Source organism: Pongo pygmaeus, chromosome 16, assembly GCF_028885625.2.
Source record: "Pongo pygmaeus isolate AG05252 chromosome 16, NHGRI_mPonPyg2-v2.0_pri, whole genome shotgun sequence".
Classification (NCBI taxonomy): domain Eukaryota; kingdom Metazoa; phylum Chordata; class Mammalia; order Primates; family Hominidae; genus Pongo; species Pongo pygmaeus.
The window spans coordinates 43027729-43316086 of record NC_072389.2 but is presented as its reverse complement, the minus strand read 5'-3'; the positions used below and the strand labels follow the sequence as shown (position 1 = coordinate 43316086).

At 38.9% G+C, this 288358-nt stretch overlaps 2 protein-coding genes and 2 long non-coding RNA genes across 8 annotated transcripts; 1 reads left to right on the top strand and 3 right to left on the bottom strand.

Moving 5' to 3' along the window:
• Positions 1–48698: 48698 nt before the first annotated feature.
• Positions 48699–284474, top strand: LOC134738281 (uncharacterized). 2 transcript variants are annotated; one of them, XR_010123943.1, is made up of 9 exons: positions 48699–50223; positions 50314–50433; positions 117358–117465; positions 144735–144853; positions 151799–151892; positions 155584–155698; positions 221132–221246; positions 221374–221568; positions 284306–284474. It is a non-coding gene; the product is annotated as an uncharacterized LOC134738281 (long non-coding RNA). The 2 variants fall into 2 exon arrangements; XR_010123942.1 differs by lacking the exons at positions 144735–144853; positions 151799–151892; positions 155584–155698; ... (1 more) ...; positions 221374–221568; positions 284306–284474 and adding an exon at positions 137042–137177 and having other exon boundaries at positions 48845–50223.
• On the bottom strand, positions 59974–81887 carry LOC129014468 (uncharacterized). The gene is made up of 4 exons (XR_008494229.1): positions 81851–81887; positions 77633–77734; positions 62305–62420; positions 59974–60123 (listed from the first exon to the last, which is right to left on the bottom strand). It is a non-coding gene; the product is annotated as an uncharacterized LOC129014468 (long non-coding RNA).
• LOC129014467 (small ribosomal subunit protein eS26-like) lies at positions 136032–136489 on the bottom strand. Its single transcript, XM_054451928.2, has one exon. It carries the CDS (start codon positions 136462–136464, stop codon positions 136165–136167), a length of 300 nt encoding a protein of 99 aa, XP_054307903.1. The 5' UTR covers positions 136465–136489; the 3' UTR covers positions 136032–136164.
• TMCO5A (transmembrane and coiled-coil domains 5A) lies at positions 173635–190476 on the bottom strand. 4 transcript variants are annotated; one of them, XM_054451923.1, is made up of 13 exons: positions 190341–190476; positions 189687–189778; positions 188820–189010; positions 188572–188721; positions 188065–188188; positions 187639–187689; positions 186803–186874; positions 183840–183896; positions 183315–183374; positions 182790–182854; positions 181644–181701; positions 177343–177383; positions 173635–174021 (listed from the first exon to the last, which is right to left on the bottom strand). In XM_054451923.1, the coding sequence occupies exons 3-13, from the start codon at positions 188837–188839 to the stop codon at positions 173823–173825; spliced, it is 897 nt and encodes a 298-aa protein (XP_054307898.1). In that variant the 5' UTR covers positions 188840–189010; positions 189687–189778; positions 190341–190476; the 3' UTR covers positions 173635–173822. The 4 variants fall into 4 exon arrangements, with proteins under 4 accessions (XP_054307898.1, XP_054307899.1, XP_054307900.1 ...); XM_054451924.1 differs by having other exon boundaries at positions 189687–189801; positions 190341–190439; XM_054451927.1 differs by lacking the exon at positions 173635–174021 and adding an exon at positions 175749–175846 and having other exon boundaries at positions 190341–190474.
• Positions 284475–288358: the final 3884 nt, after the last annotated feature.

The window sequence follows — 288358 nt, the reverse complement described above, 5'->3', positions numbered from 1 at the left end:
CTGGGTGCTCCTGTATTGGGTGCATATATATTTAGCATAGTCAGCTGTTCTTGTTGCACAGATCCCTTTATCATTATGTAATGCCTTTCTGTGTCTTTTTTGATCTTTGTTGGTTTAAAGTCTGTTTTATCAGAGTCTAGGATTGCAACCCCTGCTTTTTTTTTTGCTTTCCATTTGCTTGGTAAATAGTTCTCCATCCCTTTATTTTGAGCCTATGTGTGTCATTGCACATGAGATGGGTCTCCTGAATATAGCACACTGATGGGTCAACTCTTTATCCAATTTGCCAGTCTGTGACTTTTAACTGGGACATTTAGCCTGTTTACATTTAAGGTTAATGTTGTTATGTGTGAATTTGGTCTTGTCATTATGATGCTAGCTGGTTATTTTGCCCATTAGTTGATGCAGTTTCTTCATAGTGTCAATGGTCTTTACAATTTGGTATGTTTTTGCAGTGGCTGGTACTAGTTTTTCCTTTGCTTCCTTCAGGAGCTCTTGTAAGGCAGGCCTGGTGGTGGCAAAATCTCTCAACATTTGCTTGTCTGTAAAGGATTTTATTTCTTCTTTGCTTATGAAGCTTAGTTTGGCTGGATATGAAATTCTGGATTGAAAATTCTTTTCTTTAAGAATGTTGAATATTGGCCTCCACTATCTTCTGGCTTGTAGCGTTTCTGCAGAGAGATCTGCTGATAGTCTGATGGGCTTCCTTTTGTGAGTAACCCGACCTTTCTCTCTGGCCACGCTTAACATTTTTTCCTTCATTTAAACCTTGGTGAATCTGACGATTATGGTCTTGGCGTTACTCTTCTCGAGGAGTATCTTTGTGCTGTTCTCTGCATTTCCTGAATTTGAATGTTGGCCTGTCTTGTTAGGTTGGGGAAGTTCTCCTGGTTAATATACTGAAGAGTGTTTTCCAACTTGGTTCCATTCTCCCCATTACTTTCAGGTACACCAATCAAACGTAGGTTTGGTCTTTTCACATAGTCCCATATTTCTTGGAGGCTTTGTTCATTTCTTTTCATTCTTTTTTCTCTAATCTTGTCTTCACACTTTATTTCATTAAGTTGATCTTCAATCTCTGATATCCTTTCTTCTGCTTGATCAACTGGGCTATTGATACTTGTGTATGCTTCACAAAGTTCTCGTGCTGTGTTTTTCAGTTCCATCAGGTCATTTATGTTCTTCTCTAAACTGGTTATTCTAGTTAGCAATTCTTCTAACCTTTTTTCAAGGTTCTTAGCTTTCTTGCATTGGGTTAGAACATGCTCTTTTAGCTTGGAGGAGTTTGTTATTACCCACCTTCTGAAGCCTACTTCTGTCAATTTGTCAAACTCATTCTCCATCCAGTTTTTTTTCCCTTGCTGGCGAGGAGTTTTCATCCTTTGGAGGAGAAGAGGCATTCTGGTTTTTGAAATTTTCAGTCTCTGCGTTGTTTTATCCTCATCTTCATGGATTTATCTACCTTTGGTCTTTGATACTGGTGACCTTCGAATGGGGTTTTTGTGCGGACCTCTTTTTTGTTGATGTTTATGCTATTCCTTTCTGTTTGTTAGTTTTTTTTCTAATAGTCAGGCCTCTCTGCTGCAGGTCTGCTGGAGTTTGCTGGAGGTCCACTGCAGACCCTGTTTGCCTGAGTATCACCAGTGGAGACTGCAGAACAGCAAAGATTGCTGCCTGTTTTTTTCTCTGGAAGCTTCGTCCCAGAGGGGCACCCGCCAGATGCCAGCCGGAGCTCTCCTAGATGAGGTATCTGTCGACCCCTGCTCGGAGTTGTCTCCCAATCAGGAGGCATGGGGTCAGGGACCCACTTGAGGAGGCAGTGTGTCATTTAGCAGAGCTTGAGTGCTGTGCTGGGAGATCTGCTGCTCTCTTCAGAGACAGCAGGCAGGAACATTTAAGTCTGCTGAAGCTGTGCCCACAGCTCCCCCTTCCCCCAGGTGCTCTGTCCCAGGGAGATGGGAGTTTTATCTATAAGCCCCTGCCTGGGGCTGCTGCCTTTCTTTCAGAGATGCCCTGCCCAGAGAGGAGGAATCTAAAGAGGCAGTCTGGCTACAGTGGCTTTGCTGAGCTGTCGTGGGCTCCGCCCAGTTTGAAATTCCTGGTGGCTTTGTTTACACTGTGAGGGGAAAACCGGCTACTCAAGCTTCAGTAATGGTGGACACCTCTTCCTGCACCAAGCTGGAGAGTCCCAGGTCAACTTCAGACTGTTGTGCTTGCAGCAAGAATTTCAAGCCAGTGGATCTTAGCTTGCTGGGCTCTGTGGGGGTTGGATCTGCTGAGCTAGACCACTGGGCTCCCTGGCTTCAGCTCCCTTTCCAGGGGAGTGAACGGTTCTGTCTCGCTGGCATTCCAGGCGCCAGTGGGGTATGAAAAAGAACTCCTGCAGCTAGCTCAGTGTCTGCCCAAATGGCTGCCCGGTTTTGTGCTTGAAACCCAGGGCCCTGGTAGCATAGGCACCTGAGGGAATCTCCTGGTCTGCAGGTTGTGAAGACCAGGGGAAAAGCATAGTATCTGGGTCAGAATGCACCATTCCTCATGGCACAGTCCCTCATGGTTTCCCTTGGCTAGGGGAGGGAGTTCCCAGACCCCTTGCACTTCCCAGGTGAGGGGACGCCCCACCCTGCTTTGGCTCACCCTCTGTGGGCTGCACCCACTGTCTAATCAGTCCCAGTGAGATGAGCCAGGTACCTCAGTTGGAAATGCAGAAATCACCTGCCTTCTGCGTTAATCTCGCTGGGATCTGCAGACCAGAGCTGTACCTATTTGGTCATCTTGCCAGCCACCCACATTCCCATATTTTTAAACAAGCTTTATCTCTCTAGAGCCTTTTCTACTGCCACCATCTTCTCATCAAGTAGATTTTACACTGTGTATGGAGATATTTTACACTATAGGTGGAGAATCAATAAAAACTGGCAAGAGAAGGGCATACTAAGAGAGATGCAATCACAAAAACTTAAAGTTTATGTCCCTGCCAACTTTATTTTTTTATGGAATGCATAAACATTTAAGAGGGACATTTTTGAAATGGCACCTGAGGCAATCTGTAAACAAAAGCTAGTACAGCAGTATTTCTCAGACTCTTCTAATGAATCTCCTGCATCAACACGGGACAAGTATGCTTGCTTAAGATTCAAATTTCTGGGCTCTACCTCAGACTTACCTAATCAGAGTCAAACCAAGGGAATCTGAACTTTTTTTTTTTTTTTTGACAGGGTTTCACTCTGTTGCCCAGCCTGGAGTGCAGTGGTGTGATCACAGCTCACTGCAACCTCTGCCTCCTGGGCTCAAGCCATCCTCCCACCTCAGCCTCCTGAGTAGCTGGGACCATAGGTGTGCACCACCATGCCGGGGTGAGTTTTGTATTTTTTATAGGAACAGAGTTTCACCATGTTGCTGAGGCTGGTCTTGAATTCCTGAACTCAAGTGATCCACCTGCCTTGGCCTCCCAAAGTGCTGGGATTACAAGTGTGAGCCACCACGCCTGGCTGGGAAATCTGCATTTTTAACATGCTTTCTACATGTAGTATGGATAATTTGGGAGCCGTTTCTCTAGGACTGTGCTTAAAATACGTGAGAATCATGCAATTGTAGTCAAATGAAATCACACTTGCCTCCAAGTCAGTCAGTTGAAACTTTTGTGACTACTGGATGCATTATAAGGAGAAGAAGGGCGTGGTGTGATGCTTAATAAGAATCAAATGGAAAAGGATCTCTTTGTGATAGGGAGTAAGGACATGCAGCCTTAGCCTCTTATGGTTTCAGTGGCATCAGAGCACCAGGTAGATTGTCCTTCCACCTCTGCCTATGGAAAAAGAGAGCAAAAGCCATGGAAAATAGACCACCTTGGTTATTACCCAGCAAAGCATCCTCTTCTAAAAGATAAACAAACCCCACCTCAATCTACAGCATTTTGTGCTCAGCCAAAAAGGAATTCAGTGTATATTGATGGCAGTTATCATTTAGTTAAGTACAGACGATGAGAGTTGATGAAATGGTGGTTCTCAACCATTTTCTGTCCTTTGTATATATTTGAACACTAAAATTTTTGGCAGCCTGCTTGAAGGGAATAAAAATCTTGGAAGGACCAAAGCCATGTCTCAGTGTTCTAAAATGACCTCACAGCTACTGCTGTCTTCTTACTAGACTGACTTCAGTACTCCGCTACTCTGTGAGGAGGTCTCATGGCTCAATGTCTTTTCTGAGCTCTCTTATATACTCCCTGCACAAACTACATGCACACAATGCTTCTTTGGAAAGAGTTTGACATCATGCCATGCCTCTTACTGACTGCTACACCTTGCTGTGTACTATGCTACAGGACCTGTTCAGCACAATGACATCTGACAGACATCACCATAATGCTTAGTAATAGCCAAAATAAAATCTCATTTAAAATTCCAAAAGGCCAGTCACTAAGAATGAAGTACTGATGGACTCTACAATGTGGATGACCCTTGAAAACATTATGCTGAGTAAAATAAGGCAGGCACAAAAGCCACATAGTATATGATTCCATTTAAATGAAATGTCCAGAATAGACAAATCAATAGAAACAGAGAGTAGATTAGTGGTTGCTAGGGGTTAGAGGAGGAGGCATGGGGAGCGACTGCTAATGGATATGAGATTTCCTTTTGGAGTGATGAAACTGTTCTAAAATTAGACAGACTTGATGGTTCACAACCTTTGTGGGTATACTGTAAAACATCAAATTATACATTTAAAATGGTGTATTTTATTGTATATAAATTATATCTCAATAAAAGTGTTTTTAATCATAAAAAAATTTTGAGATGCTCCTATGAAAATTTTGGTACATAAGTATGCTGAGATAGGGAAGTTAAAATTGGGTTAAGCATTGATCAAATGATGAAGTTAATAAAGTGCTGAAGTTCTATTTAAATCTAATGCTTTTTTTTTTTTTTTTTTTTTTTTGAGATGGAGTCTTGCTCTGTCGCCCGGGCTAGAGTGCAGTGGCACAATCTTGGCTCACTGCCAGCTCTGCCTCCCAGGTTCACACCATTCTCCTGCCTCAGCCTCCTGAGTAGCTGGGACTACAGGCACCTGCCACCATGCCTGGCTAATTTTTTGTATTTTTTTTTTTTAGTAGAGATGGGGTTTCACTGTGTTAGCCGGGATGGTCTCGATCTCCTGACCTTGTGATCCGCCCACCTTAGCCTCCCAAAGTGCTGGGATTACAGGCACGAGCCACTGCGCCCGGCCTAAATGTAATGCTTTTAAAAAATCTTGTCATATACTGGATCTCCTTGATTATATCTAACATATATAATGGGTAATTTACACTTCTAAAAAAACTTTTCACATATAACAAAAGCTTTGAGAGTGCTTTGATCCTAAGCAAGATTAGGCATTGCATGAGACAGATTACAATCCATAGTGATGATTAAGGTTAAATTAGAATTAGTGAGAAGGATACTAAATTATCACCAACATTCATTTCTTAAAAATTTATTTCACAAGATATGGCTTATTCTGATTAACGGTTAATTGAGTCATGTAATTAAAAAGAGATTTCTTTAAAAAAAGGATTAACTGGGAGAAGGAAATATGCTTATCAATATCTCATACACAGTTATGGTTTAAACTAGATTAACTATAACATATAATCATTAACTTATGGCAGAGTTAGGATTTTGGAAGAGGGCACTAAATTTATGTCAAAGATTGACTTGGTAAAATCAAGTCTTGAGGTTATAACATCTTAATGTACAGTGCTTATGGTCTAGACTAATGCTTATGGTCATTAACGGTTTTTGTTAGGTACAATATGACCTATGACAGTATGAAAGAAGCTATGGGCCCTCCCTCTAAAATGCACATGTGCAGATCCCTACATTGCTTTTCCACAACATTTTTAGGAGGTCGACTCTAAAGTTCATCCATGGACTGTTCACCCAATGCTGAGAACTCCATACCAACCTGGAGAATAGTTGAGTCCATACTAATGCTTGTTTTGGTCAATCCAAGCTATTGTCAGTAATCCTGTATTTGCTGAGATGATAAACTTTTTTTTTTTTAATGGACTCCCAGAGTGTCTTGGGCAATTGACACTCACCCTAGCACCAATTGTGTCAGTTCCTAGCACCAATTGTGTGAGTTCCAAGATTTAACTTTAATTATCGCATCTTTTTGGGATATGACAATTACTTAGAGGAAGTGGGATCGTGTGGGATTATAAGGTGTTCAATCACCACTTCCTGATGAAACAGGAAGCCTCCCTTAATAGGTGGCCTCTGATGTTCTTTCTACTCATGCTTTAATGATCAGCTCTACAAATAAACATTCAAATAGAAGCTGAGAAATTTTCTAAATATGAGTGTTCTAACTCTTGAGAGCACACCTGGACCCAACTTACTGCATGAATCCAGGGAATTTGGTCAAACACTAAGCTTTGGTTTGAATGCTCCACAAAGAAGCCTCAATGTTTTCTCTTTGTTGACCATAAGTGATATATTTAGTTATTCAGAAGGGTAGTCAATCTGTCAGGGAAAATATCCTGAAGAAAATGAAGCAGGCAATTATGTTGGGCAGACCTAGGGGTTAGTGTGGATAGGCCCTTTCTCAAAACAGATTCCTAACTCAGTCAGAAAGTCTCACGTCCATGTGTTTTTCTGGGGAGAAACTTCCAAGGCAGCAATGTGAAAACCAACAGACTGGATGAAGGGGTGTATAGCCATCTGGTTTGCTCACAAGCAGAATTGCTCTTTTTATCAGAATTATTTTCAGATTTTTGTCTAGAGGAGTTGGCCATTTTCAATACCAAGTCAATATTAATCCTCTTCTTAAACAATTCTATTCAAAATTCTCCTAATAAAGACACTGGGAGATCTTTCTCTTTTTTTTTGCCTCAAGAGAGGAAACAGAGACCTGATGAAACTGAGTGACAAATGTCCAGGATGTGGAAGGGGACATTCATCATTGGGATTTCCCAGTGACTCCAAAGGGTTAGGAACTATGCATCCCAATGATTGGCTGCCTGAGGATGCTCTCACCTCAGACTGAGCTTTTCATTCAGGTGGAAATAAAAGTTGAGCTCTAAAAAGGTGATTCTAAAAAGGTGACTCTCGGTGTCTTTAGAACTGACTTATTTTGTTGTTGTGGCCAAAGCCTCTTTGTTCTTCCCATCCCCCAGCTGAAGTAGGTGAAGGAGGCATTTGGACAATGGGTCATACAAATAGCTTTGCCTGTCATAGAGTCAAAGAGAACACAACAGCTTTGCTCCACTTTTTTGCTCTAGTCACTCATAACACTTCCCTCCTAGAATTTTGAATATTTCACATCTATGGAGAACAGATTGCCTGTAGGTTTCTGTTGGGGACAAAAAAACAGTGGTGGTGTTGGTGATAGGAAGCTGAGTTTATTTTTCTTGCCTTTTTTTTTTTTTTTCTGGGACTCTTCTATATATACTCGTTCTTACTTTGAGCCAAATGGTAGGACAGGTTTCTTTTCATTTCCTGCCTAATTGGAATAAGTTTCCATAGTTGAGTCCTGGCAAGAATGCCCTAGTACTTGGGAAGGGTCACTACAAAGTGGAAACACTTTCTTATGACCAGGAGAGCAAATTTAAGGCAGTAACTATCAGCAACTATTATAGGCAGCAGCATTTTTTTCCCTTCCATGTAAAGGACAAAATTCAGAGGAAGAAGACAGGGCTCAGATTATTGTTGGAAAGTTGAATTCTGAGGGAAAACTGAAAGCAAAGAGTACTGAGTGAACTTTTCACTCTTTTTTCTACCATCTTTGCCAGTGTTGGGCTGTGCCTGATAAACCATTGGGGTGGTTACTTTTAAAAGAGCTTGCTTTTAGTTTTCTTGCAGTGTAGAGTGAGGCTTGTTGTTTGAGCAGATACATCAAATTCTGATGCTTCCTTTTAAATGGAGAATAATAATAATATAATTTTAAAAGAAACCTTCTACTTAGAATGATGTGACTTTGGGTTCCAAGGATAAATGGAGGAAAAACAAAGCATATGCTACTTTTACATTTCTGAAATTAATTTGACTCATGGCCTTATGTATACCCATTTTTCCAAACATAAGGTGAATTTTTTTGTCTCCAAAATTATTTCCCAGAAAAAAAGCAAGTCACCTTTTGTATACATCCTTATTTAGTCATCTTTTGGTGCTCTCTTGATACCAAACTTAGAATAAAAAACTACCGTTAGTGGAAGATGAATTGGGGTGAAATGATCTAAGTTAATGTCTGTTGTTGATGCTTTTGAAGATCATCTGTTAGAACTAGTTAAAAGGAGAAAAAAAGAAATGTATCACTGATTTAGTAGTCATTCCTGAAGTTTTTAGCCCTGAAATGCAAGTGTTAGAATTTATAAAAATAGTCCTTTTAGAGATCAAGTAAAACTGTAATTCAGTAAGTGATACATTATGGAGATTACAAATATAGTCATACAGGAAATGAAAAAATGACTGCATGTGATGCAAATGGGTGTTGGTGACTTGGGATAACATTTCTAGTGACAGCACTGTGCATGGACTCAGTGTTAAATCTCAAATAACTTGGAAGTGATGATGATGTGCCGGGAAAACTGTTGGATTAGTCACAAAATGGCACTGGTGAGGAATAACATTGTTTGACAAAATGAAAGTAGAAAAATACAGTATTTTAAAAATCAACAGATTATTTTATAAATATGATTTTGAATATGTATGCGTAACTAGTTAACTGAACATTTTGAGTAGATACAACGTATGTGTCCATATCCCTACATGTGTATATCTTTGTGGCCAAATGGGAGACTTCTTAGGGTTGTCATATATTTAGTCATATGAAGCAGGTAGATCAATCATAGAACTACAGATTCTTAGGAGATCATGTATTCGAGAGGCATCATGTGGCCAAGAGAATACTTTCCCATTTTACAAATGAAGAACTCAATTATTAACTTAAGTTCACAAGGTTAGTTGGTGGCAGAAGTTAGACTTGCCCTTTCCCTTATGCTCCCTTTCTCAGGGGAGTCTTTCCTTCAGGAAATGATCAAACCCTGGCAAACAGAGAAGAAAGATGAAGAAAAATGGTCTTAAGATCCTACTTTGGGGTAGAAAGTTTTACCTGTGAGAAGCTGCTGTATTTCTCTACACACACACACACACACACACACACACACGAGCACTCTCTCTCTCTCTCTCTCTCATATGAGTGAATCCCTTCATCCAAGCCAGGTGCTACCAATTACTGACCTCCCTCTGTGAGACTCAATTTCACAAACTGGAATTGGCTCTAACACAACAGGAAATTTATAAAAGCTCCATGCCCGAGGCAGCTGCCTGCTCCAGTGGAATGTAGGGGTTATTCCCTTAAGAATTGCAGGTATTATTAAATGCATTGGCCCTCCCTGACTCTGCAGGCCAAAGAGTAGTGTTTCCTAAAATCACCTGTGGGACAGTTCTACAACAAATAAAGGATAGTCTCAAAACCATGGCATTGGCCCTTGGGTTATAAAGTCTCTGCAAGATGTAACTCACAAGACAGGCAGGTGCCAAAAGCAATGGGGGAGCCCAAAGGAATATGAGAAAGAATCATCCCAAAAGGAAATGAGCCATTCCCTGGGGCTTTGGGTATGGTTAGATGAATAATTGATATGGAAGTTCCAGAGTCCCACTCACACAGAGTGCTCCTAGTTTAGAGCGACTAAAAAGGTCAAAGGATTACTTATTGAAAGTTTTTCTCCTGCCAATAACATCCTGTTGCTACCAATCAAGGAGTTGAGAGTGGGAAATGGTTCAGGGGTTCAAGGTAAGGACCTAGTGCTGGATGAATGGGAACAAGTCTGAGAAGCTGGTGAGAAAACACACACACACACACACACACACACACACACACACACACACACACACAGATGAACAGGCACAAACTAGGTCATTGAGAGGGCCCCAATGCTGAAAGAAGTTGGGAGATTTAAGTGGTGATGGTTATTGTTGACTTCAGACAGAAGAAAGGACTTCACAGCCAGCCAAGGTTTCAAAAAGCAGGGGGTGGTCAAATGGATATTGTATTTAGCCAAAAATGCTTGTTGTAAAATTAGCTGGACTCTAAAGGCAATTTTACCTTCTCCAGTAGTTCTTTTGGCATGTTCCTGTTATGTAGCCCACTTTTATCTGTCTGGAAAAATTTCTCTCTCTTCTCAAATAAATTATACATCTCATCATGCCAGTTTCTGTAACAATTCTCTTTCCTCAATATTGGTTACTTCAATGTACTACCTCTCATGACTGACAACCATTCTTGAAGTAAGCATTTCTAAAACCCATATGTATCTGATAATTTGATAATCTTTTATCAACCAAGAGAGGCGTTTTGAGGCAATATAAATTTAGAATAGAACATCTGGAGAAAGCTTCCCGAGTCAGTATTTCCCTCTCCCCTTTTCCGTTTTGTTTTCTGTGGCTCTTGACATTGACAAAAACAGATCTCATTCAACCAACCAACTAGATTAAAAAGAAATCTTACCCCTCCCCTCCGGGGGATAAACACTCACAAAAAAGTTAAGCTTAAGAGAAAACTATGTAAGTATTCATTGTGGCTGAATGTATTTCTAGTGTCTCTTATTCTAGGTTTATTTCATGTGAAAAGCACTATTTGCCTATGTAGAGTGTACCTGCTGGGAATTCCAGACACCTGCATTCTTACTCTCTTGTTGATTTACTGAATTTCTAGGTAAATTGCCAAACTTATTCTTCTCCACTTTTTGTATAAAAAAGAGCCTGTGAAGCTGTTATTCTCTTCTATCACTGGGTGAGAAATATGGCGTCAGTGGTTATGAAATGCTTCTCTAAGAGTTTCTTTGGGGAAGGAAAAATGCAATGATAACCGGTGGAAAGTCTTACTAGCATTGTTAAGAGCATTGAATTTGCAGAGGTACTGGCATTAGCATGCGTGGTGAAGCTTATTTTCACTCATAAGTGTGGAAACCAGGTGATTTCTGTTCTGCTCATTTACTTTCTTTTCATCTGCTAGCTAATTTGAAAGTAAGTTGCTGTGATCTCTGGTTATCTTTAGGCTTTTTATCTGTATAGGATTGCCAAAAAGTTCAAAGCAGGCATTGTGGAGCATGGCCTGGGACTAGATGGGGAAATAGGCTGAGGGACCCATCCATGGCCCTTGATTTTCAGGGATCAGAACTAATATATGAGGGATGACTGAATAACAGGTGAGATGTTGACCTGATGTATCCCGGAGTTAATTGTTCCTTATATGCTTCCTGTGCTGGCCTTGAAACTAGCACCAGATGTTCCTCAAAAAGGACTTGTACACACATGTTCATAGCAACTTTATTCATAATAGCTCCAAACTGGAAACAACCCAAATGCTCCTCAACAGCTGACTGGGTAAATACATGGTGGTACATTTATGCAGTAGAATACTACAGCAACAATAAAAAGGAATGAACAACTTTTCTTAAAGCAAATCAGAGGCCTTTGAAAATAGGACTCTGTATTAGTTTTCTATTGTTGTATAACAAAATACCACAAATAGCAGCTTAAAAAAACACTCATATGTTAACTCATAGTTCTGTTGGTCAAAAGCCCAAACATGGCATGGCTGTGCTCTCCACTCAGGCTTTTAGATGGCTGAAATAAAGGTGTTGGGCTTTCTGAAGGACATAGGGAAGAATGTGCTTTCAGGCTCATTCAGGTTGTGGGCAGATTCAGTTCCTTGCAATTATAGGCCCAAGGTACCTGTTTATTTGCTGTCAGCTGGAGGCCTATTCTCAGCTCCTAGAGCTGCCCACATCCATTGCCATGTGTCCCCCTCTATCTTCCAAGCCAGCAATAGAACATCTCTCTTTCATCAAATCCTTCTCATGCTTCAAGTCTCTTTCTTTAGGAATAGCCCTGTTTTTTTTTCTTTTCTTTTCTTTTCTTTTGAGACGGAGTTTCACTCTTGTCATCCAGGCTGGAGTGCACTGGATTGATCTCCGCTCACTGCAACATCCTCCTCCCCGGTTCAAGCGATTCTCCTGGCTCAGCCTCCTGAGTAGCTGAGATTATAGGTGTCTGCCATCACGCCTGGCTAATTTTTGGATTTTTCGGTAGAGACAGGTTTTCACCGTGTTGGCCAGGCTGGTCTCGAATCCCTGGCTTTATATGATCCACCCACCTCGGTCTCCCAAAGTGCTGGGACTACAAGCGTGAGCCACCACTCCCGGCCAGCCCTGTCTTTTTTTATGGGTTCATCTGATCAGGCCAGGCCTATTGAGGAAAATCTCCCTATCTTAAAGTCAACTGATTTGAGACCTTAATTATATATATATGCAAAATTCCTTTACAGGAGCACCTGGATCTGTGTTTGATTGAATACCTGGGAGAAGATGTGCATACACCAGGGGCTGGGTATCCTGAGAACCATCTTAGAATTCTGTCTACCACACTCTTAACTTCACTCCTTTCTCTGCTCTGTTAGAACATAGACCATATAAAAAACAACGACTATCAAGGAATAGATCTCACCCACTGAGTCTAGTACCATCACTTTATGGAACCAGAAGGTAGCATAGAGGTGGATACAATTGTCAATATGATCTCATCTTTGGTGAAGGATAGAACATTTTATAAGGAGCAATACATACATAAGTTGACTAAGGGAAAAAAGGGAATCATAATACTTAAAAATATTAATGGTGTTTAGTCCCAGCTAGTCAGGAGGCTGAGGCGGGAGAATGGTGTGAACCTGGGAGGCAGAGCTTGCAGTGAGCCGAGATTGAGCCACTGCACTCTAGCCTGGGCAACAGAGCAAGACTCCATCTCAAAAAAAAAAATATATATATATATATTTTCCAAATGTTCTCCAATAAGCATGCACTACTCTTGGCAATCAGATACAAAATGTTATTTTTAAAGTACATTTATAACTCTATTACCTCTCATGGAATTATTAACTTTGATTGTATCTAAGCCATTGGTAAAATTACCCTTGAGTCTATCTACGACATTGGTCTAAGAACCTTTTTTCCATAAAGGTGATTCAGAAAATAATGTTTATAAGCTGCATTTTAAAAACTTAAAATAATATATTTTTATTACATAAAATGTATAACTGTATTGCCTTATGCCTATAATTACCTTTTTTATTGACTACAAAAATATCAATGAGAAAATTTTGTACTTCTTTTTACTACTGACGTGTTAATAACTAGATTTTTATTTCTTTTTCTTTTTTTTTTTTTTTTCGAGACAGAGTCTCGCTGTCACCCAGGCTGGAGTGCAGTGGGGCGATCTTGGCTCACAGCAACCTCCACCTCCCAGGTTCAAGCGATTCTCCTGCCTTGGCCTCCAGAAACAGAAATATAGAGCTAAGTTTCTTGTCATTCAACCTTCATTTGTAGAGCACTTTAAAGTTTCTAAAATTCATGTCTATGTAACAATTCAACTTTACCTTTCAGGCTTGGTGTTATGTTACCTGGCCAAAGACACAAAGTGGCTTAGAGGCAGAAATGAGGTTAGAAACAATTCTGCTGCTGTGACGTGATCCTCCCTCCCTACCTATTGTTAGGATAGAGGACAAAAGTAAGTAGAGGCAGAGTATATCTATCTTGAGTTGGGAAACCCAAGCAAGAGCTTTAGGTCCTACCCATTCTTACTGCGGAAACCAAGCCTTGATAGAGCTATATATGAGATAAGTCAAAAACTTTCCTCTTTTTCTAATTTGCTCTCGTATTGGAGACCCTCTATCAAAAAGGTGCTAGAATCTACTGGGGTAGTTTACATATATATATATATATATTTGACACTGAGTCTCGCTCTGTCACCCAGACTGGAGTACAGCGGCACGATCTCAGCTCACTGCCACCTCTGCCTCCTGGGTTCAAGCGATTCTCCAGCCTCAGCCTCCTGAGTAGCTGAGATTACAGGCACGCGCCACCATGCCCACCTAATTTTTGTATTTTTAGTAGAGACAGGGTTTCACCATGTTGGCCAGGCTGGTCTCGAACTTCTGACCTCAAGTGATCTCCTCCTCTTGGCCTCCCAAAGTGCTGGGATTACAGGTGTGAGGCACCGCACCTGGGCTTTTTTTTTTTTTTCCCAAAAAATGGAGGTGCTGAAAAAGAGCTATTTAGTGATAGTGTTCAATGAATAGGTTTGTTTTCACATACATACCAGCCAATACTGGTAAAGAATCACAAATCCCTCTCTCTTGTCTTCAGACGCACCTCGTTCTTTGATTCTGGGTGCAGGGGTTAATGTATGCTGCTGCCATTTTTTTCCAATACTCCATGGTCAACCAAGCTAACCACATCTGCTTTGTCTATTTTGGCCATGATGTCAAGACCCTTAAAATTGCATGTCTTGATTTGGGACTGTGCCTGGTGGTGAAATCCTATACAGCTTTATTTCTTTTGTTTGCAGTTTATGGTCTTTTCTAGGAGAGGCACTGGAGCTGAGTAGGGGGAAGTTACATCAGATCCATGGTTTTCTTGATTAGATTATAGGCTCCAAAATAAACTGCCCCTTGTGAGATACAGCTAAATGCTGGCAAATAGTAGGTAGTCTTTCTTCTCCAATCTCTTGAAAAAGAAGAACTGAAATCTTTAGCAACCTTTATTTCCAAAGAGCACACATGGTACAAATTAAATTAAGCCATCCTTCAATTTATATGAATAATCAAGAAATGGCAACTGACATTGTTCATAGATCAATTTAAATCTGTTAACATATGTAAACTTTGGGCAACAAAAATACATCTGCTTCATGAACATACTGTCACCCTCTTTCTGATTTCAAACCTTGCAGGATTTTGCTCCCTATGTTGTAGTCAAACACGATCAAAAGTAGATGGCCTGGAAGGTTTAGGATAATGGGGCAGGTAATGAAGGTTTCCTGAAAATACTTCATTCAACACAGTTAAGTTCAAGGAGGTGGAAATTACTTTAACTTGTAATAGCTCATTAAATTAACTCTCCAATTATAGAGGCCTCTGCAATGTGATTCTTAATTAAAGCTAGTGATTAATTCATGGTACTGATAGCAGAATGATGGCCCTTGTTTTCCTTTTTAATGAAGTTACAGATATATGCAATGGTACTTGTTTATGACCATCTTGGGGAGGATTTCTGGGCAAGGTGGTCACTATATTTGGCAATAAATGAAGTGACTTCTGATCTTGATACTCTGTAAAATCTCAAAGTAACTTTCCTGCAAGGTGGTCACTATATTTGGCAACAAATGAAGTGACTTCTGATCTTGATACTCTGTAAAATCTCAAAGTAACTTTCCTTTTAGAAGTCTGGTAGTATAACACTGATGGAAAATCAAAAGCAGCCATTCTTATATCCTGGGTGAAAAAAATATATCTGCAGTAAGTCCCACCTGAAAATAAAGATAACAATGATATTTACATCATAGAATTTGTGTGAAGATTAAGTGACGTAATTTTAAATGAGTTTAAATGATGAATTGAGATAAATGAGTTCCTATAAGGCAAGTTCTCCATTCATATTAGCTAATAACAACAATCATAATAATAATATAAATATTTATTAGCTAATGATTAATTATTCTGAAGGAAGCTTAATCCAGACTATAAACTTGAATTTGGTCTTAAAGACTGGGTAGCTGAAAAGTATGTTGGTAGGCTCAGATGGTTCAAGTTCCAGATATTCCTCTTATAAACTGTGTGTCCTTGGACAAGATACTCAAACTTTCAGAGCCTCAGTTGTTTAAACTCGAACTAACCTTCCTCTGACTTCAAAGCTGGAATGTTTTTACTTGCTATATTAGTAATATTTTAACTTTTTTCAAGGATAAACTTTTTAGATAAAATCTTTTATTAGGAATAGATTTGTGGCCAGGTACAGTGGTTCATGCCTATTATCCCAGCACTTTGGGAGGCCGAGGTGGGCGGATCACGAGGTCAGGAGATTGAGACCATCCTGGCTAACACAGTGAAACCTCGTCTCTACTAGAAATACAAAAAAAAAAAAAAAAAAAAAAAAATTGCGGGGCATGGTGGCGGGTGCCTGTAGTCCCAGCTACTTGGGAGGCTGAGGGAGGAGAATGGCGTGAACCAGGAGGCAGAGCTTACAGTGAGCCAAGATTGCGCCACAGCACTCCAGCCTGGGTGACAGAGCAAGACTCCGTCTCAAAAAATAAATAAATGAATAAATAAATAAATAAAAGAATAGATTTGTTTCTTGAGTGATTACCTCTGTCAGTTTCTAGCAGAAAACAGATGGCAGACGCAAAGTAAGAAGATTCCAGGAGAGTTTGTTTACAAAAAGACTGTTCGTAAAGGTGTGTGTGTGGTGGGGGATAGAGCATAATGGAATCACAAGATACCACGCAGCCACCTGAGGCTACGGGCTGTGGATAAAGTGTGAAGTGTCCCTACACCTAGATCTGGAAGGGTCAGAAGAAGGAGCAGTTCCTGGGCCTGAACAAAAAATTGTGTGGAGAAGGTCACTGGGAGAGGCACATTGACCCTAGATGAAAGGACATGTCCAACCCAGGGCCACCTCACAGGGAGGAGGCCAGAAGAGTACACACCTTATCTCTCTCTCTCTCTTTCTCTCTCTCCTCTCGTCCCACCCTCTGATATCCTGCCAAGGCTCTCACTGGCCAAAACCCAATGGGAGGCCAGAGGGCAGGGTAGTCTTGTTTATGTGGTCCTCGTAGGTCAGCCTAGCACAGCACGGAGTACAATGGAGAATGGATCTGGAAGGGCAAGTAGAAGGCATCCAGCACAATACACATGAAAAATGCACTGACAGTAATTACAGACAGTTGGCTTTTTCTGTAAATAAAGATGTAATTTAGGAACACAGTTTCTCTTTAGATGTGAAGAAAGTGACTTCAAATTTGGCTTTCTTGGACCTCTCTCTGGCCACTGTGTGGCATTGAGCCTGCCTTTGGCAACTGCATCTGTTGCTGCTAGTGGAAGAGCTGTGCTCCTGCAGCGAGTCTCAGCAGGGATCGGGCAGTCGGTCACCTCGTAGAAGCAAGGTCCTTCTTACACCTTGCTGAAAAAGGCAGCTTCTTTGCAAGGTCACTAGGGAAACATCTAGCTATTCTCAGCATTTCCAAGGAAAAGGCAGGTATCCATCCATTTGGAGAGGTGCCATGGGAGTTTGATACAAAGGATTTCTTGGTATCTTTCAAAACAAAATAAACAAGAAAACTAAAACAAAATGGAAGGAGGAATATTAACCTGTGAATATTGAAGGGTCCTGAAAGGGTCTGGGGTAGGAGAAAGAATAAAGAAAAAAAAAAGGAACAAAACTCAAAAGTTACTAGTGTTCAGATTGATTATCCATATTTTAGTACATTTTGGAAGATATTGGCATGCCATATACAGTATTTATAATTTCATATATTTACAAATCTTTCTCTCCCACTAAATAGCTATAAGCCATTTCTGATAATAAATCAATGATATTTTAGTTTCTTATAAATGTACAGTGTTCCAGGTTGAATTGTTTCTTCCTGTTTCTTTTTCTTCTTTTGATAGTATGCATTAATGCTGTGCTAAGTTATATTCTGAACTCTTTTTTATTGATACATAATAATTTTACAAATTTGTGGGGTTATATGTGATACTTTGATACATGCATACAATGTGCAATAATCAAATCAAGGTAATTGGGATATCTATCACCTCAAACATTTATTATTTATTTGCATTGGGAGCATTCCAAATCTTCTCTCCTAGCTATTTTGAAATACACAATAAATTATTGTTGACTATAGACACCTTCCTGTGCTGTCAAACACCTTATTTCTTGTAACTGTATTTTTGAAACCAATTAACCAACTTCTTTTCATTCCACTGTGACCCCAACCCTTTCCACACTCTGGTAATCACCATTTTACCCTCTACCTCCATGAGATCAACTCTTTTTTAGGTCCCACAATGTATGAGAGCATGTGATATTTATCTTTCCGTGCCTGGCTTATTTCACTTAACATAATGTCCTCCAGTTCCCTCGACGTTGCTGCAAATGACAGGATTTCATTATTTTATATGGATGAATAATATTTAATTGTATATATATATATTTCTTTCTACATTTTCTTTATCCATTCATGTGTTGATAGACGCTTAAGTTGATTCCATATCTTGGCTATGGTGAATAGTGCTGCAATAGACATAGGAGTGCGAATACTATACTCTGAACTCTTATGTAGGTACAACCTTCAGCATATTTGCTGTCCCAGAGAATCTTTTATACTGTGTTCACTTTCTCTCTTTCTAAAAGTTCATTACCATAGTCTTTGTAGTTGTAGTCCACCTACCTGCTTTTAGTTTTAGTTTTTTTTTAACTTTTAGCCATGTTGATACACAAATCTTCAGTATACAGTATTCAGAAAGCAGGTATTATAGAATCTTCTTCTTCATCTGCTAATTCCTCTAGCAGAGGCTAATTGTTGTGCCTGGGAGTTCCACTATAAAGAAGAAAGGGCAGTCCTGTTATATTGGATTCACAAACTATGGGTAGGAACTTGAATGTGAGGCAGTAAGTAACTCATCCTAATTATATATTAAGTTCAAGGTCCAGTGAGGACCACAGCCTGGAGTCTCAGCACAATGCTTTTTAAAAATTATTATTTGTATTTTTCTTAGCATATTTTTCACCTAAGAGGTGAAATTGATGATAACCAAGTTATAGTTTCCTTGCATGAGTCTTCTGTTCTTACCAAATTCATTTCCCATTCCCCATGCCTTCTCTATGTTTTCTATATTCTCGCCTGGAATTCCCTTCTCTCAAAAGTTTTGCAAATTCTGTGAAATTTAAGTCCTATGTGTTTAGTGAAACCTGCCTTCACTTTCTTGGTGAAGGTGATTTTTCTCAATTTTGAATATCTGTGGTGGTTAGCTATATATCACTTCCTTTCACTTAATCATATATAGTACCGAATTAGGACTTTATGATATTTTTAAAATTTGTGTTAATTTAAGAGTTTTCTAATGTATATGTATAAGGTAACTATATATATATTATACCTTTTTGTATTTCTTATTATTCCCTGGCATATACTCATACTGAGAGAATATTAGTCATTAACAAAGCATGGCGGAAAGAGGACCAAGGGATCTGCCGTTAACATGGTGGATGAAACACATGAGTCATCTCCTCCAGCTCAACTAAATTGACAGTAAAGAAGTGACAAAGATTTAAACTCATCCAACAGAGAAACAAGATGTGAAGTGTAAAAGGGATTTCATCAAAATTTAAAAGACATTATGACTTAGTAAAGGAGGGAAAGCCAAAAAATTAAGTGCACCTGTAGGACGTGGGATGAAAGGAAACAAGTGGATTCTTGCCGATGAACTTAAGAAAAACTCAGGAATTGGGCCGGCGTGGTGGCTCACGCCTATAATCCCAGCCCTTTTGGAGGTCGAGACAGGCGGCTGACGAGGTCAGGAGATCGAGACCATCCTGCCTAACATGGTGAAACCCCTTCTCTACTGAAAATACAAAAAAATTAGCTGGGTGTGGTGGCGGGTACCTGTAGTCCCAGCTACTGGGGAGGCTGAGGTGGGAGAATGGTGTGAACCCGGGAGGCAGAGCTTGCAGTGAGCCGAGATGGCGCCACTGCACTCCAGCCTGGGTGACAGAGCGAGACTCCATCTCAAAAAAGAAAAACTCAGGAATTGGAGGCAAGATACTCTGGAAGTGGGTATGAGTGGAGCTGAAAATTGGGTTCTATAAAGGAAGAATTGGATTTCCTGATTCCTCCTCAAATCAGTTCAGCTGTGACTCCTCCATCTCCTCTGGCAGAAGGTTGAAATAAAGCATACCTTTTAAAGAGGTTTAACCAGCACGGTTTGGGATTAAATAACCCAAGACGCATATGAGAATATGTGTGAGAAACAGTATTGAAAGTTGAGGGATTAATGACAATCTGCGGCCTGAGGAGTGTGAACCTGAGCTTCCTTTCCTTACATGGCGGATAGAACACTTGCAGCCAGGCAGGCAATAGAGGGATTTATCTGGAAAATCTGACTGGCTTAGGAAAAAAAAACCTACAGGCACTAACAGTTGGCACACTCAGTAAATATTCCTGGTTATACTACAGTAAGGGCAAGCAGTTATCAAACTCTGACCAAACATATGAATTACTCAAAATGCTTTTTATCAGCTCTTGAGTGCCTTGTTTAAATATAAACAGATAATGAAGGCTCACCAGATTCTTCTAATATAAAAAAGAGACTAAATCCAACAAATATTTTTTAAAAAGAGAATTTAGCAAGTAGAAATTTTCAGGAAAAAAAGTCCTCAGAAAAATAAAGAAGAAATTGCATTATAAGACCTGTAAGGAACAAGGAAACTTGTTTGTAAGTTAAAGTATGAGAGCAGAAGTAAAAACATTCAAAATAAGGATTGGAAGATAAAGTTGAAGAAACCTAAAAGAAGTGAAAAAAAATGAGAAGGAAAAGATAAAATGATTAGAGTATTCATCCACAAGATCTAGCCTCAACCAAAATAAATGTCACAAGAAGAGAACAGAAAATGAAGAAGGGATTATCAAAGAAATAATATGAGAGAACTTTCCACAACTGAAAGATACAAGTCTCTAGGTTGAAAGGGTCTACCAAGTTCCCAGAACAGTAAATTTTTTTTCAACTGTTTTTATTTTTATTTTTTAAATTTATTATTATTTTATTTTAAGTTCTGGGATACAAGTGCAGAATGTGTAGGTTTGTCACACAGATATATGTGTGCCATAGTGGTTTGCTGCACCTATCAACCAGTCATCTAGGTTTTAGGCTCCATATGCGTTAGGTATTTGTCCTAATGCTCTTCCTCCCCTCGCCCCCCACCCACCGACTGACCCTGATGTGTGACGTTCCCCTCCCTGTGTTCACGTGTTCCCATTGTTCAGTTCCCACTTATGAGTGAGAATATGTGGTGTTTGGTTTTCTGTTCCTGTGTTAGTTTGCTAAGGATGATGGCTTCCAGCTTCATCCATGTCCCTGCAAAGAAAATGGTCTCATTCCTTTTTATGGCTGCATAGTATTCTATGGTGTATATGTACCACATTTTCTTTATCCAGTCTGTCATTCATGGGCATTTGTGTTGGTTCCATGTCTTTGCTATTGTAAATAGTGCTGCAATAAACATACATGCATGTGTCTTTATAGTAGAATGATTAGAATGATTTATATTCCTTTGGGTACATAACTAGTAATGAGGTTACTGCATCAAATGGTATTTCTGGTTCTAGATCCTTGAGGAATTGCCACACTGTCATCCACAGTGGTTGAACTAATTTACATCCCCACCAACCATATAAAAGCATTCCTGTTTCTCCACAGCCTTGCCAGTATCTATTGTTTTTTGACTTTTTAATAATTGCCATTCTGACTGGGGTGAGATGGTATCTCATTGTGGTTTTGATTCGCATTTCTCTAATGGTCAGTGATGTTGAGCTTTTTTTCATGTTTGTTGGCCTAATAAATGTTTTATTTTTAGAGCTATCTGTTCATATCCTTTCCCCACTTTTTGATAGTGCTTTTTTTCTTGTAAATTTGTTTAAGTTCCTTGTAAATTCCAGATACTAGACCTTTGTCAGATGGGTAAATTGCAAAAAATTTTCTCCCATTCTGTAGGTTGCCTGTTCACTCTGATGATAGTTTCTTTTGCTGTGCAAAAGCTCTTTAGTTTAATTAGATCCCATTTGTCAATTTGACTTTTGTTGCAATTGCTTTTGGCATTTTCGTCATGAAGTCTTTGTCCTTGCCTATGTCCTGCATGGTATTGCCTAGGTTTTCTTCTAGAGTTTTTATGGTTTTAGGTCTTATCTTTAAGTCTTTAATCTGTCTTGAGTTAATTTTTTTATATGATGTAAGGAAGGGGTCCAGTTTCAGTTTTCTGCATGTGGCTAGCCAGTTTTCCCAGTACCATTTATTAATAGGGAATTCTTTCCCCATTGCTTGTTTTTGTCCAGCTTGTCAAAGATCTCATGGTTGCAGGTGTGTGGTATTATTTCTGAGGTCTTTGTTCTGTTCCATTGGTCTCTATATCTGTTTTGGTTACTATGCTGTTTTGGTTACTCTGGCCTTGTAGTATAGTTTGAAGTCAGGTAGCGTGATGCCTCTAGCTTTGTTCTTTTTGCTTAGGATTGTCTTGGCTATAGGGGCTCTTTTTTGGTTCCCTATGAGACTTAAAGTAGTTTTTTCTAATTCTGTGAATAATATCTTGATGAGAATAGCATTGAATCTATAAATTACTTTGGGCAGCATGGCCATTTTCAAGATATTGATTCTTCTTATTCATGAGGATGGAATGTTTTTCCATTTGTTTGTGTTTTCTCTTATTTCCTTGAGCAGTGGTTTGTAGTTCTCCTTGAAGAGGTCCTTAACATCCCTTGTTAGCTGTATTCCTAGGTGTTTTATTCTCTTTGTAGCAATTGTGAATGAGAGTTCATTCATGATTTGGCTCTCTGCTTATCTGTTGTTGGTGTACAGGAATGCTTGTGATTTTTGCACATTAATTTTGTATCTTGAGACTGCTGAAGTTGCTTATCACCTTAAGGAGTTTTGGGGCTGAGATGATGGGGTTTTCTAAACATAGAATGTCATCTGCAATCACAGACAACTTGGCCTCCTCTCCTCCTATTTGAATACCCTTTATTTCTTTCTCTTGCCTGATTGCCCTGGCCGGAACTTCCAATACTATGTTGAATAGGAGTAGTGAGAGAGGGCATCTTTGTCTTGCACCAGTTTTCAAAGGGAATGCTTCCAGTTTTTCCCCATTGAGTATGATATTGGCTGTGGGTGTGTCATAGGTAGCTCTTATTATTTTGAGATACATTCCATCAGTACCTAGTTGATTGAGAGTTTTTAACATGAAGGGATGTTGAATTTTATCAGAGGCCTTTTCTGCATCTATTGAGATGATCATGTGGTTTTTGTCATTGGTTCTGTTATGTGATGGATTACATTTATTGATTTGCTATGTTGAACCAGCCTTGTATCCCAGGGATGATGCTGACTTGATCATGGTGGATAAGCTTTTTGATGTGTTGCTGGATTTGGTTTGCCAGTATTTTATTGAGGATGTTTGCATAGATGTTCATCAGGGATATTGGCCTGAAGATTTCTTTTTTTGTTCTGCCTTTGCCAGGTTTTGGTATCAGGATGATGCTGGCCTCATAAAATGAGTTAGGAAGGAGTCCCTCCTTTTCAATTGTTGGGAATAATTTCACAAGGAATGGTACCAGTGACTCTTTATATCTTTGGTAGAATTCAGCAGTGACTCTGTCTGGTCCTGGGCTCTTTTTGGTTGGTAGACTATTACTGCCTCAATTTCAGAACTTGTTATTGCTCTATTCAGGAATTCAACTTCTTCCTGGTTTAGTCTTGGGGGGCTGTATGTGTCCAGGAATTTATCCATTTCTTCTAGGTTTTCTAGTTTATTTGCATAGAGGTGTTTATAGTATTCTCTAATGGTAGTTTGTATTTATCTGGGGTCAGTAGTGACCACTTTGTCATTTTTTATTGTGTCTATTTGATTCTTGTCTCTTTTCTTCTTTATTAATCTAACTAGCAGTCTATCTATTTTGTTAATCTTTTCAAAAAACCAGCTCCTGGATTCATAGACTTATTTATTTATTTAATTTTTTTTTATGGAGTCTTGCTCTGTCACCAGGCTGGAGTGCAGTGGCACGATCTCAGCTCACTGCAACCTCTGACACCCTGGTTCAAGTGATTCTCCTGCCTCAGCCTCCCAAGTAGCTGGGATTACAGGCACGTGCCACCATGCCCAGATAATTTTTGTATTTTTAGTAGAGACAGAGTTTCACCATGTTGGCCAGCATGGTCTCGATCTCCTGACCTCATGATCTGCCTGCCTCTGCCTCCCAAAGCGCTGGGATTACAGGTGTAAGCCAAAGCGCCCAGCCCCAAACTCTTCTTACACATCAGAATCAGGCTAGATTGGTTGATTTCTTGAATGGTTTTTCATGTCTCTATCTCCTTCAGTTATGCTCTGATATTAGTTATTTCTTGTCTTCTGCTAGCTTTTGGATTTGTTTGCTCTTTCTTCTATAGTTCTTTTAATTGTGATGCTAGGGTGTCGATTTTAGATCTTTACCACTTTCTCCTGTGGGCATTTTAGTGCTATAAATTTCCCTCTAAACACTGCTTTAGCTGTGTCCCAGAGATTCTGGTACATTGTGTCTTTGTTCTCATTGGTTTCAAAGAACTTATTTATTTCTGCCTTAATTTCGTTATTTACCCAGAAGTCATTCAGAAGCAAGTTGTTCAATTTCCATGTAGTTGTGTGGTTTTGAGTGAGTTTCTTAATCCTGAGTTCTAATTTGATTGCACTGTCATCTGAGAGACTGTTATGATTTCTGTTCTTTTGCATTGGCTGAGGAATGTTTTACTTTCTATTATGTGGTCAATTTTAGAATAAGTGGCATGTAGCTACTCAGAAGAATGTATATTCTGTTGAAGGTATATTTTATTGTGAAGAGTTCTGTAGATGTCCGTTAGATCCACTTGATCCAGAGCTGAGTTTAAGTCCTGAATATCCTTGTTAATTTTCTGTCTCGTTGATCTGTCTAATATTGACAGTGGGGTGGTAAAGTCTCCCATTATTATTGTGTGTGATTCTAAATCTTTTTGTAGGTCTCTAAGAACTTGTTTTTTGAATCTTGGTGCTCCTGTATTGAGTGCACATATATTTAGGATAGTTAGCTCTTCTTGTTTAATTGATCCCTTTACCATTATGTAATGCCCTTCTTTGTCTTTTTTTATCTTTGTTGGTTTAAAGTCTCTTTTTTCAGAGGCTAGGATTGCAACCACTGCCTTTTTTTTCTTTTTGCTTTCCATTTGCTTGGTAAGTTTTTTTTCCATCCCTTTATTTTGAGCTTAAATGTGTCGTTGCATGTGAGCTGGGTCTCCTGAATACAGCACACTGATGGGTCTTGACTGTTTATCCAATTTGCCAGTCTGTGTCTTTTAATTGGGGCATTTAGCCTATTTATATTTAAGGTTAATATTGTTATGTGTGAATCTGATCTTGTCATCATGATGCCATCTGGTTATTTTGCACGCTAGTTGACGCATTTTCTTCGTAGTGTCATTGGTCTTTATATTTTGGTGTGTTTTTGTAGTGGCTGGTAGCAGCCTTTTCTTTCCATATTTAGTGCTTCTTTCAGGAGCTCTTGCAAGGCAGGTCTGGTGGTGACATAATCCCTCTGCATTTGCTTGTCTGGAAAGGATTTTATTTCTCCTTCACTTACGAAGCTTAGTTTGGCTGGATATAAAATTCTGGGTTGAAAATTCTTTTCTTTAAGAATGTTAAATATTAGCCTCCACTCTCTTCTGGTTTGTAGTGTTTCTGCTGAGAGGTCCACTGTCAGTCTGATGGGCTTCCCTTGGTAGGTGATCTGGCCCTTCTCTGTGGCTGCCCTTACCATTTATTCCTTCCTTTCGACTTTGGAGAATCTGACAATTATGTGTCTTGGGGTTGATCTTCTCATGGAGTATCTTAGTGGTGTTCTCTGTGTTTCCTGAATTTGAATGTTGGCCTGTCTTGCTAGGTTGGAGATGTTCTCCTGGATAATATCCTGAAGTGTGTTTTCCAACTTGGTTCCATTCTCCCTGTCTCTTTCAGGTACTTCATTCAATCATAGGTTTGGTCTTTTTACATAGTCCCATATTTCTCGAAGTTTTTTAGAACTGTAAATTTTTAAAAAAACCCATATCATTGTAACATTTCTGAACTTTAGTGTAAAAGAGGAAATCTAGACTTTCCAGTGAAAAGGGAACAAAAGTCACAGAAAGGATTGAAAGTTAGATTATTTTAAGTCTTCTCAATAGCAACATTGTAAACCAGAAATCAATGGCGCAATGCTTTCAAATTTCTGCATAAGACCTTTTTCCAGATTAGATATCTATACCCAACCAAACTATCAATCAAGTATGTAGATATAAAAAAACATTCTAGACCTGCATGTGTCATTTACCTACCATGGAACCTGTCTGAGAAACTTACTGGAATAAAGGCTCCATTAAAAATAGGGAATACAACTAATAAAAAGAACACATGAGATCCAGAAAAAAAATGGGATTCAACACAGAAGAAAAGTAAAGGGCATTTTCAGAATGATGGTGATGGAAAGTCTCAGGATGGCAGTTTTGTAGTAGGCCTCGAGAGGAAATGGTTCAGATTGGAGCTAGAGGGAAGAGGGCTTCAAAAGGGGTTGATTCAAGGGGGAAGGAGGAAGGAATTTACGGACTATGTGATGGGTAATAACAACTTGATTGAATTGAAATGGGTAATAACAACTTGATTGAATTGAAGGATGCAAAGCATTGATCCTGGGTGTGTCTGTGAGGGTGTTGCCAAAGGAGATTAACATTTGAGTCAGTGGGCTGGGGAAGGCAGACTCAACCTTAATCTGGTGGGCACAATCTAATTAGCTGCCAGCAAATATAAACAGCAGAAAAAAATGAAAAGGCAAGACGGGCATAGCATCGCAGCCTACACCTTTCTCCCATGCTGGATGCTTCCTGCCCTCGAACATCGGACTCCAAGTTCTTCAGTTTTGAGACTCAGACTGGCTCTCCTTGCTCCTCAAGCTTGCAGACAGCCTATTGTGGGACCTTGTCATCATGTAAATTAATGACTTAATTTATTTATTAAGTATTAATTAATACTTAATATATTTTATGTTAAATATATATAATAAATATATATTTATTAAATATGTATATTAAATATGTTAAATATATAATAAATATATATTAAATATATATTTAATAAATATATATTAAATATATATTAATATATATTAAATATATAAATATATATTTATATATATTTAATAAATATATATAAAAATATATATATTTAATAAATATATATAAAAATATATATATTTAATAAATATATATAAAAAAATATATATATATTCTGTCCCTCTAGGGAACCCTGACTGATACAGACTACATGGTGTATTTGATTAATTGAAAAAGTTTCATAACTAACAGGAAGTTAGGCATGGATTAGTGATAGGTACACAGAAAATCAAAGTAATGACAATCATTAGCTCAAGAAAAAACAGAAGTTTTATATGAAAAAAATGCAATCAAAGTACATTATGTGTCTTATCTATGAATTATACTCATACGGTTAGGATAACATAAATACCGACAAGTGATTTAATAAAAAACTCAACATTGGGAAAATGGGAAATATATGTATGTACTTGGTGAGGAGTTTATGTAAGAGCATTAAATTCCATGTCGTCCCATAAGAAGGCAATAGATCAAATACAGAGGAGAAAAACTAAACTAAGAAATAACAGTATAAGAGGGCCAGGCATGGTGGCTCAAATGCTTGTAATCCTAGCACTTTGGGAGGCCAAAGTGGGTGGATCATTTGAGGTCACAAGTTTGAAACCAGCCTGACCAACATAGTGAAACCCTGTCTCTACTAAAAATACAAAAACTAGCTGGGTGTGATGGTGCATGCCTATAATCCCAGGGAGGCTGAGGCAAGAGAATCACTTGAACCTGGAGACGGAGTTTGCAGTGAGCCAAGAGAGTGCCACTGCACTCTATCCTGGGTGACAGAGCGAGACTCCCTCTGAAAATAAATAAATAAATGAATGAATAAATAAATAAATCAAAAGAAAGAAAGAAAGAAAGAACAGTAGAAGAGAATTATCTAGAAATATGAGGTAAGAAACAGAAGGAATAGTTAAAAGGGTAGAAAGTGGTTGCCTCTGGGCAGAAATGAGACAGGAGACTGCTGTTCTTTATTACAAGATTTTTGGTACCATTTGACCTTTTATATGACCTGATACATGCACATATATTTTTTAGAAAATGGAATTTGAATATTTAATCAAAGTTTTAAAAAGAAAAAAATGAAGAAGGATGGCAGTAGCAGCACACACACACACACACACACACACACACACACACACACACATATGTCTATAAGGAGTGGGGAAGAGACCAGAGGGCAGTTTTAGTGGATGGCTGAGGGAAAGTATGAATCTCCTCTCCTTCCACTGCATCGTCACAGGTTCAAGTTCATTGGTGCGTACCAGTTCATCAAAGTTTAAGAATACTGGGTCCATCTCTGATGTAAACTGCAGCATAAGGAAAGTGAGCATAGGGACGCCTGAATGGAAAGGGGGAGGTTCTTACTGAAAGGCTTATTCATTTTCATACTCAGGCTTTGGCACTAGGTAGGGTTGCGGTTAAATGGCATCTCCAGGGAACATGATAACAATGCTGGTTGCTGCTACGAATCAGATTTCATGTGATGGGTGTGTGGCAAAAATGTAAAAGATAACAATGATAATAGTCTAACTGTTATAAACTACAGGGTAAAAATCACCCTCCTGCTCATTATTCTAGACTTGATGAGTTCTCCAAATGACCCCTGAATGCAATTAGGAGCTATAACAGTTTTTCGTCTTCTAGATATTGCTCTACTGCTTCTGAAGCTATTAAAATTCTATATTATTTCTGCTCAAGCTGAAAAACTCCATCAGAGTTTGTCATGAGGGGCTTAGTCCTGAGATGGGATTGCAACATGAATGGCACACCTTTGGTAGAATCTTGTTCATTTTTTGTATTTAAACTTACCACATTTTCAGAATTGGAATTCTTCTGTTAAGTAATTCTGGGATATGATCAGCTAGTATGTATGTGTATGTATGTATATATATTTATGTATACATACACAAAGAGAGAGAAAAAGGGAGAGAGAAAATCTAATTGACTATTAATTTTTCTTTCTTTTGTATGATATTGGTAAGTTATCACTTAAAGAATATAAACAAGTCCTTTAAGGAAAATCATATAGCATGTTACACAGGCTTATTGGTATAGGATTCTTTTTTTTTTTTTTTTTTTTGAGATGGTGTCTCGCTCTGTCACCCAGGCTGGAGTGCAATGGCGTGATATCGACTCACTGCAACCTCTGCCTCCCGGGTTCAACCGAGTCTCCTGCCTCAGCCTCCCGAGTAGCTGGGACTACAGGTGCCTGCCACCACGCCCAGCTAGTTTTTGTATTTTTAGTAGAGATGGGGTTTCACCATGTTAGCCAGGATGGTCTCGATCTCCTGACCTCCGCCTGCCTTGGCCTCCCAAAGTGCTGAGATTACAGGCATGAGCCACCATGCCCAGCCCTGGTATAGGATTTTTTTTTTTTTTTTGAGACGGAGTCTCGCTCTGTCACCCAGGCTAGAGGGCAGTGGCACGATCTCAGCTCACTGCAAGCTTTGCCATTCTCTCGGGTTCACACCATTCTCCCACCTCAGCCTCCCAAGTAGCTGGGACTACAGGCACCCGCCACCACACCCAGCTAATTTTTTTTTTTTTTTTTGTATTTTTAGTAAAGACAGGGTTTCACCGTGTTAGGCAGGATGGTCTCGATCTCCTGACCTTGTGATCTGCCTGACTCGGCCTCCCAAAGTGCTGGGATTACAGGCGTGAGCCACCACGCCTGGCCTGGTATAGGATTCTTAATGAGGGTTTACCACTTGGGTAATAAACCAGTGTTAGAGATTCTGAGATGGAGTCTTGCTTTGTCACCCAGGCTGGAGTGCAGTGGCATGATCTCAGCTCACTGCAACCTCCACCTTCCCGCCACACCCGGCTTCAAGTGATTCTCCTGCCTCAGCCTCCCAGGTAGCTGGGATTACAGGTGTGCACCACCACGCCCAGCTAATTTTTGTTATTTTAGTAGAGACGGGGTTTCATCATGTTGGCCAGGCTGTTCTTGAACTCCTGACCTCAAGCCTCAAGTGATCCACCTGCCTCAGCCTCCCAAAGTGCTGGTATTACAGGCATGAGCCACCACATCTGGCCCTCTTGTCCTTTCATTGGTTAAATTACTTTTTATTAAAGGTAAAGTTTAAAATTACTTAGTTCTGTTTGTGTCACATAGTGATTGTAAAGGATCAATGATAAATGTGAAAAATACTTTGAGATCATGAGAAAAATTTATAATTAAATTGAATAAAAAATAAGTCATATGAGCACATTTAAAAAATTTTTCAGGTATCTGTCTTTTTTTTCCTTTTTTTTTTTTTTTTTTTTGAGATGGAGTGTCACTCTTGTTACCCAGGCTGGAGTGCAAGGGCACGATCTTGGCTCACCACAACCTCTCCCTCCCAGGTTCAAGCGATTCTCCTGCCTCAGCCTCCCGAGTAGCTGGGATTACAGGCATGCCCCGGCTAATTATGTATTTTTAGTAGAGATGGGGTTTCTCCATGTTGGTCAGGCTGGTTGCGAACTCCCAACCTCAGGTGATCCACCCACCTTGGCCTCCCAAAATGCTGGGATTACAGGCGTGAGTCACCGTGCCCGGCCCGGCATCTTTCTTTCTCTTTCTCTCTCTCTCTTTTTTTTTTTTTTTTTTTTTGGCACATTTGATTCAACTGAAGAAAAGAAGGAAAAACATACATCTATTGGTCACTTATTATGTGCCAGGTATGTGTGCTCAATATGTTGTATACATTACAATGGAACATATGACCATCCTTGCTTTTTCTTGGTAATCATAGTATTTCTTTGGGTGAGAGGCCATTTGTAAGACAATATTTCTAGTAATGAAATCCCTAATTGACTTTTGTAAGTATCTTCAATAGCAAAGTACTGAAGTATTGAAAATGTATTCAAAGTATTGAAAACATATTCAAGAAAAGAAAGTATGGTTGGCCTGGTGGATGTCACAGTTCCCTGATTATTATCAGTCTTGCAAAATAGGAACCCACTTTCCTTTTAGAGCGGAAACTTGTGATAGAGATATCTTCTTTCCTATCTGATTGATCCAGCCCAGTTCAAAAGCCATACTCAGCAGTTCTAATGGGAAAGGATGTGATGTCTAAGGTGTGGCTGGCCTGCTGAGCAACTGCTTTTTGATAGTGTTGGTGGTGGTGGTCAAAAGCTTATTGATTTCCATCAGAGGAAATGAGTTAGCAGGCTTCAAAATGCTCTCTTTCTATGTTTAGTGCTCTTCCACTATCACTCTTGCATGAATTCCCAGAGCAGAGCTTAATAAGGCCTAGGGCACTATCATGGGGATTATTTTGAATGCGCATTGGAATTTAAGTGACACACAAAAAAATGCCCCATTTAGCAGGAGTATGTTTGAATGCCCTGGAGGTTAATTTTGTTGGTGAATATAAGGTAAATTAATTCACTTTGAATATTCCGATTCCTTTAGAGACTTCCATAATTGGCACCCAAACAGTTTAAAAGAGTGAATAAAGCTACCAACAGCAAGCAATTTACCCCATGAATTCTAATCTCCAGAGTTCCAAAGCACTAAGTACAAAACCAAACAAGACGTAGACCTGGCTGATCTCTGCGTTGAATAAATATTTCTCCAAAAGGCACCGTGCAAGTCAGATGGCCCTTTTTCTACGTAGTTATCATGACAGTAGATGTTAAAACCTCCGAAGAATTAGAATGTCAGAGCTGGAAAGGGCCTTAGAGTTTGGCATAGGGCAAGGAAAGCCCCAAAGCAGGTGGAGAAGGGAGTGAAGTTACTCATTGCTAGTTAGTGGTGGAGCCTGAGTCTCCTGAACCTTCTCAGTCTAGCAGACCAAAAAAAGTCTTTTTAGTGTTTATATGTATATATTTGTTTTTTCCCCCAAGAAAGAGCACTAAAGGATATTTTATAAGTTCTCATGTTAGTGGAAAACAACTAGGGAAAGAATTCCCAAAGGTTTAGGCTAATAGTTTTTCCATTTGTCAATTTGTTGACCTTTACATTTAAAAAATATTTTTTCAGGAAGAAGGATAATTAATATTTTCCCAGCCAAAAAGGACTCTCTTTTCTAGGCAACTTGCCTCCTCCTCTCTGGGAGTGGAGCCCAAGATGTTGATGTTTATAGTATAAGACCCTGACCCTATGTACCTCAACTGACTCAGAGAGAGAGAGCTCACCCAGGATGGGCCAATCCAATTGTCTTTCGGAGGCTTGCCACTGAACTTCTGGTCAGACTGTGCTGATTGAGAGGTGGTCTTTTGTAGCTTGGGCTGGGAGAAGCAAGAAAGTGCTTCTGTTGAGAGATAAAAGGAGGCAAAGCCTCAGAAACAGAGAAGGGAGAGATAGAAACACGCAGGCAAAGAGAGAGACAGAATGAAGTGGGGGAGAGAGAGAGAGAAAGAAAATGAATTGCTGCCTTAGTTCTGGAGAATTTTCTCCTGTGTCCCTCTACTCCTTCTAGGCCTGTTCTCCTAGCTCTTGGGATCCACGAGATTGCCTTAATAACCCCTGTTTTCATTAACATGGTTCAAGTAGGCTCCTGTTAATTGCAACCAACGAGACTTGTTAAAACAAAAACTGCTGTAAGATATTTGTTAACTTCCTAGCAGACAGTTCAAGGCTACAGTTTTTAAGGGTACCAGAATTTCAAGTGAATTTCACTCTGAGGCTTTGGTCATCATGTCAATTTCTAATAAGTGACTGTAGCTTTTCTTGGTGAAAGGACGTCAGATTCATCTTTTAGATCTTAGACTGGAATTTTAATGCCTGGAATCAACATTCAGCTTTTCTGCGATGAATTTCATAAAAAATGTGATTAGCCTTTTAGACTGTTATATTTTCACTCTGTGGAAGATTATTTAGGTTAGTCTGACCCCATGTCTAATTGTTCTAAACCAAAACATTTGTTTGGTGACAATGACTTTGTAGTTCACTTTTAGGGGTGGTATTTGGCTTTTGTAATAGTGATGTTACTTCCGGTTTTGGTGACAATAAAAACATTTGGAGACTGGGTTAGGGTATGACGAGTAGATCAATATTGAGAGTGGAGTTCATTTTCGGTTAGAGGGGCTCAGAAATTGGTAATTTTTAGGTATCCTAGAGAAAGTAAAGTGACCATTCAGATGAAGGCAAAGCATTTGCTATATTGTGGGCTCTTTAGAGTATTTGTGGGTGGATATTTCCTTGTTTTCTGAGGCTACTGTCATTATATTTTCCACATTGGTTTCCAAGATTTTCATCAGAAAAACAGAGCTGGCTATTCTAGGTCAGGTAAACTAGCCACAAATGTCCTGTCCACAAGGGCAGAATGAAGGTTGTTAGTTCTTAGCATTCCAGACTTAAAATATCATTCTGAGGAGAGAAACTTATGGAAGTTAGCATTCCTCTGGGTTTCAAGAGTCAATACTGTGTTAAAAACAAAGAGGTGATGGAATGCATAGTTTTCCTCTCTTGCCTTACTTTGGCAAGACCAACCTAATAAGTGGAATTTCAAGTGACCTACTGGGAAGGTTCTGCAGGATTTTTAGCAAATCTTTCACAAAGTTTTGAGCAGGACAGCAAGCCCAATGTGAGGTGAGATAGTTACTCACTTGTGTATTTGGAGGAAACCCAGGAAGGCTCCCTTCTTCCAAAATATCTTCCTGACCAGCAATGTAGCTGTAGTTACATAATTAGAGATTCAGTTGTTTGTTTGTTTGTTTGTTTATTTGTTTTTTGAGATGGCATCTCGCTCTGTCACCCAGGCTGGAGTGCAGTGGCAAGATCTCATCTAACTGCAACCTCCACCTCTTGGGCTCAAGCAATTCTTCTGCCTCAGCCTCCCAAGTAGCTGGGACTACAGGTGTGTGCCACCACACACAGCTAATTTTTGTATTTTTAGTAGAAATGGGGTTTTACCATGTAGGCCAGGATGGTCTCGATCTCTTGACCTCGTGATCCACCCACCTCGGCCTCCCAAAGTGCTGGGATTACAGGCGTGAGCCACTGGGCCCAGCCAAGATTCAGTTTTGGTTTAAAAAATTGCCCCATTGACATACATATACCCCTGGAAAATTGACTATGAAATTAATAGATAGCTAATCAAATGACTCTCAAAGAAGTCACTCAAAGACTACATATCGAAATTGAGGATTCTTTCAAACTATATGCTTCATCCTCCTTAAAATTCTGAAACAGTCCCCCTTTTCTCCCCCTTTTCTCCTCCTTTTCCCCACTATTCCATGTGTCTTAGCTTCCAGGCATGCTGGTTTGGGACAAGATGGAGAACTACTGATGTAATCCTTGGTGTGATTTTCTGGAATTGCCTTCTTTAGTTACAGCTAAATAAGACTGAAATATTAAGGCACTAAACATTTGGATGGGGAAGGGAGGAAGAAGGTATAATTTTGATGCTGGGTGCAGCAATTTTGAATAGTTTTGTTTTTGTTTTTGTTTTTAGATGGTGTCTCACCCTATTGCCCAGGTTGGAACGCAGTGGCGTGATCTCAGCTCACTGCAACCTCTGCCTCACGAATTTAAGCGATTCTCCCTTCTCAGACTGCCTGGTAGCTGGGATTACAGGCATATGCCACTATGCCCCGCTAATGTTTTATGTATTTTTTTAGTAGAGATGGGTTTTCACCATGTTGGCCAGACTGGTCTTGAACTCCTGACCTCAAATGATCTGCCTGCTTGAATAGTTTTAAACATTCTTCATGGTAGGCAGTCATGGGAGGGTGCTGCAGAATTCCTGCACCCGTCCAATGTCAATTTTGGGTACTCCAGGGCACAGACGTGGAGTTCGGTTTCCAGCATAACACCTGGCAGTAAGAGGATGAGAAAGGCTTGGAAAGTGGAGATTAGAAAGACCTGAACACAAGTTTAAGGTACTTAACAATTATGCCTGGGGCTCTTCTTGCTTTTAGGTGAATGAAAAGGATGAGACTATTATAATGCTGACACAGATTTGTTTTGCTCTTGGATATTATGTTCCATCCTGGATGCTAACAGGGCATATTGATCTCTGTAGAGGGAATAAGCAGGACCCTTTTAGACAAATGGTTTTGATATTTGCTAATTGAATTCACCCACGCAAACCATATTGCTTTTCTCAGTATCATCTTCCTGGATCTGGCCACACTGCTGCTGAATCAGTGTGGGGAACCGTGGACCTGTTGGTGCAATGGATTTGAGAAGCTTCTGTGCTGCAGAGCTCCAAGGCTGGTCCTGGTAGACTGGTGCTACCCCAAGGATGTCCCACCTTGAATGCACATATATTCTGGAGCAAGACTTCTAAGGAAGCTACAGAAAACAGTGAGCCTGAGAGAATCACAGGGTCAATGAACAAATGTTTAAACAGTCACTTAATGGCTACTAAACTGATAGAAACTAACAACCAGTTGTCTACAGTGTTTCCTAATTTGGGCTGATCAGATTCATCGGTGAAACTTAAAACATAGGAAAATATTAAAGGAAGGAATGCTTATGGTGAACAAAAGTATAAAAGTCCATAAATGTAAAAAGTTCCTCTCCTCTCTCCCACTCCCAAATATCTTGATCCCTAAATGTAACTATCAAAAAAACAAAGTTCCTTTGGAAATTTGCTGTTAATAAACAAAGCAGATAGACAGATACATATAGATAAAATGATATCATGCTCTTCATATTATTCTGCAACTTGTTTTTCACTTTAGCAATCAGAATATACAGATCTGTTTTTATCTGGTGGTCTGAATCTCAGGATGCTCACATGGCTTTGACTATCTTTTCCTGCTGGAGATGTGTGGGTGAGACAAAGGCATAGAAGCCACTGGTCCTCTAACTTTACCTGGAGGGCATGTTCAAGTGAGATTACTACTCACATCCTCCCCGTTCTGCCCAAAGTTTCTGATTTTAGAAACCTGTCAATGGAGAAGTTTAAAATAAGACATATACATTTTATTTTATACATGTTTCCAGGAAGGCATCACTGTGATGCATTATAAACAAGCTGAAACTGCAGTGGGCAGTTTTCCGTGGTGGGATATGGAAACACATTCTCTGAAATGTGATTCTTCCTATATCTTCTCTTTCTTACAGTTGGTTCTCAGCAAGAACAGATCTACTGAATGGTGAGAAAATGGACAGGGAGTCTTCAAACTTCCTCCTTGTCTGTGCTCCCAACCTCTTTCTGTGTCCTTTTGCAATCCCTTCAGTAGTTTCTCCGTGTGACTACATTTTACTGCTTGCGTCCTTCTTACCAATCCTTCCTCTTGCAACCAAACTCTTCCTCCTCCTCACTTTAAGAAGGCACTCTTAAAAAGTTGAACCTTCTAGTCCACCCAAAAACAAATTGAGATAAGCTTTTTGAGAGGCTGCTTTATAGGCTGTTTCAATTCAGAGAGATTAAACAGGATGACCTCACTGAAAAAGAAACCACACTTAATAGCTTTAAATGGGACTGCTCTTAACTGGGTCACCCTGAACCACTGCACACACTTCTTGTTTCAAGTGAATGTGGTGGTTTGGGCCAGAGTGAGTTGTCAGCGAGATAGTTAAAATGCCTTTGCTTTCAGAAGTGAGCCAACACCTTATAATGTAAGCAGAGGGAGGGAATATGTAGGTTTGTCTGATATTCAATGCCAAACCCTGAATCCTATTCCTGAGACATCTTGGGAAATTGACATTCTCTTTTTCTGCTTCTCTCAATGAGAAATTTGTAGAACACAAGTTCTTCAGAATAGAGACTCCACCCATGTCTCACCCACGTTTATCCTAAATTAGGGATTTCAGATGAACACAGTTTAAGGTAACAGCAAAGGGCATCTCCTTTAAATCAGAAAGACCAGATCTCCGCTCCCAGCTTCACTATCAGGGCTGTTGTTGGGGTCAAATAATAGGTTCATACAAGAGCTTATCACAATACTTAGAACACAGTAAATATTTAACACATTTTAATTATTTGTTAGTTTTTATCTTGAAATGGAAGCTGCCTCTATCAACAGCCAACATAAAGAACTCTGGGCTGTGTCCCAGAATATGTGGCCCAAATTTTAACTAAATCAAGACTTCTAGAAAGTTTTTCCTAAACCTCTTTGACTTCGTGAGGGATACTAACTTTTAGTAGCTTGCTCTCTCAGTCTTCTAAAGGGGAAACAGATTTTGCCAACATTAGGAAGTCTTCATTATTAATAGACATTGTTTTGAGTTCCCCCTGGCCAAGTTGCTGACTCAATACTTCTTGTTTTAGAAAAAGGAAGTAGCTGAAAGGCACCTGTTAATGAGACTAAAGTACCACAGTGTCTGTGTGTGTGGGTGGGTGTGGGTGTGTCAGCGTGCACACGTGCGAGTGATGTCGGGAGAGAGAATGAGAGAGAGAGAGAGAAGACAGTTAAATCCCATTCTTCAAGTGAATATGAAAACCATCATATAGAAAGATGAGGTTCACGGTATATCAATTTTCTTGAAATGTCTAACTTTTATTTTCCCTTAAATATGCTTTTTAATTTTTGCCCTTAAGAAGTGTACAATAGACAAACCAATTGTTACTGTAATGGAAAGATTTTATTTCCTATAGCTTTCTTGATAAATAAAATTATTAAATTGGAATTGCCATCAACTTAGTTATGGAGTTCTGCAGTGTTACATCAAGTTATGTATTAAAGAAATTTAAAGAGGGTTTTGTAAGATGAGTGAAGGATGTACTTCATTCTAACTCAGACCTATTTCTTAGAACAGCCTTTTCTAATACAGCAGGACAAGACCTGTGGCCTTAAAGAGAGGTTTCAAACAAGGCAGGTTACTTTCCTCTTTTATTAATTGATTCAAGCTTATTATGGAAACACATTTATTACATGTCTCCTATATGCCAAGATTTGTGCTAGGGGTTGAAGATACAATCTAGGGAAAAGCAAACATAAAGAGGTAGAACATTGAGACTTACAAATTCTGTTGAAAAGAAAATAAAAAAGTATAAGAGGTAGAACAGGATAAATTCTCCAGTAGAGGTAAGAACAGAGAGCTGTAGGGATGGAGGAAGCAATGACTAATTGCCTGTGGTCAAGGAAGGCTCAACCAGAGGAACTGACTCTATACCATGTAAAAACAGCACACTTTGTGGTATAACACCAGCCAGCTTCCTGCATTTTGATTTCTGACTGACCCAACTTTTGCTTTTGATCATTTCCTTTGGTTGGTCAGTCCGCCTGAAGCTCATATTCTACTCATACTCTATTTTTCTATATATTTCTAGAATGTAGACAGGATATGTGTTTGGCATATAATAGGTGCCTAATCAATGTTCAGCTGAAATGATGATGGCTCACGGCTTCAATAAGCTTCCATCCTCATTCCTTTATGCATTGAATGGGTCTTCCTTTTTGTATTTAATCCCACATTTCTCCTCAATTTTAACTTTCATGATAAATTATTTGTTGGAGCTTTTGATTCCCCACTTCTAGCCAGAGTTCTATACATAATCAATTGATGCTGGGCTTCTGCGGCCTGTTGTGTCCTCATGATATCTGGCATAGTGCTACAGTCCCTTCATTGCCCTGAGGCTGTCGGTTTATCCCTTAAGATGCCAAGTATGTCCTTAGAATATCCTTGCAATGTCCAGGCATTTTCAGACTACTTCAGAATTATAATAGATATCTATTGACTTACCTCCAAAGTGACGGTAAAAAAGATCTGCTGAATTTTAGGGCCCTGCATGTGTAATACTATACTGTAAGAATTTGCCTAGGTGGAGTTTTAAGCTAAAGGCTGATCACATTGCTTTATGAGCTAATCATTTCAAACAGCTCCAGACAAGAGTAGGAACACTCCTGCTGAACCCTAATCTAGCTTAATAATGAGACTCTCCATTGAAAACCAAGATTGAAGGCATATGGCAGGGAAAGGGAGATGAAGTTCCCTAAAGGAGTAAAAATAATCACTGATGTATTCAGAGTTTTCTTTTCCTATTATCACTTTTTTTCAGTTGAGGCAGGGTCTTGCTATGTTGCCCCAGCTGGTTTTGAACTCCTGACCTAAAGGGATCCTCTGCCTCACCCTTCCAATGTGTTGAGATTAGAGGTGTGAATCACCATGCCCAGCCATGGGTTTTAAAAATATACACAATGTATCTGGCCAGGTGCAGTGGCTCACGCCTGTAATCCCAGCACTTTGGGAGGCGGAGGCAGGTGGATCACCTGAGGTCAGGAAGTTCGAGACCAGCCTGGCCAACATGGTGAAACCCTGTCTCTACTAAAAATACAAAAATTACCTGGGCGTGGTGGCAGGCACTTATAATCCCAGCTACTTGGGAGGCTGAGGCGGGAGAATTGCTTGAACCTGGGAGGCAGAGGTTGCAGTGAGTTGAGATCATACCATTGCACTCCAGCATGGGTGACAAGAGCAAAACTGCGTCTCAAAATAAATAAAATAAAATATATACAATGTATCATGCACTGTGCTATTTTCTAATCTTATTTCCTTTAATCTTTGCCAATCAAGATTAAGAATTTTCACGATGTATTCAATAGAAGAAATTTCTCAGTAGGCCCACAAGTTCAGTATAAAAGCCCTAATATTGTCCAGGTTTCCTTAACATTTGATGTGTTTACCATTCTTTCCGAAGTCTCCTTTTCTATCTACTAGAACATGAGTTTCTTGAAAGCAGGGAGGGCCTTAGTCACTTATTGTTATCAATGTTCAGCATCTAAAAAAGAACAAAGTGTACACAGGTGCTCAATAAATACTTGTGTATTGTGTATCTGCCTGCTAAATTGCTGATCTTAGAAATCTGAAATTCTTTATTCCTCCAAAGATAAACTCAATTCAGATTAAGATGTCCTGAATAGATGATGATGAGTATAGTGATAATGGTGAAGATAGTTGAATTTACTAAGTTAGTTTACTAGTTTATCACAGCAGTAAAAAAGGAATGGCTTCCAATGAGTTGTGAACTTGTATCTACAGCTTGTGTAGTGTACTCCTAGAGTCATGCAGAACTTGACCATGTGACTTGCTTTGCCTAATAGGACATCAGTAAACATGATGCACGCAGAAGCCTGACAAAGCTCCTATGCTTTGTCTTCTTGGAATACTGCTACTGGTGAACAAGCCCAGGCTAACCTCCTTTAGAATGAGGTACCACACATATATATATAAAGAGAGAGCATTTGGAAAATAGAAAGAGGCCATTCAGTCATTCTGACCTTTCCAACTATCCCACCTGAGTCCGCAGATATGTGAATAAGGCCATTCAGGACCATTCTGGCCCAGCTAACATGTCAAAAGACTGTAATCACATGAGTGAGTCCAGTCATTGCCATCTGGAGACAAAAAAAAAAAAAAAAAAAAGGGCTGGGTGCGGTGGCTCACGCCTGTAATCCCAGCACTTTGGGAGGCCGAGGCGGGCGGATCGTAAGGTCAGGAGATTGAGACCATCCTGGCTAACATGGTGAAACCCAGTCTCTACTAAAAATACAAAAAATTAGCCGGACGTGGTGGTGGGCACCTGTAGTCCCAGCTACTTGGGAGGCTGAGGCAGGAGAATGGCGTGAACCCGGGAGGCGGAGCTTGCAGTGAGCCGAGATTGCGCCACTGCACTCCAGCCTGGGTGACAGAGCGAGACTCCACCTCAAAAAACAAAAAACTAAAAACTAAAAACAAAAACTAACAAACAAAAAAACTGCCCAGATGAGCCCAGCCCTAATCACCAATCCACAGAACCATGAGCAAATAAATAGTTGTTGCTTTATGCCATTAAGTTTTAGCGTGACTTGCCATGCAATAATAAGTAAGTGATGCAGTTTACTATGTTTGAGGAACTGAGATAATTAATTTATCGTCTCATTTTACTCACAAGATAACGCTTTAAGGTGTGCACCATTATTATCGCTACCTTACAGAGAGGGAATCTAACATTTAAAAAGGTTAGATAACTTGCCCAAGCTGGCAAAGCTGGAAACAATGGGGGAGGGATGCAAACCCAGGTCTAACTGATTCTAGAGTCTGGTTCTCTATATTGATTTTGTGATGAATTTTGCCAATCTGACCACATCTGGGGTCTATCATCTTTTGCTTCTTTAGATGTACCTAGCCTACACTTGGTTCTTTATGGGGCTTTGCTGGCTGCAATAAAAAATTTTCAATCTTTGATACTTCAGATGTTGTTTTTGTATAGATCTAACTGAGATGAAGTATAGGATATTGCCAGAGAGGGAATAAAGAATTTAGTTTTCTCTTATTTTGTAGTATTTTCTAAAATTGTTCTTAGTTGGTAATAGAGTATTTATTAAATACCAGAGACAAATGAGATATTATAAAGTAAATTGAATCATACCAAAACAAATTACAGATTTTACAATTCAGCAAAATATGAAATATTTCTGTCTTAATGTTTTCAACATTTCAAAATTTATGTTAGCAACATAAATTGTGGTCTAAAAAGGCCATGCAGTCTTGCAACATTTATTTGCTATCAGCATCTTAGAGGAAGTAAAGAAGCTGGGATTGTTCATCTTTCTGAAATGTATTGGGGGTAGGTTGATATTCTATCAGTACAAAAATTTTATTTCAAAAACCAGGATGTTGTTTCAAGGACTATGTGGGGGCATATCACAGGCTTCCTTATCAGGGAGGCACACAAATTCTTCTAAGACTCTTACTAATCTTCGAAATAAGATAAGTGTAGTATTTAATTTCAAAACATGGGCTCTTTCAGGGATAAAAGCAAAGCCATCATTTCTAAAACTGTGAAGGCAATGGAAATCTTTGTAAAACTATCTCTCAGTAGGGACTCATAGATCAATAGAAGCAGTTTAGTCCTTGAAAGCCATTATTTGGGGACTTTCTCAAATGTGGGAAAGGCAAGGTTTCTGGAAGCCATTGGGAAAGGTTTTGGCTTTGGCAATGATTATTCAGAAGAAATAATTATATGTGTACTAGTTTTCATCCAACAATTTTTTTTTTTTTTTTGAGTCAAGTCTTGCTCTGTCATCCAGGCTGGAATGCAGTGGCACAATCTCAGCTCACTGCAGCCTCTGCCTCCCAGGTTCAAGCGATCCTCTCACCTATACCTCCCAAGTAACCGGGGTTACAAGCTTGTACCACCACACTTGGCAAACTTTTGTATTTTTAGTAAAGACGGGGTTTTACCATGTTGTCCAGGCTGGTCTTGAACTCCTGACCTCAGGTAATTTGCCTGCCTTGGCCTCCAAAGTGCTGGGATTACAGGCATAAACCACCCGTGCCCAATTAGAAAGGACCTTTAATAAGAAGGCAGGTTTTTCAGAGAATGACAACAGTGGAAATTACCTTAAGAGAAACAAAGATTCATGTGATCCTTTGACAATCTGTGTGAGAAGTTGAACTCACATATTCTACCTTGTATTTTGGGTGTCAGGGAATCAGTAGCACCTTAAAAATAACTGCAACAGGATAAAGGGTGAGAGGAAAAAATAAACACTGTTAACAAATAGTTTATTAAGGAAGGAAGTAAAATGAAGCACACTGAACTAGTCATGTGCAGAATAAATATAGACAAGTACACTTCCAGAGATACACTAAAAAAAAAAACCTCCAACCCAAATACACTGAAAGGAGCCCAAGGATAGAGATAATAGCTAAGTGGGCTAAGATATTAGCTATTGTTTAGAAGGAAGAACCTCACATAGAAGGATAAATGTTGAAAATAGAACTGAGCATTACGTGGGGGAAGAAACCACTTTGACCAAAATATGTATATGTATATAGCATTAGATGAGGCTCTTAACATTCTAAAGTGGTATGGGAAGGCAAACCATACTTTTTAAAGACGAATTTTCAAAGTGCATTAGAAAAGGAGTTACTATTTCTTATTACAGCTGTCAGGAACAGACAATTTAAACGTTTAAGAAATAATTGTTTATTTAAATACGTTTTGAATTGCTCTTTTTTTTCTGGGTAAAGGTACAGACATTCTTTGAGCCACAGGTCTAAAAGATTTTGTAACTGTTTATGTAATGTTTCCAACAGACATCAGCCCTCATGCTCCTTTAGACCAGCTTCAGCGAACCTTTCCCATAAAGGGCCAGAGAGTAAATATTTTAGGCTTTGCAGGCCATATGGCCTTAGTTGCAGCCCCTCAACTCTGTCATTGTGGCACAGAAGCGGCCATAGAGAATACATAAGTGAATGTGTGTGGCTGCATTCCAATAAAACTTTATTTACAAAAACAGATGGAAGGCTGCACTTGGCCCACGGCTGTAGTGTGCCAACCCCTGGCCCAGACCATAGGTTGCTTCCACGTGGTAAAATAATTGATTCCCGCTTTCTATTCTGTCCATCCTTTTTCTTATGACCATTTTCATTAAATTTGACCAAATTCCTTGTGCTGTACTGATGTGATAAGTCACATTTGGGTTTTTATGTTTTCAGAAGTGGCAGAGTTGAAGGTTTCTTTGATAGGCTTCTTCTATTCAGGAATGCTCTGTTTTAAGAAAACATAATATAGAAGACCCAAAATTTCAAAATAGTAAATAAAGGGGATGGTTATTCACCTAACAAGAATTTTCTTGCTTTGCAAAATAACTCCTTGAAGGGTTTCTCTAAAATGCTTCTGTCCTTCCCTGGCACCACACTATTTATTTACAGACAATATCTTACTAAACAACATAGGAGGAAGCTGGGGAGAGAAAAATTGGCTAAATTATCAAAAAAGACTGTTAATTGAAGATCAACCTAATACAATGTATTTAAAGCAAAAATGCAATGAAAAGGAAAACAATATTTATGTACTTTTCTGACACACAATTACCATCTGAAAAAAGACAGTGGTATTTTCAGCTCTCTGCTTCCACTCCAGATTCCATGGCCCCTTCGTTTATCAGTGCTAGTTTGGGTCCTGGTTCTGGGTGAAGTGAAATAATAAATATATTGTATGTTAGCAGCGATGGGCAGTCTACTGTTCACAGCAACAGGAAGTGTTCATTTTTAGATTGTAACATTATCTCTAAAAGATCAAGAATGGATAAAATAAGATTTGCTATTCAAGCTGACTAGACCCTGTATCCTATAATTTCCTTTGACCACTAGAACTCTGTAGAAAGTTTCATATTTGAAAAGACTTGGAAAAATTCATTGCAAAGGATTATTTCATTTTATTATTGTCTTTTCCACTCAAACACCTGTTTTTAGGAAACCAGCATTAATTTTGACTAACTGAAATAAAAAACAAAGCAAGTAATTAATGGAACAAGTATTATTTCTATTAAGAAATATTTTCATTCTTTTGATTTTATCCACGTTTGGTGAACAGATGCACATTTGTGATAAACCAGTGAATTTTGAAAAAATAAATAATTTAAAATAAGTTAAAAGGAAATGTAACTAAAATCTCAAACACTTCAAAAAGAAAAGAAAAATATAATATTCTCCCTGGTAATGCTTCCCTTTTTCTTCATCAGACTAACTTATGGATAACTGGGTTTCTCTTGACGCAGTAATTTGCAGTGCATCTTTGTTTCTTACAACTTGGAGGTCGCATCATTTACGTAATGATCTTGAGGAAGAAAGAAAATGCAAAGGCAAGTATGAAACAGCTATAAATTTGTTTCCTTTTAGAGTAGACAAAAATTCATAAATTCTAAATGATCTTTGTTATTTTTTAAAATTCCAGATTTACATAAGACAGGATCATACATCTAATGTCTTGCTAAAACCATGCAAGGTGAAAAGCTGGAAAAGATGAGCCCTTTATACAGGCAGAAACATTGTGTTTGTGGTTGATGGGGTAAAAATTCCAAGAGGAAAAGCTTGTACTAGTTAAATATGTGCTGAACGCCATCCCCTTCCATTGTCCGTATCTTGTTATCTTCAACTTCTACCTTGAAATCTTCCTCTCACTCTACAAACATATTCACACCTCTCCCACTAGGGAAAATAGTCTCATGAATCCTGAATTCCAACTTAACCTGTTATCCTCCTGTCTTTTCTCTTTTCCTCTCAGCTAAGCTTCTTGAGAGAATAGTGTTTATTTCATCTCCATCGCCTTACCTCCTCAATTCACTGCATCTTTCATCCCCTAGCCTAGGAATTTTTTACTCAATTGCTAAATCTAGTGGGCCCTTTTAGTTTCCTTTTCTGTTAAGATAGAGGCATGTGTTGCCTTTTTTATTAAAATTTTCATATTGCCAGGCTTGATTCATTATTTGCATGTGTATCTCTTTAGGTAGAATGGGTGTCCCAGGAGGGCTGAGATGCTCTTCAATTTGAAACCTTAAGATGATCACAATGCCTGGCCTATGAAGGTTCTTCATAAATGTTTCTTAAACAGGTTTTTCCTAATTGGACTGCAATGATTTTTAGAAATGCGCAAGTACCAGGGTATTTATACAAACTTGTATTCTTGTTGGTTTGTTTAAATCATGTGGCCTATCTTTCCACAGGTTTGGGTTTGAGGGACTCGTTTCCTGTTTGTTTTAAACGGTTTCTTGCTTTGAAACCATTTTGCTCTGAAACACCCCTGCGAGTTTAGTCCGCTCTCTCGGAGGAGGTCTGGGGCCTGCAGCGGGCCTCCCAGTCAGGTCTGGTGATGATGCACGACATCGCATTGTTGGCTTAGCCGCCCGCCCGGGTGGTTGCCTGTTTGTGGGGAGAGGAAGTAGCTACATGAAAACCCTGGGGAAGCCAAATGCGGCCTCCACATCCAGGCAACTGGAGCTGGCTCCAGTGCAACAATGGCCGGCTACTTCTGAAAGAGCAGCTGTGACACAGCTTTCCCAGCTCACATTCTCATCAGATGTGTCCTTTATGCAACTTATTTTTTTTTTACATCATTATAAACCAATCTCATCATATTCTAAAATTTTGGAAGATTCAAGAAAAACACATTCCTATTATCTGCACACATTGATACTTTGAGGTTGTATTTGACAGTCCTTTTTGCCAGCATTAAAAAAAAATTTGCTTGTCATTGTAGGGTCCACTTTTTTCACTTACTGGATCATAAGGAGTCTGTTGTTATGTGGTCGTATAATCATTTAAAATCAGACCACTTTTATGCTACATTTTGTAAATAGGGAAATCTTGAGACATATATACCATCCTGAACAATATTCTTAAAGAATTGAATTCCACTGTCATCCATGAAGCACAAAGGCCAGGGAATTCCCGTGACTCCAGGTGATGCTATTTCTCTGCAGCAGCTACTCCCTTTGCGTGGTCTTTCTACAAGTAGAGGTAAAGACACGGGTCAGGGTGCTTTTCTGGAGCAAAATTTGCACAATTTTACTGAGTGATTCCAGTCTCCGGAGATAATTATATATGCAGAGAGAGATTTTATGTACCAGAATATTTATTTTAGTGTTTCTTTTTATATGTATGATTTTTAAAAATTAGTAACAATCTACAATGCCCAACAATCGAGGAATGATCAGATAAGAATAGGATAGGATAATTTGAGTCTGAAGTTAAGCAGAAGTCAAAAAAGAGAGAAGTTGATCAGCATTTCTACACAGGTCAGTCAATGAACAAAGTATGTATCATATTAACTCCACATGGGCTTTGAATTGCTCAGAAAACACCAAAACATAGGCAAGTTCGTTTGGGAAATATTGAGGAGAGGTTAAGAATCATTTCCATAAGACACAGCTGGGCAAATCTGATGTGAGAGAAAATGAAAATGTCAGTGATGTTTCCTGTCACTCCAGCATCTTTCCTACAGACTTTCTTAGTTCTGTGGTCAAAATTTGCTTTTGCTTTTATTTGCATATTTCCTGCTCCCTCCCACAATGATCTTCAAGTTGGGTATGCCAAAGCAGACCATTTTCCTTAAGACTTTATTTTCATTTTTTCCTCTTCTGGGATGGTGGAGCTCATAAGAAGCAAGAGAACACCTTTGTAGCCTGGTGCAGCCAGAAGCTCTTGTTGAATCTTGTTGTGACACGCATGACTCCTGAGATTACAGAGCCTTCTGCATGAGAGCTGCTCTAAAGTCTCATGGACTAGCTATAAAATGGGAAGTTATAAAAAAGGACTGGTATTCGCCATCCACCGGAAGAAGAGCAGTGTTTATTGAGTGTCATGGTCATCACTAGGGCTGGTTACCATGCATTTTTAGTCCTCCTTGTCCCCTATTCTGGGCACAGGGCTGGAATTCATTTCCTGGACTTACCGTAGTTGAGGTGGTGTATTAGTTTTGGCTAATGAGTTACGGGGGAAAAGTGATGTGTGTCAATTATAGGCTGCACATTTTATTATCAGTATAATTAACCACTGTCTTGTCCCCTCTGCCCTGACAACTAGCAAGGTTTGACACAGTTGTTAACAGAGCATTTTTTAAAAGATAAAATCACAAGACCGCTCAGAAAAGGGAGTGACTATGAATTCACACTCTTTTGCTTTCTCAAAGGAGAGTTTCGGTGTGAAATTAGTAAGTCCTCACATGGCCTTCTTTCTTTCCAAGTGGGGTAGGATGAGGCAGATTCTCCCTCCTGCAGCCTTCAGGCATGCCATTGTAGCCCCTCCCTTGCTGAAACACAAAAACCTATGTCTTGGCTGGAGCTTTCCTGGCCTCCAAGTCTAGACCTCTGTGCCCAGTGTGTCCCCATGTGTTTGTGCCTCAAGTTTCAGTGAAACCTAGTGTGAAAGAGATCAGGCCCAGGAGTCACATTGTGTGGCTTGGCCATTTAACATCTGTGTGACCTTGATAAAGTTAAAATGAACCCCTCTCAGCTTTGGTCTGTTTTCTGTAAAATGGGGGTAGGAATAGCATCTTCCTCATAGGCTATTGTGAGCATTCAATGAGGTAATGCGTGTAAAGTGCTTAGTATGGTACTTGGTATATGACAAGCACTCCTCTCTATCTGTGTGTATACTGATTCATTTTGTACATTTAGGAATAACCCATGCAAGGTAATCCTACCTCCATTTTAAGATTGTGAAGGTTTTTTCCTGCAAGACGAAAGAAGTCTTGGAGTAGCAAGTAACCAGTTTTTATTTCGTTGTATTTTTTAGCCACACCAAGGATGCAATACAGTCGGCCCTCTGTATCTGTCAGTTCTGCATCCATGGACTCAACCAACCGCAGATAAAAAATATTAAGAAAATAAATTCCACAAAGTTCCAAAAAGCAAACCTTGAATTTGTCCCACACCAAGTACTACAGGAGTAGTACTTGAATCCAGGAGAATCAAGTGATGTGTAGGCATTGTTTAAGGCATTGTAAGTAATTTAGAGACGAAGTAAAGTATAAGGGTGGATGTGCATAGGTTATATGCAAATATGTTGCATTTTATGTAAGGGACTTCAGCACCCAGGGTTTGGGTTATGGGTGGGGGTGTGTCCTGGAACCAATCCCAACGGATACGGGGGAATGACTGTACTTTGAAGAGAGAGTGTAGCAATGTTCAAAATGCAGGAAGTGAAAGAAACACAGAGAGCATTCTTTGGAAAGATACTTGAAGGTTTTTTTCTAATCCTCATTTCAAACCTGGGTTCCCACCCTTTTCCCACCAACTCAGAGAAAACTTTTTCTGACACAAAGGGAGAAAAGAAAACATATTTTTGAACAATGCTTTTTTCTCGAAGGTTTTCTTTTTGAAAATTATTTTTAAGTTTGTTTGAGGCAATTTTTACTGGGATGAACCAGCTTCTTTTGGAGGGTGGACAAGTCACTTCCCCTCTTAGATCTTATCTGCTTCTTATCTGTAAAATGAATGCATTAGGGTTGATAAGTCTTCCTATATCTGGTGTTCTTTGATTCTGCTATTCCCTGTTTGAGCCAGAGCCTAGGAATCTAGATCTGGAGGCTGTTTCTGTTTTAGATTGTGGACTAGAAATTAAGCACACACCACCCCAACTCCCCCAGCTGCCTGAGACTTAAGAAAAAGTGAGACCGCAGTCCTTTGATTTGGCGTTAGAGCTCTCCGTGGCATTAACCTGTTGTTGGTCTAACGTGTGGAGCCAGAAGAAGTGTGCTCGAAATCTGTGAACATGGTTGCTGAACAAACGCGTTTTGGTTTCTTTCTTTTCCTTTTTTTCTTTTTCCCAGGAGTGAGGAGGGGGAGGAAAAAACTGGCCTTTGTTGTGAAGCCACGGTCCCAAACTTGAACCTAGAGGAATGTTAAAGCTCTGAAAAAAAGTTAGGGAGCAGCCTTGCAATTATGCACTCAGCCTCAACAAGAGGGTAAGAACTTTCAAGGCACTGGATTGAAGAGACACAAAAGTCAGGAAATGACCCTTTCGTCGGGATTTCAGAGGCCGCAGAGGAGAAACAAAGTCCTCTCACAACTTGGGAAACTTCGGACCGTACCATCCCGAGGGGGCAAGGGTGGGGGAGGCCGGGAGAGGGCAGTGGAAATTGACATCTTCGTTCTCAACAAGCCGTGAGTAAACTGAGGATTTCCCGGCTGAAAGGACTCAGTGTCTGCCTGTCCCCGGCCCAGAAATGAAAGCGAGTTTCAGCCGATCCTCATTGTGGGGCCTGCTGAAAAAGCAGCCCGGGTCGCCCCGGCCAGCCCCGGCGTCCTGAATCGGAGCCCTGTGCGCGCCAGGCCGGGCCGCGCGCCCGGGTTGCTGGATGGCGTGCCCAGGCCAGCCCATCTGCGGCCTCGGGCCGGCGGGGAGGAAGCGTCCCTGGGGATGAATGGGGCTTTGTTCGTAGGCAGCAGCGGCTACCCTCTGCAGGCCCGGCCCGCACAACAGAGGCTGTATGCGAGAGGAATGGAAATGAGCCTCAGGCCCTGCCGAAGGAGCCCCATCCCCTTCCCCGCGCGGGGCTGAGGAATGCTGGCCAGCCGGAAAGGAACCCTCGCTGGGAACGCCGCTCTCGCGCCTCTGAAACCCCATTGAGAAGAACCCTTTGATGCAATTAAAGCGCATTTCATTGCAGGCCTGGGAGGAGGGAACGACCGGCAAGCTTTTTTCTGTCTCGGACGTGTGTGTGCACCTTTGTGGGCCGGGTTACTTGGAGACCAGGCGGGAACTGGAGCTCCCTCTCTCGCAGACGTTCTGTAACATCAGAAAAGCGTACCCATAAACAGATTGGTTTTCACCAGGGGTGGAACCCAATTTGGACACGATCCAGGCTGACCTGCAGGCCGGGGTTCCTACTTTGAAAGGCTCTTTGGTGCGCCTTACACCCACCTTCCCTGCTGTAAAGGTTTAGGCGGAAAAGAAATTGCGTTTGCAGGAGGAAGTTGTTTCTGAGGTTACTGCTCAGCATTTTCCATTTTCTCAGTGGTGGGGTGGGCCGTGTCGCATATCCAGAAGTGATGTCACAGCCAGACCTGCAAAATGATGTAACCTGCAAGTGTTGAAGGACGACGATGGGACAGCTATTTTGATACTCGTATTATTTTATAACATTTCCCTACTTTTTCCATTGAGACAACTGTGTGACCTCAGAAAATCCACATAGCCTCTCTGAACTTAGTATTTTTTTGTGTTAAAATGAATATCACAAAGCCAGAGAACGAATGTGATGAAGTTCTGGGTGCTTGTGGAATTCTTTCTAAGTTGGAGGTGGACACTTTATATACCTGCACAGGGGGAAGATACGTGGGTCTGGAACTCCGGTAAACAAAAAGATCCTATTGGGACCTCTATTTGGTTGACTTTGTGTCACTTGTTACTAGGGCTAATTGTCTAATGTCTCTTTCCACTAGTGTATGCCTCCTTGAGAACGCGAACCTTTAAACAACAACAACAACAACAACGAAACGAAGACAGAGTCCTGCCTGCTCTCCCAGGCTAGAGTGCAGCGTGCAATCGTAGCCTACAGTAAGGTAGAATTCCTGGCCTCAAGCTATCCTCCAGCCCCACCGTGGCCTCCTGAAGGGCTCCGATTACAGGAGGGAGCCACTGCACCCATCCAAACCTGTCTTTTATTCTGCATCTCCTGTGCCGAGAGCAGTCCCTGGCCCTGATAAGGGCTCAACAAATATGTTGAGTGAATGAACAAATACATTCAGGAGTGTAGGGATTGATACTAACTTGTTGGCTGTTTTCTGTTCCTCATAAATCTAAATAAGAAATAGGGAGAGCATGGTAGGTATTTGGGGTCCTCGGCGAGGCATAAGTCCAGGAGAAGTTTGAAGGAAAGGGTAGGAAAACATTTTTGAGAGCACAAACATGCTACAAGTGTTTCCTGAAATGCCCCAAAGGAGACTGCAGCACTCAGGTGGAGGAGTCATTTTTTCCAAGTGAGTGGATGGTTAATACTGGCAAACATGAATCATGTTTTATATTCATAAGGAGTGTGCCTAGTCAATCACTGATTCTTTAAACACCCCAGGGAAGCAGGGCGGGAAGAGTAATGGCCATGCATGATGGACATCATTGTTTCTTATACGTTGCTCTAAATGTGTCTCCATGGTTCTTGTTATTTTGGGCCTGGTTCAGACTTCTATTTGGTTGTTTTCCTCTGAGGTCTGGAATACACGAATATGTTTTCCACTCAGAAAATCCAATACACTTTTGCATCCCAATCAGGAAGTTGATAAACATGAGATAGTAGAGTACTTGCTACCTTAAATATACCTCCACATGTGTGCAGGAAATACCACTCAAGTAATGCCTAGGTAAGCAAATGCATGCTCCTGTCTTCTCCCCTCACTCTTACACCACACACACACACACACACACACACACACACTGATCAGATGGTGAGTAATATAAAGTCTGTTTAAAGATGGGACCTCCACGATTCCTTTTTTGTGTCAGGGGCAACATGCCAAACACACGGCTGCCCACAACTTTGTTTCTTGTCCTCTGGGTCTGTTTGGCTGTTATTCTAGTCATCATTTTGTCTTGATGTGGGCATCAACCCTGAGAGTGGAGACTGTTTTTCAGACTGTCCCATTCGTGTCTATTTAACCAGGTGAATATAACCCACTTAAAAATCTCACATGTGAGGTGATTCCAGGATAGAACAAAAGTTGTACAACAGTAACAGTTGTGGTTTCCCTCCCTTTACAGAACTAGTGAGTTTTCATCAAATCATTGGGTATTTCTGTTTCTTTCTGATTTACAATATGCTTTTGTAGAGCACCTTTATCCTCATTTCAGATTGGTCATTACTAGGCAGTGACTTGAGTCGATCTACCTGACGTTAGCAAATAATCAATGATTCAGAAGGGATTAGTGAAAGCAAGGATCAAAGGTTCTTGTCTGATTACCTCCATAAAGTCAAAAATCTCAAGTGATGATGTTTTATAAATTTTGATTTACTTGTTTTTTTAAAAAGACTATACCTATTTATCTGGAAATACTCACAATTCATTGGCACCTTTTATCTTAAGAACCTAGAACTCCACATGCTTGGGAATTGTGGATGAGGATAAAGTTTGCAGAGACAGGTCTCAGAAGAGAACAAAACAAGGATTGTCATTCCATATTGCCAATTAAGAAATAACCTCAGAGAGGTAAAGCAGCTTGTCTGTTGTCACAAACGGTGGAATTAGAGTTGGATCTCTATTCTCCTGATTTCCAAGACCGTCCTCAAGGCCTCTAGTGCTTTAATGCCAGGGAAGCCTGCTATTTAGATAGAGACCAGATACTGCATCCCAAGGGACATAAGAAAGCTGCCTCATCTGATTTGATAAGATTCATATAGCTGTATTGCATACTGCTTTTCCATTTTTGGAAGGTGTACATTATTAGCTCAGCTTCCCTTTTCTTCTGCCTTATTTGTCCAGAAGCCAGAAACGTGAAGAGAAGACCTCGCCTTGATTTGCCAGATGACCCATGGCCTTTTTAGTCAAGTTCCTGGAGAAGTTAGGGTGGAGACTTATTTGTCCTGCGTTTGGGGCAATAAAAGGGGAGGGGCCGCCTCCTCCAGCCTGTTCTAAAAAGCCAAAAAGCAAGGCTATTTACTCAGCCCTGGGCTACTAAGTGCTGGGGTGGCCTATGTTGACTTAAATGAGCCCTTGCAGTTAGGTGGGGCTCTCTGGAGCTGTTAGTCATGTGAGGTTGCCAGGGCAACTTAATGTCTTATGAGCTGGAATGCTTCAAGAAGTACAAAGAGGAGACTACAAGAGTGCATTACAACTTACAGTCATATGTTCAATAACATGTCATCTTTCCTAATGGGGCTTTTATTTTTATTTTATTTTGTGGGATTGAAAGATCAGAAGCCGGAAATTATCCGGAGAGGATAAAGAAAAGGAAAAATTAAAGGAGGGGGCTATTTCTGTTCCTTATGTGGGCAATGATTAAACAAGGAGAACATCTGGTCCTGGAACGGGTCTCTGCAGCGCTGCTTTTAATTACCCCGTCATTTGGTCTCATGCTAAATTAGTGACTGTGGGAGCAGCTCAGATCTCCAAACTGACAGCCCCGAAGAGCTCAACTTAGCCTGCCACATAGTCAGAGGGGAAACACGGAGCTTCCGGTTTCATATTTAAACCAGGGATTGACTCATAATTGTAGCTGTCAGGAGGGTGATGGAGACATTATGTAATCTGGTTCTTATGGCGATGTGTGTTTAAGGTTTCTGCTCTGTAAATTCCAGAGGAAATTTTGTGTCCATTGAGGGAGAGCTTGCTGGCTGCTCTGTGGTGTGCCCTGCAGGGTAATTACAGTGCTATTAAAGGTTCCTAAATCTGCCTGAATCCAAACATGAATGAATTTCCCCCTGAAAGGCCCCCCTGTTTTTCCATAGATTTTTAAATGTGGATGAGGTTAGGCGAAATCTGGCAAACTGCAAAGAGGCAGTATGCTGGCCCAACAGGGAAATGTAATAATGGCAAGCCATTCAGGTCCACAACTATTTATTTTTGTGGACCACATAGCTTCCCTTACTATTTCCCATCATTTCCAGTCTCAGAGATTCTGAAAGCGGACACCAGTTGCTTCTGGAAACAAAGCAATGAAGCTGTAGATCATTAGTTCCATTTTCATGCTGCTTGTTACTTGCCTCTCAGAGATTTCAGCGCCTCTGTGGACTGGTGTAAGTTTGCGGGGCAGCCAAGGAAGGCTTGAGGCAGATCCAGTGTTTGCTGCCATCAAAAAAAAAAAAAAAAAAAAGAAAGAAAAGAAAAAAACGTCAGATGAGGTTGTTTAATTTTAAACTAAAAAGAATGTGCTTTTAACTATTTTGTGGCAGGGAGACTTGTGGTATGATGTGATTGCTCTCTGTACCCAAGTAATGTAAGTTTTGGCTGCTTGATAAGAAGGATTCATTCATAGAGAATAGTGCTGATATTAGTAGAATAACAGTAAAGACAGAATTTTAAAGGGTGAATGGGAGTTATGGTGGTAGAATGATGAGGACTGAAACCCTCAGACACCCCCTGATTGCTGATCTGGCTTACCCAGAGTTCTTGCATCTGTTTCTGTACCTTTCTTCTCTTTCTTAAAAAATCCTCAGTCCACCAGTACTTGGAGTGCTATACTTGGCCTTTTCATGACATCGCAGAAGACAATGGTATATAAAAAGTAGTTTTAGTCAAAATTAATAGCTACATGTGTAAAAATACGTCATCAAAATGCTGGCTATCATGGTCATCATCAATCAATCAGTCATTATCATCATCTGTATTGTAATTGATTGCAGTTGGATGGTCTCTGTTGTAATCTCTATTTTTCTAGAAAAATGAACAATTGGGAGAATTGGATATTTGCCCGTTGGTCTTTGAAACATGATACTGGGAGTGAGCAATGTTCACTTAGCAAGAAGATGGAAAGATCAGCACTTGCTTTCCTACCACGCCTTGGAAATTTTTATTTAAGATCATCCCATAAGTAGAATGGCTTGTCTTACTATGGTGGACCACATTTGCATTTTAGCTTTGCTTACCCAGCTCCAGATATTCAACTGATATGAGAAAGTTATTTTAATGAAAATAATATATTTAATATGCTTGTGTATTTATACACATAGAAATGTATATTTAAAGGAACGATTAAAAATTACCCCTATTCTTTCACAGCCCCAGGCTGTAAAATCTTTATCAGGAAATAGTGACGGTATAACAACTTGATTTATTTTCTCCCACGAGGCTGAAGTTTTATATGAATATTATCCAGTCACTATAGCTTGGGACATTATCATCTGACTGATGGATGATGCAGGGATGGATAATTTCATGAGTTGTCTAGCCAGAGTTTATTCATTTTTCTAGTCATTGAAATGAGAAGACTTGATATGACTCCTATTGAGATACTTTCAAAGGCAACCATCCTTGTAATGGATTTTCTCTGTCAGAAAATTAGGTACTGATTTGCCTATTTTTTTTTCCCCTGTACTAGAACTTACAGATGGACTAGGGATTCCTCTTCCAATTAACCCATTTATGCCTGAGGTTGCAATTTTTGGAATTTTTGGAATCAGACCTTGATGATGACCTTGAGCAGTAGGATATAAATAATTCCCACGTGCTTAGCATTCCAATAATGGAACACTAGGCATAAATAGGTGAAGGGCCATTAGCTTATAGAAAATGATAATCGAAGACAACAAAACAGTATTATCCTGGGGGCTTAAGGAAATTAAACTGAGCATTGGATGTGGTCATCAATAGGACATTTCCCCTTCTTGTCTTTTCTGACTTCTCTATCCAACCACAGGCTTTCATCATTGAGAATGAAGTAGCCAGAAGGGATAAATACCAGAGATAATAACTTATCTTTGATTTGAAAACATTAAGGAATTTCTATTAAGATTTATTAATAAATACATTTAATTTAGTTTGATTAAAATTATAGCTTTAGCTTGGCCTAAAACTACTCCACCTTTCTTGGATCCTCCCTTCAGTTTTCTGACTCTTGGACCACATGTGTATTTAGTTCTGTGACAAAGAGCCCTGGCTCCTTCAGGCACGATGCCCACATCATCAAGGTTAGAGGCGATTATAACTGATATGGGTTGCGGTCTGTCCCTGTCCTTGTAAATTCTGGATTGTACTTGCTCACTCCTTCTTTATATCTTATCTTCTCTTCCTGAAGAGCCATGCTGGGGACTTCAAGCTCCAGCATCAGGTACAAAGACAACAGCCTTACAAGGACTGTTTAACCAGCCCCCATTGTGTAAGGTCAAATCTCCATAATAAATCCACTCCTCCCAAGCAAAACACACACACACACACACACACACACACACACACACACACACACACACACACTTCCTAATGGTTTTGCTTCTCTGATTGAATTAATATTACTAATATTAATGTTATGCAGATATCAAAGAACTAGGTAGGATTGTCTCAAGCTCTATTCATTCCGTGTAGAAGTCCAAAGTCCTCCCTAAGTTTTCTCCAAATTCTGTGAAGTCCACATTTTCATGGTCATTTTTGGCACGTCTAATTTGCACAAAAGACCCTACAAAGCACTTCTGAGTATAAAGTATTTATTAAAACTTTTGGTGGCATGGCCAGACAGAAGTGCGGTTCATGTTGAAACAAAAATAATTTCAAATTTAACTTGACTCATTTTTATTTGTAAAATGTTTCTCCAGTATCCCATTCTTAGAGAATAGATACCCTTCCCTCATCCTATAAAATCCCCAGCTTCACAACAGCTCCTTGGTGCCTCTCTCCTTCCCCTTTTTCTCTTCTGCTTTCTTTTTCTCCTAATACTCCCATCCTCTTGTTTTCAAGTGCAGAGAAGTTTAACTATCTCTCTTTTCTTTTATGCTAAGATTATTGTGGATGTACGTCCATGTCCTCAGGGTCTAACCTTCTATTCCCGATGGCTATTTTTCCAAGCCAAATACTGTTGCAATAGTTAAGAAAACAAAAATGTTGCCTGGTTACAATGGTAACAGGAGCAGGGAGCATACACTTAGTGCTTACTATGATCCAAACTCCAAGGGCTCTTTATGACTTGTCTCATGAGATTCCCACAAAAATTCAGTGAAGCCTGGCATTATGAATCCCATTTTAACAATCTTGAAATTAGATCACAGAAAGTAAAAAAAAAATAAAAAAGCAACTACAAAACCTAATATTTATTGAGTTCTTATACATCAGGCACTGTTTTAAGCACTTAATGTGTTTTGTTTTTAAATTGACTCTTCACAACTCTACTAGTTAAAAAAATTACCCCCATTTTACAGATAAAGAAACTGAGACACAAAATTAGGCAATTTTCTCACAATAAATAAGAAGTGGTGCTGTGTACGGAAACCAGGCTGCTTGAATCTGGAACTCAGAATACTGTTTGAGAAGGTAAGAAGGTGTTTAAATGTTTCTCATGTAGTTAGTTTCCTAACTCAACTTCGTGACACCTTTCCTGGCTGACCAAATATCTCAACCATCCTTATGTTTTATATTTTTCATCCCTGTTTATTTTTTTCTCCATGGTACTTAATACTGACACATATTTTGCTTATTTATTTTTTTAAAATTTTCTGTCCCCACTACCAGGATGTAAACTCCGTGAGGGCAGGGACATTTCTATCTGTTTTACTCAAGATTGCATCTCCAGGGCTGATAGGAATGCCTTTCACATAGTAGATGCTCAATGAGTAGTTACTGAATGAATCAATAAATGAATATATGCATGTATGAAAAGCTGCTTACACAGAGGACAGGGCCTTCTTATTAGGTTTTGCAGATACGTCAGGAAAACCCCCTTTGAATGGAGTTTGAAAAGGCTCTAAATTAGTGGGCTTTAAATGTGATCAAACTCATGTTGGGAGACCTTCAAATACTGTGCTCATTTTCAGGCCACCTCATGTTCCCTTCTCTTCGCTGCCTCCCCTAGGTGTATATGTTTAACTCTCTCCATCCTGGTTTAACAGCCTTCTCTGTGGGCCTATTCTCTAGAAAATTCTTTGACTTGCCAGTTTACTTTTCCCATTTATAAGATGGAGATAATTTTACTTCTAACAACTTCAGCAGGATTTGGAAGAGGTCATTGAGATGATAGCAAACAAAACAAAGTATTGAATCGTAGGAAGACTCTGGCTATAGAAACATAAATGAAAATTAAGATAAAATCCTTTTAAAAAATTATTGTTAGAAATTACCTAGCATGTAAATTTAGAATTTTTTTTGTGTTTGTTTAATGAGGAAGTTACTTTTTCAGTTTGATTTTCTATTTAGGTTGGTAAAATGTATTAAAATTGTATCATGAATTAACTGCAAAGATAATGTCCACTTATTAATTCAACAAACATTATCGAACATTTTTTATGCCAGACACCATTTTAGTATTAAAACAGCAAAAATGTCAGTGAGAAAAACAGAACCCTGGGTTCTTGTATCATTCACAGAGAGATATTTTTTAGAGATTGGTTATTGTATTAGCTTGTTAGGGTTGCCATAACAAAGTACCACAGACTGGGTGGCTTAAACAACAAAAACTTAATTTCTCACAATTTTAAAGGCCGGCTATCTGAGATCAAGTTGTCATCAGGGTTGGTTTCTCCCGAGGCTTCTCTCTTAGGCTTGTAGGTGGCCATCTTCTTTTTCTGTCTTAATGTGATCTTTCCTCTGTGCCCATCTGTGTCCAGATTTCCTCTTCTTGTAAGGATATCAGTCATTGAATTAGAGCCTCACCTCAATGACTTTGTTTTAACTTCATTGCCTCTTTAAAGCCCTATCTCTGAATACTGTCACATTCTGAGGTACTGGACATTAGGGCTTCAATATATGAATTTTTGTGAGGACACAGTTTAGCCCATAGCACTTCTTGTATTGCCAAACTCTTTGGGTTTCATTTTACTTGTTTAAAATAACGGTGGTGCTTTCTATACATACCTGTTATTAACACATCACTTAGTGGTTTTCTAAGTGATACCTAGAGTATCATACCTAGAGTATTGCAACTAGGTGGAAATAAACCTAGCTTTGGGAGTGACAGTAATATTATCAGAGGTCACAGATGGACCAGACTATGACCAGCATTACACAAACCCACCTAAATGGACAAGGGAACTGTTTTCTAAGATTTAAGCTTTTTGGAAAATGAGTATTGCACAGCTGAGCATTTCTTAAAGGGACTACTAAAATTATTGGACCATACTAAACTTTTGACTAGATGGAATTAAAAGATAATTTTCCTCTGGCCAACCAACGTGTAGAAACTTGGAAGACAAGTTACAGGTAAAATAGAGGAGTTAGATCCCAACACCATCATTATTGTTGTGAACATCATTTTTACCATGTCACAGTGGGTGCTTTTACTGTCTTTTCCTCTCCTTGTTCTATTTTCTTCCCAACAAGTTTGGGAGCTGCTTGTGGGTAGGAAGTAGTTTAAGACTGTTGTCCATGTCCACTTATGCTTTGCATGATGCTGGGCACAGAGCCGGGGCTTGGTAAGCACTCATTGACCAACTGCAAGCTGTTTGCTGAGCATGACAGTCAGAGGAATGGTGGTGGAGGAAGGATAGTAGGGAAGGGGATAGTTGACTGGCATGGCACAGCGAAGAGTGAATCCGTGGGTGGTGATGGCACTCTTGGCCTTGATCCAGCTATTGATGGAAGTCACTATGGAGTTCTGATGAGAAGGAAGAGATGACTTTGTAGCTGCATGAAAAATGAGCTTCAGAGCAGGATTTCTCCAGTTTTATGAAAAACAGACTTGTCATGATCTGCAAGGGATGTGAATTATTAGTTTCTCCTCAGCTTTAATCCACACGCCACCATAGAAAACGCAAATGGTGGCGAGTGGGTAGGGAGAGAAGTGGGATCAAAACCAAGTTTCCACTTACTTCCTCTGACAATGGTTATAGTAAAACATTCTGACTAGGAAAAGATTAATCTCCATTTGCAAAATTAAAAAGAAAACAAAAAACATGTGGAAAATATTATGTTGATGCATGTTTTGCTGAACAGATGGTGACGGTCCACAAACTTCTCAAGGATTTCCCTTCGAGGATGAAAGGAGAGCATTTTAATTTGGCTGAGTAACCTAGAGTCACTGAATCTGTTATGATCTTGTCTGTCTCTTCTTACGGAAATCCTTTTTATTGCCAAATTATGGATTTTTCTTCCAATAATTTTTAACAAATTTCTTTAATCTGGAATACCCAATTAGCACACAAATGTGATGTTTCTTTTTCTGCTAGTTTAGTGTTTCTCCACAGGGAACACCTCATCTTTGTATTTTACATATTTATGATTCTTGTTTTGAGTCCCTGAAAGCACATCAGATATAATGTGGACTGGCCACTTATTCAAATCTTTGTTTTACAGCTGGGGAAACCGAGGGCTGGAGGCTTCTGTGACCCTCCTCAACATTTCATAATGAGTCACAGCTGAAGAAACATTAGAAATGGATTTCTTGACTCTGAAGTCATTGACCTTTCACTAGCCTTTTTAGAAACTGTGATTCTTGATGTACTTGAATCTATTTACTTGTGTATTTTCTTTTTTTTGTGCTCTCTCTCCTTTTTGAAGAGTCTAAAGAAGACATAGGGAAGAGATTTTCCCATAGAGATCCCCCTGATTGTTGGTTTCCTTTGAAATGAAACCACAGCTTTTCAAGTAGAACTTCGCAGAGGTTTATAAGAGGAGTCTGCTACACAGCTGGAGGAGGAAGAGGAATGATTGGTTATTAATTTAGCACTGTCCTTATGTCATCAGTCATTTCTTCTATCAGGGGACATTTTCTTCACTAGAAAAGAAAAAAAAAGTTAAAATTAAGGACAGCAAGCAGCGGCTGTTTACCATTGATTGAAGTTTGGAGACAGGTGTTTAGGATTTTATTTACTCTGCTGCTTCCTAATGACTGCCCTCCTTTTTCTTCTTCTGAAAAAACTTTTTTTTTTTTTTTTTTCTGAGACACGATCTCATTCTGTCACCCAGTGCTGGAGTGCAGTGGCGTGATCACAGCTCACTACAGCCTTGACCTCCTGGGCTCAAGCGATCTTCCCACCTCAGCCTCCTGAGTAGCTGGGACGAGAGGCACGCACCACCACACCCACCTAATTTATTTTTATTTTAATTTTTTTTGTAGAGATGGAGGTCGCACTGTGTTGCTCAGGCTGGTCTCAAACTCTTGGGCTCAAGCTGTCCTCCTGCTGCGGCCTCCCGAAGTGCTGAGATTACAGACGTGAGCCACCGCACTGGGCCTGAAAAACAAAACAAAAACAAAAATCTTAACATATCTGTCCTCTATCTAGACTCATCTAGACTGCCTCCATGAGATAGGCGGCCTTACAGCAATCCAAGTGAATCTGGGCCCATCTTGTTGATGCTGCGGTTTGGTACCTGGTGCTGATCAGGGAGAGATGACTTGAATCTGCATTGATTTGTAATTCCAGTGTACTCCAAACCTCTGAATAGGCCTGGAGACTGTGACCTGGAGCTGCACTAGCTGGCTGATTCTTCTTTCCCTTATTTAATGATCCTTATGGATAATTGGAAGGTTGTCCTAAATACAATGGCCACTCTTCAATTATTGTACACATCCCTTTGGTCTTTATTTTCTGTTTTTATTTCTTCTCTCAAATATTCTTGCATACATTCACACTTTACTCCTATAGTCTCTACTGCAATTCATTGCTTAAAGCTTTCTAACACCGGGAGTAAAAGAAGAAAGAAATGTTCTGCTGCTATTAACATGAGCAGCTCAAAATAAATTTGGAGTGTGAGTGTATTAAAATCCAAACACTCTTATGAATCTCTCTTTCCATCTCCAATTGAGAGTGAAATATCAGGAAGAAACGAGGAGAAAAGTAGTTGATTTATTAAGTAGTTAAGTAATGCAAGGTGGTTTGCACAGATCATCTTATTTAACCCTCAAAACCCTGTGAAGTGATTACTATTATTAGTCTCATTTTGCAGACGAAGGGACTATCAGCTTGTCAGCTCCACTGAGGCAGTACTCTCATCTTTGTGTCCCCAGGGCCTGGCGTGTGATCCTTAGCTCAGCGTTTAATAAGTAATTAATGAATGAGTGGCTGAATTCTCCCCAAATTTATCCATTTTGACCCCTGGATGTTTATCACACCTAGCTTTTCTTTTCCACCTTGCCTTTGAAGTCTTTCTTTCCTCCTTCACTATTTTCCATTTCTCACCTCTTTCCAAAAAGAGCTTGAGGTGGTTCGCAAATATATATGTATGTATAAATATACATGTATTATTCAACACTATAAAAAAGAAATGAGGCAATCAGGGAGAGTTTGCACATGTTATTTTTTCATCTCAGATTTATCTTCACTTGCCTTGACAAAGAAATATCATTCAAGGTTTTTACTGCGGATTTTCTTACATTTAGACTAAGTATGTAAGTTGGTTTTCAAAGGTGCTGGCCACATATACTGTTCCCTTGTGTTGATATTTCAATGTCTATGTCACCTGAGATGGCTTTGGTGAAACATTTCTAGCTGTCCTTCATACTACTCAGTTGCCAGTCAAAAATTAAGCAACTTATATGGGGTCAAAGTTTCCGGTAATTTACCCATCAGATGGTTGTGTATTTTCAAACTGTGCTCCAAAAATCTCTAAAAGTTCCATAGAGTTAAGTCAGGACAAACTTGGAGGATAAATTAAGCTCAGACATTGAATAGGGCTCTGGGTTCCATGTCTTTACTTCAAGCAGAGAATCTTTATTTTTATCCTTTTTGTATTTGGGTTCTCTTTTGAAAATTTATTTTCAAAATAAGGATAAAAAGCCACAACTCTACCACTTTATTCCAATTTTATTCACGTCTATGTCTCATTAAATGCCCAACTCATTAGACTAAGTCCAACATGATATATTACCTAGTTCTGTTTTCTTTAGAAGCTTTGAAAAATCCATTTCATCCTCTTCCCTTTTATCCAGTATTCAAATATATGCTGACTCTGTAATTTTTCTGTGTCATCTTTTTAATGCCTGGCTTAAAAAAAAGAAGATATGCAAGAGAAATCAAGAAATGACTCAGAGGCCAACATTTATTTAAGGAATTCCCGAGAATGGACTATGTGGTCTGCAGAGACATGTGCACATTATATATAATGCACTTGGGCTCTCTAAGGTAACTGGAGGTCTTAAAGGCGTAAAATTTAAATATCTTGAAATTAAAACAAAACTCCAGAGCTGCTCCACTTTTAGGTATCAATGGCTCCTGTCTGGAAGGAATTGAATTTGAGTGCTTTTGTGTTGGTCCTGAGGACGAAGGTATTGGTTTCTTAGAAAGTCCATCTATGGTAAAGTATCGCTTCTCTCCCGCTGGTCGACACTCTTGTGTCTCAGTCCTCTTTGTCTCAGGTAATTGATTAGGTTGTCAGCACTTTGCAAATATCTTGCTTAGCCCCAAATACCAATTGCTCTCTACTTGTTTCCTTCCATTTAATTCTCCTGTCTTAAACAACCAACATAGTTTAATTAACCTCATCTTGACTTGCGACAAACTATAAATATGCTATATTTTCCGTGGGTTCCTAGAAGGTCCAGGGCAATAGACTTAGGGACACCCCTGGGAATTTTATAGCAAGATAACATGGAACCTGTGAGGACAAACAAAAAACAAAAAAACAAACTCCATGGTGAGAATAACTAGATTCGGGGAAAACAAAAACAACAAAACAAAACTCCAGAGGGATATGAACAGGCAGCCTGTTTGGGCAACAGGTTCCTAGTTACACATTTTTCAAAACTGTAAAAATTAAGCAAGAAACTCCTTCTACATTGTGGACTATATATACTAGCAAAAGCAGCTGTAAAAACATTCTGAAACTTAGGCTTGGGGTGGAGAGAGAGAAGAGTGTGTGTGCACACGCGAGTGTGTGTGCGAGTGTGCATGTGAGCACGTGTGAGGTGGATTATGAGAGGAGTGAGAGAGAAGACAGTGATAACTTTTAAGAGGATGATTTGGAAAGTGGCCTGCATGTTGATTAATCTTTAGAAAAGTGCTGAGCCCTGGAAAGTCCCAGACAGTGGAATCTAGCTAAGTTTAGCAATTCAAAGGGCAGCCGTGAAAGGGAAAGGGGGTTCCCAAAGGTCAAAATGCAGACTGAGGAATGTGGAGAAAAAGAACCCTCTCCGTTTGTTTTAGGGCTTGGGGAAGGATGAAATATTAAGGTTTATTTAAAATGTACAGATAGTGGCAGGACATGGTGACTCACACCTGTAATCCCAGCACTTTGGGAGGCTGATGCAGGTGGATCACCTGAGGTCAGGAGTTCGAGACCAGCCTGGCCAACATGGTGAAATCCTGCCTCTACTAAAAATACAAAAATTAGCTTGGTGTGGTTGCACATGCTTGTAATCCCAGCTACTTGGGAGGCTGAGGCACAAGAATTGCTTAAACTTGGGAAATCGAGGCTGCAGTGAGCCAAGATCATGCCACTGCACTCCAGCCTGGGCGACAGAGCAAGACTCTGCCTAAAAAAAAAAAAAAAAAAAAAAAAAGTACAGATACTCAGGTTGTGTTTAGCTTCTCTTGACTCTCTGGCCCTTTTGGTGACATTCCTGTCCACTAGTATCTGCTTGTCTCTCCACCCCTCATCCGTGTGGTACTGGCTTCATAAAACATAACGGGCATGGTCACCTCTCAATTCTTGTCTTAGGATAGGCAGCTTAGCCTATATGCCAGGCTTACTTGATCAGTAAGCCACAGATATTTGTTTAGCATATGTATTCATATGCCAGGCCCAGTACATGGACTAGGAAATGCAATCAGCCTCTGCTGGTGACTTCGGACTGATCATCTTTAAATATCTGTTTTAACTATTATTTAACTGGGGCCATGGAATTGCTTGTGTGATGGGCAGAATTCCAAGGTGGCTCCAGCACGCTTGCCCCCAGTATCACTGTGCTGGTTATGTTCGTTTATGTGGCAAAAGAGATTTTGCAGGTATAATTACGGTTATTAATCAGTAGACCATAGAAGAGATTATCAGGGTGGGTCTAATCTAACCATATTACCACTTAGAGTGTTCTCCAGCTGGTCGTGGGAAAAAAGTCAGAAATTTGAAGCAAAGGAAGGATGTAAATGCCACTGCAGGCTTTGAAGATGAGAGAAGCCAATGGAAGGAGCAGAGATCAGCCTTTAGGAGCTGTGAGCAACTCCCCACTGCGAGCAAGGAAAGCAGGGACCTCAGTCCTACCAATCATAAGGAAATAAACTCTGCCAACAACTTGAATGAGCTTGTAAGTGGAAAGCCAAGCTTTGATTTTAACCTCCTGAGATTCTATCTAGAGAAACCAGTAGAGACCCTCTGGACTTTTGACTTACAGACTGAGAGATAGTAAATGAGTATTGTTTTAAGATGCTAAATCTGTAGTAGTTTGTTATGCAGCAATAGAAAATGAATGTGGGCCGGGTGTGGTGGCTTATACTTGCAATCCTGGAACTTTGGGAGGCCAAAGTGGACAGATCACCTGGGACCAGATGTCCAAGACCAGCTTGGGCAACATGGCAAAACTTTGTCTCTACAAAAAAAAAAAAAGATACTAGACAGGCATGGTGGCCTGTAGTCTCAGTCTCAGCTACTGGGGAGGCTGAGGTGGGAGGATCACTTGAGCCCAAGAGGTCAAGGCTGCAGTGAGCCGAGATTGTGCCACTGCACTCTAGCCTGGGCAACAGAGCGAGACCCTGTGTCAAAAAAAGACAGTCAGACAAAAAGACAGGCAGACAGAAAGAAAGAGAGAGAGAGAGAAAGGAAGAAAGAGAGAAAAAAGAAAGAAGAGAGAGAAAGGAGAGAGAAAAGAAAGAGAGGGAGAAAAGAAAGAAAGAAGAGAGACAGAGAGAGAGAGAGAGAAAGAAAGAAAAGAAAGAGAAGGAAAATGAGTATAGCTCATTTCCAGAGTTTCAGTGCAGCCCATAGTTGTACTGTGCAATTTGCAGTGTCATGAGAAAAGGTTTATGAAGAGGTTTTATTTGTTTTTAGTTTAATTTTTTTTTTTTTTGAGGCAAGTTCTTGCTCTGTCACCCGGGCTGGAGTGCAGTGATGCGATCACAGCGCCCTGCAGCCTCAATTTCCTGGGCTCAAGTGATCGTCCCAACTCTCAGCCTCTCGAGTAGCTGGGATCACAGGTGTGAGCCACCACACCTGGCTAAGTTTTTGTAGTGTGTGTCTGTGTGTGTGTGTGTGTGTGAGAGAGAGAGAGAGAGAGAGAGAGAGAGATGGTGTTTTGCCATGTTGCCCAGGCTGGTCTTGAACTCCTGGGCTCAAGTGACCCTCCCGCCTCGGCCTCCCAAAGTGCTGCGATGACAGGAGTGAGCCACCACGCCCAGCCTTAGCTTAAGTTTTAAAATTTCCATTTGGGCTCCTGTCAGTTTTGTTGGGGGCAGTCTATGGCAGACACTGTTGGCTAAGTATTCCTTGCTAAAGGGACCCTAATTTTTTTTCCCCCAGTGCAGATCCTTTGATTCCATGGAAGGTATGCCCAAGTCTAAGGTGAGCAGGCTTATTATCCAATTCTGGCCAATGAAATTTAAGCAAAAGGCTGTTGAGGGGCTTTGGGAAAAATTTTACTTCTTGATATAAGAGACAGAAGCTGAGAAGAAAAGCTCTGCATCACACTGCCACCTGCTTCCTGCCTTCCAAGGTGATGTGATAATGTGCTGCAACCATCTTGTGACTATGAGCAGGAGGCCACGAGAGTCACAGAGATGCTGACTTAGGGCCTTGATGCCTTGGAACCAATGCAACTACTCATACCTAGATTTCTGTTAGAGAAAAATATTTTTATTTGTTTCAACTGTAGTTCATTGAGTTTTAATGGTTTATAGCTGAAAGCATATCTAACTGATAGAGAATTTGGGTCCTGGAAGTGGAATACTGCAAGAAACACACTTTTTGATAGGTCAGAGTGGAGGTTGTGGACTCAACTCTCAGGCAGGATAACCTTCGGTATAGCAAAATATTTAAGCAACCATTGGCCTGATATGTCTTATAATGCAGACCACAGGTTGACTAAGGTTGGAGTGGCATGGGAAATGAAAGGAAAAATTCAGGATGTTCCTGTGTGTTGGGTTATTTTAGTGGCTGTTAGCAAAAAAAGTCTTACTATGAGAGGCAAACTTAAGTTAGATAGGTAATCTCTAATCAGAGAGGGAAGAAAGTATGACTGCTGAGAGAGATGCTTTCTAACTGTGACCTCCAGTCTAAATGAACAGAATTCCATACTTTGTAGGGTTGGAGAAGGTGTCTTTGATATCTCAAGTTAAAACAAGCAGAGGTGGGAAAGTGGCATCTTTAAGACTGATAAAACTGGAGATTTTTTAGCACAAAAACCTGATTGTGTGAGTTAAATAGCAGAGGATTTAGAAGAGCACAGGATCTAGCTGCAGAGAGACAAGGATTCTTAGCCTCAAAGACTGTCTAGACGAGATCTTTAGCTGTGGTTACTAATGTAAGGAATTGACCAGACACAAATAGACGAATCTACTAAGTTTTTGAGAGGACCTTTATTGCTAAAGATACTCCAAGCCTCACCAACAACTGCATGTAATTATTGAACCCCAAAGGCAATCTTTAGGTATCTGAATTTGTACGAACATGCAGGGGTTGCTAACATTCGAGAACTTTCTCTTGAACGCTTATTTCAGAAACAGGCATTAAAAATAGTGATTAAGGAATATCTTACTAGAGGGAAGAACCAGAGGCTATGGAAGAAAAATCAGGAGATTTTCATCAAGAATAGAACCAGAAATTGTCAGATTGACTAATCAAAGACTGTCTCCATTGAGAGGGCAGGCATTTCTCACTATGTCTTTCTAACAGGATGAAGTATATGCTAGCAAATATTAAAGATTTAGTCTTTTCCAACAATTGTATATTAGATATGTTGGAATCAGGAAACCTGATTTTTGGAGAAAATTTCCACACCTAAAAGAACTTATCTCTGGACCAAATGAAGATTGAACATTGCCTAGAGATACTAGATTTGGATGTGAATGTGGTAGTTAGAGGAATGTCGTAGTTTTCCTTCCTTGGGGAGAAGGGTGAGTACACCTAAAAACTGCATGTGTAGGAAGAAGGATGTGTGTGGATGTCAGATTGCCAAAGGGCTGGACTGTGACAGACACTGTGAGCTGGCTACATAAAAGCACTACTTACCCAGCTTTCTTCTATATTAATGATCTTAGTCATCCACCTCCACACTCCCTGCTGCCCACCCCAGCACTTTTTGGACAGAATTCCCTTGATTTCAGGAACAGTGTAGTTAGTCATAAAGCTTGGCGTGGGCATGTGATCCAAATCTAACCAATAATACAAAAGAAGATGCCTTCTAGAAGTTTCTGAAGGTAAATGGTCCCACTTTTGACATGTTATTAAATTGCTAAACTTACAACAGCAATCACCTAAGTCTAAATTTGTTATGTGAGATGAAATAAATCCTTATTTATTTAAATCACTATTTTTGTTTATTCTTATTTCTTGTAGGCAAATATTTGTTACAATTATAAATTTACATTTTTATCATTATGTAAATCAGGGAGTTGCCAAATTATCGTGTGTGGGTCCAGTCCAGTCCACTGCCTGTTTCTGCAAACAGTTTTGATAGAATATAGCCACTCCCATTCCTCTATATAGTTGATGGCTGCTTTCACACTACTGCAACAAGTTGAGTAGTTGCAACAGAAACCACACAGCCTGCAGAACCTAAACAAATTCCATCTGACCCATTATAGAAAAATTTGTCAACTCCTGCTCTAAAGAGTCATATATAGAAATCAGTTTAAGTGGGATAAAATATCACTTATTTTAATAATATTTTAGTACAGTCTCTCCCAAACTTGCCAAGCGTATGAATCAGCTGTAGCCTTTGTCATACTTATGTATTTCAAGATCCTGAACTAAGTCTACTGAATCAAAATATTCAGTGGAGAAATCTGGGAATTTGTATTATTAACAATTTCCCCACAAGAATCTTTTGACCAGGCAAGTTTGGAAAATGCTGTTATAGATTGGTGTCATGGGCATCTGCTTATCTGGCCCACCATTGAATTTATAACTAGCTCCTGCCTGTAATTCACTGAAAGAGTCCCAGTATGACCAGGAGACTGAATAAGATTCTCTGAGATCACAGAGGCTTGCTTATGAAATGAAATACAGTGAATAGGAAGATTTTGATGTAGTAAAAGTTGCATCAGCTCTGGAAATGAGAAACCTGGGTTCAGGTTCTAAATCAGCCTCTAATTAATTATTTGATCTTGGGCAAGTTTCTCTGTAGAACCTAAGATTCTCAACTGTAAAAACCTCAGTAGGAGGGGATGTCTCCAAGTTGCCTTTTTGGATATATGAATGTCAGACTCAGAAAGTAGGAAGTGCCTGAGGAAGAAAGACAAATATAGTTTCTCTGTTTCTTGAAATTCTGGTCTTCTTGATCAGGATTCCTCAATCCTGGTTGAACATTAGACTCACCATAGGGCTTTAGAAACACCAGTGCTGTAGGTCTCACCCAGAGAGTCTGATTTCATCAGCTGGGAGGAGAGCCTAGCCATTAAAATAAAAGCTTTCTGGATGATTCCATGTGTTCAGTCAGATGGAGAACCACCATCTAGATGGTAATGGATTCTTTTTTTCTATTTCCTAGTCAAGGGTTATATGTACATACTAGTTTCACCATTTGTGAAACACAGTAAGTAAGAAGAGAAAACAAGATCAGTAGTTCTCAAATACTGGTGAGTCAGGAAGGCTGCAAAAACTTATGAGGAGAGCCTGCTAAAAAATATAGCTCTGTAGGCTCCACCATTAGATTCTGCTATAGCAGCTCCAGGGCCAGGAAATCTATATATTTTTTAATTCCTCAGGTCCTCCTAATACACAACTGGTTTGGGAACCATCGGGCCCAGTGATCTCTGACGCTCCTTCCAACTTGTAGGATGTGAATTCCTGTGTTTAGTTATATAAGAGGTAAGTCACAATTTTAAGGATATTTTAAAAAGGCAATTGGTACTTCAAGATTAAGATATTATAAAAGGGATGTTATCAACCAATAGGAATGGGCCTCAGTCAGGTGCTAGTTGATAATAATTTGCTTACTTGTTTTACCCTCTCAGAAAGAGACATAATGATGTGCCCACACAGTTTAATTATTTGCCCTCGGGAGTACTTGAAAAGGTTCTTCCTTTGGCCTCTTAATTTGCAACTGTAAGTTCTAGTTGAAAAGAACTAAAACGCTTCTCTCAAATGAGTTAGATGTAGTTTATCAAACTGTGTATTATATACAGCAAATTGCAAATGAAATAAAGTATGGCCACAATCTGGTCTTGTATTTACTATTAATCCCTTTAAATTCTGGTGTTAATAATTCCCCGCACTCATTCATTCTTTTGTTCATTTATTCATTCACTCAATAACGAATTTAAAGTTCTAACTATGAGCCAGGAACTGTTCGAGGCCCTGGGGATGGGGATACAGCAGCAAACATGAGTCTCCTTCCTTTTGAAGCTTACATTCTACTTGGGAAAGTTGGTAATAAATAACTAGGTGTTAATTGTTAAGGAACATAAGACAATGTAAGGTGATAGAAAGTGGCAGGAGCTGGAGGACAGTGTTATTTTATATAGGTAATCAGGGAACACTGCTCTGTTATGGTAATATGTTAGCAGAGACCTGAAGAAAGTTAGAGAAAAGTCATGGTGATATGTGGGGAAAGAGTATTATACAGAGGAAAGAGCCAGTGCAAAAGTCCTGTGGCAGGAAGGTACTGGGTATGATCTGGGATCAGCAAGTGGCTACAGTGGCTTGCATGGAGTGAGTAAGGGTGGGATGTTGGAGATGGGTCAGAAAGTAGTAAGCCATCATCATGGGGGCTTGACAGGCCAATTTTAAAGGCTTTGTATTTAACTCAGAGAATCAAGGGTGGATCCAGGATTTGTAGGGTTTGAAGCTTATAATCCTATGGCTTTCTATAAGTAAAAGAATACAAAATTAGCTACAAACCTAATACTTATTTGGAATGAAAAAAATCACAATAATATCAGTTTTAAAAGATACTACACATACCACAAAATCCAAAAAAAAAAAAAAACCCAAACCATAGTAATTTTACTAACTGTGACACCTCTCTGTATTACTTTTTTCTCCTTTTTTTTCTTTAAAGGTATAAACAAAGCTAGTTGCATTACTTTTTCCCTCTTCATTAGTTTACACTGAAATATCTTTGATTATTCATATTATTTTCTAACATCATTTTCTATAGGAAGAACTGAAGATAATTCAGTCTTTCCTCTAGCTTGTTAGGATAAAATTTATCTTTTTATTGTTGATTTCAGGGAAAACATTTTCTTTAATTTTATAACTCATTACTGCTAATGCTATGTATGTTTTTTAGAATTGTTGTCAATTTGAGAAAACTTTTCTCAACTTTCTTTCTTTATATGACCATAAGATTTGTAAGAATTTTCTGTGTACTCGATTCTGGCTGCATATATTTCAACCCCCTTTTCTCCTCTACTAGCCACATATTTCTGGTATGATGAAGACAAGTTCCTATCTTATAATCTCAGGCTATGAACTTTAATGTCACAGCGTAGATTGGTAGACAGAATGGCAGAAGTATTCCTGGAAGCCATTCCGACACCAGGAAAATTTTTACACTGAAGTAACTGTGAACCACAATAATACATCCTACTAACCCAAACTAAATGCTTCTGTAATTCAACTTCTCCTTCCCTGGGCCCTAAAGTGTCTATGTCTATTCTCACACCACTTGACTTAAAGAAAAATGTGACAGAGGGAAATAAGCAATAAAGAGCTTTGGTAAAAATGTCTCATATTTGCAAATTAAAAAAAAAAAACGACCACATGAGCACATTGCCAGAGCCCTGTGCAATAAGGGGCCCTCAATCTGCAGATTTATTAGCTTCAAGAACGATCAACCTCTGGTGAAATGTGAAGTCACTGGAGGGTTTTGAGCAAAGTATTAACATGACCTAATTTCTGTTGTAAAAGGATAATTTTTTCTGGGGAGTAGAATATAGGGGAGCAAGCCTGGAAGCAGAGAGATCAGTCAGAGGCCTGAAGTTTAGGTTGCAAAAGAAAAGCAAAAATGCAGACATAACTCATTCTGGGTGTTCTAGGAAAGCTGACTCGATTACTCATTAAGCTATTGATTTCCTAACAATTCATGCCTGCCTGTGTCAGCTTTGTTTCCTTTCTTAGCTACTGTTGAGTCAGCAATGGTACAGCATTCTCTTGATCTTTTCTCTTCTCATTGTCTTTAAAGTTCAAGTTTTATCAACAATATTTTTGTTATTATAGAGATTTCTCTTTCTATTCGCTGCTGCCTAGATGCCTACAGTGCTGGGTGAATGATAGGCCTTTACCTACACTATTTCAGTTCACAGTATCATTGCTATCTGTGTCTGGGTTGAGAACTTCTCGGGAGAACTCTTTCCTATTATTTAGAATCCCTTTAGAACCTGGTAATTTATCACTTCATATTATTGTACATCCCTTTGCCTGATGAAGAACTATCCAACTCACATCTTCAAGGTCTTTAGAGTTTAATAATTTTATTACATTTTGGGGGAAGTTAACTTTATGTTGTGTTGCATTAGAACAGGGATTGGCAAACCTGTTTTATAAAGGGCCATCCAGAAAATATTTTAGACTTTGTGCACCATATGGTCTCTGTCAGAACTACTTAACAATACTATTATAGCAGCAAAGCAACTATAGACAATTATGCAAACAAATGAGAACATGGCTGTATTCAATATACTTTTATTTACATAAACAGGCCTCAGGGCTGGATTTGGCCTGCAGGTTGCAGTTTGCTGACTCCTGCTTTAGCAATTTCCTCTAGCTGTTTCATGTTATGTGTCCCAAATCTTAATCTCACGTCACCCCATGAGTCTAGAGTCTCTGTCTTTAAAATGAGGACCCTTAATATATGTCCTGTGTACTACATAGCATTGTTTTAAGGGTCAGATGAGACATTAGTTATAGAAATATGCTAAAATTTTAAAGTGGCATATGTCTGTGTATTTCTTTCTCTTCCCTACCGCTCTACAACACATTTCCCTGCCTCCCATTCCACCTAAAACACATGTATAAACATTCAATCACAGAGGAAAATTATGGCTTTTTGTCTTATTCTTCTCCTGAGCTTTATGGTGAATGCTGGCTTCCCCAAACATCACCAAACTACCTGTAATGGCACAAAACTGAGTTTGTTCTTACCAAGGTAAGAGAGACTATAATCTAGACATAGTCTTAACAGAGCCTCAAAAGAGGGAAGGCAAAGTCAGGAAATGTATTGAAATTTTAGAGACTCATCTAAATGAAAGTGGGTCTTTCAATGCAGGGCTTGGTTAGAGTTGGATATGGATTATGATATAACAGGTTAGGGTTAATGGACACAATGAAGCGAGAATTCTGAGGAGGGGTTCAAAGAGTCTTGGGGTATACATTATCATTTAATGCTTTCTATTGAAGAATTGATTGGTATTTCAAGAAGTTGCTGGAATAAAAAATAAATTCATTTTTAACTTTTATTTTTATGAGCAAATTTCCTGGAATAGTAAAATTATGTTCATGAACACTTTGAAGTAGTAAAGTCATGTTAATATAGTCAGTAAGCTGTGTGGATGTAGATGATTTTGATTTTGTCTTAAAAAGAATATTGGAGACATTCTGTGAGAAAAAGACAAGGAAACGTAGATAGGATTGCAGGTTTTACTTAGAAAAGAGCAGAGAATAGCTAGTAGAAAAGAAGACAATGCTATAGAGAAGAGGGGAAGAGGGGGCCAGGATGTAAAGGGTTTCTCAGCCAAAGTTTAAGGAAAATTTTGAAATAGAAGAGAAACTTTGGGGGACTAGAAACTAGGATATAAGTTACGGCAAGAATGTCAAAAATCAGAAAAGAGAATACTAAAACCTTTCAAATATAAATTGTTTTCAATTAGTTGTTCTGGCTGCACAGTTTTATTTTCATGTGCAAATCTGTGTGAAGATTGAAAAATATGTGGGCCTGCTTTTGAGAAGGTTACTTCTTTTATTAAAAGAATACGTACATTTTCTTAGCAGAAAATTTTAAATGTGTACATAAATAACTAGAAGAAAGAAAGATAACTCTTAATTGGAAGGTGAAATTCCAATGAAAATGAATATTAGTAGTCAAAAGTCCAGAGAAATAAGAAAACTGACCTTCATTAAAAGTAAATAATAATTTCTTGGTGGGGGAAAAGTGGAGTGCAGACATGGGACAGTGACAGAAGAGAAGGGAGAGGATAAATTAAGAGCATGTTTGGAGGCTGTTGGCTGTTTTGTGGGAAATTGTCAAAGGCCATTGCATTTTTAGGAAGCAAAATATTGATCTTAAATCTTAATTTTTTTTAATTGCTGTGATATTGCAGAGTTTAGGCCAACTACAAAGTAGAGGGTATAGCACCCAGGACTGTTCTCACTTCTGATACCAGCTAAAAGTTCAGGGGGTTCCCAAAACCATCCTCAGGTTTGATAATTTGCTAGAATGACTCACGGAACTCACTGAAAACTATTCTACTCATAGTTATGGTTAATTACAAGGAAAGGATACAGATTAAATCAGCCAAGGGAAGAACACATAATGTTGTTTTCAGCCCATGAAGGCAGGACATATCACTCTGCAGGCACTGATGTGTGACAGTACCCATGGAGAATTGCCAACTAGAGAAGCCCATCTGAGCCTCAGTGACCAGAGTTATTACTGGGGCTCTATTTAGTAGACATGATTGATTGCATACATATTTGATCTCAGTCTTCAGGTTGATTGTTACTGTGTTACCCAAAGTCCCCACTTTATGTCAGATTGTTGATCTCTTGCCAGTCCTTATCCTAGGACTGTATGGTTGTGGTCACCCCCTACCCTAAATCCCATTGTTAGACCATCCAGTATGACCTAAGGCCACCAGGCAAACAAACACCCTCCCGTCAGGAGGGCCCAGGGCATAGGCCAGATCTTTTCTTTGAGAAAAGCCAAATTCTTGGTTATACAGCTATAAATCCCTTTTATCATCCCTCCTTCAATAACGACTTCTTCACCCATAGGAAGAAAAAATCATTCACAATCCCATCAATTTGACTGAAACACTTTGAGATGGTTTGGATTTGTGACCCCACCCAAATCTCATGTCAAATTATAATCCCCATGTTGGAGGAGGGGCCTGGTGAGATGTGACTGGATCATGGGGGTTGATTTTCCCCTTGCTGTTCTCATGGTAGTGAGTGAGTTCTCATGAGATCTGGTTGTTTGAAAGTGTATAACACCTCCCACTTCCCTCTCTTCCTCTTGCTCCAGCCATGTAGGATGACCTTCTTCCCTTTTGCCTTCCGCCATGATTGTAAGTTTCCTAAGGCCTCCCCAACCATGTTTCCTGTACAGCCTGTGGAACTGTGAGTCAATTAAACCTCTTTTCTTTATAAATTACCCAGTCTCAGGTAGTTTTTTATAGCAATGCAAGATCAGACTAATGCACACTTTAAATATTTTGGCATAGATTCTCCTAGATATATCTTAGGTAGTTTAGGTTTAAAAATGTTAACTCACCTTTTCTTTACTGCTCTGCAACTTATTGGTAAAATGGATAGCTATTAACGTGAGTTAGAAAACTAATCAGGAAAATACAATTGTCAAATGGGAGAGTTAGATGAGACCTTAGACTTCCTCTAGTCTTTTGGAAAGGTGAAGTGGTTTGTTCAAGACCAGTGGAGTCAATGAGACAGAGCTGAATCAAAATTTCAGGTTCAGTGACTTTTCCCTTGCAACAAAGGAATGCTCAAGAGACCTTGTTTTGGAACCAAAGGATGTTACTGAACGTTTTGAAAATAGGGTTGCTTTGTTGATAAATGGCAAGAAAACCCTAATGCCTTTTTGATTGATTTGATTTTGCCCCAGAATTTAGGATGTTTTCCAGATCCATATGTTAAAGTTTGTCAAGAAGACAGCTACTCAACTGCTTGCATATTTTTCTGATTAGCTGAGTTACATATGCTGCTGAAATAGTCAACTGGATTTCATGTTGTTGATAGAAGCAGCATGGGATCTAAAATTAAACACTATCTGTACCTCCCTAGCACTTTGAAAAATTTCCCCTTCCATTCGCTGCTTCCTTGTCCTTCTTAGAAAGCTATTAAATTTTATGTTTTTCAGATTCAAACCTGGAACGTAGTTTTCAGCTGCTTTCTTATTTCCCATCTCCAAAATTTCTAAACACTTAATTGACTTCTTTTTATGTGGGTGTGTGTCAGGGTTGGAGATTGTTAATTAATGAAAAATGGTTTAAACAGGGGCCAGGACTTACTCTTCTGTCACACAAGCCTGTGAGTTGGGAGGGGAAATAAGTGGATGCACTCATTTTCATGAGCCAGAGCAGCATTGTGGATAGACATAGTAGGTAAAAGATTGCTAGATCTCATCTCATCGGATGGAAATGACCTGCTGTTCCAAACCATTTCCACTCTATTGCCTAGATTTGCCTTAGCTATGACATGAGCAATGAGCAAATCATTTCAGTTAACTGGAGATCTGTTTTAAAAATGCAAAATGCAAGCATCCCTTAGGGGAATTTTTGTACCTTAGAGCACCCTCAGTTTGATTTTGTCTTTTGTATACTTAACTAAAGTCAGCTGCAGTGAAGAGATACAATTCTGATGAAATACACTTGGAACTTGACGTGGGGTCAGGCATAGGGTAGGACATCACAGGTATTCAGGAATGCTAGAGAAACTGGAGATCAAGGAGGATGGTTAGGGAAATGGAGAAGAGGGGGCCCTTTGTTTCTTCATTTAGTATAGTTCTGAAGTGTGAGCTTAATGGAGCATCAAGATGGAGTATTTGCAGAGGGGTTGACACATGTCTTTTCAACTACTAAGAGGAAAAATGTTGTAAATATTGGTAAAGTGATAGAAAAGGCCAAAGTGAGAGAAGTCAGCTATGTACATTATGAAGTACACGTTTTAATTTTATTGATTCTCTAAATGCATAGAAATAAATTTTAATCTAGAAATACAGAAAATACAGAAAATTGAAGTCAGTGGTGGAAATTTTCAATGGGAAATTTTGGGGTGCTAGAAACTTCACTTTAACTCATTGGGGTGTTGGTTACAGGAATGTGTGCATTGTCAATGGTTACTGAAGTGGACCCTTAAGATATGTGTTTTTCTCCATGGAAATTATTCCTAAATACAGCTAGTTAACAGCAGCAACAATGACAAAGTGGTTGTGTCAGTCAGGATCTTGGCAGGAAACAGATATCCACTCAGTTGGGTAATTTGAAGAGTTTAATAAAAGGCCAATTTATGAAAGGGTCAGTAGGATGTAGTGCCCCAGGACTGGAAACCTGAGTTTCCATTAGAGAAAGGAGCAGTCACCAGAATGCAAAGACAGAGAACACTGCATGGAGAAGACCATTTGGCAGAAGCTGTAGGGATTCAGCCAGTACCTAATAACCCTATGGTGAGAGAACTGGAGGAATAAATACCCTAACCTCAGACTCTTCCCTCCTTCCTTCCTACCAATCTCCCCCTTAGATGAACCCAACCAGAAGCCTGAGAGCAAAGAGGCCCAAAGATGTAGTCTATACAGATCAGCCTGGCAGGGCACAGAGCAGGGTGGAGAAGGATGGAGAGGAGATTGGAGGGACAATCAGAAGATATCCAGCAGAATGTTTTTCATTTTCCTGGAATCACTTCACTCCAAGTGTGTATGGTAATTCTCCAAAGGGTAAATAATGTAAGTAAGACAAGGTCGTAGTATTTAAAACATTATACTGAAAGTCTGAGGATAACAGGGATTTCCAATGAAGCAAAAGCAAATTTAAAGCCTCACATCAGCTATCACAGATCCATTAGCCATGCTTCATGCACGGAGTTCCTCACTGCCTTCCTGTCTCTTCAGTCCCTAGTCATGTCATGGTGAAAGGGCCAGTCTACCTTACCAGTGGTAATTTTCTTGACCTCTTTTCCCAAGCGCAAAATCTGACCCACTGAATGGATCCCCAGTCAACCCCCCAACAGAGAGGGATTCTTTCCTTTTATCCCTCCTGCCTCTTTTTTTTTTTTTTTTTTTTAACCCAGGATGATCAATAGTGGCAATATCCATTTCATTTGGGGAAACCACTGTCTTCACTATAGGCAATGGTTGAGCCATAGTATATATAGCTCTTACCGGCTGTAGCCAGAGTGGTAGTGTCTTGAGGTCCAAATGAATTGGAAAATAAGGAGTCATGTCAAGGTTGAGAACATCCAGAAAGCCAGGCAAGACCAGGGCCTAGAAGAAGGGAACATGGGCCAGGACTGTTATGCTAAAGGTCTTTGGGTAGGTATCCAGGGGCCTCTCAAAAGTCCCACGTTGGAAGACCTTGGATTGAATTCCACTTGCCAGCTATGTGGCCTTAGGCAAGTGACTTAATGACTGAGCTGTAATTTGTCTCTCTTCCCTTCCCTTCTTCCCTCCCCTCCCCTCCCCTTCCCTCCCTCCCTTCCTCTTCCCTCCCTCCCTTCCTTCCTTCTTCTTTAAAAACAGGGATATGAAATGTACATGAAAACACCTTGTAAAACTGTGTGGTCCAAATGAACATAAGCTCTTCCTTTCTAGTAGTTGTCCATCTTTTTCTGTTGTCACAACATTCACATGTATAATGCAATGTCATGCAATAATTTCCAAGGGCAAAGCAAGGACTGGGGGTTTGGGAATATGTGCCTAGAGATATATTTTAAGTGGGAGCTTGGTTAGTTGAAAAAGCTTCTCATAGAGATTTTAATGAGGCTACTCATCATATCACCCTCAACTGGGTCATATGGAGTTGAGAGTTGCTTTTGAGATAGAGGTTACAAACTTGTGTGGGTTGAAAGGTCCAGAAGATATGGCTTCTTTGGCTTTCATAGAATTGTAAAGTTGCTGAATTAGTTGTCAAAATTTTAAAATCAGGATATTTCACATGTACAAAAACCTCATCATATTTCTGCCTTCTCTTGTAATACAGAATTTCTGGCAAAACCAAGTCTAGATTCTTCAATGCCAAAATTCTACTGGAGCTAAATAGTGACTGTCCCTTTAGATACAGGATGAATCCTCCAGCTGCTGTCACCTATTTGTGTCACATGCCCTCTTGGTAATTGGGTTTGCCATCCTTGGTGTACACTATCATGGAATTGTTGATACTGGAACTGAAGGGGACTTCAGACTGTCACAGGGCCCTGACTTTGCTTTTAGTCAGGTCAGGATTTAGTTTCTCTATTTAACAGCAAAAGTCTCCTGGCTTAAATGTTCTGCCTAACCTCACCCTGGTGGGGGCGAATGGGAACAAACAGGCAATGGAAGAAATGGATCAGAATGAGGTCAATTTTCTCCCAGTGAAGGGCTTTTCCCTACACTCATGCTTGTTCTCACCAGCAGATTATAATTTCTGAAGGCCGGTCAGTGGATCCATTGTGGGGAAAGGGAATCCTTAGATGAGAGAGGCTCCTGGAACCTCCCTGCAAGGTTCCACCAATGGTACACACACCAGTGCTCTCGTGGATGACCTTGAACCTGAACGCCCAGCCCTGCCCATCAAATGCCAGCCTCTCAGGAAGGACTGTGAGCTGGGAGCCGCCAGCATCCTTGACCCCCTGGCAGGGATCCCAGGCTGAAGAAACCCTGTGTGTTTTGTTGTGGGATGGGGAAGAAAGATAAGGCTGGGGAAGGAGGGAAGAAAAACAGGGACAGAGAGAATACCTTTTGTCTTTTCCTCCAGAAGTTGAGTTTTTGTGTGTCTGTGCCACATGTATGCAGTGAGATATTCATTTTCTTTCTTGTTTTCCAGTTGTGGGATTGGTGTGTTGCCCTAATGCTGCTTGTTTTGGCTGCCAGAGGAAGTAGTGACAAAGGAAGTGGGAGAACAAACAATTTTGTAAGCAGCCAGCCTGAGAGGAACAATAAAGCAGAACTGGAGACAGAGTGTTGGGCTTGAGATTCTCTGAGACTGTTTGGCACCGGCATCCCTGAAGGTGGGGCCTGGGAGGGGGAGTGGGAACGTGGGGGGAGTTTTAGAGCTAGAAGAGGTTGCAGTGATCACTCCAGAGAGATGTGTCGAGCTATGCTTTGCGATTGTGACCACAGGCTTTGGTTAGATGCCTTCTGCGGTCTCAGCTTCCCCACTGCTCCTCCTCTCCCATCCTCCCACTGTGTCAAATACTGGGGCAACAGGCATTTTCCAATGAGGAGATAGTCTATGCCAGGAAAATGTCTTTGTTTAGTGGGGGAGATTAAAAATAAGATGAGGGTATATGACTATGAAGAGGACCCCATAATGTGAACATTGCAGAAACATTTGGTTTTATCCTTGGTCATATCTTTAGGAATTTTAAAAACATAGTAGCACCCAAAGATTGTTAAAATTCCTAGTGATTGTTCAGTGGAATCAGAAAAGAATCCTATTTCACTTTACATTTTTCTCAAGACTAGCTAGGAGTGAAAGGAGACTTTGCATACATCCAAGGGATGGTGCCAAAGAGCTTGAGCTCGATTGAGAATGGTCACTGCACAGATAGTATCCTGGGGATGTGGTTGGAGAAACCCCCTTTGCCATAGATTTCTTAGAAATTGGGTCAAAACATGTCAGAACTGGCTAAGGTGCAGTCCTTGCTGAAGACAGGGGACAGAATGGCTTACCCTTTTATTTTTCACCAAAGGGCTAAGAAGATGGATGAAGTTCCCAGTTTATATGACTGCTGGGAGCCATGAAGCAGTGGGACCTTCACTTAAGCTTAACCGGCTCCCTGGACCTCTGGGAATGAATGTGCCTAAAATGGTGATTTTTTTTAAAAAGGATATTCTGCAGCTAACAAAAAGGCCTATCTTTTTCTCTGGTGAAACCTTAGGAAGTCACCCAGATATTAGGTAACAGCACTGAATGAAAAGGTGTATTGTTGTATTTGAAATCCCTAGATTGCTTCGAGGGATATAACGTACTTTTATTTTTTTCCTGCTTTCATTAAGTGATAAGGGATGGGAACAGAGCAGGCATCAACTAGAACACTAAGGAAGTTACAGGAAATACCACTGCCTTGTAAAACTGTAGCACGTCTGCAGCAGTTAAATGACTCAGATATGTAAAGCCTCTGATTAGTTACTGTTTCTCAGGATAAAACCTTTCCATGTGGGTCTGGGCAGTAGGGTATATGCAAGTGCTAGGTAGGTTGGATGAAAAGGGAGCTTATAAATGGGCATGTCAATCAATGTGTAAAATACATCTCTATATTAGTATCAGTTTAAACTTACCTGTAAACTGGTATTAGCAGGTGTCCTTGTCTGGCTAAGATTTCTGGCTCTATTAGCTCTCTAGATCCCTGCTGAACCTCACCTTAAAAAGCCGGTATGCTTTTGCTTAAAGGTATCTGGAGCTGTTGCCTGTTATACTACACAGGAGAGGATAGCCTTAGTGCTGTCTGTTAAACTTTCATATTCTAAAACACAGAGTAATTTTGGAAATTATTGTTTTATCAAACCATACCAGTACCTATTTAATATTTGAATTAATGAGGGAAAAAGAAGAGATCTTCATCAAAAAATGTGGAAATGGATTCTGGCACATGTTATGGCAAAACTAAATTATTTTTGCTGGGCCCTTGGGAAAACCACTTGTCATCTATGTACAGTACCCGGTTTTCACCTCTCCATGTCTGTACTATGAAGAGATCTTATTGCAGCATAGATTTTCTGAGATGATCCCAATTTTGGATATTTATAGTTCTTACACATCATTTAAATGCCAGAAAAATGTGAATATTTCAATATTTTAGTATCTAAGCAATATGTTTTAGATTTAATTTTTCATGACAAAACTTGTGGGTCTTTTTTGTTTTTTAATAAAAAAAGATTTAGTGAGATATAATTCACATGCCATAATAGTCACCCATTAAAAATTGTTAGTATTTTCACAGAATTGTGCAACTATCACCACAAACTAAATTTGGAACATTTTATTATCCCATAAAGAAAGCTCTTACCCATTAGCATTGTTCCCCACTTTTCCCTTCCCACAGCCCTTGGCAATCCCTGTTCTACTTTCAGTCTGTAGATCTGCCTATTCTGGACATTTTGTATAAATGGAATCATGCAAGCTGTGGTCCTTTGTGACCGGCTTCTTTCTTTTAGCATAATGTATTTGAGGTTCATCCATGTTGTTGCATGTCTCAGCATTCCATTTCTTTTTATTTCTGTTTAATGTTCCATTGTATGGCTATACCACATATTATTTCTCCATTCATCAGTTGACAAACATTTGGCTTGTTTCCACCTTTTGGCTATTATGAATAACACTGCTACGAACACTCACATACACGTTTTTGCATGGACATATATTTTTATTTCTCTAGGGAATGTACCTAAGAGTAAACTTACTGGGTCATATGGCAACTCCGTTTGCTTGCAGAAGAATGGGGCTGTGATTCCTAGAGAATGCCACCAGGACTTGCAGCCTGGGTGACCGCTTCAGTGTCTGTGGAGCCCTCATGGTCAAGACACCATTGTGGAAGTTGTAGCAGGATGGACCTTAAGTATCTCCATTGTCCCAGCCTCCTGATGTTTACTTCTTTGTCATATCTCCTCCCTCTGTCCTGGGTGGGAACTGTAACTTGCTTCTGACCAATTGAATATGACAATAGTGATGGGACGTCACTTTGTTGATTATGTTACATTACATAGGGCTCTGGTAGACTGGAGACTCTCCTTGTGCCTTGATGAAGTACACAGCTATGCTGGAAAAATCCATGTGGCAAGGAACTGCAGGTGGCCCCTGGAACCTGAGGACAGTCAGCAAAGAGTGAGGCTCCAGTCATGTAGCTGCAAAAAGATGAATTCTGGCAACAACTGGAATGAACTTGGAAGTGGATTTTTCCCTAGTTGAACCTTTGATGAGAATGTAGCCCAGCTAATGCCTTGATTGCAGCCTTTGAAACTGAGCAGAGGACCAGCTAATTCGTGCCCAGACTTCTGACCCACGAAGGCTGAGATAATAATATGTGGTGTTTGTGTAGCTAAGTTTGTGGCAATTTGTTATGCAACATTAAGAACAGTCATACCAAAGTCGAGGATTTGGTTCCATTATATAATCTGGGCTGGATGCCACTGAGTTTACTTGTCAAGGCAAATATTCTGTTTACTTATCAGTATGATTATCACAAAAGATAAGCTGCCATAGAAGTTCAAGTATGTGCTTCGTTGCTATAGAGTAATCTATACCTGTGGGGTGTACTCTAGAATGGGAAAATAGGGATGGCAGAAGTAAGAAACAGAGTTCCACTCTGTCTGCTTGACTCATATAGGAGTCTCTACAAATCCTGTTCCAAAAAGAGTCACTAAAAGATCAGAACACAAGAGGAATGATAACTTATATAATGAGAACTACTATTTATTAGGGACTATGGGACTGAGAGGATATGCATGAAATTGAGGCCGTGCCCTAATATAGCTTATGTTATACTGTAGTTATAATTTACTTAGCTCACTGTGAAGCTATAATCTTGAACTTGACATTCGTTTTCTCTTACACTTCTTTAGCCAAATAATAGAAAAACAAGCCCAGCCTGGTGAACAACACTTCTAGTTTTGGAATTTACTTAGGATGATTCCATTTTTCTTAGTCATCCATTTCTATATTTAACAGCCCTACACTCAGAATTTTAACTTATAGCTTATTTAAATCTATTAAATGAAATTTATTCTATTAAAACCTGCATTTTTTCCACCTGCCTCTAGACAGATGGAAACAGCTGATGATGTGAATCTCTTGACTGTCCTTGTCATATCATTTTGTCTTGTTACATTTAATTCCCGACTGACTTAAGTGAGGAGAGTAAGGTGGATCTTATCCTGTAGCAGAGGGATACATGTGGAATGTCCTCCACATCCTTGGTGATCTGACTTTAATTTCAAGCACTGTAGAGATGACTCAATGTGCAGTAACTAATATGAAAAGTCGTGCTGCTTATAACATACAGTGAGTAACTATTACCAGACTCACCTCAGATGACTTGGAAGTTTCCTAGTTGGGAGAATGAAGCAATTTAAAATTGATGGGAAATGAATGTCTGAAACCCAGTAGAGTAAAAGTTTCAAGCATCACTGAAATTTTCATCTTCCGAGGCCAGGCACGGTGGCTCATGCCTGTAATCCCAGCACTTTGGGAGGCCGAGGTGGGTGGATCATGAGGTCAGGAGATCGAGACCATCCTGGTTAACATGGTGAAACCCCGTCTCTACTACAAATATAAAAAATTAGCAGGGCGTGGTGGCGGGTGCCTGTAGTCCCAGCTACTCGGGAGGCTGAGGCAGGAGAATGGCATGAACCCGGGAGGCAGAGGTTGCAGTGAGCCGAGATCACAGCTACTGCACTCCAGCCTGGGCGACAGAGCGAGACTCTGTCTCAAAAAAAAAAAAAAAAAAAAAAAAAAAAAAAAATTTTCATCTTCCATATCTCATACCAGTAGACACATAACAAAGCAAAATTTTGTTCTGCTGAGGATAGAATCAACTGTGGTTCCCCTTATATTTATTTATAGCAGTGCCATCGTCCCATCGTAGGAAACAGAGATGAAATGGATGGAGTAATATTTTATGTTATGTACTTCATAGAAGAGTTTTGCTAGGAAACAAGTAAAGATTACTTGGACACAGTAGGAACAGACATTTCTATGAACAGGGTCTCGTCACTTTTTCTCTATATCTATAAAAGAAAATGTATAATTACACTCTGATGGAGGAAATAGAATGGTTAGGAATGTTTATATTTACATAGTTGATTTCATTTACTTTAACAATTATTGTTATTATTATTATTTTTATTATTTTTTTTGAGACGGAGTCTCACTCTGTTGCCCAGGGTGGAGTATGATGGCACGATCTTGACTCACTGCAACCTCTGCCTCCCGGGTTCCAGCAATTATTCTGCCTCAGCCTCCAGAGTAGCTGGGACTGCAGGCGTGCGCCACCGTGCCAGGCTAATTTTTGTATTTTTAGTAGAGATGGGGTTTCACCATATTGGCCAGGCTGGTCTCGAACTTCTAACTTCGTGATCTGCCTGCCTTGGCCTCCCCACTTGCTGGAATTACAGTCGTGAGCCACCGTGCCTGGCCAACAATTATTTTTATTTACAGTTGTCAGTAAAATATTTTTACCTCTCTATGATGTGGGACATTGTGTGGTGATGTGGCCTTACTTCTCCATTCCATTGCCCACATCTCTAGTTCTGCAATAGAAGCCCTTGATTCTCTACTTATTGGTCTGCACTTACTCCTCTTGGCTATTAGTAGGAATTTTCTGGATGGCAAGTACTATCTTAGTTGTTCTTCCTATTGTACAGGTCCTTGGCCCCCTTAACTTGGGAATATCACTCTTCTTACCCTTGGTTCTACAATCATAATTCCAAATGCTTCACAGAGCCCTTTCATAGAGGCAATATGTGCTTGTTAATTTGGACCCAAACAGAAATGAGCTAATTTTACATTACAGCTATCAATTGTAAAATATTCTGTAGGGCAAGGCTTTAAATAAATAAGTGTAAATGCACACATTGTCATTAAGATTAAACCAACATAGAGCTGATTCTAAGCATTTTGCTGTTTATTTCTTCCTCTTAAATATAGGCTGCACTAAGTCATTTTCATAGCATTAGCCCCACCTATTGCAGTTCAGTCTGTGCTGTTACTTGTTGTTCATGTGTTAAATACCACATTAACACCTCGTTGGTATTTCCACAAGTAACATCAATGACTGAGCTGATTTTCAGTCTAATTTACTTCTCAGACTTTGACTCTGTTCAGCACTATTTACCTTTTGAATTCCCCCTTTTAAGTGTCTCTGTTCAAATGCCTCTTAAATGAGAGGTATGTTAGGAGGTACATGCCCCAGTTGTTCTTAGTTTTACTCAGAAGTGCTCATTCTTGCATTCCTCTAACAATCATGTCACCTCGTTTTGTGCCAACCACTGTGCTGGGTACCGAGAATACAAAGATGAATAAAACAGTAGTCCCCGACCTGGAGGAGCTTCTAAAGATGGAGAGAGTCATGCAAGCACATAATTATACCATGATATAAGTCCTCTAGCAGGGATAGGGATAGGAACACTGAATCAGCCTGCAGGAGTAAGAAAGGGTGGCATTTTAGTTGGGTCTTGACGGATCCATGAGGATTTATCAGATTGTTTAGGTATGTATGAGGGGGTGGTAGCTGCAGAAATAATTTCTAGCCTGAGAAACAACATGAACGACAGTATGGAGGCATGAAAGGAAATGGCTGGTTTGAGAATAGTGAGAAGTTGGGTGTGACTGAAGTGTAGTGTGTAGTGTGTGTGTGTGTGTGTGTGTGTGAGACAAAAACAGAGAGAAAGACTCTGGGTGATGAGCTTGGAGTGGGAGAAGTTTGGAAAGAGAGAGAAGGATGTTGTAGGCTGGGTGTGGAATTCTGACTTGATTTTGTACCAATAGGGAGTAGTGGAAGTCCTAAAACAGAATATTTACATGATAAGAGATAGTACATGTAGCAGTGTATAGATGAGACTAGCATTGGAAGAGATGGAGCAGAGGGAGGCTCTATTAAAAGTCAGTTAAGGCTGCCTGCAGGAGACAGCTCCAAGAAATCCTCCACTAGTAGACCTGGGTATGAAGCTCTTGTAATTGAGCTGGAACTTAAACTAAGTCACTTGGAGGGGAATGCAGTGGAAGAGCCCCAACTGAGAAACATTTCCAAGGTAGAATTGTCAAGATTTTGTGACTGGGTGATGGAGGGGATGTGAGGCTGACTCCAGTATTCTCACCTTGGGAGACCCATTTGGCTAGTGGCATTATTAATAAAAATTGAATACAGGAGAAGATAGAAGTTTAGCTGGGAGGGAGGAAGGGAAATAGGGTGGTACATCAAACATATCTGGTGTCTGATTCATATCCTTTTGGCATCCTCTCTGTTTTTGACCATGGCTGGGGCAAACCATTCTAGGGCAGCTTCACTACACTTTGTGCTGAGAGCATTTTGCCTCCTGTGAGTGCCCTGGTCTTCATTTCATGCCTTGGGGCTTTCTGAATCCAAGCAAATAAATTTGAGGGGGTTAACATTCCCAGTACAACCATCAATCAATAGTAGAAGGAACTAAAGGATAAATGCTGCCACTTCCATCCTTTGGGTGGTCAGTCTCAAGGCATTCTGTACCTTTGCAGAAACTCTGGCAGAATCAAGCTCTCTTGCCCACAGTGGAACCTCCATAATACACTCTTATGTTGACTTTTCTTCTTCCCCATCTCAGCCTCTCCACTTATGCAGTTCTGCTCCCTAGAATCACCTCTCAAGTTAACTACTTGTGTGTAAGTTCTTATTTTAAGCTCTACTTTTCAAGCACCCTTAGCTAAGACAGGTGGGGAGGAAAAGATTGGGTTGGTTTTGGATATGTTAAGTCTGTGGTGTCCAGGATCTCTGCTTATAGTTTAGGCATATATAAGCCTAAATGGCACTATATTTAGGCCTTGGTTAAATGGTACATACAGAGGCTCGCATCCTACAAGTCTAAATATTAAAAAGTTATAAATCAAGCCAACACGTAGCTGAATAAAATGTTATATTCTCCAATGTGCTTGCATAGGTTTGGATGTAGAATTCTTGGGCTCCTCTGAGCTTCATGCAAGAATGCAGCTATGTGAAAATGCTCAGACCCATGGCCTATCCTCCTTTCCTTTTCATCTCTGTCTCTATCATGCACTATGTATCCATACTTCAGTCTGCAGACTCTATCCATACTCCCAACAAAGACCCACTCTCGCACCTTGGGATGTGTACAAGGTGGTGCAGCTTGCCCTTAGGATAATCAACCAAGGAAGAAGGACTGTGTAGGCTCTGGACGTGGATCCTGGGTACCTGGAACATGGTTTAGAAGTGGGGGCATGGGCTCTGGGTGGGCAGGTTCTTTTGTCCCATAAGATCCTCATTATGTGGGGAGTGTCACACCCAGAGGAGAGCCACATGGGGTCACTTTAAAGCATGGAGTCCAGGGGCCCCTTTTGGTTGTATTTAGGCATGATGTGTCCATTGGGTATCCTGGTGGAGCTGTCTGGTAGGCAATTGGTAACACAGTTTTATGGCTTAAAGAAGTTGGAACTTCATATAAATATTTGGGAGTTGGTAGCATATGGATTGTCATTGAATGATGGCTGTAACTGGGAAGATGAGTTGGAATGAATAGAGAAGATCTAAGGACAGAACCCTGTGGGTGGTTGGGGAGGTGGAGCCAGGGAAAGAGGCTAAGGAGCAACAGCCTCTGGGAGTAAGTTAAAATGCATCATCTTGATATTTTAAAGGAATCCTATTTTTTATAAATTAATCTGTAAAGCAGCACGATGAAGCTTATGCATTTTCTCCTCTGTGCTCACTCAATGTACCAGGTATACAAATTCTTATTATATAGCTGCTCACAAGCAGTCTGAGACTTTGAGGACAGGGATTTATTTTAGGACTCTGGTGCTCAATATCTTACCTGTTGCTGTGGCCTGAATGTGTCCCTTAAAATTAATATGTTGAAACTTAATTGGCAATGTGATATTAAGAGGTGGGGTCTTTAGGAGGTGATTATGTCATGAGGGTGGAGCTCTTATGAATGTGATTAGTGACTTCATAAAAGAGCTGGAGGGAGCTAGACAGGCCCTTTTTGCCCTTCTATCTTTTCTGTCACAGTGTTTGTCTTCTCTGGAATATGCAGCAACAAGGCACCATCTCAGAAACAGAGAGCAACTTCCACCAGACACTGAATATGATGGTGCCTTGATCTTGAACTTTCAGACTTCAGAACTGTGAGAAATAAATTCTCATTCTTTATATTACTAAACTACTTAGTCTTGGGTATTTTGTTATATCAACAGAAAATGGACTAAGACATGGAGGGGGACCAGGTGCGGTGGCTCATGCCTGTAATCCCAGCAATTTGGAAGGCTGAGGCGGGTGGATCACTTGAGGTCAGGAGTTCGAGACCAGCCTGGCCAACATGGTGAAACCCTGTCTCTACTAAAAATAAAACAATTTGCTGGGCGTGGTGGGGCACACCTGTAATCCCAGCTACTCGGGAGAAGTGCTTGAACCCAAGAGACAGAGGTTGCAGTGAGCCAAGATTTCACCACTGCACTCCAGCCTGGGTGACAGAGCGAGACTCTCTAAAAACAAAAAACAAAACAAAACAAAAAAACCCAAACCAACCAACCAAACCAACAAACAAAAACAGCCAAAAAAAAAAAAAAAAAAAATGGAGGGAGAAATATAGTGCCTTTTTGAAGCATGAATATGGTATTCAGAGAAAGGCTATTTTGTGATTAAGGAGGAAATATCTTAGATCTCAAATTCTCATATGTTTCTAGGTGTCCATTTCTTTAACTGTAATATGAAATAAATTATATCAGCATTAGTTTATTTTGAGAATCAAGTAAAATAACAGAATAGCACTTAGACAAAATTAAATGTTCTATACAAATGTAATTAGAAAGGCTGATTCTAACGCTTTAATTTTGAAGAATTTTGAATAGAAGCTCAGTGCTCTGGAAGGGCTTTCATAATCATCTTATCTGACTCATTTTCCACCTAAGGAAAGAGAGAGTGCAGAAGGGTAAGAGACCAAATTTTGGAGGCCGAGGTGGGTGGATCACGAGGTCAGGAGATCGAGACCATCCTGGCTAACACGGTAAAACCCTCTCTCTACTAAAAATACAAAAAAATTAGCCGGGTGTGGTGGCGGGCGCCTGTAGTCCCAGCTACTTGGGAGGCTGAGGCAGGAGAATGGCATGAACCCGGGAGGCGGAGCTTGCAGTGAGCCGAGATGGCGCCACTGCACTCCAGCATGGGGGACAGAGCGAGACTCCGTCTCAAAAAAAAAAAAAAAAAAAAGAGACCCAAGAGACCCAATTTCACAGCAATTTTATGACAAAGATCAGCCAACACAGTCTACTTCCACTATTACAGCTCTTTAAACATACCACTGAGTGTCCTCAGAGAGAAAAGAAAAAGATCCACAAAGCATACAAAATTTGTGGCAAAATAGTCCATTAGGGAAGTAAGACAGAATGAGTTTTGTGATGATGTGGTTTCCTAACAGTGCTACCCTCGGTTTGCTGAGCAGTCCTCTGAGAATTATGGACATGGCCTCTGCTGTAGCCCGGCTCTGAATGAATTAATGCCTGGCTACCCACTGGGACACTGATGGGAACATCGAGGCATAGACCCCATTGGATTTTGTCAGTGGAAAAGACAGAAATTAACAAATAATTATAAATTACCAACTGCATGTAATTAAGTATATGATTAAGTATTAATAACTAAGTGAAGAACTACTCTAGATTATGAACTTCACAAGGGCAGAATAATGCCTGTTTTGCCCCTTTACGTAGCATAGCATTTGCTACACATTTGGCATTCCACAGCTAGTTACTGAATGATATAATAGATGTAAAAAATGCCAGGAAGGAAAAAATGCCTGCTGTCCTTAAAGTGGGTGAAAGATGACCTGATCTGGTGGGGCAGATGGGGAAATCTACTGAGGAAATACTATTTATGCTGATACATAAAAGCAATTGTCTGCTGGGAGCGGTGGCTCATGCCTGTAATCCCAGCACTTTGGGAGGCCAAGGCAGGCAGATCACCTGAGGTCGGGAGTTTGAGACCAGCCTGACCAACATGGAGAAAACCTGTCTCTACTAAAAATACAAAATTAGCCAGATATGGTGGTGCATGCCTGTAATCCCAGCTGCTTGGGAAGCTGAGGCAGGAGAATGGCTTGAACCTAGGAAGCAGAGGTTGCAGTGAGCCGAGATCACACCATTGCACTCCAGCCTGGGCGATGAAACCAAAACTCCATCTAAAAAAAAAAAAAAAGCAATTGTCCTGGTGAAGAAAGGCAAAGAAACAGCATGTGAGAAGGGCCCCAGGCCAGAGGGGGCCTGGCATAGTTCTGGAATTGAGAAAAGCCTCACAAGGGGCAGTGGGCTATGGCAGGGTTAGAATGCTATTTATTGCTGGATAATAAATTACTCTAGAGCTCAGTGGCTTAAGACAGTAATCATTTATTATCTCATCATTTCTGGAGTCAGCTATTCTGGAGTGGCTTAGCTGGTGATTTTTGGCTCAAGGTCTCTCATGGGGTTGCAACCAAAATATTGGTTGGGGCCGTACTAATTTGAAGGATTGACTGGGGTTGGAGGATCTGCTTCCACAAAGGTGCCGGTGTATGACTGTTGGCTGGAGGCTTCAGTTCTTCACTGCTGTAGAGACTTTGCTTCCTCACCACATGGGTCTCTCCATAGGGTTGCTCATGACATGGCAGCTAACTTCCTGTAGAGTAAGCAGTCCTCAAGAGAGAGAGGCAGAAGACTTGATGGCTTTTATGACCTGAATGCAGGAGTTGTATGTTGTCACTTCTACTGTGTGCTGTTGGTCACACAGACTAATACTGATACAATGTGGGAGGGACAAAGATGTGAAGACCAGGAGGCTGGAGTCATTGGGGGCCATCTTGTAGGCTGGTTACCACAAGTGGTAATGGAACAAGGACCCAATGGAATTGAGTTTTTAGGTCATATTAAGGGATTTAGACTTTATTCTATGATTAGGGAGAAGACATGGAACGATTTTAAACAGAGTCCATCCACAGGACTGGAGATTAGGCAGGATTACTCTCCCTGAAGGATGCAAGAGAAAGCAGAAAGATGGAGGCATGACTTCATTTCTAAAGCCTGGGTGTTTGTGTGCTAATTCAGCCAATATTTATGGTGGAGCTTTGATATGCCAGGATATGTATTGGACGTAAGGATGCAGAGGTGATGAGATCTACTTACACCTTGACCTTCTGGTGCTTACTGTCCAAGGGCAGACAAAGGTAAGTAAGTGGGCAATTACACCTCAGCACGATTTCCATCATAGGGTAAAGTACAGGTTTCTATGAGGTCATTTCGAAAGGCATATAACTCATTTTGGGCAATCAAAGGGTTCCTTGAGGAGGTGCCATGTAAGCAGGGACCCAAAGGATGAGTGAGCAACAGGTTATGTTCTCAGCATTAATATAGGCCAAGAGGTGAGAAACAGAAAGGCTTGTTTGGGGGAACTGCAAGTAGTTCAACGTTTCTGGAGTGCAAATTGCAGGTGGGTGTGGGTGGAAGGGTGAGCAGTACCAAGTCAGTGTGTTTATCAGGGTCACATCAGGTCGAGCCCTTTATTCTTGCTAAGGAGTTTGAACTTTATTTGGGGAGCAGGAGGAAGTTACTAAAGGACTTTAAGAAGAGGATGGATCATTTAGAATGATGATTACTCTGGCTGCAGAGAATAATTTGAGAGCAGGAAACCTGGAGGCTGGGAGAGGAATTTAGAGGCTGTGATAATAAGACAGCTGTGAACTGATAATGACTCAAACTGTGGTTAATGAGAATTCGATTCAAGTGAGGTTTAGGAATTAAACTGAATAGAATCTGGTGATGATTCTGTTGGGAGATGAGGAAGTCTAAGGTAATGCCTAGGATCATGGCTTAATCTTCTTGAGTTCTGGACGGTGACCAGAACTGACACAAAATTTGTTAGACAGGGATAGAACGATCAGAATTGAGGTACAAGGTTTGGGATGAGTCTCTCTAATCCAGTCACTGGGAATCGCCTACAGGGCTAGGAGACAATCAGTAAGGTGGATTTTGCTTTTAGTGTCCTGAAAGTTATGTCACAGACGCTAGAAAGAAGGGAGCCTACAAATGTAAAAGACTCCTTACCATGGAGGCTGGAGAACAGGAAATTAAACAGTTCCTCCGACTTATGAACATTTTCTATACCCATAGTAAGCCACAGCCTAGAAGGCAACGGAATGAATCTTATGAGGTTTTATATGGTGGTAAAGGAAGAGTGTATTATCAGCTGCAATTTCTTACCATAACCATTGTGCAACAGCAGCTTTGCTGCCAAAAAACCCCACTGCATCCTATTTAATGGTATGAAAGCCTCCTGTTTATAAGTGCATGCCAGTTGTCCTATACTTTTTCTCTTCAAGTTTCTCAGTTCTGAGAAAGTTGAATTAACAACGTAATCCACTTTAAAATACTAATTTTGGCTGGGCATGGTGGCTCACACCTGTAATCCCAGTACTTTGGGAAACCAAGGCAGGCGGATCACTTGAGCCCAGGAGTTCGAGGCAACATAGTGAGACCCTGCTTCTACAAAAATGTAAAAAATTAGCCAAGCATGGTAGTGCATGCCTGTGGTCCCAGCTATTCTGGAGCCTGAAGTGGGAGAATTGCTTGAGCCCAGAAGGTCGAGGTTGCAGTGAGCCATGTTTGTGCCACTGCATTTCAGCCTGGAAGACACAGAGACCCTGTCTCAAGATAAGTAAAATAAACTACTGATTTTGTGGATTATGCTTCTCAGGATAATGAACTATCAGCAGTCAAACACAGTGTGTGTGTGTGTGTGGTGTATGCATGCACACATGTTTGTGTGAACATGTGCACGTGTGTACGTGTGCCTGTATGTGTGAAAGTGTATGCATATGTGTGTGAGTGTGTGTGTGTGTGTGTGTGTGTGTGTGTGTGTGTAGACTGTATACTTAATAGCAGCCCTAAATGACACCCAACCGGCACTGGGGGTCAAGAGTTAAAATTACGTTAAACACAGAGAGCCAAATAACTTTCCATGTGCCTCTTTTTACTCTGCACTTTCTCCCAGATCATCACTACTCCCACTGGCCTTTTTATACACCCAAGCTAGTCTGATTCATCTGCTTCTCTTTCCTCCTTGCCTCCTACAGAAACTGCTAAAATTATTTTCTATTGAGTTATAACAGCATTTCTCTAGAATCCCAAGCTCCACCTTTAGGTTCCATTGAGTATAGACTCAAAGTTGGGTCTTCATTTTAGATGATTTTTTCTGACTTTCTTGTTTTACTTTTTTGTTTGTTTCAATGAGGTCCTTTTTGGTCCGTTCTGTGGTCTCAAGGAAGTAGTTTTTAGAGTCCAGCAGGGCTCACTATTTTGCACCAAGTGCACTGGAGATCCTTTGCAGGCACACAAGGTATTACCTTGAGCTGCTTGCTACCCTGTCCTCTGCCTGTCCCTTGATTGTTAATGCTCGACTCCATGTCCTTTTGGAGGAAGCCCTTTGTGCAATTACAATTATCTTGACTATTTTTTTTTCTTTCAAAACTCACCCTGGAAACAGACCCTGTGCTACACTCTTTCAATATTTGTGTTTGAGACATTTCATGGAGAATTTAATCTGTGAGCAAAAAAGCGAGTTGGCACAGGTAGATGCATTTGCTGAGAATGATTGAATGGAACATCAGCACCAACTGTGCCAGTCACCTAAGGCAGACTCTTGTCTCAGGGGCAACTGCCATATAATGAGCCTTGAGATCGGCTGAATTAATGTGGAGCTAGTAACTTACATCTGCACTCTTGAGGTCACTTGCTCAATCTGTTTCCTATGAAACTGGTCACTTGAGCCATCTTTAACAAAGACACAGACAAAACCAATTCTGTTAAACACCACATGGTCATAATCACCACCAATCTCAAATATATTTTATGTTGTCTATATGATCACATTTTATTCCCATGTTACTGATGAAGAAAGTGAAAACAGGGGGCTAAGTGACTTCATCTGTTTACTACTATGTTATAATAAGGAGCTGAGCTAGGACAAACCAATTTTCTTAATTTGTGGTTTCATATTGTGTCCTCTTAAAACACTCCAAATCTAAAATTTCTCTTTCTTCAACAACACGTTTATTGAGTACCTATTATATGCAAGACACCATGGGTATTAGTCTGTTTTCATGCTGCTAATAAAGACATACCCAAGATTGGGTAATTTATAAAGAAAAAAACGCTTAATGTACTTACAGTTCCACATGTCTGGGGAGGCCTTACAATCATGGTGGAAGGTGAGGAAGAGCAAAGGCATGTCTTACATGGCAGTAGGCAGGAGAAAAATGAAAACCAAGCAAAGAGGGAAACCCCTTGCAAAACCATCAGATCTGGTGAGAACTCACTCACTATCATGCCAATAGTATGGAGGAAACTGTTCTCATGATTCAATTATTTCCACCTGGTCCTGCCCTTGACCATGGGGATTATTAAAATTCAAGGTGAGATTTGGGTGGGGAGACAGAGCCAAACCATATCACTCTGCCCCTGGCCCCACCCAAATCTCATGTCCTCACATTTCAAAACACAATCATGCCCTTCCAACAGTCCCCCAAAGTATTAACTCATTCCAGCATTAACCCAAAAGCCCACAGTCCAAAGTCTCATCTGAGATAAAGCACGTCTCTTCTGCCTATGAGCTTGTAAAGTCAAAAGCAAGCTAGTTACTTCCCAGATACAATGGGGGTACAGGTATTGGGTAAATACAGCCATTCCAAATGGGAGAAATTGGCCTAAACAAAGGGGTTACAGGGCCCATGCAAGTCCAAAATCCAGTGGGGCACTCAAATTTTAAAACTCCAAAATGATCTCCTTTGACTCCAGGTCTCACATCCAGGTCATGCTGATGCAAGAGGTGGGCTCCTATGGTCTTGGGCAGCTCCACCCCTGGTCTTGGGCAGCTCCACCCCTGTGGCTTTGCAGGGTATAGCCTCCCTCCTGGCTGCTTTCCTGGGCTGGAATTGAGTGTCTGCAGTTTTTCCAGACAAATGGTGCAAGCTGTCGGTGGATCTACCATTCTGGGGTCTGGAGGACAGTGGCCCTCTTCTCACAGCTCCACTAGGCAGTGCCCCAGTAGGGACTCTGTGTAGGGTATCTGACCCCACATTTCCCTTCCATGCTGCCCTAGTAGAGGTTCTCCATGAACTCCCCACCCCTGCAGCAAACTTCTGCCTGGGCATCCAGGTGTTTCTATACATCTTCTAAAATCTAGGCGGAGGTTCCCAAACCCCAATTCTTGACTTCTGTGCACTCGTAGGCTCAACACCACGTGGAAGCTGTCAAGGCTTGAGGCTTCCACCCTCTGAAGCCACAGTCCGAGCTCTATGTTGGCCCCTTTCAGCCATGGCTGGAGCAGCTGGGATGCAGGGCAACAAGTCCCTAGGCTGCACACAGCATGGAGACCCTGGGCCTGGCCCATGAAACCATTTTCTCTCAGGTCTCCAGGCCTGTGATGGCAGGGACTGTTATGAAGACCTCTGACACGCCCTGGAGACATTTTCCCCATTGTCTTGGGGATGAACATTTGGCTGCTCATTGCTTATGCAAATTTATGAAGCCAGCTTGAATTTCTCCTCAGAAATGAAGTTTTCTTTTCTATCACATTGTCAGGCTGCAATTTTTCCAAACTTTCATGCTCTGCTTCCCTTATAAAACTGAATGACTTTAACGGCACCCAAGTCACATCTGAAATGCTTTGCTGCTTAGAAGTTTCTTCTGCCAGACACCCTAAATCATCTCTCTCAAGTTCAAAGTTCCACAGATCTCTAGGGTAGGGGCAAAGTGCTGCCAGTCTCTTTGCTAAATCGTGACAAGAGTCACCTTTGCGTCCAGTTCCCAAAAAGTTCCTCATTTCCATTTGAGACCACCTCAGCCTGGACCTTATTGTCCATATCACTATCAGGTTTTTGGTCAAAGCCATTCAACAAATCTCTACGAAGTTCCAAACTTTCCCACATTTTCTTTTCTTCTTCTAAGCCCTCAAAAGTGTTCCAACCTCTGCCTGTCATCCAGTTTCAAAGTCTCTTCCACATTTTTGGGTATCTTTTCAGCAATACCCTACTCCATTGGTACCATTTTACTGTATTAGTCCATTTTCATGCTGCTGATAAAGACATACCCAAGACTGGGAAGAAAAAGAGGTTAAATTGGACTTACAGTTCCACAAGGCTGGGGAGGCCTCAGAATCATGGTGGGAGGTGAAAGGCACTTCTTACATGGCAGCGGCAAGAGAAAATGAGAAAGATGCAAAAGCAGAAACCTCTGATAAAACCATCAGATCTTGTGAGACTTATTCACTACCATGAGAACAGTATGGGGGAACCACCCCCATGATTCAAATTGTTTCCCACTGGGTCCCTCCCACAACATGTGGAAATTATGGGAATATAATTAAAGATGAGATTGGGGTGGGGACGTGTGGAAATTATGGGAGTACAGTGAGACTGGGGTGGGGACACAGAGCCAAACCATATCAAGGCTCTAACCTAAGACTGAGAGATTAGGAAAAACTTCCTGAAGAAACTTGTGATTGAACTAAATCTTTCAAAAAACATGTATTTTATCTGATTTAAAAAAATACGTATTTTAAATATTAAACTGTTGCCAGGATGATAGAGTAGTTGTATTTTTCCCTATTCCTCTTGCTAAGTAAAATTTAAAATTCTAGATAATATATAAACATAAAAATATCTTGAAAGATGAAGAGAAGAAGGCAGACTATGAATTTAAGGAATGATATGGTGGTGAGGTCCCAGAGTTATCTTTGTATACCTTTTTGGAGCTGAAGAAGCCATTGACTTGAAAGCACCAATGGACACTGACCAAAAAGACCCCAAAAAAGGTTACTCCCTCTAGCCAAAAAACCATGAAAGGGGTAATCTATTACAATGAGAGAGAAAACATCTAGACAATACATTTTCTGCTTCCACCAAACACCACAGAAACACACACACACACACACACACACACACACACACACACCCAAAAGCTGTGGCCCTACCTCCACTTCCACCAGAAAAGTCCAAGAAGGGAACCACCTAAACTTACACCCTTGCCAGGCTATAATGAGGCACCCTGCCTAAGTCTGTTCAGTTGGCCATAACAAACTATCACAAACTATGTGGCTTATGAACAACAGACATTTATTTCTTACAGTTTGTGAGGCTGGGAAGTCCAAGATCAAGGTGCCAGTAGGTTCAGTGTCTGGTGAAGGTCAACTTCCTGTTTCATAGCTGCCTTTACCTGGCAGGCCTCATGAAGAAAAGCTATCCTTCCCATACTAGGCTTGGTGCACAGCCTGTGCGTTGCAGTGTCTGAAGGGGGTTGCATTCAATAACTCAGGGCCCCTGGCCGGTCATGTTCTTTCACATATTTACATTCCTAGTCCAGCTGCCTTCATTCTTAGGTCTCTCTATGTGAGGCCTTGGGCTGAGGTGCTTTTCAGGCGCCTCTGATGAGATCTCCTTAAGGGGGAAAGAGGGGAAACATTGAAGACATTTTTCCCCACTCTGACTCAATAACTAGTACTCTTCCCTTAGCTTTTGCCTTCCCTCTGGACTCAGGATCCATAAATCTGCTGAAATCTTTTGTTTGGGGCTTCCTGAACAGTGAAACAACCCCAACATCTATGCTGATTCACCTGATCCTCCACCAGGGTACAATTCAATGGGGGAAAATGGAACAGGGTGAGTCAGCATTTACTCTGCTTTTCGTCTCTTGCTTATACCATCACAGTGGGTGATTACAGGCTCAACTCTTGTTTTTTGCATGTTACTTTAATTAGCTACTCCAACACCTGACAGTTCTGCTCTCTCTTCTAACTCAGCTGAACTCTTGACACATCCAGCACTGAGTTGACTGCCATGATGGAGGACATGAGAACAGGTACAACAGCACCAGTCCTTTCTTTTCATCCCTTTTCCTCTTCCTGGAGAAGCTCAGTGGCAGCATAGTGTGTGGCTGTAGAAGGAGTGGAAAGGCAAGAAAGAGGAAAATTAAAACAAGAGACCATTGTCCCTTCTCTCCAGCTGATCAGGCCCAAGCTTGGAAAGCAGAAAAGCTGTACATTACGATGTGAGATTAAAGTTTTGATTTTGATGAGATTGTGGTGTTGAATATCTGAAAATTGACACACTCTTTCCACAGGAGTTCCCATGTCCTAATGTCTGAAAATGACTGGAAAAGCTCTGAGATCTTTCTGGAGTAGAATACAGAATGAATGGTGATCTGGCAGAACCACTTTGAAGAGTGATAATATGAGGAAACAGAGCTATTTCACTATTTTATATTACCTAGTCCTTTAAACATACTAAATCCTTTTCTGTAAGTTATTTTCTTGGTTTACTTTTACTTTTAAAGATTAACCCATGTGATAGTTATGCTTGTGTATGGTGTGAGGTAGAGATCAATCTTTTCTCTCCTTCATCCGCCAAATGCTTTGCGAATTGTCACCTTACATTCTCACATGTAGTCAATTAATACAAACTCTTTGCTACTCCTCGCATTGAGAGGTGGGACCTAATTCCTCTCCACTTAAATCTGATTGGCCATAGTGGTCTGCTTGACCATTGAAAAGTGTCAGAAATGACTGAGGCTAGGTCATAAAATGCCTGCAACTTCATCCCAGTCCTCTTAGAATGTTTACCTTTAAAACATTGTTGGATCTCTGATCAGCATGTAAGAGGTCAGACTACTCTGAGGTTGCTATGCTAAAAAGATCATATAAGAAAACATATTGAGAGGTCTGAAGACTAACAAAGAGAGAGATGTCTGGCCAGCTCTACCTGTTAGAGCCCCCAGGGCTCATATGGAGCAGAGACTAGTGATCCCTACTAAAATTGCAGATTCAGGAGTGAAATATTCTTGTATTTTAAGCTACTATGTTGTGGGGTGGCTTATCACTAACTGACACCATATATGTCTGCTTCTGGACTCTATTTTTTATCATGATCAATTTGTCTATTTTAGTTATAGTGCCACACTGCTTCGATTACTGTTGTAAAGCTTGAGATGTAAAAATTTTGTTTCCCAAAGTTTTCTTATTCTTTTTGCACATTACATTTCCAGATGATGTTTAGACTCAAGTTTCAAAGAGCATCAACTAAAGCCCCTGGGATTTTTATTGGGATTGCATGGAACTTATACAGTAATTTAAAATGAATTGGTTATTTTATACAATTGAGTGTTTTCAAGAGGAAATAGAATAATTATATTATTCAAATCTATTTGTATCTAATATAGTTTCATACTTTCTTTATATTGATTTTATATATTATTTGTTGTTTATTTCTAAAATGTCATAGTTATTTTATTAAAGATTTTAAAAGGGCAGTTTTACATTTACAACAAAATTGAGAGGAAGGTATAGAGATTTCCCATATACCCCTGCCTCCACATATGCATAACCTCCCCCATTATCAACATCTCCCACCAAAGTGGTACGTTTGTTACAATTGATGAACTACATTGACACATCATTATCACCCAAACCCCATAAAACTATGGATTTACATTAGGGTTCACTCTTGGTGTTGTATATTCTATGGGTCTGGACAAGTGTATAATGACATGTAGCCACCACTATAGTATCATATAGAGTATTTTCAGTGCCCTAAAAATCCTCTGTGCTCTGCCTAGTCCTCTCTTCTCCCCCTCAAACCCCTGGCAACTACTGAGATTTTTTACTTTTTCCATAGTTTTATATTTTCCAGAATGTCATGTAGTTGAAATAATATCATATATAGCCTTTTCAAATTGGCTCCTTTCACTTAGTGATATACATTTAGGTTTCCTCCACGTCTTTTCTTGGCTTGCATTTCTTCTTTGCACTGAATAATATTCCACTGTCTGGATGTGCCAGAGTTTATCCATTTACCTACTGAAAGCCGTCTTGGTTGCTTCCAAATTTTGGTAATTAAAAATAAATTCGTGTGCAGGTTTCTGTGTGGACATCGTTTTCAGCTCCTTTGGGTAAATACTAAGAAATACGACTGCTGAATGTTATAAGAGTATGATTAGTTTTGTAAGAAACTGGCTGGGTGTGGTGACTCATGCTTGTAATCCCAGCACTTTGGGAGGCCAACATGGGTAGATCATGAGGTCAGGAGATCGAGACCATCCTGGCCAACATGGTGAAACCCCATCTCTACTAAAATAACAAAAAAATTAGCTGGGCATGGTGGCGCTTGCCTGTAGTCCCAGCTACTCGGGAGGCTGAGGCAGGAGAATTGCTTGAACCCAGGAGGTGGAGGTTGCAGTGGGCTGAGATCAGGCCACTGCACTCCAGCCTGGTGACAGGGTGAGACTCCATCTCAAAAAAAAAAAAAAAAAAAAAGAATCTGTCAAACTGCCTTCCAAAGATGTTATAGTTTTTTGCTACATTGAATTAAAAAAATTAAAAAGTTAATATTGTATATTTTAATTGAGTAATCTGTAATAAAACACAACTGATTTTTAAATTTTATTTTTTTAGATTTTTATATTGATAAGCATTTGGATATTTCAAGTGGTTCTTGTGGGGAACACTGCTATTGTCAATCAAAACCTAGTCTCCTTTTCCTTCTGGGCACATAGCTAAAATATATTACTAAACACCCTGACTGTTAGCTCTGGCCATGTGACCAAGTCCAATAATAGATTATGAATACAAGCAATGGGGGGTCACTTCTAAAAAAATCCCCCACGTGCACCCTTCTATGCATGTGATATTAAGTCCCCAGGGAATAGTGGAGCCACAAGTTGGAAATATGCTGAGTTTCTGAGTTACATCATGGAGAGCTGCACGCAGACCTGGAGCACTTTATCTAAATGAAAATAAGCTTCTTTTTAAGCAACTGGAAACTTAGTGCTCATTTGTTATAGCGGTTTAGCCTACCTTAATTAATGCTTTGGATTTTCTAGGAAGGATGATCATATCATCTGCAAACAGACATATTTTCCATTTATTGTGATTTCTAAAACAATGCCGAGTCAGGGATCTTAGTCTGTCCTTATTTTAATAGTAATGTCCCATTAAAAAGTGCTGTACTGGTAACTACTTAGTTGCTTTGGGTTTCTGACAAGTAGGAAGTATCCATTGTTTTTTGTTTACTAATACATTTTTAAATACCCAGAATGCAAATTTGTCCAACACATTTTTGTTATCCACCTAAATAATCATGCATTTTGTATTTTTTAATCTAGTAAACAACGTGAATACATTAACAGATTTTGTATTGCTGATCCATCCACAGTTTCCTGAAACCAACCTTACTACGTTAAACCAACAAAGTTTATCTAAAATTTTATTTATCTTAAACCAAAGAGCGATACTATGATTATTTTTGTTTCTTCAGAATTTACTAGTTAACTTATTTTTATTTATTTATTTTTATTTAAAATTTCCCCCAGCTTTATTGAGGTATAATTGACAAATAAACTTATATATATTTAAGATGTTTAATGTGATGTTTTGATACACATATAAATTGTACAATGATTACCATAATTAAGCTAATTAGCATATTCATCACCAAATTATTTTGAATTTGCTTGGCTTATTACGTATCCATTGCTATCGTTTGCAAGTCCAGGTGTCTGTAGTGGTCTCAATCACTGCCCTTTTTCCCACCTTACCTCTTATCTCCCCTTGGGTGGTACCAAGTGCTTCTGAGTTGCAGATACTTCAGCGGGCTTGCTTCTTTTCAGGACTGGCTTCTATGTGCAGTTACATTGTACCTTTCTCTTCTTTCCCAAGTCAGTAACCATACTGCCATATATTTTCTTCCAAGAGTTCATTGAATTTTTCTCTATGAAGTTATTTCTTTCCTCCCCTCACCCTGTTCTTTTACCTCACAGTTTTTCCCTTTTAAAATACCTCCTGTGTTTTGATTGAAATTTAGAAAGACAGGAGAACAATTTATTATTTAAAACTGAAGCTCTCAAGACCAGAATGGGCAACATAGGGAGACTCCATCTCTACAAAAAATACAAAAAAATTGAAAAAAATATATTAGCCAAGTATGGTGGTGCATCTGTAGTCCCACCTACTCCAGAGGCTGAGGTGGGAGGATCACTTGATCTCAGCAGTTTGAGGCTGCAGTGAGTTATGATGTGTCACTGCACTCCAAACTGGGTGACAGAGGAAGATCCTGTCTCTAAAAAAAATTTTTTTAATTACATTTAATTTGTATAAAAAAAAACCTCTGATGCTGTACATGTCATTATACATTTGTCCAAGTCCATAGAACCACAGCTGGGCATGGTGGCTCAAACCTGTAATGCTAGTGCTTTGGGAGATAGAGGCTAGAGGATTGCTTGAAGCCAGGAATCCAGGACCAGCCTAGGTAAAAAGGCAAGACCCCGTCTCTATGAAATTAAAAAAAAAAAAAAATTAGCCAGGCATGGTGGCACTGCCTGTAGTCCCAGCTACTCAGGAGGGTGAGGTGAGAGGACCACTCAAACTCCAGGAGTTTGAGGCTGCAGTGAGCTATGATTTTACCACTGCACTCCAGCCTGAGTGACAGAGTGAGACCCTGTGTCTTAAAAAAATAAAGAGTGAACTCTAGTGTAATGTACCACTCTAGTGGGGGATGCTGACAGTGGGGGAGGATGTGAATGTGAACTGGTAGGAGGAATATGTGACTTCTCTGTACTTTCAACTCAATTTTGTTACAAACCTAAACCTGTTCTAAAATGTAAAGTCTATTTACAAAAAAAAAGCAAAATTGAAACTTCTGATAAACTGACCTATATTTTCCTTAGAAGAATTAACCAGAATTTGTATTATCCCATCCATGCAAAATAAATATTCTAGTTAGCTTTTACTTCCCTTTTCCTTGTTACTTGAGATTGAAATTACTAAGAATTTTAGTTCCAGATTGCTTCAGTTTTAGAAATATTATTAACTTCTATTTTAGTCATCTTTTTCCTAACAGTGCCATTAAGTTTCACAATATTATCTGCAATCATTTTGACTCAAGGATTTTACTGATTTCTTTGCCCACTACTATTTTATTGGTTTAGTTTCACATCTTCCTCTTTCTTGAATTCTTCACTATGATTTATTTTTCATTTTACAGAAGTCATTCTGGGGGTTCTTTTATTTCTCTCTCAGAATATACGGGTGGTATACTATCTGAGTCATTTCATATCTGAAAATATTCTTTACCTCCATACTTAGTGATAATTTTGATTGCATATTGAATTTAAGGTTTAAACTACTTTTCCACAGAACTTCATATAAAGAGCTCCATTGTCTTTTAACATCTAGTGTTGTATGTAAGAAGTTCCATGCCCATCTAATTTTCATTTCTTATGCATAAATTGTTGTGTTTCTCTGGAAAATTAAAATATTTTAATTTTAATCCTGGATTTTGAAATCTGTATGTAAAGAAAATTAATATTCCTGCTCTTCACTTACTGAACGCTTTTAATCTGAAGATAGAAAACTTTAGGTCAGGGAAATTTTCTTTTATTATTTCTTTGATTATTGCTTTCATTCATTTTCTCTATTTTTTTCCTTCTTCATCTCCTGTTACTATATGTGGAATTTTTTAGCCCTATCTTCCATATCATTTATCTTTAATCATTTACATCTCTTTTTTTTGCCAGTTGGGTAGAATTCTATTACTTGTTTTTACAAGCCAACAATTTTTATTAATCTATTTTCATTCTACTATTTTGCCTCCCACTGAACTTTTACTTTTATAATCATGTTTTTAATTTCTAGAATGTACTTGTTCTCCAATGGCTTTCTTTTTTGAAGCCAGATTTCTTCATTTTACTAATTAATGGCCACTTAACTCTCTGAGGACAATAATTTAAAAAATTTCTTAAAGTTGTCTCCTATTTCTTGCTTTAATGCTCTTTACTTAGGGTCAAGTCTTCAGCTTAGTTATGTTGGTGCCCTTCTCTTAGCCTGTTGACTTTCTTCTTTGTTGTCTATTACTGTTTACCAGTAAAGGCTTGCATTGATTAACAATGGTATCGAGTGTGGGTTTCTTTAGAATTTGTGAATGTCACTGATACACACCCCTAAGCACGTGTATTAGTCAATTTTCGCACTGCTATAAAAAACTACCTGAGACTGCGTGACTTACGAAGAAAAGAGGTTTGACTTATAGTTCTGCATGGCTGGGGAGGCCTCACAAAACTTACAGTTGTGGCAAAAGGCAAAGGGGAAGCAAGGCACATCTTCCCATGGCAGAGCAAGAGAGAGAGAGAGTGAAGGGGGAAGTGCCACACGCTTTCAAACAACCAGATCTCATGAGAGCTCACTCACGATCACAAGAACAGCAAGGGGGAAGTCCACTCTCATGATTCGATCACCTGTCGCCAGGCCCTGCCCCCAACACACAGGGACTACAATTGGAGACAAGATTTGGGTGGGGACGCAGAGACAAATAATATCTGCAGGCCTCCTTGCTTTTCAGATGACTGCCTGCAGTGCCCTCTGAGTACCCTTATCCAGATGCAGTGAGTAGGTGGGCACTTCTAAAAGCTGTGTTTTCCTCTAGGATGTTTTAATGGTAAGCAGACTGACAGAATAGGAGCCCCTCAACTGAGGAAGCAGGAACTTCTTATGATGAAGACAGTGCTTTAAAAGCCTTTCCTGTACCGCTGAGTGTTTTTTTCCTTTTCCTTTTCTTCCATTACACCGATCTAAATTTGAACAAGGCACAGCCATTTCTCCGGCTCCTCTCTGGCAGGCAGGTTACCATTTTTGTTAGGGAGTTGCTTTGCACAGAGCAGGATTCTGGCCCAGCTCCTGCCATATTTCTAAGACCCCACCCACTCCCATGCTTCCACGACCCACTCCTGCTTCTCGGAGTTTTAAACTTTTCTGAACTCCATTAGGAAACCAAACTACGCACTCCTCCATCACCCCTCCTTCTTTACTTGTATTAGAAGGCAGAAGTTTTGGCAATTAACTTAGAAATTAATTTGATTCTATATGCTTTTATAATATCCAGAAATTCCTTAAGTTTCTGGTCATTTGCCGAAGCTTTCTTTGCTTTCACAGGTGCTGTATATTTATTAGTATTTTTTTATGTCAGTGAAATTTTAGTGGAAGCAATGCAAAGAAAAAAACTTGAACTCAGTCCACTATCTTCAGTGGAAGACCCTTGGCCATATAAATACAGCCATATCCTCTCTCTCTCTGTCTCTCATTCTGTATCTGTCTTTCTTGCAGTCTGTCTTTATGATCCAGTGTTCATAATCTGTTCTTTAGAGGTTTAAATAGTTGGAAAAAAAAAAGCCTAGGTCAGGGTGTCTAACCCCTATGGTATGACAACAACAGCAACAACAAACTTTATTCTTTTCTCCTACAAGTAGTTATGGGTGTGAATAAACCCAGATAAACTTTTTGACAGTGTTAAGGCAAGGGGCAGAGGACACAGTGGTCAGAAAGGGAGGATTATAGGGTGATATTTCCAATAATTTAAAGCAGGAACGTTCTGTAAGTTCCATTATAACTTAGGCCTTATTATATACCTTTCCTTTGCACTTGGGGACTAGACTTTGCCCAGGCTGAAAGTATAACTGACCACTGCTCATTTCTGCAGCCCTGGAAGTTAACCGCAGGTGCTTGATCCTGAGATGGCTCATGTATTCACTGGTGTTTGAGCAGAGATTGAACTTCTTTGCCATTTAGTCTTGTACCAAATTAGTACCCCTAAAATCATCCATCTTTTAGGACCACTGGATTATCTGTCTTAGGCTGGTTAATTTACTTTCAAGTTACCTTGTGAGTTCATGAGGAGTCCCCATTGCCCACAGAGCCTGATACAGTGGCTACACTGACAGGTTTTCCGTTACTCATAAGTGGCACAAATATTCTTACTGGTCTTAATCTTCACTTTTCACTGTTATTGGCAATGGGCTAATATAAATTCCTTTTTCGTTTCTTCATAATCCCATTAAAAAATAGACTTTATTTTTTAGAGCAGTTTTAGGTTCACAGCAACATTGAGCAGAAGGTGCAGAGATTTCCCATATAGCCCCTGCCTCCATACACACATAGCCTCCCCCATTATCAACACCCCCCACCATAGGGGTGCATTTGTTACAAGTGATGAACCTACACTGACGTCCCAGTATCATCCGAAGTCCGTAGTTTACATTTGGGTTAACCCTTGGTGTTGTACATTCTATGGGTTTGGATGGATATATAAAATGACACACATCTACTCTTATAGTATCATGCAGAATAATTTCACTGCCCTAAAAATCCTCTATGCTCTGCGTATTCGTCCCTTCCTTCCCCCGACCCTGGGCAGCCACTGATGCTTTTACTTTCTTCATAGTTTTGCTTTTTCTAGAATGTCATATAGTTGAAATCATATAGTATATAGCCTTTTCAGTTGGGTTTCTTTCACTTGGTAATATATGTTGAAGATTCCTCCATGTCTTTTTATGACTTGATACCTCATTTATTTTTATCACTGAATAATAAATATTCCATTGTCTGGATGTACCATAGTTTATTTATACGTTTACCTACTGAAGGCCATCTTGGTTGCTTCCAAGCTTTGACTGTTAAGAATAATGCTGTGACAAACATCTATGTGAAAACACGTTTTGTGTGGACATAAGTTTTCACATTTTTGAGTAAATACCAAAGAATATGATTTATAGATTGTATGATTAGGGTATGTTTAGTTTTGTAAGAAACTGCCAAAGCATATTCTAGAATGGCTGTACCATTTTGCATTCCCACCAGCAATGAATACAGTTCCTGTTGTTCCACATCTTTTAGCACTTGGTGTTGTCAGTGTTTTGAGTTTTGACAATTTTAATGGTATTAATTTAATATCATTAAATGGTACTTAGTTGGTATTCGTATCTTATCGTTTCCTAGTTGCATTTGACTTTCTGTCCTCTAATTGGAAAGTGTCTGTGATGGTTAATACTGTCAACTTGATTGGATTGAAGGATGCAAAGCATTGATCCTGGGTGTGTCTATGAGGGTGTTGCCAAAAGAGATTAACATTTGAGTCAGTGAGCTGTGGAAGGCAGATCCACCCTTAATCTGGTGGACACAATCGAATCAGCTGCCAGCAAATATAAAGCAGGCAGAAAAACATGAAAAGGAGAGACAGGCCTAGCCTCGCAGTCTACATCTTTCTCATACTGGATGCTTCCTGTCCTCTAACATCGGACTCCAAGTTCTTTAGTTTTGGGACTTGGACTGGCTCTCCTTGCTCCTCAGCTTGCAGATGGCCTATTGTGGGACCTTACGATTGTGTAAGTTAATACTTCATAAACTCATACATATATATATATATATATACACACACACACACATATATATGTGTATATATATATGTATATATATATATCTTTCTCCTATTAGTTTTGTCCCTCTAAGAGAACCTTGACTAATACAGTGTCTTTTCCTTTAGGATCTTTAAGTGACTTAGAATTAATTATGCATTCAACTTTCTCTACTGCCACATACTGAGAGGCAGAAGGAGAGTACAGGGAACATAGAAAGAAAGGGAAACACATTAAACAATTTTAGTCTTGTGGGGTAGAACTTGCGGGGTAGAACATGTGTGCACACATGCACTGAATGCCATTTTCACCTCTCTCTATCAATTCAGATATCCCTCTAACTCTTGGAAGACAATTGAAGTAGCTGCAGAGAGGTTGGTATACCTAATGGTTTGCAGGAAGCTGATGTCATTAGTTCTAGCAAATTCATAAGCTAAAGTATTTCTATTTTATTTTTAAAGAAATTAGAAGGAGGGTTAAAGTTGAGGAAACAAAATTTTCTTGAAATTAAGAATGGGGAGCTGAAGGGAAATCAAGTGTTCGTAATCGATGGTATCTTGGTGTCTTGAAAGCCAGGGTCAGAGCAGGGAGGTTTTGAAATTCTTTTAAATAAGAAAATGTACATGAAGCAAAACTAGGTAATATCCAAGAGACTTTAATTTTAGGAAGGAGTATATGATAGAAAGAATAATGGCCTCCCAAAGATATCTATGCCTTAATATCCAGAACCTATGAATATATTACTTTACATGGCAAAAAAATATTTTGCAGGTACGATTAAATTAACAATCTTGAGGTGGGGGAATTATTCTAGATGATCCTCATGGACCCAATGTAATTGCAACAGTCCTTAGAGGGAGGCAAAATGAACAAAGTCAGATAATGTGAGGACAGAAGCAGGGGTCAGAGAGCAGAGAAGATGATACACTGCTAGCTTTGGAGATGAAAGAAGGAGGCATGAGCCAAGAAATGCAGTTCACCTTTAGAAGCTAAAAATAGAAACGGATTCTTTCCTAGAGCCTGCAGAAGGAATGCAGCCCAGCAGACCCATTTTTGATTTCTGACCTCCAGAGCTGTAGGAACATAAATTTGTATATAGTTTTAAGCCACTAAATTTATGATAATTTGCTATAGTAACAGTATAAATTGAATCCAGATTATCTTAGTGATTGGTATCAGGAAAAATAAAATAGAATAAATTATTTGCTATTTTAAATTATCACATGTTGAAGTAATAGAGTGGCTCATTGGGTCTATCAAACTCAAAATGTTCCATAGATTGGATTAAGAAAAGTGAAGCAATACCAAGGTGACATGCAGGGAATCATCTGTTTAAGAAGTCCCTAGGTGTTAGCACATTAGCAGAGCTGAGATTAGAGCTCATATCACATCACTGATGACAAGAGTGTGCCTGTTATTGAATTACTGTCTCTCAGCTCCAAATCCACCCTTTAATGTTGTGCTTGATAGCCAAGATGGATCTCGTAAACATTTCTTCTTTACCTCTTGGCACCATGTCAAGTTTTTTAGTAGATGGCAATAGAGGAACACTAGAGGGGGGAGGGACTTCTTTTCCTGCTTTAGCTGTCCTTTTCCCTCCTTCCTGTGGTGCTTGGCCGTCCTATGCAAGATACCCAGTGGAGATGACCCCTGGCAAGTTTGAATGGTACTAGCCACAGGCAGCTTCCTGGAAAGGTGGCTTCTTTGTGATCTTAGCAACATCTTTGTGGGTGGCTTCTGGGTGAGTTCTGTAGGTAACTTTTGACAGCCTTCAGTGAATTCATCGGCAGCCTCTGCTGACAGCTTCCTCGGGATTTTCACTGGCACCCAATGGTGGTTCTCTGCCTGCCACCCTTGGCCTGCAGACTATGGACCAATTGTGACTGCTCTGCTATCCTACAGGCTGAAGCCACAGTCCCTTTATTGTGATCTGTATCCCAGTCCTGAGGAAGAGGCCCCCTTCCAAGTTTGTTCCTTCTTTGGGTTCTCTCATTCAGACCTCAGGTAATCTTTAGATTTCTCTATTATCCCTTCTTGGTAGCTAATCCCCTATAAATGATTAATAATTCTTTACATTAACATTTCCTCTTCAAATTACTGTGTTCTTTCTGTCTCCTGACTTTGACTGATACTAGGACAGGAAGCCAAAGAAAGAATTAGTGTAACACATGGGACAAAGCTCACACATGAACATCACTTCTCATCAGCCTCCTCATCACAATTTTATGCTTCTTTTAGTTATCATTTTTGTTCTAGCATGGATTTTGATGTTGCTTACAAACATTTCCTGAGTACATATTGTGTATTTGAGAACTAATCATAACATCTAAAAGCAGTGCAAAATGAGCAACACACATACACGTGTATGTGTGCACACACACACACACACACACACAACTACTCCCATTGGGAGTTGAGACAATAGGCTTCAACATCAACTGTGTCCTTAACTAGCACTGAGAATATCAGAGAGAAAGCCCTCTGAGCTTTTCTCTTTGAGGCTTGATGAGATAAATTGAAGATATTTTCTGTGCAAAAAATCTATAATATTTGATTTGAGTGGTGTGAATGTCAAACAGCAAAATGTTAGTGAAACAAAAGGACAGTTTTGAAGGCTAGCCATGGATTCTGGGGCTGGTGAGAGGCACCGTGAGAGACATATGGAGTGACCATTGAGAACAAGAAAAGATGTTCTGGGCTGGAAGTTGTTCTCCTTGTGCCAAATGCAGGGAAATCTACAAAAACCCTCTCACCACATAGAAGAAGCCATTCTTTTTTTTTTTTTTTTTTTTTTTTTTGAGACGGAGTCTCGCTCTGTCACCCAGGCTGGAGTGCAATGGCGCAATCTTGGCTCACTGCAACCTCCACCTCCCAGGTTCACGCCATTCTCCTCCTTCAGCCTCCCGAGTAGCTGGGACTACAGGCGCCCGGCACTGCGCCCAGCTAATTTTTTGTATTTTTAGTAGACACGAGATTTCACCATGTTAGCCAGGGTGGTCTCGATCTCCTGACCTCGTGATCTGCCCGCCTTGGCCTCCCAAAGTGTTGGGATTACAGGCATGAGCCACCATGCCTGGCCAGAAGAAGCCATTCTTAGGCAACTACATAGCAGACGTATTTTTCAGAGCGGGAAAAGATACACAGAAACACATGGAAGCAAATGTAAAACCATAAATCTACATAGACATGGTAGATTTTTATTTTAAAGTCTGAATTTTGGGCATTTGCAGATTGAACAACTGGGAACTTTTTCTATTAACAGTCCTGCATTCTATAATAAACAGACCAATGTGAATTAGATTAGGTTAGTATTCAAAAAAAAGGTCGGCAGGTGATAAAGAGCCAGGGCAGCTGTCAAATGAAAAGACTTTGTGCAGGTAACTATTCTGGATAGTTAATGTCCTTAGACCTAGTGACTCACTTCTAACAAAGACACTGCAGCAAAAGTGATGGGCTATCATTTCTGAGATTAAGTTTAAAAAGGTGTTGACTTCCACCATCACACACACACACACCCCCACTCTCTCTCTCTCTCTCAATCACTGTCATGCTCATTCTGATGAAGTCAGCTGCTGTGTTGTAAGCTGTTATATGAAGGGGCACGTGTGACAAAAACTGAGAGTAGCTTCTGTCCACACTCAGCAAGATTTGAGGCCCTCAGTCTACTATTATGCAGCACTGAATCTTTCTTAGTTCCTTCTTCACTCAAGCCTTGAGATGAGACCACAGCCTCTGCCGATATCTTGATTCCAACCTTGTGAGACACCTTGAGGCACAGACACCTAACTAAGCTGTGCCCTGTTTCCTGACCCACAGATACTATGGGTAACACATTTGCTGTTTAAGTAACTAAGTTTTGTTACACAGCAATACATAATCAGTACAAATACATAAAAGATGCTGGGTGCAGTGGCTCATGCCTGTAATCCCAGCGCTTTGGGAGGACTAGGTGGGCAGATCACTTCAGGCCAGGAGTTTGAGACCAGCCTGGCTGACAAGGCGAAACTCTGTCTCTACAAAAATACAAAAATTAGCTGGGCATGGTGGCACATGCCTCCCAGATACTTGGGAGGCTAAGGCACAAGAATCACTTGAACCCAGGAGACGGAGGTTGCAGTGAGCCAAGATCGAGCCACTGCACTCTAGCCTGGGTGGCAGAGTGAGACTCTGTCTCAAAAATAAATAAATAAGTAAGTAAATAAATAAAGAGTATTGTTACACTGGTTTTCTGTGGCTGCTGTAACAAACTACCACAAAGTTGATGGGTTAAAACCACAGAAATTTATTTTCTCATGGTTACGGAGGCCAGATGTCCAAAATCAGTATCACTAGGCTGAAATCACAGTGTTAGCAGGACCACACTCTCTGCAGGTTCCCCCTGCCAGCTGCTGACATTCTTTGGCTTGTGATAACATCATTGTAGCCTTCGTGGATGGCACTTTTAAATCTCTGTCTACCCCTATCTTCACATGGCCCCTTCCTGTGTGTGTGTGTGTGTGTGTGTGTGTGTGTGTGTGGTCTCCTTCTGCCTCCCTCTTTTTTTTGAGACGGAGTCTCGCTCTGTCGCCCAGGCTGGAGTGCTGGAGTGCGGTGGCGCCATCTCGGCTCACCCGAGCTCCGCCTCCCGGGTTCACGCCATTCTCCTGCCTCAGCCTCTCGAGTAGCTGGGACTACAGGCGCCCACCACCACACCCGGGTAATTTTTTATATTTTTTTTAGTAGAGACGGGGTTTCACTGTGTTAGCCAGGATGGTCTCGATCTCCTGACCTCGTGATCTGCCCGCCTCGGCCTCCCAGAGTGCTGGGATTACAGGCGTGAGCCACCGCACCCGAACCTGCCTCCCTCTTTTAAAGATACCTGCAATTGAATTTAGGGTCCACTCTATTAATAATCCAGATCATCTCTTCATCTCAAGATCCTTATCTTCATCACATCTGCAGAGGTGCTTGTTCTATATAAGGTGACATTTACAGAGTCCAGGAGTTAGGACATGAATAGTTTTTGGGGGGGCATTCTCAGCCTACCATAAATACCTACTGTTTTAAAGCTCATTATGCTCCAGATACAATGCTAAACACTTTATATGCATTTTCTCTTACATGCATTTCACTTATATATGTTACCATGCCTCATTTATATATACAGAAATGGAGTCTCAGAGAGCTTGAGTGACTTGACTCAGGTCACACAGCTATTTAGTGGTGAAGCCAGAGTGAACCCAAGCAATCTGACCTCTGAGTTTGGATATCTAACTGCTCTGCTGTGTTGCTTTTCCATTATATGCTTAAGCTAACTAATTAGCAAAAGGCATATCTATTTTCCTGGATATAATATATTTGGTGAGTTCTTACTAATGGTGTGACTTTTGGTATCTTTAGAGTTCCCAAATTGAAACGTCTTTTTAAGGAGAGGCACTTGAACTGGGAGGACCTTATCTAACATTTAGAATAAAAATACTATTGCCTAGAGAATATAGACCAAGTAGATAACATTTCTCACATAATGGATCCTAGACAAGCACATCACATTTACATAAACCCAATCTCTGGTGTTGAAGGTCTAAAGAACTAGAATAGGCAAGCTGTGCTCTTTTGTGCAAAGCTCTTTAGGGGAACTGATAGCTTTGAGCACTTAGAGGCACTTCTCTATAATTAGTTTTGGATGGATTTATTTGGCTTTCCTGGGAAAAGTAGATCTAGAGGTGAAATCTGAATGAGGTTAGAGAAGAGGTGATTTTTGTGTTGATCAAAGTTCAAAATGAGAAGATACGTAATGGATTCCAGATTAGGATCTGTTCGGCATTTGCTATGCTATTCCTTTAACAGCTTGCTGATTTTCCACATATGACCCGGTAGTCTAAAAATTCAGATCACACAGAAACTTCAGTCTTGTTTAGATTTAGGCTTTAGGCTTATGAATCTCTTTTTCCATATGTTTCTTCTTGGGGGCAGATTCTAAATTTAGGAAAGTAATGGTATCAGAGGCCTAAGAGTGATTTCTTGAGCTTTTGTTTTTATTGCTGTCTCATTATGATGGCATGGCCATCCCTTCCTCAATGTGACATGCCTGCACAGGTGTGCAGGTGGCTAAACGATTCAGAAGATGGGACTTGGATGGCAGATGGTCATGCCTTGTCTTGATTCCAACCACACTTTGAACATTCTGTCCCTCCTCTGACATGCCTCACTTCACATGGCAACCTCATTTGGAGGTAAATTGTTTTTCACTGTGCTTTTCATGTTGGAGTTGACCTCATGCCTGGCACTGTGTGGAATGAATTGGCCTACTTTCTGCCCCAGGGATATCAGAGGCTTATTGGTATTTAGTGAATGCTTTGTCATTTTGATCCTAGAAAATAGAGCCTGAAGAGATCTTCTAATTTTACTAAGATTATCCCATCTACCTTATTGCAGTATCTCCCCAAGGACAGATGCTTTATGAATGAAGGAGTTCTAGAGTCAACTAAGTTGGGATGCTTCATAGAAAAAAGTGTTTCTAAAGTCAAATGACTTTAGAAAATGTTGATTTCCCCCTTCCCTCTATCATCCCTGCAGCTAAAATATTGACAACCACACCTTATCTCTTTAGCTCCCCTCTGAGTACCACGGTAGGTATTTCTGGCATTTTTATACTTTCCCACTTTCATCCAGGTTATTTTCTTTGCCTGAGGAATTTCTTCAGCAATCTGGGAGAGTCTGCACTCTTGCAAGTAAAACCTGAAAGTGTGGGTGACTTTGGCCGGGCATGGTGGCTCACGCCTGTAATCCCAGCACTTTGGGAGGCCGAGGTGGGCAGATCACGAGGTCAGGAGATCGAGACCATCCTGGCTAACACGGTGAAACCCCCTCTCTACTAAAAATACGAAAAATTAGCCAGGCATGGTGGCGGGCGCCTGTAGTCTCAGCTACCTGGGAGGCTGAGGCAGGAGAATGGCGTGAACCCGGGAGGCGGAGCTTTCAGTGAGCCAAGATCGCACCACTGCACTCCAGCCTGGGCAACAGAGCGAGACTCTGTCTCAAAAAAAAAAAAAAGAAAAGAAAGCGTGGGTGAGTTTACACCTTCAGAATAACCCTCAATCATTGAAAAACTGGACTTGATAGAGAAATGCCTAGGCCTCCCCACCCTCTGTGAAACAATTTCAAAGCCACGTCATAGTTTCTTAGACAGTTTCCAGCAGAACTGACCTCTAGTTACTCATGGCACTAACTTGTTCACTAACACATCTTATTGTTTACTCATTTCCCTACCTCAATTTCCCCTGTCTCATTTGTGTCTCTTATTTTTGCCTTTGACATTAACTACCTGCACTCAAGTCTTTGTCTGAGAGTGTTTTAGGGGACCTTCTCCAATTCTTTGGATACTCCTAATTTATAGTAGCTTTGAGAAGTACAGAAATGTCTCTTATCACGTTTCCTAAACATCATCCCACAGATCTTTTTTAACTTTAACATTCTGTGTATCTAATGTTCTTCACACTATAGTTCCTGAATTGCTGTGGTTCCTGGAGATATTTCAGGTAGAAGTATTCTGAAGAGCTTCCCATAAAAGAGAGCCTACAGCCCATTTTTGTGTTTGAGTATCCTTTGCAAAAACCTCAAGGCCACAGGTCCACAAGGGACCTTATAGTGTATTTATCTCATTTTATCAATGGAGAAATAAAGACCTGGAGTGTTGAACTCTCATTTGGCTCAATCATCTGAGATTACATAGGAAGTGTACACACAAATCCTTTAGCCCAAGGGTCAGTAAACTATGGTTCATGGGCAAAACTCAGCCTGCTGTCTTTGTATATAGCCCACAAGCTAAGAATAGTTATGGCATTTTTTAATGATTGAAAGCAAATTTTAAAATAATATTTCATGACATATGAAAATTAATATGAAATTTAAGTTTTAGCATTGCTGAATAAAGTTTTAGTGGGACATGGCTACACCCATTTTTTTAAAATCCATTGTCTACAGCCGCTTTAGTGCTACAATGGCAGATTTGAGTTGTTGTGACAGAGACTGTATGACTTGCAAATATTTACTAGGTGACTTGTTACAAAAATATTAATATAAATATTAAAATAATATAAATATTAGCATTAATATAAAATATTTACTGAGTGATTTTTTACAAAAAATGTCTGCTAATCCCTGCTTTAGATTTCCAATACATGAATGGAATTGCATTATCTGCATAAGTCAATATAGTGTAGCCAAGAGATCATAGAGCTGGGAATAGTGCATAGGGATTTTATTTTATGCAGCGCTGCTAGCAAGCTTCATTGGATTTTGGAGAAATGAGGTCACATCTTTAAATATCAACTTCCTTATTTGTAAAATGAAGTGACTGGACTGAATGCTTCTCAGTGTTCACTTATGTTCTATGTTTTCTTAGATTCTGTATTTGTCTATTTGGCATTCATTAATCACAGGGCCAAACCAGTGGGCAAAGTTGTTTACATATCGCCTGTGAAAAAGCTTTTTCAGGTGCTCAAAATCATATTACAAATTCCCCAACCAATCCTGAGTCCATAAGCTCAACCACCTCATTTCTCTAACTCCCAAACACCATTTCAATACTTTCCCTGCTCTAAATCATACCAGGCAACTAGACACCACTCCTATGCTATATAAGAGCCCACAGACATTATTCCAACTAGCCAGTACTAAGCTATTTCTCCTGTCCCACCTTGCCTCTCATGAAGAAAATACAATAAAGTCTCTAGGCCATGCTCCTTCCTGCTTCTGCCTCCTGATCAACTCTGCTGCTTCCCCATGTGGCCTTGCATGGTGTGCTGTGCCTCTTGTTTCTAGGGGAACTGTGAGTAACGACAAATTGTTCTTTCAATGGCCTTGACCTCTTCAAATCATCACGCACTCCCCAGCAATAAATTAAGACTGGGCACAGATCACTTAAGTGCAAGTAATTTATCATTCTGTGCAGCTATCTCAGATTTAACATATATAATATTGGAATGGGGTTTGTTCCTAATGTTCAGCCTAAGCCAAACCTCCGTTATTGCTGTTCAGTTCCTTCGGTCTTCATCCACGAACTGTGAGAAAGAAAGTACTTAAGGCTGCATCCCTGCTGCACAGGGAGTCTTTGCCTATTTCTAAAGTTCATATGACTTGTTAAGAAGACTCCCGGTTTGCCTTCTTATAAATCAAAAGCAGAGATTCAGGAAAACTTTTTCATCATACAGTTTTCAATGGTCTTTTTTCCTCACACTGCTCTAAATCACCGGAACCACTTGTGTTTTCTACTTAGCCCAGTATGAGCTGTACTGTATTAACTTTGCTCTAAGTTGTTTCCTTTTTACAATTTTTTATTTTTTATTTAATTAATTAATTTATTTTTAGAGACAGGGTCTTACTCTGTCACCTAGGCTAGAGTGCAATGGTGTGATCATAGCTCACTGCAGCCTCAAACTCCTGGGCTCAAGGGATCCTCCCCTGACTCCTGTCTCAGCCTCTTAAATAGCTTGGACTACAGGTGTGCACCACCATGCCTAGCTTTTTTTTTTTTTTTTTTTTTGGTAGAGATGGGGTCTTGCTATGGTACTCAGGCTGTTCTCATACACCTGGGCTCAGCTTCCCAAAGAACTGGGATTATAGGCATAAGCCATTGCGCCCAGTCTGGTGTTTCCTTTTTTTTTTTTTTTTTTCTGTCAAGTACTGTTTTCCAAAAGTTATCTGTTTTTCGGCACCTCCCCAAGCAATTGGCACTGTCATTTCCCTTTTAAGGATCCTCTCTCTAGGTGCCCTTAGGAATAAAGGTTGATTAGGACCTGCAGGGGCATACTGGTGGCACAAAGGGGTAAAATAGACTGGTCATAATGCAATAGGGGTGATGGAAACCATTGTAAACAAACAGATCTATACTCTGTTAATAGCTGTTATTTCAGTTTGAGCAATTATTGTCACATGAGAATCCTGTCTAATGGTGACAAATCTTTTTACTCTTCAACAGAAGGGAGAGCAAGATGGCCAAATAGAAGCCTCCAGCAATTATACCCCCCAACAGGAACAACAAATTAAGCAACACAAGAAAAGCACCTTCATAAAATTGAAAATTCAGGTGAGCAATCACAATACATGGTTTTAACTTCACATCACTGGAAGAGGTACTGAAGAGGGTAGGAAAGACAGCTTTGAATCACCTCCATCACTTCTTCCTTAACCCATTTGGCTCAGAGAGAATCTGTGCACTTTGGGGAGGGTGAATGCAGTAACTGTGGAATTTTACATATGACCTCAGGGTTGTACTATCACGGTGGAAAGCAACAGAAGGCAGAACTCAGTTGGCACCCACAGAGGGAGCATTTAGGCCAGCCCTAGCCAGAGGAGAATCACTTATCCCGGCTGTTGGAACCTGAGTTCCAGCAAGCTTCACCAGCACCACTGTTGGCTAAACTCCTGTGGGGTTCAAAATAAACTTGAAAGGCAGTCTAAGCCACAAGCACTGAAATTCCTGGGCAAATCTCAGTGCGGTGCTTGGCTCAGAGCCAGTGGACTTGGGGCACACATGACCAGATGGGGTGGCCAGGGGAAGGTCACCTCTCCTCCAACCCCAGGCAGCACAGAGAGAAACTTCTTCCTTCTGCTTGAGGAGAAGAGAGGGAAGAGTAAAGAGGACTTTGTCTTGGAACTTGGATATCCACTCAGCCGTAGTAGAATGGGGCACCAGGCAGAGTCCTGAGGCCTCTTTTCTAGGCCTTAGCTCCCAGATGACATTTCTAGACACACTCTGGGCTAGAAGGAAACCTGCTGTCTTGAAGGGAAGGACTCAGTCCTGGCAGAATTTATCACCTACTGATTAAGGAGCCCTTGGGTCCTGAATCATCAGCAGTAGCAACCAAGCAGTATTCACCTTGGGTCTTGGGTGAGACTCAGAGCCATGCTGGCTTCATGTGTGACCCAGCACATTCCCAGCTGTGGGCCTTACAAAAAGAGACTCCTTTTGCTTAAGCAAAGAAGAGGTAAGAAGAGTAAGGGGACTTGGTTTTGAAGCTTGGGTACCACCAACTCTACACAGCGGTGTAGAGTACCAAGTGGGCTCCTGAGGTTCCTGATTCCAGGCCTTGGCTCCTGGACAGCATGTCTCGATCCTTCCTGGGCCACAGAGGAGCCTACTTCCCTGAAAAGAGAATCCCAGGCCTGGTAGCATGCACCACAAGCTGACTGAAGAGTCCTTGGACCTTGAGTGAGCATGGCGGTAGCCAGGTACTGCTTGTTGTGGGCCTGGGGCAGTGGTGACCATGGGGAGAGACTCATCTGCTTGAGAAAAGAGGAGGGAAGAGTGAGAAGGACTTTGTCTTAAGGCTTGGGTGCCAGCCCAGCAGTAGTAGAATAAAGCACCAAGTAGATCCCTAAGGTTCTTGACTCCAGGTCCTGGCTCCTAGATGACATCTCTGGATCCACACCCACCATGGGCCAAGGAGAACTCACTGCATTGAAAGGAAGGACATGAGCTTCGCTAGATTTGCCACCTGCTGGTTATAGAGCCCTTAGGCCTTGATGAACATAGGTGATAGCCAAGCAGTGGTAACTGCGGGCCTTGAGTGAGACCCCAGTGCTGGCCTTGGGTCTGACCCAGCACAATCCCAGTTGTGGTGGCCACAGGAGTGCTTCTGTCACTCCTCCCCTAGCTTCAAGTGGAGAGAGAGAGATGGGGGGAGACAGACAGAGAGAGAGACAGAGAGAGAGAGAGAGACTCTGTTTGTTTGGGAGAAAGTCAGGGAAGAGAACAAGGGTCTCTGCTGGATAATCCAGATAATTCTCTCAGGTCTCACTCAAGACATCAAGGAAGTACCTCTATAAGCCTGCAAGAGCCACAGCATCATTGGGCTTAGGGTGCCCCCTAATGCACATGCAACTGCAGTGACAAAAGACTTAGATCACAGTGCCCAAATCTCTTTGAAAAGGGACTCGGAAAGCCTTCCCAAAAAGGATGGGCACAAACAAGCTCAGACTGAGAAGACTATAGTAAATACGTAACTTTTCAACACCCAGACACCCACAAACATCTACAAGCATCAAGACTACCCAGAAAATGGCTTCACCAAATGAATGAAATAAGCACCTGTGACCAGTACCAAAGACACAGAGATATGTGACCTTTCAGACAGAGAACTCAAAATAGCTGTTTTAAGGAGTCTCAACAAAATTTGAGATAACATAGAGAAAGAATTCAGAATACTATCAGATGAAATTAATGAAGAGATTGAAATAATTTAAAAAAAAGAATCAAGCAGAAATTCTGGAGCTGAAAAATACAACTGACATATTAAAGATCACATCAGAGCCTCTTAACAGTAGACTTTATGAAGCAGAAGAATTACTGAGCTTGAAGACAGGCTATTTGAAAATACACAACCAGAGGAGACAAAAGAAAAAAAGAATAAAAAAGAATGAAGCATAAATGCAAGATCTAGAAAATAGCCTCAAAAGGGCAAACCTAAAAGTTATTGGCCTTAAAGAGGAAAGAGAGAGAGAGAAAGAGAGAGAGAGAGAGAGATGTCAGAGTGGAAAGTATATTTAAAGAGAAAATAACAGAACTTCCCAAACCTGGGGAAAGATATCAATATTTAAGTACAAGAAGGTGATAGAACACCAAGCAGATATAATCTAAATGAGACTACCTCAAGACATTTAATAATCAAGCTCCCAAAGTTAATGATAAAGAAAGCAGCAAGAGAAAAGAAATAAATAACATGCAGAAGGAAAAAAAAAACCTTTTATCCTAAAGTAGCATACCCTGTGAAAATATCCTTCAAACATGAAGGAGAAATAAGGACTTTCCCAGACAAACAAAAGTTGAGGGATTTCATCAATACTAGACCTGTCCTACAAGAAATGCTAAAGCCAGTTCTTCAGTCTGAAAGAAAAGGACATGAGTGAGCATTAGGAAATCATCTGAAGATACAAAACTCACTGGTAATAGTGGGTACACAGAAAGACACAGAATATTATAACACGATAATTGTGGTGTGTAAACCACTCATATCTTGAGTACAAAGACTAAAAGATGAACCTATCAAAAATAGTAACTACAACAATTTTTCAAAACATAGACAATATAATAAGATATAAATAGGAACAACAAAAAGTTAAAAAGTGGGGGATGAATTTAAAGTGTAGAGTTTGTATTAGTTCTCTCTTTGCTTGCTTGTTAGTTTAAGCAATCAGTGTTAAGTTGCACTTAGTCTAAAATAAGGAGTTATAAGATATTATTTGTAAGCTTCATGGTAACCTCAAATCAAAAAACATGCAACAGATATACACAAAACAAAAAGCAAGAAATTGAAATATACCACCAGAGAAAATCACTTTCACTAAAAGGAAGACAGGAAAGAAGGAAGAGAAGACCACAAAACAATCAGGACACAAATTTTAAAATGACAGGAGTAAGTCCTTACTTATCAATAATAACATTGAATGTAAATGGACTAAACTCTCCAACCAAAAGACATAGAGTGGCTAATTCATTAAAAAAAAAAAAAAGATCCAATGATCTATTGCCTATAAAAAACACTCATCACCTATAAAGTGACATAGACTGAAAATAAAGGGATGGACAATTATATTCTATGCAAATGGAAATGAAATGAGCAGGAGTAGCCATATTTATATCATACGAAATAGATTTCAAGACAAAAACTATAAGAAGAGACAAAGAAGGTCACTATATATTGATAAAGGGGTCAATGCAGCAAGAGGATATATAAGAATTTTAAATGTATATGCACCCAACACTGGGGCATCCAGATATATATAACAAATATTATTAGAGCTAAAGAGAGAGATAGACCCCAATACAATAATAGCCAGAGACTTCAACATCCAACTTTCAGCATTGGACATATCTCCTAGACAGAAAATCAACAAAGAAATATCTGACTTAATTTGCACTATAGACCAAGTGCACCTAATAGATATTTACAGAACATTTCATCCAGTGGCTGCAGAATACACATTCTTTTACTCAGCATATGGATTATTTTCAAGGATAGGCCATATGTTAGGCCACAGAATGTCTTAAACATTCAAAAAAAATTGAAATAATATCAAGTATCTTATCTGACCACATGGAGTAAAACTAGAAATCAATAACAAGAGGAATGTTGGAAACTGTACAAACACTGGCAAACAGTATGTTCCTGAATGACCAGCAAGTCAATGAAGAAATTAAGAAGGAAATTGAAAGATTTCTTGAAACAAATGATAATGGAAACACAACATAAAACTTTTGGGATACAGCAAAAGCAGTACTAAGAGGAAAGGATATAGCAATAAGCACCTTCATCAGAAAAGTAGAAAAACTTCAAATAAGTAACACAATTATACATTTTAAAGAACTGGAAAAACAAGAGCAAATCAAATTCAAAATTAGTATAAGAAAAGAAGTAATAAAAATCTTAACAGAAACTAATGAAATTTAAATAAAAATACACAAAGATCAATGAAATGAAAAGTTTGTTTTTTGAAAAGATAAACAAAACCAAGAAACTTTTAGCCAGATTAAGAAAAAAAGAGAGAAGACCCTAATAAAAAAAATTCTGAGATGAAAAAGGAGACATTACGACCATACCACAGAAATTAAAAGAATAATTACAGGCTACCATGAGCAACTTTATGCCAATAAATTGGGAAACCTAAAGAAATGGGTAAATCCTTAGACAAATACAACCTACCCAGATTGAATCACGAAGAAATTCAAAACCTGAACCGACCAATAACAAGTAACAAGATCGAAGCCATAATCAAAAGTCTTCTAGCAAAGAAAAGCCTTGGACCTGATGGCATCATCACTGAATTCTACCAAGCATTTAAAGACGATCTCAAACCACTTCTACTAAAAACTATTCTGAAAAATTGAGGAGGCGGAATACTTCCAAACTCATTCTACAAGGCCAGTATTACCCTGATACCAAAATCAAAGACACATCAAAAAAAGAAAACTACAGGCCAATATCGCTGATGAAAGTGATGTAAAAATCCTCAACAAAATACTAGCAAACCAAATTCAACAACACATTAGACAGATCATTCAGTATGATCAAGTGGGATTTATTCCAGGGATGCAAAGATGGTTCAACATATGCAAATCAATCAGCATGGTACATTATATCAACAGAATGAAGGTCAAAATCATGATCATTTCAATTGATGCTGAAAAAGCATTTGATAAAATTCAACATCGCTTTATGAAAAAAACCCTTAAAAAACTGGGTATAGAAGAAAATACCTCAACACAATAAAAGCCATATATGATAGATCCACAGCTAGTATAACACTGAATGAGGAAAAACCGAAATCTTTCCTCTAAGATCTGGAACACGACAAGGATGTCACTTTCACTATTGTTATTCAACATAGTACTAGAAATCCTAGTTAGAGCAATCAGACAAGAGAAGGAAATAAAGGGCCTGCAAATTCGAAAGGAAGAAGTCAAATTCTGCTTGTTTGTGGATAATGTAATCTCATATGTGGAAAAACCTAAAAAATCTGCCAACAGATCTGTTAGAACTAAAACAAATTCATTAAAGGTACAGACTACAAAATCAACCGACAAGAATCAGTAGCATTTCTATATGCCAACAGTGAACAATCTGAAAAGGAAATCGAGAAAGCAATTCCATTTACAATAGCTACAAATAAAATAAAATACCTAGATATAAACTTAACTAAAGAAGAGAAAGATCTTGATAGTTAAAACTATACAACACTGATTGGGCCAGGTGTGGTGGCTCACACCTGTAATCCCAACACTTTGGGAGGCTGAGGCAGGCAGATCACCTGAGGTCGGGAGGTCAAGACCAGCCTGACTAACATGGAGAAACTCCATCTCTACTAAAAATACAAAATTAGCTGGGCGTGGTGGCGCATGCCTGTAATTCCAGCTACTAGGGAGCCTGAGACAGGAGAATCGCTTGAACCTGGGAGGTGGAGGTTGTGGTGAGGTGAGATTACGCCATTGCACTCCAGCCTGGGCAACAAGAGCGAAACTCCATCTCAAAAAAAAAAAAAAAAAGAAAGAAAAAAAAGAAAACTATACAACATTGATTAAATAAATTGAAGGGAACACAAAAAAATGGAAAGTTATTCCATGTTCATGGATTGGAAGAATCAATATTGTTAAAATGTCCATACTACCTAAAGCAATCTACAGATTCAATGCCATCTCTATCAAAATACCAATGACATTCACCACAGAAATTAAAAAAAAAAAATCCTAAAATTTATATGGAACCACAAAAGACCCAGAACGGTCAAAGCCATCCTGGGCAAAAAGAACAAAACTGGAGGAATTTCATTACTTGACTTCAAATTATACTACAGAGCTATAGTAACCAAACTGTATGATACTGACATAAAAACAGACACACAGAGCAATGGAATCAAATAGAGACCCCAGAAATATATCCATACCTCTACAGTGAACTCATTTTTGACAAAGGTGCCAAGAACATACAGGGGGGAAAAGACAGTCTTTTCATAAACGGTGCTGGGAAAACTGGATATCCATGTTCAGAAGAATAAAACTAGATCCCTATCTCTTGCTATATGTAAAAATCAAATCAAAATGGATTAAAGTCCTAAATCTAAAACCTCAAACTATGAAACTACTAAAAGAAAACATTAGGGAACTCTCCAGGACATTTGTCTGTGCAAAAATTTCTTGAGTAATATCCCACAAGCATATGCAACTAAAGCAAAAGTGGACAAATGGGATCACATCAAGTTAAAAAGCTTCTACAGAGCAAAAGAAAAATTCAACAAAGTGAAGACACAACCCACGGAATGGGGGAAAACATTTGTAAGCTACTCATCTGACAAGTGATTAATAGGTGGAATATACAAGGAGCTCAAACAACTCTAGGAAAAAATTTTAACAATCTGATTAAAAATGGGCAGAATATATGAATAAACATTTCTCAAAAGAAGACATACAAATGGCAAACAGGCATATGAAAAGGTACTCAACGTAATTGATCATCAGAGAACTGCAAATCGAAACTACGATGAAATATAATCTCACCTCAGTTTTTCAAATGACAGACAATAACAAATGTTGGCGACGATATGGAGAAAAAAGAACCATGGTACACTGTTGGTGGGAATGTGTATTAGTACATCCACTATGGAGAACAGTTTGGAAGTTTCTCAAAACGCTAAAAATATAACTACCATATGACCCAGTAATCCCACTGCTAGGTATATACCCACAAGAAAAGGAATGAGTGTATTGAAGAAATATCTGCACTGTTACGTTTATTGCAACACTATTCACAATAGCCAAGATTTGGAAGCAGCTTAAGTGTCCATCCACAGACAAACTGATAAAGAAAATGTGATATATATACTATGGAGTACTATTCAGCCATAAAAAAGAACAAGATCCTGTCATTTGCAACAACATGGGTGGAACTGAAGGACATTAAGTGAAATAAGCCAAGGAGGGAAAGACAAACCACATTTTCACTTATTTTTGGGAGTTAAAAATTAAAACAATTAAACTTATGGGAAAAAACCTTTTTACTTTTTAAAGAGAAGCCCTAAATCTGGGCTTTAAATGACATTTTCAGAATTTAAAATATTTGCAAGAAGTACACATTAAAACAAAAAACACGGTGTGAGCTGAAGTGAGTGCATCTGTAAAACCTTTTGAACTTGTGAATCATCATTTTTATGTCTGATCTGTGATAAATAGAAAAGTCCTTTCAAACCCATTGCTGCCGTCTCCCAGGTCATTTTTCTCCCAGAACTTATGACTGTCAAACTGTTTGTTCTTTGTTGACATTTAGTTATCCTACATGCCATCTCTTCACGTTCCACCTCCTTGTTATTGTAAGGATAAATGAGCCAATCTATTGAACTCATTCATCCTAATGAGAATTTTTTCCTTCAGTCATTTCTTCCTTCTCAGTTGGAAAGTATATTTTAAGATAGAAGTTATAGAAATAATATTTTTCGCAGCTGGTCTAAAGTTGGAGGGTTTAAACATGTAAAAGGACCAAAAGTACATGGCAGGCCACAGGGGGATGTTTGGGTGTAATGGTAAGTGGTGCCTTGTGCTAGTTCCCAAATCACAGGTGTCATCAAGCTGCCAGTGTCCAGGGCCAGGACTGAAGACATTTTGGATCCATATCACTGCTCATGGTTATCATTGTTATTAGTATCAGCTTCAGGTAAGGGCTTACTTAGAGCCATTAAAGAGCTTCAGTTGTTTCACCCTTTCTAAAGTTGAGAGTGCTTTTTGGTTTTGACAGGTTTCCTGCTTTTAAAAATTATTTGTTTATACACCTGGTAATTGGTTCCATTTGGCATCTTAATGTTACCTAAGCACTATTTAGCATGCTTAACAAGATTACCCTGAGTTTTTAAAACATTTAAGTGAAAGATTTAAATTCCATAAAAAGAAGAGGCAGCTGGTGAAACTTGGTCATTAGACAGGTGGAGAGCATATTTTTGAGTCGAGAAGCCCAAAACAGACTTCCTAGTTTTCTTTGCCCATTAGTCTGGAAGGCACCCACGTTGAATCCACTTCTTTCATTCAGTGACCCTAGTGAAATGTCTGGTGCTCCCATCTTCTTTCATTCCCAGCAGCACTTATTAGAACCCAATGAGAAGCCTTAGACTGCTGGTTGACTAGCGCTCCCCCACATACTCCCAAGTCACTCAGCTCCCTCTAAGGCGTAGTAAGGGTCTGTGCCAAGATTGCACACATCCAAAAGCCCAGCATGAATCACTCTTACGCCCCAGGGTTGCTAAAATGATTGAATCAGTGAGTTGAAAAGAACAGTGATTTTGTTCTTTTTTATCTCCCTGGGAAGTGGGGTGGGGAAGGGGATTAGGATGAACCCATCTATTTTAGGTGCTTATTTGCAGAATTAACATCCCCCTAGATAAGTGATGCCTTGGCTACAGTATAGAGCTTTGCCATTAATGAGAGGAAAGTGGAACTGTTTTCATTCTTCTTGCAGGACTGAGAAGGGCAATTTTTTTGAGGCTAGCACCATCGTGTGGATAAAGTGAATACAGTTTTTTTTTGTTTTGTTTTTTTGTTTTTTTTTTGGAGGGGATTGCATAACAGGCCACTCTAATATACTTCTGGAAATGCAATTTTGTTATCTTCTCATCTATTTCTTATATCTTTTCTGAGTCATCACAGAGCAGCCAGAGATAAAAATAATTTTTGCAGCAGTGCCATATACTGCTGGGGTCCTAAGGATCATGTGCTTCTACAAAATGACTGACTGAACTGCAGGAACATGACACTGGGAAATTCACAGAGCAGTTTTGGATCAGACAGAGCATAAATTAGACAGCACATTTGGGATTAGCCACTGGGCTCTTCAGTGGAAGTTACCAATTTGGACTTTGTGAGAAATGGCAAGGCCTGTTACTGAGGCAACTTTCTAACCATTATTGTCCAAGAAATGCAAGCTACATCAGAGGAAAAGAGGAGAAATAAAAATCTGATTGCAGGATGCAAAAGAATTTTACCAAACTGCATGGTTCATCTCCTGTGGAGTGAGAAAGTAAGGTGGAGTTTCTCTGATTATTTTGGAATCTGAATGAAAAGGGAACAAGAACAATGTGGAGAAGCTCTGTTGACTTGTGGCTTTAAGTCTTAAAAGCATGATTGGGGGAGTGGGTGGCAAAGATAGGAGAAAGATTTTATTTTTACCTCTGTAGTGGCCTTTCCTTTGTAGCTGGCACCAAGGTCCCTAGAGAGGGGCTGAGTCTGTCTTTCCTCTTTTGTAGTGTTTTTCCTCATTTCCAGATTGGCTGGTATGTGGGTGTAGGGAGGGCACAAATAGGTGGAGGTAGGGAGAGCTTTTGCTTATAAGGATTTAGCACCATTGAACACCTAACAAATCACTCTGCCAGTATTATTATTTCCTTTGCACAGTTCCCTAGCCCCAAGGGAAAAGGTTTTACCGGCACTTAAAACAAGAATCTGAAATTGTGGAAATTTGGGGGAGTCAAAACCAAATCAAGAGGTGCTGACGTTTGCTCTCTTTCATGAGCTACTAAAGTGATAGGAACATGTACAGAACAGTCCTCCCCACCCACCACTCACTCTTGTCTTCACACATTCCCTTCCCTTCCTTCCTTCCCAGAACTGGGCTGGCTTGTACAGCGATAGATATTAATATCTCTGGAGTTTCAGATTGAAAGACCTTCTTGTGGTTGAATACAGGCTGATGACAATCTGGAGGGAGTTTTTAGGCACATGTGAAGCTTTCCTCTGTAGGCAGCCATTTATGGAACTGAAGTGTGATAGGAAGCCGGGTGGACCGGCTGACATGGTAAGTGCAGATGTAGGATCCCAGAGATTATCAAGCAGCTGGAATGAGAGGCTGAATCAAAAGTGCAACTAATTGCAATGACTATCAAGTCGTATATTTAGTATATTTGGTATTCTTTTAGCATAATCTTTTTTAACTCTTTCCTTACATCCATATCTGAGGGTAGGGGTACCAGGTAAAAAGCCATGAGAACAGTGAGACTCCAGCTCAGGGAATATGTGAGCCTTGTTTCCTACTAGCCACTGGAAAATCTTGTCATGCTTCTCCTCCTCTAGCTCCTGACTCTCTTAGCCGGATCTTGCATTGTCCTTTAGATTGAACACTGTTTTAATTTGGAAGCCTGCTAATGGAGGCCTAGGAGCCTCTTGGGCCCTTTTCTCTGGGGTCACTACACTTTCGCTGTAGACTTCTCCGTCTCTGTCACTGTATTACTTCCCTCACCTTCCAGCTGGGCCACAGGGACACCAACAGTGGATCCTCTGCTCTGCAGAGAAAGACTGGATGGAGGAGAGGTTTAAATTCTTTTTTTGAGTTAAGGTTGGTTCCCCAATTTTATAAAACTGGATTAAGTTGAGGATTCTGGGAAGATGGTAGAGCAGGAAGCACCAGGAATCTGTCTTCCTACCTAGACAACAACTGCACTGGCAAAACCTGTCTGATCTAACTTTTGGAACTTTAGAATCTATTTGAAGGCTTACAACTTCCAGGGGAAGGTTTGGATGACAAACTGTGGGTAAGTTCAGCTTTTAGCAGAGTAGCAGCTACCCGTCTCCCATGCCCCACTCCAAGGGCAGGCACACATCCATACCCATTGTGGGAGCCGGGTAAGCCTCAAAGCCCTGTCCTTCATAAATTGGGGATATATGATCTGATCCATGATTGCTATTTTTGATCTTGGAGATGCAGACACATAGGTAGGCAGCCACTGTTACACTCTCCCCACACCATTGCAAGGCTCTCCCCCAAAGCTGAATTAACTTTCAGAGGATTTAAAGGGTCAGCACTCTTTTGATATTCTACCCCCAATCTCCTATCCCTTCATTGTGATCTGGTTTTGGGAACCAGATATTTAAAATCTAAGACATTCAAAAGTAACCATATATACAGAGAAATTCAGAGAGTTACGTGCATGCCCAGGGACCGTAGGCCCTTTTGTGCATGCAGGCTCAAAAGACCTGAGAAGACGCTAACACCTCAGGCTCATCCCTCTCAGACAGTCTATAACAATCAAAAATAAAAAAACAAACCCCAAATTAGCAAACCCTGGGGAAGGAGGAGAAACTTCTTTTCCGAATTACTTCATTATAATCCAGATGTTCAATTTTCAACAAGAAACATCACCAGACATATTAAAAAATGGTAAAATGTGGCCCCCATTAAAAAAAAACAGAAACCCCAAGAAAATCCAGATGGTGGACTTGCTAGACAAATACTTTAAAGCAACTCTCATAAAGATGCTCAAGGACTTAAAAGATCTAGAAAAAGTAAACACAACAATGTATGAACAGAATGAAAATATTGATAAATAGAAAATGTAAAAAAATAAACTAAAAAGAAATTTTGGAGCTAAAAAGTGTCATAACTGAAATGAAAATATTTTAATTTTTTAAAAACTTTTATTTTAGGTTCAGAGGTACATGTGCGAGTTTGTTATATAGGTAAATTCGTGTCATTGGGGTTTGTTGTACAGATTATTGTATCACCCAGGTAATAAAGCTAGTACAAAATAGTTATTTGTTTCTGCTCCTCTCCCTCTTCCCATCCTCCACTCTCAGGTAGTCCCCAGTGTCTGATGTTCCCCTCTTTTGTGTCCATATGTTCTCATAATTTAGCTCCCACTTATAAGTGAGAACATGTAGTATTTGGGTTTCTGTTCTTAAGTTAATTTGCTAAGGACGATGGCCTTTAACTCCATCCCTGTTCCTTCGAAGAACATGATCTACTTCTTTTTTATGGCTGCATAATATTCCACAGTGTATATATACCATATCTTAAAAACCTAATCTACCATTGATAGGCATTTAGATTGATTCCATGTCTTTGCTATTGTGAATAGTACTGCAGTGAACATATACGTGCATGTGTCCTTATGATAGAATGATTTATATTCCTTTGGGTATATACCCAGTAATGGGATTTCTGGGTCAAATGGTATTTCTGTTTTTAGTTCTTTGAGGAATCACCACTCTGCTTTCCGCAATGGTTGAACTAATTTACACTCCCACCAACAGTGTATAAGTTCCTGTTCCTTTGCAACCTCTCCAGCATCTCTTATTTTTTGACTTTTAATAATAACCATTCTGACTGGTGTGAGATGGTACCTTACTGTGGTTCTGATTTGCATTTCTCTAATGATCAGTGATATTGAACTTTTAGAAAATATACTTGTTGGCCGCATGTGTGTCTTCTTTAAAAAAGTATCTGTTCATGTCCTTTGCCCACCTTTTAATGAGGTTGTTTTTTCTTGTAAATTTGTTAAAGTTCTTCATAGATGCTGGATATTAGGCCTTTGTCAGATGCATAGTTTGCAAATAATTTCTCCCATTCTGTAGGCTGTCTGTTTATTGATAGTTACTTTTGATGTGCAGAAACTCTTTAATTAGATCCCATTTGTCAAGTTTTGCTTTTGCTGCAATCGCTTTTGGAGTCTTCATCATGAAATCTTTGCCAGTTCCTATGGCCAAAATACTATTGCCTAGGTTGTTTTCCAGGGTTTTTATATATTTGGGTTTTACATTTAAGTCTTTAATCCATCTTAAGTTGGTTTTTGTACATGGTGTAAGCAACGGGTTCAGTTTCAATCTTCTGCATATGGCTAGCCAGTTATCCCAGCACCACTTATTGAATAGGGAGTCCTTTCCCCATTGCTTGTTTTTGTCAGCTTTGGCAAAGATCGGATGAAATAAAAAATTTATTGAAGGGATTCAGAAACAGATTTGAGCAAGCCTAAGAAACAGTTGAGGAACTTGAAGATAAGACTATTGGAAGAAAAGTGAAAAGGTCCTAAGGGATCTGTGGGACACCATCAGACCAGCATACATGTTGTGGAAGTCCTAGAAGGAGAGAAAGAGAAGCAGAGAATATTCAGAGAAAGAATAACTGAAAACTTTCCAAATTTGCTAAAAGACATAAATGTAAACATTTATCAAGCTCAAAAAAGTTCCTAGTAGGAACTCAAAGAGATCCACACTGAGACACATTATAATCAAACTGTGAGAAGCCAAAGTCCTTCAGAAACATTTAAAACTGTTCTTCAAAAGTGAGAGAGAAATGAAGATGTTTCCAGATAAAAGCTGAGAGAATTCATTACCACTAGACATGTCCCACAAGAAAAACTAAAAGGAGTCCTGTAGGTTGAAATGAAATGTTCCATATGCACTTGAGAATATTCAAGACAGTAACTGGAAGCTGTATGGAGAAATAAAGATCTCAGCAAAGGTAAATATCTGGGCAATTATAAAAGCTAGTATTATCGTAACTTTGGTTTGTAACTCTACTTTTTGTTCTACATGATTTAAGAGACTAACATTTTTAAAAATTACTATTCTAAAAACTAGTATTATGGAAACTTTGATTTGTAATGCTACATTTTGTTTTTTATATAGTTTATAAAATTGATGCATAAAACAATTATTTATGCTTTTGGACACACAACGTATAAAGACGTAATTTGTGCATCAATAACTGAAAGGATGTGAGGATGGAGCTGTACAGGACCAGAGGTTTCGTATGTTAGTAAAGTTAGGCTGATATAAATTCAAATGAGAACATGATAACTTGAGGATGTTAAATGTAATCCCCATAGTAATCGTAAAAATGGCTATAGAATATATACAAAAGGAAATTAGAAGGAAATTACAGTGTTTCAATATAAAAACCAATTAAACACAAAAGAAGACAGTAATGCAGGAAATGAGAGTAAAAAAAGATAAAAGGTATACAGAAAAATATAGCAAAATGACCAAAATCAGTTTATCGTTATCAGTAAGTGCTTTAACTATAAATAGATTAAACTCTCCAATTAAAAGATAGAGATTGGCAGAATAAATTAAAAAAAACAACCCACACACATGATCCAACTATATGCTATCATCAAGCAATTCACTTTAGATCCAGAGATATGAATAGGTTAACAGTAAAATGATGGAAAAAGATATTCCATACAACTTGTAACCACAAGAGAGCGGGAGTGGCTATACTAATATCTGGCAAAATTGACTTCAGATTAAAACAATCACAAGGAACAAAGAAGGTCATTATATTTTAATAGAAGTTTCTATACAGCAAAAAGATATAATAATTTTACACCTACTAACAGACCATCAAAATATATGAAACAAAAACAGAATTGGAGGGAGAAGTAGATTTACAATAATGGTTGAAGACTTTAATAGCTCACTGTCAGTAATGGGTAGAACAACCAGACAGAAGATGAATAAGAAAATAGAAGACTTGAACAACACAATTAGCCGATTAGATCTAACAGACATATACAGAACACTTTATTCAACAACAGCAGAATTAACATTCTTCTCAGGTTCATGTGGAACATTCTTCAGGACAGACCTATGATAGATCAGAAATTAAGTCTCAATAGATTTAAAAAGAGAGATATAAAGTATCTGCTGTGGTCTGAATATGTTCTCCAAATTTATGTGTTAGGAACTTGGCAGGGTTGAGAAGTGGGTCTTTTGGCAGAACTCTCCCCTCGTGAATGGATTAACACTGTTACAAAAATGGCATGCAGGAGTGGGTTTTCTTCTGCTCCTATGCTGTGTGAGGACAGTGTTCATCCACCTTTTGTGCTTCCCTCTTCCACCATGTTAGAATGTAGCAAGAAGACATTCATAGGATTCTGGCACCTTGATATTGGACTTCCCACCTTCCAAAACTGTTCTTTGTAGATTACCCGTTCTGTGGTATTCTGTTATAGCAGCACAAATATATTAAGAGAGCCTCTTCCCTAACTATAGTGGGATGAAGGAAGAAATCAATAACAGAGAGAAAATTGGAAAATTCATGAATTTGTGGAGAAACACACTTAAACAACCAATGCATCCAAGAAGAAATTACAAGGGAAATTAGAAAATGTCTTGAGACAAATGAAAATGAAAACACAACATACCAAAACTTATTGAATGCAGCAAAAACAGTGCTGAGGGGAAAATTTGTAGATATAAACACTTATATTTGAGAAAAATCTCAAATAAACAACTTAAATGTATAATAATTTAAGAAAGTAAAAAAAGAACACACTGAACCCAAAGCTAGCAGGAAGAAACAAATAATAAAGATTAAAGCAGAAAATTTTTTGTTTAATAATACAGAAAATTAGCATAACCAAAAGGTGGTTCTTCAAAGGTATCAACAAACTGACAAACCTTTGGCTAGATAAACTAAGAAAAAGAAGACTCAAATTACTAAAATCATAAATTAAAGGATTATTATTGATGCTACAGAAATTAAAAGGATTATAAGACAGTACTATGAATAATTTTAACACATTGAATAACCTGGAAGAAATTTATAAATTCCTAGACACACAAAACCTACCAAGACTGAAGCATGAAGAATTAGAAAACCTGAATATACCTATAAGTAGTAAGAAGACTGGCTTAGCAATAAAAAAATCCCAATAAAGAAAACCCTGATGGCATCACTGGAGAAATGTACCAAACATTTAGAGAAGAACTAATACCAATTCTCAAACTTTTGAAAAATATCATACAGAAGGAATTACATCCTAACTAATTCTATGAGGCCAGCATTGTCCTGATACAAAAGCCAGACAAAAACACTGTGAGAAAAGAAAACTACAAAACAATATGCCTTATGAACATTGATGCAAAATCTTTAACAAAATACCAGCAAACTAAATTTAACAGCATGTTAAAGAGATTATACCCCACGACCAAGTGGAATTTATTCCTGGAATGCAAGGATGGTCCAACATGTGAAAATTGATCAATGTAATACACCACATTAACAGAATAAAGGCAAAATTACACAGTTATCTCAATTGACGCAGAAAGGACCTTTAACAAAATTTAACACCATTTTGTGATTTTAAAAACACTCAACAAACTAGGACTATAAGAAAACTACCTCAACATAATAAAAGCCATATATGAAAAAACTCACAGCAAACATCATATTCAATGGTGAAAGACTAACAGCTTTTCTTCTTAGATCAGAAACAAGGAAAGGATGCCCATGTTTTCCATTTCTATTCAGCATAGTACTGGAAGTTCTAGCCAGAGCAATAAGGCAAGAAAAAGAAGTAAAAAGTCATTTAAATTGGAAAGGGAAAAGTAAAAGTATCTCTGTTTACAGATGGCATGATTTTATACATGGAAAACTCCAAAGATTTCACCTAATAAGATTGTTAAAATAATAAATGAGTTCAGCAAAGTAGCAGGAAACAAAAATAAACAAAAATCACTTGCATTTCTACACACTAACAATAAACAATCTGAAGAGGAAATGAATAAAATTTCATTTACAATAGCTTCAAAAATTATAAAATGCTTAAGTATTAACCTAGGAAGTAAAAGAGAAACAAAGAAAATTATGAAACATTGCTGAAATAAATTAAAGAATAAATAAATAGAAAGACATTTTACATTCATGGATTGGGAGACTTAAAATTGCTAAGGTGTCAATGTTACCCAAAGTGGTATACAAATTCAATGCAATCCCTATCAAAATCCCAATGACTTTTTTTTGGGCAGAAATAGAAAAGTTTATCCTAAAATTTACATGGAATCTTAAGAGACAATAAATAGCTAAAATAATCTTTAAAAAGAAGGTGGGAGGCTTATACTTCCTGATTTGAAAACATACTAAAAAGCCACAGTAATCAAACCAGAGTGGTGCTGGCATAAAGACAGACATATAGGCCAATGGAACAGAATAGAGAGCCCAAAAGTAAATCCTCACATATATGGCCAAATGAGTTTTGAGAAGGGTGCCAAGACAATTCAATGCGGGAAAGGTTAGTATTTTCAACATACAGTCCTGGGTAAACTGTATGACCACATTGCAAAACAATGAATTTTGACCTTTGCACACATAATGCCATATGCAAAAATTAACTCAAAATGGATCAAAAGCCTAAACATAAAATATGACACAGGATGAAGTCTTTATAACACTAGATTTGACAATTTTTTAGATATAACACCAAAGGCCTAAGCAACAAAACAAAAACAACAACAAATTGATCTTCATAAAAATTAAAAACTTTTGGCCTCAAAAGACTTAATTGACAGAGTAAAAAGGCAACCCACAAAATGAGAGAAAATATTTGCAAAGTATATGTCTGATAAGGGATTAATATCCAGAATAAAGAGAGAACTCAAAAATAACAACAAACAACTTGATTAAAAATAGGCAAATGACTTGAATAGACATTGCTTCAAAAACGATATAAACAAATGGTCAGTAAGCACATGAAAGGATGCTCAACGTCACTAATTATTAGAAAAGTGAAAGTAAAAAACATGGTGAGGTATCATCTTACACCCATTAGGATGACTACTATCAAAAATACAAAAAATATATGTTGATGAAGGTGTGGAGATATTGGAACTTTTGTGTGCTATTGGTCAAAATGTAAAGTGGGGCAGCTACTGTATGGAAAACAGTATGGTGGTTCCTTAAAAAATTCAAAATAGAATTATCATATGATTCAACAATTCTCCTTCTGGATATATAGCCAGAATTGAAAGCAAAATCTTGAAGAGATATCTGTACCCCCATGTTCATAGCAGCATTATTCACAATAGCTAAAATGTGGAAACAATATAAGTGTCCATTAACAGATGAATTATTCAGTCTTAAAAAGAAAGGGAATCTTGTATGCTGCAACATGGATGAACCTTGAAGACATATGAAGTGAAATAAGCCAGTCATGAAAAGACCAATACTGTGTAATTCCACTTATATGAGGTACCTAAAGTAGTCAAATTCATAGACAGAAAGTAAATTGGTGTTTTCCAGGGACTGGGAGAAAAGGAAATGGGGAATTGTTGTTTAATGGGTACAGAGTTTCAGCTTTGCAAGATAAAAAGAGTTCTGGAGATGGATGGCAGTGATGGTTACACAAAAGTGTGAATGTACTTAATGCTGCTGAACTGTACACTTAAAAACGATTAAGATGAAAAATTTTGTATTTTTTACCACAATAAAAATGCTTGATTTAAACACACACATACACACACACACACACACACCCTATTCTTTACCCCCCTTGGCTCTTCTTTCACTTCCATCAGAAAGGCTTTTATTCAGTTATATTTCAAATTTGAAAATGCTTTTGTTGGGGTTTTTCTTTTTTTTTTTTAAGTACAATTTCCATTTTATTTTTCTCCAGAGAATAGTCTGTCTTCAGTCTTTAAGAACTCAGCTCCTTACATAGGCTTTGGTGGGGGACGTGGGGCAGCACCCGCAGGTCTAAATCAGGGTGGGGGTGTTTGGTCCTTGCGGGCTTCACGAGATCGATTCCTGACTACTTTGCTGTGAATTGCACAACTCACACAATAATGTAGCTTCACATACAGCTTGGGGAGCACATAGGCATCGAAGACGCTCGCTTCAGAAATGTCCCTGACTGCTGCGGCCTCCACTATGTTTCGAATGACGAATTTCTTAATGGCCTTGTCCTTGGGCACGCATCGGGCACAGTTAGTGCAGCGAATAGGCTGCACGTGGCCGCGGCCCTTTTTGGCACGACCGTTGTTCCTTCTTTTCTTTGTCATCTTGGAGGCACGGACCGGAGAAAGCGGGGTTTTTCTTTATGGCTTCTAAGCAGAAGCTGAGTAATCACTAGAGTGGTCAGTATGTACATTTCTACATTCATTTAATTTCTATTTGTTGAATGTTCACTATGTGCAAGCCTCTCTTTAAAAATATATTTGAGAGATTGAACTAACTGCCCTTCAAAATCTCTTATAAACTCAAGTTTCTACGATTCTGTGTGTTCTGCCTTCTAGTACTAGTTATCTGTGTAACCCAAGGTAAGTCACTTAACTTCTCTAGAACTCAATTGTCTCAGTTTTTTTCTAGTTCCAAAATTCTACAGATTTTCAAAGCATAAGGATGATAATGGTACATTGCTTTCTTCACTGGACCATTTATTTCTTGAGTGGAAAGGTTCCAACCAAGATATTAACTCCACAGAGAATATAGTACAAGTTAACTTAAAAAAAAGCTAATATGAAAGAAAAGCTAATATGAATTAGTGAGAAATTGAGTTTCAGAATTTTTTAAAATAAATACACTCTCAAGAACATAACTTGATTTTAGAAAAGATAACAGAGTGTTTTCAATTAACAGGAATGACCAAGGCAAAACCTCCATCTACTTGCATCAGAATGGAGATGCAGATGCAGATAATGAATTAAAGGGACTCAAGGAAGGTCACTATTCCACCTTGAATTTGTTTTCATGGTTCTCTGAGAAGTGTCTAGAGGTGAGAAAGTCAATTTAACTGTTATTTTCTAAAAATAGAATAAACAGAAAATTTTGCTTAAAAAATATTTTCTTAGCATAGTGAAGTACAACATTTTCTATAGTTATACACAGTACTTTAAGAAATTTACAATGTACTGCTAAAACTTTGAGTGAAACTTAGGAATTTTATGTGCTTTGGATGAAAGATGACAGCAAAAAATTATACAATTTTAGTTCATTTGCATTAAAATATTCTTACAGCAGAGCATGGAATCCAATAATAAAACCCAGGGAAATTCATTCTAATTTTAGGAGAAAAATTAACACCTACCTACCCTACAACCTCACAATTAAAATCTGGTGGAATTCTATAACCTTCCACATGGTTTGCCTCTTGTGTGGTGGGAAAGTGAGAGGGAGCTTTTACTGACTCCTTTGAGAGAATGAAGAGGAAAGAAGACAACACTGTTGAAGAATCTTCTATAATCTAGATGTCAGAAGCCACCCACTCTTTGATTCTAAGATTGCCTTGCTCCATCCCCCATTCTATGTTCTGTTCTGTTGGTTTCTTTTTTTCCCTGAAAATTTCTACAAATACTTTCTCCTAGTATTTGTAGAATACTTCATTCTATAACTCATGGCTATTTGTTTATCCCCGATCCAGCATTGACCTAAAGTTCAGACATGACTCTTTCTTTCTTCCAAAATTCACTTGTAAGAGTATCTTAGTCCATTTCTCCTACTATAACAAAATACCATAGACAGGGTGACTTATAAACAACAGAAATGTCTCACGGTTCTGAAGGGTGGGGAGTCCAACATGAATGTGCTGGCAGATTTGATGTCTGGTGAGAGCTGCTTTCTGCTTCCAAGAGGGCACCTTGTTTGCTGTGTCCTCACAAGGTGGAAGAGTGGAAAGGCAAAAAAAAAAAAAAAAAAAAAGACAAATGTTCTCTGCAGCCTCTTCTTTAAGGACATTAATCACCTCCCAAAGGCCCTGCCTTCTAACTCCATTGCTTTGGTGATAGGTTTCAATATTTGAAGTTTGAAAGTACACATGCATTCAAACCATAACAACCAGTTAACAAGAAGCAACTTGCACAAGCAAATATCTACAACTATGTGTGGCAGATTTTACTGGATATTGAGGTAATCATGTACTCATGTTGCAGCGCTGTTTAAAAAATATTCTAACATTGAATATTAGCTTTTCTGGTCCTCTGAAAGGCCCTTCTCCATTTCCACCAATTTAGATTTCAGAGTCTCATGACATTGTTCAGCTTTCTCTCCTACTGCTTCTCTGTCTCCCAGTTGTGATAAAAAAAAAATCCTTATATTATCATGAAGAGCATTTTAGCTCTAGCACTTACCACCTCCTCCCTCATTCACACTTTGCACAGCTTAAGATTTATTAATGTGCTTTGCTAAAAAAAGCTTCATGTATTTCAAGTGTTACCCTTTCTTCTCTACCCTGCCCCCCTTACTTTCTACAGAAGCACAGAGACGAATATGAAGCTTTATTTCCCCAGAGGCAACACTTAGAATACATAAGACTTAGAAGAGTTAGATGAGCAACATATATCCTCTCATGCCCTCAGAAGACATAAGTGTAGTTGACAATCCCAGCACTTTGGGATACCGAGGTGGGTGGATCACCTGAGGTCAGGAGTTCGAGACCAGCCTGACCAACATGGTGAAACCCCGTCTCTACATCTCTACTAAAAATACAAAAATTAGCTGGGTGTGGTGGCAGCCACCTGTAATTCCAGCTACTCGGGAGGCTGAGGCAGGAGAATCACTTGAACCTGGGAGGCGGAGGCTGCAGTGAGCCGAGATCATGCCATTGCACTCCAGCCTGGGCAACAAGAGTGAAACTCTGTCTCAAAAAAAAAAAAAAAACAGTAAAAAGAAAAAAAAAGGACTCACAAGACTGGGTTCTTATTCTAGTTCTGTCACTAGTTAATTGTGTGATCTTGGGAAAGTATCTCATGGTACCTGAGAAATAATCTCTAAATTTCTTGCCAATTCTATGAGTCTGTGATTTGAGAGTCCCTCTGGTGCCTAGTTCTTCTATAAATGTAGTCAAGGTTGGGGTTTCTCCCTTCACAGGTAGGTGAACTTTCCCCTACCCTGGGCTGTGCCCCAACATGTCCCTGGCCAGCCATCTGCTCAATGCCTGTTGTCAGAAGCAATAGAGGTTTTACAGACAGGCCAAGCTTTGGGGCCAGATACAGGCATATATCCTGGTTTTTTTCAACTCAGAACCTAGGTTGTGCTGTTTACTCAGTGAACCTGGCTTATTTGTGAACTGAAACTGCGCATAATGATATCTACCTTAGAAGATTGTGTAAAACAACGATGCACATGAAGCACTAAAGTGAAGTGCCTAGCACATCATAAGTGCCCATAAATGGAACATTATCATGTCTGTATAAGGGGGAAAGGTGAGTGTCATGGCAAGCACATGGCATGCTCTTTCTGGGTCTGCTGACACACTTGCATGTGTATGGCAGAATGAACTCAGCTTACTGTACGGATAGCTCCCAAACTTTAGTTTTACTGGGTAGAAAACAAAAGTTAAGAGAGAGAGCTGAATGGTTCTAGGCAGCAATTTATTTTAGGCTACGATGAGGAGGGGAAAGGTAGATTGATTAAAGAGATGGGAAGAGAGAGGACTATGAATAGAAAAAATAAACATGTCCAAGGGGATGATTCAGTTTCTGCAGTATGATGACTGACAGTCATCCTTTGCCTTTGTCTCCGTGAATCATATATATATATATATGTACACACACACATATATATGAAATATAATATCTATTGTATATGTGTGTTATATAATATAACCCAATATATTTGTATATTATTTATATATCATATTCATAGATTATAAATATTTATATAATTATAAATAGATATATAACATATAACATATGTTAATATATTATATCTGATATATAATATATCATATACCTACTATATATCTATATTATATATTAGATATATAATTATTATATATCATAAATTATAGTAAATATAATATATAATATATAAACAATTATATATCATAATAATATATAATATCTATTATATATAGATAACATATAATACGTAAAATATATGTTATATAATAGGTGTTATATATATTTGTATATAATTGTAATATATAAGATATAGAATTATAAAGACATAAGATTATTATAACCTAATATATGTGGCATTGTGGAGTGAGATCTATCTCTGGCACTTGTCAAAGTGTGAAGTCCTGCTTCAGTGTGCACATAGGTGTAAGGACAGAGACCTCATAAAGAAATTCACTGAGGATGCATATTCTGAAGATTTAAGGTGGATTAAAATGGTAGGTAGTGACTCAGCCCTTGGGATTGATACTCAAATACTTTATCATCCACATCTATCTGTTTTCCACATCTATTTTCTTGAAGCTCAAATCTGGCTAGAGCCTATGTACCTGTGAAAAATGGGACAAGTTTGCTGTTATCTTGGACCTTGGTTCATCTGTTCCGCATCTAGCAGGAATATAATTTACTTACATGAATGACTAGCTTCTGAAGAGATCTTGCAAGTGTCATGGAATAGTGGCCTCTACTGTTCATGAGGGAAACAGGCTACCGTGGTCAGATCGTAAGGGAATACACTGCTTCAAAGGCCAATGCAGGCTACTCCATTGTCTGTAATGATTAAGACACTGTTGGGAAGGCCAGCTGCTGGCATCTATAGCCAGTCTCTGCTGTAAATATTCATCAGGAGAAGCAAGCCAGCCAGCCAACAGCTGTTTATGTCCCCTACAATAGTTTCTAGTCAGGCTGTGACCTCATGTTACATAAAAATGTTACCTTCCCAAGTCTGCACTGTAAACACAGAAAAGCAGCTATTAGTTTTGCTCCTTATCAGAAATGTATTTTGTTTTTTATATTTTCAGAGACAGGGTCCTGCCATGTTTCCCTGGCTAGCCTTGAACTCCTGGGCTCAAGTGATCCTCCCAACCCGTCTCCTGAGTAGCTGAACCTACATGTGCTTGTCACTGTGTCCAGCTAGAAAGGTTTTTTTAAAGCAATGATTTTAACCATTGGGTGTTGCCTTTAAGACCTCTGTTTCTAAGTATTATAAAATCAAAAATTTTAAATCATTTTAAGGAAGCACAGTTAATAGCTGCAGTACAATAAAAGCACATAAAGTGGCAGCTGTTCATTGTCGAAAGTTTACACTGGCGAGGTATCTTTCTCTCTTTTCCTTTCTTATCTTTTAAAATAAAACCATTTAAAATACCACTGAATCTCCCTCTACAGTAATACTGTTACATGGCAAAACTACGCTGCTGGCTTGCTCTGCCTTCTGGGACCAGTTTTGTTTTTTTTTTTTTTTTTTGCTGGCTTTCTTTACCTTCTGAGCAGACATTTGTACTTTGTATTCTCACCTTCAGCAACTATATTCTGGGTATGATTCCAAAGAATGCAGTCAACATTTACCTTTACTTTAAACAACAAAAGGGAAAGTGTTGTAGATTTTAAGCTGGCAGTGGAGATTTGAATCCTCTACAATAACCTTTGAACTGTTTTCTCAGCATTATTCTGCTTAGCTACAGCAGAGAAAATAGAGTGATGAATAATGAAATATTCATGAAAGAAAAATTTTAAAAAAAGTTTTCTTAAAATAAATTGATTCTAAAACCACAATGTGTGAAAGTACTTTTTTATGATGCCAACTTTCAGATTCATGGGTTTAGAGGGTGTGGATTTGTTGCATTATCATGTGGCAGGGTGCTGGTAAATGGGAGCCTACCACATGTTGACAAGAATGAAGTCCAGTTTGATGTAGCACTGGCCACCCAGTGGGAACAAACTGCCAGGTTCCGCTGAATCTTAGAGTTCCACTGCCATTCAGTGTAGAAAGAAAGACACTAGATTTTTTTTTTCTTTTTTTTTTTTGCCGAGATGGCTGACTAGAAGCGGCTGGTGTGTGCCACTTTCACAGAGAGGAGAAAGAGTGGCGAATAAGGCGAATAAACATTAGCTCTTCAACTGGATCATGCAGGTGGATAAGTTGGGATTCATCGGGGAAGCAACACAAATCATGGAGAAGGGAGAAGAGAGAGACAAGACAGCTACCCACTCAGGATCGGCAGGGAGCCAGGAGAGGCTCCCCACTGCCGGGAAATGGGCCTCCAGACTGACATGAAGAGCTGCTTAGAGCCTGGGCAAAGCCACCACTCAGGTGCACGTGGCTTCCTGAGGATCTTAGACCCCTGGGCACCCTGGCACCAGCTATTGCAGCTCTGGCGGTGGGGGCAGCGGGACTCCTTCACACGTCCCTGGGATAGAGGCTGAATCGACAGGGCTGAGGAGTGGACGGACCGCAGGCCTTACCTCCACTGTACCCCACCAGACTAGGCCCACTGGCCTAGGACCCTAGTGCAGCCCCCAGTACCGCCTGAACTCTCTGGCCTCTGCACTTCCCTGGGATGGAGTTTCCAGTGGTGGCAGGCAGGCCCCTTAGTTTTCTGGCTCTGCAGCTCCCAGCTCCCCCTGCCCTCAGACTCAGGAGGGAGCAAAGCAATTAAAGACTAACACAGCCCCCACGAGCATGGAGTGTTCTTCCATTTGTTTGTATCCTATTTCATTGAGCAGTGGTTTATAGTTCTCCTTGAAGAGGTCCTTCACGTCCCTTGTAAGTTGGATTCCTAAGTATTTTATTCTCTTTGAAGCAATTGTGAATGGGAGTTCACTCATGATTTGGCTCTCTGTTTGTCTGTTATTGGTGTATAAGAATGCTTGTGATTTTTGTACATTGATTTTGTATCCTGAGACTTTGCTGAAGTTGCTTATCAGCTTAAGGAGATTTTGGGCTGAGACAATGGGGTTTTCTAGATATACAATCATGTCGTCTGCAAACAGGGACAATTTGATTTCCTCTTTTCCTAATTGAATACCCTTTATTTCCTTCTCCTGCCTAATTGCCCTGGCCAGAACTTCCAACACTATGTTGAATAGGAGTGGTGAGAGAGGGCATCCCTGTCTTGTGCCAGTTTTCAAAGGGTATGCTTCCATCAAAAAGTGGATGAAGGATATGAACAGACATTTCTCAAAAGAATACATTTATGCAGCCAAAAGACACATGAAAAAATGCTCATCATCACTGGCCATCAGAGAAATGCAAATGAAAACCACAATGAGATACCATCTCACACCAGTTAGAATGGCAATCATTAAAAAGTCAGGAAACAACAGGTGCTGGAGAGGATGTGGAGAAATAGGAACACTTTTACACTGTTGGTGGGACTGTAAACTAGTTCAACCCTTGTGGAAGTCAGTGTGGCGATTCCTCAAGGATCTAGAACTAGAAATACCATTTGACCCAGCCATCCCATTACTGGGTATATACCCAAAGGACTATAAATCATGCTGCTATAAAGACACATGCACACGTATGTTTATTGTGGCACTATTCACAATAGCAAAGACTTGGAACCAACCCAAATGTCCAACAATGACAGACTGGATTAAGAAAATGTGGGACATATACACCATGGAATACTATGCAGCCATAAAAAATGATGAGTTCATGTCCTTTGTAGGGACATGGATGAAATTGGAAATCATCATTCTCAGTAAACTATCGCAAGGACAAAAAACCAAATGCCACATGTTCTCACTCATAGATGGGAATTGAACAATGAGAACACATGGACACAGGAAGGGGAACATCACACTCTGGGGACTGTTGTGGGGTGGGGGGAGGGGGGAGGGATAGCATTAGGAGATATACCTAACGCTAAATGACGAGTTAATGGGTGCAGCACACCAGCATGGCACATGTATACATATGTAACTAACCTGCACATTGTGCACATGTACCCTAAAACTTAAAGTATAATAATAATTTAAAAAAAAGAAAAAAAAGAAAAGACTAACACAGCCCCCAACACAGTGCAGCTGTCTTATGAAAAAGTGGCCAGACTGTTTTCCATGTGGGTCACTGCCCCCACTTACCCTCAGTGGGCAGGGCCTCCCAACGTGGGACCCCAGCCACCTCACCCCTCCTGGGGTGCTGGTAGCAGCTCTGCACTGCCCTGCGATGGAGCTCCCAGTGGTGGCAGACAGGCCTGCCATTTTGGCTGCTCTGGAGCTCCTGCCCTTGCTGCCCTGAGGCTTGGGAGAGTGTGAAAAGATGAAGGACTAATGCAGCCCTCCACCGAGCACAGCTGCCTTAAAGAAAAGTGGACACTCTGTTTTCCTCATGGTTTGTTGTCCCTACTACTCCTTATTGGGCATGGCCTCATAACCTGGGTCCCCACTCACCCCATCCCCGCTTGGGTGCTCAGGCAGGTTCTAAACCCACAATGTGTGAAAGTACTTTTTTATGATGCCAATTTTCAGATTCATGGGTTTAGAGGGTGTGGGTATCTTAATCTGTTGTGTGGTAGGGTGCTGGTAAATGGGAGCCTACCACATTCTGCCAAGAATGAAGTCCAGTTTCATGTAGCATTGGCAGCCCTGCATTGCCCTGGGACAGAACTCCCAGCAATAGTGGGCAGACCTGCTATTTTTGTTCTCTACAGCTCCTGCTCCTGCTGCCCTCAGGCTTGGCAGGGAGCAAAAAGACTAAGGAATAAGGACTAAGGAGGACCTCCAGCACAGCACCGCTGCCTTATGGAAAAGCAACCAGACTGTGTTCCAGGTAGGTCCTGTTACTCCTCACTGGGCAGGGCCTTTGACATAGTTAGCATCTGTGTCCCAGCCCAAATCTTATGTTAAATTGTAATCCCCAGTATTGGAGGTGGGGCCTGGTGGGAGATGATTGGATCATGGGGGTGGATTTCCCCCTTGGTACTCTGTCATGATAGTGAGTTCTCACCAGATCTGGCTTTTAAAAAGTGTGTGGCACTGCCCGCCCTACTCACCTTGGTCCTGCTCCTGCCATTAAGATGCCTGCTCCAGCTTTGCCTTCCACCATGAGTCAAAGCTCCCTGAGGCCTCCCCAGAAGCAGATGCTGCCATGCTTCCTGTACAGCCGGAAGAACCGTGACCCAATTAAACCTCTTTTCTTTATAAATTACCACTCTCAGGTGTTTATAGCAGTACAAGAATGGACTAATACAGCCTCTGAAACTGGGCACCCAGCACAACCGCCCTGCCTCTGCCTGAACACATCAGTCGGTGGTGGCTCTGCATTTCCCTGGAAAGGAAATCCCAGAGACAACCCTCAGACCCTCTCGCATTTCGGCTGCAGTGGTACCACCCTTACTACCCTTGGGCAGGAGGAGGAACAAAGGGTCTGGTCACATTGCTGGCACCTCCAGCATGTCACAGCCACCCTATGGAGAGGAGCTCAGACTCTTTTTCCTGTGAGCCCCCACCCCCTAGTCTTCACCAGGCAGGGTCCTCGGCTGGGGGCCACAGAGCAGCTGCCCCACCCCTGACTGAGCATTCCCACTGGTAGTAGCTCTGTGTTTCCCTAGGACCGAGCTCTGAGTGGCAACTGACAATCTGTCTGCCATTGCCACTGCAGCAGTTTTGCCCTTGTTCCTCTTGGACTGGGGAAGAAACAAAGAGTCTGAGGGCTTTATTTGTGCTCCAGCACCCCACAGTAACCATAAGGAAAGGAGCTCATTCTGTCTGCCCTGTGAGCCCTGACACCCTGCTCTTTACCAAGCAGGGCCCCTGGCTCAGGCCCACAGTACAGTTGTCCCAACCCCTGGCTTAACATTCCCATTGGCAGTGGCTGTGTTTCTCTGGGGTGGAGCTCCCAGAGGCAACTGAGAGCACCTCTGCCACTGCTACTGCCACTGTAGGGGTACGACCCTTGCTGACTTCAGACTGGGAAGGAACAAAGACCCTGAGTGCCTTACACCTCTAGCGTGCTGCAGCCGCTATAAGGAGAAGAGGCCAGTCTGTCTTCCGCATGAGTTCCCTGCCCCCACTATTTGTTGCCAGACAGGGCCCCCAGGTTAAGCCCATACAGCTGCCCCACTCCAGGCCAATCTCCCAGATTGGTAAGGGCCCTGCACTTCTCTGAGGGTAGAGCCGTAAGAGACAAGTGAAAGACCTTTTGCCATTGCCACTGCTGAAGTCCCTGCCCCTGCTGCCCCTAAGCCAGGCAGGCAACATAAAGGCTGAGCTTGTCCCAGGGCTGTGGATGTGCAACCCAGGAGTGCCAAACTGAGATCTGCGGTCAACACTTGAGTGGGAGAGGAGTCCACACTCTCAAAGCACAGAGATGGAGCATGGCTGCAAACACAAGGAAATACAGAGGAGCCATGTGGCCGAGCAAGAGCCTATCTACTGGCTATTACACTTAAGTGCCATCTACTGGATCACCACCCAAACTTCAACACCAAAAATACTTTGCTATTATACACCCCGTGAAACCAAGGACAAGAAATCAGCTACAAAAGACCCTGCACGAAGCTTCAGCCTGCTGAAAACATCCAGAAATGAAGACAACAGACTATACTCAAATTACACCACAATTAAAGGAACACTAACCCACACAAATAAGAACCAGCACAAGAACTCCGGCAGCTCAAAAAGCCAGAGTGTCTTCTTACCTCCAAATAACTGCAGTAGTTCCCCAACAATGGTTCTTCACCAGGCTGAAATGGCTGAAATGACAGAAATAGAATTCAGAATATGGATAGGAACAAAGGTCATCAATATTCAGGAGAAAGTTGAAACCCAATCCGAGGAATCTAAGGAATACAATAAAATGATAGAGGAGATAAAAGGCAAAATGGCAATTTTAAGAAAGAACCAGGCTGGATGCGGTGGCTCATGCCTATAATCCCAGCACTTTGGGAGGCCAAGGTGGGCAGGTCACTTTAAGACAGGAGTTTGAGACCAGCCTGGTCAACATGGTGAAACCCTGTCTCTATTAAAAATGGGCAAGGTGGCAGGCACTGTAATCCCAGCTACTCGGGAGGCTGAGGCAGAGGAATCATTTGAACCTGGGAGGCGGAGGTTGTAATGAGCCAAGATTGTGCCATTGCCTGGGCAACAGAGTGAGACTCTGTCAAAAATAAAAAATAAAAAAAGAAAGAAGAAAAAGAAAGAAAGAAAGAAACCAAACTGATCTGACAGAGCTGAAAAACTCACTTCAAGAATTTCATAGTACAATTACAAGTATTAACAACAGAATCAACCAAGCTGAGGAAAGAATCCCAGAGCTCAAAAACTGCTTCTCTGAAGTAACTCAATCAGACAAAAGTAAAGAAGAAACAAAAAAGAATTGACAAAACTTCTGAGATACATGGGATTATGAAAAGAGACCAAACCTATGACTCATTGGCTATCCTGAAAGAGAGGGAGAGAAAGCAAGCAACTTGGAAAACATAGTTACAGACATCATCCACGAAAATTTCCCTAACCTTGTTAGAGAGGCCAACATTCAAATTCAAGAAATACAGAGAACCCCTGTGACATACTATACAAGATGACTGTCCCCAAGACACACAGTAATCAGATTTCCAAGTCTGAAATGAAAGACAAAATGTTAAAGGCATCTAGAAAGAAGGAGCAGATCACTGAAAAGGGAACTGCACCAGACTAACGTGAAGGAAAAAATAAGATTTTTTTTTTTTTTTTTTTTAAGATGGGGTCTTGCTCTGTCACCCAGGCTGGAGTGCGGTGGTGCGATCTCAGCTCACTGCAACTTCCACCTCCCAGGTTCAAGCGATTATCCTGCCTCAGCCTCCGGAGTAGCTGGGATTACCAGGTGTGTACCACCATGCCTGGCTAATTTTTGTATTATTGGTAGACACACGGTTTCACCATGTTGGCCAGGCTAGTCTCAAACTCCTGACCTCAGGTGATCCAACGACCTTGGTCTCCCAAAGTGCTGGGATTACAGGCGTGAGCCCCCATGCCTGACCAAGATCTTTTTCAGACAAGCAAATGCTAAGGGAATTCTTACCAGTAGACTGTCTTACAAGAGGTCCTTAAGGGAGTGCTAAATATGGAAAGGAAAGACTAATATTGTCCACCACAAAAACATGCTTAAGTACATAGACCATTAACACTATAAAGCAGTCTAGCAATCAAGTCTGAATAATAACCAGCTAAAATCAAACCTCAACTGATCAATATTAACCTTGGATGTAAATTGGCTAAATGCCCCAATTAGAAGGCAAAGAATGTCAAGCTGAATAAAGAAAGCAAGACCCAACTCTATGCTGTCTTCAAGAGAATCATCTGACATGTAATGACACCCATAGACTTAAAGTGAAGGGAAGGAGAAAAATCTACCAAGTAAATGGAAAACAAGAAAAAGCAGGGATTGCTGTTCTAATTTCAGACAAAACAGACTTTAAACCAATGGTAATCAAAAAAGACACAGAAGGACATTATATAATGGTAAAGAGTTTAATTCAACAAGAAGATCTGACTGTCCTAAATATATATGCATGCAACACTGGAACACCCAGATTTATAAAGCAATTTCTTAAAGACCTACAAAGAGATTTAGATAACCAAACAGTAATAGTGGGAGACTTCAACACCCCACTGACAGTATTAGATAATTGAGGCAGAAAACTAACAAAGATATTTGGGACCTGAACTCAATATTTTACAAAATGGGCCTAACATACACCTAACAGAACTCTTTATCCAAAAACAACAGAATATACATTTTTCTCCTTTGCATAGGCACATACACCAAAATTGACCACACAATTGGCCATAAAACAATCCTCAGCAAATTAAAAAAACCCACATTATACCAAATACACTCTTGGATCACAATACAATAAAAATAGAAATCAATACTAAGAAAACTGCTCAAAAGCACACAGTTACATGGAAATTAAACAACCTGCTCCTAAGTAACTTTTGCGTAAACAATGAAACTAAGGTAGACATCAAGAAATGCTTTGAAACTAACGAGAACAAAGATACAACATACCAGAATCTCTAGGACACAGCTATAGCAGTGTTAAGAGAAAAATTTATAGCATTAACTGCCCGCATCAAATAGAAATATCTTAAATTAGCAACTAACATAACACCTAGAGTAACTAGAGAAACAAGAGCAAACCAACCCCAGAGCTAGCAGAAGACAAGAAATAACCAAAATCAGAGGCAAACTGAAGGAAATTAAGATGTGAAAAACTATACAAAAGATCAACACATCAGGAGTTGGTTTTTTGAAAGAATAAATAAGATTAGTAGATCACTAGCTAGACAAATAAAGAAAAAAAGAGAGACGATCCAAGTAAACACAATCAGAAATAACAAAGAGGACATTACCACCAACCCACAGAAATACAAACAATGCTCAGAGACTACTACTAATACCTTCAAGCACAAAAACTAGAAAACCTAGAATAAATGGATAAATTCTTGGAAACCTACACCTCCCAAGTTTGAACCAGGAAGAAATGGAATCCCTGAACAAACCAACAATGAGTTCTGAAATTGAATCAGTAATCAAAAGCCTACCAATCATAAAAAGCACAGGATCAGATGAAGTCACAACTAAATTCTATCACATGTAAAAAAGAAAGCTGGTACCATTCCTATTGAAAGTATTTCAAAAAATTGAGGAGAAGGGACTCCTCTCTAACTCATTCTATGAGGCCAGCATCTTCCTGATACCAAAACCTGGCAGAGAAAGAACAAAAGGAAAGCCTCAGGACAATATTCTTGATAAATATAGATGCAAAATTCCTCAACAAAATATCAGCAAACAAAATCCAGCAAGACATCAAAAAATTAATCAGCCACTATCAAGTAGGATTTATCTCTGGGATGCAAGGTTTGTTCAACATACCTGAAGCAATAAATGTGATTCATCACATAAACAGAACTAAAACCAAAACCACATGATCATTTCAATAGATGCAGAAAAGGCCTTTGATAAAATGCAAAATCTTTTCATGTTAAAAACCCTTGATACACTAGGCAGTGAAGGAACATACCTCAAAATAATAAGAGCCATATGTAACAAACCCACAGCAAACATCATACTGAATGAGCAAAAACTTGAAACATTTGAGAATTGGAACAAGATAAGGATGCCCACTTTCACCACTCATATTCAACATTGTACTGGATATTCTAGCCAGAGCAGTCAGGCAAGAGAAAGAAACTAAAGACATAGAAATAGGAAGAGAGGAAGTCAAACTATCTCCTTTTGTAGACAAAATAATTCTATATCTGGAAAACCCCATAGTCTCGGCCCAGAAGCCCCTTCAGCTAATAAACAACTTCAGCAAAGTTTCAGGATACAAAATCAATGCACAAAAATCACTGGCCAATGCACAATAGCCAAGCTGAGAGCCAAATCAGGAATGAATCACATTCACAAGTGCCAGGAAAGGAATAAAATAACTGGGAATACAGCTAACCAAGGAGGTGAAAAATTTCTACAATGAGAATTACAAAACCCTGCTCAAAGAAATCAGAGATGACATAAAGATTCAATGCTTATGGATAGGAAGAATCAATATTGTTAAAATGGCCATACTGCCCAAAGCAATTTATAGATTCAATGCTATTCCTATAAACTGTCAATGGCATTCTTCACATAATTATAAAAAACTATTTTAAAATTCATATGGAACCCAAAAAGAGCTCCAATAGCCAAGGCACTACTAAGCACAAAGAACAAAGCTGGAGACATCACATTACCTGACTTCAAACTATACTACAAGGTTACAGTAACCAAAACAGCATGGTACAAAAAAAAAAAGAAAAGAAAAAAGAAAAAAGAAAAGAAAAACACATAGATTGATGGAACAGAGACTCCAGAAATAAAACCATACACCTACAACAGTCTGATCTTTGACAAAGTTGACAAAATAGGCAATGAGGAAAGGATACCCTATTCAACAAATGGAACTGGAATAACTGGTTAGCCCTGTGAAGAAGATTAAAGCTGAACTCCTTCCTTACACCATATACAAAAATCAATGCAAGCTAGGTTAGAGACTTATATGTAAAACCTACAACTATAAAAACCCAGAAGACAACCTAAAAAATGTCATTGTAGACATACGTCCTGGCAAAGATTTCATGATGAAGCTGCCAAAAACAATTGCAACAAAACCCAAAAATTGTCAAATGGAATCTGATTAAACTGAAGAGCTTCTGCACAGCAAAAGAAATTATCAATAGAGTAAACAGACAGCCTACAGAATGGGAGAAAATATATGCAAGCTATATATCCAATAAATGTTGAATATCCACAATCTATAAGGAACTTAAATTTACAAGAAAAAAACAAACAACCCCATTAAAACGTGAACAAAGAACATGAACAGACACTTTTCAAAAGAAGACGTACATGTGGTCAAGAAGCATGTGAAAAAGTCCTCAACATCACCAATCATCAGAGAAATGCAAATCAAAACCACAATGAGATAACATCTCACACCACTCAGAATGGCTATTATTAAGAACTCAAAAAATAACAAATGCTGACAAAATCGCAGAGAAAAGAAAATGTGTATACATTGTTGGTGGGACTGTGACATGGTTTGGCTCTGTCCCCACCCAAATTTCATCTTGAATTCCCACGTGCTATGGGAGGGACCTGGTGGGAGGTAATTGAATCATGGGGGCAGGTCTTTTCCATGCTGTCCTCATGATAGTGAATAAGTCTCACAAGATGTTTTTAAAATGGCAGTTTCCCTGAACAAGTTCTCTTTTGTCTGCTGCGATGTGAGATGTGACTTTCACCTTCTGCCATAATGGTGAGGCCTCCCCAGCCACGTGGAACTGTAAGTCCAATAAACCTCTTTCTTTTGTAAATTGCCAAGTCTCAGGTATGTCTTCATCAGCAGTGTGAAAGCAGACTAATACAGTAAATTGGTACCAGTAGAGTGGGGCACTGCTGAAAAGATACTCAAAAATGTAGAAGCAACTTTGGAACTTGGTAACACGCAGAGGTTGGAACAGTTTGGAGGGCTCAGAAGAAGAAATGAAAATGTGGGGAAGTTTGGAATTCCCTAGAGACTTGTTAAATGGCTTTGACCAAAATGCTGATAATGATATGAACAATGAAATCCAGGCTGAGGTGGTCTCAGATGGAGATGAGGAACTTGTTGGGAAGTGGAGCAAAAGTAACTCTTGTTATGTTTTAGCAAAGAGACTGGCAGCATTTTGCCCCTGCCCTAGAGATTTGTGGAACTTTGAACTTGAAAGAGATGATTTAGGGTATCTGGTGGAAGAAATTTCTAGGCAGCAATGCATTAAAGATATGACTTGGGTGCTGTTAAAAACATTATTTTAAAAGGGAAACAGCATAAAAGTTTGGAAAATTTGCAGGCTGACAATGTGATAGAAAAGAAAATCCCATTTTCTGAGGAGAAATTGAAGGCAGCTGCAGAAATTTGCATAAGTAATGAGGAATTACTTAATCCCCAAGACAATGGGGAAAATGTCTCCAAGGCATGTCAGAGGTCTTCATGGCAGCCCCTCCAATCACAGGCCTGGAGGCCTAGAAGGAAAAAATTGCTTTGTGGGCTGGGCCCAGGGTCTCTTTGCTGTGTGCAGTCTAGGGACTTGGTGCCTTGTGTTCCAGTCACTCTAGCTGTGACTAAAAGGAGCCAAGGTGCAGCTCAGTCTGTTGCTTCAGAGGGTGGAAGCCCCAAGCCTTGGCAGCTTTCACATGGTGTTGAGCCTACCGGTGCACAGAAGTCAAGAATTGAGGTTTGAGAACCTCCGCCTAGATTTCAGAGGATGTATGGAAATGCCTGGATGCCCAGGCAGAAGTTTGCTGCAGGGGCAGGGTCCTCATGGAGAACTTCTGCTAGTGCAGTATGAAAGGGAAATGTGGGGTCAGAGCCCCAACACAGAGTCCCTACTGGGGCACTGCCTAGTGGAGCTGTGAGAAGCAGGCAACCATCCTCCAGATCCCAGAATGGTAGATCCACTGACAGCTTGCACAAGGTGCCTGGAAAAGCCACAGGCACTCAATGCCAGGCCATGAAAGCACCCAGGAGTGGGGCTATATCCTGCAAAGCCACAGGGGCAGAGCTGCCCAAGACCATGGGAACCCACCTCTTGCATCAGCATGACCTGGATGTGAGACATGGAATCAAAGGAGATCATTTTGGAGCTTTAAAATTTGACTACCCTACTGGATTTTGGACTTGTATGGGGCCTGTAGCCTCTTTGTTTTGGTTAATTTCTCCCATTTGGAATGGCCATATTTACCCAATACCTGTACCCCCATTGTCTCTAGGAAGTAACTAAATTGCTTTTGACTTTACAGTCTCATAGGCAGAAGGGACTTGCCTTGTCTCCAATGAGACTTTGGACTGTGGACTTTTGAGTTAATGCAGAAATGAGTTAAGACTTTAGGGGACTGTAGGAAAGGCATGATTGGTTTTAAAATGTGAGGAAATAAGATTTGGGAGGGGCCAGAGGCAGAATGATATGGTTTGGCTCTGTCCCCACCCAAATCTCATCTTGAATTCCCATGTATTGTGGGAGGGACCTGGTGGGAGATAGTTGAATCATGGAGGCAGGTCTTTCTTGTGCTGTTCTTGTGGTAGTCAATAAGTCTCAGGAGAGCTGATGGTTTTAAAAATGGGAGTTTTCCTACACAAGCTGTCTTCTCTTGTCTGCCACCATGTGAGACATGACTTTCACCTTCCACTATGATTGTGAGGCCTCCCTAGCCATGCAGAACTGTAAGTCCAATAAGCCTCTTTCTTTTGTAAATTGCCCAGTCTCGGGTATGTCTTTATCAGCAGTGTGAAAACAGAATAATACAGACTGTAAATTAGCTCAGACATAGTGGAAAGCAGTGTGGCAATTTGTCAAAGAACTTAAAACAGAATTACCATTCAACCCAGCAGTCCCATGATTGGGTGTATACCCAAAGGAATATAAGCCGTTTGACTATAAAGACACATACATGCATATACTCATCACAGCACTACTCACAATAGCAAAGACATGGAATCAACCTAAATGCCCATCAATGGTAGACAGGATAAATAAAATGTGGTATATATACACCATGGAATACTATGCAACCATAAAAAAAGAACAAGATTACGTCCTTTGCAGGAACATGAATGGAGTTTGAGGCCATTATCATAAGCAAACTAACTCAGGAACAGAAAACCAAGTACTGCATGTTCTTGCTTATAAATGGGAGCAAACATCGGCAACACATGAACACAAGTGTACTTGAGGGTGGAAGGTGGAGGAGGGAGAGGACCTAAAAACCACCTATTGGATGGTAAGATTATTACCTAGGTGATGAAATAATCTGTATAACAAAGCCCTGTGACATGCAATTTACCTATACAACAAACCAGCACATGTACCCCTGAACTAAAATAAAAGTTTTATAAAAAGCTGTACACAAAATGCAGAACTTTATTGGAAACCCTCAAGGCAGTGACATAGTGTTGGGTATTCTCATTTAGGGTTATGGGGTCTTGAGTAAATATCTCAGAGTTACTAGTATTATCAGAATGTGGGTATTTGTGCACTACTCTAATAATTGCCAGTAGAAGAGGGTTTGGTTTTCTCTGAAGCCTAGTGTTATAAAGAATTTACCAACTCCAGACAACTTGATAGACTAAGTTGCTCATTTCTGGGGACACTTCTATTTGGTACTTCCATTTGAGATATTCATCTAGGATGGAAAATATTTTTAGTCCTTCAGTAACGAATGGCTTTGCTAACACATGGTCAGCTTATCTAATGTGTGGCATGTCATTTTTCTTCTAAGTCTAGCATAATTCACAGATTTAATGTCACCTCTTATTGGACGTAGACATGGAGAATTACTCCTTCTTTTATGTTTCTGTTATAGGACTTATCATATATACACATGTGATATATCTGTCTCTCCTTCCCACCTTCTGAAAACCAGATATTATGTCTTCTTCATCTATATATTCCCAACACTACACAGTTCTAGGGATTTAACAAATATTCTTTTTCTTCCTTTCCCTTTTTTCCTCAAATCATGAGCAATATGAACTCATCATTCTTATAAATAATTATTTTGAAATGTAGAAGTAGGCCGGGTGCGGTGGCTCACGCCTGTAATCCCAGCACTTTGGGAGGCTGAGGTGGGCAGATCACGAGGTCAGGAGTTCGAGACCAGCCTGGCCAATGTGGTAAAAACCTGTCTGTACTAGAAATACAAAAATTAGCCGGGCATGGTGGTGGGTGCCTGTAACCCCAGCTACTTGGGAGGCTGAGGCAGGAGAATCATTTGAACCCGGGCGGTGGAAGTTGCAGTGAGCTGAGATAATGTCATTGCACTCCAGCCTGGGCAACAGAGCGAGACTCCATCTAAAAAAAAAAAAAAAAAGAAATGTAGAAGTGTAGAGATGTTGCCTAAACAGGCCTGTTGATAACAGCTCAGAAAACTCAGGTTTGACCATAGAAACGAATGGTGTCTCTAACACTGGCTTTTAGTAAACTGTTTCTCTTCTCCAGATGCAGAACCTTCAAAGGAGTGTGGAAAGTGTCTGGAAGGAAAGGTGTGCACCTTGGAGCTTTCCTTGGAGTGTATCATTGAGCTCTTTGCGTTTGGGTGGTGAGTCTTTGGAAGGTAAGACTTCTGACCTCCAAAGGGGTGGATCTCCAGAGAGTAGCCTGACTTCCTGAAGGGCATCCTGGAGAAGCAAGGGTGAGGGAGGCAGAAACTGGAGTTCATCTTGATCCTCTAGGAGCTTGACCTTGGAGCAGAGGACTGAGTAGGGCTGAATATTTGAATGGAAGAAGAGGTGCACCTTGAGTCTGGCACTGAGATTCTAAGCATGGGACACTGTTATCTGCACTTAACACTGAAGAATGAAATCCACCTGCCTCAGCAAACCACATAGGGTGAACAAGATCTTGAATTACATAGAAGGTAACCATACACCCTGGTTTTCTGAAACAGTCTTGGCATAATTATTAACAGCATTCCTTTCTATTATCACAAGTGTCTCAATTTGTACAATAAATTACTTGACCACGTTGTGTAGGATCAGTTTTCAACAGTGACATTACGTGTTCTCACAAAGCAATGGCAGTGGACCAAGGAGTCCCAGGTTGGCTCCTGGCTGCTGTGAATGCTAGAATGACCCCTCCCTGCCCTTGGACTTGAGAGCTATAAAGGCTCCTGACAATTTAGGAGGGAGGAATAACTTCAAGAAGGAGTTCAAATATATCCAGTTTTTTTTTTTATTTAATACATGGTATTTTATTTGATTTTATGCAACTTTCTGAAAAGATATACTTCACTGCAGTGTATAGTGCCTGTATGTGACAAGAATTTCTGTTTTCATCTAATACTAAGCTAATAGGGTAGAATTTTTTACCTAAATTAAGAAGATTACAGCCTCTGGTAACCATTCTTCTACTCTCTATGCTTCCTCCTTAGCATGTAACTGACCCTATAAAAGTAATCTCAGTTTGGATTTTCCATTTAATCCAGAAGTTAATTAAAAGGATCTTTTATAAAATTTGCATGTGGCTAGATATTACTGGTTGGTTACACATTTTCATAATTTCTATAGTCATTGCACAATGCCCAGAAAATATGACCTGCTTGATATCAGCTTTCTTAAAATTGAGACACTTTTAGACCTAAAACCTTACCATTTAAAATAATTTTCTCTTGTACTGGAAAATAATGTAGAGTATATCCTATTAGTAAGGCATGTGAGTGTTTCAGCAATTAATTGGAAAAATAAGAGGTGTGATATACATGCTACTTTGAGTTGGTGAAGCAATTTATACCAGTCATATTCTACTTATTTTAGAATTGTTGCTTACTTTAGCCCTAGTGACCTGATTATTTAATGGTTCTTAAACTGAGCTTTTTGTAGAAGCTTTCACCATCTTAATCTACTATCTTTAGAAGTCATAATTTTTGCTTATAGGAAGACACAGAGTTTAACAATGAAGTAGACCTCTGCTTTCGCATGTCCAGCATCCCTTTTCTCTTCCATAGGAACTGAGCCCCTTTTACTGGGAGAAATGCATTCCATATAGTTTAGGTCATTCCCTTACTTTGTTCTTCTTCTTTTACTGCTCTTAATCCTTAATAAGGGGCTGAACATATGACATAAGCTTGACCAATCAGAGTACTCCATCCCTCTGGCCACATTGACTGTGGGACAGGGTAGGCAATTGACCTCAGATAGGCCAGTTTATGACCTTTTCTGGACTTTACTGCTGAACCTGTTGGAAAAGACTTTTATTCTGCAAAGGTTGCTAATCTGGTAGTACGAGATCTAGGTTGTTGGCAGCCATCTTGCCACTAAAAGGAAGGAGGCCCATCTGAAGAGAGAAGAAAAAGAAATGATGTCCAGAGACATTGTTTTGAAGTTTCTTGCTCTAGCCTTGCCTAAGGCCCCAACTCTATTCGCGCACTGAAAAAAATTTTATGGGTACATAGTAGGTGTGTATATTTATGGGGTATATGAGATGTTTTGAAACAGGCATGCAATGAGTAATAATCACATCATTTAAAATGATATACCCATCTCCTCAAGCATTTATCCATTGTATTTACAAACCAATTATACTTAGTTATTTAAAAATGTACAATTAAATTGTTATTGATGATAGTCACCCTGTTTTGCTATCAAATACTAGGTCTTACTTAAAAAAAAATCCACTAAGCATTCTCACCTCCCGGCCATCATCCTTCACAACCTCCCGTAACCATTATTCTACTCTCTATCTTCATGAGTTCAATTGTTTTGATTTTTAGGTTTCACAAATAAATGAGAACATGTGATGTGTGTCTTTCTGTGCATGGGTAATTTCATTTAGCATAATGGCCTCCCATTCCAATGCAAATGACAGAATTTCATTTTCTTTTTATGGCTGAATAGCACTCTATTGTGTAGATGTACCATATTTTCTTTATTCATTCATCTGTTGATGGGCACTTATGTTGATTCCAAATTTTGGCTATTGTGAACAGTGCTGCAATGAACATGCAAGTGTAGATAGCTCTTCAATGTACTGATTTCCTTTGTTTTGAGTATATACCCAGCAGTGGGATTGCTGGATCATATAGTAGCTCTATTTTTAGTTTTTTGAGGAACCTCCAAACTGTTCTCCATAGTGGTTGTACTAACTTACATTCCCACTAACAATGTATGAGTCTTCCCTTTTCTCTATATTTTTGCCAGTATTTGTTATTGCCTTTTTGGATAAAGCCATTTTAACTGGGGTGAGACGATATCTCGTTGTAGTTTTGATTTACATTTCTCTGATGATCAATGATGTCAAGTACTTTTCACATGCCTGTTTGCCATTTGTATGTATTCTTTTGAGAAATGTCTGTTCAAATCTTTTGCCCATTCTAAATCAGATTATTAGACTTATTTCCTATAAAGTTGTTTGAGCTCCTTATATACCCTGGTTATTAATCCCTTGTCAGAAGAGTAGTTTGCAAATATTTTCCCCCACTCTGTGAGGTGTCTCTTCACTTTGTTGATTGTTTCATTTGCTGTGCAGAAGCTTTATAACTTGATGAGAACCCATTTGTCCACTTTTGTCTTGGTTGCCTGTGCTTGTATTACTCAAGAAATTTTTGCTCAGACCAATGTACTGGAGAGTTTCTCTGATGTTTTCTTGTGCTAGTTCCATAGGCTGAGGTCTTAGATTTAAGACTTTAATCCATTTTGATTTGATTTTTGTATATGGTGAGAGACAGGGATTTCATTTCATTTTTCTGCATATGGATATCCAGTTTTCTCAACACCATTTATTGAAGAGACTGTCTTTTTGCCCATGTTTGTTGTTGGCACTTTTGTCAACAATGAATTCACTGTAGGTGTGCAGATTTGTTTCTGGGTTCTCTATTATGTTCCATTGGTTATATGTGTCTGTTTTTATGCCAGTACCATGCTGCTTTGGTCACTATAGCTCTGTAGTATAATTTGAAGTCAAGTAATGTGATTCCTCCTGTTTTATTCTTTTTGCTTAGGATAGTTTTGGCTATTCTGGGTCTTTAGTGGCTCCCTATAATTTTTAGAATAGTTTTTTTAAATTTATGTGAAGAATTTCATTGGTATTTTGATAAAACTTGCACTAAATCTATAGATTGCTTTGGGTAGTATGGATATTTTGACCCTATTAATTCTTCCAATCCATGAACCTGGAATAACTTTCCATTTTTTGGTGTCCTCTTCAATTTCTTTCATCAGTGTTTTACATTTTTCATTATAAAGATCTTTCACTTCTTTGGTTAATTCCTAGATATTTAATTTTATTTGTGGCTATGATAAGTGGAATTATTTTTATTTTTATTTTCAGATTGTTCACTGTTGGCCTATAGAAATGCTACTGATTTTCACAAAGTGGGGACAGGTCATCATGGTGGATGGGAGGCAGGACTAGATTGCAACGCCAACTCAGACAGAGAGAGAAGCATGCAGAGGCTCGCATTGTGAATTTTAGCTCCAGATCAACTTCAAGAACAAACCAGCAATTCTGAGAGGACCTACAGACCCTCTGAAGGAAGTGGACTGCTCCTGCAGGACCCAGAAGACACCCCAAATACTGTGTTGGTATCCATGGCTGAGAGATCCATAGACAGTTCATATGATAGGACTCTGTGCAGACAACCCCTGGTACCAGCCTGGCACCTGGTAGACTTGCTGGGTGGCTAAACCCAGAAGAGAGGCAACAATCACTGCAGTTCTGCTCACAGGAATCCACATTCTTAGGAAAAGAGGGAGAGTATTACATCAAGGGAACACCCCATGGGACAAAAGAATCTGTATAACAGCCTTCAGCCCTAGACCTTCCCTCTAACAGGGCCTACCCAAATGAGAAGGAACCAGAAAACCAACTCTGGTAATACGACCAAACAAGGCTCTTTAACACCCCCCAAAATCACACTAGTTCACCAGCAGTTGATTCAAACCAAGAAAAAAAAATCCCTGATTTACCTGAAAAAGAATTCAGAAGGTTAGTTATTAAGTTAATCAGGGAGGCACCAGAGAAAGGCAAAGCCCAATGCAAGGAAATCCAAAAAATGAAACAAGAAGTGAAGGGAGAAATATTCAAGGAAGAGATAGCTATTCTTATATCAGACAAAACAAACTTTAAAGCAACAGCAGTTAAAAAAGAAAAAGAGGGACATTGTATAATGGCGAAAGGCCTTGTCCGACAGGAAAATATCACAATCCTAAACATATATGCACCTAATATTGGAGCTCCATAATTTATAAAACAATTACTAATAGACCTAAGAAATGAGATAGACGGAAACATGATAATAGTGGGGGACTTCAATACTCCACTGACAGCAGTAGATCGGTCATCACACAGAAAGTCAACAAAGAAATGATGGATTTAAACTATATCTTGGAACAAATGGACTTAACAGATACATACAGAACATTTTATCCAACAACTGCACAATACACGTTCTATTCAACAACATATGGAACTTTCTCCAAGATATACCATATGATAGGCCATAAAACCAGGTTCAATAAATTTAAGAAAATTGAAATTATATCAAGCACTCTCTCAGACCACAGTGGAATAAAACTGGAAATTAACACCAAAAGGAACCTTCAAAACCATGCAAATACATGGACATTATATAACCTGCTCCTGAATGAGCATTGGGTCAAAAATGAAATGAAGATGGAAGTTAAAAAATTCTTCTAACTGAAGGACAATAATGACACAACCTATCAAAACATCTGGGATACAGCAAAGGTGGTGCTAAGAGGAAAGTTTATAGCCCTAAACACCTACATCAAAAAGACTGAAAGAGCACAAACTGACATTCGAAGGTCACACCTCAAGGAACTACAGAAACAAGAACAAACCACACCAAACTCAGCAGAAGAAAGGAAATAACAAAGATCAGAGCAGAACTAAGTGTAATTGAAACAAACAACAACAACAAAAGAAATACAAAAGATAAATGAAACAAAAAGCTGGTTCTTTGAAAAGAGAGATAAAATTGATAGATCATTAGCAATATAAACAAAGAAAACAAGAGAGAAAATCCAAATAACCTCATTAAGAAATGAAACAGGAGATATTACAACTGACACCACAGAAATACAAAAGATTATTCAAGGTTATTATGAGCACCTTTACACATATAAACGATAAAATCTAGAAGAGATGGATAAATTCTTGGAAAGACACAACCCTCTTAGCTTAAATCAGGAAGAATTAGATACACTGAACAGACCAATAACAAGCAGCGAGATAGAAATGGCAATTTAAAAATTACCAACAACAAAAAAAAGTCCAGGACCAGACGGATTCACAGAAGAATTCTACAAGACATTCAAAGAAGAATTGGTACCAATCATTTTGGCACTATTCCACAAGATAGAGAAAGAGGGAACCCCCACCCCCCAATTCATTCTGTGAAGCCAGCATCACCCTAATACCAAAACCAGGAAAAAATACAACCAAAAAAGAAAACTACAGATTGATATCCTTGAAGAAGATAGATACTAAAATCCTTAACAAAATACTAGCTAACTGAATCCAACAACATGTCAAAAAGATAATCCATCATGATCAAGTGGGTTTCATACCAGGGATGCAGAGATGGTTTAACATACACAAGTCAACAAAAGTTATATGCCACATAAACAGAATTAAAACCAAAATCACATGATCATCTCAATAGATGAAGAAAAAGCATTTGACAAAATCCAGCATCCCTTTATGATTAAAACTCTCAGCAAAATTGGCATACATGGGAGATACCTCAATGTAATAAAAGCCATCTATGACAAATCACCAGCCAATATAATGCCAAATGGGGAAAAGTTGAAAGCATTCCCTCTGTGAACTGGAACAAGTCAAGGATGCCCACTCTCACTACTCCTCTTCAACATAGTACTGTAAGTCTTAGCCAGAGCAATCAGACAAGAGAAAAAAATAAAGGGCATCCAAATCGGTAAAGAGGAAGTCAAACTGTCACTGTTTGCTGATGATATGATCGTTTACCTTGAAAACCCTAAAGACTCCTCCAGAAGGCTCCTAGAACTGATAGAAGAATTCAGCAAAGTTTCCGGATAAAAGATTAATGTACACAAATCAGTATCTCTTCTATATACCAACAGTGACCAAGTGGAGAATCAAATCAATAATTCAATCCCTTTTACAGTAGCTGCAAAAATAAAATATTTAAGAATTTACCTAAACAAGGAGGTGAAAGTCCTCTACAAGAAAAACTGAAAAACATTGCTGAAAGAAATCATAGATGACAAACAAATGGAAACACATCCCATGCTCACGGATGGGTAGAATCAATATTGTGAAAATGACATACTGCCAAAAGCAATCTACAAATTGAATGCAATCCCCATCAAAATACCACCGTCATTCTTCACAGAATTAGAAAAAAACAATCTAAAATTGATATAAAACAAAAAAGGAGCCCGCATAGCCAAAGCAAGACTAAGCAAAAAGAACAAATCTGGAGGCATGACACTACCTGATTTCAAACTAATCTATAAGGCCATAGTCACCAAAACAGCATGGTACTGGTATAAAAATAGGCACATAGACCAATGGAACAGAATAGAGAACTCAGAAATAAACCCAAATACTTATAGCCAACTCATATTCGACAAAGCAAACAAAAACATAATATGGGGAAAGGACACCCTTTTCAACAATTAGTGCTGGGATAATTGGATAGCCACATGTAGGAGAATGAAACTGGATCCTCATCTCTTGCCTTATACAAAAATCAACTCAAGGTGGATTAAGGACTTAAATCTAAGACCTGAAACTATAAAAATTCTAGAAGATAACATTGGAAAAACCCTTTTAGGCATTGGCTTAGGCAAGGATTTCCTGACCAAGAACCCAAAAGCAAATGCAATAAAAACAAAGACAAATAGTTGGGACTTAATTAAACTAAAGAGCTTTTGTATGGCAAAAGGAATAGTCAGCAGAATAAACAGTCCACAGAGTGGCAGAAAATCTTCGCAATCTATACATCTGACAAGGGACTATTCAGAATCTATATTCAGAATCTACAACAAACTCAAACAAGTCAGCAAGAAAAACCAAAAAATCCCATTAAAAATTAGGCTAAGGGCATGAATAGACAATTCTCAAAAGAAGATATACAAATGACAACAAACATATGAAAAAATGCTCAGTATCACTAATGATCAAGGAAATGCAAATCAAAACCACAATGTGATACCACCTTCGTCTTGCAAGAATGGCCATAATCAAAAAATCAAAAAACAGTAGATGTTGATGTGGATGTGGTGAAGAGGGAACACTTCTACACTGCTGGTTGGAATGTAAACTAGTACAAACACTATGGAAAACAGTGTGGAGATTCTTTAAACAACTAAAAGTAGAACTACCATTTGATCTAGCAATTCCACTACTGGATATCTACCAGGAGGAGAAGTCAACATACAAAAAAGATATTTGCACACTTATGTTTATAGCAGCACAATTTGCAATTGCAAAATCGTGAAACCAACCCAAATACCCATCAATCAACTAATGGATAAACAAATTGTGGTATATTTATATGATGGAATACTACTCAGCCATAAAAAGAAATGAAATAATGGCATTTGCAACAACCTGGATGAAATTGGAGGCCATTATTCTAAGTGAAGTAATTCAGGAATGGAAAACCAAACATCATATGTTATTACTGATATGTGGGAGCTAAGCTATGAGGAAACAAAGGCATAACAATGATACAATGGACTTTGGGGACTTGTGGGGAAGAGTGGTAGGGGGTGAGGGACAAAAATGTAGGGACAAAAATATTTTTAAAAAGACTGCAAATACAGTGCAGTGTATACTGCTGGGGTGATGGGTGCACCATAATCTCACAAATCACCACTAAAGAACTTATTCATGCAACCAAATACCAACTGTACCCCAATAACTTATTAAAAAACATAAAAAAACTGTACCCCAATAACTTATTAAAAAAAGATTTTTGTATGTTGATTTTGTATCCTGCAACTTTACTGAATTTGTTTATCAGTTCTAAATAGTTTTTTTGGTGGATTCTTTAATTTTTTTTTCCAAATATAATATCATCTGAAAACAAGCAGAATTTGACTTCTTTCTTTCCAATTTGGATGTTCTTTATTTCTTTGTCTTTTCTGATTGCTCTAGCTAGGATGTCCAGTACTATATTGAATAACAGTCATGGAAGTGGACATGTTCCAGATATTAGAGGAAAGGACTTCAGTTTTTCCTTATTCAACATGATACTAGCTGTGGGTCTGTCATATATGGCTTTTAATGTGTTGAGCTATGTTCTTTCTATCTCTAGTTCTTTGAGGGCTTTTATCATGAAGCATTGTTGAATTATATCAATTGCTTTTTCAGCATCAATTGAAATGATCATATGTTTTTTGTCCTTCATTCTGTTGATATAATGAATCACATTGATTGATTTGTGTATGTTGAACTATCCCTGCATCCCAGCTCATGATATATGATCTTTTTAATGTATTGTTGAATTTGGTTTGCTAGTATTTTGTGGAGGATTTTGCACCAATATTCATCAGATATTTTGGCCTGTAGTTTTCTTTTTTGATGTGTCTTTGTCTGGTTTTGGTGTCAGGGTAATATTGACCTTATAGAATGAGTTTGGAAGTATTCCCTCCTCTTCTGTATTTTGGAATAGTTTGAATAGGATTGGTATTAGTTCATCTTTATTTATTTTTTAATTATACTTTAAGTTCTGGGGTACATGTGCAGAATGTGCAGGTTTATTACATACGTATACACGTGCCATGGTGGTTTGCTGCACCCATCAACCCATAATCTACATTAGGTATTTCTCCTAATGCTATCCTTCCCCTAACCTCCCACCCCCTGACAGGCCCCAGTGTGTGATGTTCCCCTCTGTGTCCATGTGTTCTCTTGTTCAACTCCCATTTATGAGTGAGAACCTGTGGTGTTTGGTGTTCTGTTCCTGTGTTAGTTTGCTGAGAATGATGGTTTCCAGCTTCATCCATGGCCCTGCAAAGTACATGAACTCATCCTTTTTTATGGCTGCATAGTAGTCCATGGTGTATATGTGCCACATTTTCTTTATCCAGTGTAACATTGATGAGCATTTGGGTTGGTTCCAAGTCTTTGCTATTGTGAATAGTGCCACAATAAACATACGTGTGCATTTTTTTTTTTAGTAGAATGATTTATAATCAATTGGGGATATACCCAGTAATGGGATTGCTGGGTCAAACGGTATTTCTAGTTCTAGATCCTTGAGGAAATGCCACATGATCTCCCACAATGGTTGAACTAATTTACACTCCCACCAACAGTGTAAAAGCATTCCTATTTCTCCACATTCTCCCCAGCATCTGTTGTTTCCTGACTTTTTAATGATCGCCATTCTAACTGGTGTGAGATGGTATCTCATTGTGGTTTTGATTTGCATTTCTCTAATGACCAGTGATGATGAGCTTTTTTTCATGTTTGTTGGCTGCATAAACGTCTTCTTTTGGAAAGTGTCTGTCCATATCCTCTGCCCACTATTTGGTGGAGTTGTTTGTTTTTTTCTTGTAAATTTGTTTAAGTTCTTTGTAGATTCTGGGTATTAGCCCTTTGTCAGATGGATAGATTGCAAAAATTTTCTCCCATTCTGTAGGTTGCCTGTTCACTCTGATGATAGTTTCTTTTGCTGTGCTCTTTAGTTTAAGTATATCCCATTTATCTATTTTGATTTTTGTTGCCTTTGCTTTTGGTGTTTTAGTCATGAAGTATTTGCTCATGCCTATGTCCTGAATGGTATTGCCTAGGTTTTCTTCTAGGGTTTTTATGGTTTTAGGTCTTACATTTAAGTCTTTAATCCATCTTGAGTTAATTTTTGTATAAGGTGTAAGGAAAGGATCCAGTTTCAGCGTTCTACATATGGCTAGCCAGTTTTCCCAACAGCATTTATTAAATAGGGAATCCTTTCCCCATTGCTTGTTTTTGTCAGGTTTGTCAAAGATCAATTGTTGTAGATGTGTGGCATTATTTCTGAGGCCTCTGTTCTGTTCCATTAGTCTATATATCTGTTTTGGTACCAGTACCATGCTGTTTTGGTTACTGTAGCCTTGTAGTATACTTTGAAGTCAGGTAGTATGATGCCTCCAGCTTTGTTCTTTTTGCTTAGGATTGTCTTGGCTATATGGGCTCTTTTTTGGTTCCATATGAAATTTAAAGTAGTTTTTTCCGATTCTTTGAAGAAAGTCAATGGTAGCTTGATGGAGATAGCACTGAATCTATAAATTACTTTGGGCAGTATGGCCATTTTCACGACATTGATTATTCCTATCCATGAGCATGGAATGTTTTTCCATTTGTTTGTATCCTCTCTTATTTCCTTGAGGAGTGGTTTGTAGTTCTCCTTGAAGAGGTCCTTCACATCCCTTGTAAGTTGTATTCCTAGGTATATTAATTCTCTTTGTAGCAATTGTGAATGGGAGTTCACTCATGATTTGGCTCTCTGTTTGTCTATTATTGGTGTATCGGAATGCTTGTGATTTTTGCACATTGATTTTGTATCCTGAGACTTTGCTGAAGTTGTTTATCAGCTTAAGGAGATTTGGGGCTGAGACGATGGGGTTTTCTAAATATACAATCATGTCATCTGCAAACACAGACAATTTGACTTCCTTTTTTCGGAATTGAATACCTTTTATTTCTTTCTCTTGCTTGATTGCCCTGGCCAGAACTTCCAATACTATGTTGAATAGGAGTGATGAGAGAGGGCAGCCTTGTCTTGTGCCGGTATTCAAAGGGAATGCCTCCAGTTTTTGCCCATTCAGTGTGATATTGGCTGTGGGTTTGTCATAAATAGCTCTCATTATTTTGAGAAATGTTCCATCAATACCTAGTTTATTGAGAGTTTTTAGCATAAAGCGCTGTTGAATTTTGTCGAAGGCCTTTTATGCATCTATTGAGATAATCATGTGGTTTTTGTCATTGGTTCTGTTGATGTGATGGATTACGTTTATTGATTGGTGTACGTTGAACCAGCCTTGCATCCCAGGGATGAAGCCAACTTGATCGTGGTGGACAAGCTTTTTGATGTGCTGCTGGATTCGGTTTGCCAGTATTTTATTGCGGATTTTCAAATCAATGTTCATTAGGGATACTGGCCTGAAATTTTCTTATTTTGTTGTGTCTCTGCCAGGTTTTGGTATCAGGATGATGCTGGCCTCATAAAATGAGTTAGAGAGGATTCCCTCTTTTTCTATTGTTAGGAATAGTTTCAGAAGGAATGTTGCCAGCTACTCTTTGTACCTCTGGTAGAATTTGGCTGGGAATCCATCTGGTCCTGGACTTTTTTTGGTTGATATGCTATTAATTGCTGTCTCAATTTCAGAACTTGTTATTGGTTTATTCAGGGATTCGACTTCATCCTGGTTTAGTCTTTGGGAGGGTGTATGTATCCAGGAACTTATCAATTTCTTCTAGATTTTCTAGTTTATTTGCACAGAGGTGTTTATAGTATTCTTTGATGTAGTTTATATTTCTGTGGGATCAGTGGTGATATCCCCTTTGTCATTTTTATTGCATCTATTTGATTCTCTGTTTTCTTCTTTATTAGTCTGGCTAGTGGTCTCTCTATTTTGTTGATCATTTCAAAAAACCAGCTCCTGGATTCACTGATTTTTTGAAGGGTTTTTCATGTCTCTATCTCCTTCAGTTCTGTTCTGATCTTAGTTATTTCTTGCCTTCTGCTAGCTTTTGAATTTGTTTGCTCTTGCTTCTCTAGTTCTTTTAATTGTGATGTTAGGGTGTTGATTTTAGATCTTTCCTCTTTTCTCTTGTGGGCATTTAGTGCTATAAATTTCCCTCTACACATTGCTTTAAATGTGTCCCCGAGATTCTGGTAGATTGTGTCTTTGTTCTCCTTGGTTTCAAAGAACTTATTTATTTCTGCCTTCATTTCGTTATTTACCCAGTAGTCATTCAGGAGCAGGTTGTTTAGTTTCCATGTAGTTGTGTGGCTTTGAGTGACTTTCTTAATCCTGAGTTCTAATTTGGTTGCACTGTGGTCTGAGAGGCTGTTTGTTATGATTTCCATTCTTTTGCATTTGCTGAGGAGTGTTTTACTTCCAATTATGTGGTCAATTTTGGAATAAGTGCAGTGTGGTGCTGAGAAGAATGTATACTCTGTTGATTTGGGGTGGAGAGTTCTGTAGATGTCTATTAGATCTGCTTGGTCCAGAGCTGAGTTCGAGTCCTGGATATTCTTGTTAATTTTCTGCCTTGTTGATCCATCTAATATTGACAGTGGGGTGTTAAAGTCTTCCACTATTATTGTGTGGGAGTCTAAGTCTCTTTGTAGGTCTCTGAGAACTTGCTTTATGAATCTGGGTGCTCCTGTATTGGGTGCATATATATTTAGGATATTTAGCTTTTCATGTTGCATTGATCCCTTTACCATTATGTAATGCCCTTCTTTGTCTCTTTTGATATTTGTAACAGTTTAAAGTTTGTTTTATCAGAGACTAGGATTGCAACCCCTGTAGTTCATCTTTAAATGTTTGGTAGAATTCAGGAGTGAAGTCATCAGGTCCTGAGCTTTTCTTTACTGGGAGACTATTTATTACAGCTTTGATCTCAATACTTGTTATTGGTCTTTTCAGGTTTGGATTTCTTCATGGTTGAATCTTGTTAAGTTATTTTTGTTGAGGAATTTGTCAATTTCTTCTAGATTTTCCAATTTATTGGCCTATAGTTGCTCATAGTAGCCACTAATAAATCTTTTGAATTTCTGCAGAACCAGTTGCAACGTCTACTTTTTTCACCTCTGATTTCATTTATTTGGATTGCCTCTCTTTTTTTCTTAGTCTGGCTGCAGGTTTTTCAATGTTGTTTAACTTTTCAAAAAAGCAACTTTTTGTTTCATTGATCTTTTGTATTGTTTTCTTCATTTTGATTTCATTTATTTCTGCTCTGATCTTTATGTTTCTCTTCTACTAATTTTGGGTTTGTTTTGCTCTTGCTTTTCTAGTTCTTCAAGAAGCATCATTTTGTTGTTTATTTAAAGTTTTTCTTCTTTTTTGATATAGGCACTTATAGCTATACATTTCTCTTTTAGTACTACTTTTGCTGTATCCTATAGGTTTTGTTATGTTGTGTTTCCATTATCATTTGTTTCAAGAAATTTTTAAATTTCCTTCTTAATTTCTTCATTGACCTACTAGTCATTCAGGAGCATATTGTTTAATTTCCATGTATTTCTATACTTTCCAAAATTCCTCATTATTGATTTCTAGTTTTATTCCATTGTGGTCAGAGAAGATGGTTGATATTATTTCAATTTTTGAGAATGCTGTTTTGTGACCTAAAATATGGTCTATTCTTGAGAGTGATCCATGTGCTAAGGAAAATAATGTGTATTCTAAAGCCGCTGGATGAAATGTTCTGTAAATATCTATTAGGTTTATTTTGACTACAGTGCAGATTACATCCAATGTTTGTTGGTTGATTTTCTGTCTGGGAGATCTTTCCAAAGCTGAAGGTAGGGTGTTGAAGTCTCCAGGTATTATTGTATTAAGGTCTATCTCTGTCTTTAGCTTTAATAATATTTGCTGTATATATCTGGCTGCTCCAGTGTTGGGTGCATATATTTTTAAAATTGTTGTATCCTCTTGCTGAATTAACCCCTTTATCATTAAGTTGACCTTGTCTCTTATATTTTTACTCTTTAAATCTATTTTGTCTTATATAAGAATAGTTATTCTTGCCTGAAGTGTGTTTCTTTTAGGCAACAGATCTTTGGGTCCTGTTTGTAAATTCATTCAGCCAGTCTATGTCCTTTGATTGGAGAGTTTAGTCCACTTACATTCAATGTTATTATTGATAAGTAAAAAATTACTTCTGCCATTTTGTTATTTGTTTCCTTGTTGTTTTGTGATCTTCTCTTCCTTCTTTCTTTTCTTCCTGTCTTCCTTCTAGTAAAGGTGATTCTGTCTAGTGATATAATTTAGTTTTTCTTTTGCATTTTTTTGTGTATTCATTGTATGTTTTTTGAGATTACCATGAAGTTAGCAAATACTATCTTATAACCCATTATTTTAAGCTAATAACAACTTAACATTACTTGCATAAACAAACATGAAAAAAGAAAACAAAGGCTCTGTTTCTTAACTTTGTACCCCCACTTTTTAACTTCTTGTTGTTTCTATTTATGTTTTATTATACTGTCTATGTTTTGAAAAGTTGTTGTCATTATTATTTTTGATTGGTTCATTGTTTAGTTTTCCTACTTAAGGTAGTATACATACCACAGTTACAATGTTATAATGTTGTGTTTTTCTGTGTACTTACTATTAACAGTAGTTTTGTACCTTCAGATAATTTCTTATTGCTCATTAATGTCCTTTTCTTTCTAACTAATGTACTCCCTTTAGCATTTCTTGTAGGATAGGTCTGGTGTTGATGAAGTCCCTCAGATTTTGTTTGTCTAGGAAAGCCTGTATTTCTCCTTCATGTTTGAAGGACATTTTCACCAGAATACTACAGCAGGATAAATGTTTATTTCCTCTAGCACTTCAAATATATCATGGCAGTCTCCCCTGGTCTGTAGGATTTTCATTGAAATGTCTGCTGCCAGATATATTAGAGCTCCATTGTACATTATTTTTTTCTTTTCTCTTGCTGCATTTATGATCCTTTCTTTATACTTGACCTTTGGGAGTTTGATTATTAAATGCCTTGACATAGTCTTCTTTGGGTTAAATCTGTAGGTGTTCTATATTTGGATATTGATATTTTTCTCTAAGTTTGGGAAGTTCTTTGTTATTATTCCTTTGAATAAACTTTCTATGTCTATCTCTTTATCTCCCCCTTTAAGGCCAGTAACTCTTAGATTTTTTTCTTTTGAGGTTACTTTCTAAATCCTGTAGGTGTGCTTTGTTTTTTATTTTATTTTTTCCTTTTATGTCCTCTGACTGTGTATTTTCAATTAGCCTGTCTTTAAGCTCACTAATACTTTCTTTTGCTTGATCAATTCTGCTATTAAAAGTCTCTGATGTGTTCTTCAGTACGCTAAATGCATTTTAACTCCAGAGTTTCTGCTTGATTCTTTTAAATTATTTTAATCTCTTTGTTAAATTTTTCTGATAGAATTCTGAGTTTCTTCTCTGTGTTATCTTGAATTTGAGTTTCCTCAAAACAGGTATTTTAAATTTCTGCCTGAAAGGTCACATATCTCTGTTTCTCCAGGATTGGTCCCTGGTGCCTTACTTGGTTAGTTTGGTGAGGTCATGTTCTCCTGGATGTTTTTGATGCCTGTAGATGTTTGGTGTTGGGGCATTGAAGAGTTAGGCATTTATTGTAGTCTTCTCAGTCTGGGCTTGTTTGTACCCATTCTACTTGGGAAGGCCTTCCAGATACTCAAAAGGACTTTGATGTTGTGATCTAAGCCATATCTGCTTTAGGGGCCACCCTAAGCCCAGTAATACTGTGGTTCTTGCCAATTTGTAGAGGTACCACCTTGATGGTTTTAAGCAAAATCTGGAAGAATTCTTTGGATTATCAGGCAGAGGTTCTTATTCTCTTTCCTTACTTCCTCCTAAATGAATGGTGTCGCTCTCTTTTCTGAGTCACCTGGAGCTCTGGGTGGTGTAACACAAGTACCTCTGTGGCCAAAACCGCTAGGACTGTGCTGAACCATTAGACCTGAAGCCAGCACAGCACTGGGTCTTACCCAAGTCCTGCTGTAATCACTCCCTGGCTATGGCCTATGTTCACTCAAGGCCCTGGGGCTCTGCAATCAGCAGGTGGCAAAGCAACCAGGCTTGTGTCCTTCCCTTCAGGGTGGTGAGTTACCCCTGGCCCTGTGCATGTCCAGAGGTGCTTTCAGGGGCCAGGGTCTAGAGTCAAGAGCTTTAGAAGTCTACCTGACATTCTATTGTACTGCAGATGAGCTGGCATTCAAACCAAAAGACTCAGTTCTTCCCACTCTTCCCTCCCCTTTCCAAAAGCAGAGATGCCTCACACCATGGCCACTGCCACCATAGGCCTATGGGGAGTACTGCCAGACTACCACTAACGTTTCCTTAAAGAAGGCCCAAGGCTCTTCAGTCAGCTTGTAGTGAATGCTGCCTGGCCTGGGACTTACCCTTCAGGACAGTGGGATCCCCTCTGGCCTAGGGCAGTTCCAGAAATGTATTCCAAGAGCCAAGTCCTGACACTGGGGACCCAAGGGCTCACTCTGTGCTCTACCTCACTGTGACCAAGCTAGAAGACAAAGTCCACTTTGCTTTTTCCTCTGTTTTTCTCAAGTAGAAGGAATCTTGACCCATAGCCACAATAGCTGGGACTATGCTGAGTCTCACCTGAAGCCAGAAATTCTCAGGGTCTCACCTAAAGCCCTCCACATAGTACCTAAGTATCGCTGCTGGTTATTCAGGGCCCAAAGGCTTTTCAGTTAGCAGGTGATGAGTCCTTCCAGGACTGAGTCCTCTTCAAAGTAGCAGGCTCCCTTCTGGCCCAGGGTGTGTCTAGAAATGTCATCTGGGAGCTAGGGCCTGGAAAGGGGGACTCATGACTCTGACTGGTGCCCTATCTTCCCGTGGCTAAGCTGCTATTCAAGATGCAAGACAAAGTCCTCCCAACTTGAGTCCTCCTTGAGCAGTGGGAAACGGTCTCTTTTGGAACCATGAGCTGTGCTGCCTGGGATTAGAGGAGGGGTGATTCCAGCACTCCCTTAGCCACTGTGTAACCACTCCCACTCCCTGCCAAGTCCACTGTGTCTGGGCCTAGTGCAGCACTAGGACTCACCTAGGAATTTCAAGTTTATTTAAGCCTCCAGAGTACTTTAGCTTGGCAGTGGCAAGGCTTGCAGAAACTTAAATTCCGACAGCTGGGATCAGCGATTCTCCTCTCACTAGGGCTGGTTTAAATTATCCCTCTGTGGGCAGATGTCAAGTGAGTTTGGTCTGGTTTTGTTTTCTGTTGTAATAGGGAAGCACTGAGTTCAATTTCTCACAAATGCTGCAGTCTTTCTCTCCCCACCACACAGAAATGCTCTCCACACCACACCCTTGCTGCTGGAGGATGGGGAAGCGGTGGCGTTGGCGATTCCAGACAGTTTTTCCTATCTCTTCCATGTCTCTTTCAGCAATATGAAGTTAAAACTACAGACTGTGAGTGCTCCCCTGATTTTTGGTTCTTAAAAAGGTGCTTTCTTTATGTAGATAGTTGTTAAATTGGTGTCCTTGAAGGGGGATAATTGGTGGAGTCTTCTGATTTCTTGCCTGTCTTATTTATTCATAGACTTTTTATTTTATATTTAAATATGTAAATATAAATACTTATGTATTTGCTATAAATTATCTTAAGCTAAGGTCATTTACAACCTGTGAGTTCTAATATAAGCAGTAAGTAATCTTCTGTATTTCAGGAATCCAGTGTGTCAGATTTTTGAGATTCACTAGAATAATTTATCAATTAACTTTTCTTAGCATCTATATAATTCCCCAAATGGTCAAATTTGTTTACTATCAAGTACTATTCAGCTGATCCACAGAGCCACATAAATCTATTACAGAGCTTTTTACTGGTCAAGGTTAATCCTGGAAAGATGACGTGGTGACAGAAGGTAGTCAAACAGGCAAATGGTGAGGAAAAAACTGAAGCAAATCTCTTTCCGCCGCAAGTTTCATGCCTCCCTTCTACAGGCTCGGATCCCACTTCCCTTCTGTCGCTCAAGGATATTTCTTGGGGAATCAGTGGGGTAACATGTCCTCTGTCTCAAGTGTGAGAGATGGAAAGAAGAAGCATCTGAGCTTCCACAAGGTGCTCCTGCTCAGTACCTTGGGCAGTACATTGACGAGGAGATCTGGATTTATGAATCTTACATGAAAAAACATGTAGCTCAGCAGTCTGATGAAAAATAGAGTGATGAAAAAGAGACAGCAAAAAATCCTAAAAAGAGAATGCCATGAAACTGTTAACCAGAAAGTTAGAAAACTTGAAACAAAAAAATAAATCATACCTGAATGCATATCTGGCTCCTAATTGATATTCAAATGGATTATCACCCCCTTTCCTGACAACCCTTTATAATGGCAGCTCCCCCTCCCATGTTCTGGCCTATTGGTTATTCTCTGTCCATTACCATGTTTTATTTTCTTGGTAGCATTTATCACTAAGATAATTTTGTTCTCTGATTTTTTGTTTTGTTTATTTTTGGTTTTGTTTTGGCAAGTTGTTTTTCAAAACGGTTTCATTGGTTTATAACCCTCTAGCAAGGTATAGGTTTCTGTGGACCCATATCCTCTCCAACACTTGATATTATGAGATTTAAACACTTTTGCTGATCAAATGGGTGTAAAATAATCTCTCTCTGTGGCTTCAATATGCATTTCCCTGATGAGCAATGATGCGAACATCTGTTACAGGTTTATTGGTTTTAGGTGTTTCTTCTTGCCCATTTATCGACAAGGTAGTTTGAGCTTTTCTTATTTATTTGTAAGAGTTTGTTTTACGTTCTTGATATCAATCCTTTTCCATTATGTGTATTGTTATGTATCCTCCCAACTTCATAATTTTCACTTGCTCTAAGATGTTAAAGAAAAATATTCTCAATTTTAATAGGGTCTAGTTTGTCCATCTTTTTTTAATTAGGATCAATGCTTTCTGTGTCCTTTTTAAAAAAATTCCCTATCCCAAGACCTGAAAGATACTTATATTTTTTATTAAAAGTCTATGTTAATTTAAAAATATGTCTACAGATTCTTTGTTACTCCTTCTTTCAAGAGTATTCCCCTCCACTGGAGTTTGGGCTGGATTTAATAACTTACTTTTAAAGAATGGAATATGGTGAAAGTCACAGTATGTAGTGCAGCTTCCTAGATTACACCATAAAGGTATTGCAGTTTCCTGCACACCGTTTGGAGGAAGACAGCAGTCGTGTTGTCAGGACACTCAAGCGGCTTTATGGAAGGGTCCATGCAGTGAGGAACTGAGACTTTGTGTCAACCACCAGAAAAAGCTTGCCAGATGTGCGAGTTAGTTACCTTGGAAATATAACTTCTACCTCCAGCCAAACCTTCTAATGACTGCAATTTTGGTCAACATCCTAACTGCAACTTCCTGACAGATACTAGCTAGAACCACTTGGCTAGTACCACTTGGCCCACAGAAACTGTGCTAATAAATGTTTGTTCTTTGAAGTCACTAAGTTTTGGGGGTAATTTATTATGTAGCATAGAAAATAATACAGAATTTTAAAGATTTTTTTTTTTAGCATTTACATCTTTAACACATCTGGGCTTGCCTTTTGTATATACTGTATTTAGTGATCCAATCTCATATAGATAACCAGTTTTTTCCCTGCTGTTCTTATTGAACAGTTCGTTCTGCCTTTTCCTTTGACATGCAGTCACTGTCACATACCAAAGTTTGCTATGTGCACAATTTCTGAACTCTTTGTTCCATTCTACTAGGCAGTTTTCCTATTCCTGTCCCAATACCACACTATAATAATTACTATAGCGTCATAGTAAGTCCTGATATCTGGAAGGGCATGTTCCCCACTCGCTGCTCTTTAAAACTGTCCGGGTTATTCTTGACCCTTTATTCTTCCATATAGAGTATATTTTAAAATTATTTTATTCAATTCCATGAAAAACAATTTGGAGAGTCTGACTGAAATTGAGTTGAATTTATTAATCATTTGGAGACAATTCTTACTTTTTTGATATGAGTTTCTATCCATGATTATGTTGTCTTCTTCCATTCATGTTATCTGTAACATTTTGTAATAATTTTTTACAAACCTTATGGTGGTCTTGATTTTTTTTTCTTTCAACTGATGAGTTATTTAGGCCTTATGGCTTTAATATGATTTGCATGAGGAAACCTTCCCCATTTCTTTCCGGTATTATTCTTAACCAGCTGTTTTGGGATGCCTCTGCCCCAGGACAAATTCACTATTCACCCTTAAAGGTCAAAAACAGCCTCTTCCCCTCTACTTTTCTCAAGTTTGCTGCTATGGCTGATCTTGGTGACAGGAGCCAGCACTCATTTCAGTACATCACCTTGGTCAAAATTAGAATCAGAAGCCCTTGACAAATCTTCCCACCACTCTCCATGAAATTTGAGCCAATACGCATTAGAAGGTTTTGGGATTGCATTCCCAGGGAAAATCCTAGGAGTAGCCTAGTTTTCTTGTCTCTTGAGTTAGTGCCCAATGTACCAGTGCCCCACAAGATGTTGAAGCAGAATGAGAGGAAAGACATTTATAGTTTGACATGATTAGCTAGACTTTCAGGATCTCTTTTCTAAGATTTCCTTCAGGATATCCAGTCTCTTTAGGCAGACAGTCCTTATTCTAGAAATCCACACAGTCAATTCCATGGTGGGCCCTTGGGTTGGAGTACAAGAGAACAAACTAGGAGTTCTAGAGAAAATTCTGCTAGTTGTTTCAGGAATATTGTATTTAGGAATATTAAAAGATGTAATATTTCATTTATCTGGTATGAAGGGGTATTCTACTTAAGCAAATTTTCTAGACAGTTGGAGCTGACCTTTAAGCACCAATAATTTTATGTTAAACATTTTGATGGAACTCTCTCTAAATCATATTTCATACCATTTTGAATATATGTTTCTTTATGCCTTCTTAAACAGATTATATTGAATATAATTTGACCTTTTCTTGAAAATGTAGGAGCTTCATGAATACCAATTTTACTTTGCTATCACAGTGATTCCCTCAGGATGAGTATGTACTCAGGTGTTTGAATCTTAAATTTTTATTCAATTTAACAAGTATTTTCAAGCAACCATTATGTGTTGGTTACTGTTAGATGCTCTTTCTCATAATGCTTGTCTCTCTTCTATCTCTTATTAGGCCGTGGTATACTAGCATGTGACAGTCTTCATTCTAATCTACCAATGCTGCTAGGAAACCAGATACATCAAGCTAACCCAAATTGTTAAAGGGAAAAGGCAGTAAATAAGAGATTTGCCACATCTCTTTTACATAATCAAATTTGTATTTCTTAATACCACAAGGCTGTTGATTTTTAATAATGGAAAGTTGAGATTATTAATTACCTTTAAACAAGTAAGTCATAACATTAGAATTGAGAAATACAAAGACATTAGTTTGCTGACTTGTGTGTGTGTGTGTGCACATGCATGTACAATGTTCTCCTTGTCTAGACTTTTCCCTCTGCCAGGATAGCTAAATAGGGCTCCCAATTTTATAGGAAGTTTACTTGAAGATATTTTACTTACTTTTTACTGAATAATGTTGCTGTCTTTTGGGTAGGAGTACCCTGGAAGAAGAAAGGATATTGATAAATAAGCAATTTCTGGAGGCTATTATCATTGTCCAATAATATTTAGTGAGCCATTAGTTATATGTTATTTAGATAACTTTAACAAATTCTTTTTATATGCATAAACACATATAATTTTCAGGCCAAAATTTTAAAATATATTTATTATTATTGTTATTTGTCCTACCTTTTTACATATTTATATGACTAAACTAAGGCACAGAAAGGCAAAGTATGTTGCCCAAGGTCACATAGCTAAGTTAGTGGCAGGATTGGTCCTGGAACCTGGATTCTCTGACTCCATGTTCTTGGCTCTCTCAACTATACCATTCTATCTTCTGCTCAGCCAGTAACCCTTACAGAAGCTTATAGGCTAAGAAAACTATATAAACATATCTTAAGAGATAAGTCTTAAAAGCTATAAAAATCTAAAGATGAGTGAACAAGTTTGGCTTCATCCCTGGGATGCAAGGTTGGTTCAACATACACAAATCAATAAATATAATCCATCACATAAACAGAACTAAAAACAAAAACCCATGATTAGCTCAATAGATGCAGAAAAGGCCTCTGATAAAATTCAACATCCCTTAATGTTAAAAACTCTCAATAAACTAGGTATTGAAAGAATATACCTCAAAATGATAAGAGTCATATATGACAAATCCACAGCCAATATCATACCAAATAGGAAGAAGCTGGAAGCATTCCCCTTGAAAACTGGCAGGAGACAAGGATGCCCTCTCTCACCACTCCTATTCAACATAGCATTGGAAGTTCTGGCCAGGGCAATCAGTAAAGAGAAAGAAATAAAGGCTATTCAAATAGGAAAAGGGAAGTCAAATTATCTTTGTTTGCAGGTGACATGATCCTATACCTAGAAAACCCCATCATCGCAGCCCAAAAGCATCTTGAGCAACTTCAGCAAAGTCTCAGGCTACAAACTCAATGTGCAGAAGTCACAGCATTCCTATACACCAACAACGGTCAAGCAGAGAGCCAAATCATGAATGAACTCCCATTCACAATTGCTACAAAAAAATAAAATACCTAGGAATACAGCTTACAAGGGAAGTGAAAGACTCCTTCAAGGAGAACTACAAACCACCACTGAAAGAAATCAGAGAGGACTCAAACAAATGGAAAAACATTCCATGTTCATGGATAGAAAGAATCAATATCATGAAAATGGCCATACTGTCCAAAATTATTTCTAGATTCAATGCTATTCACATTAAACTACTATTGACATTTCTCACAGACTTAGAAAAAAATGGTTTTAAAATTCATATGGAACCAAAAAGAGCTCTAATAGCCAAGACAATCCTAAGCAAAAAGAACAAAGCTGGAGGTATCACGCTACCTGACTTCAAACTATATTACAAGGCTACAGTAACCAAAACAGCATGGTACTAGTACAAAAACAGACACATAGACCAATGAAATAGAAAACTCAGAAATAAGACTGCTCACCTACAACCATCTGATCTTCAACAAACCTGACAAAAACAAACAATGGGGAAAGGACTCCCTATTCAATAAATGGTGCTGGGAAAACTGGCTACCCATACACAGAAAATTGAAACTGGACTGCTTCCTTACATAATATTCAAAAATTAACTCAAGGTGGATTATAGACTTAAATGTAAAACCCAAAATAGTAAAAACCCTAGAAGAAAATCTAGGCAATATGATGGACATAGGCATGGGCAAAGATTTCTTGATGAAAATGTCAAAAGCAATTGCAATAAAAGCAAAATTAGACAAGTGGGATATACTTAAACTAAAGAGCTTCTGCACAGGAAAATAAACTATCATCAGAGTGAGCAGACAACCTACAGAATAGGAAACAATTTTTGAAAACTATGCATCTGACAAATGTCTAATACCCAGAATCTACAAGGAACTTAAACAAATTTACAAGAAAAAAACAACCTCACTAAAAAGTGGGCAAAGAACATGAACAGACACTTCTCAAAAGAAGACATACATACAGCCAACAAACATACAAAAAAAGTTCAACATTACTGATCATTAGAGAAATGCAAATCAAAACCACAATGAAATACCATCTGACACCAGTCAGTATTGCTATTATTAAAAAGTCAAACAACAACAGATGCTGGTGAGGTTGCAGAGAAAAAGGCATGCTTTTACATTGTTGGTGGGAGTATAAATTAGTTCAACCATTGTGGAAGACAGTGTGGCAATTCCTTAGAGACCTAGAGGCAGAAATACCATTTGACCCAGCAATGTCATTACTGGGTATATACCCAAAGGAATATAAATCATTCTATCATAGAGACACATGCACACAAATATCATTGCAGCACTGTGCACAGTAGCAAAGACATGGAATCAACCTAAGTGCCCATCAATGATAGACTGGATAAAGAATATGTGATACATATACATCATGGAATACTATGCAGCCATAAAAAGGAATGACATCACGTCCTTTGCAGGGACATGGGTGGTATTGGAAGCTATTTTACTCAGCCAACTAATCCAAGAACAGAAACCCAAACACTGCATGTTCTCACTTATAAGTGGGAGCTGAATGATGAGAACACATGGACACATGCAGGGGAACAACACACACTGGAGCTTGTCAGTGGGGTTGAGGTAGTGGGAGGGAGAGCATCAGGAAGAATAGCTAATAGATGCTGGGCTTAATACCTAGGTGATGGGATGATCTGTGCAGCAAACCACCATGGAACACGTTTACCTATGTAACAAACCTGCACATCCTGCACATGTACCCCTGAACTTAAAAGTTGAAGAAAAAAATAAATCTAAAGATGAGGCTATGTCCTGTATTTCTGTGGCATTCTTATTTCAAAATATTTTCTCAGTTATTTCATTGTCCTTTAACCTTCCTTGTGAGATAAAAAGAGGAATTATGATCACATTTTAGAGCAAGCCAGGCATGGTGGTGGGTGCCTGTAGTCCTAGCTACTTGGGAGGTTGAGGTGGGAGGAACCCTTGAGCCCAGGAGTTCACGACCAGCCTGAACAACAACCTGAGACTTCATCTTTCTACTAAAAAAAATTAGAGCTGTGGAAATGAGGCTCACAGAATTTGAATTAGAAATAAACTTTTAGGATTACAAATTTTGATCTATAGTTTGAGTAAGATTACATGGCCTGCCAAACAGTCAGTTCTCAGGCATCCTCTCTCCAAAGCTGCTTAGACATCACTAGGTCATTGAACCATCATGGGACCCTGATGAGCTTGATGTAGACAACTTTATTTTTTTCCTCTGATACATAGTTAGAATGAATATTTTGATGAGCTGTGGGGAGAGATGGTAGGACACATTGGAGATGTCAAAAACTTGGTTCTACAGAAGTGGGTCGAGTTAATTTCAGGGATTTTGTTTACTAAGCAGAATATGCAAGCTTCGGGGCCAGAATGACTTGTTCAGTACTCTAAGAACCATGGACATGGCCTAACATATATCCAAACATTTGGATGACCCAAGCACAATGGCCAATATTTGATATTTGCTTTTAAGGAAGTGATTAGTTCTCTTTTCTGAGTATTTATCTTGATTATCTGTAATTTCTGATGTTTGTCAACCTGGACTCTAAAGCCAATATAAATTACAAAATTAAAGCCCAACCAAAGTTTAACTTTAACCTTTTATCCTTGCTGCCACAAGACATCAGGCAGGCCAAGAGGATTGGTGCTCTGTATGAAATTGTTCTGTTTCCTTCAGACCTTTACATGTGTGCTGGTGGCTTGGCTATGTTAAATATGAACAGACACTGAAACTCTGTCATAAAGAAGGAATAGCTTTCTATGTTTTAACTCACAGGCCAATTCTGACTAGATGATGACAGATGGTGGGTGCTCTGTGTTGTGAGAGATTAGGGACCATGTCAAGATCATTAGGAAAGAGTACTGTGATTGTAGGAGATGGAAGAGGTGGTGTATGTGCCCTGTATTGGCCTCTTTCTATAGAGCATACCCTCAATTAAGGTTGCTTCTTGCTTCCATTCTGAGTTCTCTTAGGTCTTCGGCTAGTTTTTTGAGAGCCTGTTATTTGTATGGCTGAATGAGAAGAAAGTAGATTGTTCCTTAGAGTCTAGTTTGTTTGTTTAGGGTTGGAATGCTCTGTAATTATAGCTGGTACTGTTCTTGGAAAATGCGCATGGCAAGATTGGGTATATATTTGGTGCCTTATAGTTTGCTGGAGATGTCTTTGAAAGGCAATGACACTGTGAGGAGCTGAAGAGAGACTGGAGTGTTTACCTTATTATTTTGGCTGGTATGCTCTTTTCCCACAGGGTTCATGCTCACGAGTTTTGATCTATGAAGATAACAGCCAGGACAGAAATTGAACAAAGTGCACTAAAATATTCATACTACACTATGGTTATTTTAAAAAAGCTTTATATTCTAAATCTGTACTGTCCAATATTGTAACTACTGTCTACCTATAGCTATTTAAATTAATTAAAGTTAAAATTAATTTCCTCAGTTGAGTACATCTTTTATGCACTCAATTGCCATATGTAGTTAGTTTTACCTACTAACTAGCGCAGATAATTCTACTAGGCAACCTGTTCTAGAATCTTGGCTTAACAGTCAAGCCATAAACCAATGTTCAGCAGGGATCTTGAGTGACTTGAAGGTGTCTTTTAGGAGCAAGGACCTACAAGTCCTAGGATCCTGGACTATATATATACATAGAGGCTATATGCAGTTTTGATCTCTTGTTTTTGTTCTAACGATTTAAAAATATTTCATAAATAGAAATATTTCTTGACTGCATTAAGATTTAACTTACAAAGGGGATCAAGAAATGGAGATGAGGTTTTTGGTTTGGATTTCTCACCATTTAGACTCTTGACAAACTCAGTGTATTTTGAGGAGTGCTTTCCCTTTATAATTTCTAATTTTAAATGTTCGTAGTTCAATACAGTGTACAGTTGATTTATATAATGTGGTAGCTGTAGTATGAGTCTAGAGATTAGTTTCATGCCTATCCCATATGGTTGGGTGTCCATATATTTGGGGGAAGTGAGGATAGTATTAATTAAAATGCCTTTTTGTGCTAAATAAGGAATACCCTACTTATCAAGGTGACTGACCACCAACTCTTTTGAAAGTACATGTGTTTACTCTTAATATCAACCCGAATAATAATGTGATAATGTGATAAAATTATGAAGGGAGATGTGTTTCTGTGGTCTTTTTAGAAGGATGGGAGGATGACTGGAAGTTTTAAGTTGGTGTGATCTACCAGGGTCAACCAGATCACTAACAGAGAGCAAAGAAATGTGGTATTGGGACTCATTGAATTCCAAATAGAAATTGGTCTGAGAACTGTTTGCTCTGACTCAGGCTGAGATGGAGTTTCTACCAAAACCAGCATGTTCCTTTGCCAAAGCTCACACTTCTCTCTCAAGGAACCGAGCCTCTAGTTCTTCTTCTATTTTCTTCAACGTTTCCTGGTACTTCTTCAAAGAGAAACAAAGGAAGCCACAGTTACTACTTAGAAGATTTATAATTTTTCTAAGCATAATAAGCACTTGTTATTACGCGATACCATGAATGCTTGGTATTCCCACTGCCACCTTCTCTGCTTTCATAAACCTCACCCCACCACTACTATTGATCGCTCACTATGCCTTACCACTGGATAGGTTTCTGGGCATCATTGACATTATGAATAGCAGAAGTGTAAATTATTAACTTAACAGCACAGAGAGTGGGACAGCAGGGCAGGAATTCCCGGGGAGACAATGACAAATAGAGTGATATTGGTAGTGAGGTGGGGTGCTGATGACCTTAAAGTCTCCTAGTAGTGCCACCTTGAACTGTTGAAATTGCTCTGGACAGTATTCTTTGAAAACCCTGGTTCTATTTCATCCTGTACCTTAATAAACCCTTTGCTATCCCTTTACCAAGAAGCACTACCTTTATGTAGAGGGCTTGATCTTCACAGAGCTGGGTCACAAATGCATATTCCTTCATTACCTGGGAAATCAAAATTTGGTTGTAAATATATTTCAGTAAATTGCTATAAGAACACAAGCATACTTGTTTCCTCTTGGATCCCAGCTCCTAAATGTGGTTTTCTAATTGTTCTAAATATGTTTTCTTTTTTGCTGTACAGATAAATGTATTTCCCTTTTTTAGGGTAAATAAGCTAAGTGGGAGTTATTGGTCAAAGGTGGAATTTGGGGGCAGTTGGGAGAGGAATAGATAGATACTAATATTTGTGAGATACAAACTGTAGCGTGTATTCTGTAAAAAAAAAAAGTTGAAGAGAAAGTAACCTCAGGGATTGTGCTTATTTTCCTTTTCTTTACCCCTCCCTAGCCCCATCGTGTCTTGGATCTGGAACCTTAATGTAAATCAACCATTTGAGAAATAGATTGTCTGACCAAAGATCACATTTCCCTTTTTGGGGAGAAGTCACATTGAAGTTCCTGCTGTTACCTTGAGCAGCTCCTTCTCTTGGCGTGCATAGGAAGCTTCCAGCTGTTGTAACTTAGCCTAAAGAAAGCAAAAGAGACTGCTAACTCGGCAAGGTAAAAGCTGTGCAGGAATGGAATGCTGTCACCAAGGTGGCCTCAGGAGCTGTGAGGAGCCTCAGGGCCACGACTTCACACGTCTCCTGATGGAGGAGTTAAACCACCAAGCACCCTTTGCAGCCGCTTGGTAAACTTGCTCTTTTATACTCCTTACCTTTTAGCCTTCATTTGGTGCTACCTTCACCCCTAAACTTCAATTCTGAGCTTCCTACTCTTACTTAGCCATTTCTCTTAAAAATAATACCAGTTTTGAAAAACTTCACTCTTCCTTTTCCTTTTAATATAGTCGGTCAGACTCTAAGGTGTTTGTTCACTCCTTTCTCCCTGCCTGTATGCCTTGCTCGCCCTTTTATTTCCTTCAATACTTGGCAAAAGACCATTCTATATTAGCCGCTATGCTGGAGTGAAGCATGTGTGTGTCAGGAGGCAGGAGGTAGTACTTAGGATACAGTAGTAGACAGGATGGACATTGTAGTAGGAGCTGGCATTGTAGTAGGGAGACACAACAAATACATCTACATAATAATGGTATGTGCTATGAAGGAAACAAAAGCGTTAATGTTTAAAGATAGTGATGGTAGTGGTGGTGTGAGAGGAGGTGGTAGGTGGTTGGCAAAGGCCTCTCTGATGTGATGATACTTGAGCTAAAGCCTAAATGATAAATGCTAGCTAAATGGAAATTTGGAAGGAATCTGTTCTCTGTGAAGGGTATGGCAAGGGCCAAGACCATGAGGTTATCACAGATTTGGCTTGTATGAAGGAGTTGTGTGGCCACAGCATAAGAGAAATTGGTAGGTAGGAGACAAGGTGGGATAAGGTAGACAGGGGCTAGATTGTGCAGGGCCTTGTGGCTTCTAAAAGGATTTCGGTTCTTCTAATTGCAGTGAGAAGGCAGGAGAGGCTTGAAGTCTAAAGACACAATCTGATTCATGTTTTTAGAGAATAGCGTTTTCTGTGTCTGAAAAAAAGGATTGTTTGGGTACGAGAGTAGAAGCAGGGAGACTGGTTGAGAGGTGACTCCTGTTGTCCCGGTAAGGGGTTATGGTGGCTTGCAAAAGGATAATAGTAACAGAAGTGGTAGAGAAGAATGGATGCATTTGGGAGATAATTTGGTGGAAGAGCAGACATGACCATTCTTCCTTCCCTTTTCAGCTCTGCTGTTCCCACTTTGATCTAGGTGCCATTATTTCACATCCAGATTCTTCTGAGAGTTGCTTCACTCTTCAGTCAGTTACATCCAGGACCAGTTAGCCAAATGTGCTAAGGGATATATATAGTTTCAAGCCAATGGTGTGAGTCACAATGGGTTGAATTAGGCACCCCATTAAGCTGCTGCACTGATTACTAGCATGCCAGAGGAACAGAAGCAAAAGAGATTCTGTACATTTCACAGAATTAGAGATATCACCTGATAATTCAATAAAATAGGTGGGCAAAGAGTGGTTCAAAGGATTAAACATATTCTAGAACTCTTTAGGGCTAGCCAGCAAAATAATGGCCATTATTCTGACTAACACTAGACTTTATTCTCTATCATCTGACATAGTGAGTGCAGCCAGACTTAAAGTGTCACCACTCAATTCTGGCTGGGCTTATTTTCGGGGAAAAAGAATTGATCTTGGAAGAAAATCAGTGTCCTGACCACTGCAATCAGATGGCAAGTACAGTCAGGGGTCTTTATAGCTCTTCCTAATTTTGGCTCCAATTTCTTCCTGATTTCTCTCTTCCAGATAACTTACCTGAATGAGCACAGCCAAGCAAGCTTATTTGGTGGCTTTAGACTTCCTATTTTTGTGGTCATCAAAACTAAATTGGCCAGCAGAAGATAGGGGAGTAATTATCCATACTTTCATTTTCTATTTCTATTTTCTATGTATCCAAATCTTCAGAGGCTTCATACACACAACCAAGTGCAGGCTTTAGAGGGTAGAGAGAAGTTAGATAAGGCAAAGACAATGATGTAATTCTAGAGAAGGTGTCAAAAAAATCAAATGACGAGTTAATGGGTGCAGCACACCAACATGGCACATGTATACATATGCAACAAACCTGCACGTTGTGCACATGTACCCTAGAACTTAAAGTATAATAATAAAAAAATTTATCTGCTCTCTGAAGAAAAAGTCTCTGCAACACAATATGTCAGTGTTGGCAAAATGGCACTTGTACCCCATGAGTATACGCAAAAAATTTCTCTCTCTCTCTCATCAAATAGGTTGTGGTTGGTCTCAGGTTCTTAGCTCTGGAACACAATTAGAGACATGCCAAGCAGAGTATGATGTGCTTAGCAGGTAGTGGTCACACTAAATAGTTGAGTGACTAATTGAACCCTTTTCTAGATTGGAATCCATGACAGGGTACATAAATTGCTGAGCACTCAGTAGACTTACAAATCCTAGTTCAGCCTCTGTGAATTCATACATGCACCTCAGCAAGAATTTTAAATAATAACGTAAAACTTATGCAACTTTTTGAAGTTGCGGCCATCCAAAAAAGGAGAGGATATTTTTTTATACACAATTTCATTTAATCTTGAAACTGAGGCTGAGAGGGAGTAATTAAATTACCCAACTTCACACACCAAATTATGTGCTGTGGCTTTAAACTGGGGACTTTAACTGCCCCAAATGTTACATATGCATTTGTGCCCTGCTCTTCCTAACAGAAGAGAGAACAATAAATAAGACTAAAGAGTGACATTCCTTACTAAGGGCAGAGAAGAATTCAGCACTCAGTGGCTCAAGCTTAAGCTTGACATGGGGGAAAACTACCAAGAATTTGTCACAACGTTGACAATGATTTCCAGCTTAACAGCTTGTTTTCCTGGTTACATAGCCCAACCACATTTAGGATTGTTTTTTCATTTACCTTTGTCTCTTGTAGGGCTCCATCTGGACTGCTTTGTTCACAATTGGTTATCTTTTGTGATTTCCTTGTAAGCTATAGTTTCAAATAAAAAATATACTAAATTAACAGGTATAGAAGGCAAAGACTTTCTCTGGTGTGTGGAGATTAGTAACTATGGCCTTTACAAAACTTTTCAGGACATGGTCCTTTGGTAGATATTTGGTGACCTGTGGAAACATCTTTGTTCTACCTCCATCTTCTTCTCACTAGTCTTGGCCACTGATGCTAGAGTCCACTCAAGGCAGGAGTACTTTCCTGAACCCCTAATTCATGCTGGATTACTCAGGGATACAGCCCTCTACAGTAGAAGGCTACTTTATACTCATGGGTTAGAGAGTAAGCTAGTCATTGGAAGCCCACTGTATTCTGAGGAGGTATTGAGGTATTGGAAATGGCTAGACAAGAAAAAGGAAATCCTTGGGGATTAAGTTAATTATTGTTGTTGTTGTTTAAAAGGTCTCTGTTGAAAGTAAAATTAACCTCTCACCACAAAGGTTCCAGTCAATGACTTCAACAGAGTATCTGATGGAATCCATTTTCTGGTGATAGAATGAAGAACCCATGAGATTACTAAATATTCCAACCATTCCTTTCCCCTCTTGCTTGCAGAGAAAATCTATAACATTTAGGTCATGAATCTTGGCCTCAGGAGAGTGGATTAGAGAGTAGTATGCACTCCACATACAGGCCTCTCTGACTTATGGTGGGTTCCTCTATGATCACTTCCCCCAAACCTTGCCTCTTTGATGAATGGAGCTGCTGTGGGGGCACTGGAGAACACAAGTACCCCACCTCACCTTTTGTTGAAGTTCTGTTATACTGTGGACCAACGTCTTATTCTTCCTTTCCTGTGAGAGAGAAATAACAGTGTAAATCTGCCTCTGTACTCCATCTGTTCTTATTCAGTTGATTGCTGTCCATTTTACCCCAGCTATATTTTCCTGCAGTAACTTGACCTTATTTGCATAATGTCACGTGTATATTGAAATCAAACCACAGGTGAAATACAGGGATATAGATGCCCATCTGCAGGGCTTCCCAATGATTAAACATTGCCCAAGAAGCCAGACACATCCCCTTCCATGCATGGACAAATTCTATCATGACTTTTGAGGTGACTACTCTTCATGTATAAAAAGGAGAGACAAGCTTATCTGATAATTGATGAAGGATGGAATGAGGAATGCAACCTATTAAATGGCTCTTCCCAACTTCTTGCTTACGAGTCTGGCTGTTTCTTCCTCCAGCTCCTGCAAAGCTCTTTCCCTTTCCATCGTGGTGTGGTTCTCCTTCTCCCACTCTTCATCTTCCACCAGGTCCCCCATCTGAATGGTTTCACTTTCCAGCCTGGACAACACAAGCACATGCCATGAGGACCCATGCTTGGCAGTTTCAGAACTGATAAAACACAGATATCAGATATAAGGGAACTTCAGGGACAGTGTACATGAATCTCAAGCTGAAAACTCTTCCTTACTGAATCCATAAAGCAGGAAGACCTGCCTGATTCCTAAGCCAAACACACCAGTGTTCTCTCAACTCCATCTTTTAGGAAACTATTTGAAACTTGCTGTGCTTCAGTGTTCAAGAGAAATGTCAAAGAATGAAGAATTAACTTTTCGCCACACAAGATAGAGGTCTCTAGAGCAAGCAGGAAAATTCAGTTTTGGTTTTGGTCCTCCACCTCTTCTTTGGATTGGGAACTTCCCTCATGAAACCTTAATACTCACCTCTGAATCTTATCTTCTCTCTCTTGGATTTTGAGAAGAAGTTTCTGATTTGCTTCATCTATTCTCTGCATATCCCTTTCAAGGTCCATGTTCAAACTGATAATGTTTCTTTTTGACTGAGCCAATCTTAAGATTTCCATTTTCTCCGACCTATAGATTCAGCCCCCAAAATGAACAAGGGCCAGTTATCTCAAGATCAATAATCATTGGGCCAAAAAGGATATTTAGAAGACATCTAGTTTATTAACCTTGCTCTCTCTGGGGGCATACCATTTTCATTCTTGAAAAATTATGTTTCTTCATCATGCTCTACAACTGTTTCAATAATTCTCAGCTCAGTCAGCAAGGGTCTTTCCCAGGCTTTCTCATCCAAAGTGCTCAATCTAATAGTGCACCTCCACTCTGGTTTCATAAGATGCTTTGCTTCTTTAAATAATCCCTTGCATTGAAGAGAAATGTTTCTCTTGGCAATCTTTTGTTAGATAAACAATTCAGAAAACCTGCTCATACAGTACACATTTATTGAACACTTTTATCTAAGCACCTGGCACATCACTTCTGGTTGGGCCTGGCTTTCTGCAGAGCCACAAGGGGTTTCCACCAGCATGAGAGGGCTTCAGTCTTTCCCTTCCTCCTCCCACCTCAACACCTCTCCCTCACTTGCCTGCTACAAAGTTTGAAATTTTTGCCATGACAGTCATTCCATTGAGCACACCCACATAGGCTCTAGGCAGAGCTTTCAAAAAATGCAAACATCTTTTTGAAGTAAATTTAAATGAAATAATGGTAACTCTAGAGTATTTTGGAAAGGGTACATGGGAGGCTCTTGATATATTTTTCTTTTTCTTCTAATGTAAATTAATTCATTGGTTTGTGTTTGAATTGATTAACCACAATTAGTGTAGTGAGGCACAGGGGCTTTTGTTTTAGATAGGAATGAAGGATAATATTGGAAAGTTAAGTCCTATCTTGGAAGGGCTTGCTTGGATGGGGGATTTACAGTAATCACTTCAGGAGGGTATGGCATGCTTGGGGTAGGGTGTGGAGGTGGGTGCGTAACAGGAGTAGAAGGGGAGAAGGAGGCTGGAAGATGAGGAAAGGGGTCAATAGCAAACCTGCTTTACACCTTGGTCTCTGGATATGGCTTTGCATAATCATGACTACTTAATCCAGCTGATCTTTCTTGTGTCCTTCCATTGTAGATTCCCTAAAATGCCAACAGAGATGTATCTAATGAATTGGAAAAATGGGTTCATTTATGAATAGAGTAACTAGAGAAGAGTCCCAAAAAGTAGAAACCAAATTAAGTGAACTCATTTTCTCCCTCTAATCCCCACATTTTAACCATGACAAAACTCAGCCCTTTGATTCTTCTGCCCATGATCTGATTATACCCTATTAAAGATACAGTCAGGATACAGAGATAATGCTGGAATATATGTCCTATTAATAGATATAGTCAGAGATGGTTTATCAACATAAAACCCTGTGAAAGTTTATACAAGACAATATAAAGAAATAGAGATAATCAATAAGTCTCTTTTTGCTCTAGGCCAGTTGCTTTCCATTAAGCTCCATGGGCATGGATGTAGGTTTACAACTGCCCTGAAAAATAATCTTTGCTCTCTATCTTGGCTTATGCCAGAATTTCCAGATATTAAGATTTTTAGTATTAAAGAGGGCTCAGAAAACCAAGTACATGTAAATCATTTATCTCTCCCTTCCCCTTAGTTTCTTTTTTTCCCCTTTATTTCTTCTACAAACTCTACCTCCCCCTTCTGGTGTGTCTTGTCTTCCTGATCCTTCCCTAGTCAATTAGCTTCTGAGGAGTCTAATCTTTCTCCACTGGAACTATCCAATAGAATCTCAGAACATTCTGAGAGGTCATGACTTTTCTTTTGACATAGGATGGGTGGGGCAACATGTCATAGTGGGGTGGGTGGCAATGGTTTCTCATCATTTGTGTAGAGTCCAGAGCCTAGATAAGTGTGCGGATTTCATGACCAAGTCTGCCCTAGGTAGCAGTAGGTTCAATGGATTTGATTTCTGGGCCGTTTGAAGGGGCAACCTCTATCTTTTATTTCTCTGGCAGATAAAGCTCTCTTCCTGCCTCAGTGTGACTAAAATGGAAAGTCTAGGTCCTTTGGCCAGCAGTCTAATTTCATCATGTAGCCAACTAACTACTCATTCATTCAACAAACAGTGAAACACTGAATGAGCACGATGTGTATCTTCTAGGCTCTGTTCTAAGCACTGGAGGGAAAGAGTGAAAAAAGCAGCCAAAAGCCCTTGACCTCATGAAGTTTATATTCTAAGATGTGTGTGTGGGTGGGGGGAGGGGGGGGACTGGTAACACAATCAATAAAATAAAATTATTTTTACTTCATATGATAAAAGAGGAGACTGCTGAAACTATACCCCAAAGAGTTAAAGAAACCAGTGACTAACAGAAATTCTTGAGCTTGCAGAATAGCAGATAGGAAAATAAACAACTTGCTGAAATGCTGAAACTCCCTCTATTTGAGAGATTTCAAAACAAAAAACCTGGCTGAAATTGGTTGGAACCAATAAGGCCAACAGGAGTCTGTGCAGAACAAGCTTACTGATGTCACAGCTTGAATTTCCACTGCATGTTTTATACTAATTTCCCCTGAATTTGCACATGGGACCCATAAGGAGGCATGAAGAGATAATCGTGCATGCCTGAGGACTTTCCAGACCTTCCCTTTTCTTCTACCAGTCATTTGCTAATTCCAGAATCCACTCCCTAAACCTTTTCTAATAAAAGTACTGCCTGAAAGTCAGCACAGGGAGACAGATTTGAGTTGGATTCCTGTGTCCTTGTTAGCAGACCTACAGTAAAAAGCCTTTTTTTGTCCTCACAAACCTTGTGTCATAGTATTGGCTTCCAGCACATTGGGCAGTGACACTCTTTTGCTTGGTGACACTGCCATGAGGAAACATAAACAGGTGAAGGAGGTAAGAGTGAATGCAATGTGTATATGTGTTTTGTGTATGGTGGGGGGGTTGTTGCAAGTATAATTAGGGTGGTGCACAAAAAGCGACTGAGCATTCTCAGACCCGTAAGTGGGGTGTAGATGTGGTAAGAAGCTTGGTGGATAAGAGAAGCCCTCCAGTTGTGCTGAGGTGGACACAGAGTCCAGCAGATCTAGGAGCATGAAGGGAAGGCATGAAAACCCAAAGCTTTTCCTGTGATGCTTCCTGGGTACCTAGCTCTTCCTTGTACCTGCCACCATCTTAGGAAAGAGCAGCACTCTGGAGAGGGAGAATCTCCTTAAAAGACTGAGAAATTACCTGAAAGAGAATTTTAAACTGGAAAATTTTATGACATCTCAAACTGGCTTTATTGAGTCTTTTCTGCCAACTTTAGGAACAAGAGCTGGAGGGGAAGGTATGATCAGTTGCAGAATCTAAAGAATATAGTTCTGCATACCTGAAGCTATGTACCTTTGATAAGATTCTGTACCATTGTAACTTTTTGTGTATGCAAGTCACGGAAACTTGTGAAGTTTTGGATCTCTACTTAGTAAGGACCACATTGAGTTGATTTGTGAGCCAGAGTGACTTCTTAACATACTGTAGTTTCCAATAAACTATTTGTAAAATTAATGGCCTCTGATGACCCCCATTACCGTCTCCCTTCTTCCTGAAAGAAGGCATTTCATTGCTTTATGAAGCTGTACACAGAAGAGTAATTAAGTAACAATTCAGGCCAATGGCCTCTCCCAGGAATTAATGGTAGGGAGAGTTCATTAACCCCAGCTGGTTATAGCTTCTGCAGGAAATGCCCTGGACCAAGGTTATGAAAGCTGTTAATGGATTGGACAGGGACTTTAACTGGGATAAAAATAAAGCTCGATCTCCTTCCTGGGGAGCTTTTCTCCTTGAGAGGCTACCGAAGGCAAGCTGGTATGAGCAGCAGAACCCCAAGCTTGAGGCCTTGTGTGGGATGAGGACAACAGATTGCTATCACTGGGAATTGTTAAATCAAGGTAAAAACAGGGCCTTGGGGGCAAATTAAGGTGTTTGAGATAAGCCTTCCTGCTATTCGGGAGATGGTTTGATTAACACCCAGCGCAGCTTTAGAGCAGCTGTTTTTGCCTTGTTAACTTTTCGGTGCCATGCTTTGCCCCATTCTGTGGAGTTGCTGAGAGACCCCATCCCTATAAAAGCATTCAAAGATTTTATTTGTATAAGCATTATAATTTTCAGTATAAGCAAAATATAAAAAAACTTATATTTTGACCCTTTATAAAGCAGTATTCAAAATAAAAAATATAAGAAAAATAAGGACAAGAGGGAATAACTATCTCGCTGGGATTAAAAAGCAATATTAAAAAATCTCCCATATGTATGACTGTACCCAGAACATTTTCTGACTCATTCTTCTGGAAGGCTGGAAAAGTGCAACAGGAGAAGGGAATTTTCTTGATTGTAACATGGAGATGCTAGTATGGAGCAGTTATTCATGTATGCTTCATATTAGTAACTTTTTTAAATTTTCAATGAGGTCATTTCATCACAGGTAACAAATGCTTGGTCACTGCTTTAATTACCCTTTGCTTTATTTTAAATTTGCTTCCCTAACTTTTATCTTTAAAATTTGCAATTAGTTAGTGATAATTAAATGGAGGATTCCTAAAAAAGAATAACTGGAATAACTTACATGCAAAGTCTTATAAAAAATTTACACTGACTTCCAATGTAACTTTATACTCTTTTCTCAGGTCTTCAAGCTCTGTGTTCTTTCTGCCATATATAGAAAACACAATCACTTAATTTTTTATTAGTCTTATTTGATAATTGTAGAGAATCTTCCATACTTTGAGACTTTGGGGCATCTTTTGTTTAACCAAAGTAATATTGTGCTGAGATAGTCATGCTATAAGTGACATCATTAATTTAGCTTTGGCTGCATACCTATCATTCTTTTGTTTAACAAATATTTTTATTGAGCATCTATTATGTACTGACCTAGATAATGGGATAACCCCTGGATGACTACTCAGTTTCATAAGGGAGACAGACGTGTACACAGTATGGCCCTACAATGTGATAAATGTCATACTGAAGAAAGGTAGAAAGTAGGTAGAAAGTGCTTTAGAATACAGAGAAGAAACATCTAGCTTTAAGTGATTTGGGGAAGCTTCCACGAGAAGGCAACTTTGGGTTAAGTTAACCCTAAAGGAAGGGAATAACTTTACCAGATAATGCAAAGGACATGGTAAGAGGAGGAAAACAACTGGTTCAAAGGCACAGTATGCTCAGTGTACAATAAAGAAGTCACTGTAGTTTCTGTCTAGAGCAGTGCATACCAATGTGTGTTACGTGAACAACTAGTGGTGTAACATGACACAGAGATCAACTTTTTAATTTTAAAAAGTTAATTTCAAGAGTATTAGTCAAATATTTAGTAAAATTGAAAGTAGCACATTAAAACTTGACTAAAAGACATTGCTTAGCATGAGGATAATTTTAAGTAAAACCATTACTTGGTTTATAGAAAAATATTAAGTTGATAGCAATTCTGGGGGAACGTAAATGTAGCAAACACTGTGAAAGTGGTGTGTGAGTGGCTGAAGTCTGGGAAACAGCTCTAAGAGTGTATGTGGCATGGCATGGTGGGGAAGAAACAGCTATGTTGGCTGAGGAGCACCACGTGTGTGTGCTGCAGTCTTTAGGCTTCACCTTGAAAGCTCCTGAAGAGGCACTTGAGACTTCTAAGAAAAGAGTGGTAAAATCATTGTCTTTGAGAAAGATAACTCAGGGGCAGTGAAGGATGGATATAAGGAAGGAGTCCTCTCCTTATCCCCATGCTTGTCTGTGCTATGCATTCAGATTAGATGTCTGAGGGGAGATGTATTACCCATTTATAAATGGATTATTTCCATTTATAATGGAGGCTCAAGTTTTTTTTCTTTCCTCCAACCAAAAAGAGTACATTTGGAAATTTATTTTTGTTTGTTATCTTTTCTTTTTTTCCTTTGATTTTAATTGACACATAATAATTCTATACATGTATACAAGTTTTTACCATGGATTTTTTCCTATTGAAAATAATATATTGGAAGTTTTCCCCCTTTATATTATTTATACTCTGGTTGGTTTTTAAAGGCAATACTGAGTGTTCTTCTACATGCACAAGGTCTGTCAAACTGTCAGTGAGAGTTTTTACCTCTGACTTGCTGACCTTGGCCTGATTATATAATCATTGGCTGAACAAGTGCTCGTCCATAGATTGTTTGGTCTCCCATTGTTCTTTAAATTTATTTATTTTTTCCAACTGGGACTAATTCTTCCTCCAAATGGAAACTTGGAAATCCCATGACATTTTCTGGTTGCTTCCAGTCACAGAGCAATGTTCCAGTTCAATAATCAAGAAATCTGATATCATGCAGTAATCAAACCTCTGAACTTGGTATAGAGTTGAGTATTCAACCCTCTGGCAGATGAGGTGTACTATAGGCAGAAAAGCTGTAACTGAGGAAGGGGGCTTTGTTTATTTATCTCTTTCCACATGGAGCACATCTGCTCTTCCCTCCCACCAAGCTGGCTATGATGATGAACATATACCTACTACATAGGAGAGGGAAGGGGACTTAAAGTTCTTACTTGCTCTTATAGATGTTTTGGAGGTTGCCCAGCCAGTATCTTGGTGTAACTGGGATCTGTAGCCTTGACCTGGGCAGTAGCATGTCTAATCTAGCGCTTCACTTGCTTCTCTACTAACCGCAAGACTTTTGTCATTTTGTCAGCATCCCTTTGCTGGTCTCTTGCCCTTTTAGGTGACCATGATTGGCCACATAATTTTCAAGACCCAGTGCAAAATAAAATTGCAGGGCCCCTTGCTCAGAAATGATTAAGAATTTCAAGCCAGGGAAAACAGAACATCAAATTAAGCACAGATTCGTTTTGAATGTGGGTCGCTGTGTAGCTGCACAAGTTCCATGTCCATGAAGCTGGCCCTGCAGGTGGGTTTCATGAATAAGACCTTGACAGTCCTTTGCAGGAAAGGCACACTCACACATTCTTTGTCTCTAAACAGGCTCTGGAATGCAGACCAATTCCCAGTTTTTCACTCTGATGTCAAAGCTGCTAGCTAATCTTTATGAAGCCCTTGGACTTTTCAGAGGGGAGTCAGATAGCAGTACCCAGTGTTCACTGGGATTTAGAGGAAATATAGTAAGATGTCCTAGTGGGCTTTCTAAAACCTTTTATCTTGTATTAGTTTTCTATGCCACTATGACAGATTACCACAAGTCTTGTGACTTAGCACAATGCAAATCTACTATTGTACAGTTTTAGAGGTCAGAAGTCTGAGATGGCTGTCACTGGGTGATATGGTTAGGCTTTTTGTCCCCACCAGAATCTCATCTTGAATTGTAATCCCTATAATCCCCATGTGTCAAGGGAGAGAATGAGTGGAAGTAATTGAATCATAGGGGCTATTTCCCCCATGCTGTTCTTATGATAGCGAGGGAGTTCTCATGAGATCTGATGGTTTTACAAGGGGTTCTTCCCCCTTCACTCAGCACTTCTTCCTGCCACCTTGTGAAGAAGGCGCCTTGCTTTCCCTTTGCCTTCTGCCATGATTGTAAGTTCCTGAAGCCTCCCCAGCCATGCTGGACTGTGAGCCAATTAAACCTTTATCCTTTATAAATTACCCAGTCTCAGGCAGTTTTTAATAGCAATGTGAAAACAGACTAATACACTGGGGTAAAATCAAGGTGATGGCAGAGCTGCATTCCTTCTGGAGGCTCTAGGAAAGAATATATTTTCTTGCCAGTTACAGCTTCTAAAGGCCACCTGCATTCCTAATGTGTGGCCCTGTCATTCATCTTTGCAGCCAGGAGTATGGAATCTTTAAATCTCTCTGGGATTCTCTCAACTTTACATCCATTGGCATATTGCTTCTCTCACTCTGACCCTCCTGCCTCCCTCTTATAAAAACCTTTATGATTACATGTGGTCCATCTGGATAATCTAGGACAATCTCTGCCTTTAAAGATGCTTAATCACATCTGCAGAGACTCTTTTTACCATATAAGGTATATTTATAGGCTGTGAAGATTAGGATGTAAACATGTTTAAAAGCTCTTTACTTAGCCTACCTCACTTACCTTGCATAGGGAGAGCAGGTCTCCCATCCTTCCTTTTGGTCCTCTTGTCTCTCTAGGTTTGGAAGGATAGCCCTTGCACCTTTCCCTTTGGTGCTATAGAGTCACAACACAGCCCTCTGAAGAGATTGCTTTTCTAATCTTGGCTCAACTTTGTTTATTACTTTTTTAAAAATTATTTTTGATTGATAAATCGTAATTGTATACATTTATGAGGTACAATGTAATGTTTTGATATATGTATATAATATGATGTGATTAAGTCAAACTGATTAGCTTATCCATCACCTCACTTACCTGTCATTTTTTATAGTGAGACATCTAAAATGGAGTCTCTTAGTTATTTTGAAATATATATTACTATTGACTGTAGTCACCCTACTGTGCAATAAATCTCAAAATATATTTCTCCTGTCTATCTGAAACTTTGTACCCTTTAACCAACAACTTCCTATTCCCTCTTTTCCCACCCCCAGCCTCTGGTAACCATCCTTCTACTCTCCAATTCTGTGAGTTCAACTTTACTAAATTCCACATATAAGGGAGATCCTGTGGTATTTGTCTTTCTGTCCTGACTTGTTTCACTTAGCAAAATGTCCTAAGGATTCATCTATGTTGTTGAAAAGACAAGGTTTCCTTCTTTTTTAAGGTTGAATAATGTCTCATTGTGTGTGTGTGTGTGTGTGTGTGTGTGTGTGTGTGTATCACATTTTCTTTATCCAGTCATCTGTTGATAGACACTTAGGTTGTTTCCATAATTTGGCTTTTCTGAATAGTGCTGCAATGAACATGGAGTAGTACAAATATCCCTTTAATATATTGATTTCAGTTCCTTTGGCTATATACCCACACATGGGATTATGGATAATATAGTAGTTCTATTTTTAGTTTTTTGAGAAACTTTGATACTATTTTCCACAATAACAGTACTAATTTACATTTCTCGCCAATAATGTTTAAAAGTTTCTGTTTCTCTGCACCCTCTTCAGTGTGTATCTCTTATCTTTTTGATAAAAGCCATTCTAACAGGTGTAGGGTGATTCTTATTTGCATTTCCCTAATGAGGAATAATGCTGAGCATTTTCTCATGCACTTATTGGCCATTTTTAAGTCTTCTTTTGAGAAATGCATGTTCACATCTTCTGCACATTTTTTATTGTCTTTCTTTGTGTGTGTGTGGTGGTCTGTTCAGATTTTATATTTTCTCATGACTCAGTTGTGGTAGCTTGTATGTGTCTAAGAATTTATCTGTTTCTTCTAGGTTATAATATTTGTTAGTATAAAATTATTCATGGTAGTTTCTAATGATCATTTATATTTTGGTGGTATCAGTTGTAATGTCTCCTCTTTCATTTATAATTTCTATCTTAACTTCCTAGTTAGTATAGCTAAAGGTTTGTCAATTGTGTTTATCTTTTCCAAAAAAAAATTGCTAACTCTTAGCTTCATTAATTTTTTTTTCTATTGTTTTCCTGATGTCTATTTTATTTATTTCTTCTCTGACCTTGGTTATTTCCTTCCTTATGCTAATTTTGGGCTTAGTTCATTCTTCCTTTTTCTAGTTCCTTGAAGTGTAATGTTAAATCTAAGATTGTTTATTTGGGATCTTTCTTTTTTTTTCCTGAGACACCTCACTCTGTTGCCCAGGCTGGAGTGCAGTGGCACAATTTTGACTCATTTCAACCTCAAGCTCCCAGGTTCAAGTGATCCTTTTACCTCAGCCTCCCAAGTAGCTGGGACTACAGGGCACACACCACCATGCCCAGGTAATTTTTGTATTTTTGATAGAGGTGGGGTTTTGCCATGTTGCCCAGGCTGGTCTCAAACTCCTGGGCTCAAGCAATCCACCAGCCTTGGCCTCTCAAAGTGCTGGGATTATAGGTGTGAGCCACTGCACCTGGCCCCTTCTTTTTCTGATATAGATGTTTATCACCATAAATTTCTCTCTTAGAAATGCTTTTGCTCCATCTCAAATGTTTTGGTATGTTGTGTTTCCAGTTTAGTTTGTCTCAAGGTAATATTGATTTCATTTTTTATTTGTTCTGTGACATATTGTTTGTTTAGGAGCGTGTTGTTTAAGTTCCACATATTTGTGTATCTTCCAAGATTTCTCCTGTTATTGATTTCTAGTTTTATGCCACTGTGATCTAAAAAGATATTTAGTATGATTTAAATCATCTTATATTTGTTCAGATTTGTTCTGTGGACTAGCATATGACCTATCCTGGAGAATGTTCCATGTGCACTTGAGAAAAATGTGAGTTTTGCTGCTGTTGGATGGAATGCTCTGTGTATGTCTATTAGGTCTGTTTGATCTAATGTGCAACTCAAGTCCAATCTTCTTTCCTGATTTTCTGTCAAGATGATCTATTTTTGAAACTAGGATATCGAGGCCCCCTACTATTACAGTATTGAAATCTATCTTTCCCTTCAGATCATTCAATAATTGCTTTATATATTTAGGTGCTATGATGTTGGGTGCCTATATATTTATAATTGTTATGAGTTCATTACATACAATGAAGGTGAACTAACACCTTCATTGTGTGTAATAACCTTTTTTACCTCTTTTTATGGTTTCTTACTTAAACTCTACTTTGATGTAAGCATAGCTCCCCCTACTCTCTTTTGGTTTCTATTTGTGTGGAATATCATTTTCCATCTCTTTACTTTCAGTCTGTGTTCTTACTAGTAAAGTAGGTCTTTTGTAGACAGCATATGGTTGGATTTTTAAAAAAAATCTATTTAGCCATTTGGTCTTTTTATTAGAAAATTTAATCTAATTTCATTCAAGGTAATTATTGACAAGTAAGAACATACTACTGCCATTTTGTAATTTGTTTTCTGATTCTGTTGTAGATTTTTTTTTCTTCCTCTCTTGCTATCTTCGTGTGTGATGTGATGATTTTCCATGTTGATGTGCTTTGAATCCTTTCCTTTTCTATTTTGTGTGACTACTATAGGTTTTGCTTTGTGGTTACCATGAGGCTTATCTAAAATATCTTATCCTTAAAGCAAGCTAGTTTAAGATGACAACTACTTGTCTTTAATCATAATAAAAAACTCTAACACTTTCACCCTTCCCTACCTTTTATGATTTTGATGTCAAAATATACATTTGTTTTTGTAATTTTCACTCCTTTACAACTTGTGATAGCTATAGTTGTTTTTAATACTTCTGTCTTTTAAATCTCCTAGTAGGGATAAAATTATTTGCACACATTCTTACAGAATAAAAGAATTCTGAGTATGGCTATGTATTACTTATACCATAGAGGTTTTCTTTTACTTTATATGTTTTTTGTTATTAATTAGCAGATTTTCATTTCAGCTTAAAGAACTAAAGAACTCCCTTTAGTAATTCCTGTAAAACAGGCCTAATTGTGATGAACTCTCTTAATTTTTGTTGTTGTTGTTGTTGTTGTTTTCTGGGAAATTTTAATTTCCCTCTCGTTTCTGAAGGACAGCTTTTCTGAGTAAAAAAATTAGTGTTGGCATGTTATTTTCCTTCCACACTTTTTTTTTATACTTTAAGTTCTGGGATACATTTATCAGAACGTGCAGGTTTGTTACATAGGTATACACGTGCCATGATGGTTTGCTGCACCTATCAACCTGTCATCTACATTAGGTATTTCTCCTAATCTTATCCCTCCCTTAGCCCCCGACCCCCTGACAGGCCCTGGTGTGTGATGTTCCCCTCCCTGTGTCCATGTGTTCTCATTATTCAACTCCCACTTATGAGTGAGAAAATGTGGTGTTTGGTTTTCTGTTCCTGTGTTAGTTTACTGAGAATAATGGTTTCCAGCTTCATCCATGTCCCTGCAAAGGACAAGAACTCATCCTTTTTTATGGCTGCATCATATTCCATGATGTATATGTGCCACATTTTCTTAATCCAGTCTATCATTGATGGGCATTTGGGTTGGTTCCAAGTCTTTGCTATTGTGAAGAGTGCTGCAATAAACAAATGTGTGCATGTGTCTTTATAGTAGAATGATTTGTAATCCTTTGGGCATATACCCAATAATGGGATTGCTGGGTCAAATGATATTTCTGGTTCTAGATCCTTGAGGAATCACCACACTGTCTTCCACAATGGTTGAACTAATTGACACTCCCACCAACAGTGTAAAAGCATTCATATTTCTCCACATTCTCTCCAGCATCTGTTGTCTCCTAACTAGATGATCGCCATTCTAACTGGTGTGAGATGGTATCTCATTGTGGTTTTGATTTGCATTTCTCTAATAACCAGTGATGATGAGATTTTTTTCATGTTTGTTGGCTGCATAAATGTCTTCTTTTGAGAAGTGTCTGTTCAAATCCTTTGCCCAATTTTTGATGCAGTTGTTTGTTTTTTTCTTGTAAATTTGTTTAAGTTCTTTGTAGATTCTGCATATTAGTCCTTTGTCAGATGGATAGATTGCAAAATTTTCTCCCTTCTGTAGGTTGCCTGCTTACTCTGATGATAATTTCATTTGCAGTGCAGATGCTCTTCAGTTTAATTAGATCCCATTTGTCAATTGTCTCCTTCAGCACTTTTAATATATCATATTCCTCCTCTCTCCTGGCCTGTAGGGTGTCTGCTGAGAAATCTGCTGAAAGCCATATTAAGGTTCCCTTGAATGTGGCATTTCTTATCTCTTGCTACTTTTGGTATTTTTTCTTTGTATTTGATTTTTGATAATTTGGTTATGGTGGTTATGAGGTGTCTTGGCTAATTCTTTTTTGGCCTTAATTTGATTGATGACCTCTGAGCTTTCTGTACCTGAATGTTGTCTTTCACCAGATTTGGGAAATTGTCACCCATTACTTCCTTAAATATCATTATCAGGCCTCTTCTCTCTCTTCCCCTATAGTAACTCCTATTATGTAAAGGTTAGTTTGCTTGATGGTGTCCCATAATTCCTGAATTCATCATTCTTTGCCCTTGTTTTTCTTATTACTCCTCTAACTGGAGAACTTTAAATGTCCTGTCTTCAAGCTCACTGAGTCTTCTGCTTGATGAAGTCTGCTACTGAAGTTTTTAATTGAATTTTTCAGTTCAGTTATCTGTTCTTTATCTTTAGAATTAATGTTTTTTATTGTTTCTATTTCTTTGTCAAACTTTTTTTTCATAAATTATTACCTAAGTTTTATTTAATTTTCTATTAGTATTTTCTGATAGTTCCCTGAACTTCTTTAAAATGATTATTCTGAATTCTACAGTTTTTCAAATAAGCTTATTTATACTCAAGTCCTTGTCTCAGTGTTTTTCACATTCATCTTTTGTTTTACGCTTTTCTAATTGCATAGTTAAAATATTCCAATAGCAATTAGTATATCAACTTTAGTGCTTACAGAAAGTGTTATAATAGCAGTCATGTAGAGAAACAACAATACATCATTTCATATTCAATAAGTTAAAAGATTCATTTCCCTCTGATTAAGAGTTTATTTTGAAAATTCTGGGAAGTTGCTGTTGACTTCTACTCCCTGCTTTGCATCCTGATACCTTGCAGTTTTAACATTTATATGACCTAGTTTAAAATATTCAGTGGCATCTCATGTAAGTTTTTTTCCCCCCTTTGGAAAGAGAATATTGGAGTAGATAACTCTGTGTGACCTGTTTGATTTTCTGCCCCACATTCATACAGCTGCAGATTCAGCTCTGTGCCAAGCTCTATCATTCATCATGGGGAGTCTAATTAAGGTAGAATCCAGTCAGCTTGTGCTAGGGACTGAATGTTTGTGTCCCCTAAAATTCATATGTTAAATCTCTAGCCCCCAGTGTGATGGTATTTGGAGGTGAGACCTTTGGGAGCTGATTAGGTTTAGACAAGTTCCTGCGGGTGGAGCCCCCATGCAGGAATTAATACTCTTATAAGAAGAGATAGGCATAGCTTTCCATCATGCTGGACAAGAGGCAGGACTAGATTGCAGCTCTGACTCGGATGGACAGAGCAGCATGTAGAAGCCTGCATCATGAATTTTAGCTCCAGCACGACTGCAGGAATAAATCAGGAAACCTGAGAGGACCCACAGACCCTCTGAAGGAAGTGGATTGCTCCTGCAGGACCTGGGAGACACCCCAAATACTGTGAGTGCCCAAACTGTGGAAGTTGAAAATGGAGATCCTCCGCCCCCGAATACACACCCCTACTGGGAAAACCGAAGGTCTAGTTTACAGGAGAAGATTCTGACCTTACCTGGAGCTGAGCCAATGTAGAGAGCTGAGCACAATACAGGGATAGAGTAAGCAGTGGTAAAGGCCCTGTATGGGAAAGGCCCTGTGAGCTTGCTATGTCCCCAAGCGGGCCATTCCTGTTTGGCACTACAGGGATCCTTCCGGAGGGTGGCCAGAGGTACAGGGAAAATGCCACAGGGAGAACAAAACCTCCAGCTGAATTTTGTAACAGTTTGAACTGGTCAAGAAACCTGGCCAGAACTCAGGGGAAAGCATGAATCTGGCATGCAGACTCCAGAGGATGGGGAAGAACTAAAGCCCTACTTTCTTTTGTAGCTGGGAGGCAGGTAGCTTGCAGCAAATTCTCAGCCCTGCTTGCCCACTACCTGGAAATAGACTTAGTGCTGTTGGGGGCGGGGAGCGGGGGGGTGAGCATGGTGGGAGTGAGACCAGCCCTTTGGATTGTGTGGGAACTGGGTGAGGCCTGTGACTGCTGGCTTTCCCCCACTTCCCTGACAACCAGCATGACTCAGCAGAGGCAGCCATAATCTTCCTAGGTACATAACTCCATTGACCTGGGAACCTCGCCCGCATCCCTCACAGCAGCCGCAGCAAGACCTGCCTAAGAAGAGTCTGAGCTCAGACATGCCTAGTCCTGCCTCCCACCTGATGGTCCTTTTCTACCCACCCTGGAACTGAACACAAAGGGCATATACTCAGGAGTTCTAGGGCCCTGCCCACCACTAGTTCCTCTCCATACTACTATAGCTGATGCTCTCTGGAAAGCAACACCTCCTGGCAGGAGGCCAGCCAGCACAAAAATAGAGCATTAAACCACCAAAGCTCTCACAGAGTCCATTTTACCCCCCTGCCATTTTCACCTAACCAGGTGCTGGTATCGACAGCTGAGAGACCCGTAGATGGTTCATATCACAGGACTCTGTGCAGACAACCCCCAGTACCAGCCTGGAGCCTGGTAGATTTGCTGGGTGGCTAGATCCAGAAGAGGGATAACAATAACTACAGCTTGGCACTCAGGAAGCCATATCCATAGGAAAAGGTGGAGAGTACTAATCAAAGGGACACCCCTTGAGACAAAAGAATTTGAACAACAGCCTTCAGCCCTAGACCGTCCCTCTGACAGAACCTACCCAAATGAGAAGGAACCAGAAAACCAACTCTGGTAATATGACAAAATGAGGCTCTTTAACACCCCGCAAAAAATCACACTAGCTCACTAGCAATGGATCTCAACCAAGAAGAAATCCTTGATTTACTTGAAAAATAATTCAGGAGGTTAATTATTAAGCTAATCAAGGAGGCACCAGAGAAAGGTGAAGCCAAATGCAAGGAAATCAAAAAAATGATACAAGAGGTGAAGGGTGAAAAATATTCAATGAAATATATAGCATAAATAAAAACATTAAAAACTTTAGGAAACATTGGACACATGTATAGCAATGCAAAATGCTCTGGAAAGTCTTAGCAATAGAATTGAACAGGTAGAAGAAAGAAATTCAGACTTCAAAGACAAGGTATTTGAATTAACACAATCCAACAAAGGTGAAGAAAAAAGAATAAGAAAATATAAACAAAGCCTCCAAGAAGTCTGGGATTATGTTAAACGACTAAACCTAAGAATAATCCATGTTCCTGAGGAAAAAGAGAAATCTAAAAGTTTGGAAAACATATTTGGGGGAATAATTGAGGAAAGCTTCCCTGGCCTTGCTAGAGACCTAGACATCCAAATACAAGAAGCACAAAGAAGACCTGGGAAATTAATCACAAAAAATATCATCGCCTAGGCACACAGTCATCAGGTTATCTAAATTTAAGATGAAGAAAAGAATCATAAGAGCTGTGAGACAGAAGCACCAGGTAACCTATAAGGAAAAACCTGTCAGATTAACCACAGATTTATCAGCAGAAACCCTACAAGCTAGAAGTGACTGGGGCCCAATCTTCAGCCTCCTCAAACAAAACAATTATCAGCTAAGAATTTTGTATCCAGAGAAACTAAGCATCATATATAAAGGAAAGATACCATCTTTTTCTGAAAAATAAATGCTGAAAGAATTTGCCACTACCAAGCCACTACTACCAGACCTGTAAAACGAGCTCTAAATCTTGAAACAAATCCTGGAAACACATCAAAACAGAACCTCTTTAAAGCATAAATCACACAGGACCTGTAAAACAAAAATATGCAATTTAAAAACAAAACAAAAACAAAAAACCAAGCTACACAGGCAACAAATAGCATGATAAATGGAATGCTACCCCACATCTCAATACTAACATTAAATGTAAATGGCCTAAATGTGCCACTTAAAAAATACAGAACTGTGGAATTGATAAGAATTCACCAACCAACTATCTGTTGCTGTCAAGGGACTCAACTAACTCATAAGGATTCATATAAACTGAAACTAAAGGGGGAAAAAGCATTTCATGCAAATGGACACCAAAAGTGAGCCAGAGTAGCTATTCTTATATCAGACAAAACAAACTTTAAAGAAACAACAGTCAAAAAAGACAAAGAGGGACATTATATAATGGTAAAAGGCCTTGTCCAACAGGAAAATATCACAATCCTAAACATATATGCAACTAACACTGAAGCTCCCAAATTTAGAAAACAATTACTTATAGACCTAAGAAATGAGATAGACAGCAACACAATAATAGTGGGGGACTTCAGTATTCCACTGACAGCACTAGACAGGTTAATCAAGACAGAAAGTCAACAAAGAAACAATGGATTTAAACTATACCTTGAAACAAACGGACTTAACAGATGTATACAGAACATTCCATGCAACAACCACAGAATACACATTCTATTCAACAGCGCATGGAACTTTCTCCAAGATAGACCATATGATAGGCCACAAAATGAGTCTCAATAAATTTAAGAAAACTGAAATTATGGCCGGGCACAGTCGCTCATGCCTGAAATCCTAACAGTTTGGAAAGCCGAGGCGGGTGGATCACCTGAGGTCAGGAGTTTGAGACCATACTGGCCAACATGGTGAAACCCTGTCTCAACTAAAAATACCAAAAATTAGCCGGGCATAGTGGTGGGTGCCTGTAATCCAAGCTACTCAGGAGGATGAGACAGGAGAATCGCTTGAACCTGGGAGGCGGATGTTGCAGTGAACCAAGATCGTGCCATTGCACTCCAGCCTGGGCAAGAAGAGCAAAACTGTCTCCAAAAAAAAAAAAACAAAAAAACTGAAATTATATCAAGCACCATCTCAGAATACAGTGGAATAAAACTGCAAATAAACTCCAAAATGAACCTTCAAAACCATGCAAATACATGGAAATTAAATAACCTGCTCCTTAATGAGCATTGGATCAAAAATGAAATCAAGATTGGATCAAAAATGAAATTTAAAAAATTCTTCGAACTGAACAACAATAGTAACACAATCTATCAAAACCTCTGTGATACAGCAAAGGCAGTCCTAAGAGGAAAGTCCACAGCCCTAAACACCTGCATGAAAAGAATGAAAGCACAAACTGACAATCTAAGGTCATACCTCAAGGAACTAGAGAAACAAGAACAAATCAAACTCAAACTCAGCAGAAGAAAGGAAATAACCAAGATCAGAGCAGAACTAAACGAAATGGAAACAACAACAAAAAACAATATAAAAGATAAATGAAACAAAAAGCTGGTTTTTTGAAAAGGTAAGTTGATAGATCATTAGTACGATTAACCAAGAAAAGGAGAGAGAAAATCCAAATAACCTCAATAAGAAACGAAATGGGAGATATAACAACTGACATCACAGAAATAGAAAAGATCATTCAAGGCTACTATGTACGCCTTTACGCACATAAACTAGAAAACCTAGAAGAGATGGAAAATTCCTGGAAAGATACAACCCTCCTAGCTTAAATCAGGAAGAATTAGATACCCTGAACAGACCAATAACAAGCAGTGAGATTGAAATGGTAATTAAACCAACAAAAAAAGTGTAGGACCAGGTGGATTCACAGCAGAATTCTAACAGATATTCAAATAGGAATTGGTAGCAATCCTTTTGATGCTATTCCACAAGATAGAGAAAGAGGGAACCCTCCCTAGTTTATTCTATGATGCCAGCATCACCCTAATACCAAAACCAGGAAAGGACATAACCAAAAAAGAAAACTCAGATGGATATCCCTGATGAACATAGATGCTAAAACCCTTAACAAAATACTAGCTAACTGAATCCAACAACATATAAAAAAGATAGTCCACTATGATCAAGTGGGTTTCATACCAGGGATGCAGGGATGGTTTAATATACACAAGTCAATAAATATGATACACCACATAAACAGAATTAAAAATAATGAAATAGGAACACTTTTACACTGTTGGTGGGACTGTAAACTAGTTCAACCATTGTGGAAGTCAGTGTGGTGATTCCTCAGGGATCTAGAACTAGAAATACCATTTGACCCAGCCATCCCATTACTGGGTATATACTCAAAGGATTATAAATCGTGCTGCTATAAAGACACATGCACACCTATGTTTATAGTGGCACTATTCACAATAGCAGAGACTTGGAACCAACCTAAAAGTCCAACAACGATAGACTGGATTAAGAAAATGTGGCACATATACACCATGGAATACTATGCAGCCATAAAAAATGATGAGTTCATGTCCTTTGTAGGGACATGGATGAAACTGGAAACCATCATTCTCAGCAAACTATCGCAAGGACAAAAAACCAAACACTGCATGTTCTCACTCACAGGTGGGAATTGAACAATGAGAACACATGGACACAGGAAGGGGCACATCACACACTGGGGACTGTTGTAGGGTGGGGGAAGGGGGGAGGGATAGCATTAGGAGATATACCTAGTGCTAAATGAGGAGTTAATGGGTGCAGCACACCAACATGGCACATGTATACATATGTAACAAACCTGCACGTTGTGCACATGTACCCTAAAACTTAAAGTATAATAAAAAAATAAAAATAAATAAAAAAATTAAAAAATAAAAATCACATGATCATCTCAATAGATGCAGAAACAGCATTTGACAAAATCCAGGATCTCTATATGATTAAAACTCTCAGCAAAATCAGCATACAAGGGACATACCTCAATGTAATAAAAGCCGTCTATGACAAACCCCAGCTAACTTAATACTGAATGGGGAAAAGTTGAAAGCATTCCCCCTGAGAACTGGAACAAGACAAGGATGCCCACTCTTACCATTCCTCTTCAACATAGTACTGGAAGTCCTAGCCAGAGCAAGCAGACAAGAGAAAAAAATAAAGGGCATCCAAATTGGCAAAGAGGAAGTCAAACTGTCACTGCTTGCTGATGATATGATCGTTTGCCTTGAAAACTCTAAAGACTTCAGGATACAAAATTCATGTACACAAATCTTCAGCAAAGTTTCAGGATACAAAATTAATGTACACAAATCTGTACCTCTTCTATACACCAACAGTGATCAAGCAGAGAATAAAACCAAGAACTCAACCCCTTTTACAATAGCTGCAAAAAAAAACCAAAAACTTAGGAATATAGCTAACCAAGGAGGTGAAAGACTTATACAAGTAAAACTACAAAACACTGCTGAAAGAAATCATAGATGACACAAACAAATGGAAACACATCCCATGCTCATGGATGGGTAGAATCAGTATTGTAAATGACCATACTGTCAAAAGCAATCACAATTTTCAATGCAATTCTCATCAAAATACTCCCATAATTCTTCACAGATTTAGAAAAAAAAATTCTAAAATTTATATGGAACTAAAAAAGATCCCACATAGCAAAAGCAAGACTAAGGAGAAGGAACAAATCTGGAGGCATCACACTACCTGATTTCAAACTATACTGTAAGGCCGTAGTCACCAAACGGCATGGTACTGGTATAAAAATAGGCACATAGACCAATGGAATGGAATAGAGAATGCAGAAATAAACTCAAATACTTACAGCTAACTGATCTTCCACAAAGCAAACAAAAACATAATGTGGGGAAAGGACACCCTTTTCAACAAATGGTGCTGGGGTAATTGACTAGCCACATGTAGGAGAGTGAAACTGGATCCTCATCTCTCGCCTTATACAAAAATCAACTCAAGATGGATTAAAGACTTAAATCTAAGACCTGAAACTATAAAAATTATAGAAGATAACATTGGAAAAACCCTTCTAGAGATTGGCTTAGGCAAGGATTTCATGACCAAGAACTCAAAAGCAAATGCAATAAAAACAAAGATGAATAGTTGGGACTTAATTAAACTAAAGAGCTTCTGCATGGCAAAAGGAACAGTCAGCAGAGTAAACAGACAACCCACAGAGTGGGAGAAAATCTTCGCAATCTATACATCTGACAAAGGACTAATATTCAGAATCTACAACAAACTTAAACAAATCAGCAAGAAAATAAAAAGCAATCCCATGAAAAAGTCAGCTAAAAACGTGAATAGATAATTCTCAAAAGAAGATATACAAATGGCCAACAAACATGAAAAAGTGATCAAGATCACTAATAATCAGGGAAATGCAAATCAAAACTGCAATGCAATACCACCTTACTCCTACAAGAATGGCCATAATCAAAAAATTAAAAAAACAGGAGATGTTGGCTTGGATGTCGTGATCAGGGAACACTTCTACACTGCTGGCGGAAATTTAGACTAGTACAGCCACCTGGAAAACAGTAGAGATTCCTTGAAGAACTAAAAGTAGAACTACCATTTGATCCAGCAATCCCACTACTGGATATCTACCCAGAGGAAAAGAAGTCATTATACGAAAAAGATACTGGCCCATGCATGTTTACAGCAGCTCAATTTGCAATTGCAAAATCGTGGAACCAACCCAAATGCCCATCAATCAACAAGTGGATAAAGAAACTGTTGTATACATACAATGGAATACTACTCAGCCATAAAAAGGAATGAATTAATGGCATAATGGCATTCACAGTGACCTAGATGAGATTGAAGACTATTATTTTAAGTGAAGTAACTCAGGAATGGAAAACCAAACAGTGTATATTCTCACTGATATGTGGGAGCTAAGCTATGAGGATGTAAAGGCATAAGAATGATACAATGGACTTTGGGGACTTGGGGGCAAGGTTGGGATGGGGGTGAGGGATAAAAGACTACAAATATGCTGCAGTGTATACTGCTCAGGTGATGGGTGCACCAAAATCTCGCAAATCACCACTAAAGAACTTACCCAGTTAACCAAACACCACCTGTACCCCAATAACCTATGGAAAAAAAAGAAATACAGGAGATCTCTCTCTCTCTCTCTATCTCTGTCTCTCTCTCTCCCTCCCTCTCCCTCCTTTTCCCTCCCTCTCCCTCTCCCTCTCTTTTTCTGTCTCTTCCTTCCTCTCTCCCTTCCATGGGAGAAGAGGGTGGTTGTCTGCCTGCAAACCAGAAAGAGAGCCCTCACCAGAAACTGAATTGGCTGGCATCTTGACCTTGGATTCCAGCCTCCAGAACTGTGAGGAACATATTTCTTTTGTTCAGATCACCTAGTCTATGGTATGTTGTTAAAGCAGCTTGAGCAGACGAAAACAGCCTGCCTTCCTGTTTTCACTGACTCTGTGCTCTTGGTCTGGTACCTGAGCTTGTGCTTCATTCCTGTGACCAATGTCCTACCTTAATTTTCAGTTTCAGGGTCTGAAACCCTGACCTGCAAATGTAGTCCTGGCCAATCTGCATTGAGACACTGTTCTTGTCAAAACCTCCATGCATGAATCTTTCACTCTAAATTCTTCCCCAAAGCTGGGGCCCATCCAGGGCTTCCATATCTTTTTAAGGCCCTGCCTGCCCAAGTCACCATGTTTCTGTGATCTTCCTGTTTACCGGGGAATGCCACTATTACCATTTGTTGAATTTCTTTGGTTCCAAACACGATTTTGCTCTGTCCTCCTCCTTTGCCTATACTAGATCTCTACATTGCAATGTTTTCCTGGACAACAATCATCCCCTTTGCTGCTGAATCAGAATCTTAATAGCATCCCTGTCCAGAAGTTATATTTCACTCTTGTCTCAGCCTCTCCTCCTATGGAATATTCTGTAGTGGGTGAAATGCTTGTTTTAATAATATTAATGTATAGATTTCATAAAAGTGAAAAAAGAGACTTTAGAATTAGATACATTTTGAAAATTCTATGCATGTAATAAAATCTGGTGACATTTAAGCACATACATCATTGTAGAGAGCTCTTTTCACAAATAACATATGTTTTCAAAGGCTGAGTTATGCTATTGTTCAGGATAGAAGGTGCTTCCCTTTAAAGTAGGCCTTCCCCCCACCAATTGTCATGAATTTTGCTTGTGTTTTTTGTAATATCTAGCAGATCTCTTTCCTGAGAAAATGTAAGTAGATAAACAAAAACAAAGTTGAGTGCTTTGTTGGGCCAATTTTAGTTTTGAAGAAAATGTGTCTGAGAGGTCAAACTCAAGATAATTTCAGAATTCTAAACAGGTTCTATAACCTCTATTGGTGAGAGATCTGTATTTGCAGAATCCATAAAGCTTTTAAGTTATAGTTGATATTGAAACAATAATGACCCTGGAACAGGATATTTCCTGGAGATTAATGACCAGCTGGGAGGGGTTGATGGCCTGAGGTGTAGTTGAGGGCCATTAACCTCAGACAGTCATTAAAGCCCAGGAAATGTCCTATGTCTAGGTCGTTATTGTTATTATAAATTGAAAATGGAAAAAAGAAACAGGCATACAGATTATCTGAAGGGCGACTCCATTTCCAGTGGTTGAAATGGGGAATGTTCTGGGGAGAATTTATTCCCCGTCCATTAGCCAGCGAATCTCCCTGAATCCACCGTCACTTCGCCCTTCAACTGATGCGTCTTTGTGCTGAAAATCCCAGAATTCCCCAGATGCTGGAGTAAAGAGGACCATTCCCTCATTGCAGCTGCCTTTGCTCAGCATGACTGGATGAGACAAACAGTAGTGGTGAATTACTTTGCCACTGCTTTTTATTGCATCCTACATTACCATGTACTTGCTTCCCCTGAGATCAACTGTTTTTTTCCCTATTTAGCTGCAGTAAACTTCCCACAGCTAAATTTTAAGCCTTTGACTATTTTGTTTGTGCTTATTTCCCAGATCCTTGTGGGTGAAATCACAGACTATTCACTTAGCAGTTGTGCTGCCTCTAGTCTATAAAATAATAAAATGTTGGAAGATTGCAGAAGGTTCCAGTCACTTTCAGTTATTAGAATACTCTAGTGTTGTCATTTCAAAAATTTTAAATTAAATTCAACGTTCTTTTTTCCCTTTTATTATGTAAATAATTGACTTCTCTTTCCTCCATCTTATGGCCAGCCAGGAGGTTTGTTTTTTGTTTTTTGTTTTTTAACTCTCAAAATCATGTTCAGGCAATGTAGAAGAGGGACAACGGCAAATGCCTCCGTACTTAACTGCTTGTAATGAGGTTGAGTTCTCTACTTGGTTAGTTGTCCTTGCTTGTTTGGCTCAAGGTCATCATGAGTTCCCTCTGTGTGGCAGGCATGCAGTTGCTGGTCCTTGCATAAATAGGTTCTTCTGAGGGTCTTCAAAGTTCCTCCTTTCCTAGTACATAGTTCCCAATATGAGAAAATTGCTATATCTTTGCCACTCCCTTAACCCCTCCAAAAGTTGCACACCACAACACCAAGACCCTTTTTCTGATGGTCAGTTCCCTTGGTAAAGTCTGAGAAGACAGTCAGAATTCATCAACATTTATTAGTGTCTACTGGCTCTCAGGAAAGTCATCTATTCAGGCAATGTTAAATGATGGGGCCAGAGAGCTTCATTGCTGCCTCTTCTCTCAACCTCACCATGCTCTCTAATCCTCTTTCCTTTGGCTCAGGTAGCCCAGGTATGTTGGCCAAACAGATTTCCAACTGAAAAATGAATTGCCCATCTTGCCTTTATGTAGTCACCTCTTATTATTAAAATGAATTCTCTTGAAGCTTTCTTCCTTTGATTTAGGTAGCACGATCACCTACCATCCTTTTCCCTCATGAAATAGTTTCTCTTTATAAAGGTGATCCTCCTCACTACTCTCTAAGTTCTCTTCTTATATTGTCCATGAAGAGGTGGCAGTGGTTGGTAATAAGGATTTTTTAAAAAGCAAAACCTCTCAGTAAACTCTTTAGGGATGTTTGATATATTAGAATATGGAGGGGGTTCTTAGCATATTTTAGTCTTCAACTTTGATCTTAAATGCAGCTCTGGGAAAACAGGAAAATTCCCGCTTTATATCTAGCTTCAATCCAGAGGAAAAACAAAGGGAGGAGAAGATTAAATGAAATCACTATAGCTGTTCCTATCCTAAAAGAATGAAATCAGAGTCAGATAAGCAAAGATAAATGGGCAGAAACCAATATAAACCATTTGGGAAAAATTGCTGGCCCAGAGGAGAGATGGCTTACCAGAAATCCTAAAAGGAGTGGAGGTGAGAGCCACTGTCCATGTGTGGCAGATGCAATATCAACAGTTAACACAAAACAAAAGTCACACTTTGCTCCTGTTGGCTCTGAGTGCCTTATCTCTCTCCTGCAAAGAGTAGAACTGAAAACTTAAAGATGGGCTAAAATCACAAGTACTAGGGCGAAGCAGAGAGCACCAATATGCTTTAAGTAAGTTCGCATCTTCAGGCCCTAATATATTATATCCTGAGTGCGAAAAAATCCGCAAAAATTTGATTACCTTTTGCTTATCATGAAGAGCTTATTTTTTAGTTGCTTCACTTTTTTTCTTGAAAGTTTATTGAAATTCACACAGAACCTGCCAAAATATCAAATTAAGAAAAATAAAAGGAAAGGAAAAGGATTTTGAAAACTCTATCCTAGTGATCTTGATTTCTATTCTAAGCATAATTCTTGACTAGACTAGTAAGTAAATAAAACCATGAGTGGTTATGAGGGGAGTATGATTACTGAGACAACACATGAATTCAAGAAGAACAGTAGCTGGACTAGTCATATCTCTTCCTTTTCTGGTAATGCAAGGTAACATTGAAATATAATGTATCCTAAATTTCATAGAGCACCTTACATTCTTTCATAGCATTCTCAAAGATAGAATGGGGAAACACGGGTAGATTATTGTTTGCTTATTTGGATTCACAGCTGTTTGAAAAACTATTCATTCATTCAACAAAAATGTTGGATTCATGTATTTTGGGCAACAGGCCTAGCCCTCAGGTTAGAAGGACAGAGAATTAACAGTCAATAAACTTCTGCTGTGTACTACAAGAGGCACATTATACATGGAATGTCTTTTACTTCTCTAACAGATGGGTATCATTGTCTCCATTTTACAAGTGAGGAAGCAGAGGTTCAGAGTTGCTGTCCAAGAGCATCATACATACAGTGGTGCAGCGGAGATTCAAACTGTGATCTGTCTGATGATAAGCCAAGATCTTCCTACAACATGATCTATATTGCTCCAGAGAGAAGAACTAGGATCAATGACTTAAAGTTACCCAGAGAAGAGTCAACATAAGAAAATTCAGCATAAGATGCTGAGTCAATATCAGGAGGAACTTTTCATCACCTAGAGCCAGAAGCATTCTTGAATATGAAAGGGCTCTGAGCCTTGCCGCTCCCTCTCTCACTGCAGGTCTGCAAATAGAAAATGAATGACTACCTGTCACAGAAGCTGTGAATGTGATAGCTGTATTAGGGCAAATGTTGATCCACATCACCTCAGAAATCCCTTCCAATTAGTGTACCCTTTGAGGCTGTGACATTCTGCACCCTCAAAGAGTCTGTATACTTCTGAGAAAATGGGACAAAGGGGAAGTAACTTTTTAGAAAGAATTTTAAACATTCGTATTGATTATCAACATCATGCTTATTATAGGCAATTTGGAAAATTCAGGAAAGTAGTAAGAAGAAAAGAAATCCTACACAACAACACAGTGACAGCCACAGTGAACACTTGGTGTCTCTTCTTTCATTTTTCTCCATGTTTATCAAATTTTTTAGTTACAGTTATATTATAAACACAAGTTTTTTAAATTGCCTTTATAATTTAGAGATATAATGAAAATATTTTACTATGCATTAAAAAACTTTTTGTCAATGTCACGTAATATTTTCTCTCTGATTCAGATAATTTCTTAGGATGGATTTCTTTTCTTTCTTTCTTTTTTTTTTTTGAGATGAAGTCTCACTCTCTTGCCCAGGCTGGAGTGCAGTGGCACGATCTCTGCTCACCATAAGCTTCGCCTCCCGGGTTCACGCCATTCTCCTGCCTCAGCCTCCCCAGTAGCTGGGACTACAGGCGCCCACCAGCACGCCTGGCTAATTTTTTGTATTTTTTAGTAGAGACGGGGTTTCACCATGTTAGCCAGGATGGTCTCGATCTGCTGACCTCATGATCCGCCCGCCTCGGCCTCCCAAAGTGCTGGGATTACAGGCGTGAGCCACCGCGGCCGGCCAGGATAGATTTCTAAATGTAAGATGATAGTAACAAAGTGTTAGCATGTTGAAGTGTCTCTATATATTGGCCAATTTAGTTTTGTAAAAATATTTGCACAGATTTATATTCCTATAAACAGTTTTTGAGAGTTGCTTGTTTTTCCTCAACTTGACTTCCGTTTTGGATGATTATTACAACTTTTTGGGTAAAATTCATAGGTAAAAAATGGTTTAGGTAAAATATGCTTTAATTGAATTTCTTTGATTATTAACATGGTGTATTTTAAAATTTTCTTAATTAGCTATTTTATCCATTTATTAAATTGCTCATTTTCTTTTTGAGGCAAAGTTCTTATCAATTTATATGAGTAATTTATATATTCAGAAAATTACCATTCTTATGCAATGTTTACTTTTTTTTTCTCATTTTGAATTTTAATATTCTTTAGTTGCAAGAGACAGAAAGCCACTTCAAACTAGCTTAACAAAAATCAGAATTTATTAGCTCACGTCACTGAAGGCTCTGGAGAACTGCCTTTACAGAGAGCTGAGTTGAAGGACTTAATAGCATCATTCAGGCTCAGAATCTGTCCATTGTCACAACTCGGATTTCCTCTGGATTGACCTCATTCAGGCCAACATTTTTTTCTATCTGGAAGCAAAATGACCAGGCAGAAACTCAGCCTTCTCAGCCATCCCTGGGTAAAGAGGATTCTCTTTCCCAGTCGTTTTAATACAACGTCTTGAACTGAGTCTCAGGCATGGCCCATGTGCCTATTTCTGAAACGGTCATTCTGCATAGGGATGTAGAATGTGGGATTGGTCACAGTGATCTCAAATGTCCACCACTGGAGGAATGGAGACAGCTACAATTAAGCCAAGAGGGAACACTGTTTGCCCTAAGGAAAATTAAGGCACAGCTGCCAAATCAATTAGATGTCTATTATAAACTTTTGTTTCAAGGTGTTTTCTTATGTAAAGACTTAAAGTAATATGTTGTCAAATTTAGCTTTCTTTTGTAATTTCTTATCTAACTTTAATGTTTAAAAGGCCAGGGAATTGATTAAAGTTAGCTTTGATTTTTCTCTATTTTTTTTGACATTTAGATTTTTTCACTTAATTTTTTAAATAAACTAGGAATTAAGTGGATTTAAAAACCAAATAGTTTTATTTCAATAACACTTATTGCTGAAACAAATTCAGGTTATCACATTTACTATATATATATATTTTAAAATAAATGCTAATGTTTATTTCTAAGCCATCTATTGACCTTTTTTCTGTCTGTATTTATCCAGATCCATAGAATTGTAGCTATTGTAGCTGTTTAATATACTTTGATATTTGGTAGGGTAAGTAAATGGTAGGTAGCTTGAATGAAAGGGTATAGAATGACCTGGTGCCCGGAGGCTGATGTACCACAGTGGGTCTGTTTTTACTCTAGAGGAGACTGCCTGTACACATGGGCTTTCCTGGAACTGAGGTTACTGAATAGTTGAAAGGAAGTAGAGAGAAAGAAAGGAGGCACATAGGGGCAGAGAATCCAAACACTGCCTAATGCTTTGAAGTATGGCAGTGCCTACGTGTTTCAAAGGATGAGGGGTCTTTTCCATTTGGAGTTCAAGGCAAATTGCTAAGGGAGCAGCTTCTTTTTTAGCACATTTCGTTTTCTTTTCTTTCTTTCTTTTTTTTTTCTTTACTTGTTTTTGACATCTCCAAATCAGGCTATCAATGCCACTCATGTTTCAGAGAACGACATCAGTTAGATATTAGTACTTCATGAACTTGCCGTTTCCAGGGCCATTTGGCAGGGAGAGGGGTGATACTTAATGCTGAGAAATTACCCTCTCGTGATCACATCTGAGCCTGCCTTGAGGGCTTCTAGAGGTCAGCGAAAGTAGGAGACTCCTGTGCTTCTCAGATAACATCTTCTAATTGATCCTATTTTATCTCTGTGCAGGGTTGCTTCTGTCTCTACTACAGCTCACAGCATCATAGAAGGGACATCATGCCTCTGTTTATTTATCAAATGTTTATTGAACTCTTAATATGTACTGAGAATTGTGCTTGCTTCTAAGGATTTTAATATAAAGAAGATATCATCTCATGTTTTTAAGGAGTTTATTGTCAGGTTGAACTTCTTAGCTCCTAGCACTTGCTTTCCCAAAGGATTCCCACTTGGAGGGCCTCATGCACTTGACATTGCATACCAGCACTCCATTTAGAGGTCATAATAAATTGCCTTCCATATTTATACAGACACTGTAGGCTTCAGGGTTCCCATCTATGCACACTCACTGGCAGGAACGCACACCCCCAATACCTGCTTCCCTTTATCCCAGGCCTGGCTATTTGAAAGTATGCAATGTTAGAATCGTTTTTGATTTCTACTCAGGATACTTTGCTTATCTTTTCAAACTCCATGTGCCCTTTTTGCTGATGTTAATATGACAAGATTTTCCTGCCTCAGAATCTTGAATCTGGGCCCTTCAAGGCCTGGACTTTAACTTACATAGCCCTATTGTTAAATTCTTGAAATGTTTGGTGTTATGGTTTGAATGTTTGTGTCCCTCCACAATTCATGTTGAAACTTAATCCGCAAAACAACAGTATTAAAAGGTAGGGCCTTTAGGCCACGATGGCGCCAACTTCATGGATGGGAAAAGCACCTGATAAAAGGGCTGAAGAGAACTGTAACAGCTAGGCCTTTTTTTTATCTTTCCATCTCTTCTGTCATGTGAAAACACAACAACCATCCCTTCCAGAGAACACAGCATTCAAGACACCATCTTGGAGGCAGAGACCCAGTTATAACCAGACACTGAACCTGCTAGCACCTTGATTTTGTACTTGTAGCCTCTAGAACCGTGAGAAACAAATTTCTATTGTTTGAAAATTGCCCAATCTTAGGTATTTTGTTATCGCTACACAAACAGACTAAGACATTTACTATTTAATGGTTATATTTTATTCTATTTTTATGAAATGTTGTTGCTAACAGGGACTTTCTGCTTGATCAGAAAACTAACTTGTAATTATCTCAAAATCACCTCATCTCAACACTGCAGAGGCGAAGCTGCTCTGGGTGATTTGCAATGGTGAAAAGATATGCTTCTTTCTTCATTGATCCTATTAAGTGAAAAGATGTTATCTTTGGGGGTGAAAAATCTCCATGTTATTATATGTTCTAATTCATCATGCAATGATCATATTAGCTTTGTCACCTTCTTGCATTTTGTCATCTGAGCCCCACTGAGAGGTGAGGCCATTACCCTTCACAGGAAGGTAGTGACTTACTCATCACAGGGAGGGTACTTCCTGCCCATACTGCTGTGTCTCTCTGGAAGCCTTCCAACTGGGACATCCATCGTTTACAAATTAATTTGCACTGCCTTGGCCAGCATTTAATTCCAACTCAAATTTTTTCTCCTGAAGTCCTTCTGCAAAATTTCAACTATTCCCTTCTGAGTTTCCCTTCCTTGTTGTCTTTTTATTTTTAGTTTCTTTTCAGTTGTATTTATTTATTTATTTACTTTGATAACATCTACCTTTACCAAGCTTATTTATCCTTCAAGCTTGTATCATTTTCCAGCTCTTCCAGAAAGCCTACCTGATTACTGTAACTGACTTAAAAGTTACAACATCTAGTTACAGTCTGCTAATTTGGTGATTATTTAACACCTTCTATTACAGCATAGTGGTTGAAGTCACAGGCCTATGGGTCAGATTCTCTAAGTTTTTGAGCTGCTTGACCTTGGGGAAGCTATTTACCATTTCCTGACTTCAATTTCTTTCTTCATCAGCAAAATGGGGCCAAGACTCACCTTTCTTGCCATCATTACACAACAGAGTCTATCTGGTGTTTATATACATACTAAATGCTCGAGCTTAGAAAAGAAAAGGCTTGTAGCTTCTTTGTGACAATTATGGGTTTATTTTGGAAAATATTTTCCTGCTACTTTAGAACAAAATGTCTTATAAATATTGATTAAGACTGGTCTATAGGTAAAACCTTATTAAATTGAGAGATTATGGACCATAGACTAATGGATTATAATCTCAAATTTTCTAAATTAAAAATATAACAAGAGACTAATACGATTAATCTCACTGGAGATCAAATCAAGGAAAGAACCATTGTCATGCACTTACCTGACAGATGTCAAAAGAATGAATAGAATATTGATGAAAGAAGTTTGCTGCACATTAATTATAATTTATTGAAACATTCAGAGTGATTGACTTTTTCATGAGTGATGTTGAAATGAATCTAAAAAGGCTTTTAAAAAGTTTTCTTTATGATTTAGTTTCTCTTAGATTTTCCCAAACAATTGTCTTGATTGTGTTTAATCATAGATGTATAAAGGAGGATTGATGCAGTTCCAGGGATTTTTTTTCGGAGAATTTGTTCTAATGTTGTTTAAGGAGAGTTACTGCCTGGTCCTAATTTGACCTGTCCCTGAGACAAGGCATTCAATTTTATGATTTCACATTCTCCTTTTTCAGAAGTCCCCTTGCTTTGCTGATAAATTCTGTTTGAGTTCTGTCCCGAATGAGGTGTGGAATCTTAGGATCAGGTTTCTTAGTTTTTAAATAAGAGGGATGAATTCGATGATTCTCAACCATTCTGAAAGTTAGCATAATTCCTGTAACATCATCAGTGATTTTTTTTGGTCATGAAAGAAACAATCTATTATCTGTACATCAGTTTTGTGCATTTAAAAAGTAACTAATAATGCATATAATTTGATGTCATTTTTGTAATGATCATAATCAAAATATGTGTCTAAGCTTTTTACACTTTAGCATTCAAAGGTTTTCAGCCACTGGCCTTTATAAATGACATGGTGGTATACAGTACTGCTCCTCTTGCTTGTAACTTCATTTTTTTCCATTTCTTTTTTGGTTAAATTCACACACACGCGCACACGCACACACAGGCGGTGGGGCAGGGAGAGAGAATTTTCCCCTTAATTGAATTATATGTTGAAAATCAGTTGGAAGGCTTTGTCAGACAGATGTTTTATGTTGAGGGTCAGTCTCCAGGACACATGTACTCATCATGCCAATGCCTACTAACATAGAAAGTTTTGAGTTATTTTGATTGATTCAGCAATTCTTATTGCCTCTGATTACATGGCCTATTATGAAGCAAATTTCTTAAACTGAACAATTTAAATAAATTAATACTATATCACAATGTAATCTTTTTTGATATTTTAAGCCAAAACTTGGGATCCAAACTTGAGTTTTTAACTCAACTATGTTGGCTCCACCAATAGAAATAATGCAACGGAAGTAGTTGAACAAATGTTCACCTTTAAATGTTCACTAATTTGCACATGTGCAGGCAATGAGGACTGTTGGCACTTCACAATTCATTCCGCTGTCTGAATGTTGTCAAATTTTTTTCAGATATATATTCTGTGCAACTCACTTTTAGAAATGTTACGACGGAAAAATTATATCTTAGAAACAAAAAAGTCTGGGGTATAATTTTGTTAATCTGACGTAATTTACCTTCTCTTGTTGCCCTGCTATCAATGGCAAGTTTATATTATTTTTATTTGTTTAACACATGGAGTCCTTAAAAGATTTAAGAGTTTAAAATCCATGAATACTGATGGTGTTAGGTATGAGGGAGAAAAGAAAAATCAACAAATTGGTTGGGAAGCTTGGTAAAGGTTTGGTATCTTCTCATCCCAAAAGGGAGTCCTTCTGTTAAGGTATCAGATGCTTCCCCTTGCCCATTGTCCTGCCCAGGGAGAGAAATTCAATCAGCCAGGACTTTACAGATCTATCTTCTTCCTCCAGGACAGAGGAGGGAAGGCCTGACACCTGACACTTGGAGAGCTTAAGCCTCAGAATAAAAAATTGCCGTGAATTTGAATGAAGATAAGAGAAGAGGACAGTGAGAGATGTTCCAATGGTGAGGGCTCGTTGGTGTTGGTGGCTGCCCATCCCTCTTATCTCACCTAATGGCAGGCGCCTGCCAATGTTTATTTGGCCATTGCCATTCACCAGCTGCTCCTCTGCCATGTTGTTTTTCTTCCCAGATGGCAACACAATGTTCCACGATAAAACTGACACAAAAAACAATGCAAAATTTGTCTAAGAGAGGTTCAGCAAGCATGAGAAAAACATCTGATATCTCTCAGAGCCCGCCAAGTTTGCAGCTTACAGTGCCAGAGTAATTATGGGATGATTTGAACAGAGGCAATGCATGAGGAAGCCACTTCCAAATGTATCAGGTAGGTTTCCAGAAGAGGCAAAACATTCGGCTCTCTTATTCCTCTGGTGCTCTGACAGAATCGATGAGCATAGTCTGTGGCTCCCAGAAGCCTTGTACATTACTAAAGCCTGTGCTTTACCCCATGCCACCTAATTAATGGCTCACTATTTAAAAAAACTCTTTTATTCAATTAGATTCTGCTTTCAATAAGATAAACACTCCTGCTATCAAAATCCTGGGAAACCAACATTCATAGGCTGCCTTCATGCCAAGGCATCTGTTTTTCTGTGGCCCCTGGCCTCTTGTTCCATGCAGCCTTGCTTTGGCTATTTGATTTTGTAAAATCTGAGGACAGTCTCCCTGGTACCTTGTTATGCTGACAGCTATTTCTCCTTTAGCCGCTACACAATAACACAGAGTAAAGAGAATCATACTGTTATTTTTATTGATTGCAAAGAGCCACAGATGTTATTTAAAATGAGAGATTGACTGGGTCCCATATTCATCACTGTTACTCAAACTTTTGCCTTTTATGTGAGTTACCATTACTACATTCGTTGCTAGATTGGATTTTTAGGTGAAAAGCTAGAGAGCTCTTTATTTTAGCCTTGTGTTTCTTTACTTGAGTTAGAACTGCTTCCTGGAGATGATTGCATTCATGTCTATTTGGTTAGTTGTCAGAATGATTACAGTGTATTTGACTTGCTTTAGAGAATATTGAGAGAAAAAAAAGTTTTAAAAGAATTCTATCTAGTATTTAAGGACTCTGTCCCAAACTGATTCTGTTGTGTAACTATTGGTTTTTAACTGTTGTTAATAATAATGAAGAATAGAAAATGCCCAGTAATCTCTGGTGAAAAACACTCTTTTACTGAATGAATTAAATCTTTCTGATTTATAAGTGGTATAATGTATTGATAAAATTTAAAATAGATTTTTGCATTTACTTAGTGTGGTAAGAAAGTTTTTACTAGTAATATCTAACAGGAAAACATGTTCAAGAAACACTGACACATTCCCACATATAGGAAAAGGCAGTTGAAAGGCTCAAGATTTCCTGAAAAAGACCCAAGTTTGTGTCTTAGCTATGCCATTAACATTGGATGAGTCACTTAAACTCTTATAATCTCTATTTCCCTTTACAGAAAATGAAAATATAAGTAATAGTCACCAAATACAACTATTACAAGGATTGAATCAGGTGACAAGTGCAAAAGTGTTTTATAAATTGTAAAGCTTCATAAAACTATTATTACTTATTAATTAGGTATTAATTTGTTATTGATGACATCTTTCTCTGGTTAGCTGCATCTTCATAAAAATCTTACTTTTTCTTAGACTATAAGTTTCCTTCAATAGGGGATTTCTTTTTCCTTAGTTTTATAATTTGCTACTACAGACTCAGAAATCCTGAGAGTATAGATTAGTGCAGATTTTACGGCTGTTGTGAATACTTGACCTTCTGAGGGTAGAAGAAAGATCTGAATATATTAACATTTGAGGTCACGCTCTAATTCACTTTTGTAGGAAGCAACATAATTTGACATTTCAACCTTTTTGCAGGACAGATTGTTGGGCATTTTTCAAGGTAGCAAGAGCTGAACTTTTCCTTCCAGCATTGAAATTACTTGGCCATCCATATACAGGTGGAATTAATGTAATGTACATATTCTTGATCCTGTTTATGTTTGATCCAAATGACTTGATGGACCTGGAGTAGAGCAAGGTCAGGCTGAGGACTCTTAAAATATTTGAGAGAGAGGTTGATTTTTACTAATCTCTGCCTCTCTGAGCTCATATTCATCTCAACTAGACCAGTAGTTCTCGGTCCTGGCTTAGAGTCACCTACCTGTATAATAGTTGTGTGCATTTGATTTTGATTCTTCCTAGCTATTGTAGCTTAAATATCTATCATGAAATTAAAAAAGTAACACTAATACTCAGCAGAACTCATGATCAAATATTTAAATGGTTTGGGGTGGTGCCTTGTCATCAAGTTTGTTTAAGCTGCCCAGGTGATTCTAAGGTGCAGCTAGCCTGAGAACTACAAATTTAGAGGTAAGTGGCAATAAATTATTTACCAGTATGTACACAGTGCTTAGGTATTCAGCTAGGTGTGGTTTGACTAGCATGATTTTTGAGTGAGCACTGGAACCAACATTCTGTAACAGTATAAAAATGTTTTTTGAATTATAGCTGTTCACACTAAAATTTTTGATTTTTATGAGCATACATTTATTTAGCTTTTTTGGTATTAAACTTGGTGTTTCCACACAAAGCATTAAACATGTGCCACCAATTTTAAAATTTGAAACAATGAATAAAATGGAGTATATTTCTAAAGTGGTAAATATCGACCATTTTATACACAGCCACAAACCTGGGATCCGAGAGGTAAATGGATCCTGAGACCAAAAAGTTTCAGAACCACTGGTCTAATCCATTATGTTACTTTCTTCAATGTTCTTATCTATTTCTGAAATTATCTTGTTCGTTTATGTGTGCACTTACTGTGTGACTTTCCCAACTAGAACACAAATGCCCCACGTACAGTTTGTTCACTGCTGTTCTGCCAGTAACTAGAAGTGTTTAACGCCTAATAGGTGTTATGGGCTGATTTACATAGCCCCAAAATTTATAGATTGAGGTCCTAATCCCTAGTACCTCAGAGTGTGATCTCATTTGGAAATAGGGTTGTTGCAGATGTAATTAGTGAAGGTGAAGTCATACTGGAGTAGGGTGGGCTCCTAATCCAATGTGACTGGGTAAGAGGATGGCTAAGTGAAGATAGAGACACACAGGGAGGGCGCCATGTGAAGATGAGAGCTATGCCTCCCCAAGCCAAGAAATTGTAAGGAGCTAGGAAGAATTTTTTGACACATCGTTTCCTATTACCTTCAGAGGGAGCGTGACCCTGCCAATACCTTGATTTCAGACTTTTGACCTCCAGAACTATGACACAATAAATTGCTGTTGTTCTAAGCCACCCAGCTTATAGTACTTGTGATAGCAGCCCTGGGAAACTAATGTAGTCCATAAATGTCAATTAAATGCATGAATTGTTTACTGCATCACATGTATTATCACATTCATTTTTCACAATAACCTGATCAAGTACTGTTATTGTTATTCTTTTTCTGAACGTGAGGAAACTGAGGTTTAGAGAGGTTAAGTAACTTGTTTGGGTCTGTGTTTCCATAAGCCAGAGCTCCTAAGCTCTATACTGTGTGGTCTGACATATATACTGTATAATAGGTATTTATAAAAACAGGAAGCTGCTGTGAGTAAGCACAATGTGCAGGAAGAGTATACAACTTGGAAGGCCAGTGTCTGGAATGTTAAGTATTTAACCTCTCATTCAGTTTAGATCTTCTCCCTAGCTCTGCCCCATGACTCACAGCTCCACTCAGTTTCGGAAACCTGCAGTGGGGAAAAAAGATGTGCAGTCTGTATTTGCTTTCTGTGTTTACTGTTTTGCGTACTTTTCAAGGTCAGGATGAGGTGAGGGAGAGAAGGGGAAGGAGGAGTAATAGTCTTAATTAGTAGTAGTCATTCATGTGATATCATAGCCTTCTGGGTGGCAGATAAGATATTTTGGGGGCTCCTTGGAGACCCCTATTATAGCCTCGTTCCCTGGCAGAGGAGACGCACCCTCTGGCTGATCCGAGGACCTGATTCTGTTGGAGTCATCATACTCTGAAGGATGGCCACTTGGGCATGGCCCTTTGATGGCAACTTGAGTTCTGCTACTTTCCCTGGCATCCATTCTGACTAAAAGGAACTATTTGGCTCTTTTGTCCCATAAACTCTGGCAATGCTGTCTGCTCTCACCATAGCCCTCTCTTCTCCTTGACCATAAAAGGCAATAACTCCTGCAAGCCTTGCACATTTGGACTCTTTCCAGACTGCAGTCAGTCTCCAGGCTCTGTGCCCTCCAAATTCTAGGGGTTGAATGTTGAGGTCTCTGAGGGGGTTTCTTGAAGCCTCCCTCACTTGTCTTGAATGGTTGTGGTGGGAAACCTCCTGATGCAAATGGATTCTAAAGAGAGTTCACAAAGTCATTATAGATTAAATGTTGCTAAGAATGTTACTATGACCAGAAAAAAATGAATATAATATAAATGTCCAAGTACAACTCATTGATCCCTCATTTTAACATTGTAATCATTTTAAGCAATTCAACTTCTCGTACTAAAAATCTATTATATGATTGGTACTGCACCATGACAAGAGAGACAGCCCCAAATCCTACATTCATGTCCAACATACTACTTTGGACAATAGCCTGCTGTGCACATTAACGACCTTGGATGAGAGCCAGAAATGGGCAGAGGGCAGAGCACCAGGAGAGACTGAGGCTCACGTGAATGTGTGTGCACTCACATGACCGTGCTTCTAGCCAGGATGAATATTGCTTTGCTGGCACTGGGCTTATCACAGGGCTATGTGCAGAGAGGCAAATCTGACTGGTCACTCCATGTTTACATATGAAAATTTGAAGAGTTCATACCATAGCTGGGGGAACAGCGTTGTGCAAGCAAACACAATACAAGGTAATATGTTTTATACTAGATCAGCATTTTGGACAAAGCATTACACTTGTTTGATGGCATATCACAGAAAGGAAGTGTGGTTTGGTAGAGGGGACATGAGTTGAATGATCCTCCTATGTGTCTCAGCTCCACAATTTCGTGAGATGTGTTACCTTGGACATATTCATTTGAATTCTCTGAGTTTCAGTTTCCTCATCTGTAAAATATGGATAATATGTCTTTATACATGTACATCTACTATATTTAGCTAGCCAGCTTTTTTGCCTTATTCCACATATGATTTAAAACTGTATGAATTTGTATAATAAAATAGACAAAATGACTAAAATCCATGATCATGGAAAATACTGACAAAGTAAGCAGTAAAGACTAGGGGAAAGGTAAAATGCAGAAAGTTCCAAAGGCTTAAAAGCATGACTTCTGGCTTCTAGATGTAGTTTCTGTCCTTTCTGGAGATTTTCTTAGTTTATTCTCCAGTTTTGTCCAAACCCTTTATTCTGGTTTCTTGGTAGTCAAAGGATTTGGTACCTGCCAATCATGGCTTCAGCAATCTTTTGGTCTGAAGAACAGTGGCCTCTCTCAGAGTCAAAATACGTGACTCTGGTCCATTTTCCTTGCACATATACCTCTTTTTATGCATAATCTGGCAATTTGGTATGCTTGATACATTCCGGTGACCAAGTAGGTAGTTCTTTTTTTTTTTGTTTTTTTTTTGTTTTTTTTTAGAGCACAGAAATGCATACTTTTATTTTTCTAAAAATGACAAATAAAATTATATATATTTATTGCATATGGAATGGCATTTTGGTATATGTATACATTGTGGAATGGCTAAATCAAGCTAATTAACATATGCATTTCCTCACATATTTATCATTTTTTTTGTGGTGAGAACACTTAAAATATAATCACTTGGCAATTTTCAAGTAGACAAAATATGTCAGTAACTATAGTCACCATGATGTACAACAGATTAGTCAGTAGAAAGTTGTCCAATCTATCTCTAAAAAAAAAAATTGCAACTATCCTTTGGAGAATTTGCTTGGTATTAAATGGGTTTAGAGTGTGGGTATAGTTTTCCTTTATCTAAGAGCAAGGCTTAATATGTCTTCCTTATGAGAGGCTGTTTCTGATTTTCAATTGTGAATTCTCATCTTTAGTTCAATCCCTTAATCTTAATGAGATTATTCTGTTTAGTTATCACTATTTCAGTGAATTTATTATCTTACCTATTTTATAAAATTTTTACAAAAATGAAATTCCTCTTAGTCCAGGAAAAGAGGCCAACTCTAGGTGAAGTGTGTGGTTCTGGAGAGAGATGGAAAGTTTCCCCTAACACATCCTTCTTCTGTTCCTATCCAAACAGTCATATGGAGACAGGTGACAACCAGGTAGTCTGAGCTTCTCTGCACTTCTCTATGTAACATTGGGAACCACTCTGTAAGAATATATCAAGGATATGAGTAAGAATATGTCAAGAAAGACTTAATTGTTATTTGTAAAAAGCATCATATTTCCCTTGGTCTGATGATCTCACCACTCTGTAGGTGGATATGCATTGGAGAAATCCACAAAACAGAGTGCGCAAGGCCACTTGAAGATGTGGTGGTAGAAATTAGTGCCCCTAAGGAAAAAGGTGTTGACAGAAATTTCAGTGGTGGCCTTGGAAACAGAACATGATTTGCACATTTATTCATTAACTTATTCAACAAATATTTGTTCAGCACCTACTGCATATCAGTCAGTGTTCCAGGCACTGGGGATGTATCAGTGATCCAAAAAAAAAAAAAAAAAAAAATGGAAAAGGCAAAAAATCTCTCATTGAGCTAACATTTTACTTGAGCATCAGACTATGCACAGCATAACTGAGTAACTTATTTAGTGCCAAAACCTAAGGAGAAAAAAGAAAGCATGGGCAGGCAGATGAATCATGAGAAGGGGCGTTCAATCTAGATATGTGGCCAGGGAAGATCATACTGAGAACTCGAATTATGAAATAGCCATATGGAATCAGCCAGGCTCTTCCTTGCCTCGAAAAAGAAAATTCAAAGGACTAGAGGTAGTAGTGGATCTGGATTAGAGAGGATAGAGAGGAGGCCAATGTGGCTGGAATAGAGTGAGTGAGGATGATAGTAGGAGTTGAGGTTGGAGAGTTAAAGGGACTTTGACTTACCTTGACGCCGATGGAGAGCCATTGGAGAGCTTTGAACAGAGAAATTACGTGATCTCACAAACATTTAATAGGTCACCTTAATTACTATAAGAATAGATTGCAAAGACAAAATTGCATATAATTTAGGTAGATATTGCAATAATTTAGTTAAGAGATGATTGTGGGGATGGTGAGAGATGGTCAAATTTGAATGGATGTTAAGGGTAGAGCCAACAAGATTTGCTGATTAGGTGGTAAGAAAGAATTGGGATGACTCCAAGGCTTTTGGTCTGAGGAAATGAAAGAATCACAGTGATGATGGGAGACATCAGAGAGACATGTCAGCTTCTCCTTTCTTCTTCATCCTTTCTCTAGCTTCTGCCTCCACATTGCTTCTTTTGCCTTCTTCAACTCTTTATAGCTTGTTCATTTGTATCTTTCACCTTCAAGCTCAACATTGTCCCAGTTCTTCCTGTCACATATTATTTACCATCTTGTTTATTTTTCCATTTTTTTATTTTTAATTTTTATGCATACATAGTACGTGTATATACTTATGGGGTATATAAGATATTTTGATACAGGCATACAATACAGAAGAATCACATCAGGGTAAATGGGGGTATCCATTGCCTCAAACATTTACCCTCTCTGCTATAAACAATCCAATTCTACACCTTTAGTTATTTTTAAATGTACAATTAAATTATTATTGACTATAGTCACCCTGTTGTGCTATCACATACTAGATCTTATTCATTCTTTCTAACTATTTTTTTGTACCCATTAACCATCTCCATTTCCTCCCCCCCCACCCCACCCACTACCCTTTCCAGCCTCTGGCAACCATCATTCTGTTCCCTATCTCCATAAGTTCAATTGTTTTAATTTTTAGCTCCTGAAAATGAGTGGAAACAGGCAAAGTCTGTTTTTCTGTGCTTGGCTTATTTCACTTAACATAATGACCTCCAGTTCCATCCACACTCTTGCAAATGACAGGATCTCATTCTTTTTATGGCTGAATAGTACTCCATTGTTCCCCTTACTTTAAATTTGTAGCTACTAAATAAAAGAGCATGACTCAAACTCCCTAAAAGCTAAATTTAATGTGGTAGAAATTATGGCATTTCAATCCAGAGTTTCTATTATCTTCTCTTCTTAATAGATTTTGTGGTGAAACAAAAAAGATCAGTGGACTGGGTATTGGGAAATCTGCATCATTGTTTTGGTTCTGTGATCTTGGGTAAGAAGTGAACATGTTTCTGAACTCTAATTTTGTCGTCATCCAAACACAACAAAGGAGACATGGCTGGCAAGGTCATTTCTGGAGTTAACATCTAATGAGTAGCTGTTTATGTCTTTATCCTGACATTTCTATTTGTCAGAAACAACAGGGATCTAAGAATGGTGCAGAATCATTTGATTCAGTTCATGTTGATGAGATGTCACTGATAGTACGTAAACATTTATTGGGTACCTATTGTCTTGGTATAATACTCAGTGCTGCAGGAACACCAAACATGAGGAACATAAGATATTTGCTATAAAGATCAAGACATTCTAATGAGTTATTTATATGACAAACTCAATGAAAAGACATAGTATAGTAAGTCCTATGATGAAAGACCAAAGTTAGATGAGCAGAGATTTATTCTAACTGAACATTACTGATTAGAAGATACTTCAAAAAGTTGACTTTTCAGCTGCATCTTGAAGAATGAGTGAGATTTTTATAAGTAGAAATGAAAAGTAAATTCCAGACTAAACAAAGAGCATTAAAAAGGTAATGCTGATGGGAAAGTACATGAGTATATTTAGGAAATAATGACTAGTTTTGCTTGGAGGTAAGGAATGCATTATAAAGCCTCAACTGCTACCCAGAGGACAGTGGATACTGATGTCCAGGAAATGGGAAACATTAATTTTGTTTCAGGTTTTCAGACTTCTTTTTCTCTCATGCTGAACTCCACTCCTTACCATCACCAACTTGATTCTACTAATTCTCCCCACTGTCCTCTCAAGCTAAGCTCCTGAACAATGCTTTCCTTCTATTCTTTCATACATCTGTTTCACTCCAGCTTTTTCAGACTCTTTCTACATCTAGTTCTGTAGTCCACACTGCACAATCCCAGATCTGCAGCCACAGAACAACATTTGGAAACACTGGGTAGTGAATATCTTTGTATGTGAAATCTCCAGACCACTGCATAATCATCATTTAATTTGAGCCTTCCCTAGTCCATTAAAATTTCCATGTATATCAAAGTCCCTTTTCTTTTATTCCTTTATCATTTAATTCTCTAATATTCTCTCTGTGCGTCACGAGGTCTACAAACAATTCATTGCTTTACTGTTGCCCTTGACAATTTCATGAATTATCTTAAAATGTGTAACTTTAAGCATTGCTTTTTCTGTTTAAGTTCAGCATTGTAAAGATTTACGTAAGTCGTATCAATAACAGAAGGAGATGTAGACACATTTTATTCCTAAACAAGGAATACATATATCATTATTGCTTTATCCAAATCAGACTGTTGAAGACTTGTATGTCTGTACTGTAAGACCACATTAAAAGATTTTTAAGATACAGGAGTCCATGAACATGGATGGGGAAAAAATTACATCTTTCTTTTCAATAATCTCTCACTGAAATTGAACATTTCTTTCAATTAGGAATAAGGCAACAAACCACATTAGTTTTAGCAATACCTGTGAATTTGTCACCAATAGAAGTCACAGACATTTTTACAGCACGTTATAGGTGTTGTAGATCTCGCAAATGTCATTTATGCTCATCTCATCTCTATTTTTAAATTATGGTAGTTATTAAATCAACTGCTACATATTGATGTGTAACAGGTTAAAGAAATGTAGATTTTACTTAAGGCTTGTGGCAAAGGATCAAAAATAAAGGACAGAAAAAGATAGTTAGGGTAACAGGTAATAGGACAATATCTTTAAAATTTTAAAGGTAAACAATACCTTCAAATTTGAAAATTTAAAATATATTTAGATATAATTGATTTCTTTGTAATTCTCTGTATTTTACTATATACATTAAACATATTTTTTTTTCTCAGAAATTATCCACAGATCTCACCAGACTGTCAAAGGAGTCTACGGCACAAAAAAGCTTAGGAATGCTGGATTAGGTAATGTTTGGAATTACAGCTAGAATAATAGATAGATAAATAGAAATACATAGACAGATGGATACCATCACCTTAAAGACACACTTCTTCCTTTGCCTCTCCTATTTTCATGAAGCAGAGGATGATCCAGCAACAGTGGATACTCTTAAATTGTTGACGATTATAGCCATAACAAAGGACTGGGCATATTTTTCACAAAACCTTCTTTTCTGCATAACTGAATGATTGTTCATGATGAGCAACTACAAAATGCTTCAGCCCAGAGAGAGAATTTATACCTGGAGCAATCTTGGAAATGTTAATAAACATATTGTATTTAATAACATATTTTCTTTATTGAGTATGTATTTAGGAAATGGTAAATAATTTCTGCAAAAGAGATTTATCACTTTGTCCCTTGATTTGAATATTTCTCCAAGCAACTATGTTTTATGATTATGTATGTGGGAATATATATACACACACACACACACACACACACGTACATTTGTACACACAGTTCTATATGTATACATACATGGAAATAATAGATATCAAGGTTTTATCTATTGTGTAGTTAAGTTATTGTTACTAATGTTAATACTTTAGACCTAAGACTTAAAATGAAATTTTCTCATTACCTTAAAGACTGGTATTCCATGTTTATGAATCACTCTCTTATCCACCAGTGTTTTAAAAAATACTTTATAAAATGTATAAAATATCCACTATTTAATTACTTTTATCTCATTAGATTGTTTTTCTATGTCACATTGCAATTTAGTTATCAGTTCCTCAAATATTATTACAAAAAAGAGGTCAAACTTTGAATTTTTGAAAATTTACTTTTAAAACAAATTATTGGTTACTGGCAAAGATATTGTTCTATTTATGTGTTACCCTAAGTATCTTTCTCTCCACTAACCTTTTATTTTTTATCCTTTCCCACAACTCCTACTTGGAAGCAGTGTTTCTGTCTTAGCTACTTTGTAAAGCCTTCTTGAACTAGGGAAAGGAGAAGGTATTTTATACCTTCTACATACCCCTTCCAACAAATGTCATTCAAAAGATTAATTTTGTTTTCTATGATCCTGGCAGATATTAAGTAGACTTGAATGTGTCATCCATTACTGTCTGGCTGGAATAGGCTTTATTCTACTCATTTATATTGGGGTACCTTTAGTTGGGCTCATGTTTCAACTACTTTCTGTTAATGTCAACCCAGGTAGTCACTGATGTGTACTGAGTTCCACTGTGTGGGAACCATAGTCCTTGGCACCATCCACTGCCTTTCTAGCCTTTACAGTGAGACAGCTGCCAAGGTATCTTGGCTTTGGCAGCTCTTCATTAATTGCTAACTCATGACAAAGAATGGACCTGTCTGATCCAAGTATGCCCAATAAATCTTCAATACTCTTTTGGGATAACTGCTGATGAAACTTAATTTGGTCTTGCGGGTGGCCATTAGGAGCTTATATTGTGCTATGTGTTTTAGGAATATTCTGCTTCATTCTTTTGAATTTCAGAAACTCACATTCAGTAAAGATACGATATAATATCTGAGGTGTATGTTATATTTTAAAAAATTCATTGTAATTTGTAAAGGAAGCACCTCCAGTACCCATTCATTATACCCCTCAGTAGCACTAATCAGAATGGTGAAGCCGATATGCAGATTGCCTCAGAAAATGTTTATTGTAAGATACTGCTTAAGACACATTATGGTTGCTCCATGTATACATATGTAACAAACCTGCACGTTGTGCACATGTACCCTAGAACTTAAAGTATAATAAAAAAATCAGTTATCTTTTCAAAAAAAAGAAACATCTGTTAATTACATGATAGCTTCAGCATTAAATTGAATTTATAGAAGCCCTTTCTAAACTACCAATTTTTAATTTTCCTTAACGTTCTGCTATTTAAAAAAGAAAAAGACACATTATGGTTGCTCAAGGATATTTCTCAAAGATGCATTTCCCATGACAATATATTATAAGATTTTATATTGACCTAGTAGGTTTTGAACTTGTTACCTGAGTAGAACTAGCTGTATAACTCTTTGCCAAAGTAGAAGTCTGAGAATTACAACTAACTTTATACATTTTATTAGATTTTTAAAAGGTAGAGACCTACTAAGGAGACCATAAAACTGAGTTCCTCCATTTGCCTTGAAGATTTCTGCCGCCATATTGAATTCTTATTGCTGTGCTCAAGTTCCTAAAAGGAAAGCTACTGAAAAGTTCGTCAGGAAATTAGAACAAAATAGATTGAAGGAGGAAAATTTATTCCAACAATGATGAAACAGAATATTTTCTCCAAATGAGCTCTGCTGCCTCTCATGATTCTTTCTATCATCAGAGAGCCCCAAATACATGCCAAGCACTGTGGCGTGTTCTGGGGATGTAAAAATAAACAATATATAGTTCATGCCCTCAAGGAATGGACAAACTATTTTGTAAATATCTAACTGTATATAGTATAGGACAAGATGAAATAAATGCTAGTGGAGAGAGAGGAAGAGGACAGTAACTGTTGGCCACAACTCATCCTCCGAGGCAGCTTCTAACATGGAGCGCCGTGTGCTCCCTGATGAATTGCTTTTAAAATTCAGCGTTCGACTGGAGGGGGTTAAGAATGAGCCTTGTTTGCCGACGAGGGTTGAGAGATGCATAATGTATAATGAAACTCATTTAATGAGGCTTTCTGAAAGCAGAAGTGCCTTGACTAGAGGAAACTTCCATTTGTCTAGTCATCATTGTGGTTTGCTCATAAGTAAAGGGCTTTATTGTAAACACATTCTTTTTCCAAAGGGCTTCTTTGACAACAGAAGGGGATTGCAATTCTCCCTACAGGCCAAAAGAGGGCACTTGGAGCTCTCTGAATAGCTGTTAGACAGCTGCATCAGAGCAGGGCATTTGGCTCAGGTTGTAGGGATGTTTTCCTACTCTCATAGAATAGATCTGATTAAAATATGGTTTTGGAACCTGGAAGGAATGTTGAAGACACAATTTGTTAGGCTCTGACTTTGGCCTTTTGAAACTGAAGACAGGCGTTTATTTAGGTGTATTTAATATTAGAGAATCATAATCTTATTCCCTGTGTATTTGTAGAGTAGTGATATATTAATATCAAGAGGAGCTGCTGTCTTCATGACTGCAGAAAAAGACTAATATTTATATTCACTCTGAAAACTTACCTTTGTAGACTCTTTGCCAAAGGTCTGTTCAGTGGTGATTTGTTTGGACGTTTGAATATGGAAGACTTCCCTCCTTCCTTTCATTTCACTTCAAAGTCCTCCATTCTCAGTGTAGAATGTTGAATTGTTTTGAGGTCTATAGGACTATGGCAGCTCGTAAAGTTCTGAGGATGGGGCCATTAAACTTGAAAATACATCCTGAAGGTTGGTTTGTGGAGCTTGTATAAACAGGACTGGCCAACTTTGCACAGTTGTGAGGATTAGCCGGATTCTTGTTTTGCCTTTAAGGGCAATCCTGCCTAGAGGCCAGGATGATCTAGGAGACCTCTTGAGGTAAGATCAAGGACTCCGTGAGAATTTCCATTAATCCTTTAAAAACAAAATAATGAACTGGCCAGAGCATGGATGTGAACTAGGATTCACAAGTTTTAACCTTCATGCAAAATGGACTGAGTTGCAGAGTGACCTGAGAATCTCACCTTTCTGCACTTTAGTTGTCTCCCAATTAGATGGATAAAATAGAGTTGCTCTCATTCATTTGGTCTTTTCTAATAGGATTAATTTTCACAGGGGCATTAGTGTAAAAGCAATGGGAGGGTATGGGTCACTTTTTGTTTATTTGTTTGTTTTTTTCATTTCTATCCCTGGCGCCAAACAGTCTCTGGGTCATAGTAGTAACCTAACAAATATTTTTTGAATGAATAATGGAAATGAAAAGGACACAGTGATTTTTAAGACAGAACTCTGTACTGTTTGGTGCTCTATTGACTAAATTTTCCAATAAAGTGATGATAATGATACCATACATGTAGATAGTGCTTAAGAAGCTCACAAAGCACTTTTATGTATATTATCTCAATTGTATCCTCAGCTCTATAATTGAGGAAACTGGAGTTCTAAAATCTTAAATGGATTTTTGAGGTCTTATATAAGTAGGGTGACCATATAATTTGTTGTTCAATGGGGATAGTTTTGAGAGTGAATGAGAACCCCATTAATAAACATTCCAGTTCAACAGCACAAGCTGGGACTGTTCTGAGAAAATCAGAGTGTATGGTCACCCTATTAATAAGCAACAAAGTGAGAACTGGTCTCTGGGTCTCCTGACTCTGTTCATTATAGTGTCTCATGGGATACGATGTCTGCATCTTCCCATTGTTAAAGATCATAATAAATGATGATCATGAAGCATTGCAAGATCCTGTGGTGTCATATGAATCTTTGCAAAACAGAATTGTATTCAACATAGTATGGGTGTTCAGTATATTTTTCTGGTTTTTGTTTTCTGATTGCTTAGAAATGGGCAAACTATAGAAGACTGAAATATTTGATTAACTTAAGTACCTAATCCCCTCATTGTGCTAAATAATAGAGAGTTTCTTGTATTCTTATACATATTTAAAATAATATTTTATATATGCTAGAGTGTAATACTCTTCTCACTTTAAGATTGAGGTAGATATACTAATTTGTCCAATATAATCAGTCTGCCAGCATTATTAAGACTCAACTACCAGCCCCTATTAACACACAGCCCTACAAACTTTGTGGGAAAAGTAAGATGTTCCTTACCTTACCTTCATGGGTAGATATCTAAGGGTATGAACATACCATCACATTTGCACATTTTTAACTGAATTTTTGTATTTCCTGGCCTCAGTCCTCTTGTTAATGCATATCTATCCCTCACATATTTGGTTTGTATGTGGAATCTAACATATTTTGTGCCTTCATTAGAATGATGGAGGTGTGGAGGGGCTCCCACGTCTGTAATAAAAACAGCAATTTAGAAGCCAGAGTAAAGTCACTCAGAACAGGATGCCTGGATGTGAGTTATGTTGTGGAGATGTTCTTAGTAAAATACTACAATCTCCATAGGCTCCTGTATTCTTCCTATCGTTCAGGCTGCTAACCTATTTCTTGGAGTCTTCCTTTTCCTTTTTACCTTATTTCCAATTATTAATTGCTGTCTGAAATTAGTTAGAATAAATCAGGTTATGCTATGGTAACAACCTAAACTTTTCCATGGCTTCCAACTGCAAATGTTTATTTTTTTGTATGTCCATCATGGGTTGACTGCTCCATGCGGTCGCTGTGGGACCCAGGCTGAGGCATATTCCTTGTGGATACGGGGCGAATTTCATGGAACCGTGAAAGGAGAAATGGCCAACCACACCCTGGCTCTGAAAGATTTGTCTTGGAAGTGACCCATATTACTGCTTACCTATCAATGTCCCAAGCAAGTTACATGGCCAAGCATAATGTCCGTGAGGTCAAGGGATCAGGGCACAAAGAGGAAAAGTGGACTATTCGATGAAAAAGTAATGCAATTTGGACTTAGCTGAAATATTTTGTTGGGATCACATCTCTCTTCAGAGGACCACTGGAATTCTCACTTCTTATCCTTTATCAGTTAGTATTTGACTTCACAAAAATAGTTGAGATTAAAAAGATTCCCGTCTTACTAAGATTTCTGTGCTATTTTGCATGTCTCTTCTCCAACCAATATTTTCTTATCACATATTAGGGGCAAATAATCAAGTTAAAGTACTAGTCCTACCTTAAGGAAAATTACAATGGTTTAAAAACTCATAAATTTAGATAGCTATACAAGCATATATGTTTGTAATTCCACACTCTAGAGAACTTCCCACTGAGTTCACCAGATAGTTTTGATTTTGAATTCTAGGTTTTTGTATTATGCAGGAATACTCATTAAACAAAAAAGTCACATTACATTTCCTTATTCCAAGGGGGTGTTATTTTGTTAACATTGCCTCATTATAATATGGTATCTTGAAGTTTTTTCTTTACCTTTGTCAGCTCCCATACAAATTTTCCCAGAATAGGGGCAGTTAGGTGTTTGCCTAGTGCCTCAGTCTTATACTTCTTTTGGAAAAGGCAGAAACTGGGTTTTAAACTCCCCTTTTTTTCGCTTGATGGTGAAGTTGGCTGAGGTGCAGGTGAGCAAGAAACTGCCTTGGCATGCTATGAAAACTCAAGGAGATGCCACATGCATGAGTGTCCATGGAATTTGTTGGAGGACGTGTACTTCTGGGTTCCTACACATCACTGGCCAGGAAACCACCTGCTGGCCACTGCATGGTCTGGGCTAGAAAAACAAACAAACAAACAAACAAAAAAACCAAACCAAAACAATACAAAACAAAAACAGAACCAGGAAGAAAAGCCCCCTGGTCTTGTCCTTCCAGCATCCTCTACACGAAGCCTAGCATTGTGCCATTTGGCAAGGAGAAAGTTTACAAGATCCAGCTCTCCCATGACAATGCTGAGCAAAGAAATATTATGTATTAGGAAGTGAGAAGCAGTAAGTTGGTAACTAGCACAGTAACTCTATAATTTGCTCCCTAAACCAGAAAGCAAAAGGTACAGTTGTCAATATTTATATAGAGCCATTAAGTGTACACTAGAACTGTCTTGGGAGAAACTAGAGACATAGAACCTCCCTATGTGGGAGCCAAGTCTTGGGGAGTGAATAGAACCTGGGTATGGGGAAAACGAGAATCAGTAAGGAACACTACTGGTAGAGGCAAGGAACAGTGCAGGCGAAGAAATGGGTGCTGGAGGTATGGAGCAGATAAGCTTGGTGTGTGGTATGAGAGAGAAGTATAGGCATCCTCAACTTAGGATGGTTCAACTTATGATTTTTTGACTACGATGGTGCAAAAGTGATGCGTGTTCAGTAGAAACCATACTTCAAGTAACAATGCAATCATTCCGTTTTTCACTTTCAGCACAGTATTCAATAAATTACATAAGATATTCAACATTTTATTATAGAATAGGCCTTGTGCCAAATGATTCACCCACTATCAGCTAATGTAAGTGTTCTGAGCACGTTTAAGGTAGGCAGAGCTAAGCTATGATGTTTGGTAGATTAAGTATATTGAATACATTTTTGACTTGATGACATTTTCAATGTACAATGGGTTTATTGGGATATAGCCTCATCGTAAGTTGAGGAGAATCTGTAAGTATAAAGATGAAATCATAGTAATTTTTTCAGTAATGTTTTGCATAAAAAGATTAACAGATCTATCTTATTATCTTAATATAAAATCTCATAAATTTGGAGTTATTTCTTACAAGAGTGTGCATTCCTCTTTCCATGATTCCCATCTTCAGGATTTGAAGTGCCTTCATCAAACATTTATTGTGCTGTGTGAAATACTGAGAATTCACTGCCTTCTATAGGCCTACAGTTCAGTTGTTGAGAAAAGTGTGGTTGGTTGGATGTCTTGAAAATAGATGAAGAAAACAGTGGAGAATTCGTTCTTTGTAAATCTTTGGTTGTGGTTTTATTTTTAGTTTGTAAAACTTATATATCTAGATAAGAGAAAATTTTTAAAAAAAGTTGAAAACTCACCTTCCTGTAATATATGGTATGATTTATACCAAAAGGAAGTCTATGTAGGTTATTCTTCAGGTGTTTGCGTGTATGTATGGGTGAGAGAGAGAATAAGATTAGAATATCCTTAGCCTACATTCTAGGAACATATAATTTCTAGAGCTAAAGGAGGTAATTTTTTCCAGCTTCTTCTTTCATTACCTAAATTCAGCCCCCAGTAATCAGCTTTCTTACAAGAAGCCTGTTACCAAGGTTCTTTACATAGATGGTGAAGAAACAGAGGCCCAAACTCATGGGAAGTAGTTTGCTCAATCCACCAGCTAATTTGTGGTGGAGGCAGGATTTCTGCTTTTCTGGTCACATCCTTTCTTTCCGACCAGGGTTTCTTTCTTCTCTCTAAGCCCGGGGAGGCATACTTATCAGAACTTCAGTCACTGAATTTCACATGTAAGTGCAATTGATCTTAGCCAAAAGGCCGAGAAGCGATACGTGTAAGTGAAAATGAGCCCCTGAGATAGGCCTCTGGACATCTGCTGTCTAGATAAAGGGATGCTGGATTCAATTGCTATGTTTTTGGGCACAGACCCCACAGAATAATCGTTCCTTCTTTTCAGTGCTCTCTGTTAATCTGCTTTTGTTCCTTTCCTTTCTTTCACAGCTCCCCCAAATCTCAGTTATTTCCCTCTCCTCTGTAGAAGTTTTACAGGTTTAGAGACCAGGGAGTGTGTTCCTTTGGAAGGCAAGGGTCATACTCCAGACACTAATAGGTACTCCAGACACTAATAGGTCCCCGTCTTGTGTCACTTCTCTAGCCATGAGTCCCCACACTGGTCCATCCACTCTACAGTATTTCCTGAGCCTCTAGTCCCCAGGGTTCCGAGTGTAACCCTGGCATCTGGTAAACCATGTTAGAAAAGCTTTTTCTGGCATTTCTGTACATCTTATACATTCCAGATAATAAATGAAAAGTATTTGGGAAAAAATGAGAAATGAACAATTCTCAAAAGTTTATTTTAGATTGATTTATTGGCTGATCTCTCTGTACCTTTCTAACAAAATTGCTATTAAAAACAAGCCCATCTATTGCAATTCACCATATGTCACCCCATTAAATTCATGGTCAGCTTTCCATTGTATGGAACTCTATAGAGATTTGCAGCCATATTTCCAGCATTTAATTTCCCCAATAAGAGCCAATGACTTTAATGATAAGTGAAAATGAGGGAAAACACTTTTAAAATTTTCATTTCATAAATTATTATAAAATGTTTGAAAATAACTTGATCAAAATCAACCTGTAGATAATTGTGAAATATTTATCCGTTTTTCTACCTGTCCCATTTTTTGGGGGGTAGTATCCAACCAGAAAAAGCAAAGGTTGTGGTTTATTTATTTATTTACTTATTTATTTAGTCTTTGTCTCTGACATTAGTCATTGCTTCCTGTGGATAGTCATTACTTCCTGCACTAAACACTAAATGAATGAAACATTTATGAAATCTTAGGACTGGATAGTTACTCCCAGTTTTTTAAATCCATGTTTCCTGAACTTTTAAAATAAATTCATAAAAATTTGCAAGGCAGTTTTATTAACTGGGAAAATTTCAACAAAATATACAAGAATGTTTAAAGAAAAATAATCTGGTTTGAACTAATAGCTGTGTGATCTTGTCAGAAAGTCTTACTTTGTCGATAGCGCGGAAAACTATAAATAAAGTGGCATCTCCAAAATTTTGAAAAGAGTCACACCACTCTTTCCTTCTGCCTGATTTAAAAATATGTGATAAAGTCAGAGAATTGGAAAAACCTCTCTTCCCATACCCTGTCTGGCTAATTCAGACCAACTGGGAAAAATCACATGATGGACAACACATCAAAAATTCAGGCTAAAAAACTGCCAAATCTATGAATAGCAGATATGGGAACCAGCCCAAGGCTTGTGTGTAGAAGGGTGACAGATAAAAATAGTGCCCTAAATTTTTCAAAGGTGATTTGAAACCTCCCAAGTATAGATGACCTTGCTACTGAAAATAAGATGACAAGGGCAAAGTTGAAATTGTGACCCCTTTCAGGGGTCTATAGACTTAAACTAATGTTCAAGAGAGAAGGGCTGCTTCCCCCTGCCCTCCCCATCAGCAAGCTTCACACAGCCACGGAACATTTCTTTTTCTTTGACGAATTCTTAATATATTTATCCTTCTCTTCTGCTCCTTTTAAGAAAAGAAGGCAGCAGCTCAGGATCATGAGTTTTCAAAGCATTCCATTTTCTGTTCCCTGCCGTTCATGAAAGCAATGTCCAGAAGACAAGAGGTAGGTTCAGCATCAAAATAAAATAACAACAACAACAAAAATTCTCCCACGATAAACCATTTCTTCTCTTTTTTGCTGGACATTCTTCATTCATTCATACCTCTGTCTCTACACTGTGCCTGATGTCAGCAGAGATGTGGCTTGCAGCTGCTTCAATAGAAAAGTTTTCAGAACTCACTGCTCCCCACATCAGTTAGATACAAAGATAAAGTCCACACCACATTTTATTATTTGGTGTTTTGAGAATGGAAGAGAGTGCAGGAGGAAGTGGTGGTGTTTTTCAGTGCCCATTTCTAAATTTCTTTGCATGTCTTCCATGCCCTGCTGTTGATTAAAATATCTTCACATGTCTCCAAGATTCTTGAAGCTGGATGGGGAGCGTTTGGTGACAGTGTGGAACACCATTAGTGAGATTTCTTTTGGTGACAGACAGATGTAAATGTATCCATCTAATTCTTTACTCTCAGGTCTCTGTCTGCAGGTGGATGTTAATAATTAGCAGTTGCGCCTCCTCCCTCTTTATTAAATTGGATTCTCCATAAATTCGTCATTTCTTTTTTATTTTCTCAAAGTAGCAGCAGCCCTGACAGCCTCCCTTTGTTCTTGTGCTATAAATAATTTATAACACAGAAGTATCTCTTCTTAGTCTTAAAACATAAACTAATGGAATAACACAACATATTGGTCCAAACTACCTTCCACTTGGAGGAAAAGAAACCTTGGAGTAGGGGAGAGATGAAGAGCTTTATTCCTAACAAAGGGAAACCAAAGATCACGTGGAAAAAAACATTTCTTCACCTGAATGTAGTTTTTTTTGTTTTGTTTTGTTTTAATCCTGCTCTTCCTTTCTAGATTCTAGCAATGTAAGGGAGTTCTAGACAGCACAAGCAAATCTTCTTTTGTGATTTCTTTTCCAAATAGTGTACCTTGCTCAAATTTCCAAATACATAATATATTACATTAAGCTATACAGAAAGGAGACTATTATTCCATTAAAATCTCCACAGATGTTAAAAACATACCATGGTACATTTATTCATCAACTGTATGCTCATAACCCATGCACAATCTTTAAACACCAAATTACAGGGATTTGGTCCAAATTAGCAATAAAATACAATGTGTTTGCCCTCTACTGCGTAGTAATGACTGTGTAGTTTTCCTTGCATACCCAGTGGCCTTGTAGGCAGCTTCATAATGGTTTTATTTAGTCACTAACACAGTGTTATAAACAAATATGGCTAAGATTTGTGTTAATTAAGGTAAATAGAACAATGTTGAATCAGTTTTTCTAAGCTAAGATCATCCGTGGAGGTGGTTTTAAAATTTTTCTTACATTGCTCTAGGCTTGCACATCACATCACAGGAGATGGCTGGTAAGTCATCATTTGATATCCTGGAAATATATTCAGGTTGTAGATAAATAACCCGCCTAACAATGCTAATGCAGAATATCTGGCATGTAATTTAGATAGGAATCTGAACACCTCCTTACATCAGCTGTTAAGATTTTGCACTGAAGCAGAAATAACGTCTTATCTTCCATCTGGAACTGGGACATAGAAGGGGTGACACAAGTTATTTACAGAGTTACTGCAAAACAAGAGCAGTAACAGAGTAACTACAAAGCAACTCCCTGGATTACTGCTGCAATATAATGCCAGATAAATAATCATGCCAGAGTAAATAGATTGGGAGATGCCTTATTTTATAGAGCATAAGTGTAACTCTCATTCCTATTGGCGTGGAGTGTTCCTTCGCATGTTGATTTCTGAAGCATCTTTCCAAGTCCGAGCTGACCCTGCAGAGTAATAAAGTGTGCATAAAACACTCATGCCATTTCTACTTAGGAGGTTGGAGGAGGAAGCCACATCCACTGCTGGGGATGGAGCCTCCATATAGTCCAGAAAGACAGTCTGAAAGACAAATATACCTTTAGATTTAAACCGAGTGAATGAAGAGACTGGGTTAGACTGGAGAGGAATCTGGCTGGCTTTCCAGGTCAGGTCCTCTCTCATGGTCCCAATTGTCTTGCTCTTGGCAAATGATTTATTTTTCTCTTAAAAATAGGGTAGGATTAATATCTTGACTTGGGGCTTTGGAATGTTTTCTCCCCACAAACAGCAGCCAGTCAGCATTATTGGTTGGAGTGATTCCGGCATGAAGCATTAAGTGTGCCTGTGTGTGTGTGTGGTGTGTGTGTGTGTGTGTGTGTTTGTCATGGTACTGGAGGACGACAAAATAATTACTAACTTGTACACAGCCTAACAATTAAGAAGAAATAAAATCCTTTCTTTGGCTTAAAAACATTCTACATAAGTACTGCAGCTCCTCCCCTTCCCACTGGCCCACCCACAGGATATCTTTCTGGGCTCTGCCTGTATCTCTGGGGTCTTTCTGGGGTAGGAATGTAGCAACAAATCTCAGAGAAAAAATTTTTAATTTAAAGCACAGAATGTGAAGTGCTCTAGTGTCTACTTTTTTGCTGTTGTTGGAAATTGACATAAGTTACTTGACAGAGTGTATATGTGTGTGGGGGTGGGCGTGAGGAGAGAGGTAGGGAAGCAGGACCAGAACACTGCCTCCTTTGGTGTAGAGGTTTCACATGAGGAAATCACGGCATTGACTTCAAAAGAAGACAATTTGCTGCCATTGAAAGAATGAAAGGGAGAAAGAAGAAAATTCCCCAGAACTTAATTAATAGCTAATATTCAATTTAATAATGGTCTGGTGCGATCAGAGCATCTTCTAAAATTCTGGAATTTTCTTAACTGCCTACTGTGTCATAACACATAAGGCAGGGCATTTGTTTCTCCATTCAGGTCCTTGCCATCTTGCTAATTCTGTACTTAGCTAAATGGCTGAAGATGTTTTGGTTTGTAAGGCAATTCTTGCTCCCAGCTGCATTAAACTGCTATTATTAATTACCTCCTTTGGCCTAACATTATGCCTTTATAACATAGGAATTGTCAGGCCCTCTGCGATTATTGGAAGGCTGTGCCATACACAAAGGCATTAAGCTTAAAACAATAGAGGCTGCTTATTTGATAGGAGAAGATGTCAGGTGGAGACAAGCACAGTTGGCTGGAACTGACTTGAAGCTCGTCATAAGGAAATAAGGGGTGAGGTGATCACAGCACAGCATTAACAGCGTGTGAGAGACACACAATTCTACATGGCGGCTTCCATCATGCATTTCCCACGCAAGAAGGGGGGAAATGGGCTCTGAGTAAATGATGGGTGAATACAGAATCAATTGTCGTGTATGACAAGACACTTTCTCTCTTTGTTTAATATATAAATCAGGAGCACTTATGAATTGATATTAATTAAAATAATGTATTTGCTTTCTTTCAACAGTAACGTCAGCCTTGTTAAAAAACGGAACGCTAAATCTTCATTAGACTTAAAAATCTTGCATGAAATATGAATTAACATCTAACTTGTTGCTAGCTAGATTAAAGGGGAGAGAATGCAATAGGCACTTAGCACTGTGGACAAAAGCAGAAGCAGCTTTCCCAAACCTGGGAATAAGTGAATATCCTGAGGCTGCCTGCATCATTGTCCATCACTACCTCCTAGCAGGAATGATTGCTAACCAGGTGAAATTATGGAATGCTATTGCATCCATCGAATCAAGATCGTATCAAAAGGCAAATGCGTAGCGAGTCAACAAATCAACAAAATGCCCAAACATAAAAATTTAGCTCTTAAAGGTGCTTAGAGTTCTGTCTATAGATGTGGAGACATGAGTAAAATGTTCTTTGTTTTAGAAGAATGCACATACACATTTCACTGCTTCACAACCTTTTCCACACATAGAAAAATTATGAAAAGCTCAAAGTGTTGTTACTTAGCTTTGTTGAATATTGGAAGTCAGTGACTACTTGCCAGGGAACAGATGTATGAAACACTTTTGTTCATTCTCTTCACATAGATGGATATTTGATGTCTTCTGATCTCATTGCATTGGTGGCCTGAAATTAAAGTAGATAATTGGAATGACCAGGCTGAGACCTCATATTGCATCCAAAAATACATTATGAAACTTCAATGATCTTATTGGTGTTGTCTTAGGTGAAAGCCACTCATAAACGTACTTGCTTATAAAGTACACCATCGATCTTATAATTACATTCCACCTGGATTTATATGTTTGGAAAATGTGATTGAATTTTAGACCTCTCCGGGGGTAGTGTGTACATGCGCAGCAAAACCACAAGGTGGTGGTATGGTGTCATCATATTTTTTAAGAACAACAAGAAAAGGGGATTTGTTTAATGAGCTTGCACTCACAAGCCTACTCATCTAGTGAACTGTGACTTTTCAAATACCAACCTATTAATGTCAAAGGCAATACTGAAGGGAACAGTTCTGTTTGATTTAAAAAATACAGACAATGTGAAGTCCACTATGGCCTAGTATCTATCACCTATGGGGCTCCATTCATGCCTAATGCTTTATTCAAGCTAAGACCTAGTTTTTATATATCAGATTAATACATATCTACAGCTTTGCACCTTTCTAGTTTGATTTTTTTATCATCAGGGCTCACCGGGGCCATTTTCATTCCCTTACTATAGCATCTGCAAGCAGGTGGATTAGAGATAACTCTCACTGTGCTTTGTTTTCCTCCCGACACTGTCATTAATCATTCCTTAAGCCACACTTCAACTTCTAGTAATCAGGACTGGCTGCTCCTGAGCTGCACAAGAATTGCCTCTCACAGAGTAATATGGAATTGGAAGCGAATGGCTGAGGCCAGACGCCTCTTCTGCATTCCCCATCTATCTCATCATTTAGGTATTTATCCATCTAGGGCTTGTACGGAGAGCACCTCTCTCCTTCCCATGAGGACACAGATTGCAACAGAGGATCAGATTTGTTACCCAGGCTTTGGGCTTTGATTGTCCTCTTATAAGTTCGGGATTAAAGTGAAATTTCCCACAGGGCTATGCAGGATTTGCTAGCATTTAACTGTTTAACCTGGCTGTTTGTGAATGAGAATCCTGTGGTCAACTATTCTGTAGAGAATATTATGGTAAGCTGAGCCTGAATGGTACACATTCCGGTGTGTTCCTGTAAAGATGGGCGCAGTTGATTCCAATTAACTTCATATCTGATATTGGCTGTTTTCATGTACACAGAGAGCAGGGATACTAAGGTAAAAAGAAAGTCAAAGCATTCCCTTTTATAAAATATGGATGTTGGTTTTAAATAAATGCAAATCTTCTCCCTCAAAATTGTGATTTCCGCTTATGGTTTTTACACTAATTGGAGAATTAATCAGTCTTGCATTGGGTTGTTTTCTATTTTATGTAATTGTTTCATGTTCTGTAATGTGTTTATCAATTCCAATCTAAAGAGGATTTGATTCCTTATTCAACATACCTTTGAATGTGACCAAAACAGAGACAGAGTTATGAATTTATTTACATTTATTATTTTCACAATGAAAAATATGTACTTAGAATGTCTTAGCTTATATGTAGAACTTAAACGGACACAATTTCCTAATTCTTTGTTATTTCTGAAGAGAAAGATTTTTCTAATGTGTTCCTTATTCCCAAAACCAGAGCAATGAGAAATTGTGGGAAGAACTATTCAAAAATCAAGTCTATATTGTCTGTCTGTTTGTTTAGATTTGGATTTACTTGAAGGATTTGAAAAAGTCAAAATCATTCTGCTACCTAGTTTTCAGGGTTGTGTACCCATCCACTGTAGTTATTCTATTTAATGTGAATATGTTTTTTAAAATGCCTAAACAGACAGTGTTCACTTTATATGTTTCATCAAAAGAAACAGAACAATGAGGCAACAGAAATATAGAATTTAGCAAACCATTTTAAGCTCATGGTGAAATCTGTCTTTTGCAAGAGAAAAAACCAAATCATTAAACATTTTATTCTTCTCCAAATCCTCCATTATATTTCTTAACCTTAATTTTGTGATGTTAAAAAGTAAACAGAAATAGCTTTAAAAAACTACACTTAAAATATTTAAAAATATTGGTCACGACAGATTGAAACATTTAAAAAACGATTTCAAGCATTTCACCGGAAATTCTTTTGCAATGGCTAGCGTAGGTGGCAGATTGATCATTTTGGGGGAGGCAAGGCATAGGAAGTGAGGAGACTACAGTGGTCTCTAGACTAATTTATTTGTTTTGCTGCATTGAAGTCAGATACCCTCTTATTAGGGAGCAGCTTTCAAAGCAGTCAGGAAGGACACCGATCTTGAGCCTGGTGAGAGCTTTGCTTGGGGTTGCAAAACAAGCACACGGCAGGGTTGGTGCTAAATATCTTTAACCCCGTTAAGGAGGCAACTGAATTAGGGGTATGGGGGAAAAAGCCCCTCCCCCCTGAAATGCAAGAGAAATCTCCAGATTCGCATGAGTAATTTTCAGCTGGGTATTATGCTCCTGAAGTAACCTCTTCATTCCCATTGTTTTAGTGTGAAATCATTTCCTCGGGAGATAATTAGAGTTGCTCCATTTATTACATTAAATGATTAGCATGCACTTGAAATGATCCAGTGTATTTTCCTTTATTGCTGATGACTCTTAAATATGGGCCTCCATTCTTAACAGATAAATTAAAGTTGTCTTGGCTCTTTGTAGCCGACTATGTAGCCAAACAAGAGAGACTTTCTTTTCCAAACATAGGCCAGGTGTGCTGTGGCTGAGGTCTAGGTCTGAAGAGATTCTATTCATATAGATGTCCCACCTGGTTCAACAAAGAGCTTGATAACATTGCTTAAAGGTTTTCTCTACCAGCCCCTTAATAAAAATGCTTTTAATGACAGTTCTTTATCTGGCATTACTCATCCTATGTGTGGAGTAAGTAAGTTTAACATAAAGTGACCCAAGATCACATTTCAAAAAACTGCCTCACTGGAAAGGCATGCACATTATCTGAGTAAGCAATATGCCCTACAAAGCCGTGGAAAAATGGTATTTTAAGAATTACCAAATATAGATTTCATTTGGATGCAAGCGCTTTTCACTGTCTTTGAACTAGCCTGGTTGTGTAACTGACGGAGTCATCTAAAATCCACTGGAAAGTTCAGATCAAGCAGGCACTGCCTGATAAATAGGCACCATTGCATATGTAATTAGAGAAATGAGAGATAAACTGGGTGCATCTTGTATTTGGTTTATATATTGAGATTTCCAAGAAATAATAAATGGAATTTAAGTGGTATATTTGTTAAAAAATTTAAATCAGTATTCAGGTATGAGATGTAAACATGCACAGATGTAAAGACAAACTATGATGAGGACCTACCAGTTTCACATTCGTCTACTCTAAGTGTGTGAGTATCTCTCATAAATTTCATCGTTAAGAGAGAATTTTACTTGAAGAGAAAAGAGTTTTAAAGAACATAATTGAAAAAATTTCCTGCAAACTTCCAGTAGTTTTATATATTTTTGAGGATGAGGAGAAATTTTTCTGCCACCTAGACACGATGATTCAAAACTCTGTCATTTTGCTTTCGTTGATTTGTTTATGTATTTATTGCATTCTAATAGCATTGTTATTTTCAAGAAAACACCGTGAGATGCTGTGGGAAGTTTCTGGTTCATGGCAATAACTGGAGAATGAAAAATGAAAAGTGGAACAGACTGGGGGATGGGGGTGAAGTCAAGACTGTGCACTGACATTGTGGCCACAGTGATCCTTTCCTGAACAGGGTCGGGGGGCTGTTTTCATTCTCACACTCGGGTTTCTCAGGTATAGAGAATAGAGAATAAGTTACCAGAAATCAGGTATTTCTTTAGCAAGTGAGAAGAGGAATTTAATACTTCTCTCATATAATGCATTCACTGCTTCTCTCTGATAATTCATATCCCAGGAATGTTCACATAAATTTTCTGTAAACAGTAGCTAGCATTTTACCACCACAGAGCCAAATAAAAAACACCCATGGAAAAGTTATTTGTACCAGAACTATGATCTTCAGAAAAGAGGCCTGCCAATATTAATTGAAGGAGAATTTATTTTAGACCTAAAATGCTAGGATAGCAGCAATAATAACAACAACAAAAGACTTTTTTTGTTGTGCTTTGTTTTCTTGAGGGCAATCTTCACTGTCAAGCAATCTGAACAACTGTGCAGAATTTCTTTCTGAAAGTTATTTAAAACATAATAAATTATAAATTATAAATGGTTATGCTCTGGTTAAATATTTAAAAGACTTAATATCTTTTGCATTTTCCTATTCACTTTAGCAGACAAACATTTTCCATATTTAGTCTTTTATATGATGGCAAAATGCTGCGGGGCTCTGGCTGAGGCACAATAACTGGGAAAAACCCGATTTCTGAAGACCCACCGTGTAATAACATTCTCTCAGCAACATCTCACATTGTCTTCCTATTCGTGTCTACTCAGATGACACATACCATTGCAGGAGGGGACAGAGGTTTCTAGATCATCTGGTCATATTTTAGATCAATAGTGACTCAGGTCCAGACAGGACAGGATTTATCTGGACACACATGGTGGTCATGCCAGGACTTCTACCCAGTCCTCTAAGTCTCCGTCTGGTGCTCCTTCTGCTACCGTGGTAATACAGACTACAACAGAGAAATGCCCAAAATGTCTTCTCCAGCCTCCAGCCTCTAGTTGGAAATGTTATTTACACATGGGAAATTCAGAGCATTCCAGTATGATTAGGTATGATCCTTATTGACGAATATTGCCACCAAATATGATTTTAATTCTATGCAACACAGATTTTATTTAAATTGCTTTAAGTGGATAATGGTCAAATTGTATCACCTTTCAGCTAGTCACACCAAAGAATCTTTGGGAGATGGCAAATTCAATTAATATAAAGGCATTGGCCGTCTATTTATAGTGAGTCTATCTTTAATTTCTTTAAGAACTTCCGAGAGCACTGTCAAACCATGGCATTTGGAATTGGAGGAGATGTATTATCCAAAGAGTGCTATAATGTTGTTTAGCTTTGACAGGAGAATTCTCAGGGAAAGGGTGCTTGAAAGTCTTCATCAGTGTCCTTTTGGAGAAATGATCTATCTGCAAATGATGGAGATGGAGGATAGGCTTAAATTGCACTTCTTTTCATAACTCTGTGAATTTATTTTTAGTGTATGTCCCCTTTTCAAAAGATGAAGTTATAACAGTTCTAATACTTGTGGCATGGAAGGTTACAATGACTGAATACTATCTCTCTCAAACATTTATTCCATTTAAACAAAAATACCTGATAGAGAGCATTTCCATTATTCAAAAGAAATCACACAATATAATGGTTTCTAGCACTCCTTTTGTAATAGCTTATTTAAATATTTGGGGCTGCAATTCAAATTTCTACTTTGTCAGACTTCACAGAAATACTTTATTCCACTGATTACATTTTTATTCTTTATTTTACTCTAAATAGCCTTTGATTTCTTAGAGCACCAGAAGTAAAAATCAGGTTTGCAGTCATGCAAAACACAAAATTCCTCTTCATGCATTTACTTTTTGTAAAAACAAAACCAAAAAACAAACAAACAAACAAAAAAAGGTCATACAAAAACAAAAGAATAAAAAGCTTTCCTACCATTAATTTAACAAAAATTTAGATATAGTATATTAAAGAACAACTATGTTCTGTGGATTATTTTGTATTTTAGACACTTGAAATTTTATACAAATGAAGTTTTCTTTAGGTGGAGATCTTGTTTCTGCCAACAGCCTATTGTGATGTTAGACATTTATGGAGACAACCAAAGCCCCCAGTTGAAGTTTTTAGTGATTACATCAAATTAAAGATAACCCCACCCCAAAAAGCAAATCTCATAAATAAACATGAATTCACAAAATCTGGCTGAAGTCTTAACTTCTAATAAGCTTGCATTTTAGACAGTGTTTTAAGTTTAAAGAAGAATGACTGTAGCCATTGTGGCTGACACATCAGGGTGGCATCACTTCTCTTTATTAAAACTTTATCCCATAATTTATAGTCTTGAAAAAGTTCACAGCACTTCCGTGCACTTTTACAGAAAAAAAGAGAAGAAAGAAAGCTAAAAAAAGAGATGGTGACATAATATATTTTGTTTATTTCAAAAGTGCTTTAAATTTTGCCTTTATACAAATAAGAAAAAATCTGCTAAAATTAATGCACAGAAAAAGAGCAATTCAGTTACTACAAAGAAGATGATATAAGCAGCCAATATCAAAAGAATTCAGACTCCGGGGCTGGTACATTTTGCTTTTTTTGCTTGAGTCCCTTCCAGGTGAAAATGGAGCACCTATCGTAGAATATGGCATATTTGACTTTATTATGATAATGCTGCAGCCGCTAAAGGAAAGATTCATGGAAACATACCAGTGTGCTCCTTGGTATAATAGAAGTAAAAGACTCCGTAGTTACAATACATAATTTAGCCATGCAAATACGGACTTAGGTGTGCAGTGATTTATCCATTTGCAATAGCCTGAAATTTTTTTGAGAGGATTTTAAAAGACTTTATTGTCTAAAAATGAATATTTATAATGCTTTAGAGATAGTGGTTACTTACCGGCTAGGCAGTGATGTTTGGGACCAATAAAGAATGACGTGAAAAAACATACTTAGAAAAACTTCCAAGTGGGTTTTGGATAGATTCTGTGAAGATATGTACCAAATTACTTGAATTGATGTAACGGCTTTTAAAATTTGATACTCATATTTACCTTTGTTTCGTGTGTGTGTGTGTGTGTGTGTGTGCGCGCGCGCATGTGTATACATAAAGCCTATGAAACTACTGAATTTTATTCAGATATTCTTAACGTCAATTACTCATCTATTTATTGTTTATTTTTTATTTCCAGGAAATTTAATATCTTCCTCTTAAGATCATGTGAAAATGTTTTTATATGTTGAAACAAACACTGAAATTCATTAAGAACAAAGCTCTGGCATATTAATTTGTCTGCCAGTTCTCAGCTTAGTGTGAGTTCATCTGCTTGTAAGTCTTGAAAGTAGATATCAAAATAGAAATACTCGGTAATGGTTTCAGTACCATTAACAGAGTTACCTTTTATTAAAAATGCAATGCATAATAATCTTGAGATAGTTATGATATGAGTATACGGATCAGTATATTAAAAAACAGTTTTCCCTCCCACATTTTATCCTAAATCCATATGAAGGAGCATTGTTACTTGCAAAGTTTCAAATATTTGACTTATATGCACTTAAAAGACAAATTCCCCTTGAAACAACAAGTACAAAATGTCCAAAGACATGGTAAATATATAGTTTCTTAATTGCAAAGCCAAAGTAGATTACACACAGCCTTGCAAAATCTAAGACATCTGCTTTGTTTGAGACAAGAAGAAAGACATCTGGGGGCCTGAATGTTTCCTTGTGACCTGCTCCAGTGTGAGTAACCTTGTAGTTAACTAGGCATTTAGTCAGGTCCCAGAAAGATCATTGCCTGGATTCTGCCTCAGAGGCTGATGGGGACCAAGGCCAAAGCTAAAATGTCATACCCAAAAGATCATTGAAGCCAGGCAGTCGGGGTGGAAATGTCGGAACTGGGGCAGTGTAATAACAGCCATCAACCATTTATCTCTCAAGCAATCACAAAACTACACATATGAAATAATTGATGGAGCAGAAAAAAATTTAAAACCTAAAAATAAAAATGTCAGCACCAAATCTTCATAGCTTTTTTTTTTTTTTCTGGACTAATTTGTAATCCTGTTATTGCATTCAAATATTCTTAAATGCTGGGATTTTTCATCATACAGGAAACCTTTGGTGACTTCATATGGTATCGGTAGAATAAATTCACATTTTAAAAATTTCAATTATGGGCTTCTGCAATTACATTTGACACTGACTTCTCTAACTGCAAACAAGCCACAATAAAGTAGCTCTTCTGCTGTTGGGTTATATTCCTGGATAATGTTATGTGTGTTCAGTCTAGCACAGAGCAGTTTATTTGTTCAAAGCTGCTTCCTTGATGTTTGGGTTTATTTGCTTGTTCATCGGCCAAAATGAGCGCCCTTCTCCTGGGGTTCCTGTCCCCGCGTGACTTTGTAACAGAGCCCAGATGCGGCGTGAGGGCTTGTGCTGTTTGACAAACGAAACCAAACCCCAAACTGCCTGTGAGTTGTTGATAAATCTTTCCATTGGAATTATACTTGTCTAAGTGGCAGAGATACAAGATTCACTTCTTATTCAGTATTTGAATGCGTGGAAGGCACAGTTAATTGCTCCCCATAGGCAGGAATTTGGCAGAGAGAAAGCAGCGCGTTTTAATCGGTCTGTCTAGCTGTATTTTAAAGCACCTCTTACCACAGTGCCTGCATATTCGTGTTGGCATTAATAGAACAAAAATGTGTATTGGACTTGAAAGGTGTTTTGATGGTAGGTAAACACATTTATTTTTCACCTGATTCTGTTTTCTGTACTCACGCTGCCAAAAAGGCAGCTGAGAGAATGGTGCTTGCATCAGGGGGAATTAAAAACTCAGAGTTTCTTTCACAGCACTACCTTTAGAACGAGAATACAGGGTTAATTTAATTAAGTGACAAAACGTCCAATGGTGGAGTTTAGAAAACAGACCCAAGAGCAAAGAAGAGAGGATTTTGTTCTTAAAAAAGGAAAGCAGCTTCAAGTGAACCAAAGAACCAAAGGCTTTATTTTAAAAATATTTGATTTCTTGATGAAAAAAAGTGATTTTACATGTTTATGAGAAAATCATTTTGTATTAAAAAATACTAACATCACATGGGACTGATTCTTATTGTAGAGAAAAACAGTCTAAGTAACTGGACTACAAAATGTTGTGAGTACCACAATATGGAAATTCAGTGTTGATTTATGAACAAAATCAAGAATAATTAAATTGAAAAACTTTTATATTCCTTTAGTGTGGCACTTTTTCCTGATCTCTGTTAGATATATCATAGGAAGAGCTCCTTCACTGTAAAAATGCCTGATATTCAAATATCTTATGTTTGACACATCTTCTACGGTAAATTGTTTCTGCTTTTTTTTTTCCCCCAAATATCATCTCACATCAGTATGCTGCATTTTACCTTGAAAGCTCCTTCTCATGTTTTTCTCATCTTGAAATAATATGAGCTTTAGAGGCAGGCAAACAGTTATGATATAGGCCCTTCTCTTTCCTCATTATAGGCCTTTAGGCATGCTTGACTTTCCCGTACCCAGCCTTTTTCAATGACCAGTGGAAGTAGCAACACCTGCCCTGCCTTGCCACGTGCCTCCCAGGTTGAAACACAATCAGGTCATTTGGCTTCCATGGAAGGCAACTCTTTTCTCCTTGCCTGAAATGATACAGCGTTTGTTAGTTTGCATCAGTTTTTTTTAAAATGTCAGTAGCATATAATAGCAGTAAGCAAAGTTTTTTGCTTTGTCAAGAAATTAACAATGTAGCAAAATAAAAATAAGTACTAACAGCCTGCTGTGTGATGAGATGCTGGAAGCGAGTGAAATTGAGGCTGCTGTCTTGACAGTTGAGAGAGCAGACTCTTCAAGGAGGAAGAAAAAAGAATTTTTTCTATAAATTTAAAGAATTTCTCCCAATTATGCCTCGGTAAGAATACTTTTCTAATGTTTAAGAGCGGTATCCTCTATCACCATGCTCATTATAGCGAAATGTAAGAATGCATGAGTGGTGGGTGTTTTGTTGTGACATCTGAACTATTTGTAAATATTGTTCACAGCTTTCTTAGCATATTTTAGCAAGGCAACATTTCAGCAAAGTATAATTTATTACACATGATATAGATGGTGAGCTTCCCAACCCATTTGCTGTAGACCTGTTTGCACAGAAGAAAGCTGACATTAGGTGTATTAGAGCAAAGTAGAAAATTTCAGTCTATGGGTCTGGAGCCCTGAAGTGGTTGCTTTGCCTTTATAAAACCACGAGTGGCACCAAGAGACTGGCTTTACTTGACGTTGGGGTCCCAAATAATAAAAATGCTAGCATGGTCAGAGGGAAGACTGTAATTTTTTCTCTATTAATATGCCATGTGTATATGTATGCATGCATATATGTATTTATGTGTATATGTATATATGTATTTTTGCCCAGGCAGCTTCCTCTGGCTGTGGCATGCAACCCCAATTCCACTTTGCATGGTATTTTCTTTTCGCATTTTCTACATGAAAAAAATATATACAGCCTTCACCCTGTTGGCTTGTTTGGCTTTGCTTTATTCTTTTAAATTTTCCTCAAAGGGAGGTAAAGGTCATGGAAAAAGAGTTAGGGTGATTTCTTTTCTTGTCTTTTCTCTGCCTGCTTTAAGTGACAATGAAAACAAAATTTACTTTAGCTAGGTGGTTTTTTTTTTTTTTTTTTTTTGCTGTCATTTTGGAAGAAAAAAAGAGTTGGAACTATTTTGAAAAGGTGTTTTGTTTTCAGAATACAAGTTAACAGTGAATTATTTGGACAGTAAAGCCTGTTTGTTTTCAGTAAAGGAAAGCTTGGGAAACCTAATCTCTCTCCCCTCCTTTTCTCCTCCTCCTCCTCCTCCTCCTCCTCCTCCTCTTTTTCTCCCTGTACTATGGGGAATTAAGTTAGTTTCACATGAAAGTCACAGTGATTGAGCGCCTATTATGTTCCAGACACTGGAGTAGTAACTTTACAGTAGCTCTGTGAGGTAAGTGGATTATTCCCATTTTACAGAGTGGGAGACAGAGACTTACAGAGCTAAAACGACTTGTCTGAGAGCACACCGCCAGTGACAGACATGCCAGGTTTTCAACGTAAGGTTGTCCGGCTTCAAAACCATGGTTCTTTTCCCTCTTCCATAATGCCTCTAAAGTAAAGGCAAATTGCAGAGGAGCAGTTCTCAAATAGGGCTGCGAATCAAAATAACCTCCTGCGAAACTTGAAAAAAGTTCAAATGCTTGATTTTCGTTCCTGGACAAGCTATGCCTGTGACCGTTAATTCTGGGCATCAGCATCACCTGCGCTGTTTCAAAAAATTCCATGCCAGTTTCCCACCCTAAGTCTACTAAATTAGTTTTCAGGAATGGGAATCAAGTATTTGATAAATAAGACAAAGAATAAGACAATTCTGAAGACAGAAGACATTTGTGTTAAGTTGGCACTAGATTCAGTACCTATTGGTCTTTAGTATGGTTGATATGCTCTTTCATCTAAGTTTCCATTTGTAATATTTTTGCATCTATTTTTCTGGGACAGATAATCCAGATGGCCACTGATAAATGCTGGTAGAGTGACTGTTAGAATTGTTTTTAGAGCCATTTTGTCTGTCGAGGAGAACTACCACCATAAGCCAAATGGTTGAGGGTGCTTATGAAGTCACCCATCACAGACGTAACTTGGTGATTTCTTCAGCTGAGAGTATTTGTTTAGTTGAGCATCATTCTCAGTGGTTCCAAGAGTCTATACCTGATTCCCAATGCCATCACTATCAGCCTCAGGAGGCAAAGGTGAGAAAGCCTTATTTGTCTAGCTCCATATTTGCTATTCAGTTTATTAATTTCATATAATAGGAAAATGAACAGTGACTAGAACCCCTCTTTTAACCATCTAGAAGTCTTGTTTATTGCTTTCACCATGCATTCCTAAATCATGTGGAGTTTGAGTAGAACTATGTATGCCCTGTTTACCCTTGCTTCTGGGCATTGAACAATCATAAATGAACTTCCATAATGAATTTTCTGGATATGGGCTAAAATACTTTTTTTCTACAGTCTTTCAGTTAGTGGTTCATGCCAATAAATTGACTGTAGTGTGGAAGCTAGCAGAATATGAAAATGTTTGGCTTATGGCTTACTAAAACTGGAAAAACGACACATATTGCTGATTTCATTTACCTTAGTGCACCTCCCAAGTCTCAAAGATCTATTTGCGGGCATTTTGCCATCATGAATATAACTGATCTCATGAGGATTACTCAAACAGCAACTCAGGAAAACATCTTTAGAGAAATCTGATCTTAACCTCAAAGTGTATTTACCAAGCAATATTGAAATTAAACTAAAATGGAAGGATAGTTTAAAAATCAATAGCTCAGTGGTGCCATTCATAGTCTGATACAGGTACTTGCTGTCTTATTAAATAAGTTTGCTATTTTATAAAATATTCCTGGCGTTTTCAAACAACATGCCTGGGCATAACATCTGCACATATCTTAGTTAAAAACACTATCCAATGAGGTTTTACAATGAAAATGTTCCATCCTACTTTTTACATGCCTTCTCTGGCACCTCATCCCCTACTTCCCCAGAAACAAAGGCATACAATGCTGAAGCAGCTGAGGCATATCTATTCTGTAACAGAGAAGTGAGTGATTTTGCATGACTGTCCTTAATGGTACCAGCACGGATCTCTGCCTGGCTGAACCCAGCAAAGACTCGGTAATTCATGGGTGACTTCCATTCTCTCCTGCTGTCTAAGTGAAAACTTACACTGAAAAAGGCCCTCAGTTTATATATAAAGTATAAGCAGCAAAAGTGTGCTGTCTTAATTTTCAGTCTAACCCTCAAGACATCCTCCATGGCATCAGTATTAAAGCAGAAACCAAAACTACATTTTCCTATTCAATAATAAGCTATGGAAGTTGCATGGGGTCGAGTCTCTAGGAAATCCCCTCTTTCTTTGAAAAAATGTCATTGGTAAGATAGGAGATTGGCACCACAATGAGCAAAATATAGTGCGGGCTGATACGCATTGTCAGGTAGAATTTGGTTTGAGACACTGACTTTTGTCTGCGTGGTGTCTCCGTTCCAAAGAAGATGGAAGATGCAAAATTGCAAGTTTCCAATCTCTGGTTAATGTGGTCTATACAACTGAATAATGTATAAGGAGATGTTCCTTTGATAATGTCACAATTATTCATTGTACAGCCATAAACTCAAATATTCACATTAACAGCTAGGTATTATTTTTCTTCTCTGAAATTAAGTGAGCGGCATCAGTGGTCATAAATGAGAGCATTCATCAAAGGCGGAGCCATGGCAGAGGATTAAGTGAATGCTGATGAAGTGTCCAGATTCCCATAACTTGGAATGGAGCTGCATTCAGCATTCCTTTATTATCCATCTGCCACATAACAAAAAGTCTCCTATATTTAATGCAGGTTTGCCCTAGGCCACGTAATAGGATTAGGAATAATTTCTACAAATTTACAAAAACAAATCACATGGGAAGGCTTAGAATTTGCTAATAATTTCTCCATAGCTGGGAGATCAAAGGGATGTAAGAGTCCCTAGCCAGGCGGTAGTTTGACCCTGGCCAGGCTTTTTTAATGAAAGGGTTAATCTTCTCCGAGGTGACCATAGAGGAGCAAATAGTGTGACCAAAGGCAGATTCAGGCCTCCAAAAAACAAGGAAGAAAATAGTCTGAAAAGTACAACAGCAAGAAAACATTTACAGAATCACGCGACATTTTCTGGTTTAGATAAAATAAAACTGCAGAACCTCATTGAAAGGGGCAAGACAAAGGACTAGAGCTGGCTGAGAAACAAACCCAGGAAAGATCAAAACCCCTCACCATTGCCTTGAGGAATAAAAGAAATTAGGCTGCTTGCTTGTCCTTTTGAAGGTTTTCCCATCATGGTCAGGTAAGGGCCGCCATCCATCTCTTAGCCCACTCACACTGTTCCTGTTGAACTTTGAGAGGCAGCCCACCTGGCAGGGGTCTGCTAGCCTGCCATTTCAAGTGCACCACTTTATAAATAGGAAGATTGGGATAGAAAATCATGAATTCTTACATGGACTTTCTCCAATCTTAAAGGGAAATGAAGGTGAACAAAGGCATATTAAAAAGAATGAAGGCAGCTAGGACTAATGGCATTGCTCCTGTGTCTTTCAAGATCTTTATTACTAATTCAGATAAGTGGAAACCTGGAAACCCGTAGCCCAAATCTGCTGTCCCGCCTTTTCTTCCAAGTGGCTGTAATAACGAAGCCAGGGCTCACACATATGAAAAGCCCCACCAGTCCTTTTTCCTAGCAATGGTTATGGGATCCCATTGTCAGCCTGCATGATTTGTTCTCAAGACATCGTGAACACAATGCGGGGCTTCTCCTTTACCTATTGTGCTACTCAGCAAATGGAGGGGTTAAATATAGAATCTGTCTAGTGCATGAGACATGCTGGATACTTTTAATATAGTCTTGCTGAGAGTCCACTTAGCCTTTGATGGAGGTGAGAGGCTTCCTATTACTAAGCCTCACCACCTGAGTGTGGATCCAGCCAGAGGGAAATAAAAGTTGCCTGTCTATTCACTTTTATTACCTGTTGGTCTGTTAAGACTAAGGTTGAAGTTGGAGGTGAAGGTCCTTCTTGGAAAACTCACTAAAAGAAATCAGCTTGGGAGAAAAGGAAGGAGTCTGAGAAAAAGAATGGTCTCAGTAGTCAAAACGATGGTCTCAAAATGAAGTAATTTTTTTTTTTTCAGAGTTACACCTTTCTTTTGACTTCTAGCTCCTAAGAAGCAGGCCTATGACTGATGGGCTTCTTTCTGGGAAGAGTTCAGAAGAAATCAACTTCTTTCCCCCAGTGCCCTCTGATCATCTCACTCCTTTCCCCAGAATTAAGGGAAAACTGATCACGAATTGTTCCAGGGCCCTGTGGGCGTTGGTGGAAGATAGATGCCAAGATAGACTTCTGAAACCTCAATATCCTGCTTGCCAATTCCATGTATGCTAGATTTCTTAGTATCAACAGTGTGGAAGAATGGATGGTTCTTCTGACAGAAACAGTAGACCTGAGACAAAACATATAGGCTATCTTCGTACTCAATGGCTTACTGACTTATGTATGTAGGAGGTCCTAAGTTCACCAGGTCTTGTCATTCTCATCTTCTCTCTCTCAAATTTATCTTTTCCCTGCTATTCTCACTGCTGCAGTTCAGACACTGAGAATTTCCAATCTGGTCCTTACTTCACACTTTCACAGCATCCAACTGCAAGTATGGTCCAATATATTTATACTGAACTGAATTCAGTTCCTCAATAAATGATTTTCTTCAACATTTTTATGATTTCACTCATTCTATCCTTCCATTCAAAATGTTTTCCTTCTTGTTCACATGGTAAAAACTTCAAACCTCAAATGCAAGTTTCTCCATGAAGTGATTTCAGTCAGGAATACAACTAGTCAGCATTAAAGTAAAAAGCTACGAAGTCAAATTTAGGTTCATTCATGGTCAGACTGTCTTCTATTTGGTAAGTGCTTTGCCCATCTGTATCAGCTACTGTTCTAAGTGCTACATGTGTATCAACTGATTTAATTCTTACATGATTCTATGATGGAAAAACATTTATTATTTATGCATGCATTTTAGGCAAGGAAACTGATGCTTAGAGAAGTTAGATACTCTGCTTAAGGTTACGTCTGGTAATTGGTAGCATCAGGCTTTGAACCCAGGCCTGCATGTTATGTTAGACTGTTTGTCAGTTCCCCTTATTTTCTGGCTAACTCTTGTACTTAAAGTCTTTGAGATGAGAGGGATCTTGGTGGTAACTGAGTTGTGTAGCTTTTTTTTTTTTTTTTTGCTTTCGGATGATTAAATTGAGGCTCTGAGACAGTGAATGACTTAATCTAGGTTACACGGCCAATAGCAGAGCTTGGGTAAGAGAACCCAGGTGCAAGACTGTCCAGAATTCTTTCCCTGAAAGCAAGTATATTTTCCCACCCCTCCCCCAACTAGAAATCCCTGTGCCTCCCCCAAGTAGAAATCCCTGCCTCTCTCTTAACATTAATTTCTGTCACTTCTTTTAATGTACATTAGACAAATCGATTTGTTCAGCAATCTTTAAAAGCCCACCACGATGTTAAATTTCGGCGATGTGAAGATGAATAGAACATAGTCTCTCCCTACCCTTGGAACACTTACCGTCCACAGGGGGCAAGGTGTAGAGACAGAGTTGCAAACCACTAAGAACAGTGCTATGAATGGAGGTTTGTATCCAGTGTGCTGCGACAGCACAAAGGAGGAAGACATCTCTTCATGATAAAGTCAGGAATCACTTCATGGAGGAACTCACATTTGACATTTGAAGTCCTTACCATGTGAACAAGGAGAAGGAAGACATTTTGAATGGAAGGATAGTGTGTTCGGAATTGGTTGCTTCCGGTGGGTTCTTGGTCTCACTGACTTCAAGAATGACGGCACAGACTCTAGCAGTGAGTGTTACAGTTCTTAAAGATGGTGTGTCCGGTGTTTGTTCCTTCAGATGTTCAGGTGTGTCCACAGTTTCTTCCTTCTGGTGAGTTCGTGGTCTTGCTGACTTCAGGAGTGAAGCTGCAGACCTTTGCAGTGAGTGTTACAGCTCTTAAAGGTAGTGTGGACCCAAAGAGTAAGCAGCAGCAAGATTTACTGTGAAGAGTGAAAGAACAAAGCTTCCACAGCATGGAAGGGGACCCAAGCAAGTTGTCGCTGCTGGCTCCTGTGGCCAGCTTTTATTCCCTTATTTTGGCCAGCTTTTATTCCCTTATTTTGCCCCACCTGCGTCCTGCTGATTGGTCCATTTTACAGAGCGCTGATTGGTCCATTTTACAGAGTGCTGATTGGTGCATTTATAAACCTTTAGCAAGACAAAGAGCGCTGATTGGTGCATTTTTACAGAGTGCTGATTGGTGTGTTTACAAACCTTTAGCTAGACACAGAGTGCTGATTGGTGTGTTTTTACAGAGTGCTGATTGGTGCGTTTACAAACCTTTAGTTAGACACAGAGTGCTGATTGGTGTATTTACGATCCTTTGGCTAGACAGAAAATTTCTCCAAGTCCCCACCCTACCCAGAAGCCCAGCCGGCTTCACCTCTCAATAGAATGTGTGAAATCATAAAAATGTTGAGGAAAATGATGCATTGAGGAACTGAATTCAGTTCAGTATAAATATATTGGACCATACTTGTAGTTGAATGCTATGAAAGCGTGAAGTAGGGGCCAGGTAGGAAATTCTGACTGAACTGCAGCAGTGAGAATAGTGGGGAGAAGACAAATTTGAGAGAGAGATGATGAGAATGACAGGACCTGGTGACATGGGAGAAGACGAAGAGGGACTCCTAGATTTCTTTCTTGGGTGGCTAGGTAGATTTAAACCAAAATGAGAAATACGTTGTAGCAGAGTAAATTGATAACGTAATTCTATTTTGAGTGTCTATTAGACACCCAGGTGCATCTATCTAACTGACTGTGGGAAATAAGGGTCTGGAGCTCCAGGGATGCAACTGAGTGGAGAAGATGAAGATGCGAGTACACTGATGGTAAGGGAAACTATGAAATAGAGATCTTTTGAAGAAGAGTTTATAGAATGATAAGATGGGGACAATAAGAATGCTTCAGGATCAGACAGTATACCAGAAGCCTGAAAACAAACCAGAGATAGAGGGCGTTTACAGAGAAGCAAGAAAATAACCCAAAGAGAAAGACTTATGACGTAGAAGGAACAAAAGGAAGGGTGTTAATAGAGTGTTGTCAGTGGTGTTGCTCAGAGGTCAGAAAAATTAAGGACTGAAAAGTAGCCATTAGGTATACCAACTATTAAGAATGGGGATTGGAATAAGAACAATTTTAGAAGTCTGTTTGTAGGAGCTGCATAAGTGAATGAATGCTTAAGAGGAAAAATAGAGAACAAAATTAGAAAATGAAAGGAAGGCCAGAGATAAGGAATTGAGGTCCATTAGGCCGTCTGTAGGCCAAGGGGAAGGAGCTGGAAAAGGGGGCAAGGCTGGAGACATGAAGCAAAATCCCAGGGTTAGGAAGAGTTAGAATCAAGGGCACTTGTGGTCAGGCTGGCTTGGTAACAACTCAGCCTTGTTGGACATGTGAATAGCACAACATCTTTTCCTCAAACTGTCTCTCTTTGTAGCCCATGATTTATCGGAAGGTGTGTGGAGCTTCCTGGAAGGGACCTGGGGGTTACTGGAATTGGAGAGTCTGGGGATAAAATGGAGAAGGGAGTATTTGGAAGTCTTATTACAGGGGACATACTTTCTGGTGGTAGAAGGTAGGGATGAGGAGAGGGGCTGAATGGAAGTCATATTTTAGGGGAAAGGTGAGAGAAAAGAAAATGCTACCTGCCCATGATGGAAGATGGAATCTGGCAAAGGAAGGCTAACTCAGTGGCAGGTCCTCAGGGCTAAATGCAATCTTGGGAATGATGTTGCAGCTCTCATGGAATTTCTGTAACCCAAGGATGAAAGAGGCATGCCTGCTCATTGAAATATCCGTTTCTCAAAATACCAGAATATTTTGGACCAAGCCACTTAGCCCCCTTGTGGAGCTATCCATATATAGGTCTAGGGAAGTTGTCTTCATTCTCCCTCCTTTTTAACTAGCACAAAAGGAGCAGTGGTGCTATTTCTCCTCTGTCCTTTGATAGGCATAGAGTGTACAGGAATTTAGCTTGATGGGTGGCAGTGTAGTTGGATTTGTGGTGGAAATGACAAAGCTTGTCTGAGAGAAAATAAATCTGTCTCACAGAGACCTGAAACCTTCTCTGGGGCTCTGATGACACTCAAAGTCACCATTACACAGAAGTAAGGGGGGAAGGGGGGCGTTTGTTTTGCAAAAGCATCGTTGGCCACTGGGCAGGAGCCCACATACAGGTGATGGTGGCTGCTTTGGTGGTGACCCTGGCAGCTTTATTGGAGGGGCTGGTGATGCAGTGCCAGCTCTCAGTATTCCAGGCAGGTCTCCAAGTTTGGTTGGCTGGGACCAATTTAAGAAAACACTGAGAGCAAGTATTTATGTTTCTCAAGCTGTGGAATGGAGTATTTAAAAGTCACACAGTCCTGAATTCCAATCACAACTCTTCCAAGTACTGAGGCAAGTTATTGAACTTATTGAATTTGAGAGTGGGACCTGAGTGAATGGAGCTTGGAGATATTGAGATTAGAATATTAATATTAATGGCTACATTTATGTTATAGGTTAGGGGAACTCAGGCATTGCAATTTAATTAAATTGTTTTCCATCTTACACTTAAGCGTAGTAAGCAAGTTTACTCAAAGTGAAAAAGAAAGGAGCAACAGTTAATTACATTAGAATGCTGCTGAGGCCGGGCGTGGTGGCTCATGCCTGTAATCCCAGCACTTTGAGAGGCCGAGGTGGGTGGATCATGAGGTCAGGAGATTGAGACCATCCTGGCTAACAAGGTGAAACCCTGTCTCTACTAAAACTACAAAAATTAGCTGGGCGTGGTGGCGGGCGCCTGTAGTCCCAGTTACTGGGGAAGCTGAGGCAGGAGAATGGCATGAACCCAGGAGGCAGAGCTTGCAGTGAGCCGAGATTGTGCCACTGCACTCCAGCCTGGGGTGACAGAACGAGACTCTGTCTCAAAAAAAAAAAAAAAAAAAAAAAGAATGCTGCTGAGCTTTCAAAGCAAAATGATTCCTAATTTGTATACTCAATCTGTAGCATATCTTGTTCAGACACATACTCTTCCCCACTTTCTTCTTACCCCAATTTTATTCTGTCTTCAGGCAGTTTTTTTGTCATTCTGAAGGAAGATAACAGATACATCTATTAACCGTTTACTTTGCTACTTATTTCAATTCTACTGAATTCTAAAAATTTCACAGAGGTCCACGTACACTGACTCATGCCTGTAATCCCAGCACTTTGGGAGGCGAGGTGGGAGGACTGCTTAAGCCTGGGAGTTGAGACTACACTGGGCAGCATAGTGAGACCCCCTCTTTACAAAAAAATAAAAAAATAAGCTGGATGTGGTGGTGCCAACCTGTAGTTCCAGCAACTCAGAGGCTGAGGGCTGAGGTGGGAGGATTGTTTGAGTCCAGGAGGTCAAGTTTACAGTGTACTGTGATTGTGTCACTGCATTCCAGTCTGGGTGACAGAGTGACACTGTGTCTCAAAGAAAAAAAAATCACAGAGGTAGAAGAGACACCAGTCTTGGCTGATTCACAGCTGTCATTGTGGTTATCAAAGTGTGTTTTTTGGAACAGCTTCTCATTGGATGTTAATGTATCACATAAAATAAGGATAGTTATTTCATAGTTTGGGAAAGCCTGACTAATCATGTTTCATTTCTATAGTAATATAGCTTCCCCAAGACTGACTATGCTAACATGCATTTGGATCTCTCAAACTTATTTGACCGTGTAAAATATGAAAACGTGAAAGACATACTTTCCTTCAGAATTGTTGCAGAAATTGTGTATCGTGGATCAAACTTTGGGAAATTGTTTCTAGGAAAATGTGGGGCAGCTCGGACTTTTGGGACCTGAATTATTGAAGTGGAAAGTGTCCTGTAGAATCTTCTAGAGTGAGAAAAGAAAAAGATTGAGACATTTTTAGGAACTAGCTTTTGGTGTTTCGTGCTTTCTAATATGATCCCAATTTATTCCATTTCCACTTTAATCAGAACCAGGAAAACTGGAATGTGGGAATTCCGGTAACTCCCAGGCAAAATTCCTCATCTTACTCTTCTATGAGTGGTAGGGCAATACAGTACTGTGTAGTTTTTATACCAAAGACTGACTGGCTGTGTGTTTTTCTTAAACGAATGCCAGCAATTTCTGGCAATGGCAATTGCTATAGCAAATACTCCAAACAATGATCAGGGCAAGGGATATGATATATTTTATCAAAATATCTAAAATAAGTCATAAGAAAGTGTTGTTTGAGAGATATTTTTACAAGGACTTTTGTCTTCTGCACATTCCAAATCTTTCAGGTGTTCTGAATGATTATCCTTTAGCCTAGGCATGTTGGGAATTCTCTTCTTCAGAGCACACATTCAGTCACTATTCCAGTTACACTAGATAACCCATGTGAACACTTACCCAATTAGTGACTCTTAACCAGGGGTAGGTAAGCATACACAATTCTACATAGCTATGTACAAATACATGACACTTGGCCCATATGCACAGATTCTGATTCAGTAAGATTTAAGAGAGCCTCCTAAGTTTGTGTTTTTGCAGTGACCCCTGGGTGATTCTAATGTACACCTTGAGCTGAGAACCCTTGTGATGGATATAATTAAAATAGCAGAAATAGACTATTTTTTATTTATGAAACAGCATGGTATGCTAGACCTCACACAGTACTCATTGATGATAGTGAAAAATGTGCATTTTAAAGTAAAAATGATGATCAGACATCTTTATTTGTATCTGTGTCTCATATTCTAAATCCTTTGGAGGCAAATTTGGTAAAGTGGCAAAGTGAGAGGAACAGGCAAGATGCTGACTCGCCTGCCTGTAGGTTGTATGTATAAAACTCCCTTTATTGAGGCAACTTCTGTGAGTGTGGCATATAGGTACTTTTGATTTAGGGAAATATGATATTTCAGGGTAAGGAAAATAAGGAACACTAGACTCTGGGGAATGCTATATCAAAGAGGTGATAATGAGAGGAAAGTAATAGAGCTGAGCATTCATACCTTGGCTTGATGTTCACATCAGCTAATTCTACTCAGATCATTGGCACAGCCACCAATGATAATATTTTGGATTTGCAAATAACAGAGAACCTTAAGCCACCCGATGTTCCCAAGGGGACATTGCTTAAAAAATGACAGTGAGAAAATGGGATGTTTGTCAAATTAGAGTACCAAATTCTATCATCCTTTGGTGGGAGTAGGAGGAAATCCTGGTTAACCAAGTGTTACAACATCTCTGAATCTCCTAAATAAGCTTTCTAGTATGCAACGATGAAATGATAGCTTATTGCGCAGAGAGGAGGATCCAATTATCTTCATACTAACAATTTTACCTTCTTCTGTTTTTCTGATCTGCTAGCAAGCTAAAAGAATAGCTTTTGAGAGAAAAAGTTGAAATTTCATTAACGGCTGATGGAATGGCTGAGATAATGATCTATCTACAACATCTGTCACCCTCCTTATCTCTTGGGTGGAGTCAGACCTGTCCTAGAATGAGAGGAGAAGGTGGACCCTATGTAGCTTAGAGCATGGGTTTCCTTTGAGTAGCCTTGGCTTAAAAGCTAATATCCTCAATCACACAGCACCTTTGAGAACCTTGGATTCCAGTATTGTTTCTCTCAAGAACTAACCACCTTAATCTCCATTTGTTAATCCTTCAGGGGAAGTGTGCATGATTTTATTATATATTGTTCATTATTATATGTATATTCAAACCACAGGGGAAATGAATGGCATTATCTATTAATCTGTTTTATTTAAAAAGAATCATTTGCCTAAATTTCTCTAAGTAGGACCTGACTGGAATCTCACATCACTACCCCCACCCCCAAATACTCAACTCAAATATTACAACATAATTGAAATTAGATTAAAAAATTAAATGACATTTTGTGAACTGTTTAAAAGGGTCAGCAATGTGTTGAGCACTACGAGATTAACCTTTGCTCATTTGGGAAAATGCAGACTTCAATAGGGATTCCGTGGCTGGGGTTGCACTTGCTAAAAGTTTAAAACAGTAATTTTTTCCTAAGAAAGGTCATCTTGAGCTAAAATGTCAAATAAATTATTTAGATTACTGAATTAGAAAAGTGAGGATCTGACAGGCTGAATTTTTTATGCACATTAGCCACAGCCAGGGTCTTTCTATGCTCTTTTTATTAGGTAAAGTGCACCCCCTTGCCTCTTATTAAAAATCTCTCCATTTAGTCCAATACACTTCCTTTGATAGATGACTGCTGCTTTTGAGCATCCAAATCCATAAGGCTGCTGAATTCATATGGCTTGTGTCCATTTTGCATTCCTCCTATTACAGATTCTAGCAAAGAGACACACAAGTCACAGAGAAAAGAACATACACATAAGCACACACATGAGCACAGACACCACACACCAACCGTAAATGTTTGTATGTATGTATGCACACAAATACATAATGATATCTCCTCAAGCATGTACACAAACATGTATAATGTATATATATTCTTTAAGCAAGATAACATTTGACTTCAGAAAAATAAAAAGCTCTTGGAAGATAATATACGCTCCTTGATTACATCCCGGAAAGCCCATGGTATGTTGAAAACATTTTAAGTCGAAAATGCATTTAATAACCCCCAAAACTCATCTTAAAGTTGAAAAATCTAACCTGAACCATTGTAATTCTGAAATGTGTTTTTAATAGAGAATGACTAATATCAAATTGTTCCTACTTAGGAAATAATACCAAAAAAGTAAATGGCTTTGTGACCATGTGACTGAAGGAATTCTCCTGGATGCAAAAGTACTCTTTGAAGGAACCTCTAGGTGCCACTGCCATCTTGGGTATATGGCAGTTTTCTGATTAGTGCTTCTTTTATAGAGCACTGTGAGCCTTTTAAAACATTTTCTTATTGTAGGTAGGTGATGCTGGTACTAGTTCTATTTTACACATAAGAATTTGAGTTATAGAGCTGTCAAAATTGTTGATAAGGCTTGGTTACTATCACATTTTCACATGTGAGTCCTAATATTGGCTCCTGGCTCCTTCTCCACCAGAATATCTATGTCAAATCTGTGGTTTCTTAAGCAGATAAGTTCTTTTGAAAGTTTAGTTGAATGTTTTGTTTAGTTTGTTGGTGCCTATAGGTGGAAATGTACCTGGTATTCCCAAGTGTCTTCATACCTTTATACAAAAAATACAGAGTATTCTGTATTTTTGTGAGGCTTTTTGCTTATACTTCTTATGTTTCTGGCATACATATATATATTTTTAAAATTCCTCTTTTTAGAGAACTTTATTCTCTAGAATAGTTATTTTTCCAAGCTGCTTTTTCATATCTATCTCAAGAAATTCTCTTTATTTGGCTAAGAATCCTATGGCTTGTACAATCCTGGGGTAGAGTTGAGATTAGAATTCAAAATTTAGAGATTCTTGTTTCTAAATCTGCAGTTGAATTACATTCATTGATTTTCCTCCTCCATCTATACTTTTCATCTCCTCTCCCCCATTTTTCCTTTATTTCCTCTTCTTTGGCTGTCTACACACCTCTTGCTTATTTGGATAATGTTTGTGCCCTGTATTTCCCAGCCTCCTTGAAGTTGGGCAGAGTTTATGACTATTTCTGGCTACTAGAATGTGGATAGAAAGGAAGTATGTCACCTCCGGGTTAAAGACCTGAGAAGCCCTCACGCACCCCTCTAGCTGCTTCTTCTATTACCATGGCAATTGAAAAGGGGCCTTAGTGGTGACGATAGGACTAAAACTTTGAAGCTGACCATGAGGAGATGCCCTGAAAAGGCACACATGCCTGCGGTAGACTTTCCATTAGCAACACATTAATTTTTGTTTGGTTAAACATTTGAGGTTTTGGAATTGTTTGTTACCACAGGATAATCTAGTTTATTTTGACTAAAATAGATTAAGGGTGACTCTTTATTCAGAATTTTATATTCAATGAAAATACAGTACATTTATTCAGAATTTTATATTCAATGAAAATACAGTACATTTTATTGGTCCCATCTTGACCTTTCATTCTAACCATTGCCCTCTTACATGGGGTCTCTTGTGAGTATCCAAATTCATATAAGGTGAGCATTTTTTTTCTTCTGCCCTCAATGATATTTTTTTAGTAACATTCTTATATATTGCCTAAACTTGACATCTCCCTGAGTGTAATAAAAAAACTAGGAAGTGCTGACATGTGCAAAAAAATGTTAAATCCCAATATTCCATTTATTTGAAGAAAAGATGTCCTGGCAATTGTGGGATTTACAAATATCCAATTCTGGAGAAAGAGTTCAAAAAGAAGAAAATGAAAAGATTTCAAAATGTCTATTTCTTTTATATCCCTGTAAAGATAAAGACATATTGCTTTATCCATGGCCCATTAGGTCACTGAAATTTGGAATGCATGACTGTGGTTTTCAATTGATCTTTAATTTGAATGCATCTGAGGAGTAGTCTAGGAATTGCTGGGCCCTAAATATAATTTTCCAAATATCTGAATTTCTGGCACTGAAGTTGCACTAAGTTTAAGAGCTTATAAAATTGGCTGATGCAATACAAAGGATAGCTCAAACTTTCCCAAGTTTAAATTCCTCCTAGGGGGTAATACTCTCTCAGAGACAATGTATTCCTAAGCAACTTACATAAATCAAGAAAAGGCGTGTTGGGCTAAGCAGGTTTTTATTTGTTACCCAGGCTTTTGTATGTTTACGTGTGTGTGTATTTACCTGGGTATAATCTTGATTTACATGGTATTCCCTAGAAGTCGAGGTGAGGATATATAATTTTTTAATTCATGGTCTCATGACCAAATGACATTTGAATATCCCTAGAATAAGAGCTTTCAGTGACTCCTGAATTAAGTCTAAACCCCTTTGTCTCTGTGTTTTTCTATAATATAGTCTTTGTCTGTGCAAACTGCTTTCATTAGACACATTCTCTGAACTACTTGACCAGCTCATTCTGATCTTAGAGCCTTTGTTCACATTGTTTAGTAACTTGGAATTATCTTTCTTCTTCCTCCACTCCTATCCATGAATTATCCATTCTTCAAGAGCCAGCTCCAAGCCTAACTCTTCCACTAAGCTTCTTTAATTACTAAAGGCAACAAATTTCTAGCAGCTGCCCTTGGTACTGAATTATGCCTTGAATGTGTTATCCAATAAATAATAAATTTCATGTGGGTGGTCCAAAGGATGGGGGTGGAGATGGAAAAATTGTTTACATATGGATCCGGGAAATGGAGCTAAACTTTGAAAGCTGACCAATCAGTCAGGAAGGAGAAGACACAAGAAAATGAGTGTATCAGTCCATTATTGCCTTGCTACAAATACCTGTTATGGGCTAATTTATAAAGAAAGGTTTAATTGTTTCACATTTCTGCAGGCTGTACAGGAAGCATGTTACTGACATCAGTTTGGTTTCTGGGGAGGCCCCAGGAAACAATCAGGATGGAAGGCAAAGAGGGAGTGGGCAGGTCACATGGCCAGAGCAGGAGCAAGAGAAAGAGTGGGGAGGTGCCACAAACTTTTAAACAACCAGATCTCTTGTGAGAGCTCACTGTTGCAAGGACAGTACCAAGGGGATGGTACTAATCATTGATGAGAAATCTTCCCCCATGATCCAATTCAGTTCCCACCAGGCCCCATCTCGAACCTTGAGGATTACAATTGAACATGAGGTTTGTGTGGGGACAGAGATTCAAACCATTTTTGAGTGAGAGTTGATAATGAATAAACCAAAAAACAGTTATATATGGGCAAAATGGGGCTAATTCCCTTATTGCTGAGTGTCTGCTGGGATGTTCCCTTTTCCTTGTAGTTTAGCATCCGTCATGGAACTAAAAGTGAGCATATCAAGAGATTGTTGACCAAGTTTCTAACTCCCTCTAATAAGGCCAGACTAAGGTTTTCTTAGGTTCTCTTTGTAATGAAAAGCTATGTTGCTATTAGTTGAGAATATGGTTAGAATGGATGGAAGGCTTCCATATGTTCTGCCGTAGTGTATGTGTCACCCATTCCACAAACAATAGGCCTCTTTGTTGCTGAGGAAATTAGTCAGGATTCTTAGTTGTAAGTAACAAATACAACCCAAACTAATTTAAACAAATGGTAGCTTATTGGCTCATCAAACAAAGGATTCCTGTGGCTAATTTTTCAAAAGAAGGAAGGTTCTGTTGTGAACATACCAATACATTTCCACTAAATCAAAAGCACAGTATGTCCCACAACAAATGTTTTGGCTTCCTCTTTCTAATCACTGGGACAGAACCTAGAGCTACAGTGTACAGAAATGTTCTCTTCCAGGCTGGGTACAGCAGGGAGTGTTAGGATACAGGGATGAATGGGCGGAAAGTGTATAGGGAAGGAAGATGCTGGAGCAGATAAATTCCCTGGCTCAGAAACTCATGTTCAAGTTGATGAGCTCTAGTGGTGTAAATGTGACAGGCTATTGTCCGAATGACTTCCCCTAGCATGTGAAGCTTGCTAGATGTAAACTTGAAATCCAAAGGACTCACCGGAAGAAAACCTGCCCTGTCCTGTTGTGTAGATTGTGGCTTTTCCATGTGTTCTGGATTTAAAATGAGGGTGGTGGATGAGAGCAGGAAACCCGTGCGTGTATGTGTGTGAAATCCATGATTTCAATAAAATGGTGTATTTTAAGTGGAACTATGATTGGTTGGATTAAGACAACCTTGATTTGAGGAGGTACTTGTGAGAAGGAAGAAAGCTGCATCTGAGATGCTTTTGCAATGCACGGTTTACACTTGTCCTCTGGTATTGATCTGGGATTCATGGTGTGCAAGAAAGAAGTGGTTCGTGTTCTGAAGTGCTCTAAAAAGGACCAGCCCAGACTGGGATATAAACAGGGCTTCCTGGTTAAAGCTGACCATAGGACCAGTAAATTTCATACAGGCATGGGAGAATCCAAAGAGCCTGAATTTCCTCCACTGTAGCCATCAGAAGTCCCTCACTATCTCCACATGGCCACCAGGGCTTATCTCTTCTAGCTTGTAGAGAAACCCTGTCTTCCTTTGTAGAGTCAGGGGTGGATCTCTCTCTCTCTTTTCTAAGTTTCATAGGACATTGATATACAAATGGACTAAAGATGGGCTCTGTATATAGCTCCTAGGTTGTTACTTCTTCACAGCAGGCGAGGACTGTTAGCTTAAACCCCCTGGTACCAAACTCAATCCTTACATATCCAGTTGCTTTAAAATATATCCCAAATAAGCATGTTTTAAGCCATTTAGAGCCTGTCTGCTTTACCTACACCACAAAACTATACCTAATACCTGCTAACCATGGATAAGATAACCCTTATAGCTATAAATGACTTCAAGTCATGGCTGCTTTTCATAGGTCTCTAGCCCAGGGACTGCTAGACACATAAGCCCCATCTCTGATTCCTTGCTCCCCTAGAAGGTCTCTTGCCCTCTTTTGCCTTCTGAAACAGAAACACAACCCAGCATGGGTGTTAATCCCATGCTGCTATTTCTGTCAGGTCTTCTACTCGTCCTGGAAAGAAAAGGAGCTTCTCTCATGTGACTCTGTCCCAATATTGGCCAATAAAACTTACTGTTCAATACTGACATCTTGTAGTTCTGTCTTTCCTTAATCAGTCCTAAAATCCCTGAACTTACCATAGACACCCCTACATTTTCTCCAGGAATAGTCAGAAGTGATATTAGAAGTATTTACCAACTTTTAGACCCTGAGTCCTTCCAATTAGAATGGATGTCTGACCACTCAAAATAGACACCAGCTATAAACAACTGATACAGCTGTTCTGATTGATTATCAGCCCTGCATAAAAGTGTTTGTGGATGGGGCTTCAGCTGGTTGGCTCAAATACATCTTTAATTAGATTGGATGCCACCAGACATCCAAATGGATTAGGTTTATTTGCTTTTTTATTTATTCAAGAATGTTCTAAGGGCTTACAATATGCTGTGTGCTGTCCTGAAGCTCTGCCAACCAGTGCTAATCGTAGCCATCAGAACACTGTCTAGTACATGTGATTGAGACTTCATAGGTCTGGCTGGGCTGACATGCATGTGACATTCTCTGGGTAGAGGATCCTACAGGAACTGTGGCCTTCAGAGCTGGGCCTTGTGGACAAGGTGAGGTTGAAACAATGGTTCTGGATCCCTAGAATACACGCGAGCTCTCAGCCAAGTTCTGAACATACAGGCCCACCAAACTTCCTAGGAAGCCTGAAGATGCTTAGGTTCCAAAGTTTGACCAGAGAATCTCTAGATGATGACTTTAGACTTCTAGAATCACTTCTGTACCTTGCGATAGATTTTCCCCCCATTCTAGACAGTTTAACTCTTCTAGGGGCAACTTGTGAAAATATAGCATGATAAAACTCCTTGTCTGGGAGTTTCCTGGTTTAAACAGTTGCCACTCTAACATTGGAGTCATAAGTCTACTATAAATTGACTTCAGATATTGGAGCATTTGGGCTGGATTAAAGGTGAATAGCACCTTTGGCTTAAATACACCTGCCATTCCTGGGATCCAGTTGAATCTAGGATCTTCTGTTAGGTGGTGTTGTGGACTGAATTGTGTCCCACTAAATCCATATGTTGAAGGGCTCTACCTCTAATGTGACTGTGGAGACATGTTCTTTAAAGAAGTGAATAAGGTTAAGTGAGGGCATAATGGTGTAGCCCTATTTCAATTGGGCTGGTATCCCTATGAGAAGAGGTAGAATCACCAAGGATATGTGAGTACAGAGGAGAGAAGGCCATGTTTGAGGACACAGAAGAGAAGGTGGCTGTTTGCAAGCTAAGGAGAGAGATCTCATAGAAACTGAATGTGCTGGCCCCTTGATCTTGGACTTCCAACCATAGTTATTTTCACCATAACTATGATAAAATACATTTATATTGTTTAAGCCCCACCAATATGTAGTATTTTGTTATGGTACCCCTAGCAGATTAATACAGGTGGGTGGTCAGCAGAAGGGCCATATTTACAACACATATGAGAAATAGACATAAGAAACTTCTGAAGTATGAAACTAATGGAGATACGTAATAGTTTAGGGAGCCATCACTTAAAACAGCCTATATGTTAGGTTGTCGGGATTTAAAGAACAGATATTCCATGGAAACACAAGAATAAAGGACCTTATGGATGTGGTCCTGTCTTCAAGGAAGCTGTAGACTTCCAGCAATATGTTGCACAGTATTTTTTTTAATTTCAAATTTTATTATAAAAGATACATGTGCAGGTTTGTTACATGGGTAGATTGTGTGATGCTGAGGATTAGGGTCCCAATGATTCTGTCACCCAGGGCATAAACATAGTATCCAACAGGTGAGTCTTCAACTCCTGTCCTCCTCCTCCCTCCCCTGTCTAGTGATCCCCAGGGTCTATTGTTCCCATCTTTACAATCATGGGTGTTCAGTGTTTAGCTCCTGCTTATAAGTGAGAACATGGAATATTTGGCTTTCTATTTTTATGTTAGGTCACTTAGAATAATGGCCTCCACCTCCATCCATGCAAAGGGCATGATCTCATCCCTTTTTATGGCTGAATAGTAGTCCATGGTGTATATGTACCATATTTTCTTTATCTAATCTACTGTTGATGGGAACTTAGGTTGATTTCATGTCTTCGCTATTGTGAATAGCACTGCAATGAATATATGGATGCATGTGTCTTTTTGATAGAATACATTCTTTTCCTTTGGGTATATACCCAGTAGTGGGATTGCTGGGTCTAATGGTAGTTCTATTTTAAGTTCCTTGAGAAACTTCCAAACTGTTTTCCACAGTGACTGGACTAGTTTGGATTTCCACAACAGTATGTAAGCATTCCTTTTTCTCTCAACCTCACCAGCATCTGTTATTTTTTCACTTTTTAATAATAGCCATTCTGACTGGTACAAAATAATATCTCATTGTGGTTTAGATTTGCATTTTTCTAATGATTAGTGATTTTGAGCATTTTTTCATATGTTAGTTGACTGCTTATATGCCTTCTTTTGAGAATTGCCTGTTCATGTCTGTTGCCTATTTTTAAAATTAGATTGTTTTTTGCTTGTTGATTTGTTTAAGTTCCTTGTAGATTCTGGATTTTAGACTTTTTTTTTTTTTTTTTTTTTGACAGACTCTCACTTTGTCACCCAGGCTGGAGTGCAGTGGCACAATCTCGGCTCACTGCGACCCCCTCTCCTGGATTCAAGAGATTCTCCTGCCTCAGCTTCCTGAGTAGCTGGGACTACAGGCACAGGCCATCATGCCTGCCTAATTTTTGTATTTTTAATAGAGAGTGAGTTTCACCATGTTGGCCAGGTTGATTTCAAACTCCTGACCTTGGGTGATCTGCCTGCCTCAGCCTCCAAAGTGCTGGGATTACAAGAGTGAGCCAATGAGCCCAGCCTAGACCTTTGTTAGATACATAGTTTGGAAATATTTTCTCCCATTCTGTAGGCAGTCTTTACTCTGTTGATAATTTATTTTGTTGGGGCACATGGTCTTTAGTGCTCCATCACCAATGTGACTAAACTTGACTTTGGTATGTGTCTTTCTGGCAAACTTTAAAATCCTTATTCTTTTCTGCTAATCTGCATATATTTTCTCTTTTCTATATGTTCCATTAAACTTCAGCTGGCAATGTGGGGCCATTTAATGTGTCTGATTTTTCCTCAACTTCTGCTCCCATCAATCACTAGCCTATTTGTTCCATAATTCAAAATATTTAGATTTCTTTAGAGTTCTGGCTACTCTTTGAGTTGCAGGGACCTGCACTAGAGAATTCTCTGGCCCTATTGCCTCTCACTGGAAGTGGATAGAGCAGAACAACAACTCTTTGTTACCTGAGGGCTAACAAGTCGGTTGTATTTGGGAAGGTAATCTGAGCCTCAGTCTGTTGGCATCATCCATATCTCCTAAGGGAAAAAGACGATAGCCCAAGAACACATCTTTGGATCACTCAAAAATGTAATAATTTGATTTTATACCAGGATAAGATACTACTACTGATTCAGGCCCATATGTACAAAAGGCAGAGTATGAATGAATATATGGATATAAAACTAAGATCCAGGAGCTATGTCTTACTCCTCACCACCCCTCTGCAAGATGTTGTGAAAGCTGTTCTTCGTTAGGTGCCATGGCACTGTTTAGACATTGGAGGAGCTTAAATATAATCAATGGGTTCAAGCATTGTTTTGTCTTGCAATGGGTTCAAGCATTATTTAATCTTGCATTCATTGCCCTCCTACAAGGGTATATGTTATGCTCCCTGGAAGCACAGCTTCATTAAGGCCCAGCCCCTTGGAGCCACCGCGGAAGGTTGATTCTTTGGAGTGCCGGGCATACATCAAGCACTTCATTACATTTAGGGCATGTTCAGAAGATCAGAAATACTTCTTATCTTGACTTAACTAGGAACTGAGCAGCTTGTGAAACTGGCCAAATAAATTAGAAATTGAGGCAGCCCATCCTGGTTTTCTAAAAATTGTTTAGGTGTACTTATTGGGGTGTGGCCAGATGTGGCACTGTACCTTGTTGGCAAGGTTGAGTCATGTGTACTTACAGCAGTCAATCTCACCAAGATGTTCCCCAGGTGTCCTAAGAGGGATCTGTTTTCACTGCGAAGAGGTCATCTCTCATCAATGAATGAAAAGTTCTCATCTCATTCCTGAGAACTAGAACATTCAGCACACTCACATGCTTTTACATTCCATTATTTTCATGTGCCTCAAGGATGATGGGCTGATGGGATAAAATCTAGTTCCCAACTGTGGGATTGAGTTATAATCAGAATGCACAAGAAAAAATGCAGGAGTTAGAAGACATGGGGGCCAGTTGGGCTCTCTACTGACTTATCTGTCCAAGGGAATGCCCAGAAGAGGAGAGAGTAGAATCAGGATCCAAAAATTGAGATAAATATTAGAAGCAGGTTAGTGTAAACAAGCTGGAAGATCTGGGCAGCAGAGGGCTTGGAGAATGATCAACAGTAATGGGTAGGCTGAGACCAGCACCTAATAAGAGGGTGAAGCAGTACACTTCTGGAGAAAAATATGTGCAAGTTAACAGGTTTCTGGAACATTTTACATATGGCCAGCACTAATGGTGGGCCAGGGCCAGGGCCATGTAATTAAAGGGACATAGCTGAAAGAAACCACATCCATTTTACTCCCTCGGAAAATCTCATTAGACTTATAGTTAGCTACATAATTGAACACTTATTTCATATCTAAGCTCTTTCAAATTGGTTTTCTACCCTCACAACATATGCCGCAATCCACTAAAAACCTAGTGGGTTGCGTAGGAATGTTTCTTGATTGACTGATAAATAGAGTCCCTTATTTAGAGAGATTTCCATGTAATTGAACCACTGTCTATTCGTTTTATGTTTGCAAATATTTTTCCAAGGGAGTATTCAATCTCTTTCTCATATACATCCACGTTACGTCTCTCATGCATGTTTTGTTGCCTGCTTCATAATACAAATCAATTTCTCACTTGCCTCTTCTGCCTAGAGTGGGACAGTAGGTGATATTTCTGGTACTGAATTACCCATTGATGCATCTGCCTGGACAGGGAGATGGAGGGTGAAATATGAAGACTACTGCTGGAGGGAAGCTATTTAATTTTGGGTTGTGGCCACAGCATAACATGACATGGGGCAACACTAGGACAGCAGCATGGGACGAATTTATTTGTCATATTGTATTTCTGAAAGATTGACTCATAAATTTCACTTTAGCCATTAACAACATGCAGCCATTACTCAAACTATTTATCAGTTGCCAAAAAATTAACGTATCCTGGTGGCTCAAACCTTGAATAATTGTGGGAGGACCTGAGGAGAGATGGGAAAAAATTCACCCATAATTGTGAGAGGGTTTTTTTTTTGTCCTTTCCTTCCTTCAGCAGTAGGAATACACCCACATTTCTAGTATCAGGACCTCCCTGATCCAGTCCTTTGAAAGGTCCTAAACTACTCTCCTTATTTTTGTGTTAAAAGCTGTCATGGGTTCAGTTAAAGCATAATTTTGCATGTCTAGGGTTTGAGGGGGTGGGGAACAAGTGCATGATTGCAGCTCATCTTTATGATTTCTGACCAGTTGTTTCTTTTTTAAGGACTGATTAATGGCCAGGCATCATCTGACTATTCCTAAACCTCTCATGGCTAGCAGAGGTGGTGAAACAGCTATTCCCAAACTCCAGAAACTGGCTTCCCATGGCTGTAAGAGCAGGGCAGAAATTCAACTTTGGGGAAGATGTTCTCTTGGTTCTGCAAGAGGTAGTTTTGAAGAACTCTCTCATTTTAGCCAGAAAGCTCTCATTCATAAACTTGATATTGACTGTTGTTGACATTGTTGAAAAAAATTGAAAGGCCTTCAGAACAGGATGTTGGCTTCTGTTAAAAAATTTGAAGGGTGGTCTCATGGTTCTTGCAAGAGATTTTTTTAAATGAAGAAATTTGGGATTTCTTTTGGTGGGTGTGGTGAAAGGAGTTTGTGGGTTTTGGGACTTATGGGGAGAAAAATATGGGAGAGAACTCTGTGTTAGAAAGCAGATCCCTAAAATAGGGTGGAAGGCCAGAGGACCACGGAGAAGAATGCTCAGGAGGATTTCTCTGTGACAGAACTGTAGATCAGCTAAAGGGGAAATGAACTAATTTGAGAAAAATATTCTTAAGACAATGGACTATCTTGCAGTCTGCTGTTTTGTTGAATGATCCTTCTTTACATATCAGAAAGCAACTGATATACTTTGGGTGCTATATCAGTCAGGGTTCTCCAGAGAAACAGACCCCCCACTCCGCAGACCATCCACACACATTTTAAGGAAATTAGCTCATGTAATTGTAGAGGCTTGCAAGTTTGAAGTTTGTAGGATAAGCTGATATGTTAGCAACTTGACGGGAGTGGACACTGCAGTCTTTAGGCAGAAGTTCTCCAGGAAACCTCAGTTTTGCTTTTCAGGTCTTCCAGCAGATTGGATGAGGCCCATTCACATTACCAAGAGCAATCTCCTTTTCTTAAAGTCAACTGATTGTGAATATTAACCACACCTACAACATACTTTTTATAGCATCACCTAGATTAGTGTTTGATTACATTACTGGGTACTAGAGCCTAGACAAGTTAATACATAAAACTAACTACCATAAGCATTAATATCCATGTTCAAATAGTTTATAGTGGTGATAGTTCTATGGCCCTCAGTTATGTTCCTGTCTTACCTTCATCTTTACAGGCCCTGGCTTTCCTCCCACTCTCCTCTTGGAGGACCTACTCATATATTTTAAGAACTCTTGTTGAATGTTTTATCTTTTTGCATTTAGCATTCTTATTGCTGTTGGGAATATTACCCCAAATTCACTAGCACATTAGGTCTGTTTCTTCAGGAAATAGTCTACAATAACTCCTAGCCCTGATGGTTTCTTAAATTATAACTGATAGCTTAGTCCAAGTCCATTATTTATTCATTTAATCCTTCATTTATCAACGATGATTTTTAGTACTGGCTGTATATAAATATACTATAAGTCCTGATGCATATTTAAGGATGAATAAGACATCTTTATATTCTTTTTATTCCCTGCATTACTATTTAGCTGATCACAGAGAAACACATTTACTACTATTCTGCTTACTTTCAAAGCCTTTCAAATCTTCCTGCATTTTATCCCCATTGACTGGGTTTTCTATAACCTAAAAGATATCAGTATTGTCTGCAAGTATGAGGATTTTATTAGATACTCCTTCATCTAGATCATTTATAAACATGCCTTGGCTTTGATCCTTAGGCGTTTTCAGCATTTAAACTTATCCATCTAAAGAAGAACTTATTTATTCCCACTCTTTGTAATTTATGTTAGCTTCTTACTTAGAACGGAATGTTCCTTCAAGCCCATTGTGACTTCTTTAAGTTAAATATTTACTGAAGTGTAACACACATACAGAAAAATAATCATGTGATGAATTTTCACCAAGTGGACAGACCCATGTGACCACTACCCAGTTCCAGAATTAGTTATCAGCACTCTCCCAAATCCTCCTCATCCCCCATCTTCATTGCACACGCCTGAAAGTAAACAGAAGCTTTCTGATATCATAATTAGTTGCTTTTGCCTGTTTTTAACTGCATATAAATGAAGTTATACAGAATGTGCATTTTTAGTCTTTTTTTTTGTCTCATAACACTATTTCTGAGAGACACAATGTTGCTACGGCCATGTTGTTTGGAGGAGCGGCCGTTGGTTCATCCTCAGTACTGTATAATATTACACCGTGTATCCATACACAATTTGTTTGTCCATTCTACTGTTAATGAGCATTTGAGTTGTTTGCCTTTTGGCTATTTAGTGCTACTCTGGACATTTGGATGCGGACGTGTATGTGTTTCTGTCAGATATATACCTGGGAGTGGAATTGTTAAGTCATAGGGTGTATTCAGCTTTAGCAGAGATCAGCAAAAAATTTTCCAAACAGATACATGTGTTTATAAGCATTCCTGTTGTTTCATGTTCCTATCAACATTTAGTACAATCAGCTTCCAAATTTTACCCTTTTGTTATTGGGGTTTGAATCTCCTTTTCCTAATTAGTAATGATGTTGAATACTTTTAAAAGGCTTACTGGCCATTTTGGTGCTCTTTTTGAAATGCCCTTTTTTTTTGAGATGGAGTCCCACTCTGTTTCCCAGGCTGGAGTGCAGTGGTGTGATCTTGGCTCACTGCAACCTCTGCCTCCTGGGTTCAAGCGATTCTCCTTCCTCAGCCTCCCGAGTGGCTGGGATTACAGGTGTGTGCCACCACAACTGGCTAATTTTTGTATTTTGAGTAGAGATGGGGTTTAACCATGTTGGTCAGGCTGGTCTCAAACTCCTGACCTCGTGATCCACCCGCCTTGGCCTCCCAAAGTGCTGGGATTACAGGCGTGAACCACTGCACTGGGCCTTGAAATACGTTTTTAAGTCTTTTGCCTTTTTTCCCCCCATGGCTTTATTTTTTAAAATCAATTTGTTGGACTTATTTATGTGTTATTGATACAAATTAGCTATCAGGTATATATTGCAAATACTTCTCATATTCTGTGACTTGCCTCTTCAAAATGGTGTCTTTTGATAAAGATAAATTCTTAATTTTAATGTCCAGTATATCAACTTTATATTTTATGGTTAGCATTTTGTTTACTGTTTTTAAAAATAGTTTTCTTCCACAAGATATCCTATGTTTTCTTCTAAGGATGTATTGTTTTTACTTTTATATTTAAATCTACTGTTGACCTGGAATTATTTTACATATAGTGTGAGTCTGGGACCAATTTTTTTTTTCTGTAAGGACATCCAATTGACCTAACAGTACTTGAAAAACTAGGATTTCTCCATTGTCTTTAGTATAATATTTGTTAAATAACCACATACATGTGACTCTGTTTTTGGACTTTTAAATTATGTCCATTGATCTAGTTATAGTTCTTTGGGTCAATATTATTTAGATTGCTTGTACATTTCTCTCACTAATTCTTTCTACTTATTTTGTCACTGCTGTAAGGAAATATAATTTTTCTATGTTGATACTGAATCAGGGATTCTACTAAATTCAATTGTTAATTCTGTGTATATGTAGGTTCTTCTGGAATTTCTTGTTGTTTGTAAATAGTTATAGTTATATTTCTTCCTTTCCCTTTCTTATATCTTGCTTTTCTTATTTCCTGCTGGGATTTTCAGTAAAATGTGAAGAGAACTGACAAGAGCAGACATCTTCATTTCAGTTTCACTATTAGGAGGAAAGATTTCAATAGTTCATTATTATTACCTCTGCTGTAGGGTTTTGTAGATACTCTTTACAAAACTTAAAAGTTCCATTTAGTGCTCGATATAATATGTTATTGAAAAATGACAAAACAGTGAGATACCACTACACACTTACTAAATATAAAAATCCAAAACAGTGACAACACCCAATGCTGGTGAGAACATTGAGCAACAGGAACTCTCAGTCATTTCTACTAGTAATGCAAAATGGTACAGTCACTTTGGAAGATAATTTGAGAGTTTCTTGGGAAGCTAAAAATACTCTTACCATATGATACAGTGATCACACTCCTTTGTATTTACCCAAATGAACTGAAAACTTATGTCCACACAAAAACCTGCACATGGATGTTTATAGCAGCTTTACTCATAATTGCCAAAACTTGAAAGTATCAAGATGTCCATCAGTAGGTGAATGGATAAATTGTGGTACATCCAGACAATGAAATATTATTTAGCGCTGAAAGGAAATCAGCTATGAACCCATGAAAAGACATGGAAGAAACTTAAATGCATATTACCAAGTGAAATAAGCCAATCTGAAAAGGCTACACGCTGCAGGATTCTAACTACATGGAAAAGGCAAGACCATGAGACAGTGAAAAGATCAGTGGTTAAGAATAATCATTAAAGGATCACAAATAATCAAATGTTGGGGCCAAGAGTGGTGGCTTATGCCTGTAGTCCTAGCACTTTGGGAGGCCGAGGCAGGCGGATCACCAGAGGTCAGGAGTTTGAGACCAACCTGGTCAGCATAGTAAAACCCCGTCTCTACTAAAAATACAAAAATTAGTTGGGTGTTGTGGTGTGTGCCTGTAATCCCAGCTACTTGGGAGGCTGAGGCAGGAGAATCACTTGAACCTGGGAGGCAGAGGTTGCAGTGAGCCAAGATCGTGCCACTGCACTCCAGCCTGGGTGACAGAGTGAGACTCTGTCTCTAAATAAATAAATGATCATCAAATGTTGGCTTTTCCTACTTGATTAATATCTGCTTTTATCTTTGAGTTTAATTTACTGTTTTTTAGAGTTGTATATTGGACTCATTGATTTTAGCCTCTCCTCTTTTAAAAATATCCATCTTAAGTCTGTAAGTCTTCCTCTAAGCATAGCTTTAGATTTGTTTATACTTTTAGGGCAGTGAAACTATTTTGTATAATACTGTAATGGTGGGTACATGTCAGTATATATATGTTCAAACTGATAGAATGTACAACAAGAGTAAACCCTAATGTAAACTATGAACTTTCAGTGATAATTATGTGTTCATGTAACTTTATTTGGTTGTAACAAATGTAACATACCACTGCGGGATGTTGATGGTGGGGCAGGTTGTGCATTTCTGGAGGTAGGGGGAACATGAGAACTCTCAGTACTTTCTGCTCAATTTTTCTGTGAACCTAAAATTGCTCTAAAATATAAAGTCTATTAAGTGCATATTTAATATATAAAATATATAATTACATGTATAGTTATTTTTTGATATATATAAAGTTAACTAGAACTCATCTGGTCATCTGGTCCTGGTGACAATTTTAATGGTAATTAAAATAAAATAGATTTTTCAATAGTAAGAAATATTACCTTTTATTTCTTTCTATCTGATTTTAAAGTTAATGTGACTTTTTATTGTGAATGCATGATACATTTTATCAAATATTTCTGTTGAGAAGATGCTATGGTTTGAACTTAGTTTTTCCCCATAAAAATTATGTCAAGGCTTTGTCCCTAATGTAACAGTGTTGAGAGGTGATGAGGCCTGTAAGAGGCATTTGCGATCCACCTGCATGAAGGGATTAATGCAGTTTTGTGGTAGTCAGTGAGTTCTTGCTCTTTCAAGACTTGATTAGTTACTATGAAAGTGAGTTGTTATGTGAGGCTGCCTCTTGTGTTTGGTCTCCTTGCAGATGTCCAGTTCCCCTTCCACTTCCACCATGTTATGATACAGCATGAGGCCCTCACCCAGAAGCTGACCAAAAGCAGCTGCCTGATCTTGGACTTCCTGCCTCCAGAACTGTGAGCTAAATAAACCTCTTTTCTTTATAAATTACCTAGTATCAAATAAACTGTTATAGCAATAGAAAAAAGACTAAACAAAGAATAATTTTTTTCTCTTTTATTCTTCACTAATATAGGTTAACTACATTGATTTTTTTTTAAATGTAAACTAATCGAACATCTCTGGAATAAACCACACTTGGTCATGACATAGTTGTTTTAAATCTGACTGGATTCAATTTGATTCAATATACATATTTTGTATATTTTTTTACGTTTACATTTATTATTGAAAGTGGTCTTTAGTTTTCTTTTCTTGTAATGTCCTTGCCATATTTTTCTCTCAAGGTTATTCTGTGCTGATAAAATGAGTTGATAAGTGTTATCTCTTCTGGAAGTGTTTGTGCAAGTTTGGTAGGATTTTATTTTTAAATGTTTGATAGAATTCACTAGCAAAGCCCAGGGTTTTGTTTGTAGGTATGTCTTTAATTGGTGATTTAATTTTGGTTTTTAGATACAGAAACTTTATATATTTTTATTTCTTTCGGTGTCATTCTTGGTAAGTGTATTTTTTTCTGGAAGTTTGTCCATTTTATCCAAATTGTCCTATTTATTAACATACAGAAGTTCAGAATATTATTTATATCTTTTTAAATATCCAGTATAGTATGGATATATGTCCCTGCCCAAATCTCATATTGAATTGTAATCCCCAGTATTGGAGGTAGGGCCTGGTGGGAGGTGATTGGATCATGGGGGTTGATTTCTCATGAATGGTTTAACACCATCCCTGTGGTGCTGTTCTTGCCATAGTGAGTGACTTCTTGTGAGATCTGGCTGTTTAAAACTGTGGCACCTCACTCCCTCTCTCTCACTCCTATATTCATCATGTGACATGCAAGCTCCCGCTTTAACTTCTGCCATGATTGTAAGCTTCCAGAGCCCTCCTCAGAAGCAAATGCTGGTGTTATGCTTCCTTGTACAGCCTTCAGAACCATGAGCCAATTAAACCTCTTTCCTTATAAATTACCCAGTCTCATTTATTTATAGCAATGCAAGAATGGCCTAATACAATATCCTAGAATCTAGTAGTAGCATCCCTTTTTGAATATCTGACATTGCTAAATACGGCATTCTCTTTGTTCTTGATCAGTCTTATTAGAGGACTTATCTTTTTGTTATCTTCTTAAATAATCAAAATTTTAAGGTTTTTCTGTATTTTATGTTTATTTTCGACCTCATTAATATCTGCTTTCATCTTTGGGTTTAATTTACTGTTCTTTTTTAGAGTTGTATACTTAGCTCATTGATTTTAGCCACTCTTCTTTTAAAAATATACATTTTATGGCTATACATTTTCCTCTAAGCATAGCTTTAGCTTCATCCCAAATTAATTCAGTTCAAATAATTTTCTAATTTCCATTGCTATCTCTTCTTTGACCATGAGTTACATAAAAGTACACTGCTTTAATTTATAAATACTTGAGAATTTTATAGTATTTTTTTTGCTATTGATTTCTAGCTTTATTCCCTTCTTTTTTTTTCCTTATTAAGTTACAATGAAATGTTTGCTTGTTTTGTCCCCTCAGTCTCCCAGATGTCTGTGTCTCTTTCGGTGTTTCCTGCATTTCCTGTGCTTTCTATTCTCCATTCTACTGTCATATCTTCCAATTCATTAATTTACTCTTTAGCTGAGTCTAATCTGCTTTTAAATCTATCTATTGAATTCTTATTTTCAATTATTATATTTTATAGTTCCAGAATTTCAATTATCTATCTATCTATCTATCTATCTATCTATCTATCTATCTATCTATTCTTTTTGAGACAGAATCTTGCTCTGTTGCCCAGGCTGGAGTGCAGTGGTGCAATCTCGGCTCACTGCAGCCTCCACCTCCTGGGTTCAAGTGATTCTCCTGCCTCAGCCTCCTGAGTAGCTAGGACTACAGGCATGTGCCACCATGCCTAGCTGATTTTTGTATTTTTAGTAGAGACAGGGTTTCACTATGTTGGCCAAGATGGTCTCGATCTCCTGACTTTGTGACCTGCCTGTCTCAGCCTCCCAAAGTGCTGGGATTACAGGAGTGAGCCACCACGCCCAGCCTCAATTATATTATTTTTGTAGTTTCTAGTTCTTGGTCATAATTTCTATTTTGTTATCTACTTGCCTGACAAAATTAATCACAGTTACTTAAAAATTCTTGTGTGTTAACATTTGAGTTACCTATGGGTCTATTTTTATTGTCTGTTTTTCTTCCTTCTTCATTTTATTTCTTAGCATGCTCATTAATTTTTGATGAAATGCTGAACATTTCATGTAAAAACTTTTAGAGACTCTGGGTGCAAACCCAGCGCAAAGTGCTGAGCTTACTTTTTTGGTGGTCCCTTTTTTCTGAGATATAGCCCTTTATAATCCCAGTTGTTTTCTCCCCAGTCCCATGAAATTGCCAGAAGTTCTGCTGGTTTCTCTGGTACCAAGCAGTGGATCTTCTACCTGACTTCTTGTCCTCTTTCTGGGCCTAGAGTTGGCAAACTCCCTAAGAAGAAAAGAAGAAGCAGGCAGACGACGAATTTATATCAGTGAGCTTTTCTTCTCTCCAGGATGATGTCTCTTCAAGTTCTGGTTGCCTTATCACATGTTTGATCTTAGCTGGAAGTGAAAGCCTTTTATTTTATTGATATAACCTTTGCATTAGAATGTTGAATAACATCTAGAAAGATTGTTTGTCCTGTAATTGTTTAATTCTAATGAAGTTATTTATAAATGCATATTCAAAAGCACAGATATTGGAATTTGGCTCCTCTACCAATAATTTCAATACTTTATGGATGTTTCCTTACCCTTAGTCATAAAAGAAAGGTAGATAAAAAGCATAATTTGTTCAACCATTTACACAGAAAAAGAAGACATAATGCTATTAACATAGGGATAATTTCATGTTTCCATAGCAATTTGCTACGAATAAAATCCTAGCTTTTATGTTTATTTCTTACAACACTTATTTGGGAAAGAAGTTAGATGAATTCTGGAATTACGGTAGAAGATTGTTATGTGGCCCAATTAAAAATTAGTAGGAGAGTTTTCTGTCTTGGCACCAGGACTTTTTCACTGTAAAATAATTTTTAAAAAGTTTTTGCAAGGCAGTATCTCCTGGAGGAAAATTCTTAGACACAGAGCGTGACAATAGATGGTCACAGGAAATCCTTTCTGGTTGTGTCACTCTAGGAAAGTCCCTATCCTCTGTGACCCTCAGTGCCATCATGTATAAAATGGAGAGGATAGATCCTGCTCTTCTTATCTCATGGGATTTTTGTGAAGACTGAAAGAGATCATGTGCGCAAATGTAGTCTAAAACAACCTGCGTGTAAATAGGTGGCATAACAGTTTCTTAGACTCAGATATTTAAAGTTCAAGTGGTTTCTCTGCTCTGAACCCTTGATTTGAAATTGTTTATCTGTCTATTCTATATTAGGGTGTACTAGATTGTTGCTTCTCTAAATGCAAAGGTTAAACCAAAATCTGCTCTGCACCCAAATTTCACAATTAAATCCAAACTAAACAAAACATTCTGTCTGCTTCCTGCTGTCTTATTACTCCTGATATCTCCCCAGTTACAGCTAACAGTTTATATCTATAATCCTTTTAACCTCTCCTCAGCCTCATTTTACATCCCTATGTGTCCCTGCCATAGTTTATTATCCTCCTCCTGTTTGGATTAAAGGTGTTAAACTGCAAGGGCTTCTTTGAAACCCAGTTAAGACACTATTCTCAGCCCCAGCTAATAGTACTCAATTATATTTGCATGGTACAGTTTTTTCTCTACTGTTTCCCCCAACTGAAAGATCACAAGCACAAAACAGGGAGCAGCCCTTGGCATTCCTATCACCTACTCTGTTTTCTTTTTCTTCTTATCTAGACACACTTTTGCTTGTACAGGGCTGGCTTTTTTTTCCCCTGCTCC

What these genes read in the sequence shown, in the direction of transcription:
- LOC129014467 (XM_054451928.2), bottom strand. Translation starts at nt 136,464, where the DNA reads ATGACAAAGAAAAGAAGGAACAACGGTCGTGCCAAAAAGGGCCGCGGC.
- TMCO5A (XM_054451923.1), bottom strand. Translation starts at nt 188,839, where the DNA reads ATGCCCCCAGAGAGAGCAAG. An exon ending in ATGCCCCCAGAGAGAGCAAG is followed by an intron (nt 188,722 to 188,819) that starts GTTAATAAACTA and finishes CTGAATCTATAG; the next exon opens with GTCGGAGAAAATGGAAATCT. An exon ending in ATACCAGCCAAAATAATAAG is followed by an intron (nt 177,384 to 181,643) that starts GTAAACACTCCA and finishes TTCTTCTTCCAG; the next exon opens with GGTACTCCTACCCAAAAGAC.